Source organism: Rhinatrema bivittatum, chromosome 5 (genome assembly GCF_901001135.1).
Source record: "Rhinatrema bivittatum chromosome 5, aRhiBiv1.1, whole genome shotgun sequence".
Lineage (NCBI taxonomy): Eukaryota > Metazoa > Chordata > Amphibia > Gymnophiona > Rhinatrematidae > Rhinatrema > Rhinatrema bivittatum.
In genome coordinates, this window is record NC_042619.1 from 87,090,753 (window position 1) to 87,335,494 (window position 244,742).

At 43.0% G+C, this 244,742-nt stretch overlaps 1 protein-coding gene across 2 annotated transcripts; it reads left to right on the forward strand.

Moving 5' to 3' along the window:
- Nucleotides 1-80,871: 80,871 nt before the first annotated feature.
- Nucleotides 80,872-241,079, forward strand: TNFRSF19 (TNF receptor superfamily member 19). 2 transcript variants are annotated; one of them, XM_029602544.1, is made up of 10 exons: nucleotides 80,872-80,974; nucleotides 100,312-100,413; nucleotides 104,316-104,426; nucleotides 149,129-149,307; nucleotides 155,153-155,238; nucleotides 203,865-204,029; nucleotides 208,415-208,540; nucleotides 221,554-221,656; nucleotides 234,287-234,686; nucleotides 238,735-241,079. In XM_029602544.1, the coding sequence occupies exons 2-10, from the start codon at nucleotides 100,345-100,347 to the stop codon at nucleotides 238,741-238,743; spliced, it is 1,248 nt and encodes a 415-aa protein (XP_029458404.1). In that variant the 5' UTR covers nucleotides 80,872-80,974; nucleotides 100,312-100,344; the 3' UTR covers nucleotides 238,744-241,079. The 2 variants fall into 2 exon arrangements, with proteins under 2 accessions (XP_029458404.1, XP_029458405.1); XM_029602545.1 differs by lacking the exon at nucleotides 80,872-80,974 and adding an exon at nucleotides 83,388-83,556.
- The last annotated feature ends 3,663 nt before the right edge of the window (nucleotides 241,080-244,742 follow it).

Consider the following 244,742-nt stretch of genomic DNA (forward strand, 5'->3'; position numbering starts at 1 on the left):
GGCCCAGTCAGAGGGAACAGGCTAATTCAGCCTGGAAATTCTGACCAAAGTTGGGCGTGTGGTCCTGCCAGTCTACTCCCTAGCTGGTTTGGATACCCCTGCAGGTTGTTTTTGGTATTTTGACCTTTTACTTGGTAGGAGCCTTGCTGAATACCTGGGCCTTTCCTAGATTCAGAGAACAGGGAACCTTGTGTTCGGGACACCCAGGGATAGGGAAGACCTACCCATCCAAGGTGGTGCCCTCTACAAGGGATAACTCTGGAGTTATATTCGGGTAAGGGAAAGAGTATTAAGTTAGATATCCAGGAGGAAGTTTGTTGGCTGTCCCTTCCTACCTGCAGTGGAGCAGGATAAGAGAACCTGCATCCAGGGATCCTGAGGAGAGTAAGAGACTGAGATAAATCTAAAAGAAGTGGAAGAATTTGCTAACTGAGAGTAACAGAACTGTAAAGATTCTAGAGGATGCCCATCAGGAGTCTTCAGCACCAGGGAGAAACAAGTTTACTCTGTGTGAGGACAGGATTTTTAGCCATTCATGGAAGAGGTTTTCCTAACCAGCTCAAAGGTTAACCTGCTGAATGGGACCTCCCTCTCACCTAATCCAAGAGGGTGGTAAAATCCCTTGCCCTGTGAAAGATTCCTGCACAAATAGAGGTATATACTGTAATCAAGGAGAAGAGAAACTGTGGTGCCAGAAACATTTAGGGGTAGATTTTAAAAAGTGTGTGTGCTTCCTGGCACGCACACATGGACACGTCGATTTTATAACTTGCGCGTGCATATTATAAAATCCCATGGCCATGCACACGTGCACCAGATTTTATAATCCACGTGCACAAGGGGGGGGGGGGGGGGGGACTTAAGAACATAAGAACATAAGAAAATGCCATACTGGGTCAGACCAAGGGTCCATCAAGCCCAGCATCCTGTTTCCAACAGTGGCCAATCCAGGCCATAAGAACCTGGCAAGTACCCAAAAACTAAGTCTATTCCATGTAACCATTGCTAATGGCAGTGGCTATTCTCTAAGTGAACTTAATAGCAGGTAATGGACTTCTCCTCCAAGAACTTATCCAATCCTTTTTTAAACACAGCTATACTAACTGCACGAACCACATTCTCTGGCAACAAATTCCAGAGTTTAATTGTGCGTTGAGTAAAAAAGAACTTTCTCCGATTAGTTTTAAATGTGCCCCATGCTAACTTCATGGAGTGTCCCCTAGTCCTTCTACTATCCGAAAGAGTAAATAACCGATTCACATCTACCCGTTCTAGACCTCTCATGATTTTAAACACCTCTATCATATCCCCCCTCAGTCGTCTCTTCTCCAAGCTGAAAAGTCCTAACCTCTTTAGTCTTTATTTAATTTCCGCGCGGTTATGCATCCCGGCCTTTCCCAATTAAGGAGTGGACTGGGAGGGAACTTCCCTACCCCCCTACCTAACCTCCCTTCCCCCTCTCCTCCCTCCCCCCCAACCCTTGAGCCTACCTTTTCTTTATTTTATTGCTTACTGCTCTGTGGAGCAGAAGCAACTTGCGCGCGCTGGCAGGGGGATGCGCACTTCCCTGGCACAGCGGCAAATGGCCGCTGTCCCGGCTGCCTCCAGCCATGCCCCTCCCCACACCTTTTTCTCTGGGCCCCTTTAAAAATGCACACAACATGTGTAACTCCCGTTTTTTACGCCCGTGGCTGATTTAAAATTCAATCATACATCATAATGGGAATCATGAAAAACCATAACCTTATATATCAACCCCACAAGTTTCAACCCACAGTGTACAATTATTACCAAAACATATTTTTCAAAAAATCTTTTTAACCACATACATCATATATTTTGCAAAATGTAGTATTTAGTTTTATCCAAAAAACACAAAGGAAGGCGATCTATAAAAGCCGTCAGGATGAACAAAGGGATAGATGCCAATAGTCTTATAAATTCCTTTATTGAAGTGGAGACACAAGGTTAGCCCGACTCTGGCCGAGTTTCGCCGTATCAAAACGGCTGCCTCAGGGGCTAAAACACAAATAAATAATTATATAAATACATCATTCTAAGAAATAACTAAAAATAATAATTAAAAACAAATATTGAATATGATATCTATATTTAGACGTATTAAAATGATAGTGACACATAGATAATTCATTCGTATAGAGGCTATGAAAAGTTATAAAAACGAGACTAGTAGACATTGAGCAAACTCACGGTTAACTAAAAATTATTGTGTAAAAGATGGTTTTACCTTACATATATTCTCTTCAGTTCTCAAACTGAACAATTTGTATATGAAGGATCATATAAACCGTTATATGACCAACAAAAGTGATAAATCTGTAATGATGCAAAAAAGGATGGCAATATTATATGAGAAGTTATATTCATAAAAAGAATGTTTGACCAACAATTATTCTTTGTATATATTCAAATATCTTGGACATTATATATATTTTTTGTATGTGCATAATAAATCAATTAGTAACTCTAGTATCTATTGGTAAATGTGCATCTATTGAAAAAAAAATTTTATTTTGTAAAATGAATTAATTTATTGAGTTATTAATGAGAGATTAAATAAATTAAAAACAAAAAGAAAGTGTACGTGAATTATTTGATAAAAAAAACTCGTGTCAAGTGTAAAACAAAATGTGCTTATGAATTTGATAACAGCTAATTGATTGACAGTTTGTGAAATAAACTCTTATCTAGTACGGTGTCAAAATGCATGCTCTTATTGAAATAAATTTGTACATGTGATAAAGTACACGAGATGAAACTCCTGTATTAGATGTATAATGATAGCTAATTATATTGTGTGAGAAGGTGTTTATAAATAACAAATCATAATATATATGATATTATAAAAGTACATATGAAATATGAATTGGATAAAAATTGATTGTACAACTGAACAAACCTAAAAGTACTTGATAAACGGGAGGTAATCAAGAAAATTTTAGAATCTAATGACAAATTATTACGTATATGTAATTGATGATATTATGATTGCTATAGTTAGGCTCAGACAGTGGACAATTAGTGATGGACAGTATCGTGTCAATTTATTATAATCTATAAATATGTATGCGCACCAAAATATTTTTGAAAAACTCAATTAACTCATATTGTAATTAAGTCATTAAATAACCAAAAGTAAAACTGGAGTTGAAAATTAGCGTTTTATTTAACCGTGAGTTTGCTCAATGTCTACTAGTCTCGTTTTTATAACTTTTCATAGCCTCTATACGAATGAATTATCTATGTGTCACTATCATTTTAATACATGTCTAAATATAGATATCATATTCAATATTTGTTTTTAATTATTATTTTTAGTTATTTCTTAGAATGATGTATTTATATAATTATTTATTTGTGTTTTAGCCCCTGAGGCAGCCGTTTTGATACGGCGAAACTCGGCCAGAGTCGGGCTAACCTTGTGTCTCCACTTCAATAAAGGAATTTATAAGACTATTGGCATCTATCCCTTTGTTCATCCTGTATTTAGTTTTATTGCACTTCTACCACTGTAAATATCATATATACTTGTTACAAAAATATCATTAGATACATTTCATACCCAAATAATCATCACAGAATTTGTTGCAAACATATTAACTTAATAATGCATACCAATCAAATCTAGAGTGGATATGTCAATGTAATCATTACATAATGATTAAACACATTTTAAACACGTTTTTTTTTTAAAGAAACTACTGGATATGTCCTAACCCATTACCCCATACATACTACCCACATTCATACCTCATACACATTCATAAAAACCTAATCCTATAACTTCTAAAAGATACCCATATATCTACTTCAAATACAAAAGGGTTCTGCCTCTTTCCTCAATAATATTCACCCCTTTCTTTAATAATATTCACCCCTTCTTTAACGATGTACGTCCCTTCTTTATCAATGTGCACCTCTTCTTTAACGATGTTCAACCCTTCTTTAATGATGTTCACCCCTTCTTTGGCTCTTTGACAATTATTAAGCTAATGTGTTTGCAATAAATTCTGTGATGATTATTTGGGTATGAAATGTATCTAATGATATTTTTGTAACAAGTATATATGATGTTTACAATGGTAGAAGTGCAATAAAACTAAATACTACATTTTGCAAAATATATGATGTATGTGGTTAAAAAGATTTTTTGAAAAATATGTTTTGGTAATAATTGTACACTGTGGGTTGAAACTTGTGGGGTTGATATATAAGGTTATGGTTTTTCATGATTCCCATTATAAGAACATAAGATATGCCATACTGGGTCAGACCAAGGGTCCATCAGCCCAGAATCCTGTTTCCAACAGTGGCAAATCCAAGTCACAAGTACCTGGCAAGTACCTAAACATTATATAAATCACAAGCTACTATTGCTTATTAATTACTGTAATAGCAGTTTCTGGATTTTCCTCTAGGAACTTATCCAAACATTTTTTAAACCTAATTACACTAATTGCTGAAACCACATCCTCTGGCAATGAATTCCAGACCTTAACTATTCACTGATGTATGATTGGTAGTATAATTAAGGGATCTAATATTTTCTCTCTTGGTTTGGTACCATAGATGATTTAAAATTCAGCCATTATTGTGCCATCTGCAGCTATTTTATTCAGAAAACTTAAGTTTTGACAACCCCCAAGATAATATTCAAAAAGCCCATTTCTTTTTTTTTTTATTTATATTTTATTACATTAACAAATTACATTGATAATATCATAGGAAAACAAAGGAATATCAAGAAAATATGACATATAATATCCAATATTCGGCATTATATTCCTATAAACAAGTCCCCATATGGGATAGGAGAGCGTGCTTAAAGAACAAATATAACAAGAAAAATAGAAAATACAAGAGATACTAGATATAATATCATCTATACCTCAAATTAGACAGTCATAATCAGGACCCATTATTTGCAAGAAATGTCTCAAGATGAACAGGATCATAAAAAATAAATGTATTCTTATGATACGTAATAAGGCACTTGCATGGGAATTTAAGAAAAAATGATGCCCCTAAAGATAGTTGCGATGGAGAAGATACAGAGAAGGGCAACCAAAATGATAAAGGGGATGGAAGAGCTCCCCTATGAGGAAAGGCTGAAGAGTTTAGGGCTGTTCAGCTTGGAGAAGAGACGGCTGAGGGGGGATATGATAGAGGTCTTTAAGATCATGAGAGGTCTTGAACGAGTAGATGTGACTCGGTTATTTACACTTTCAAATAATAGAAGGACTAGGGGGCATTCCATGAAGTTAGCAAGTAACACATTTAAGACTAATCGGAGAAAATTCTTTTTCACTCAACGCACAATAAAGCTCTGGAATTTGTGGCCAGAGAAGGTAGTTAGTGCAGTTAGGGCCTCATTTTCAAAGGGAGTTACCGCGCGCGATAACAGCCGTTAACGCAATTTGCAGTTATCATGTGCGGCGAAACAGCTGCAGTGTTAGCGCGGCCCATAGCTACAACCCTTTCATTTGTGTTACATACTGCGCTAGAGGGCAGTAAAGGTGTATCACAGTGCACGATATTTCTGGACAGCCTATTTCAGGCTAGCATTGGGAGGGAGAGAGAGAGAGAGAGAGAGAGAGAGAGAGAGAGAGAGAGAGAGAGAGAGAGAGAGAGAGAGAGAGAGAGAGAGAGAGAGAGAGAGACTTCCTATAATGTCTATGCCCTAGACAGGTATTTGTATCCCTATGAGAGGCCCACCTAGTAACTCAAGGTGGGGATTAGGTAAGAATGTTGGGGGTTGGGGCCACTTTCACATTCCACGTGAGACGTACAAACAGAACAGTGGTCTCTTGTGAAGATTTGAAGGCCTTCGGAGTGAGGAAGCTCACTCCAAGATGAGATTTGGACAACGTTCTCTCCACCTAGCTTGATGGACACTCTACCTGGGCAACAACAAGCTAGGTGGAGAGAACATTGCCCAAATCTCTTCTTGGAGTGAGTTTCCTCACTCCGACGGCCAGCAAATCTTCACTAGAGACCGCTGTTCTTTCCGTAGGTCTCATGTTGAATGTGAAAGTGGCCCACAACCCCCTACGCTCATACCTAATCCCCACCTCGAGTTACTAGGTGGCCCTCCCATAGGGATACAAATACCTGTCTAGGGCATAGGCATTATAGGAAGTCTCTCTCTCTCTCTCTCTCTCTCTCTCTCTCTCTCTCTCTCTCTCTCTCTCTCTCTCTCTCTCTCTCTCTCTCTCTCTCTCTCTCTCTCTCTCTCTCCCCTCACACGCCTGCAGGATACTGAAACGGGCTGTCTGGGAATATCATGGACCGTGATACTCCTGGCTGGACACTTTCGTGAAAACATCGTGCACCGCGATAAAACAACCAATGAATCATTGTGGTGCACAATGTTTTTGCGACTCCTGTTCCGTGAATGGCGAAAACATCGCGTGCGGCGAAAAATGCCTTATTTGCATAGGACACGCCCCCTCATGCGTTACCACTGCGATATTGGAAAATGAGGCCCTTAGTGTAGCTGGGTTCAAAAAAGGTTTGGATAAGTTCTTGGAGGAGAAGTCCATTAATGGCTATTAATCAATTATACTTAAGGAATAGCCACTGCTATTAATTGCATCAGTAGCATGGGTTCTTCTTAGTGTTTGGGTAATTGCCAGGTTCTTGTGGCCTGGTTTTTGGCCTCTGTTGGAAACAGGATGCTGGGCTTGATGGACCCTTGGTCTGTCCCAGCATGGCAATTTCTTATGTTCTTATGTTTTTATAGGACTCTTGATTTTAACATAAAAAATGTTCTCCTTAATTGTGTACTTCTAGCAACTGCTGGAGATATCTGAATTTTTTTACCACAAAAAAAAAAAGAATATCCTTGTTCTTAAAATATTCCTGTAGCACCAAGTTTTTATCTTGTTCACTACAAAATGATACCAAAAGAGTAGCCCTTGTGGGAATATCATCAATAGATGTCTCCAAAAAGGAAGTCAAATTAGGACTATCTCTCTGTAATACATCCAACTCATCCTCCTCTCCCTCAGATCTGATTCTGGCCAAAGGAATATATTTTAGAAATCATCATTTCTTTACTCCAGGGAATTAATAACATTTCTCCAATATTTTTTAAACAATTCCATAGGGGATAACAACCTAGTAATAGGAAATTTAAGAGATGGAGATTCTTAGATATTATCTCCTTTTCGAAATTTTCAAAATTGTTTTTGCATTACAAGGCTGTCTTTTATAAAAGAAATATTAGATAACTATAATAAAGCTATTTGAGAGGATACAGAGGTAGAAGTGGCTTCTAAATTAACAAAACGATTTCTATAATCTCAAGAGCATTCCTAGTTTCAGTGGTAAAACTCCCAAATTGAGACATAGATTGAGTTAACAATTTTTCCATATTTGTGACTGCCCTCCAAACATCTACAAGAGTAACATTCTTAAGATCAAGAAGCTCCATATTAGAACTTCTTGGCGGGGATATGCCTGTCAACGGGAAATTCTAGGCTCTGTTTGAGCTGCTATTAAGTCACCCGATTGCAACTTGTCGCATTGGAGGATGTTAACTGCGGGATCTGAGATTTTGTAACAGTCAGAGAATTAGCTTCCAGAAACCCCTGAGTAATATGAGGTGATGGGTGTTGGCCAGGTCTCTGTGTAGACCCCGATGAAAAAGAGACATCAAGAACAGGATTCCGAGTAGATTGACTCACCCTTCACATTAGGTTTGTGTACATAGGTCCTGTTGACACAGACGAAGTTGGGATTGATGTTGAGACCTTAATCTTCCTTTTCCTGCCCATAGGGTTTCCCGAGTGGAACTGGCCCAAAAATGTGATAAGGGTCACGTCCCTTCGGCAGTGCACCGGTGGCTGTGCTCCGCAGCCTCCTGGTTTTTAATGGTTCCTCAGTTGCAGGCAGATCACCAAGGGCAGAGCTCAGGAAGCTCCGCAACACACCTGTCTCAGCTGAAGGGGGCTTCATCACAGTCCTCGAGCCAATTCCTCATACAAGAGGATGATCCCTTCAATGTGACCCCAAGAAGCCCATTTCTATGTGTAAAACCTTTTGAAAATTCCCCCCATAAAAAAATTATTGAAAATTCTTCACATTGCTTTTTCAGTCCATTGATTATGGGGTAAATTTTAGAAAAGTACGCCCGCATAAGGGTTACGCGCATAACTTATGCGCGTAACCCTTATGCGCGTAACCCTTTTAAAATCTATCCCTATGTTTTTACCAGAAGTAATGCTCAGAAATCTATTTTTTATGTTTCTGTCACTTTCAATACAAGCTAATCTGAATCCAATGGCTGTACCTAAGGAAAGTAATTTTCAAAGGCATTTTTGCAGGTAAAACTACTTGTCCTATATATGGTGTGAAGGCTCATCGCCCGTGCTGCCCTGGGTGCCGCTCTTCTGCTTCGGGTTCAGGCCCCTCGCAAGTCCTGGATATCCCTGGAGTCCGTCAGTCGCTTAGGACTCCCTGGGTTCATGTCTCCGCAGGCCCTGGTTTTGCTGGGCTTCTGGGTTCTCTTTGTATGGAGTGGGGTTGAAGCAGTCCCCCAACCCCCAAAGATAACACAGAGAGAGAGAGGTTCCTCAAAGCATTTTTATAAAGCAGAGTAGCTGAATCTATTACATTGGCTCCGTCCCCTCAGGAGCTGAACAAATGACCCTGCCCCCGCTCTCCAGCATTCTAATCCCTTAACACATGTGCTGGAGCAAAGGTACTGTTTGAGCCCCCCTGGCTCTCCAGTTCACCAGCAATCACCCCTGCCCTAACTTCCCTTAGGGTACAGGTTAAACATTTCCCTTTTCTGGCTAGGCTGTATCCATGAGACAGCTGGAGGATTCCTCTCCCCTGGAACCTACCTCCATTTCCTCCCTTCCTGCTTTCTGGCACTGGCTTTTTCTGGCCATTGCCACCACCTAGGCACGCCCCTTTCCTCTAGCTCCCTAGGTTCACCTGTGTCTGACTCATTAGTGTCAGAGTCTGCCACCTGTTCTCCTCCAGGCTCTCCCCACAGCTCAGGTGGTGGTTCTAGGAACCTGGGACTTGTAGTTTCTCGCCCTCACCTGCGCCCCCTGCTGGCTGGAGGGTGCATTCCCGAGCTCTCTCCGAGGAGAGAGCAGCTACCTTTTTTGCTCTCCTTCAGGGGAACCTTTTTTCTCTCTTTCAGGGGCCTTTTCCCCTGGTTCTTCTCCCCTAAGCAGGGGAGAATCTTTCCCTTTCCCCCGAGGAGGTTGAGCTCACTGCGGCTGCTTCTGCCTCACCCCAGGTAAGCCACTTTTTTCACCCTTTTTGCTGAGGTTTTTCCAAGGCAAGGCGCCTGGGTGGGGCAGAGTAGCTGCAGTTTGCTTCTTCTCCCTCCCCCATTTTTTCTTTTTCTTTGTTCCTCTTTCTTTAGGGTTTACTAGTTTGTTCTGTTTTGTTCCTTTGTTTGTTGTTGGCTGTTTGTTTGTAGGCTCGTGTGGTTTTTGTTTGTCAGTTTGTTTGCTATTTGTTCTTTGAAAGTTTGTTCTGTTTTGTTCGTTTGCTTGTTGCTGGCTGTTTGCTTGTAGGCTCGTGTGTTTTTTGTTTGTCAGTTTGTTTGTTCCTTGGTTCCTTTGCTGTGTTGCTTGTGGTTTCTTTGGTTTTTTGGTTGTGCTGGTTTCTTTTGTGTTTGCTCCTTAGTTCGTAGTCCCCCTTCCCCCTCCCTTATTTTTTTCTTGGTTTCCCTTCCCCATATTGCTTTCACTGCAGTGCACAGTACCACTTTAGGCCTGTGCACCACTTTTTCCAGCTGAGCCTTACTAGGCCTCTTGAGTCTCCTGAGCTTTTTCCCTTCCTTGCCCAACCCTCCCTTCCCTCCCCCCCCCCCCCCCCCCCCCACTGCCAGGGCCTGCCCCCCCCCACCCTGGTTTTCCCCTTTCCCCCTCCCTATCCTTTTGTTTTTTTAGTTCTACTTTACTCACCTCACGCCAACTCGGAAGGCTGCGGGTCCCAGCAGAGGCACATCCTTACCGGCAACATTAGGGCTGTTCCAGTGGGTAGAGGCCCCCCCTTCTGTCATCACCGGCGGCACCATCAGCGCCTCGGACACCTTCTGAAAGCTGTCATGCCTCGTAAGGGCCCAGCGAGATGGCAAAACAAGGCCTCTACAAAGCCTAAGCTCCACCGAGTCGTGGAGCCCGCGCAGCCAGTGGAAGACCCGGATGTTGCGCCGGAACTTGAAAGTCCGGGTGAAGGATCCTCCGCAACGTTCAACAGACCACCTGAGGTTCGAACCTCACACCTCCTCAAAAAGGTGCAGTGGGCCCATCGTCTGGGTCAGGCGGCAGCAGAGACGGCTTCCACTGCGCCATATACGAGCGCGGCACCGGCCGCAGAGGTGCTCCCTCCTGAGAAGGAGGTCTCCATGGGGGTCCAGCGTCTGGGTCCGACGGAAAAAGACAGCGCTCCCTCTGCACCATGCCCGAGTGAGGCGCCAGCCGTAGAGGGCGCTCCCTCCTGAGAAGGAGGGCTCCGTGGGGGTTCAACGTCTGAGCCAGTCTGCGACGGAAAAGCCTCCCTCTACACCGTGTACAAGTGAGGCACCGGGCGTAGAGGCACACCCCCCTGCGACGGAGGGCTCCATGGGCCACGTCATCTCCCAACAGCCATCTCGGGCTCAGGTGGCGCCATCTGCATGCGATGCCAAGACTGTTACTATTACTCTAGGCCCTATTAGCGAGGGTGGGTCGGCCACCGGCCCTCCCTCAGCCACAGACTTACCTGCCCACGAGGGGCCTCCACTCCAGCTGACCCCTAGGGCCCGTGTCCCGGCGCCCTCCTCCCCGTTGGCCGCTGGACTCCTGTTGGGGGATGCGAGGGCTGGAGGTGGCCCCGCCCCTCCCGCCGCCGCATCTCGTGGCGCTGGTAGTGGAGGCGCCGAGGGTATTCATGCATGACTGCTCAGAGAGGGGGGAAGAGGAAGGGGAAAACCAAGTGGGCGGAGCCAGGTCCCAGGGTACGCCTCCTGCGGTCACTAGGTCGTACGCGGCCGTCGCGGCCAGTTCCCCCCCCGCCCACCCTGTTGGCGATGGTTCGAGCAGGCCACGCCCCCCGATCCTGCGCGTCATCACTGGGGGACGATGCGGCCTCAGTCGACAACACGCCGTCCGGTGCGAGATACTGGCCGTGGCCGGCGTACAGGAATACGCACTGGCGGCGGCACAAGTGGTCGGGGCGGAGAACGTCCACTCGGCCAGTAAAGAGAGCGGCAGAGCGGTAATTTACTTTCGCTCCCTGGCTGCCACTCGTAAAGCCCTGGTCACCGGGCTCATAGTCGATGGATTATACCACTCCCTGGAACCACTGGACGCACTGGGGGTACGTGTGGTCTTATCAAACGTCCCGCCGTTCCTGACCGAGGCCGCGCTGAGGCAGCAGCTCAGCGTCCTGGGGGACCTGCGCTCCTCGATCACGGTCCTGCCCCTGGGGTTCAAGTCCGCAGCGATGAGGCACGTGGAGTCCCATAGACGGCAGGCGTGGCTCGTCCTTCCCAGAGGGACAGACAGTATAGAGGGTTGGTTCCCTGTGTGGGATGGGGACCGCTCCTATAAAATATTCTACACTACTATGGAGGACCGGTGCTTCCTCTGTAAAGAGGCCGGGCACCTTCGGAGGGACTGTCCTCGGAAGCGGGGTCGCGTCCCTCCGGAGAGTGTGAGTGCCACCCCTGCGGCCGGTCCTCCCGGAGCCGCAGCGCTCCCGAGCGGTACCCCGGACGCCAGGGCCCCCTCATCTCCGGAGCAGCCTTCTGTCGCCCCGGCTCCACGTGTTGAGCCTCCGCTGCCGCGAGCTGCGCCGCCTCGGCAGGGCTTTGCGGGACTCTCCTCCGTCGCCGGTGACGGCGGCCCCCCACGTGCGTCCTCGGGTACCGGAGAGTCGACGGGCGACGCTGGCCCTGGAAGTGGCGGCCGGGAGAAGCGCGCAAAGCCGCCCCGTGCTGGCCGAGTGGATGGTGCTCCGCCCTCCTCGGACGGCGGGTCTGAGGCTGCGGGGCCTCCGCCGAAGAAGGGGAGTGGTGCTCGCGCTTGCCAGAAGGGTACCACAGCCGGAGAGGCTGCTCCACGAGACCCTCCCTGTTCTAAGGATGGTACACCTCTGCCTTAGAACGGGAGAGGGACGGGGAGGCAACGTCGAAGGGGGTAGTGGGTGAGGGAAGTGTAGCATCTAGTGTCCTGCCTCCAGCGGATTGTGTGGGGCAGAGTGATTCCTTGCCTGCTCCCCTTCCATCCGCTGGCTCGCCCAGAGCGAGGGGACTTTCCGAGGATGGGTCGGAGGCTGCACCGCTGGACCCTCCCTGCTCCAAGATGGACACCTCGGCCTTAGACCGGGAGGAGGACGGGGCGGCAACGTCGAAGGGGGAGGTGGGTGGGGGAAGTGTAACATCTAGTGTCCTGCCTCCGGCGGATTGTGTGGGGCAGGGTGCTTCCTTGCCTGCTCCCCTTCCATCCGCTGGCTCGCCCAGGAAGAGGAGATTTCCCGAGGATGGGGCGGGCTCCGGGGTCGCCGCAGGGGGGCCGACTTGGTCCTTCCATTCTGAGGCCGGCACCTCCAGCCCGAAGAGGAGGGCTCCGCCGCGCATCTCAGGCCTGCCTGCCTTCGACGAGTCGGGGGCTCCTCGGCAGGACTGGGATGCGGATAGCTTCTTAGAACTCGTCTGCGGCGGACCCCTGGAGTCCCCCTTCCCCTTCACCCCCCTTCTGGACCTCCCCCTCTATAGTCCGCTTCCCGCTGACGGCTCCGATGAGGCACCTGTTGTTCCATCGCCCTCTCCTCACCCGACGCCTGAAGTGGTCACGCCCTCCGGGGCTGTGTTGGAGGGGAGAGGAAGGCCTCCGGAGCCACCGGTGGGTGGATCTGAAAGCGGCTCGGAACCCTTAGCGGGGTCTCAGAGTGGACATGTGCAAGCGGGAGAGGATGCAGGTGGAGAGGCGATCCCCCACTCCGCTCCAGAGTGTTCGGCGGTTCCTGCCGCTGCAGTGGTTTCCATCCAGATGGAGTTGGACACGGTGAACCTTTCCCACTGCTCCTCTCTGCCTACTGGCTTGTTGGATGCTGCCCCAGGCCCCAGGGGGAGGTCCAGTTCCCAATCCAGGGAGGTTGGGAATGAGGGTCGTTCCCAGATGGGAGGGCCGGCGGATTCCGCTGTGTCCCGCGGCCTCCCGGGATCCCTCATTCCCTTGGCTGAGCCGACCCTCCTCCTGTCACCCGAGGAGGTTCTCGGCCAGCCTGACGGGCTGGAGAAACAGGACCGGCATGGGGCGGGCGACCCCTTGTAAGTTGCCGCCCCGTGCGACCGTTTCCATTGCCGATAGAGAATGGCTCTGACATTCGGCACGCTGAACGTCTGCGGCTGCAGGGGGGGTCTCCGGAGGCACTGGGTGCTCTCCTTCCTTGAGGTGGGAGGGTACTCGGTGTCCTTCCTTCAGGAGACCCTATCCACCCCGGAGACCGAGGCGGCTTGGCTCCTGGGGTGGCGCGGCAGGGTGGAGCTCAACCACTCCGTCGGGCAATCCGGCGGGGTGGCCATCCTGCTGGCGGAATCCCTGCAGGCCGAAGTGGTGGATGTCCGACCTGTCGTGGCCGGTCGTATGCTTCACCTCCGGGCCCGGATCGAGGGCTGCACGATTAACCTGGTTAACGTGTATGCCCCGACCGCCGGACCCGAACGTGAAGCGTTCTTTCGCCGGATGTCGGCCTACGTGGACGCCCTGGATGCCGACGAGGAGGTCGTGCTCGGGGGTGACTTTAATTGCACCCTCGAGCGCGGCGACCGTACGGGGAGCGATCGGCACCCCGCCTCGTCGGCCGTCCTCAGGGAGGTGGTCCACCGCCTGTCCCTGGCTGACGTCTGGCGAACGCACCACCCCGGGGCATCCGACGGCCACACCTTTATCAGGGTGCGGCTCGGACGGGTGTCTCGCTCTCGGATCGACCGTTTTTATTTCTCCTTCGGGTTGATGTCACGAGCCCTTTCTAGTGCCAATGAGGTGGCGGCCTTCACGGACCACCACGCGGTGACCGTGACGGTGAGGTTCGACCTAGTCGGGCCTCGTGCTGCCTATTGGCACTTTAACAACTCGCTTTTAGAGGAGAAACGGCTCGTGACGGCGGTCCGGGAGTTTTGGGGAGACTGGCGCGAGCTCGAGGCGGACTTCCCCTCGCTCGCCGACTGGTGGGACGTGGGGAAGATCCGTCTCGGGCTTCTCTGTAGGCGATATGCTAGAGACGTTAACGGGGAGCGGCGTCGCGAGACGGAGCGGCTCAAGGGGGAGCTGCTCGCTCTCGAGGCGGAGCTCCCTGACGCCGAGCACCGGCTGCAGGCGGAGTATGAGGAGAAGAAGCGCACCCTTCGGGCCCTCGAGGAGCGGCGAGGCCGAGGGGCTTTTGTGCGCTCGCGAGTCCAGTTCCTCCGTGAAATGGACTGCAGCTCGCGCTTCTTCTACGCACTTGAGAAGAGGAGGGGGAAGAAGGGGCGGATGACGTGTTTACTCTCCGCCGACGGAACCCCCTTCACGGAGCCGGAAAAGATCAGGGCGAGGGCACGGGACTTTTACTCTGCCCTCTTCTCTCCGGACCCTGTCGATCCGAATGCCTGTAGGGACTTGTGGGATGGGCTTCCCGCGCTCAGTCAGCGCGACCGGGAGAGGCTGGAGAAGCCCTTCACTCTGGCCGACCTCTCTGCCGCGCTGGGTCAGATGCCCCACAATAAAACACCGGGCATCGACGGACTGAGCGTTGAGTTCTTTGCCCATTTTTTTGACCTCCTAGGACCTGACCTCCTGCGGGTCCTAGAGGAAGCCTGGGAGAAAGGCGCCCTTCCCCTCTCCAGCCGTCGCGCGGTGCTGACCCTCTTGCCCAAGAGTGGGGACCCGCGCGACATTCGGAATTGGCGTCCGCTCTCCCTGCTCTGCACGGACTACAAGATCTTGGCCAAAGCGATGTCGCAGCGGCTGGGGTCTGTGCTGGCGAGTGTGATCCACCCCAATCAGTCCTACACCGTCCCGGGCCGGACCATCTTTGACAACATCTTTTTGGTCCGGGACCACCTTCATTTTTGCCGTAGGGCCGGTCTGTCGGTAGGTTTTTTGTCCCTTGATCAGGAGAAGGCCTTCGACAGGGTGGATCACACGTACCTCATGGGAACCCTCCAGGCATTCGGATTCGGCCCCCGTTTCGTGGGTCTTCTCCGTGTCCTGTACTCTTCTGCGGAGTGCCTTGTTAAGGTCAACTGGTCCTTGACGGCGCCTCTGGCATTCGGTCGAGGAGTACGTCAGGGGTGCCCGCTCTCCGGTCAGCTCTACGCCCTGGCCATCGAGCCGTTTCTGTGTCTTCTGCGCAGGCGGCTCGTTGGCTTGGTGCTGCGGGCGCCGGAGATGCGGATCACCCTGTCGGCGTACGCTGACGACGTGCTCCTCGTGGTCCGAGACCCACTTGATTTGGAGAGGGTGCGAGCCTGCCAGCGGGTTTATTCATCCGCATCCTCGGCCCGAATCAACTGGGTCAAGAGCTCCGGACTTTGGGTAGGGCCGCAACGGGTGGACCCTCCCCCTAGCCAGATTGCTAATTTTTCCTGGGGCAGGGGGACCCTGAAATATCTGGGTGTCCACCTCTCCGCTGCGAAGTCCGCGGCCCCAGCGAACTGGAAGGAGTTGGAGGAGAAGATCGCAGTTCGTCTGGGGGCGTGGAAGGGTCTCGTAAAGCTCATGTCCTTCCGAGGGAGGGCCTTGGTGGTGAACCAGCTGGTGTCCGGCATGCTGTGGCACCGGCTGGCCGCCCTCGGAGTTCATCTCCCGGACCCAGAGGAAGTTGCTGGACTTCTTCTGGGCTGGGGGGAAGCACTGGGTCTCCGCAGGTGTCCTGGGGCTCCCCCTCGGGGAGGGAGGGCAGGGGGTGGTGGACATAAAATGCAAGGTCCACACCCTGCGGCTCCAGGCCTTGCGGAGGTTCCTGTACGCAGACCCGCCTCCGCAGTGGCGCCCGCTGGGGGCCTTTTTCCTCCAGCACGTGGGCGGGTTGCGGTACGACTGGCAGCTCTTAATAATCAACAGGGAAGTGTACGCACGCGACTTCCCTGCGCTGCCATTCTTCTACCAGGACGTTTTCAAAGCCTGGAGTGTGGTCTCCGGAACACGAGACCCCTCGGCGCCCCTGAGTTTGGATACTCCAGCAGAGCCCCTTATTCACAACCCCGCTCTGGTTGTGAGTGCCCTGGAGTCCCCTCAGGTGCGCCGATGGCTCATAGCGTCCGGAACCACACGGGTCGGAGATCTCCTGAGCACCGACCGGCGATGTTGGGTGTCCCCAGAAGCGCTGGCCCGGCGTATGGGCATGGGGCACCCGTATGTAGCCGGTCACCTGCTCAGGGAGATACGGGGCCTTTTTACCCCCCGGCCCCTCCAGCCCGTCCGAGGGGGTCCTTCAGGCCGGGAGACTCCCCCCCTGCCCGTCCCTCCCCCTATTCTCCCGGACCTGCTAATTGGCCCGCCGCAACACCTTCAAGGACCCCCTCGCCCTCCCTGTCCTCCGCCCCCCAGCCTCAGTCGGCTGGATACGCTCCAGCAGCTATCGTTCCAGGATGCCCCGAAGGTAGCTGTGAACTCACTGGTGCACCACCGAGTGCACCAGAGTACCCTCCTTAGCCGCCCTGATACACCGTGGCGGAGGGTTCTGGGCGGTGCGCAGAAGCCCCGGTGGGAACAATTCTACTCCGAATTGATTCCCAAACCCACCGGGGATATCAGTTGGCGCATCGCCCATGGGGCTATCGCTACTGGGGGCCTGCTGGAGCGTATCCGGGGCTCGGGAGGAGGGTGTGAGTTCTGCGGGGAAGAGGATACACTGGAGCACATTTTTCTCCGGTGTCCACGGCTGACTCCCTTCCTCGCAGACCTCAAAGCCCTCCTCCTCAGGTTCTGGGTTCACTTTAGTCCGCACCTGTTGGTCTTTGGTCACATCACCGCCAAGAACCCCAGGCTGAGAGCGAGAGGCCGCCTCATCAATTTCCTACTAGCCACCGCCAAACAGGTCATTCACCGTTCCAGAGTAGCGGCGATGGATGGCGGTGCGCAGGAAGCCTGCTGGCCCATCTTCTGCGGTGTTGTGCGGACCAGGCTAACGGTGGAATTTCAGCATGCTGTGGCAGCGGACAGAGTCCAGGAGTTCGCCTGGCGTTGGGCGTGCGATGATGGACTGTGTACGGTTCTCCCTGGGCCTCAGCCTTCCTTAGAGCTCCACCTGTAGGCCAATAGGGGTTTTTTCTTTTGGGGCAGTGGCGCACGCCCTCCTTCGGGAGCGCGTGCACGGGAAGTGTGAGGCGTTCCCGCCCTAGTTATTGTCATGAGCCTTGGGGTCCCATGTGGGCAACTGGGAGCAACCCCGCAGCCCCCCCGCCTGGGTTACGGCATCCCCTCCCACTCTTCCCTTCCGTTCCTCCCTCCCGGGCTTTGCAGCTGACTGGCCCATTACGCAGGCGACGCAGTGGTGCCTCTCCCTCCTATCCTCCTCCTGCTCAAGGCTCATGGGCCTGCACCCTTGCAGCTGGACATGGTTCAGCCTGGGTTATGGTACTCCCATCCCACCCCTCCCCTTCCGTCCTTCCTCTCGAGAGCTTATGAGCTCTGACCCCTTCGCAGCTGGTCACAATAACACCTTTGTGACGTTATTTTCAGTCCTCTTTCGCGTACCCTGCGGGATGCAGGGGCGCACTTGTTGGTCTTTCTTTGTTTTGACGGGGGGACGGCCACCTTGCCTTCCCCCCAGGTCTATTTCGCTTTTGGACTGAAATAGGCCCCCTGCTGGCTGTCTTTCTTTGTTTTGACGGGGGGACGGCCACCTTGCCTTCCCCCCAGGTCTATTTCGCTTTTGGACTGAAATAGGCCCCCTGCTGGCTGTCTTTCTTTGTTTTGATGGGGGGGGTGGCCACCTCGCCTTCCCCCCAGGTCTATTTCGCTTTTGGACTGAAATAGACCCCCTGCTGGCTGTCTTTCTTTGTTTTGACGGGGGGGGGGGGGGGACGGGGGGGGACGGCCACCTCGCCTTCCCCCCAGGTCTATTTCGCTTTTGGACTGAAATAGACCCCCTGCTGGCTGTCTTTCTTTGTTTTGACGGGGGGGGGGGGGGGGGGGGGAGGGGGGGGGACGGCCACCTCGCCTTCCCCCCAGGTCTATTTCGCTTTTGGACTGAAATAGGCCCCCTGCTGGCTGTCTTTCTTTGTTTTGACGGGGGGGGGGGGACGGCCACCTCGCCTTCCCCCCAGGTCTATTTCGCTTTTGGACTGAAATAGGCCCCCTGCTGGCTGTCTTTCTTTGTTTTGACGGGGGGGGGGGACGGCCACCTCGCCTTCCCCCCAGGTCTATTTCGCTTTTGGACTGAAATAGGCCCCCTGCTGGCTGGCCTTTTCTTCTGTGTCCCCTGCGGGATGCAGGGCACAGTTATTTGTCTCATATTTCGGTGGGAGAGTGGGCTGGTGCCCCTCTCCCGGGCATTTTTCTGTACGGTCTGAAATAGGCCCCCTGCTGGCTGGAACCCCGAAGCCCCCCCCCCCGCCAGGGTTACGGTTTCCCTTCCCTCTTTCCCATCCGTGTCATTCTGAGCCTAACAGGTGCATGCCTGGCAGTGGCCCCCCCCCCTTCCCCTCACCTTTCTCCCAAGCCTCTGCGCATGGAGTGTCCATCTTTAGCCAGCTGTGTCACATTTTTGTGATTTTGTTCAGACCTTTTCTTCTGTGTCCCCTGCGGGATGTCACATGTATGATTTTTTACCCACCGGTGAGAAGTTGTACATGTGCACGCGATGCAAAGAGCTCCTGGCTCTCAGAGAACGAGTCCGATCTCTGGAGGCTAGAGTGGCAGACCTGGAGGAGCTGAGGGAGACAGAGAGGTATATAGATGAGACCTTCAGGGACATAGTAGTCCAGTCCCAACTTCAGACTGGCAGCCCTGGTGCTGCCTTGGAGGAAGAAGGTCTCATAATGGGAGAGCACCAACCAGATGTAGCAGGAAAGGATCCTGTAGCAAGGACCTGCTCTCTAGGTGATGCATTGTCCTTTCGCACTGAGGATATCTCCCCAAGGCCTACTGCCCAGGAGGGAAGGGTTAGGTCGGCCGTCATAGTTGGTGATTCGATTATTAGGAATGTAGATAGCTGGGTGGCTGGTGGGCGTGAGGATCGCCTGGTAACATGCCTACCTGGTGCGAAGGTGGCGGACCTCACGCGTCACCTAGATAGGATTTTAGACAGTGCTGGGGAGGAGCCGGCTGTCGTGGTACACGTGGGCACCAACGACATAGGAAAATGTGGGAGGGAGGTTCTGGAAGCCAAATTTAGGCTCTTAGGTAGAAAGATTAAATCCAGAACCTCCAGGGTAGCATTCTCTGAAATGCTCCCTGTTCCACGCGCAGGTCACCAGAGGCAGGCAGAGCTCCGGAGTCTCAATGCGTGGATGAGACGATGGTGCAAGGAAGAGGGATTCAGTTTTGTTAGGAACTGGGGAACCTTTTGGGGAAGGGGGAGTCTCTTCCGAAGGGATGGGCTCCACCTTAACCAGGATGGAACCAGACTGCTGGCGCTAACCCTTAAAAAGGAGATAGAGCAGCTTTTAAACTAGAACAAAGGGGAAAGCCGACAGTCGCTCAGCAGCGCATGGTTCGGAGAGATGTATCTTTAAAGGATACTAATGATGCACTAGAATTAGGGCATCCCGACAGTGAGGTTCCAATAATTAGAAAAGTAGTCCAAATGCCTGTAACTAAAAACTCACCTGAGCTAAAAAATTCTAACTTATCCCTATCAATTAAAAAGCAGAATAAAAATACAATCAAAAAACAAACTTTGAAATGTTTGTATGCTAATGCCAGAAGTCTAAGAAGTAAGATGGGAGAATTAGAATGTATAGCAGTAAATGATGACATAGACTTAATTGGCATCTCAGAGACATGGTGGAAAGAGGATAACCAATGGGACAGTGCTATACCGGGGTACAAATTATATCGCAATGACAGAGAGGAGCAGTCGGGAGGAGGTGTGGCGCTTTATGTCCGGGATGGCATAGAGTCCAACAGGATAAACATCCTGCATGAGACTAAATACAAAATTGAATCTTTATGGGTAGAAATCCCTTGTGTATCAGGGAAGACTACAGTGATAGGGGTATACTACCGTCCACCTGGTCAAGATGGTGAGATGGACAGTGAAATGCTAAGAGAAATTAGGGAAGCCAACCAAATTGGTAGTGCAGTAATAATGGGAGACTTCAATTACCCCAATATAGACTGGGTAAATGTATCATCGGGTCACGCTAGAGAGATAACGTTCCTGGATGGAATAAATGATAGCTTTATGGAGCAAATGGTTCAGGAACCGACGAGAGAGGGAGCAATTTTAGATCTAATTCTCAGTGGAGCACAGGACTTGGTGAGAGAGGTAACGGTGGTGGGGCCGCTTGGCAATAGTGATCATAATATGATCAGATTTGATTTAATGACTGGAAAAGGAACAGTGTGCAAATCCAAAGCTCTCGTGCTAAACTTTCAAAAGGGAAACTTTGATAAAATGAGAAAAATTGTTAGAAAAAAACTGAAAGGAGCAGCTACAAAAGTAAAAAATGTCCAAGAGGCGTGGTCATTGTTAAAAAATACCATTCTAGAAGCACAGTCCAGATGTATTCCACACATTAAGAAAGGTGGAAAGAAGGCAAAACGATTACCGGCATGGTTAAAAGGGGAGGTGAAAGAAGCTATTTTAGCCAAAAGATCTTCATTCAAAAATTGGAAGAAGGATCCAACAGAAGAAAATAGGATAAAGCATAAACATTGGCAAGTTAAATGTAAGACATTGATAAGACAGGCTAAGAGAGAATTTGAAAAGAAGTTGGCTGTAGAGGCAAAAACTCACAGTAAAAACTTTTTTAAATATATCCGAAGCAGAAAGCCTGTGAGGGAGTCAGTTGGACCTTTAGATGATCGAGGGGTTAAAGGGGCACTTAGAGAAGATAAGGCCATCGCGGAAAGATTAAATGATTTCTTTGCTTCGGTGTTTACTGAAGAGGATGTTGGGGAGGTACCCGTAATGGAGAAGGTTTTCATGGGTAATGATTCAGATGGACTGAATCAAATCACGGTGAACCTAGAAGATGTGGTAGGCCTGATTGACAAACTGAAGAGTAGTAAATCACCTGGACCGGATGGTATACACCCCAGAGTTCTGAAGGAACTAAAAAATGAAATTTCAGACCTATTAGTAAAAATTTGTAACTTATCATTAAAATCATCCATTGTACCTGAAGACTGGAGGATAGCAAATGTAACCCCAATATTTAAAAAGGGCTCCAGGGGCGATCCGGGAAACTACAGACCGGTTAGCCTGACTTCAGTGCCAGGAAAAATAGTGGAAAGTGTTCTAAACATCAAAATCACAGAACATATAGAAAGACATGGTTTAATGGAACAAAGTCAGCATGGCTTTACCCAGGGCAAGTCTTGCCTCACAAATCTGCTTCACTTTTTTGAAGGAGTTAATAAACATGTGGATAAAGGTGAACCGGTAGATATAGTATACTTGGATTTTCAGAAGGCGTTTGACAAAGTTCCTCATGAGAGGCTTCTAGGAAAAGTAAAAAGTCATGGGATAGGTGGCGATGTCCTTTCGTGGATTGCAAACTGGCTAAAAGACAGGAAACAGAGAGTAGGATTAAATGGGCAATTTTCTCAGTGGAAGGGAGTGGACAGTGGAGTGCCTCAGGGATCTGTATTGGGACCCTTACTGTTCAATATATTTATAAATGATCTGGAAAGAAATACGACGAGTGAGATAATCAAATTTGCAGATGACACAAAATTGTGCAGAGTAGTTAAATCACAAGCAGATTGTGATAAATTGCAGGAAGACCTTGTGAGACTGGAAAATTGGGCATCCAAATGGCAGATGAAATTTAATGTGGAAAAGTGCAAGGTGATGCATATAGGGAAAAATAACCCATGCTATAATTACACGATGTTGGGTTCCATATTAGGTGCTACAACCCAAGAAAGAGATCTAGGTGTCATAGTGGATAACACATTGAAATCGTCGGTTCAGTGTGCTGCGGCAGTCAAAAAAGCAAACAGAATGTTGGGAATTATTAGAAAAGGAATGATGAATAAAACGGAAAATGTCATAATGCCTCTGTATCGCTCCATGGTGAGACCGCACCTTGAATACTGTGTACAATTCTGGTCGCCGCATCTCAAAAAAGATATAATTGCGATGGAGAAGGTACAGAGAAGGGCTACCAAAATGATAAGGGGAATGGAACAACTCCCCTATGAGGAAAGACTAAAGAGATTAGGACTTTTCAGCTTGGAGAAGAGACGACTGAGGGGGGATATGATAGAGGTGTTTAAAATCATGAGAGGTCTAGAACGGGTAGATGTGAATCGGTTATTTACTCTTTCAGATAGTAGAAGGACTAGGGGACACTCCATGAAGTTAGCATGGGGCACATTTAAAACTAATCGGAGAAAGTTCTTTTTTACTCAACGCACAATTAAACTCTGGAATTTGTTGCCAGAGAATGTGGTTCGTGCAGGTAGTATAGCTGTGTTTAAAAAAGGATTGGATAAGTTCTTGGAGGAGAAGTCCATTACCTGCTATTAGGTTCACTTAGAGAATAGCCACTGCCATTAGCAATGGTTACATGGAATAGACTTAGTTTTTGGGTACTTGCCAGGTTCTTATGGCCTGGATTGGCCACTGTTGGAAACAGGATGCTGGGCTTGATGGACCCTTGGTCTGACCCAGTATGGCATTTTCTTATGTTCTTATGTTCTTATTTGTCTCATATTTCGGTGGGAGAGTGGGCTGGTGCCCCTCTCCCGTGCATTTTTCTGTACGGTCTGAAATAGGCCCCCTGCTGGCTGGCTCTAGCATTGCCAGCTGCCTTATGGTATCTTATCCTTTCCTGCCCCCGGCAACGCTGCACTACATCACAATGGGTAAACTTACTATGACATATTCACATATAGGTTTACCCCCACTGAGCGGATGCATTCTTGAGCACAGAGTTCAAGAATGATTTGGACTTATGCACATACTGTTATGTTCGTGGACCCTTGGACCGGTTTGAATACTGGATGGAGTGCTGTAGAAGTCCACAGCAGGTGTCCCAACCGGGAGGCAGTTCAGAAGCTAGGATCAAGCGGAAACTGGACCATGGTGGAGTCCTATGCGACCAAGGACTCGGTACCCAGAGGAAGGACGGACGACGTTGAGCCCTGGTGATTGAAGAGTCTTCACCCTGGAGACCGGCACTCCCCCGGGAGGAGCCCTTAGGAGTCCAGTCGCTGGGACTTTTGGAGATTCACCCTGGAAGCCGGAGTCCCCCCCAGGAGGAGCCCGTAGGGACCCGGCCGCTGGGACTTAGGCGACTCCTGAAGACTGGGGATGGTCAGGATGCAGGCGCCTCCTGCAGGTCGTTGGTTCCAGACGGCTGGCGCCTCCAGCAGGTCGTAGGTAGAAGTTGAAGAAAATCCACAAGTCGGTCCAGGAGTCTGAGTCCAAAAGAGTGGTCTGCAGCCAATCCAGGGGTCGATGTCCAGAGAGCGGTCCGCAGCCAGTCCAGAGGTCGGAGTCCAAAGAATCAATCCAGCAGGGAGGACAGAGCAGAGGCGGGACGAAGAACCAGAACCAAGGACGAAGCGGAGGAGAGTCAGGAGACAAGCCGGGTCGAATTGAAGAGCAATCCAGGAACGCAGCAACAGCAGACCGGAGGCCAGGAACCTTGTTGCAAGGCAAGGATCACTCTGAGCTGCAGGGTGATATACCCTGCAGCGTCTGACGTCATCAGCCGGCACTTCTCTGTTTTTCCCGCGCTGGCCCCTTTAAGAAGGGAGTCCCCGCGTGTGTGCGCGCCTGGGGGGTGGGGCCAGCGACGGGAATCGGTCGCGTCTCCCTCGCGGTGGAGACGCCACGGCAGGCAGCAGGGAAGGCCCAGGGGGCTGCGGATATCGTCGCACCGACCGGGCCGGCCCACAGGTGAGTGGAGGGACTGGGGCACAGCCCGGTCCCGTAACAGTACCCCCCTCCTGCGCCCCCTCCCTGGAGGCCTGGGTTTACTTGGGTGGTCGAGATGGAACTGGCGGAGGAGGTTCTTGTCCAGGATATTGGATGACGGTTCCCAGGAATTCTCCTCAGGGCCATACCCCTCCCACGAGAGGAGGTATTCCCACTGGCGGTGGTGGAATCGAACATCCAGGACATTTCTTACAGTGTATATGACATCAGGATCCGCCGTGGCGGCAACCGGCTCGGGCGGTTTCGTATGAAACCTGGAGAGGATCACAGGCTTGAGGAGGGATACGTGGAACACATTGTGAATCCACAAAGTGGAAGGCAGACGCAATTGATAGGAGACGGCCCCAACCCGCTTGAGTACTGCGAATGGACCAATGTACTTAGGAGCCAGACGCATAGAGGGAGTCCGTAAGTGAATGTTCCTGGTACTTAACCATACCTTCTGCCCCGGAAGGAAGACTGGAGCAGGCTGCCGGGACTTATCCACATATTTCTTAGCTTTGGCCGCTGCCAGACGAAGCTTCTCCTGAGTGTCTTGCCATAAGTGGTGCAACTGCCGTGCCGTAAATTGGACCGCTGGAGACGGCACCACCAAAGGCAGAGGAGGTCTCGGAACCTTCCCATAAACCAACTGAAATGGGGATTGGTCCGTCGCAGAGTGCCTGTGCCGATTATAGGAGAACTCTGCCCAAGGTAGCAAGGACACCCAATCGTCCTGGAGATCTCCCACGAAGGAGCGAAGGCAACGTCTTCAATGTCCTGTTGGTGCGCTCGCTTTGCCCGTTGGCTTGGGGATGGAAGGCCGTGGTCAGATCAAGCTGCACGCCAAACTTCCTGCAGAGAGCCTTCCAATACCTTGCAGTAAACTGCGGACCGCGGTCAGAAGTTATATGCGCCGGGAGACCATGGAGTCGAAAGATATGTTGAGGAAAGAGGGTGGCCAATTCTGGAGCTGATGGTAGTTTAGCGAGGGGCACGAAATGGGCCATTTTCGAAAAACGGTCGACCGTGACCCAGATCACGGTCTTGCCGTCAGAAGCCGGTAAGTCGATGATGAAATCAGTGGACAAGTGAGTCCAAGGCTCGGTAGGAACTGGTAATGGCTGAAGAAGACCCCAAGGGCGTCCATGCAAAGGTTTTTGCCGTGCGCAGACGGGACATGACTGGACATAGAGACGCACATCCTTCTTCAGTTGTGGCCACCTGTAGAATTCTGATAGGAGGTTCAGGGTTCTTGCTACTCCTGGGTGCCCAGCGGTCAGAGAATCGTGGGCCAAGGCTAATACTCTCCTCCGAGAGCGAACCAGAACTACTGTCCTGCCCGCGGGAGCCACCTCTGTGGCCGCTAAGAGGACCTTGGCCGGATCTAGGATGTACTGTGGCGGTGGGGAATCCTCTTCAGTTTCAGTGGTGCGTGAGAGGGCATCTGCCTGGATGTTCTTGGAGACAGGTCGATAACGCAGAATAAAATCGAACCGGCTGAAGAAGAGGGACCAGCGTGCCTGCCGTGGATTAAGGCGCTGGGCATGACAGATATTCCAGGTTCTTGTGATCGGTATAGACGGTTATTGGGTGTTGGGCCCCTTCCAGCCATTGTCGCCATTCCTCAAAGGCGAGTTTGATGGCCAGCAGCTCCTTGTCCCCAATGCCGTAGTTCCTCTCCGCTGGGGAGAATTTGCGGGAGTAATAGGAGCATGGCAAGAGTTTCCCCTTCTCGGATAACTGACTCAAAACCGCCCTAACCGCTACGTCGGAAGCATCGACCTCCACGATGAATGGCCTTTGGGGATCTGGATGGCGAAGGCAGGTATCTTGGAGGAAGGCCTCCTTTAAGTCCTGGAAGGCTTGTATAGCTGTCTGTGGCCAGTGTTTAGTGTCGGCGCCCCTCTTGGTAAGAGCCGTCAGCGGCGCCACCTTTTGGGAATAGTGGGGAATGAATTGCCGGTAGAAATTGGCAAACCCCAGGAAGCGTTGGAGTGCCTTTACTCCCAGTGGTTGTGGCCAGTCCTTGATCGCGGAGACCTTCTCAGGATCCATAAGAAACCCAGTGGAGGACACAATATACCCTAGGAAGGGTAAAGAATCTTGCTCGAAAGTGCACTTTTCAAGCTTGGCAAATAGTCGATTATCTCGCAGCTTCTGTAGTACTCAGACATCCTGGCGGTGTGTCTCCAGATCCTTGGAGTAGATAAGGACATCGTCTAGGTAAACTATAACCGAAGAGTGAAGCATGTCTCTGAGGACCTCATTCATGAGGTTTTGAAAAACCGCCGGGGCGTTACAGAGGCTGAAGGGCATAACCAAGTATTCATAATGACCGTCCCGTGTGTTGAATGCGGTCTTCCATTCGTCTCCGGGACGGATCCGCACCAGGTTATAGGCTCCTCGGAGATCCAGTTTAGTAAATATCTTGGCCCCTTGTAACCTGTCCAGGAGCTCCGGAATCAGAGGCAGAGGGTACCGATCACGACGGGTAATGCCGTTCAAGCCACTGTAGTCTAGGCAGGGGCGGAGTGACCCATCTTTCTTGGCCACTAAGAAAAACCCTGCTCCCGCCGGAGACTTGGATGGCTGAATGAACCCTCGTTCCAGGTTCTCCCGGATATATGCAGACATGGCTTGGGTCTCAGGAAGAGACAAGGGATATACCTGACCCCGTGGTGGTGTGGTACCGAGCAGGAGGTTTATCGCACAGTCGAATGGGCGACGTTCGGGAAGAATCTCAGCTTTTTCCTTGGAGAAGACATCATGGAACTCCTGATAAGGCGGAGGCAGTGCCAAAGAAGTCGTCAGAAGCGGCAGCGGAACCCGAAGTACCTTGGACAGGCAGGAGCGAAAGCAGGTTGGCCCCCAGGAAGTTACCTGGAGGGAGTCCCAAGAAATGACAGGCGAGTGTCTCCGAAGCCAGGGCATTCCTAGAATGATTGGGTGCATAGATCTCTCTAAAATGAGAAAGGAGATCTCCTCCTGATGTAGAACGCCAGTACGTAGGGTGAGCGGTTGGGTGCGAGTAGAGATGATACCTGGAAGAAGTCCTCCCTGGATGGAGGAGATGCGAAGCAGAGGATCCTGGGGTCGCACCCCAATCTGGAGTTGCCTGGCCAGTTCCTGGAGGATGAAGTTCTCTCCCGCGCCGGAATCAATTAGGGCCCGAGTCTCAAATTCTCCCTCCGGAAGGAGCAAGGTCACTGGAACGAAGCATGGGGAGTCAATAGTGGTATGACCTAGGGGAAGCTCCAAGTTATTTCCTAGGTCCGAGCATTTCCCGGGCGCTCGCTACACTGGGCAAGGAAGTGGCCCCTTCCACCGCAGTACAGGCAAAGACCCAGCGAGCAACGTCTCCTTCTTTCTTGTTGGGAGAGAGGTCCTCGACCCACCTGCATGGGTTCAACATCTTGAGCCCCAGAAAGGGCTGGCGGGGACCTTCCCTGGTGTGACGGAGCAGGTCCAGGAGTGGCAGGTCTATGAACCGCCCTTCTCTCTCGGAAGCGACGCTGGATATGGCGGTCCACCCTGCCAGCTAAATCAATAAGTTCGTTCAGATCATCAGGAAGATCGCGGACTGCTAGTTCGTCCTGTAGTCTCGGGGAAAGACTCTCCAAGAAGATACCATGTAAACTGTCGCTTCCCCAATTTAGCTCCGTGGCGAGAGTCTGAAACTCCATGGCATGTTCTGCTAAGGGCCGATTGCCCTGTCGCAGCTGAAGTAATTCGGAGGCAGCAGTGGGATTGTGAGCGGCCTCATTGAAGACCTGTCTGAAGGCAGAAACAAACTGGACCAGATTGTTCAGGTGGGAATCCTGGTGTTCCAGGAGATTGGAAGCCCAGGTCAAAGGTTTCCCATCTAGTAGTGAAATAATATAGCTGGTCTTGACTCGGTAGGAAACTGAAGTGGGAGAAGATCGAACCGAATATAGCACTGGTTAAGGAATCCTCGGCAGCGCCCTGCGTCTCCTGAGAACCGTAAAGGTGCCGGCATCTGGACAGGGACTGTAGCTGCAGGAGAGGCCCCAGCTCCGGACGACGTAGAACTGGCAGCCGTGGCTCCACCAACGCGTTCGGCTAAGGCTTGTACCGTTGCCATTAGAGTGTCAAGATATGCCTGTTGTTGCTGTAGCCTCTGGGCTATACCAGGAATGGCCTTCAAGCCTGCAAGGTCCGCCGGGTCCAAGGCCTTGCAAACTGTTATGTTCGTGGACCCTTGGACCGGTTGGAATACTGGATGGAGTGCTGTAGAAGTCCACAGCAGGTGTCCCAACCAGGAGGCGGTTCAGGAAGCTAGGATCAAGCGGAAACTGGACCACGGTGGAGTTCTATGCGACCAAGGACTCGGTACCCAGAGGAAGGACGGACGACGTTGAGCCCTGGTGATTGAAGAGTCTTCACCCTGGAGACCGGCACTCCCCCGGGAGGAGCCCTTAGGAGTCCAGTCACTGGGACTTTTGGAGATTCACCCTGGAAGCCGGAGTCCCCCCAGGAGGAGCCCGTAGGGACCCGGCCGCTGGGACTTAGGCGACTCCTGAAGACTGGGGATGGTCTGGATGCAGGCGCCTCCTGCAGGTCGTTAGTTCCAGACGGCTGGCGCCTCCAGCAGGTCGTAGGTAGAAGTTGAAGAAAATCCACAAGTCGGTCCAGGAGTCTGAGTCCAAAAGAGCGGTCCGCAGCCAATCCAAGGTCGATGTCCAGAGAGCGGTCCGCAGACAATCAAGGGGTCGATGTCCAGAGAGCGGTCCGCAGCAGATTCTTTGGACTCAGACCAGCAGAGGTCGGAGTCCAAAGAATCAATCCAGCAGGGAGGACAGAGCAGAGGCAGGACGAAGAACCAGAACCAAGGATGAAGCGGAGGAGAGTCAGGAGACAAGCCGGGTCGAATCGAAGAGCAATCCAGGAACGCAGCAACAGCAGACCGGAGGCCAGGAACCTTGTTGCAAGGCAAGGATCACTCTGAGCTGCAGGGTGATATACCCTGCAGCGTCTGACGTCATCAGCTGGCACTTCTCTGTTTTTCTTGCGCTGGCCCCTTTAAGATGGGAGTCCCCGCGCGTGCCTGGGGGGTGGGGCCAACGAAGGGAGTCGGCGGCGTCTTCCTCGCAGTGGAGACGCCGCGGCAGGCAGCATGGAAGGCCCAGGGGGCTGCGGATATCGTCGCACCAACCGGGCCGGTCCAGAGGTGAGGGAAGGGACCGGGGCCCAGCCCGGTCCCGTAACACATACTTTTGGATTTTTAAAGGTATGTATGGAAATTTTCATGGAAAATTTGTGAGGATATTTTAGTAGGTGTAACTTGTGTTGATTAAAAATGAGGGTTACGCGCGCTGCGCACATTTTTAAAGGGGCCCAGCCACGCACATAACCCCCGTTACATGCAAAACTGCCAGGACTATTTGAAGGGGCGGGCCAGGACAGCGCCATTCATCGCTGTCCTGATATATGCAACTTACTTCATGTCAGGCCCGTGCGTAGTTATTAAAATCCAGCCATTTATGAGAGAGGTTATTTATCTCAAAAAGACTAATGTTATAACACAGACAGCATAAGATAAGGGAAGAATCTGGAGTACTGAAATGCAAATCGTTAGCTGCAATTTTATAGCTGTTACCTCTTGTCATAGTTAAATTTAGTTCTTTGGACAATATTTTTTAAAATATCCCATAAACAATAAAGAGATGGAGTACGCACAGGTCCTGAGTATCAGATTTTAAGGCGCTGGTGATGATACACAAATCTATGGTTGAATCAAGTTCAACCTGTCTCACAGTTTTGTTCTCAGACACAGTCCATGGCTATAGTCCGCAAGGGAATTGAGAAGGGTGTCTGGAAGGAGGATTTGACCAATAGTCTAATAACTGCTGTATATTGAGCTTTGTCAGTGAGTGTGCACCGGGCACTTGTGAAGTGAAGTGGTCTACATGCATATATAGGGGCAGATTTTCAAAGCTGGATTTACGTGCTTAGGGCGCGCATAAAGCCCCGGGACATGTGTAAGTCCCAGGGCTTTTCTGAATGGGCGGGCAGGGGACAGGACGGGGGCGGAGCGAACGGTGCAGGGGCATGGCGGGAGGCGTGGCTGAGGACTCAGGCACAGCAGTTGTGCCGGGGGATCTCGCGCTGGCAGTTGGCTGGTGCGCACAAGTTACGCACTTGTGAGATAAAAGTAAGGTTTGGGGTTTTTTTCGGGCTGGGGGGTGGGACAGGGAGGGGAAGGGAGGGGAAGGTGGGGGGGAAAGGAAAATTCCCTCCGAGGCTGCTCCAATTTCGGAGGGAACGGGGAAAACCAGCTGGTCTCCCCGAGGGCTCGGCGCACGCAAGGCAGACTAGTGTGTACCCCCTCACGCGTGCCAACCCTGGATTTTATAACGTGCACTGCTGCACGCACATGTTATAAAATTGGGCGTGCGTTTGTGCGCGCCAGGTAGCGAGCACAAATGTACGCCGCGCGTGCATGTTATAAAATCTGCCCCGCAACGTCTAAAGAGTGTCTCGAACCAAGTTCTATTCATTTACATAGAAATAATTGTAATTTGTAATAATTTTAGAACTTGTGAACTATAGAATCTAAAACTGATTTTCTAAATCATATTAATACTTGTTATTGGTAAACAAAAATGATTACCAAAGAGAACATTCTATTAGCCTGGAACAATAGCTATTATTTTAACAGATCCATTCATCTAACAGAGTTTTTTGACTGGGCTTCATAGAGCCTGGAAAATAACAATTGCTTAAAAGCCAATCAGAGACTGAGAGCACTTTAGAGGCAGAAATATGTCTCAGGGATGGATGGAAACCCCACCCATTGCACAAATCAACATCTAGTGCAGTGGTCCCCAAACCTGTCCTGGAGGGCCACCAGCCAGTCGGGTTTTTGGGATATCCTCAATGAATATGCATGAGAGAAAATTTGCATGCACTGCCTCCATAACATGTGGATATAACATTGTGGATATCCCAAAAACCCGATGTCTGGTGGCCCTCCAGGACAGGTTTGGGGACCACTGATCTATTGGGAGGGAAAGAACTGCAGTCTGTGGTCCTTGACTGAGGAATGTTACTGCAATGGCTGAGTTACAAAAGAAAAAAATCTATTTATGAAAAATATCTGGATGCAAGTACATGAATGTCTATAGTAGCTCATTTTTAGACCTATCACAAATAGCAGAAATTAGGATTCAGATAGGTTACAGCTAGGCTGTATGGCAGTTAGGGGGTAGGCATAAAAAAAAAATTATTTCATTTCCTTTTTTGTGTTATTTTTTGTGTGCTTTAAATTAGAATGTACTAAATGATTTTAGTCTCTGCTACTGACAAATAGCACAGGTAAAACAGAAATAGTAAAAAAGAAGTTAGTTTTATTTCTGCCATTTAATTTCAAAGTGACGAAGTAATATAGGAAATGATTGCACATCCATAGACATGGAGGAAGATGAGTGAGACAAATAAATAGATAATTTTTCCACAAACAGAATCATTTTGTGTTGGATTTCATCTTTTAGTGCAATCAGATATATGTGATCAACAGGTTTATTCTTTTTCTTAGATATTCATTTGTGTTATATTTGTGGTCTGTCAACAGAAAAAATAACAAAATCAAATGTTGAAGGTTTTAAGATTCTGCTGAGATACCTCAAATACAATAGATAACCTTACTTATTTGTTATTAAAGTTTAAATGAAAATTCTCATGAAAACAATTTTGGGAATGCTGGTAATAGTGATATTCAGTCCTTAGACAACTTGCTTGGAGCATAAAATCAGGAAGGTTTATGAATTTGGAGCAATTATCTTACAGGGTCATTTAAAAAATAGCATTAGGGCCCTAACATGATTTAAATGGGTTCCAACGTGCAATAAATTTGTGATATTTATCACTTCATGCGATTGTATGCAAATTGTATAATGAGTATGCAAATGCTAGATTTTTATGCAAATGAGGTACTCCCATCACCTATGGCAAAAAATTATTGCATACTAACACGGGTTTTAATGTTGGAAATAACACATTTTTTGGTGCAGTAGATGGAAAAAAATATTTTGCTGGATAGCTGCTGTTATCACGAGTCATGGGTATTATGATGGCTATTATTGCAACTGATAAAATGGGGACTTCTCACACAGCCCCTTCGGGACCAAAATAAATATCTATTTTTCCTTGACCTGTCTTTCTAAAACATATGTTAGTAGGAAGTGAACTAATACTGGGTTACTGGCTGATTTATTGGCCTACTTACAGGATGGAAGCAGGTTTTATGCACATATGTGCATGCACATTACAAATATGGCGCACATGTATGCGCTTTCAGCCTGCTGTACCATGAGCGCATACATGTGCGCCGTATTTATAATGTGCATGCATATATATGCACATATCTGTGCACACGATTGACAATTTACAAAGTTTGCGCACATATTGCAAAATGCCCTGCTGTGCACATCTGCGCTCATTACTGGCTATTTCTAATGGACACACACATGTACACGCTAATTCCGCTTTTACCACATAAGTGGGGGGGATTTTAAAGAGAGGGGCACTGCCAAATAGTTTAATCAGTTTGTTCCCAGTTCGCACAGGCAAGGGATAGGACTTCCTAATCACCCTGGTTTATGTGTGTTCCTTTCCCCCTTTTGGCCCTAACCCGTTATAGCCCACTGAGTAGTCTATTTCTTTCACTTTTAGGAATTACATGCCATCCATAGCATTAGTAAACTAACAAGATAGGGGGCCCTGGCATGTGCTTAAGTACATACGTACACATCTATTGGTCTCCCCCCATGCCAACATCCTACCCATTTTCCGCTTGTTTTCACATTTGCACACAATTGGAGATATACGCATATCTGGGTGGCATTAAAATAAAATGTGCATATCGGCCTAACTTGTGCACATATCTCCTGCTTTGGGCATTGTCGTGCCAATACGATGCACACCGCGATATTGTGTCTCGCAATGCAACATATCGTGGGTTACAAATTTTTCCTCCATGATGTCAAACATTTTCATAAATATGTCCCTTTTTCAACATGGGCACTATTTCTGCTATATTTATAGTGTTTTGATGATTCTAGGCCTTAATTTGCAGTTTATGATATTTATGAGATTATTTATTAAAGGCCCAATGAACTAAGAATTATCTCCACACAGACACAAAATGAGGAACTTTTATTTATATATGTAGCCCTTAATCTGATTACCTGAATGACGAAAGGCGCCAGTCAATTGTTTAACAGATAGTGAAGACTCCTCAATTTAACAAATAGCAAATACATTTGTCTATAGTGCTACACTTAAGGGTAGATTTTTAAAAAGTGCGCGCGCATGTTATAAAATCTGAGCTAGTGAAAGTTACACGTGCCGGCAGGCTGCTGGTGCATAATCCCCCGGCACAGCGGTAAATGGCCGCTGTACCGGCTGCCTCCAGCCCCACTCCTCTCCCCCCAAACCACCCTTTTTCTTGGGCCCGGCCCTTCTGCACGTAACGGGAGTTACGCGCGTGGCACGTGCAAGGCCGGACCGCGCATGTAACCCCCGTTTTCCCCACGCACAGGGGATTTAAAATTTAGCCATTAACTCTTACTGAAATAGGTTTGCAGTGCACATATGTTACACAGAGTAATGTATATGAGTATGACTGGAACAGATGAGTGTCTTCCTTTAAGGGAACTGCTGAACTTGCTTTTTGGGAGACTTGTCAGGATATTCTTTTACAAAATTAATTCTACCCACGAATAAAATCTAACATTTTTCCTCTTCTGCACGGATTCTTTCATGCACTCCATCCAATCTAGCTGTCATAAAAAAACCCATCATCTAGTATTTTCCAGTCTCTGTCTTTTCTCTTATATGTGCAGTATGACCTTCTGTGGCTGAGTGAGCGAGATGCATCTCTCTCAAAGCAAGAGCCTGAGCCAGGAGTCAAACTCTGGTTTCTTAGCTGGCAGCATAGAGCACTAACCATTAAGCCAGCCAGCTGGCAAAATTTCTCCTTTTATTTTTGCTGTAAGTCATGTTTATAATAGTAACCAGGAAATAAAACATACACATTAAAATTGTTACTATATCATGTCTGAGTGCTGGTTACTGGGTTCTGACAAGATTAGAAGCCATGCAAAGTCTTGTTGATCTTCAGCTGAAATTTCCCCACAGGCTGTATCATAGCTCTCTAACCAGTCCCACAGCTCTGAATGATGTCATGGGATCTGATGTTCAGAGAGATGAAAGGGCTAGAGTGGAACCCGCTGGCGCTACAGAAGCCTTCCAACATACAATTCACAGCACAGTTTGGGAACTTAAAAACCTACCTCTTAACTCCACAGCTTGGAGGGGTCATTGAAAACAAAAGTAAAAAGGAACTATTTATAACAACACAACAACAATAGATATTAAAAGTATACCCATGCTACTTTGTAGGTAAAAGTACCTGCTGAAAATGAATCTTTAGCATTTATATCACCGCCTTTGATGTTTGGCAACTGATCACTGATTAAATTACAGGCATTTGGTCTCAATGCGCCACTGCCTTTGATCTGTGTGGTACATTTTATTTTCCTGGATACAGAATTTTGTCTAGACTTGTGCTGACGGAGATTTTTTTTTTTTTTTTAAGGCAGAGGTAAAAGTATTGGATACAGAAGCTCTGGATATGTGAAACAAAATTACAGAGATGAGGGAAAATGAAATTACTTCAGCACATAGTGGGTAGTAGGCATGGAAAGTATTTTGTTACATTGTTCATTAAAATGTTATCACATACAACATGCTTTAGACAATTCAGAATGTAATGCAGATGACAATATAAATAAGTGACTTTACAATTTAAAAATGTAAACCAAGCTATAACATTTTAAAGTCTATAATGTATGTGCAATAGATATTTTTTATGTTTTTCTCTATTTCTTTTTCTCTGGGACAACTATCCAGGTAACAAAGGCTGGAAAAAGCTGTTTCCTCTGAGGCAGAACTCCTTAACACTTTTCAGGACATCACTGCAGCAGTACCTGACCTAATTCCCTGATTCTAGCCACCCAACTAACCACACCCACACTCCAGTCAAAAACACAAGCAGGGGTCTCTCCTGCACCACAGTAGACAGCTCTTCAGGCAAGCCACACAGTAGGCATATGCATTACATTGTAAGCAGAAAATGTTTCCTGTGTTAAAGTGTTTCTTCTCTTCGACTACACTTTTAGTGTTTTATTTGCCAGCTTCTAGTCTTGGACATAAATTTCTATCCTTTACTATCTCATAAAAATATAAGATGTGCCATGTTGGTCAGACGAATGGTCTGTTGAACCCAGTATCCTGTCTCTGACAGTAGCCAATCTGGGTCACCAAGTAATACCTGGCAGATCTTAATGGAAGATCCTTCCCTGTTGCACATTCCCAGAAAGAAGAGAGAGCAATCCCCATATCTGCCTGACTAATAATTGTTAATGGGCTTGTCCTCCAGAAACTTGTCCACTATATATATATATATATATATATATATATATATATATATATAAAATTTTTTTTTTTTTTTTTTTAAGCACGGCTATACTATTAACTTTGACCACATCCTCTGGCAACAAACTATACAGCTTAATTGTACATTAACTGAAAAAAAAATACTTTCTTAAATTTATTTTAAATCTGCTACCAATTAGTTTCAGAGTTTCTCCTAGTCCTATTTGAAGGATAAATGACTGTTCCCTAGAAACCTTTTCCCGCCACTTATGATTTTATAAACTTCTATCATATTTCCTCTCTGTCACCTTCTTCAAACTGAAGAGCCCAAACCACTATTGCCTTTTTTCATAAGAAAGCTATTCCATTCTCTTTATCATTTTGTTGTCCTTTTCTAGTTCTGCTATATCTTTTTTGAGGTGGAGCAACCTTTTTTGAGGTGGAGCAACTCAAGGTGTGGTCATATTATAGATCAATATAGACATCATCATAATGTTCTCAGTTGTATTCTCTATTTCTTCCTGAATAATTCCTAACATTCTAATTCCATTTTTGACAGCTGCTGCACAGTGAACTGAGGATTTCAACAAGCTAAGGGAATCATGTAGCCTCAGGTACCCTGTAAGGGAGGTCCCTGCAGTACTTAGCAGTAGTTAGAAAACTTTAGGTTTAATCAGTTATATTCAAAAAGAGTATAGCCAGTTAAGCAGTGACATCTTAAACATAAAAATAAGTCTGGTCCCACAGCCATGGCCCCCATTCCCCCCACCCCTAGGGGATACCAAAATCAGGCTAGCAGGAATGTTTCCTCCAACCCCCCACCCCCCAAGATCCTCATAACTATACAAAACAGTATTGGGCTGAAAGGCCCAAGGAGGCAGCCAGGTCCCACTCCCAAAACCCACAGACCCCAGTAGAACTTCCTTGTTTGGCATTCTAAAACTGCACATGCTATTGAGACTGTGGTACAAGAATACTGCTCCCAGCAGCATCAAGCAGAGTTGCTTACCTGTAACAGGTACATGTACAACACCATCATTGTACATGGACAACATCATCATTGTATAGAAATATGCTTTCAGATGACACTCTTGAGATCCCGAAGTGTAAAGACTGGCAGAAGTGGCCTTTGCCCTTTTAATGGTCAGGTGATGCACCAGCTGAGTGGATTTCAGATCAGCCTGGCAAAAAGCTCCAAGACAAGCAAGTGAAGGAGTAGCCTAGTGATTAGAGCAGGGAAACAAGGGTTCAAATCCTGCTCTTGCTACATGTAACCTTGGGCAAGTCAATTTATCCTCCATTACCTCAGCTACAAAACAGATTGTAAGACCTCTGGGAATAGGGAAATACCAACAGTACCTGAATGTAATCCATGATGAAGTACAAAAAAACAATATAAATATTGGTAACAATGACTCCAAGGCCCTTTTTCAGGGTGGCAACTCCCAATATGGAACCCAGCACTGTGTACATAGGGATGGTAACTCTGAAAAAGTCGCACAGGTGTACATGTCCATGTGTATGCTGGCTTGTGCCAAAGGATGCGGCCATATGATAACATATGCACATATATGTGCGTATGTACACGTGCACACAGTTTTATATAGACGCACGCATGTGTATGCATATTCTGACTCTACCTCCTAAGGGTGGGGGAGATTTTAGTAGACACGCATGCCGATGCAATTACCAGTTTCCCCCAGTTTGTTCCCAGTTAGCCCAGGTAAAGGAAAGGATTTCCTACCCCCCCCCCCTCCTAGTTAATTAGCCTCCCTTTTACCCTGTTAGCCCCTATTTTTAAAACCCCACTGACTAGCCTATTGTTTTTTGTTCCTGGACTTACATGCAGAAGTTACGTGGTCGTGGATCCCAGGATACTCTTGTGCGCGCAAATACTTATACACGGATTTCATTGAAATATCTAGGAATGCCCATGCCCCACCCCTTTTTTGCAAAAAACGTTTTGTGCGCATACCAACAGATGCGTGTGTACTTGCACACTTTTTAAAATCCGCGTGGTGCGTACCGGTCCGACTTCTGCACATATCTCCTGGCTTTGGCCCACGAGGAACTTTTAAAATTTATCCCATAATTAGATTATTTTTCCCTATGTGCATCACTTTGCACTTGTCTTGCTACTCATTCTACACACATCTTCTGTCACACCTTATTCATTTATTTAGCTTTTACCATCACAATTTTGCCTTCAACTTTCCTTTCTTTAACTCACCACCTGTCATGAGAAGAATAGCATTACTAATGTTTGGGGACATTTGGACCCCATAAATTGACATTGGTGCAATTCTGGGTCCTTTTGGACCCTGATCCAAATACCTGATAACAGTAAAAAGTAGCTGTGGAAAAACTTGATTTATTTTGTTAACAAATATACTTTATTTAGTAAAAACAAAAAAATCTAAACCTTATTTTTCTCAGGAATGAACATTTTTTTTCAATGATTCAGACAAAGTATTAAGACACACATCAACATTAATTTTTTCACAGAAAACAATCAGAACACGACTTTAGGGTATTTATGTGCTCTCCACATACAAATTATTTGCAATCCTCACACTGTCTTCATGATTTGTGGTCTGCTGCTCTAATACAGACAGCACCGCATGCCCTTTTTCCCCTCAACAAGTACTGGTGGATTCTGGGATTTTTATGGTGTAGTTCTATCAGTGTAGCTCCAATTATATGGTCAGGGCTACTTTTACCTATGGCCAAGAGGGAAAACTGCTCCATACCCTGCATAGCAAGGGAGCCATAGCCACTCTCCTCCCTAATCCAGCCCCTCCTCTCCTCTTTCCCCCCCCCCCCCCCCCACTTCCCTTCTGTCTTCAGAGAAACGAAAAGAAGGGGTGAAGTTAGCGTGGATGGCAGTGCAAAAATTTGTTCTTTGTTTACACATTTCTATTTCTAATTTATGTTATGGTCACTTATTCTGCATTCTGTAATGATGTTCTGCATGTGTGACAGAGGTGAGATATTCTGCCAGTAAGTAGAGATCTGTAGCAGGCCTACTTGTTCTATTTTACCATTGGAAGTGTATTGTGTTTTAGGGCCAAATAGAATATTTGCAGTATTGCCTTCTTACACAGGGGTATTGCTGGTTGAGTTCTCAGAAAGGTATGCTATATAGGTTTGACAGGTATCCTATACGGGCTCTGAATGATATTATTGTAAAATCTTGTATTACGCCACAAAGTGTCTCATAATGGAGGGAGTTTGTGTCAGTGTTACTGAGGTGACAGCAGAATTACCTAATCAGATATCTTTTGAATATCACTAGTTAAGAGTTAAAATTATCCGGCTAAAGGTAGTCAGAAAACTTTAGGTTTAATCAGTTATATTCAAAAGAATATAGCCAGTTAAGCGGCGGCATCTTAAAAATAAAAATAAGTCTGGCCCCATAGCCATGGCCGCCATTCCCCCCTCCCCAGGGGGATATTTATCATGTACGTTATGGCTTTATCGGGTGTGTTAAAGACCCTAACACACGCGATAATGCTGTAACTCGATTTGATGAATGACCCTGTTAGAGAGTTATTTACCAAGCTGTGTTAGGCATTTATCATGTGAGGAAACTCTTTACAGCAGTGACAATGTGGAATTTCCAATCCCATGCATTATCTCCTCCCCCCCCCCCCCCCCCAGCAAAGTGAGTATGGTAATGAGTCAATGTGCATGCAAATCAATTCATTAGTAGCTAATCTAATGCAAATAAAGTAACATGATTTGCCTGAAAATGCGTAAGCCATGTTGTTGTCGGGAAAATTAGTTATGACTCTGAAATAGTATCTAACTTGGATGCTAATATGTTTCCTGGCTCCATCACTTAAACCACCTCCCCAAGTATTACTCAAACCCCAGGAGTCTTGAGAGCTGTATCTCAAACATGCTGACCCATGAGGTGGCAGAAGTAACAAAAAAAACCAGTTATGATTTTGAGCCCCAGGCACAGGCTCTCTCCTCCCCACACCCTCACCCCTTTTGTCAAATCCCCCCTCTTCAAAGATTACCCTAGCCCACTTCCAACCCCTCCCTCCCGGTCTTTACAAATTAAGCCCTGGTGGTTCAATGAGGCCCACACTGGCCCCTGGGTTCGGCACTGCCATTTTTTCAAAATGATGCCAGCTGGCCAAGTCACTTTTGCTTCTATCATGAGATGGGCAAAAGTATAAAATCAGCCAATCGGTGCCATTTTGAAAAATGACAGTGCCAGACCTGGAACCATAAGGAGAGCTCTGGGCCCTACTGGACCACCAGGGCTTGATTGATAAAGATGGGAAGTTGAGGAGGTGGGTGAGTTCCAAGGCCAATCCAGGCCAGGTTCTTATGGCCTGGATTGGCCACTGTTGGAAACAGGATGCTGGGCTTGATGGACCCTTGGTCTGACCCAGTATGGCATGTTCTTATGAAGATCTGACAAAAAAGGGGGAGTTTTGGGGAAGGGGCATAGCCTGCACTTGGGGCCTCAAAAGTAAAAACAAAAAAAAAAAAGTTTTATTACATTGGTTGGCTCATGTGGGGGGTGAAGATGTTGGTGGGAAGGAGAGGGACACCCAGCACCAACGTGGCAAATCTCTTTGGTCTCAGGCATATGTTGGCTGGTCCTCCCAACAGTCCGATGCACTGGACCTTTGGTCCCCCTCCTCCTTGCACCCCCTCCCTCAGTTAACTACTGAGCAAAAGTGATTGACTGGTTCCATGTGTGTGTATCCATACTATAATGTGCAAACATTGTAACATTAAAAGCCACTACCCACTAGTGATCTGTTTTAATAAATTCTATCATATCATTGGCAAAACATAGTACATTACGGCAAATAAAGATCAAAATGGTCCATCTAGACTGCCCAGCAAGGTTTTTTTAGGATAGTAACTGCAACTGGATGCAGGTTACCCCCATCCCTTCTGTTAAGGGTACCACAGCTTAGTAAATCTCACAATAATTTTCTGGTGGTAAAATAGCATGGTAACATGGCATTTTACCAGTTTAGTAAAGAGGGGCTTCAGTCATTAAACTACGGGATATTTAGCAACCACATGTTAATGCAAAAAAATGTTTGGCCACTCTGAAACAGATGTTAACCACTGTAGGGATAATTTTCTAATTGGCTGCATCCATTTAAAGTCAATTATCCACAAACTTTATACTAGTTTTCATAGGGAAAATATGCATGACCTTTACATTTGAAAATTATCCCATCGAAACTACTTGAACATGTTTACACCTGCTAATTTGTGCAGGTATTTTTTTCAGGGAGAAATAACTGCTTTCCTTTGAAAATGTACAAGTATATGTGTAACTTCAAACTCCTCCACCCCCCCCCCCCCCAATTCCTAGTGGGGATAAACTTAAATGCAAACAGGCCCTATGTGCATAGGTTTACCTGCACATATTTATTATTATTTTTAGATTTAGTTCATGCATTTTCATTGGTAACTTAAGGTGAGATACAGTAAGTATTTCCCTGTCCAAAGAGGGCTTACACTCTTAGGGCTGGATTTTTAAAAAGTTACATGCACCGGGCCCTATTTTAAAAAGGCCTGGAGGTCCGGGGGCAGTCAGGGGGCGGGGCGGGGCCAGAGGCCTCTGACACAATGGCCATTGCTGCTGTGTTGAAGGATTGTGTGATGGCAGCCTGCTGGCAGGCGCAAAAAATTAAATAAAAATTTTGGGGGGGTTAGAATAGGGCTAGGGGGAGGAAAGGTTAGGGGGGAGGAAACGGGGGAAGGCAGCACAGCTCGGCGTGGCAAGGTGCACAACTGTGCACCCCCTTGTGCGCGCAGACCCCTGATTTTAAAACTTGCATGCGCCTGCGCAAGTTATAAAATTGGGTGTACATGTGTGCCCGCGCGCACCTTTTTAAAATCTACCCCTTAGTGCCCAATGTTATAAGACATGAGTAAAACAAAAAACAAAAAAACTGCACTGAATTTCTGCACATATTAAAATAAAAGATTGTTCCCAAGCATCAGAAATTTTAAAAATTGTACAAAGCCAAAAGTATGGACAAAAAAAAAAAGTATAGCATGCAGGGCTGAATTTAAGATTATGGAATTCATCGGCAAATGACTGGGAGTGGGAGTTTTTGCCCCTGGAAATCAGAAAGCAGCAACGGAGTCCAGTTTTTGAGTGTCTTAAAAATTCACTACCTAGGCATGTGCTTATGTTTTGTATAACTGAAGCCTGCTTTGATAGCATGTATAAATCATGTTTAATGTGCACAAACCATGATTTTTTTTTAAACCTTTTGGAGTTATAAAAGGTTTATGTGTGGTGGAGGTTCGTACGAAGCCTATAGTCCTTATGTCTGTACGTTATGCAGATGAGATTCCTTTTCTTTGGGAAATGCAACTGTGGGGATTAGCATCCGATGTCGACAGGTTAGGAGAGGCGAGTCAGTCAATATTGACAATGGGAATAGCCATGATCGTAGAACCTGCTTCATGCTGCTGGACAAGGAATGGGTATAGACAATGGATGGAGAAAATGGAGCCTATCGGTGTTTGAAACTCCCTTACCGGAGGGGCATATGTAGGCACGTATGTGGAACTACGGAGATGGCGGCCACCATATGCCCTAGAAAAATTAGGAATTGGCGAGCTGGTACTGTGGGAATGTGCAGCTGAGTTGTACACTGTATTGAGAGAGCGAATGCTCTCGGTGAGGCGGTAAAGCTGTGCTTCGATCGTAATGATGTAGGCTGCAGGTTCAAATTTTTGAAGCTGACCAGTCGTGCCAGATTGCCTATGGCAAGAAAACCTGCATAGATTTTCACGTAGTACGGTTGAATCGGATGGTACTAAGAGAAAATCGTCTAGATGGGAAAAATACATATATATATATATATATATATATATATATATATTGTCACCCATTGTCGACGAAGGTGCGCCACCTCCATTGTCCCGCATTTGATGGAATCCTGGGCAGAAGCCAGGTTGAATGGCAGAACCCTGTATGGGAGTGTTGGTTGTTTGCCCAGAAAAAGAGGGAACATCAAGAACTGGGGTGCATGGATATGCGAGCATGATTTTATTTTGGGTTTTTTTGTTTTTTATTTTAGTATTTGGAACTGTTGCAGGATATGTTTGATAAGACTCATTGAATTCGAGGTAATGAAACTTTCATCTGGAATATAAGTGGGCAACCTGCATCACGAAGGTGATGATGTTGGCTGTATGAGTTGAAAACAAAAAAAAAAGAAATCCCAGTGGGTTGTTGGTTTGTTTTTTTTAAATTGAACCACGGTAGGGGCCGAGGCTGAATATCGACGTCAAGATAGAGAAGGACATTGAAGAGATGTTCTTAACCTTATAAACCTATGTATACAAGATGGTAGATTTGTCTCTGTGTCGGGAATATTGTCTCGTATGGCGGTAGTATTTAACCATGGGAGATGTTTGGTCTTGAAGGCATTTGCTGAAGTGTTAGAAAGACTTAAAAGCCTTTCGGAAATGGATTTCAGGAAGTGCCTCCATTCTTGTTTGAGGGAAAGGTATGAAGGAGGAACATGGCGCTTGCTATTGCTTGTTGGAGAGGTGATTATAGAGTCCGTAGATGACCGAAAGAAATGGTTTGAATGGGGGAGTTGAGCTTTCCAGATGAAAAGGCTTTATTCCCTTCTTTTTTTTTTTTTGCAAGTCATCCAGTGACTTAGGAGTCTCAGCCTGTGATGGATTACGCTTCGTTTACCTTGCCGACTCAACCACCACAGACCCGATGCAGAAGATCAACTTTAGTTTTCTGCATTGTATGTGAAGCCCAAGAAAGAAATGTTGGAGGAACCAACAAGGGAGAATGTTAAGGCCGTTAACTGGGTGCTAAGGTAAGGCTACTAGTTTAGTAGGCACATCAAATCATTTGCATACCCAGGATTTCTCAATGGGAACCAGAATCGTTCTGGTGTGTCATAAGTAATTGACGACCTTCAGGGATCACGTCTGTGGTAGCCTGTGCTCGAACAAGCGACAGGTTCGAGCATGCCCGATGCTTTCCATGTTATTGGTGAAGGTGCAGCATTCTGTGAGCATCCATTCCCCGCTCAGTAGTTTGTAGTTTGGCAATGACGACTTGTGGATTGTAGCGTGGTTAGACATGTGACTGTTGTATGAGGTTTTCTGTTGTAGCTGCGATGTTTTTCTGTCACAGTGGCGATTGTCACGATTTTATGCACCTGGCGCCCGTGCGTATGGAGCCGCACATTCAGCGTCTGTGCCGATGTTAAGTGACCTCAGCGACTGCAATGATGATCGACATCAGCTTTGCCCGCAGCAGTGTTCAGTGCCCCTGGCATCTGCGCCTATGGAGCGGCATGTCCCGGCATGGTCGGCACCGTGCTGATGTGCCCCCTGTCGATGCTGTGAAGGGCTGGGGGCATCTGAAGTTCGCATCCAGGGTATTTCAGGTTGGCAATGCCCGGGTACAGTTGCGGTCGCATCCATGCTTCTGTGCACTTCTGGATGCACCGGCTCGCGTGGTGACGCCAGTTAGTGTGAGGATGCATCAGCTGAGTCTAGCGGCGTGCGCACGGCGACATTCAGCACCCTCTCGTGCACGTCGATGTGCCCGACCTGCTGGTGCAGGCCTTGATGCGCTGGGCCCACCGGGGCAGGCCGAGATGCGCCGGGTCCTCCGGTGCACAAGCCCATGTTTTCTATTGTAAACAGCTTTGATCAATTTTTGCATTGGTAAAACGGTATATAAATATTTTAAATAAATAATGTATTTTCAACCGAGCGAATGATCCAAAAGATTGTATTGCCTGAATTACTACAGATGGTGATTCTTTGGGATCATCAAGAAACAGGCGCATATTGTCAGCAACTAAACTTAGTTTAATTTTCATAACACCTCCATGAATTCCTTTAAAAGCAGGTAAGTTGCTTAAGTTTATCGTCAGTGGTTCCAAAGATAGCATATAAAGTAATGGGGATAAAGGGCAACCTTGCGGATCCCATGCAATCTATGAGACTTTTCCTATAGTATTACATTGACTTGTATTTGTGCCAGAGATTGGTATAAAATAAACACACTCATTGAAAAAAAAAAATTCCCAAACACTTTTTTGTAGAATCCACCACAAATACAATCACTCTACCCTATCGAAAACTTTTATCGGAATCCAGACTTATTATTACTTAATTTTTATATACTGAAGTTTCATGAGAACATATCACATCGGTTTACAGTAGTTAAATATTTGTTTAAAAATATTTGCATTTCCAAAATTAAAAGGAGAAGGAAATACATAGTTTCATAATAAACGACTAAAACAAATAATATAGTAAAATAAAGACAAAATTTAAACAGTAAAGAGGCAGAACAGTAAGAACAGAGATAAAATAATTAACTAAGTGCTTATATTAATGGTGAGTATAATCCTTAGGTTAAAGTTCTTGGAAGGCTTGAATAGCCATGTTTTAATACCCTTTTTAAATATTTTAATGTCAGATTCCAACCTTAGTTCCTGGGGTAGAGAATTCCACAGCTGGGGCCCTGCAATGGACATGCATGCTCTCTGAGTTCTGCTTCTTGTTAGAATATAAGGTCAAGATGAGAGTCTCCCCTTAATAAACCCACTTTGATCTATATGTACCAAAGACTGTATCACCTTATTCAATCTACTGGCTAATATTGCTCCCAATTTGATATCCTGATTGAGGAGTGATATCAGTCTATAAGCTTCTGGTAGCAGTGGATCTTTACCAGGTTTTGGTAGCAAGATGATTGATGCCAAATTATACCCTAACTCAAAAGAACTCTTCTCTCTAGATTTATCAAACATTGCTACCAATAGGGCCACTACCTGATATCCCAGCAATTTATAAAATTCAGAATTAAAAGCATCAGGGCCCAGCGCCTTGCCTAATTTCAAGCGCCTAATAATCATGCCCAATTCACTACGCTTTATGGGCTCTTCTAAAAAATTATTTTGGTCTTCTGTGAGCTGGGGTGAAGTCAATTTTTGAAAAGACCATCTTGAAAAGGATTACCATTTGCTTCACTAGAGTAAAGTTGCTCAAAAAAAGAAACAAATTCCTGTAATATTTCCCCAGTAACCAAAACAACTGAATGATAGGCCTTACATTTAAGTTTGGTAATCAGGGTTTGTGGGTGAGATTTCCTTAAAAGATTTGCTAACAATTTCCCTGATTTATTTCCCCACTGAAACAGTCTGAATTTGTAATAACAGCAACCCAATCTTGGCTTTATTCCCCAATAAATCATTCAGTTCTTTACGCGCATTTACTAATACTAGTCTGCTAGCTGGAGTAAAATCATGAATATGCGTTCGTTTAAAATCTGCAGATCGTTTATTTAATTCTATAATTTTCTTTTTTCCTGCTTGATAAACAATTATATGGCCCCCGAAGAACCGTCTTAGCAGCATTCCAAAAAGTTAAGGTATCAATCCCGTGCATCATGTTATCAGCACAATATTCTTTCCACTTAACAGAAATGCCTTGAATTCTTTGTCATAACACAGTATTGGTGGCATTTTCCAGGGCAATTTACCTGTCTTTAAATCTGAAAATTGTAATGTAAGAGATAAAAGGGAATGATCTGAGAAAGGTACATCTTGCATTTCACAAGAGCTCAGTTTGTTAATCATATTTCTTCTATTAAAAAGTAATTATCCTGGAATACGAATGATGGACATTAGAGTAAAAGGACAAATCAGAGTCATCAACAACTAATGCACCGGCAACTATCAACCCTAATTCCTGGGATAATTCCCAAATCTTTCTGGTTCTTCCTGGGATGCCTAGGTGATTTACATTCTACCAAAGGGTTGTCTATGATGTTAAAATCTCCACCCACTATTAGCTATACTCAGACCAACAAATTATAGTAGTAATGATTTTTGAAAAAATTCATGGGTATACCTGTTTGGACCATAGACATTGACAAGTATTAATTTAACCCTATATAAAAAGCCCAGAAAATAGTCTCCCATCCTCATCAGTTATTTGTTTCTCAAATTTAAAAGGCAAATTCTTAGGTTGCCATTCCTCTTTGCCTAGATGAGTAAGAAGAATAATTCTGGCCTACTCAATCTCTTCTGAGTTTAGCATGTTCACTATCAGATGAGTGTGTTTCTTCAGGAATACTATGTCAGATTTTTGTTTTTTTTTAATGTCGTCGTCAGAACCTTTTTCCTCTTTATTGGCGAGTGTAAGCCATCAACATTTAAGGAACTTATATGCAATATGACAGTTTTCACAACCTTTTGTATAAAACTATATATAACATGATCCCTTAAGTCCCTCTGGCAGGCTAGAGGATTTCCCCCCCCCCGCAGCCTAGGTCCCCCGCCCTCACAATTATGGCATATGAAGGCACTCTAATTATAGCTGATTGTACAGTTCAATCAATGTTTACCTCTGTGTTTCACTTCTTCACTTGAACAAGCATCAACTCTCTCACACAATCATCCACACATGCAAACATACAAAATAATAAATAGATAAATAGACACACTGAATGCAAAAAACTGTAACTATGTTGTCCATTGCGATTATTCCACTGCCTGGTTAGACAAGATCAACAAACATGTCTGGTACCTGAGATGTTTTCCCACATGGAGTCTGTCCTTCCATATGAAAACTAGGCATCTCCCGAATCAGATGAAGAATGTACAAAATTGAGAATGGAAAAACTGGAACTAAAATACAATCTTGAACTGTGGTAAATACTTAAATGGTGGCAAACATGATGACAATTTTCATCCTAGGGGCAAACATATGGTATTGAGCAAATACCTGTTCAATGCACAATTGTTAGCAACTTAGTCCTGAGCTGATTGCGCCTGCAGACTGTGCGATTATTGTGTCCATCAACCAGCAAGTTGACCCAAAAATTGCTTGGCTTCTTTTCCAGACATAAGAACTTTCATATCCTCATCATGAAAAACTCTCAATTTCGCAGGAAACCGAAGAGAGAATTTCACTCCCTTTTGATAAAGATGGGAGATATATTGTGTCAGTTCCTTTCATGCTGCCATTACTTTGGCTGAAAAAACTGGAAATATTAAAATTTTCGCATTATCATATATATATATATATTTATTTATTTATTTATTTATTTATTGTTTTTGTTATACCGAGTTTCATGATAGGCATCACATCAACCCGGTTTACAAATAACAAGGAGTGTAAAGCATAACGTAACGTAAAAAACAATATTTTCAATAAGAACCTTGAACTTTAAATACAGTGAATCAGAAAAAGGGAGAGGGAAAGTTACAAAAAAAACAAGGAAAATAAACTTGGGATACAGCTAAGATCTTTTCCTTGTCCACATAATTTAAAGTATCAGACAATAATCTGATGAAGTCTGTCTGACGGTTGGCCCATAGTGCCTACTCTATGGGCATGTTCAATTAGTATCTTTCTGTCCAGTACACTTACCCCTAGCGCACTTGGGAGCCATATTTCACAAATATTTTGAAGAATATCCTGCTGTAGTTTCTCGGATACACCAACTATTTGGAGATTATTTCTCCTACTTTGGTTTTCTAGGTCATCGACCTTTTCTAACAGTGTTTTATTTGGACTTTTAATGACTCCATTGCTGTGTCAGTCTCACCCATCTGAATTTCATGCGCCATAAGTTTTTCGTTTACTTCTGTAATGGAAGTCCCAAAGGTTTCTATGACTGAAGTTTTTTCAATTGCTCTGTTATCACAGCAGTAACTACTTGGTGAGGTCTTTTATTAATGTGTCAGTCAGGCTTTCAGTACTGGCAGAAGGCTCTGGCACCATTTTGTCATCACTCACTGGGCCAAAATTATTTTTATAGCACTTGTCCTCTTCAGTTTTGTTGCCATGTCTTCTACAATCTGGAAAACAAAACTGTCCATGTTTCCACAAGCAATTCCTATTGAGCAACCTCATTTTTGAATAAAAGTTCCTTGCTGAAAACTATGTTTCTTCACTGGTTCCTAGGAAGCGAGCAGGCAGGGTTTTTAGCAGATGTCATCATCCCTGGAACTTCCGAGCCCAGCATCCTGTCTCCAACAATAGCCAATCCAGATCGCAAATATATGGCAGATCCCATAAAGTAGAAACAATTCCTGTTACTCATTCCCAGGGATAGCAGTAGCTTTCTTTAGTCTGCCTGGCTAATAATGTGTTATGGACTTTTCCAAATTTCTATCAAACCCCACTATGTTATGTTCTCTGGCAACAGATTCCACTGCTTGATTGTGCATGAGTGACAAAGTACTTTCTATGATTTGTTTTGAATCTGCTGGTTGTTAGTTTCATGGAGTATTCCCTTTTAGTAGTAGTATTTGAAAAGATAAATAACCATCCTTTATTTACCTGTTCCAGTCCACTCGTGATTTTATAAACTTCTACCACGTCCCCTCTCACCGTTTCTTTTCCAAGCTGAAGTGCTCTAGCTTGCATAGCCTCTCATCATAGGAGAAATGTTCCATTCCCTTTATCATTTTTGTCAAAATGATAAACAAAGAAAACTACATCCAATAGTCCAGAAATTTGTCCTCAATTAGAGGGAAGAAAGAGGGAGAGGAATATACAAGTAAAAAGGAAAGCAAAATATAATCAATAAGCAAACAGGTCAGTGTTGATTCTTACTACATCATAGCAAGAGTTTATAACGGACATTAACAATAACCCCAGTGCTGTAAGCTAAATGAAAGCCTTAAACTGCAAGATGAAGAAAGGAAGTTATAGGCTATGGGCTAATTCTAGCCTTAACAACTGATTCCAGTTGTTGGAGCTCTGTAAAGACATAATAAAATCCTTAAACTCCATGGAGTTTAACAGCACAATTACATTGGAATTTAAAGAAAAATACTCCTTCAAATATGGTAACTTGAGAACATATCCTAAAAATGTTTTCCTCCTGATCTGCGTATCCCAGCATACATCTGGGAATAACAATGTCTTACAGTCCAGAAAATCTAGCTCTTTAAAGAGAAGTATCAGCATTTAGTCCTTGGTGGTTACAAAAGCACATGTAACCATAACAGTTGCTGGCAATACTTCTTCCTGTGATGTTTCTAACATCTGAGCAAGATTAAGCATATCAAACAACAAGTAGTAACATAGTAAATGACAGCAGATAAAGACCAAAATGGCTCATCTGGGGGCCTGATGTATTAAAGGGCTTTTCCCATTTTGTGTCTATGGAAACAGTGCTTTATACATAGGCCAGGCTGCCTAGCAAGGTGATTACCCCATGATTTCTATGTTGGTTTTTTTTTGGGGTTTTTTTTATAACTCTTTATAGACATTTGCAAGGCATATATCAAGAAACACTAAAGAGAAACTTCTCTTCATCCTAGTAGAAAGCATTTTCAGTAGAGATACAGAATTAGAAAATCAATATAAACCAAGCAGCAGGAATTACCTTACCAAATAATACAAGGAAATGCAAAGAATATAGTTACATGCAGAAGCAGGCAAGCGAGCTTAAGTAGCTTGCAAATATTCATGATATGGACCCTAGATTTTCATGTATTTTGCATGTTCATTTTTAAGGTCAAAGCGAAACAGTTCAATATCTACAATATCCCTGACTTCTGTCTTCCAATATACAATATTAGGACAGGTCTTCCAAAAAGTGGCCACAATAATTCTTGCTGCTAAGAGTTACTGTCCCACTAATGTTCTGTATCTAACTGGGATTAATGATATGATCCAATGACCCAATAACCCTAACTCAGGAGTCACCTACATAGGGAAACCCAGAATATCCACAATCTCCTGAGTGACTTGTTTCCAAAAAGAACTAACCATTGAGCAAAACCACATGTGGATATACAAATTCATCTGGCCACATCTTCTCCAGAACTGAACCCTAGCATCCTGAAAATATTTAGAATATAAAATAGGGGTGCAACAGGGCCTATTCAATAGCTTAATCATTAATTCCTTTCTCTTAGCACATATGGATATATGATGTACAGAATTCCAAATGTGCTTCCAGAGATCCAGTGACAAATTCAAATCAGTGTTCCAAACATCAGTTATAGATTGTAGTGTTTGCATACCATATTCACTATGAAGAAGTCCTAAATATATAAAGGAGATACCCTTTCTATATGCTTCAGGGTCATTCAAAGTCTCCAACCCATCCAGTTGAAGCAGTGGCTTAGCCAAATCAAATTTGTCCCATAATACCTCCCGTAGCTGGAGATAGGAAGTATACAAGTACGGAGGAAAGTCATAATCCTCACAGAGAGATTGAAAATTAAGAAACCCCTCCTCATCCCATAACTGAGCAACATAAACAAGGCCATTGTCCCTCCACTCTTTAAATATTGCTGAGAAGGTTTAACCTGAAAGATTTGGGTTTTCATATATAGGAGCAATAATAGAAGCATCATCCTCCGGCCACCCCAAAAACTTAAGTACCTGCACGAGGCAGTGTCTTCTTGGCTTAAAAGCGCACTGCTGTACCAATATAGGTGAGTCCGGAAAACTGCCCACAGACTTGGAATAATTGTGTCATCTCCAAATATGATCACTTCACTTGTTCCCTTTTCATTTATAAATGTTTAAAAGTACCACTCCCAGTACAGAGCCACTATGTACCTTTAACCATTGAGAAAACTATTTAGTCCTACTTTGTTTTCTATCTTTTAACCAGTGTGAAAACTCCAATAGAAAATTGCCTACTATCTCATTCTTTAATTTTTTTCTGCAGTCTCTCATGAGACTTTGTCAAATGCTTTCTGAAAAACCAGATACACTGTATCTACTGGTTCACCATTATCCACATTTTTATTAACCCCATCAAAAAAATAGCAGATTGAGGTAAGACTGGATGACTGACTCATCACCCTATAGTATCCAAATTTATTATTGGATTATTTCATTTGAAGCTTCCCTTCAGATTCATCCAACTCAGTGGTACCTTAATGTAGTTCACTCTCAAGCTTCTCATTTTATTCACAAGCCTCTTATTTATTTATTTAAAAATATTTGTATACCACCAATACAATGGGTATTAGGTCTAAGTGGTTCACACAATAAAAACATACATAATTAATTATAAAATAAAAGGAGTAAAAAGTCATATTTAGGGAAAATATAAACAGTTAAAAATTAAAAAAATAAAAACATAAGAGACATGAAAAAGTAAAACTGATAAAAGATCATAGATTTATCTTACTAAATGCTAAGGTACATAAGTGGGTTTTCAGCACTTTTTAAAATGTATTAATGGAGGGCATAAGGTGAATGCTTTGTGGAAGTGAATTCCATAATGTGTGGCCTGAGACTGAAAAAGCTTGATTACAAGTGATGTCTAGTCTTGCTGCTTTAACTGTAGGGATTTCAAGAAGACATCTGTTGGCTGAACGAAGCTGACGTGGTGGTTGATAGATTCTAAGAAATGAACATAGCCAGATCGATGAAGGGTTGTAAATAAGATTGTGTATTATGGTCAGAACCTTATATTGAATACGGTATTGAATGGGTAACCAATGGAGAGACTGCAAAACTGGGGTAATGTGAACTTTGTGTGAGGTTTTGGTGAGTAAACGTGCTGCTGAGTTTTGAACTAATTGAAGAGGTCGAATGGAGGAGTTAGGAGATATAAAGAGTTGCAGCAATCCAGAGATGTCAAGATGAGAGATTGCAAGACTAGTTGAAAGTCAGAGAAGTATAGTAGAGGTTTCAACATTTTTTTAGTAGTTGTATTTTATAGAATGATTTCTTTACAATATTGGAAATATTTAAGTTCAGGGATAATTTGGAATCCATCATTATTCCAAGGTTACATGCACAATTGGTTATCAGTATAATGTGGTTTCCGAAAGTAAAGTGGAGAGGTAAGTTATGGGAGGTTTGAGAAATTATAGATAACAATACAAGCTCCTATGTGGGGCTGTATCAAAAGCTTTGCTGAAATCAAGGGCTCTCTCTCGATCCAATTCTTTAGTCACCCAATCAAAAAAATTAATCAGATTTTTCTGACAGGACCTTCCCCTGGGGAATCCATGCTGTCTTGGATCCAGCAATCCTCCCCGCTGTAGATAGTTCACTATCCTTTCCTTCAACAGAGTCTCCATTAATTTTCCCACCACCAAAGTGAGGCTAACCAGCCTGTAGTTTCCAGCCTCCTCTCTGCTCCCACTCTTGTGAAGCAAGACCACTACCACTCTTCTCCAATCACTTAGCCCCACTCCCATTTCCAGGGATCTATTGACCAGGTCATGCAGCAGACCCGCCAACACATCTCCAAGCTCCCTCAATATCCTGGTTTGAACCTCACCAGGCCCCATGGCTTTATCCACATTTAGTTTTCCTATCTCTTCCCATACATTGTCTTCTGTAAACGGAAATTTGTCTACTCTACCCCATCCACAGTCTTGCTAACTAATGACTGTCCTTCAACAGGGTCTTCTTTACTGAACACTGAAGTATTTGATTGATATTTCCACCATTTCTTTGTCTCTCACTTCTAGAACCTGCAAATCTTGAGAACATAAAAGCATGTTGCCTCTGGCTCTTACATAAGGTGTGCTAAGTACCAGCCAATCATCTAAATACGGAAAAACTAGGACATAGTTTTTTTCTGACATGAGCAACAATAATTGCTAGGTATTTTTTTTTTTTTTTTTTAAATCTCTGGGAGCTGCTAGACCAAATGGAAGAACTCAGTATTAGAAGTACTGATTTTCCAGAGCAAACCAGAGGTACTTCTTGTTTAAATTGTGAATTGGTATATAAGCATCCTTGAGGTCCAACATGATTAGACAATAGTCCACCTCTAGATAAGGAAGGGGGACAGTAAGCAAATCCATGGCTCTCGTGCTAAACTTTCAAAAGGGAAACTGATAAAATGAGAAAAATAGTTAGAAAAAAACTGAAAGAAACAGCTACAAAGGTAAAAAGTGTGAATGAGGCGTGGTCATTGTTAAAAAATACCATCCTAGAAGCACAGTGCAGATGTATCCACACATTAAGAAAGGAGGAAGGAAGGCAAAACGATTACCGGCATAGTTAAAAGGTGAGGGGAAAGAAGCTATTTTAGCCAAAAGATCTTCATTCAAAAATTGGAAGAAAGATCCAAAAGAAGAAAATAGGATAATGCATAAGCATTGGCAAGTTAAATGTAAGACATTGATAAGGCAGGCTAAGAGAGAATTTGAAAAGAAGTTGGCCATATAGGCAAAAACTCACAGTAAAAACTTTTTAAAATATATCCGAGGCAGAAAGCCTGTGAGGGAGTCAGTTGGACTGTTAGATGATCAAAGGGTTAAAGAAGCACTTAGAGAAGAAAAGGCCATTGTGGAAAGATTAAACAATTTCTTTGCTTTGGTGTTTACTGAAGAGGATGTTGGGATGATACCCGTATCGGAGAAGGTTTTTAATGGGTAATGATTCAAATGGACTGAACCAAATCATTTATTTATTTATAACTTTTTATATACAGAGGTTCAATTAACAGGATTAATTATCACTTCGGTTTACATTATAACTTGCAAAACAACAATGACAAAGTCTTGTCTTACATTTAAACAAGGTAGAAAAGAACCTGGATAACAAAACTCGGGTGAATAGAAAACATGGTAATTTGGGTGAAAGCAGGTGAAGGATCAATGGGTAAACATGGCTTGGGCGAAAGTCGGGAACTTAATTGAGGAGGACTCTGAGAACCTCATAAGGGAGAGGTAACCAAACAGTGCGGACTAAGACCATGGCGGAAAGACCATGCTGAACCTAGAAGATGTGGTAGGCCTGACTGACAAACTGGACGGGATGGTATACACCCCAGGGCTCTGAAGGAACTAAAAAAATGAAATTTCAGACCTATCATTAAAATCATGCATTGTACCTGAAGACTGGAGGGTGGTTAATATAACCCCAATATTTAAAAAGGGCTCTAGGGTCAATCCGGGAAACTACAGACCAGTTAGCCTGACTTCAGTGCCAGGAAAAATAGTGGAAAGTGTTCTAAATATCAAAATCACAGAACATATAGAAAGACATGGTTTAATGGAACAAAGTCAACAAGGATTTACCCAAGGCAAGTCTTGCCTCACAAATCTGCTTCACTTTTTTGAAGGAGTTAATAAACATCTAGATAAAGGTGAACCGGTAGATGTAGTGTAGTTGGATTTTCAGAAGGTGTTTGACAAAAGTTCCTCATGAGAGGCTTCTAGGAAAAATAAAGAGTCATGGGATAGGTGGCGATGTCCTTTCGTGGATTACAAACTGGCTAAAAGACAGGAAACAGAGAGTAGGATTAAATGGACAATTTTCTCAGTGGTAGGGAGTGGGCAGTGGAGTGCCTCAGGGATCTGTATTGGGACCCGTACTTTTCATTATATTTATAAATGATCTGGAAAGAAATACGAGTGAGGTAATAAATTTTCAGATGATACAAAATTATTCAGAGTAGTTAAATCACAAGCAGATTGTGATTTATTTATTTTATTTATTTATTTATAGGTTCTTCTATACCGCGGTACGTATAGTAATACATCACCTCGGTTTACAGTGAAACATTAATTTAGCAACAGGCTTTACATGTAACAGTATAAAATAAACAGTAAAACAATTAATAGCAACAGGCTTTACAGAAAAACATGGGTTTCAAATAATATGCATAAATATCGAACAATAGAATATTAATAACCATGTATTTGCAGGAGCAAATAATCAATCTGAGGCAAACCAACGTCTCATTATATATAATAGCCTGAATTGATAAACCATGTGGGGGTATGGAGTTGCAGATAGTAAATATTGTCGAGTATAAGAACTTGGAGAAGGTAAGGAATCATATGGTATTGCTGAAGGTTAGACGAGATTCATAGTGTGAATGCTTGTTCAAACAACCATGTTTTAAGGTTTTGTTTGAAAGTTTTGTGACAGGATTCAAGCCGCAGGTCCAACGGCATGTTATTCCAGATTTTTATTCCAGCTATGGAGAATGATCGGTCTCTGGTGGACACATGTTTGATGTGTTTTAGTGGATGGACAGTTAATTTTGCTTGGTGAATGTTTCTAATTGGTCTGTTGGAGGTGTGAACTGATCAGAGAACCATTGCATCTCTTGGTTGTGAATTGATTTGTGGATGAGTGAGAGAACTTTAAAAGTAATTCTAAATGATACGGGTAGCCAATGTAGGAACATGAGTGCTGGAGTAATATGTTCATGCCGTCGAGTATTAGTAATTAAACGAGCAGCGGCATTCTGCAACATTTGAAGGGGTTGAATTGTGCTTTTAGGGAGACCCAGTAGTAGTGCGTTACAATAGTCAATCCTTTGTAGAATTGTGGCTTGTAACACAGTCCGGAAATCCTGAGGATGTAATAACGGTTTAATTCTTTTCAATGTGTGTAATTTGAAGAAGCCATTCTTGATTGTGGTTGAGATGAAATTATTTAAAGTAAGGTGATTATCAATCATGACCCCAAGGCTGCGGACTTGCTTCAGCTTGGTGTGGTCTGTTGTTGAGGAAGGATCAGGTTGCAAGTTTGTTGAGGTATTCTTGTGTGGCGTTATGATGAGTAGTTCGGTCTTGTTGGTGTTGATTGCAAGAAAGTTTTCCATAAGTAGATTTTTTTATTTCAGTGAGTGCTGATTCCCAGGTTTTCATGGCCTTAGCAAGTGAATCCTTGATTGGTATAATGATCTGTACGTCATCAGCGTATATGAAATGACGGAGATCCAATTTCTTCAGTAATTTACAGAGTGGAGATAGATAAACATTGAAAAGCGTTGAGGAAAGGGCGGATCCTTGAGGGACACCTTGTGACAGATTTCTCGGGTTTTGACGAATGGTGTCCCACTTTGACGCTGTAAGTTCTATCTTTCAGGAATGATTGTATCCAGGATAGGGCAGTGCATGTGATTCCAATTTGTGAAAGAAGAGAGAGAGGAGTGTGTTGTGGTTCACCATGTCAAATGCTGCGGAGATATCAAGTAGGGCCAGTATATAAGAGTTACCGGTATCCAGGGATTTTAGAATGGAGTCAGAAAGGGACACTAGTAGTGTTTCAGTGCTATGGTTCTTCCTAAATCCATATTGCGAAGGGAAGAGTAAATGATTTTCCTCTAGATAGTCCGTTAGTTGTTTGTTTATGACCTTTTCAAGTATTTTTGATAATAGTGGGAGGTTCGATACTGGTCGATAATTCGCGGGTTCAGAAGGATCCAGGTCTGCTTTTTTAAGGGTAGGTGATAAATTGCAGGAAGGCCTCGTGAGACTGGAAAATTGGGCATCCAAATGGCAGATGAAATTCAATGTGGATAAGTGCAAGGTGATGCATATAGAGAAAAATAACCCATGCTATAGTTACACCCAAGAAAGATCTAGGCGTTACAGTGGATAACACATTGAAATCGGTTCAGTGTGCTGCAGCAGTCAAAAAAACAAACAGAATGTTGGGAATTATTAGAAAGGGAATGGTGAATAAAACGGAACATATCATAATGCCTCTGTATTGCTCCATTGTGAGACCGCACCTTGAATACTGTGTACAATTCTGGTCACCACGTCTCAAAAAAGATATAGTTGCGATGGAGAAGGTACAGAGAAGGGTGACCAAAATGATAAAGGGAATGGAACAGCTCCCTATGAGGAAAGACTAAAGAGATTAGGACTTTTCAGCTTGGAGAAGAGATGGCTGAGGGGGGATATGATAGAGGTGTTTAAAATCATGAGAGGTTGTTGCGACCATCGCTGCCCGATGTCTTCACTCCACCCTCGTTACCTCTGTGGCGACTCCCTCTGGGGTTGAAGGATGGTTGGCTGCCGCGGCATCTCCCTGCCGAGTTCCTCCGGCATGCCCGGACCGGCTCGACGCTGCATATCCGCCATGTTGCCTGATTGAAGTACCAGCAAGGGCGCGAACCTCAGGGGTGTCCCCCTGAGATGACATCATCTGCTTCCGATATTTAAATGTCTTTGATATCGCTAACAAACTGAGTTAGCAAGGAATGGATAAGGACTCGTTCTAGCTACTCTGCCTCCTCGGACTTACCAGAGGTACCTGCTCCTCGGGGGCCTCGTTCTCTCTTTGCCTTTCAGGTTTACAGACAGGAACCGGTACTCGCTCCTCGAGAGCCCTCGTTCCTGACTCTATGCTGATACTCTTCTGCCTGGAAGCTATCGCTGCCTACATCATTGTGAGTTGCCATTGCTCTCTTAGAGCTTTCCCTGGAACCAGGTACTCGCTCGAGGGCCTACCCTTTCTAGCTGCTGAGCTTCTCCGAGACCATTATTGTGAGTGTTGTCATCTAGTTCTGTTGAACGCTGCATTCTCTGCCTACTCACGTCTACAGTTTCTTAACAGCTCAGCCATCCTGGAATTGCTGTTCCAGTATCTGAGGGACTTCAGCCCTGCTGGGCACTTCAGCTCACTACTGCCACCTCTGGTGGTTTCAAAAACCTGTTTAATAAAAGAACTAGTGTGTGTCTGTCTCCATACTCTAAGCCTAGCCGGTGGTCCCTCTTGGGATCTTCCTCTGGGGGCGAGGTCATCTGCCACCGGCCCAAGGATCCACCCACAACTAACACCAGAATTATTACAGAAATAACTCCCCTATGTAATTGCTCCTCCCATCAGCATAGCGGATTATTACAGAGGTCTAGAACGGGTAAATGTGAATCGGTTATTTACTCTTTCGGATAATAGAAGGACTAGGGGGCATTCAATGAAGTTAGCATGTGGCACTGTGATACCCTTGGAGCGGTCTAGGACTGTGGTAGGCCGGGGAACAAACCAGGCTGGAATCTGGTCTGCTTTTCAACAGTTTATTTACAGAATTGTATAATAGAACAGAAGAAAATGGCTGCTTACCTCAGCAGACTGACAAGCAAAAGAAAACATATAAAACAAACACAGCATTTGATTACAGCTTCCTTCATCTTCCTGGGGCCTCTGTCTCTCTCTCAGGGCAACACTCCCACCTAAGGATCCCCTTTCTGTCTGTCTTAAGGTGAACCAGGTCAGATAGCTGGATCCGGTCCTTTAAGGTAGTCTGAGGCTTTCTGTCATGTACTCTATCACATTCTCTCCCCATCAGCTCAATCTTCCTTAGTTGAGCACCTGCCTGTACAAGGGAGACTTCCCTAGAAAGGAAGTCGGCATTTACATTCGCTTTCCCTGCTCTGTGTCGGACTTTAAAGTCAAATGGTTGGAGTGCCAAAAACCACTTCATTACTCATCCATTGGACTCCTTATTCCGAGAGACCCAGACAAGGGGTTGGTGATCCGTTACCAGCGTGAACTGGCAGCCCAGTAGGTAATAATGAAAAGCCTCCAAGGCCCATTTGACAGCTAAGGCTTCTTTCTCTATCATTGAATAGCGTCTCTGTAGGGGTAGTAGCTTCCTGCTAATGAAGGCTACTGGGTGTTCGTCTTCTTTCTCTTGTGTGAGGATGGCTCCTAGCCCTACCTCTTATACGTCTGTCTCTGCTATAAGTGCTTAGTAAAGTCCGGACTTAGCAGAACAGGTTCCAAGCATATGTCTTTCTTTAAACCCTGGAAGGCTTCCTCCGCCTCTGCAGACCATCTAACCTTCTCTGGGGTTCTCTTTTGTAATAGGCATGTAAGAGGTTCCGCTTTTTCTGAAACGTTTGGTATGAACCGTCGATAGTAACCGATGAGACCTAAAAAGGCTCTCACCTTACTCTTTTGTCTGTGGGACCGGGACTCGGGTAGTTGCTTCTATTTTCTGCGCCTGCGGGTGGACTTTTCCTCTCCCCAGGGAGTATCCCAAATATTGTACTTCTTGACCCCCTAATTTACATTTCTTGGGGTCAGTCCAGCCCTTCGTAGACTTGTAAGTACTGCCTGTAATTGTCTTAGGTGTGTCTCCCAGTCTCCACTGTAAAGGACAATGTCAAGATAGGCCGCTGCATAACCTAATGTGGGTGTAGCAAGCGGTCCACGAACGGCAGGACCAAAAACTGGAAGTGTCCTTCCGGTGTTGAGAAAGCTGTCTACTCCTTTGCAGCTGGCACCAGGGGAACTTGCCATTATCCCTTTGTCAAATCAAGCATGGAGATGAACTGGGCAGTTCCCAAGCGTTCAATGAGTTCATCCACGCGGGGCATCGGGTATGCGTACAGCTTCGAAGCCTCATTGACCTTCCGGAAGTCAATACAGAACTGGATATTACCATCCAGTTTAGGTACCATTACAATAGGCGAGGACCAATCGCTATTGGATTCCTCTATTACCCCAAGTCGAAGCATTTTTCACCTCAGCTTCTACAACCTGCCTCCTAGCTTTGGGAATCTGGTAGGGACATTGTTTAACTATTACTCCTGGGGTTGTAATAATGTCGTGACAAGCTAAGTGAGTTCTCCCGGGCATACTCGAGTCACCAGTTTATCTAGGTCCACTTTCTGCGTTGGGGAAAGTTGGTCCCATATGGGATCATCTGGGGCCCGGAAGTTTGTGAAACGTCTGGACCAAAGTCGTCTTCTTGGACCAGACTGCAAGTCGGAGCAACCCACTTCTTTGGTAGATTCAATTGGAAGATCTGGGCCTTCTTCCGTTTGTCGGGTTGGGCCACTTTATAAGCCACTGGGCCCATCTTCTCCAGTACCTCATACGGACCTTGCCAACGGGACAGCAATTTACTTTCTTAAGTCGGTTGTAACACTAGTATGCGGTCTCCCGGCTGGAAGACCCAATGAACAGCGGACTGGTTATATTGCTGGGCTTGGGTAGCCTGGGCCTTTTCCAGGCATGGTCAGGCAGCCTCTCCTGCCCTCTACAGTCGGTCCTGCATCTGTATCACATAATCGGCCAAATTCCATCCCGAGTTCGGTTCCTCCTCCCAGGTCTCTCATACTACATCCAGGATTCCCCATGGTCTTCTACCATACAATAATTAAAACGGGGAAAACCCGGTCGAACTTTGAGGGACTTCCCGAATGGCGAACAATATATACGGCAAGAGTAAGTCCCAATTCTTGCCATCTTCCGCTATGAACTTCCTTAATATTTGCTTGAGAGTTTTGTTAAAACGCTCCACGAGTCCAGTTTGTGGATGGTAAACTGATGTTTGCAGGATGTTTACCTGCAATAATGCGCAAACTTGCTTCATCACTTGGTCAGTTAATCTCTCTTTGAGTAACCCCACCCGGGAAATCACCTCTACCAAGGCCATAGCTATTGTTTGTGTCTTCATATCTCATAGGGGAATAGCTTCTGAATACCTAGTCACATAGTAGAGAATGACCAGGATATATTTGTTTCTGCAGCTAGACCTTTCTAAGGGGCTTACCAAGTCCATAGCAACCCTCTCAAAAGGTGCCTCTATAATTGGCATGGGCACTAGGGGAGCTACGTGCTTTGCTGCCGGTCTGGTCAGACCAATAGAACTGGGCTAGATTCTTTTTCTCTTGTTTTCTCTTCCCCTAGGTGGCCCCCCAAAAGATGACTATGGGCGAGCCATAACACTTGCTGACGATACTGCTGGGGAACCAAAAGCTGCTCAACCATTTCACCCTCCAGGAGTCCCTTCTACTCTGTATACTAGATTTTTCTGGAGTACAAAAAAAAGGGGGGCTGGCTTTTGACCCTCCACCCCAGAGACTAATTCCCCATCTATCATCGGTATATTCTCCCAGGCCCCTTTAGTGTCCCTTTTGGGCCCACCTAAAATTCCTGGGGTTTCCCTTGCCTGTCCAGTCTGAGGGAACCTCTAGGGGGTGGGGAGCCCCCTCTAACTCCACAACTGCCTCTAAACCTTGGGAATAATTATACTTTTCTATCCTATGGTGTCTACGAGGCTTGGGTGTTTTAGGATTTTTTTTTTATTTAATTTTTATTACTTTTTATACAATTTACAAAGAGAACTTTGCTCAGAAATTCTGAAACATATTTTCTTTCAACATTTATACATGCAAGAAATCATCATCTATAATTTAGACCACAATCTTATTTTAGGAAAAAGGGGGGAGGAGAAACAGAAAATATTTGGGAGTTAATTAAGAAAGCATTTCAGTTGAAATAAACTTAACATGCTAGTACATATTTATCCTTTTAAACATAAACCTGATTCTTAACCCGATTCCTCATTTGGAGAGGAGGTTACAAAAGCCCTCTTTCTAGAGTCTATAAATACCCTAAGCTGTTCCGGGGTATAAAATATATAGACATCTCGATTTAAGGTAACAACCCTTTTACAGGGGTATCTTGGAAGAAACTTGTCTTAGGATTATTAATATACAAGTCCAGGTCTTCTAACGGAAAGACCCCCAGAAATGAGGTCTCTTCCTCGCTGAATATACATACACTCCAGAGGGACTCAGCAAATTATAATGCTGCAAAATGATTTTTATTATATATGTACAATTACACCCTTTTTATGTGATTTATAGAACCCAGTACTATGTGTGGTGACGTTTCAAGTATCAAAGCGCTGTAAAGCAGATTTATTCTGATTATGAAGACATATAATATTTCACTTGAAGAAAGTCATATACAAAGGATACCGACATGATAGTATAGTTGCGCTATTGTGAATTGATAGTCACTGAAGAAGCCCGCATGGACGGGTGAAACGAGATCTTCGTTGGAGTTACCAAATGCACATGTTGAAGCAATTGATTTGTTAATTGGTTGTTACCCATTGAAAAATGTATAGATGTAGGGTGACTACACATAAGATGTCAATTTATGTATAATTGTGTTAAGTATACGATCATGTTGGCAATTTTTAGGTGTTGTGAGTGATAAGGGGTGGGTAGTATGGATGAGTAGAGAATGAATGGAGGGTAATGCATGGATATTATAGTTTTAATGTAAAGGAGATCATCATACACATAGTGGGTCTCTTGTATTAGATTAGTTGAGTTTAATTAAAGGGTGTAATTGTACATATATAATAAAAATCATTTTGCAGCATTATAATTTGCTGAGTCCCTCTGGAGTGTATGTATATTGAGTATTACCAACAGAGGTAGTGCACAGATATTATTCACCTGGTGAGGTCTTCCTCGCTGAAGTCATCTGAGCCCCTCATGAGCCGGGCCCAAAGAGTCCCAAAGTCTGGATAATCTCGTCCCAGTATCACAGGATATGGTATCCAGGGGAGCACTCCCACTTCTACTGCAGCTTGTCCCACTGGAGTCTTCAACAGGACCTGACTGGTCGGGTATTGTCTCTGGTCTCCCATGTATGCAAGCGAAGGTCACTTTCTGTTCATAATAAATCTGTGTTCTTTTGACCAGTTCCCTCCAAATGAGAGTTTTTACACTTCCAAAGTCTACTAGGGCTTGGGTTGGGTTACCATCTAGCTCCACTGGAATCACGAAGGTTGTAAACCCCAAGCAGGGAATGTTCATAAACGAGGAGTGAGGGGCCACCAAATTGACGTCCATGAATTCATCCTCCACTCGATAGCACTCACAAGCAAAGTGCCCCCTCTTTCCACAGTTGAAGCAGGTGCCTTTGGGCATCACTGCTTCTGGATGTTCACTCCTTCCGTCCTCAGGCCCCTCTAATGCATTATTGGGGTCTCATGAGGTAGGGAGACTCTCCACTTCTTGGCTGATATAGCGGCTTAGGGTTCTGCCCGAATCTCTCCTTCCATTCTCCAAGCCCTTTACTCAGGAATTCTTCTCTGCTGGAGTAAGCCCACGGCCTGTGTCTGCAGCATCCAAATAATGCTCTACTAGGGAAACCACATCCTTCATGGTCACAGATGTCTGCCTCCGCACCAATTCACGCACTCGAGATTATTGGCAAGCCTTGGGGGGGTCATTTGACCTGACCCCCCCAAGGCTTGCCAATAATCCCTGGGGGTCCAGCGGGGGTCCGGGAGCGATTTCGTTGTTGGCTGCCAGTAATCAAAATGGCGCCGATAGCCTTTGCCCATACTATGTCACAGGGGCTACCGGCGCAATTGGTCAGCTCCTGTCACATGGTAGGAGCACAAGATGGCGCCGAAGGCCATGTGACAGGGGCTGACCAATGGCGCTGGTAGCCCCTGTGACATGGTAGTTCAGAGGCTATTCGGCACCATTTTGAGCAAGGTTGGCAAAGGCGCACATGGGCACAGAGGAACAAATGGCACCCGGGACCCCGCTGGACCACCAGGGATGTTCGTAAGTCTTGGGGAGGGATCGGGATGGTGGGGGGAGTTTGTATGTATGTACGAAAATGATTTTAAATGCTTGGGGTGGGTTTTTGTTTAGCTTCGTTTCCCGCTTCGTTTTTTGGCCCGGTTTCGGGTTTCCTCGTTTCGTTTTTCAAAAACACTAAACGAGAAAACCCGAATTTTACCACAAAGTATCCGAGTCAAAAAACGACCCGGTAGAAAAAAACGAAGCACATCTCTATTATATTCCACCTATAATGAACATATCATGCTAGGCAGATTACAACAGATTCATATAACAAAATAAAAAAATAGCTTTAAAATACATTTTAAAAGCTACATAAAAGCCTCTCTAAATAGAACAGAAATCTTTGTCACTTTGTGTTTATGAGAAATGTTCTATTGAATGAGCTAGTAAAACTATTTTTATTTCTTGTTGTGGGATCAAAAGTGGAGTGGTGATGAGGGGGAGAAATGACTACAAGTGGAAGTGACTGAAGAGATGATAATTTTCCTTGATGAGTTTTAAAATCCATCAGCCTGATTTAATGAGGGATCATTCATGAAAGAAAAACTGAAGCCTTCTCCCTGATGGAAGGTGCCAAAGGAAAAAAAAAAAAGCACTGGCAGTCAAAACCCCTGCCTAGGTTTCTGAGGTAATTGGTGAGTCTCTCTTTGCTCATGCCTATTTCGAGGCTGGTTTTACTGACCTTGTTGAAGATGATGTTGCTGCTGAATATAAGGATGTGGTTTGTAATGGAAGTATGGATATTTTCTTCTACAATAAAATTTTCTAAAAGACTATTTTTGGTATGTTCTTTGAGATGGCCGATTTGTCATAGGGTTTGCAAAACTGTACAAAGCTCTTTAATAACATTCACTGCATCCTTTACTTTTTCTGCAACTGTCTCCCGAGCATCTACTATTTTGTCATGCATGACTTTCCGAAGACCAGATGCTTTCAGCTGCAAATGTTTTAGTCACTATAGCTATCTCTGAAGACCTAGAGGATGCATCATATGAGATATCAACAGATCTAGCCATATGATTTCTTTCCATGGTATCCAACAACTATGAGTCTTTTCCTAGATGAGCCGAGAAAAAAGCTGATGGTTTCTTCATCAGGCTGAACGGTGCAGAGACTTTCAGTGCTGACTCCACTGTGCAATGTTTCTTTATAGATGGTGCCAAATTTTTGTGCTATGTGTGTCAGAAACCGCAGAGTTCTGTGCGGCATAGTCTTCTAGAACAGCAGTTCTCACCCGGTGTGTCGCAACACACAGGCTCTCAATCACATACTCACATGCTCTCACCTAAAGCAGTTCTCAATCACACACACAGACACACATGCTGTCTCTTTCTCTCACTTTCACACATGCTCTCAATCACATACTCATGTAATTATGTTAAGACATTACCACTTAACGATATAACCATGTAACAATATAATCATGTTATTTAATGCAACCTGTTCCTCTCTTTTCAGCCTTTACTTATCTATATATTTATCTTCTCTTAGCCCTGATACCCCGCTCTTGTTTTATGTAATTTCTACCTACAGTTTGATGTAAACTGATATGATGTTTCACACTAATAGCGGTATAGAAAAGCGACTAAATAAAATAAATACTCACATGCTCCCTCACCTAAACCAGCTCTCAATCACACACAGACACACATGCTCTCTCTCTTATTTATACACACAGGCTCTTAATCATACATACACATTATCTCTCACACACACAAAGGATCTCAATCACACACATACTCTCTTTCACATATACAGGCCTCAATCATTCACATACATGCTATCTCACTCACAGACAGGTTCTCAATCACACATGCTTGCTCATTCACTTACTCCACCCCCCCTCCCCTGAACTAGCGGCAGCAGCAGCCTCCTCCCAACCTAAAGGCAGCAGCAACCTCCTTCGTTTTTAGCCCTCGCAGAGAAAAGAGTCCCATAGGCCGCGGGGATTGACGTTCTTCCTCATTTTACTCTGAGCCGCGCTGCACATTCTTCAGGCCGCGCCTCTCTCCTTTGGGCAGATGCAGAGCGCATCAGCAAGGTCTCTTCTTCCCGCACACGCACCTGCTGCTCACCGCTTGTTATTGTTTGTAAGTTTTTGGGTGGACCCTTGGACACTGTGGCTGCTGACCATGCCCACAGAGGGAGGTCCTGTGAGGGCCACAGGTCAGGCTCAGCTTTAGGACACATAACACAGAATTATCTTTTATTAAACAGAGTTGTGTTGCGTTCGTGCCTGCTCTTGCCCTCGCTCCACCCTCTCTACCTCTGAGGTGACTCCCTTCGGGTCTGATGGACAGTTGCTGCTGCGGCTTCTCCTCGCCGTTCTTCCCGGAGTCCCCGGGCTGGCCTGACGCTGCAGATCCGCCATGTTCATGATGACGTAGGGCACGCGCGCTCCAAAGTTTATACCAGCAAGGGCGCGAACCTCGGGGGCATCCCCCATAGTGACGTCATCCGCTTCAAACATAAAAGGCCTGTGCTTACGCTTACGAATCGAGTTAGCATGGGATCGATTGCGGGGATCATCTCGACCCGCTTCATTCTCCGCTGTTCTGCCTCTTCGAACTTACCAGGGGTACTCGCTCCTCGAGGGCCTATGTCCCCGAACACTCAGAAGACTCCCTATTGCCTGGAAGCGAGCGCAGACGTGAACATTGTGAGTTTCTATTCCAGTTGCAGATAGGAACCAGTACTCGCTCCTCGAGGGCCCATGTTCCTAAAATTCTTAAGATTCTCTTCTAAGACACTATCGCAGGTACGGAGATCGTGAGTTATTATTGCAGATAGGAGCGGTACTCGCTCCTCGAGGGCCCATATTCCTAAAACCCTCCGAAGGCTCTCTTCTATTTCAGAAGCTATTTTACATACAGATATTGTGAGTTCTTATTTCAGTTTGCATATAGGAACTAGTACTCGCCTAAAGGCTCCTGTTCCTGAATATACTAACTATTCTCTATTGCCTAAGAAACCATTACAGAGATAGATAACTGAGTTACCATCGCTCTCTCAGAGCTGTCCCTGGAACTAGGTACTCGCTCCTCGAAGGCCTCTCTCCAGCTACTGAGCCTTCTTATTAATCTATGTGAGTGCATCATCTACTTCTGGTTATGTATCCAGCATACCCTGTATACTCACTATCTATGAGTGTCTCTCTACAGCTCAGCAAACCCGGAGATAGCAGTTCCAGGATCTGAGGGACTTCAGCCCTGCCGGGCACATCAGCTCACTACTGCCACCTCTGGTGGTTCTACTACCTCTAATAAAGAACTATCTGTGTCTGTCTCCATACACCAGCCTAGTCGGTGGTCCCTCTCATGATATCTTCCTGGGGGCGCTGTCATCTGCCATCGGCCCAAGGATTCACCATTCTACATTATAGTGCTCATCTCTCACACTTCAAGAGCTGAGTACAACAAACTGCTACCTTGCAGTCTAACCCGCAACTGCCGCTAACATCTCCTTCCTCAGGAACTGTATCATAACCAACTGCTATTTCTTAGCAGGAACCTTACAGATGGCCAACACCTCCCTTCAGGGGGCTCTCGTATATCAGGTTGCCACTCTGTGCGGAGCTCCATAACAGATACTAACTCCTCCCCTCTGGAAGAACAGATCTTATATAGTTGCTAACCTCTCCCCTCTGGGGATCAACTCTATAACAGTTTGCCAATAGACTGCTAACCCTAGCAGAGTCGCTAACAGATTGCTAGTTCCTCCCCTCTGGTGGGGCAAAGCTCAACAGGACTACTAACTCCTCACGGAGATTCCTAACAGATTGCTAACTCCTCCCCTAGGGAGGACCAACCCTAACAATTTGCTAACTCCGCAGTCTAACTCATAACAGATTGCTAACACCAAGCAGCAAACTTAACAGTTGAGGAGCCACCCGAGGTGGCAGTAGTGAGTAGAGATGAAGCCCGGCTGGGCTTGTAGTCCCTCAGGACATTGGAACAGCGATCCCTCAATAGCTGTAGTGGAGAGAAACTGAGATAGTGAGTACAGTGGAGCATACACAGGGTTCTGGAATAGAGCCTCATTGATTACTCACACAGCCGTTTCTCCCGGAAGGTAACCCAGAAACTGGAATAGAGGAGCGAGTACCTGGTTCCAGGGAACAGCTGAAAGAAATAGATGGTAACTCACTAGTGGTGTAGGCAGCGGTCTCTTCCAAGCAGACGTGAAGCTCAGGCAGCGAGTCCGGAACATGGGCCCTCAAGGAGCGAGTACCGGTTCCTGACAGCAACCTGAAAGAAAAGAGAAGAGGCCCCCAAGGAGTGAGTACCCCGATAGAGTAAATCCAATTAAGGAGAGGCAGAGTAGCTAGGTACGGAGAGCGAATCCCATCCGTAAGGAATCCCGACCCATGCTAACTCGATTAGCTAGCAAACAGAGTAGGCTTTGTATCAGGGATGCGTGATGTCATCACAGGGGGACACCCCTGAGGTTCACGCCAAAGAAAGCATAAGAAGCAGGGCCGCATGGCGCGCGCGCCCTATGGTAGCTGAACAACATGGCGGGGTGCAGCGCCCAAGCCGGACCGAGGACGCCGGAGAGGATGGCAGGCAGACGCCGTGGCAGCCAGATGTCCATCAACGGCGGGAGGAGTCGCAAAAGAGGTAAGGAGAGCGGAGTGGAGACGTCGGGCAGCAACAGTCGTAACACCACTTCCTCTTCCAGGCCACGGGGGGGGGGGGGGGGGCAGGAAGAAGAGATAATGCCGGTGCCGCTGACTCCAGCTGTCCTGTCGCATTCCGCCCGGGCTATCAGCATTTTAAGCCCGGGCAGAGGACCGATTTCACTTGGATAGGGGGAGCAGCTGGGTCAGTGGAGGACCGGAAAGTGTGGCAACACACCTGCGTGTTCTTGGCGACACATTGGTGTGTTGCGATACATCGTTGAGAACCACTGTTCTAGAATATAAGTTCAAGGTTTAAGAAGACTTAAAGAACTGGTTTTATGTGTAATTTTGAAAAATGTACTAAAAAATTGTTTTCAGAGGAGTCATGATTATAATGCAGCTCATCTCTATATGATATAACAGTGATTCAAGCCTTTTTATGAGCATTCCTTTTCAGTCAATTTTTTTGGGATATTCGCATCCTATTTTCTAAGTTTGTTACCCTATGAATCATTGGGTTTATTCACTAATGTTAAGAACTGCAATAAACACATTTCATTATATATATTTTTAATGTATTGTTTTGCTACAGCTGGGAAGAAATAATGTGTGTGTGTTCTTTGTAGGGATCAGACTATCAAGAATGTTGTGTGACAGAAAAAATGCTTTCCCTGAGGCAGCCTATAGAAAAAAAAAAAAGTGTGTCAGAAACTAAGCATTTCTAACAAGATGTGTATATTTTTTCTGTGAACTATAAGTCATTCTACTTTTTGAAAATTGAACAGTTCCAAAAAATATATATATATTGACACTTTGCCTTTGAAAACTTTTTCCATGAGGTGATGGTATAAAAGGATTCGAGAAAATATACAATTTCAACATCATGTACATAAACTCTACTTTGGTTGAATATAGAATAAAATTGTATCAATAGGAAGTTGGTTAAATAGAAGAAATTGATGTACAGATGTGTTAGTGATTCATACACAGCACTATTCAGTGCCAAACATGAGAATTTATCCAGAATTGATGAACTCCAAAGTTTATATAAACCAAATTAATTAAAAATAAAAAATGAATAAAAAGTTTACAATTTATTTTGATTTCAGGCAAGTACCAGCTGCGATATGAAGAATGAGTATGTAATTATTAAAAACAAATGTTCAATTTTGTGCTCTGTTCATTGTTCTCTGTAAAGCTCGTTAGCTGAATTTTGTGTTCACTGTGAACCGATGAGATGTTCCCAACGTGCATCGGTATAAAAAAGCCTTTAAATAAATAAATAAATAAAATTAAATTAAAATTATAAAGTTGTAGCAGTGGTAGCATACAAATGCACCGTTGGAGTCTCATTATTTTTGGCCCTTTTAAAAATGTAGTTAAACAAAACACAGGCAATACAATATGTACTATATTTGAAGTAGCTACAAAAGCATATACTATGCTATATGCTAAGGGCCTGATTTTAAAAAGCGTTTACATGCGTAAAACTGGGTTTTACTCGAGTAAATGGCTTTTGAAAATTGCTATAATAGTATGTTACATATATGTGCATAACTCCTTTGAAAATTCACCTATAAGTTATCGCTTAAAAATCTTAAAAGTTGTTCAGACCTTTGTTCTATTCAGGCTCATTTATTTCCCTTACCCTGTAGCAGCTCTCCTATGTTCTTTTTTTCTAGTTCTATGTCACCATATTTCTGTTTTCATAAATGCCTTATTTTTCTAACTTATCACTGTGTCTTATCTTTCCATTTGGTTAGTTGACTGACAGACAGTGCTAGTAGTACATGAGAAAGGAGAGATTACCAATGCAATGCTTCAAAGATCACTCCTTAGTCAGGTTCTATGCAATTTTTTTGTAAGTGATATCGCAGAGTTGCTAGTAGGAAGGTTTGCCTTTGGTAGGAACTAAAAGTGAAGTAGGAAAATATTAGGCATGATATAAAAAAACAGTTGGGAAGTGATTAAGTTTGGCAACTAATATTTAATGTAAAAAAGAGTGCAGGCATACATTTGTATGTAAAATCCAAAAGAGTAGCAAGTGATAGGGTGTGATGTACTGATATTTATGCACCAAACATAAAGGAGTCTGGGCATGATTATACCTGATGATCTCAAAGGCATTTCAGGGGGTGAGGTTCGGGCAGAGATGATTTATGTGTATATTTTTGATGTTTTGAAAATATGGGATACATAAGAACATAAGAACATAAGAAAATGCCATACTGGGTCAGACCAAGGGTCCATCAAGCCCAGCATCCTGTTTCCAACAGTGGCCAATCCAGGCCATAAGAACCTGGCAAGTACCCAAAAACTAAGTCTATTCCATGTAACCATTGCTAATGGCAGTGGCTATTCTCTAAGTGAACTTAATAGCAGGTAATGGACTTCTCCTCCAAGAACTTATCCAATCCTTTTTTAAACACAGCTATACTAACTGCACGAACCACATTCTCTGGCAACAAATTCCAGAGTTTAATTGTGCGTTGAGTAAAAAAGAACTTTCTCCGATTAGTTTTAAATGTGCCCCATGCTAACTTCATGGAGTATCCCCTAGTCCTTCTACTATCCGAAAGAGTAAATAACCGATTCACATCTACCCGTTCTAGACCTCTCATGATTTTAAACACCTCTATCATATCCCCCCCTCAGTCGTCTAAAAAGTACCTATGAAATTTATCCTTTGTGGGCTGTTTGAAATTGTTTTCTTAGAGGACAACTTTCTAATTGCACAGAAGTGTAAAGTCTGTAGGTACTTTTTACTCACATACCTGTCAGTTTTCAAAGGGAAAAAGCTCCCTTTAAAAAATAGAGTTGCTAAAAGTTCAAGCACAGACCTGCATCTATTTGTGTGGCTACTTTCCCACCAAAATTATGCAGACATACATTTGGATATACACAGAAGTATTAGCCCCCATCCATATTCCAATCTCAGGAATACCTCCTTTCTCTGCACATAAAAGTACGGAAGTACTGGCATTATGGGCATACTTTTACATGCAGATAGGGCAAGCATCTTTCAAAGGCCACCTTTCAGCATGTAAAACCGCTTCTGCACTTTCATGACTTCAGAACTGTCCTCCAGGCCATTATATTCTCCAAATTAGACTATTGCAACTCTATTCTACTAGGTCTCCCCGCCTCTTCCACCAAACTTCTTCAGATGCTTCAAACTGCGGCCGCTAGAATCTTAACAAATTCCAATAGAAGAGACCACATCACGCCCATCCTAAAAAATCTGCACTGGCTACCTGTAAGCTTTAGAATCTTACACAAGTCTCTCATCATCATTCACAAAACCATTCACAACCAGATCTCTATCGATCTTAAATACACTCCACACCTCTTCAAGACCTATCAGAGAAGCTTACAGGGGATCTCTACACGCCCCCCCAGCCAAATCCACCCTTCATTCAACCACCAGAGAATGGGCCCTCTTGACAGTGGGGCCAACCATCTGGAATGCTATGCCCCCTGATCTCAGACAAGAACCTTGTCTATTGACGTTAAGAAAAAAACTCAAGACTTGGCTGTTTCAACAAGCCTTCCCTTAATTCAGGCCCATCTCAGCTATAGTCATATACCAATGCCCTCTATTCAATGCTCTCCATTATAGATATTGTAAATGATTTGTTATTGTTATAGTTACCGAGTTACCTTCTGCTACTGGCTCCTCTTCTCCCCAATTCCAGTACCCCTGTTTTATTGTAACTTTTGCCTTCCTCTATGTTTATGTTAACGTTATAACCCTTTGTTCCTTGTAAACCGGTATGATATGATCTGTATCATGAATGTTGGTATAAAAAAAACACTAAATAAAGGGCTTGGAAAATTGCCCTCACATTTCTGAGATCTTTAAATGTCACTCTTCTTTCTTATAAGGTGTACATCTTTAGGTCTTAAGTCCCACCTCTGCACCATTTCCATCACCTTCCACTATCCTGCCTGTACTTTCTGTTTTTAGATATATTGCCTGCAGCACTGAGTACTACCCCAAAACAACCAAGGCCTTACTTAGAAAACCAATCCTCCCCTTCCGTGACTTCACCCCCACAAGCATACACAGACAAGTTCCTGGCTGTCTCACACACATACAAACATGGCTATTCAAAAATGCCCTACAGCTTTGACATAAACCTCCAGTTCACCATGACCCAGTTAACCAAAACATGACCTGAGCAAGACCATTCCCTCTAAACCCCATATACCCCAGTTCTGTTTCATTCTGTATGTCTGCTAATGTAATACAGTCTATAGCTATTAATGTTGTCCGGTTTTCATTCTGGTATGACTACCTTTGTAACATATAATATAAATATGAATGTTTAACCTGTAAACCATTGTGATCTAGTGATTCTCACATGGAACGACGATATATAAAACATCTAAATAAATAAATACAAACAGTTCCAGAGGCAACTGCTGGCTAACCTTCCCTCACCCGGCCAATCAAATCCCTTCACACACACAAATTTCAAATCTTCCACTTTCACACTTCCACCCCCCAACAAGCTTGTCACACACAAACCCCTCCAGAAATGCTCCACGCACTCGTGGGAGGTAAGCCAGTAACGACGCTGCGTCTCTGCAGCACTCGTGAAGCAGGTAAGCAATGGTTGGACTAAACTTGGAGTAGCTCGTCATCTATTACCGGTCATGCCAGAGCCAAGTGTTGCGCTTTTCACCTAATAACTCAGACACAGTGCACAGGGACTATCCCAAATATCACGACCACTAAACACCGCCCCATAGCCATCTCATAGTCTCAGCTAAAGACCTCTTTGCTTTTACCACCGACTTTATCTCCACCACGCCAGACATGGTAGAGGCTGCTGAGTGGCTCCTTTTATCCACGTGTCTCGAACCTCCGATCCCGCTTGGCTGGAGCTGGCAGTGGAGGAGGCATGCTGTGCTGTTGCCTTTGTTATGAGTGAGGGGGTGAAGGTGAATGAGCTCCAGTCTCAAGGAAAGCCGACGGTGGCTACCGAGCTGGGTCCGAGACGGCGGAAGAGGACCTGGGGCGAGCGGCAACATCAGCAGCAGCCGTAAGTATCCCGTGGGTGCCGGCCGGGCTGGCTTCACTCTAAGCTGGCTGGGCGCAGGGAGGAGCCCTGGAAAGCTCCCGTCCGGTGTCGGTGTGGCCGCTGGGACTCCCGATGGTAAGGGGGAAGGGGAGTGGGTTGCACGCTGTGACAAGATTCAAGTGCAGCTGGAAAGTGGAGGCTCATGTCCCCCCTTCCTCTCTTGGCAGGCGCAGTTGCCCTTTCTTTATAATGGGAGATTTTTCTCTTTTTTTTAAATTACGCTTTCCCTAGTTCACGTTTACCCGTGATTCCTACAGAGCAACCGAAGCTTCCTCATTTCTTTAATTTGGGCAGCTAGCTGGGTCTGCAGATGATGGAGTTGTGGTGGTCGGGATCCGGTCCAGCTATCCAAAGGCGTAGTAGCGAATTTCGTTTCGTGCATGGGAAGCTGCGGTTATTTTGTTTTAAAGCGACCTGGCATGTGTGTGGAATTATCAGGAGGTGGCAGGGTGCAGAGAAGGTAGCTGGCTGATGCATTTCTTCGTCTGCATGTAAGAAACCTGTTGAACATCCAGGAGAGCTGGTGGCAGATGTGATCAAATTCAACCGCCTGTCCAGATAAATTGCCACTGGACATATTTAAAATATTAATGGGCAACTCTTGAGATCCTAGGCTGAGAACAGAATTCAGTTGGTGTATGCGCTCTACTGTAAACTGGTTTTTGTAGTCTTCAACTTCCCAAACTGATACGGCAGGTTGTGCAGTTGCCCTACCAATAATTTAATTCAAACCTCTGGGTATTTAAGTGCTCCACAAACCTTAGTTTTATTTCACACAGAGACCAATTGTATAATATTTTGTCTAAACGGTAACTTTTAAACAACTCCGTGGGGATATATATATATATATATATATATATATATAGATATATATAGATATATACACACACACATATATACGCACACAGTATTTTATAACCCATGCAAATTAAAAATACACGTATGTCTACCCCGCAACATACATGCATATTAATGTGAGGAGTCAAGATCTGCGCTTGGCTCTTGCCATATCTCTCCACAATAAAACCATACACGTTCATTGGTGTTATAAAAGACCGCAGTTTATTGAACATACCCAAGCCCTCATAACAAACATCATGTTGACAACATGTCAGCTGGAACAATTCCCCCCCCAGGCCCTCACTCACCACCACATCCCAGCGGTAAGCGAGATATCGGCCCCCCTCCCCCCGTACTGGCTTGCCCCCGCCTCGTCCCAGCAAGGGCCAGCCATGGCCTTTGAGCTTTAGCCCCCTAACTCATTCCGGCCTTCTCGTGCAGCAGCCCCCCCCAACTGCACGAGACTCGCTCCCCCCCCCCTTATCCTTTAAACATCAAACTTTTTACAACACTGAACTCGGGCTCCCGCCACAAAACAAGGAAGTTACTACTTCCTTGTTCCCCGTGATCACCTCCTCAAATCCTTCTTGCAAGGCATTATTAAATAAGTCTAACCCGATGTCCGAAAGATGCACCCCGTCGTTTCTAAAAAAATCCCTCTAACATGTCACCTGACCAGCCATGGTGCACCCAAACCCTCCTTGCGCGACTACCCACCTTCCCATCTGCCTGTTAACTTTTTTGACACCCTGCTTCCAAATTGGCTCCTCCTTAAACTTACAAACGATAATATCCGAACACCCCACCTGGACTCCTGGCCATTTCATCATTACCATCGCCAGGTCCTTTCTCATGGCTGCAATCAATTCCCTAAATGATCTTTTGCCAATATCGTTCCCCCCCCCCCCCCAAATGGATCAATAACATTTTTGGGACACTGTCCAATAAAACCTGCTCCTGCAAGAAGGGTAAGAGATCGTTTCAGACCATACCCCGCTTTCCCAACCATCGCATCCTCCAATGAAGTCTCTCCAGTTGCAAATTCACTCCATATGTCTGCTTTTTGGCTTGCTGCTCTGCCCAATGAATGAAAGTGTGGCCCACGACCCAAGCACACGTCTGCATTTTATGAACTGCTACTGACTCTGCAAAAGAAGAAACCCCTGTTAATACCAGTATATATATATATATATATATATATATATATATATATATATATATATATATATATATATTTTATTATTATTTAATTCCTAATGTAATGCCTGAAAGTCTCAGACTTTCATCGCCCAATTGCTTTAATCTCTCCTTCCTCCAAACCGATTTCCACCGCTGTCGTAGCCGCTCCTATTCGAAAGGAATGCGAACTGTACAAGCTCGCGTCTCCCCCTTAAAGAATGTTTTTTCAAATTACATACACTCAAAAAATTGAAACCCTTGCTTCACGCATCTGATTTCCGGACAGTTTTACAAGCCATGTTGTTTTCCAAAACAGATTATTGCAATTCACTCCTCCTAGGCCTACCTAAAAATGCCATCCGCCCCTTACAAATTCTGCAAAACACTGCAGCCCGTATCCTTACCAACACAAATTCAAAGGAACATATTACGCCAGTTTTGAAGGACCTACACTGGCTCCCCATTCAATCTCGCATACAGTACAAGACATTAACACTGATCCATAAAGCCCTCCACAATCCTGAAATGAAATGGTTTAATAATTCACTGCAATTTCAAACTTCTATTAAACCAACTAGAAATCAATACCTCGCCACATTACAGACCCCCTCACCCAAACTATATAACCATGCCTCCACCAAAGCACGAGCGCTTTCCTTTTCTGGCCCATTGTTATGGAATACCTTGCCCACCGAACTGCGCCTTGAGCCATCTCCCAAAACCTTCAAGCAAAAACTCAAGACATGGTTATGTACACATGCCTATACCTGAAATATATATGTTGTTCTTCCCTTTATATGCCCTGCCTTATTTACCCAACACCCCCTTTCTCTACACTATATCTAAGTTCCCCTTTTTATGCCCTTACTGTAAATACCATTCCATACATTTGCTCTTAAATGCACCTGAAGCGCTTTCTTCCCTCTCTTATCACCCCTAATTTATAATTCCAACCCCTCCTAACCTGTCCCTACTCTCATACCTAATTTCCTAATATCCCTTTACTTTCCAGTCCTGTTTAACTCAGCTCAGTTAAACCTAAATGATAGTTCGGTTTTAAAAGATTCTACTTGTTTTATGTTTAAATATATATATTCTTACTTTTGTTATATGTATAATGTTTATTTAACCCTGTTAAATGTATAACGCTCCGGCGTAAGTTCCTGTTCATTGTACACAGACGTGATATCTTTGATGAGCGGCGGTATATAAAAAACCTTAAATAAATAAATAAATAAATAGTGCCTCCACTACCAGTTTTAACACACTAGAAAATTGGAAACTCATGAGTGGCGAACCACTCTCATGTACTAAATAAGAACCTCCCACCTTAGGCCTCGCCCTCTCATATTCCTGAAAGTTTCGTTCTGGACATACTAATTCATGCACCGCTCTACCCATTCTAATCCAACACCCTTTACCTAATTGATCCATTTTAGACTTTTTCAAGTATACCCCTTTGAACCCACACATGGTTCAACATCAACCATGCCCCAGCTGCATTTACTTGCGAGCTAGCCACTAACTCGCTAAGTCGCATGGCTCCAAAAAAGGCCAATGAGAAGGCCACCCTGAACAACGATACCTCATACGCGGACCAACACACATCTTCCAAACACCTTGCCATGCTTACCAAATCGTGGTACCATATGGGACACCTTATCTCCCCACCAAGCCCTCTCCCGTTGCCACCTTTGTAATACTCACTTGACCTGAAAGCTTAACGCAGGGTTCCGCCATCCTTTAATCTTCCAAAATAAGGCAAACCATGCTAAATGTGACTTTAACGTCGACAATGAATGGTCCCTGGACTTAGCCCATAAAATATATTGCACCACAGACTCGTCTTTCACCGTGCCTCCATTCTATCCCCTTTCCCACAGAAATCTTGTTATTGCCCGATTGCCTGCAATATAAGCCGCCCAGGTATTTGCTGCGACAGACTTTTTTTTTTAATCAATTCCCATTCCTCTTCTTCCCTATAGTCCACAGGTACTCTGGACACTTCTCCACGTTTTCCTGGGCTCCTGGTGCCAGCAATCTGAAGACTTTTCACTTAAGACGAAAAAGGGCATCGGCTATAACATTCTCCACTCCCGGAACATGCTTAGCTGTAATCTGCACGTTTAACTTTAAACACATACCTACCAATTGACGTAGCAAGACTGAAACCATTAAAAATTTTGCTGACAACCTATTTATCACCTGTAACACTCTCAGGTTATCGCACCAAAACATGACTTTCTTATTGCTGAGCTCTGCACCCCAAATCGCCAGTGCCACAACTATTGGGAATAACTCTAGGAATGTGATATTCTTTGTCATGCCTGCTACCACCCAATCCTCCGCGCACCATTTTCCTTGAAAGTACACCCCAAAACCTGACGATCCTGCTGCATCCGAGAACAATTCCAATTCTCTATTGCTCACTGCTTTATCCGGCATAATTCGTACACCATTAAAGTCCTCCAAGAATACTTCCCACACCTTCAACTCCTCCTCGATTGCCCGTGTTACTCTGCTAAAATGATATGCCACTTTGACTCCTGCGGTAGCTGTGGACAGCCTCCTAATGAACGCCCTACCCATTGGAATAACTCTACACGCAAAGTTTAAAGCACCTATCAAAGACTGCATTTTCGTCAGCGTAATCTTCTTTGACAGCCCCACTTCCCGCACTAGTGTCCTTAAGTTACTAACCTTATCCTGAGGCAGCTTGGACACTAACTCCTCTGTGTCCAATTCAACTCCCAGAAAAGTTAACTTCTGTTTTATCCTGGGCTATGGGCACTCCCAGATTGCGTGCTACAGCCAAAAACCCTTCCAACAGTAACTTACACTTCTCCGACTGTCCCTTCCCAATAAACAAGAAATCATCTAAATAGTGTAACATACTACTCTCTCCTTTCCTATTCTCTACTTTCCATTGTAAGTAGGTACTGAAAGCTTCAAAAAATGCACAACATATAGTGCACCCCATTAGCAAACGCCGATCCACAAAAAATTCCCTTCGAAGGAAAACCCCAACAATGGCAAGCTTTCTGGGTGGATTGGAAGTAGTCTAAACACGGACTCAATGTCCGCTTTGGCTAGGAGCACCCCTTTTCCCGCCGTTTGAACTAACTCCAACGCATAATCAAAGGACGTATAGCGTACTGTACACTCGCTCCTGGGAATAAAATCATTAACGGATTCACCTTTAGGGTAAGACAAGTTCAGGATCAACCTAAATTTTCCCGGAACCTTTTTAGGTATAACCGCTAAAGGGGATAAATGCATTTTTTTTAAACGGAGGTTCACTGAAGGGTTCCCACTACGCGCCCAAGCTCTATCTCCTCCTGTAATTTCCTAACTGCCACCTCCTTCAACTTCGCTACTGACCTAGTATTCCTAGCTTTACCCCCTTCCCCCAGTCCCATATAAGGTATTGTAAATCCTTCTGAAAAACCCCTACCTAATAAAGCTGCTGCCTTCCTGTTAGGATATGTTCTTAACCCCTTAAGCACCTCCCCTACCACTATAGGTGAAAATGCCTTTTCAAACCTCACGTCATTGCTTTCCACCTCTCCTAGGGGCAACCCCCTGACTAATGGGGCATTTACTAGCTGGGTGGGCGCCATTGCAGGCTGCGCAAGCATGCCTGAACTTGCAATCTGGGAACATACAGGTAGTTTTATTATAATGCCAGCACACGTCTGTGCCACCTCCTCTGGATTTAATTGTCATCCCTCCCTTTTGTGTATTTCCGAAACTCCGAAAGGAATTAGACCCCGTACCCATGCTGCCCACCCCTCCTCCACTACCTATGCTTTTTGGGGCACCAATACTTTTATTCATCATCTGAGTTAGCCACAAGTTAATATCTTGTGTGCCCCAGGACATGTACCTGTTACCCTCCATCTTGTCCCAGAACCGCTCATCGTAGTTGAGCCAAGCCCAACCTTCATGGTCCCTGAATGCCCCCAAAATACTGTCGGCGTACGCCAACACAAGCCCATATTGATGAGGCTCGTAACGACCTACTATGCTGGCCAAGCGGAGAAACCCCCTCACCCAATTCAAAATATTCTTGGCGAACTTAGGTCCTTTTTGTCTCTCCTTATCCTTCTTTTTACTTTTCTTCCTGTCCTTTCTCCCTCCATGTCTCCCTTCTAACAGCTTAAAAACATTTACATATTTGCGCTTTTTAATCCTCCTATGCATTCTCTTTGGCACTTCCTCCCACAATTCCATCAAGGAGGCTAGCGCTGGATGACCCATATCCTGCCTAGGCCCCACATTGACTCCCGGCCTCCCTTCCGTATCTGACACTCGCTAGAAGACGAAGTCGATGACTGTGAGGAACTGCTGTCCGTGTCTGAGCTGGATGTTTTGACCCTCTTCCTGTGCTTTTCTTTTTTCCTTCCTCAACTTTGTTCCTACTAATTTTAACTCACCCGATTCCCCACCACGACACCTCATTTCCAGCCCTGCTGCTTCCTGGGCTCTTGACGTCCAATTTCCTCTCTCTTGTCCCACCTCTGGGCACGCAAAGGCTCTGTTCCTCAAAGCTTCACTCTGCGAAGTGCCCGGAAACTCTCCTGAATCTTCAACTGCAGAAACACCAGAGAAACCAGCAAAACCCATGCACCGAAACTCTGAATTCCCTGACCATTCTTCTGCCCCAGGGTTGGACCTAGCGCTCCTCCCTGTGCTGAGGAGCTCTGACCCCCAATGTCCCTCCCAAAATGCCACTTGTCCCCCAGCTGGGCCTCTGAATCATCTTTCGCTCTGACCACCCCTTCCTTGCACCCGCTCCCCCCTCATCCCCTCACACTACTCCTGACCTCCTGCTGACCCCTAGGAGCAAATTTTTGCAGCTCTTGTCTGATCTCTCCTTTGGCGTAAAGACGCGCAGCGCCTCCTCTCCCCTTCCCCCCTAAAGGTGCCTTGCGCACTGCTCCTCTAACACTTCTAGAACTTAAACCTCCCCTAGTTGGTGCCCCCCACCCAATCTGGCACCAACCTATTTTTACCCATGGGGGGGGGGTTTGCGGACACTTTTCTTTACCGGTGCCCCATGTCCAGTAACCTGTAGCTCTTCTTGTACCTGGAAGCTCACTCGCCTTTCTCTATCAGCCAAACCAGACCCCTGCACTCCCCGACGTACAGCAGGTACTTTTTTAGAACTCCTACCCCGGGCAGGGGTAGCCCTAAGGTTGCTGCCCGACCCAAACCCAGGCAATTCTAGCCTCCCCCCCCCCCGCGTACTACAGGCGCAGCTTGAGCAGGCACAGCCGGGGGGAGGTTGTACATGTCCCCAGATACATTCAAGGAAATCTCTGCGGGATCCAAATCCTCACTGCTGACAGACTGAGAGAGGGGGGAGGCTCCGGCCCGCTCTCACCAGACGCTGAAAAAGGGGAAAGGGGGGTGGGGGGAAACAGCAGGAGGGGAAGGAACAAACGAAACTTGCCTGCTGGATGTCCCTCACGTAATCCGAGCTCCTCCCCGGCACCGCCTTCCTCTCCCCCTGCTCTCTGCTGGCCGGCTCCCGCAGAACATTCTCTCTTTGCTCTTCTTATACATTGCAGCAGCACGACTCGGGGGAGGGCTGGACTAACCGCTCCCTGGACGCCCTGCAAGAGACTCAGGTAACTGGAACGCCGATTAAAATAGCTCAGAAACTCCGGATTAGGGTTTGTATATCACTTCTTATTTTCAAACAACTGCCTCACGAAAACGGTGCGAGCGTACTGCCAGAATCACCGCGCAGCTCTCTCCTCTCGCTCCTGCTATAGTCTGGCAGGGAAGTACGGCCAGCTAGCCGGTCCCTGCCAGCCCTAACCAATAGCGCCGCCGCGATTCAAATCGCTGGCGTCGCGCTAATAGCCGAGACTTCAACCCCAGGCCCTCCTCCTCCTCCCTCCTATCCCCCCCCTGCGACTTTCGCCGCTGCGCGTCTTTCCCTCTGTTACGTTTCGCAGCACGGGACAAGCTCGCGCCGCTCCGATTATATGCTTACACATGAACAAATACAATGCATTGAACGTGCAATTTATTTATTTTCAAAATAAGCAGGTATATATTTTGCACATGAAAATACAGTAGGACTTGCTCTCGCATAGCCTGATTTATGTTTGTAAGTCGTTATATTTTTAAAAATTGCACGCATAATTGAAATGACCAGTTTTCCATTTCTTTTATCAGATCGCCCAGTCCTACTCCAGGCCATTGAGACCTTCCTGGTTCTTCATCCTAAACTCCTCTCAGTTCACCCAAAATTCCCACCCAGCCATAAGTCTCTTTTAAAAGGGCAACTTACACATGTATCTGCTGGCCATCTGGGATGCCCCCTATACTGCCCCTTTTTACATGCATTATATGTGCACATGAAACCTAAAGTATGCGCGTACTTTCCATGCTTATAAAATTGCAATTATGGTAGTTCAGGCTACTTATGCATGCATATGCTAATTTTTATGAGCACCCCTAATTTAATGATAATGAGGTAACATGGCAGGAGGCAGAACTAAAATTACAGGAAGTAATTTTAGAAGTTATGTGCATAAAAATTAGCATATGCATGCATAAGTAGCCTGTACTACCATAATTGCAATTTTATAAGCATGGAAAGTACGCACATACTTTAGGTTTCATGTGTATATATACACGTATAAAAATTTAGTTCTGTCTCTTGCCATGCCACCTCATTATCAGTAGTTTAAGGGTATGTATAACAGAAGGACTTTCATATTGTAGAATTAATTTTATAGTTATATATTTGTTAGATCAGGTCATACTTAAGTTTATTCTGTAAGCACAATTTGTGTAAACTGAGGTATATTAAATGCTTGTTACTAGGATTATATTATTGCTTTGTCTTTGTAAGTAGTACCGTGTTGATTAATGATATACTTACTATTGCTCAGGACCATAGAATAGGTGGAGTTGGATTGTGTCAGTGATATATTAAGATATTCTTGTTCATAAATCCATGCTATCTTTTGAGGCTGATTGTCTTTAGTAGCCCTGATTTTATTTTTTTTATTCAAACCCCAATAGAAAGACCTCCCCCCAGAATGTACAATAATTAAAATTATTCTTGAGGTGTAATCTTACTGAAAGGAAAAATGATGGGAAATATTAAAAATCAAATGAAATTGTGGACTTTTTCATATGGTTTGTCAGTTTTGGATGAATAGTGAAAGGATCATAGCAAAAATTGATGTTTATTGCATAATTTATTATACATGCCCTTGTGAAGAAAAGTCTGTATAATATCTAAGTAAGCATGTGTAATACTTAAGAACATTCAGACTATGTAGTTAAACTTGTGTATGGTTCTTCTGATACGGTACTCAAATGCTTTCATTTTAAAATATATATGATGGTCATTGGCTGTGTGCTGTTCAATATACAGCAATTTATGCTAACTCTCCCAGAATTTGAAGGGAAGACAGGTGTAGTAAACTGTAGATCCTTGATTTCTCTTTTCTTTAATATAGTCCTTAAGATACATTTGGATTTCTACACTTGAGGATAGATTCAATAAGATATATTACCAGTTACATCATAGTCTTGCAGCCTGAGGGAATTTAATCCTATTCTATTTCTAGGATGTTGAGGTTTACTTTCGACAGCCCTTCTAAATGGGTGTTTATCAGAGCCTTGGATATCTAAGCTGATTCAGAAACAGAGACCAAAATGTAAAGTTAGCATAAAGTCCAATAGTGTGTCTTTAATATTTAATATTCAAAATGTGAAAAGATTCATGCATAGATATGTTTGTAGCTGTGTGCTGCTTTTGAAAACTTGTATCATGAGGTTTTCTTTTTTTTTTCAGTATTCAACTGGCAGTGCTTAACTCTTGTTTGGATGTTTTACAAGTGAGCCCATTTCCTAAAAGATTTAGGTCCTTTTTCAAAAAAAGGATGTTTTTTTTCATAAAGACAAAATGAAAATAGCCCTTTAGATCTGGCCCTTAATGTTCAAAACAGGTTACTGTTAATAAAATAGCTTAATGTTCCACATACTCATGTCTGTGAAGAAAAACTCTGAATCCAATGAACAAATATTTGAGAAAGAGCTTTTGTATAGTGACTGAAAAACAATATCCTTTATTTGCTACAGATACACACAAAGTGCGTAATAACCAGAGAATTAATGGATTGACTCCAGTTGGCAGAATTAGAAATGCAGCTGGCATCTGTGTTATGCCAGTCTGTACCAAAAGGTAACAAATTTGCCCGGTGGCAACTCATTGTTAAGTGCTGCAGTGTCTGCATTTTAACCATAGTTTTTAAGTTAGTGACAAAAATAGGAAAGTTGCTGTTGATGTGTTTGAACAGTGCCATAATGTGCTATTTCCTTAAACTGAAGGATTTTTACCCCTTTTTCTATATAACCGAATGACTTATAGCTTGTTATACCTTTTTATGGGACCAATATAAGGTAAATTTGAAAAGGAATGCGTGCGCGTCCATGTGCACGCGGTTCCCGATAGGTGGACGTGATCATTTTCATAACGTGGGCGGTGGTGCGCGCACAAATGCAGTAGGCCTGCGACTCGCGCGTACTGGGGGAAATATTCTAAAGAATGCGTGGGGATGCGATTGAGCCTTTGCCCAGTTCCCTCCCAATTCACTCCAATTAAGGAGTGAACTGGGAGGGAACTTTCCTACCCCTGACTCTATCCTTCCTCTCTCTTTCCCTCTCCTCCCCGCCCCTAAATCTACCATAACTATCCCCAGATTTTTAATTTTGCTACTTACTGCTCTTCTGAAGCAGACGTAATCTCTGTGCACCGGCCGGCTGCCGGCACACGGCTCCCCGGGACAGCATCGAATGGCGCTGTCCCAGCCCGTCGTCCCCCACCCCCCCCTTTCTTTGGGCCTGGCACGTCAGCGCGTAACACGCGTGGCCGTGCCCTTTGTAAAATGTGTGCGGCACGCGCAAGGCCCAAACACACGTGTAACCCCCAAACCCCCTTTTAAAATCCGGGTTTATGTGAATAATCCAAAGCTATTCTGGCACGTGAATCTTTGACACCACATAAATCTCTTTTTCCAATTTGATTCTTTCTAAGGAACAATCCTTTTTAAAGATTAAATACTCTAAACTAGAGATGTGTGAACGTCTTCATTCAATATAAAATAAGCAACATGTATTTAGAGAGGCAATCTTATTGCAAGGGAATTGTAGTTTTAGGGAGGGTAATTTTCAAAGGGACTTCTGCACATAAAACCGTGCTTTTCCCCAGAAATGGCATCATTTTATGCATACTGGGGTAGATTTTAAAAGGTTGCGTGCGGGTGTACATTTGGCGCGCGCACATGTACACCCGATTTTATAACTTGCAGGCGCGCGCAAGTTATAAAATCAGGGATCAGCGCGCACAAGGGGGTGCACAGTTGTGCACCCCCTTGTGCGCGCTGCCTTCCCCCATTCCCTCCCAGGCCGCTCTGAAATTGGAGCGGCCTGGGAGGGAATTTTCCTTCCCCTCTAACCTTCCCCCCCCCCCCAGCCCTACTCTAACCCCCATCAAAAATTTTGTTTTACCTTTTGTGCCTGCCGGCCAACTGCCGGCGCGTGATCACTAGCACAGCGGCAAATATGGCAGCTGTGCCGGGAGCCTGACCCCGCCCCGGGACTTACACGTGTCCCGGGGCTTTACGCGCATCGCCGGGCCTTTTGAAAATAGGCCCGACGCGTGTAAATCCACTTGGATTTACATGCGTAGGGCTTTTAAAATCTGCCCCACTATGCGTAAAGTGGAGAGGTGTTCTGGGGGGAAAGGGGCTAAGTATGAGCAGGGTTTGGATTTGCCTGCATACTTTTCGATTTTGAAAAGTATGTGCATAAATTTTCTCGGAAAACCTCTGAGCACAAATTAGCAGGTGTGACTTGTGCGTGGGATTTTTCTGGGATAATTTTCAAAGTAAACTTGCATGAGTAAGTTCACTTTGAAAATTGCTATAATTTGTGCATCTAACAGCCTGCAGATTTATGTTGGCTGTTACAAAATTACCCCCTTATGGCTCAGGTACAGTGTCTCATTATTTCCTTGTATGATGGTTAGGTGATGGGAATTGTTACCTTGTTGGTTTAATGGTACTGAACTGAATTAAATAGTTTGAAATAAAAGGATTACCTAGGTATGTGCTGCTCTTATCTCTTATAATTCAATTATGGAACAATCAAATTTTAAATTTAAAAAAAAAAAAATTATCTTCACTTTGAAACATTTTTATTCTAATTTCTTTACAAACATTTTTGTGCTGTATTACATTTTTACTTACAATGGACATGCATGTAATAGATGTACAGCTGTAGCAGAATAGATTTTTCCAGCTCAAATTGAGACTTCTAAATCCCTGCAGAACTTGCCAGTAGTGTACTTTTGAACCAGTTGGTAAGTGTGTAGTCCTAGTTGGGACTTCCTCTCTGCTAGCTGCTATGAATGTTTCCTCTACAGTGTTCCCAGCCCTTACTAAGGGGTAGGAGTCAGATCTCAGAATCAGACTTGGCTCTTGTGCACAGTACTGCTGCTGGCCAATCAGTCCAATTACTGTACATTAATTAGGAAAGAATTGAATTCAAAGGACCTCTTTATCAACTGTGATACTATTTTGTTGTCAGATATACAGGTTGGTTTTTCTTGCTAGTTTTTTCACCATACGCCACACTGTTGATTAGTATGTGCCAACCCTTTATCTTCTGATTAGATTTTATATAACTAGTAGGATTAGCAGTGATAACTTTAAAAATAACCCTTAGTTATTAAAAATTTCTTCAGCAGGGAGGAGAGATGGTTTATAGTGCTTTTTAAAGTAGAATCATTGATATCACAGTCTATGAGGCACATGATTACTTCTGTGATGTATTGTAAGGATTATTTCAAGCAGAAAACTATTGAGACTGTAAGATCAATGCTTGTATGATGCAAAGCCACAGGCAGCCCTATGCAAGCCTGATGAAAAGATCTGAATGCATTTTTCAGTCATTAATCTTGCCTGAATGCTGTGAAGTTAACGATCCAGATGTTCACAGATTTTCAATGGAAGCTGTGATAGCTTTGAATAATTTCAAATGAGATATAATCTTCAGGGTTCAAACCATTTCTTAGCAATTCAATAGAAAGTGAAATTTCCATCAGTATGGCATCAGATGTAATGCAAAAATTGTGTAAAAGACAACATGTAAATGCTTTGAGAAAGTTTAGTTTTGTTTTATTTCAGGTTACAAATACTCTGTTTTCTTTTGTTGCTTGACATTGGGTCATGCCAATTTGGAACTCCTAGTTATTGGAATTTTGAGATTTCTTATCAGCATCAGGTTCTAACACTAATAGATTCTGGGTTTAGTAACGGTTACAGTGTTTAGATTTTATGTGGGGAAACACAAATACATTAGCTAAATCCTCTTGAATCTTGGTTCAAATATGTACTTCTAGTGAGGTGCACATTACAGCAAGAGCACGATATCCATATAGTAACAATGTCCTTTTTTATAATGAATGTTTGATGTTTTAGCCAACTAGGGCTGTGGTTTAGGTGGCATATACATTTTTAAAATAAATACAATAAAATACTGTGAAAATCAGTCAGGGTACAATTATTATTGTTTAGTGTCTCTGAAGTAGACAGGAAAAGAGTAAACTTTACACTAATGGTTCCTTTGTCTTACAGAATTCTCTGTTCATTTACATTTGGGGGTTGCCATTTGTTTTTAATCCACTTATGATTTCATTCTAGTATTGAACTCTGGGTGGTGCTTAAATTATTTTTAACAGGGCTTGATTTCAGCACTGGTTATAGGAGATATATTTATGCCAACCCACTTTAGTACTTTTGTACTATTGCATGCTAGAAAAATAGGACCTCATTACACAAAGTATGTTAGTTATTCTCGTTTTGTTGCAAATGTAGCTTACAGAATGTGCAACATTTGATGACTAATAAATCAAAATGATGTCAAGATACATAAAAAGAAGGAAGAAAAACTGTGGCCCTATTTGAAAAAGTATCAAGAGCATTTGAATAACAATCTTAGGGCCTCATTTTCTAAAGTATCGCAGGGACGGGGGGCGGGCCTGCGCTAGCCGGCAGTGATCGCACCGTTGCCGTTTTGCACCCAATAGCGCCACCATAGGAGGTGTAGCTATTGGGAGCGAAATAGGCAGCGAAAAGGCACTTACCTTTTCGCTGTCCGCGGTGTCGGCGCAGTGTCGGCCCTGGTGACGCCCCGACTCCTCCTCTTCCGGGGCCGACTCCGCCCCAATCCTGGTATCGCACGCGATAAGGGACTTTTCGCGTGCGAGCGGCTTAGAAAATGAGGCCCTTAGAAAGCTTAAGACATGATCAAGTGTTTGGCAGCTAAGATTCAATGCAAAAAAGTGTAGTGCCATGCATTAGGGGTGCAGGAATCAAAGAGAGCTGCCAGAAGCTGGTGGAGCAGGTTAGAGAAGCATAATCCTGGCAGACTCTGCTTCTCCTGTGATGGGGGAGAGGCCAAAGTATGGGGAAAGAGGGCTTTGGAATTTGTGGGGGCAGAGGGTAGGTACTAGAGAATTGGGTGGAGGGGAGAATGGTATCTCAATAATGGGAAAGAGGAGGAGATGAGGATTGTGTGGGTGAGGGATTGTATAGTGAGGGAGAGTAGTGATTCAGAGATTGGGTAGATGGGGGAAAGTGTTTATTGGGGTGAGAGATTGGGGCTGGGGTAGTGTGAACATCAGGGTGTGGGATTGGAGGGAAGGAGGGATAATCTGATGGGTATTAGACAGGGGGCTGCAGAGTATGAGGAGAGATGTGTTGGACAGGGAGATGATAGTATGAGCAGGAGAAGTGATAGGTTGAGGGATGTTAGTGGAGATATTTAAAATGGGCTGGGAGTTATTAGCAGGTTGTGGGAGAGTAGAAAGAGGCTGGGGATATGAGATGGTGGTAAGAGTTGTGCTGAAGGGTGATGGGAAGAGGAAGGGATTATAAAGATTAGCAGGAGATATGGATGGACAGGCTGAATGGACAGTATGGTTTTTAACTGCCATCATGTCCTATATTTCTGTGAAGGACCTGGAGAAGTGTGAGAGGCAGTGAAAAGGGATGGGGTTAGGGAGGGGAATAAAAGAAGTTAGAAATGGGGGTGGAGGAAGAAGGGAGTGAAAAAGTAGGGGAGTAAAAGGCTGAGTAGGGAATAAGAGCCAGAAGAAAGAGAATGGAACTAACAGAGAGGGTGAGCAACAGGAAAGGAACTGGGGCTGATGAGAGAATGAGAGGCAGAGAAAGGTAGATGAAGGCTTGAAAGAAGATGATTGGAAGGGCAAAGAGAATCAGATAGCTGGAGATTGGCGAGCGGAGCAGCCCAGTGAAGAGGGGACAGAGGACTGAGAGCAATGGAGGTGAGAATTAGGAAGATAAAGAGTTGGGAGAGGGAGAACTAGTTTTCAGGGGGGACAAAGGAGGGTTGAAACATAGCTATGAATGGATAAAGAGACAGAGAAACAAATGGAGAAAAATTAGATGAAAAGGAAAGATCAGTATATTAGAGGTAGATTTAGGGGAGGAGGAGAGAGAGAAGGAGCGAAATTGAAATCCTGAAACAAGAGATAGGAGAATACCGATGAGAGGAAAGCAGAAAAAAGAAACTTTAATGCAATTATTAAAAAAAAAAAAAAATCCAAAAAACAAGCATAAGGAAAAGCATTTTATTTTTAGTTTAGTGACCGGAATATACCCGTTCTGGGAATGTGTATTGCTGATATCTTTGCATTTTTCTCAGTATAGGAGGAAATGCATTTCTGTTTCTGTTTCTCCAGTGTTGCACTGCATGCAGAATTGGGCTTCTTGGGGTTTCCCTTTCAGTTTTTGTCTGCTCGTTTCTATTTCTAATTTGCGGTCCTTTAATCTGTATTTGTGAGGGCCTATCTGTGTTCATAAGAACATAAGAAATTGCCATGCTGGGTCAGACCAAGGGTCCATCAAGCCCAGCATCCTGTTTCCAACAGAGGCCAAAACCAGGCCACAAGAACCTGGCAATTACCCAAACACTAAGAAGATCCCATGCTACTGATGCAATTAATAGCAGTGGCTATTCCTAAGTAAACTTGATTAATAGCTGTTAATGGACTTCTCCTCCAAGAACTTATCCAAACCTTTTTTGAACCCAGCTATACTAACTGCACTAACCATATCCTCTGGCAACAAATTCCAGAGCTTTATTGTGCGTTGAGTGAAAAAGAATTTTCTCCGATTAGTCTTAAATGTGCTACTTGCTAACTTCATGGAATGCCCCCTAGTCCTTCTATTATTCGAAATTGTAAATAACCAAGTCACATCTACTTGTTCAAGACCTCTTATGATCTTAAAGACCTCTATCATATCCCCCCTCAGCCGTCTCTTCTCCAAGCTGAACAGCCCTAACCTCTTCAGCCTTTCTTCATAGGGGAGCTGTTCCATCCCCTTTATCATTTTGGTTGCCCTTCTTTATTTATAAAACTTGATTACATTCCTTACATCCAAAACCATTATGGCATGGTATGAATAAAACAAAAAATCCCCACCCTCCCAAACACCCAATAATAAATTAGACACATAATTTCCAATAATTACAATAAATAAACAGGTTTTATTTTTTTAAGTCAGACTAACTTGAGCAAGAAAAAAACAGGTCTTTACCTGTTTCCTAAATTTAAAATACTTGATCTCAGACCTTAAATCTATTGGCAAAGAGTTCCATAACTTAGGATCATAGGCACTAAATGCAGTCAGCCTTGTAACTGACCTGTGAACTCTAACAGCAATTGCTGTGATGAGCTCAAAGCTGTGGAAGGCTCGTAAAGCTTTACAGGCCTTGCTAAATACTTGATGCTACTTAGCCAGATAAGTCGAACTTATTCAGCTAAGTGGGTACCGCAGAATATCCAGCTATACCACTTAGCTGGGTAAGTCACTTATCCAGCTAAATAGTTGGCCGAAAGTCAGTGGGTGAGCAGTGGGTGTAATTGGTCGGTGGTACCTATCCACTTAACTTAGCCAGATAAGTAACAATATTCAGCCTTATCCAGTTAAGTTAATCAGATAAGTTAGTTGTGCCCATAGGAGGTCTAAAGTTAGCCAGATAAGTATATCCGACTAACTTTTATATTTATCTTGGTATATTCAGCAGCACTACATTCCTGTGTAAGTTGGCTGGATAAGTCTTATCCTATTAGCTAGCTTTAAATATTGGCCTCCAGAGACCAGATTTTAAATTGAATATGATCAGTAAATTGTCAACCAATGAAGATCATACAAAATAGGTGAAATATGATCAAATGTCTTGGCACACACCACTATACAAGCTGCAATGTTCTGTTTTCAATTGCAGCCATCGCAAACTCAGTTTTGGCAACCCCTTGTAGATTCGATTTCAGTAGTCTAGCTTGCTAGTTATCAACTGATGCACTATTGTTTTTAAGTCAGAAAATGAGAGATATGAACATAACTGCCTAATTTGCCTATGAGAGAAGAAGGCTGAGTACACGACTGTAGAAACTTGCAGTTTCATTGTTAAATTCCTATCCAACCAAATTCCTAGGCTCTTAAGGGTGAATTTTAAAAGTCCTACGCATGCCAAAGCCAGGAAATACACGTGCCTTGGGCTGACGTACACCACACGCAATTTAAGAAGCGCCTGAGTTCACGTGTATCTCCTGGTACGCACACAAATCAAAAAGTTAAAAATGGGGCAGGTAGTAAGTGTGGTCTGGGCGGAGCATGGGTGGGACATGGATGGTCTGGGAAGGTGTTTCTTCAGCTATTCAGAGCAATTCCATTTTTCCTGGATTTAATTTAAATTTATTATCATTAAATTCGCCCTCCAGAGCTGCCAGACATCCATTAATATTCCCAACAACAGAAGTCTTATCATTCTCCTCAAGAACCACCAATTGAATGTCATCTGCATACAAAAAAAAAATTTCAAAAACATTTTTGAATGAGAACTGTGGTTTATATGAAACGACTACAGTTCTCACTCAAAACGTTTTTTGAAATTTTTTTTGTTTGACATAATTTTTGAAAATACATTAAAAAAAATTTTTTTTCTTTATTAATTGAACAATGTGGGTTCTTTAGGAATTATTTGGTTACTACTTACATTTGTGGTATTTTTGGTTCTTTTTGTTCTGAGTGCAATAAGGCAAAACCGTCCCATCCAGCATGGGATGGCTTTAGCCTATTGCATATGTTCTTTATGTATGACTGCAATGACGTATTCTGCTAGTGTGTAATTTCTGGTAGTGATATGTAGCAGTCCAGCTTGTTCTGTTTTCTAGTAGTAGGTGTATTGGTGTTTTAGGGCATACAGGTTTGCTATATAGATACAGAGTGACATTTTTGCAGGGTTTTTTCATTACTTCACAATGAGGCTGATGCAATATAAAGCGCAGAAAGTGGGTGCTGAAAAGTCAGCGCCCGCTTTCCTAATGTGTGCATGGCTGCCATTTTCATTACTGGCTGACGACCAGTTATGAAAACCAACGCCGAGTTTACCAGCGTCGGTCTTCATAACCTGGCGGTCTGCCGAATTATTATTATTTTTTTTTTAACTTAAAAAAAGAAGTACAGAAAAGCTGTTTTTTTTTCTGCTTTTCTGTACTTCTTTTACCTGTACTCAGCTATTAACGCCTGCTCCAGGCAGGCGTTAATAACTGAGCAATAAAAGTGCATCTGAGATGTCTGTCTGAACAGAAATTGCATAAATAGTAAACAGCCCACACCAAAACAGCACCAATTTCCAGCACTTAAACAGTAACCATCTTACCTAAGAAAAGGCAACACTGAAAATATTACACCAGGCCTTAAGACAACAATACATCTCCTATTAGGAAAACAGACCAAGTCAGGCTGTTAAAGAGCCCTACTCAGAAACTACACGCCAGCAGAAAACCTAACCTGAATCACATGTGCTGACCCTCACCTAACAAAGAATAAAGAGACCAAAACGCATAACTAGAAGCATGCAGACAAAAACTGAATTGGAAACCGCAACAAGCCAGAGTATCTGTATGCAGTGTAACAAAGGAAGAAAAGAAACATCACCAATCATTATAAAACAAATCAAGAAATATAAAAGCAATAGCAGTAAAAACCATACTAACAAAAAGAACAGATTATTTTAAAATAGCCGATGAATGGAATATCCAATAATTAAAAACTCATATCAAACATTTCTAGATACCAATAAAATATTTCAAAATAGACACAAAGACCCAGTAATGAAAAATAATAAGGATACAAAAATTTTTTTGCTCTGCATTCCTGGGAACGTTTGATATCCAGGTGCCCTGAGATTGTTTTGAATTAGCAGGAGAAGGGATGGTTTGCTTGCAACTTTCTCCTCTATCTCTCACACTGGCTCTCAATCACTCACATATACACATGCCTTTTCTCTCTCTCTTATATAGGCTCTTAATTACCCATTTACACACATGCTGTCTATCTTTTCACGCTTACACAGGCTTTCAATCACACACATACATGCTGTCTTTTTCTCTCACACACAGACTCTCATTCACATGCTTACAAACATGCTCTCTCTCTTTCTCTCATATACACAAGCTCTCAATCACATACTCACATGCTCCCTCACCTAAATCAGCTCTCAATCACACACAGACACACATGCTCTCTCTCTTATTTATACACACAAGCTCTTAATCATACATACACATGATCTCAATCACACACATACTCTCTTTCACATATACAGGCCTCAATCATTCACATACATGCTGTCTCACTCACACACACACACAGGTTCTCAAACACTCATGCTTGCTCATTCACTCACTGCCCCCCCCCCCCCAGACTAGCGGCAGCAGCAGCAGCAACCTCCTTCGTTTTCAGCCCTTGCAGAGAAAGGAGTCCCATCGGCAGCTGGGGTTGACATTCTTCCTCATTTTACTCTGAGCCGTGCTGCACATTCTTCAGGCTGCGTCTCTCTTCTTTCCTTCGGGCCGAGCGCACTAGCAAGGTCTCTTCTTCCTGCGCACGCACCTGCTGCTCACCACTTCCTCTTCCGAGCCACGGGGGGGGGGGGGGCGGGAAGAAGAGAAAATGCCGGTGCCGCTGACTCCAGCTGTCCTGCTGTGTTCCACTGGGGCTACCAGCATTTAAAGCCCGGGCGGAAGACCTATTTCGCTTGGGTAGGGGGAGCAGCTGGGTCAGCGGAGGACTAGGAAGTGTGGCGACACACCTGTGTATTCTTGATGACACACTGTTGTGTCACGACACACCAGTTGAGAATCGCTGAGCTAGAGCATTTTTGCAATCCAAAGTATGCAGCGCTTTCTCACCATCATGAGCATGAGGTAGTGGAAAGAAAATGAGGAGCACAATGGACTGGTTTAAATGGAATGCCAAGACTACCTTCAGTAAGAACTTGGCATGTATTCTGAGTCCTTCTCATGGAAGAACTGTAGATACAGAGAGTGGTGCACTAGAGCTTGAAGTAACTGCTACTAGAAAAGCCACCTTCCAAGTTAGATATTTGAGAGATGTTGATCGAAAAGAGACTGCATTAGACAAGCGAGGACCAAGTTGAGATCCCAGGCTAATCGTGGTTTGCTAACCGGTGAGCATAAGTGCTAAAGGTCCCTCATAAACTTGGAAACAAGTGAATATGTGGAGATAGGTGCCCCATTGTTGGGGAAATGATAGGCAGTAATGGTGCACACACACTGATGCTGTTGCAAGGCCAGTCTGTGACAAAAATTGAAGGCAGGACAATAGGTGTTTTTTGGTTCTCAAATGAATGGGTCTAGGTTATGAGGAGTACACCAGTTCAAATATCTTTTCCACTTGAAGGAATAACTGCATATATCTTCAATCTTTTCAAATTTTTCAATTGCTACATTGTCTCGCAGCCTCCCAAACAGTACTTTTAAGTGCTATATAAAAAAAACAACCCAAAATGTTTTCTTCACAGGATGTCTGACACCATAAAGCCCATCATTAGCTGTTTCAAAAACTGTGTATATGGTAGGAAAATGCCTATTGTAGATGAACATGACATCTGTTCCTGGTACAATGACCAGGTAAATTGCTACCACTGTGGCAGGATGTCTCCGTGCTCCCAAAACTCTAGGGCCTGGAAAAAGGAGAAACTGCGTAAGTCTCTGAAGAGCTGCAGCCAGTCCTATTCACAGAGTGAGGCCTCCCCTTGATCCTCGAGAAAATTTCTCCCTCCATTGGAGCAAGCCAGGGTCCCCTTCATATTCTCGGGTTTGAGCAAACAAAAGAATCACCATTCTCAAGCATTGGTAAGTCATTTGCCAGCATCATTAAGCTCAAGGCTTAGTAAAATGAAGAAGCATCACTCTTTGGAGCTGGCGGTGCAGTGCAGCAAAAAGGTTTTGAGTTTCTGCGCTGTTGATTCAGCTAATGCATCATTTATCAGCACACTGAGCCCCAGCACTATCGACACAAATAGCTCTGACACTGTCGATACATTGAGTCCCAGAGCTATTGATACATAAGACCTCAGTGTCATCGATGCATAAGGCCCTTGTACCAGTGACACATCAGGCCTCAGAGCCAACAGCACATAAGACCTTGATGCCATCGACACAAGGCCCCTGCCCCATCAACATTTCGCACACCAGTGCCATAGATGCATCCAGCTAAGGAGCACTCGACATACTGAGCCTCAGTGCCATTGATGCTCCCTCCATTAATGCCTCATTCATTGGAGCAAGCTTCTGTATCATGGACACTGTGTTGCATCCGTCGGTCTCAGACAGCTTCGACCCTTGTGCCTCACCTTTTTCTCTGCTCTCCCCGCTAGCCTTGGGAAGATAGCCTCTGCTGCGTCTGCAAGCCGCTCTCTCAGGCATCCCCGGAACGACTATGCCATTGCCTCCTGCCATGTTCCTCCCAAGGGTCTCCTAGGGTGTGCGCGCGCACTACCCACATCTTTATTCTAGCAATGGCGTGAACCTCGGGGGAGTCCCCCTCAAGTGACGTCACGCCATCACGCTATATAGCCTGTACTTGTTTGCTAGCTCATTGAGTTAGCAAGGATTGGATTCGTCCGGTCTATGCTATTCTGTCACTTCCTGCTGCCACTGGAAGCTCTACCTTGCCCTTCGGGGTATTCTATAACCTGGGTACCCGCTCCTCGGGGGCCCTCTGCTTTCCTTTCAGGTGCCTTACTGGGATCAGGTACTCGCTCCTCGCGGGCCTGCTCTCCCTGCCTCGGTACCTGTTACCATCTACTTCAACCTGGTGGAATCGCCAACCTTACAGCTACTTTCTAGTGAGTAATCTAATTCTCAGTCTATCTCACCTACAGCTTTGCCGTGCTGGGAATCCTACACCAGAATCTCCCTATACCAACTTGGTGAGATGGGTTCCCTCTGTCGAGGGTCCCTGGATTGTTACCTCTGGATCACCTCACTACTGCCACTTCTGGTGGTATCTACAAGCTGTCTAATAAAAGATCTAACTCTGTGTTTGTGCATCCCGAGTCTAGCCCAGTACTGTGGCTCCCCATGGGGCTGTTCCCCGTGGGCATTGTCATCTGCCACAGTACCCACGAATCCACCCAAACACCGCTAAACCATAACACTCTGGGCAGCCGTACTCCCGAAGCAACTCTTCACTAAGTCACCAGTTCCGTCCATACATTTAGGAAGATTTTCAGGTGTGGAAGGAGAGATGCTTCTCTTTTTCTGCCAATTTCTAGGGCAATAATCCCATTGAGATTACTGAAAAAGGCTTACACTTGAACACGCTAGATCCCATTTGCTCCGTAGTACACTTAATTTCTAACTGGCCCCAAGGACACATTTTACAAAGTCCAGCTGAAGTACAAGATGATTCCATTCTAGTTTCTGAAGAGGATATTCCACCTCCAACGCCCAGCCAGAGGGTATTTCAGCCCTTAGACCAAGTGGCAGAATTGATGAAGACTTTCTTTACCTCTCTGGTGGCTATGAACAACCTTCAACCTCTCCTTTCCAGGATATGAGATTTACTCCCAAAATGGCGATCGCAATTGCCCACGCCATCCCGGGGACACCAGGGAGGTCGGCGTTCAGAGGCAGAGGCAGCCATGTTACCAAGAGTCATTGGAACTGGGAAAAAAGAGGTGAGCAACAGAGGGCACAGCCGTCTGCGACCGGGCACAACAATAGCCTGTCACCCAATAGTCTATTCTCCATGGTGGTGTCCGGGTTGCTTAGTCAGTAAATGTTCCACTGCAACCCTCAGCTTAGGACTCCCCATGTGTCATGCTTAATTCAGCCCTGCTCATGGAAGGAGAAAGAAAGTTTGCTTAACGTAAACAGTGTTTTCCGTAAACAAGATGAATTAGCCATGTTAAATACCTGCCCACCTCCCTGGAGAACTGACTTAGCTCTAAAATTGACTGAGGGGCTCACAAGACAATGCCTGTACAGGAACTTCCGTACATGCTCAGTAGAGCAAAAGCTGTATGAGCTAAGAGAGAAGGGTCCGTTTGGCACTATCGGATGATGTCATTGCTAATTCATTCTGCTGTCTATGGAGTACACCATTTATAGTAAGTAAATTTGCTCTATTATTAATTTGATTTGATTTACTGCCATTCCATTTGCAAAATAATGCACCTACAGGCGTCATCCTATTGCGGAGAAGTTATTTTCTCTGGCAAAATCATTAGTAAATGGAGTTAGAAAGTTAAGTCTATTTCCTTACATACATATTATTCTATAGTAGTTTTTACAAATTATTCCACAATTACTTATATGGATCTGAAATATTGAATTTGACAAAATTACCAGTATGGTTCTAGATCATTGAAAGTGTTTTTTTGGGTATGTAATGCTTATGCTAAAAAGATCTGCCCGTCCTGCAAACCTATGATTGTGTCAGGTTCATATGAGGATAACTTTTTTCACTTTTTTCATTTTTTAAAAAGTTTATTGAACATTTTTAGATAACTTTTGTGTTGGTATAGAAGGAATATTTTCCTGATATTTGAACCAGAAGACTTTTTTTTTTTTTGTTAAACTGCTGTGAATTGGATATTTTTGTGTTATGCATTCTAAAATAACTTAATGTTGCACATTATATGGTGTGCACTGAATTAATGGTGACTGCATTATTGAGCTCTTTGTAGTAGTACACTGTGACTGTTGTGATTGTTGGCATCAGTAATCAGCTGACATCTTTTGGCAGCTTGCTTCTGTATTTGATAAAATGTAGGTATTTAATTCATAATTGTATATTTCACTGAAGTTACGCAGAAGTTATTAGCATCATATGAAAATGTTGAGAAGCAATTTATGTAATGATGATCGAGTAGCTAATATTTTAGACCATACTAGTTTATTGGATTTCATGCACCAGTGATAAAGCACAAAATGTGTTTTGCTCATTAGTGCATATCTGTTTTAATTATTTAATGTAAACGGTCTTTCACTGAGCCATCATCAAAGATGATAAAATGATATTAAAGTGAAAATAAACAATTTTACGGTAGTTGAAGATTCTTCAGTGCTTAAAGTCACTGGCAAAAAAAGAGCGCGAGTAGTATGTGTGCATGCAGGGATTGAAAAATAGGTTCACATACTCAAGTCAGCTGATTTTCAGTGTGGATGAGAAAGTCCAAGGCAGGAACAGAAGCTAGGCTGTGAAATGCAAACCCCCAACTGCTGCTGACAAGAAGCTGTAGTGTAATTTGGTGGCATACAACCATGGGGAGCACCGCTTGTCGACAGGAAATAGCAGTGAGAAGAAGCTGTGACAGGAGCCTCATACATAGCACGGGCTGGGAGGGGGGCCAACATTTAAGCACATAAACCCCAATTTTATAACCTGTAAACGCAGTGTGCATAAGGCTGTTACCTGCACATATTTACTTCTGCTCTTTATCAGGTATAAATCATAATAAAACTCTTTACAGACAAAAACTGACCGGGTGAGGGTCTGGGTAAACCAGGGGGAATGCAGGTGGTAGAACCAGAGGAGTCTGGATGACCTAGAAATAGACTGGATAAACTGATGGACTAATTGGTAAAACTGGGAATTTCCTTCATGCACACATGTTATAAAATGTGCTTGTTTGCGCATGTAAAAGCAGATAAGTCCTTAAGGAAATACGCAAATAACATTTTCTCATGAAATTGCTTAAAATTAGGAGCACACATACACGTGCTAGGTGTATTTTATATAATGTGTATGAACTTGTGCGGCCGATATAAAATTCTAGCACATATGTACATATGCACATATATGGGTGTGCACGTGCTCGTTTTAAAGTTTCTGCCCTTGTAACTTATTGATTACTATCTCTTATGATCATTGAATTTTGGTGACGTGATTTTTTTTTATATTATTAATGGCAAATGTGATAATATGAACTAAATTTAAATGTGAGAACAATTTAGTAATTTGATTTAGAAATATGTCCAGGAGGTGTAAACATTTTTGCAATATATTTTGATTGAAAAAAAAAGTTATAGCCTCTGGGTTGGAGGGAGTCCTAGTCATCTTGCAACATTGACACCTGTGCCAGCTAAGCTCAGGCCATATGTGTGTTGAATTCTACAGGGGGGGTCACAGTGTGCAGCCCCCTGGGGGGAGGAAGTTAAAAATAGGGGATAACCCTTGGCTAATTCTGAATGATGGTTTATAGTGCCGTATCCCCAGTAGAGGCCGAATCTGATAGATCTGGAAGTCTATAGGAGTAGGAGGAAATTACTGGATCAGAAATTAAACTAAAATAGAGTTGGAATATTGGAACTAGAGTTGGAATATTATGCTAACCTGCCAAAAACAAAATTAGTTAAAATGAAGCCACAAAGTAGTCATGCAGCGATGATACCTTTCTAAGGCTAACAAATGTTTTAACAATGCAAGCATTTAAAAAAAACTATACTAAGGAAACTTCCTTGATCATTTCCTGCTGTTATTCTTTTCTGATTCCATGTGTCTGGACATAGAAGTAGTGTTTATCTTTCCTGTTTTTATCTGGTTTTTCTGAATTTCTGCTGATAAAGAAAGAGAGATTGTGAGAGAGATTTTCAAAGGGTTATGCGCGTAACTTACATGCATAACTCTGAAAACCTGCTCCTGCATGCACCGAGCCTATTTTGCATAGGCTCGGCGGCATGCGCAAGCCCCGGGACACACGTATGTCCCAGGTCTTTGAAAAGGGGGCGGGGTCAGGGCATGGCGCCGGTCTGGGGGTGGTCCGGGAGCGGGACCGAGGTCTCCGGCACAGTGGCTGTGCCGGGGGTTGGCACGCCGGCAGCTGGCCGGCGCGCGCAAGTTAGGCCTGCCAGAAGCAGGCGTAACTATGGAAAACAAGATAGGGGGAGGATTTAGGTAGGGCTGGGGGGTGGGTTAGATAGGGGAAGGTGTGGGGCAGCGGAAGGAAAGTTCCCTCCGAGGCCGCTCCAATTTCAGAGCGGCCTCGCAGGGAACATCTACTCCTACTCCTACAATTTCCTCCTACTCCTAACATCCACCAAAGATCGTGCATTCTCCACAGCGGGCCCTCTCATCTGGAACAATTTGCCGACTGACCTAAGACTGGAACCCTGCCTTCTAACCTTCCGAAAAAAACTTAAGACCTGGCTTTTCCTCCAAGCCTTCCCCTAATCTCTAAAATGTCAACAAACCTCCCAACCAGGATCCACCCTACTAACTAGTCTCTCAGACCAATCTCAGTATATACATATATATTTACCCTCAAGTTTTTGCTGTCCTTCTACTTCCCGGCTACTCTAGCCCCCAAGTTCGATACCCTTGTTATATGTAACTTGTTACTGCCTTCTTGTTATATGGTTATTTATTTAGTTAGTCCCTACGTTCCATGTAAACCGATCTGATATGAATCTTTTCATGAAGGTCGGTATATAAAAATGTTAAATAAAATAAATAAATGAATACTAATCTCAAGTTTATGTTGTGCATTTTTCTAATATTTAAATTTATTTCCATGTTTATTCTTTATTCAGTTCTTCATGAAAAATAATATTTAATCTGAAGAAATGGTCTGTGAAAGATTCCAAAAGAAAGTTCATCTTGCGAAGATGTTATTGCTTATATTACCATGTTTAGTAAGTATAGTAAGGATATTTCTGTTTTCAATGATGCAATTATAATGAAAATAATTTAAAGATGGAATGACATGTATTTCTCTGAAGCCAAGGTGAACAAGTAAATTACACTGATAAGTGACATCAACTGATGGTGCCAAATATGGAATACATTTCCTGAGATTTCCAGGGAAAACTCCCAAGCTTTCTCTGAGCATGTGTGGCAGATCAGGCAGCTGCGCAGCATGGCTCCTTTGTTGTTTTCTGCCAAGAGCAATGAATGCATTTTTTTTCTCTCAGATGATGGCTACTAATTTTACTGCATTGCTTTAGACTAGTTCTTTTCTTTTTCGGGCAAAAGTGTGCCTTAGTTTTATTTTCGCTTCCTTCTTACAAGGCAATTTCCAAAGCTTTGCAGGTAAATTGGTTGCCTTCCCTCCGACTCCCTAAAAATACAGGTAAATTGGTTGTCTGAAAAATGCATTCCCTCTTTCTTCCTAAAAATGCACGCAGGGTTTTACAGTGCGCCAACTTTTAGCTGCATTTGGGAGAGGCATTCTGAGTTTTGCAAGGAGGGATAAAACAATAGGGGCAGATTTTAAAAGCCCTACGCACATAAATCCAGCTGGATTTACACGTGTAGGGAGGTTATGCGCTCCAGGCCTATTTTCAAAAGGCCCGGCGGCACGCGTAAAGCCTCGGGACGTGTGTTAAGTCCCAGGGCTTTTCTGAATGGGTGGGCAGGGGGCGGGGCGGATGGTCCAGGGGCGTGGCCGAGGACTCTGGCACGCGCAAGTTACACCTGCCTCTGGCAGGCGTAACTTCCGAAACAAAGGTGCGGGGGAGGAGGGATTTTTTCGGGCGGGACAGGTAGGGGAAGGTGGGGGGGGGAAGGAAAGTTCCCTCCGAGGCTGCTCCGATTTTGGATCTGCCCCATAATGGGCCAGATTTTAAAAACTACGTATGAGCGTAGATTTGTGCGTGCAACCCAGCGCGCACAAATCTATGCCCGATTTTATAACATGCGCGCGCAGCCACGTGCACGTTATAAAATCCAGGGTCGGCGCACGCAAGGGGGTGCACAATTGTGCAACTTGGCGTGCGCCGAGCAGCCTTCCTTCGTTCCCTTCGAGGCCGCTCCGAAATCGGAGCGGCCTCGAAGGGAACTTTCCTTCAGCCCCCCTCCACCTCCCCCCCTTACCTTTAATTTTTAAGTTGCGCCCCCTTGCCCCCGGCCCGCCCACTCCCCACCCATTTTTTCAAGCCCCGGGACATACGCGCATCCCGGGGCTTGTGTGCGTCGCCGAGCCTATGCAAACTAGGCTCGGCGCGTGCAGGAGGCTTTTAAAAGGGTTACGTGCGTATATTATGCGCGTAACCTTTTTAAAATCTGCCCCAATGTGCTTATGGTACATTTTGAAATCCCGGTGCGCGCATTACTTGGGGGATGCACGCATAAGTCGGGCTTGCGCACACTGGCCAAATTTTAAAAGCCGGCCAGATGCATGCGTATCTCCTGCTGTGCGCACATCTCACTTGATTTCAAAAAGGGGCATGATCTACGCAGGGTGTAGCGGTTTGGGGGCATTTCCAAGGTATGTGCACATAAATACTTATTGCACGCCGATCCTCTGCTGTGTAACTACTTCTGCTATGGAGAAGGTGTAACTGTAAAAAACAAAAAAAACCAGCCATTTCAGAGGAGTTTAAAGGCTCTGGGATAACTGGGGAGAATGCAAACTATTAAAGCAGGAGGTTTGGAGGACCTAGCTCAACACTGGGCAAACTGGTGAACAAACTGGGGAAACTGTTCATGGCGTGATTTAAACCGATTTCCATGCCTGAGCGCGCATAAATTTAAAATTCTGTGTACATGTGTGAGCAACCAGTCTATTTTATAATGTGCACACAAGTTATAAAATGACTGCATACCTAGGCGCGCGCCGGCATACACACGCCATACTGTGCCTGCACACCAGTTTGAAAGTTACCATCTTACTGGTCAATTTTAGTGCTATCATTAGCAGGACCCATACTTTGGAACACCATGCCTTTAGAAATCAGATTACAAAGAGACATCAAAATCTTTAGAAAAAGTTTAAAAACATGGCTCTTTAGACAGGCTTATCACAAAGAGAATGGAGAAAAGAAACCAGGTCAGTAAGGGAGCGGACACTAAATCACCCACACACATCTCCTTAATCCATATGTGTGGTACTAATTTTTTTTTCTCTCTCCACTAAAGGATAAGATTTAAGTATTAAGCTATTACTGTATTCAAAATGAATACAGATAGAATTGGACTCGTTTCATCACATTTACAAAATTATAATTCTTTATAAAACTGTGTTACCGAACCTTTTTGGCACCTGTTTAATGGATATAATTCAATATATTTAGTAACATTAACTTATGTGCCGCCTTGTTAACCGTTGTGACGGTACCTATCTTAGCGACGGTATAGAAAAGATTTTAAATAAAATTTAAAAGCCCTACATTCGCCAAAGCTAGGAGATACACCTGTGACTCGGTCCAGCGTGCACTGCGCAGATTTTAAAAACCGCGTGAGAACGTGCATAGCTCCTGGTATGCACATAAAAAGATTTTCACAAAAAGGGGTATGACATGGACAGGTCTGGGCAGGGCATAGGCAGGCGTGGATTGCACCATGAAGTTTTCAAGTAAGTTTTTACATGCAAAAGCGTGTATCGGGTTCCTCTACCGTGTAACTTTACTTCTACTATGGACAGCGTGTAAGTCATGTAACAAATAAAACTAGGCTAGTCAGCGAGGTTTTAAGGGTTAGTGCAAGTAGGGTAAAAGGGAGTCAAGTTAGCTAAGGGGTTTAGGATGTCCTCTTTTTTACTGGGGTGAACTAGGAACAAACTGGGGAAACAGATAATTGTGTCGGCGCAGAAATCCACTAAAATCCCCCCCATTTACATGCTTGAGTCGCCATTTGCACACAGATATGCACTTGAATATAAAATCATGCGCACATCTATGCACATATAGCTGATTTTATAACACATGCGCATATACACACACACATACGCATGTGTTATAAAATTGCCGCGTCCATGTGTGCGTGCTGGCAAACGTGTGCCCATGTGCGTCTGCAAGTGGGTCTTAAAGTTTACTTCTCAGATTGCATTTTTAAATCTCTGTGTATTTTTTCTTTAAAAATATCACCTGCAAAAAAAAAAACCAAAACTGGTGCAAAACCATGGCAGTTTTTAAAATGGAAAGTATATGCCTATTTTCCCATTAAATTTGGTGCAAATTCCATGACTAAACCCTTAACACAAATGGACAGTTTGAAAATTACCTCCTTTGTGTTTTAGACAAGATTTCCCATGCCTTTACATTTTCTTTCTTTTTTGCTGTTCTTTTCTGTAGAGCCAGTTTTTGAGGCCTTCTCTGACAAGCCTTCCTAGTTGAAAACATCTTTTTTCTACTTGGACTGTCTCTCTTTCAAAATGTCTTCTATTTCTGATTTTGTATTTTATGTGCATAAGTTTACCCAAACTGAGTGGGGGCATTCCCAGGACAGGGTTGAAGTGAAGTTTACATTTACGTACCTAATTTTGTATTTGCTGGTGTAAGTATATGTGGGTAAATCTGATGGGATCATTTTCAAAGTCAACTTGAATGTGTAAGTTCACTTTGAAAACTGGTGTAACTTATGAGGGGGGGTGGGTGTGTATATTGTACTGCTGCTGTTTAGGGTTGTGACTCAGTGCTCTTAGGGTTATAACGTTACTGATAGCCATATATATCCATGCTCTTTGCAGGACCCAGTAACAGCCATATTAACAAAATATCACAAGGATTTTTTTCATATGATCAAAAGTGAATATGAATGCTGAGTACTGAAACTATTTCTTCCTTTAAAAACTTTTTCTGTTTCTTAATTTTTTTAGTTAGGTAGAGTTACCTCAGAGACTGGAGACTGCAGAGAACATGAGTTTATGGACCATACTGGAAACTGTATCCCTTGCAAACAGTGTGGACCAGGAAAGGAGCTGTCAAAGGTATGGGCAAAAGCACTAGAACAGAGTATGTTTTAAATTATAAACATTAATGTAGAGTATGATTATCAGCATTTGTGAAACTTATTTCTTTATCACATGACCCTCTTCTTTCTTGTAGCGGGATATAAATATTATACATTTCCCTTGTGTGTTCAAGATAAATTTCCTTGTGAGATGGAAGCTTTAACAGTTCTAACTGGAAGGAGCACAATGCTCTACAAGGATACAGCCCGATACAGTAAAAATGCGGGAGAGTGGGCAAATGCCTGCTCTCCTGTGCACGCGATACAGTATCTTAATTTATTTAAATTAGGCCCGGCGGTAAAAAGGCGCTAGGGACACTAGCGCGTCCTTAGCGCCTCTTTTTGGACAGGAGCGGCAGCTGTCAGCAGGTTTGACAGCCGACGCTCAATTTTGCTGGTGTCTGTTCTCGAGCCCGCTGACAGCCACGGGCTCGGAAACCGGATGCCGGCAAAATTGAGCGTTCGGTTTTCGACCTGACAGCCGCGGGACCATTTAAAATTTTTTTTTTTTTAATTTTTTACTTTTTTAAACTTTCGGGACCTCCGACTTAATATCGCCATGATATTAAGTCGGAGGGTGCACTTTCCCGGTGCCCGGAGAAATTAGCGCCTACCTTTGGGTAGGCGCTAATTTATGAAAGTAAAATGTGTGGCTTGGCTGCACACTTTACTTTCTGAATCGCGCGGGAATACCTAATAGGGCCATCAACATGCATTTGCATGTTGCGGGCGCCATTAGGTTAGGGGGGTTGGACGCGCTATTACCCCTTACTGAATAAGGGTTAAAGCTAGCGTCCAAAACGCGCGTCCATCGGAGCGCACTGTACTGTATCGGCCTGATAGTGAGGAACCAAGTGGTTTGCCAGATACGATGGGATCCCCCACTAGAATGCTTTAAAAGTTAAACAGCCAATCTTAAACTGTAGTCAATAAGAAATAAGCAACTAATGAAGTTCCCACAGTATTTACCCCTCCCAAAAATAAGCTTGGCTGGTGTGTTTTGAGCTATTTATAATCCATGGATTGACTGGTTTGGAAGGCTATGAAACAACGAATTGCAATAATCTAAGCAACTCAGAATCAATTAAGATGTTACTGATGTAAGATTCTAGGCATCTAAAAATGGCTTAAGTTGCCTAAGTCACAAATAGTAGTAAGATGTCTTGACGAGTAGAAATATGGCCCTTGAAGCTTAATTTTGAATCCATCTTAACTCCCAGAATAGAAATATTATCTTACGTCTGTATCTTTGAACCATCCATTTCTAGGGAAGGTAGAGTAGGAACAACCTGGCGATACCACAGTAGCCCTTTTGTGTCTACTGCTTGAGTTCCATGCTCGAGCAGCACCCAGGGTGGCGTGCGCAACTTTTTGTGCCGCAATAGTAACATTAGCTGGTCCCACTGTTTTTCTGATCTTCCTATTCATTACAAGGGCTAAAAGATGAAGGCATGTCCGCAGATCCAAATGGTCCAGGCTCCCCCGTAGCAACGTTGGTAAATAAAGAATCATCTTTTCATCCGCTCATAGTGAACCTTGTGTGAACAAGAGTTTCAGAAAAGGGGATCTTCAGGGGCAAAGTGGAAGCCTCAGGTCAGCCAGCATCATTTTGAATTTCAACATAGGTGAGGCAGATGCGATTAGGCATTACTTCAGCTCAGGGGGATCTGAAGCTGCCCTCATAAAAAAAAAGGTGGGGTCTGGGGAGGATTTACATAGCGGGTCTCTTTGGAAGTCATGGGGGGCAGATTATATGGACAGGCGATGGGCTTGCTAACCAAGGTGGGGAATGGATTCTGCAAGTGGGGGAGGGGAGGGATCAATGTGGAAGATAGCTTGTGTAACCCAGGGGGAGGGGAGAGGGTGAACACTATGGGCTGGCTGCCCCTTTCTTCATTGTGGGTCGATTGCCTGATTATGTGTGCATGATAGCACTGCAGTAGTATATTTGGATTCCCAGCCACACATAACTTCTGAGTTATCCGGCTAAATGCTTTTGAATATGGATCTCTCTGTGTCCAGAAGGCTCCAAGATTTGAAAAGCAGCAGCTGCTTTACCAATCTGTGGTGATCAGATCTGCTCTCAAGAAAACCAAGAGATCTAGGACCCATTCCTCAGTGCCCCCAGGGAAGAATTCTTGTACCCTAGACTTGCTTGGGAGAAAGTTCCTTGAAAATTCCATGCTCTGTGCCTGCATAGCATCCTATCAGCTTTTCATGAGGCAGTATCTGCAGGACATTCTGAAGAGTGTGAAAGAGAAGCCAGAACATCTTTTTATTTCATTTTACACCATCAAATCTGGAATTGCTGTTGCCAAGCGTACTCTTTCTAATTGCCTAACAGATTGCATTTCCTTCTGTTAGGTGGAGGCGGACTTGGACATTGTTGCTGTTATGGAGACATGGTTCACGGATTCTCATGATTGGGATACAGGGCTATAATTTTGTTCAGGAAGGACAGAGAGGACAGAAAAGGGGGAGGAATAGCTCTTTATGTCAAAGACAATATCCAAGCAACTGAACTGCAAGGAATGTGGGGTAGAGAAGAAGCATTATGGGCCATCCTAAAAAAAAGCTGATAGTTCTTCATTTTTACTGGAGTGGCTTACAGGCCTCTGACTCAAACAGAAGAACTAGACAGAGATCTGATTGAAGACATCCAAAAGGTGGGAAAGAAGGGAGAAGTGATGATTGTTAGAGACTTAAATCTGCCGGATATAGACTGGAGAATCCCTTCTGCAGAATCTAACAGAAGTAGAGAGATAGTGGATGCCCTGCAAGGGGCTCTGTTGAAACAAATGGTAATGGAACCCATGAGGGAGGGAGCTATACATGACTTAGCGCTCACTAACTGGGATAATGTCTCTAATGTCCAGGTGGGTGCCCACCTCAGCACTAGTGATCATCAAACGGTATGGTTTGATATTGCAAATAGGATACAGAGAAGTCACACAAAGACCTGAGTTTTGAATTTCAAAAATACAGACTTTGTTGAAATGGGGAAGTACCTGGAGGTAGAGCTAGAAGTCTGAGAGAAAATGAGGGAGGTGGAACAACAGTGGACCAAACTAAAAGGAGCAATTTCAAAGGCAACTAATCTGTATATTAAACAAGTAAACAAGAGCAAGAGAAATAAGAAGAAATCTTTCTGGTTCTCAAAGGAGGAGGCTGATTAAATAAAAGCAAAAAGAGCAGCATTCAAGAAATATAAGGGATCCCAAAAAGAGGATCACAAGGAAGAATATCTAGTGAAACTGAGGGAGACAAAGAAAGTAATAAAGAAAGCAAAAAGTCAGGAAGAAAGGATTGCCAAAGAGATAAAGTGAGGTGAGAAAACATTTTTCACATCAGAGAAAAAGACAGGTCCGAAGGGATATAGTAAAATTGAAAGATGAAAAGGATCAATGTGTGGAGAGAGATGAAGAAATGACGGAAATAATAAACAAATACTTCAGTTTGGTGTTCATTAAAGAAGACCCTGGAGAAGGAAAATCACTAGTTAACAAGACAGTGGATGGGGGTGGAGTAGACAAAACTCTGTTTACAGAAGAGAATGTATTGGAAGAGCTAGGAAAACTGAAAGGGGACAAAGCCATGGGGCCTGATGAGGTTCATACTAGGATACTAAGGGAGCTCAGAGATGTGTTGGCAGGTCCGTTGCACGACCTGTTCAATAGATCCTTGAAAACAGGAGTGGTGCCGAGTGACTGTAAAAGACCGGTGGTGGCCCCGCTTCACAAAAGTGGGAGCAGAGAGGAGGCTGGAAACTGCAGACCAGTTAGTCTCACCTTGGTGGTGGGAAAGGTAATGGAGACTCTGCTGAAGGAAAGAATAGTGAACTATTTACAGTCAGGAAGATTGCTGGACCTGAGGCAACATAGATTCACCAGGAGAAGGTCCTGTCAAACAAACCTGATTGATTTTTTTGATTGGATGACTAAAGAATTGGATCGAGGAAGAGTGCTCAATGTCATCTACTTGGATTTCAGCAAAACTTTTGATATGGTCCTGCAGTGGAGGTTTGTGAATAAAATGAGAAGCTTGGGAGTGAGCACCAAGGTGGTGGCGTGGATTACAAACTGGTTAACAGATAGAAGACAGCGTGTGATGGTAAATGGAACCTATTCTGAAGAGAGAACAATGTTCTGTGAAGTACCACAGGGATCAGTGTTGGGACCAGTCCTGTTCAGTATCTTTGTGAGCAACATTGTGAAAGGGATAGAAAGTAAAATTTGTCTTTTTGTGTAAGGTATTAAGATCTGCAACAGAGTGGACATGCTGGAAGGAGTAGAGAGAAAGAGATGTGATTTAAGGAAACTTGAACAGTGGTTGAAGATATGGCAACTGGGATTCAATGCCAAGAAATATGGTAATCCAAAAGAGCTGTATGTGATGGGAGGTGAAGGGCTGTTGTGCACGGAGCAAGAGATGGACCTTGGGGTGATAGGGTCTTACTATCTAAAGACGGCAAAGCAATGTGACAAGGTGATAGCTAAAGCCAGAAGAATCCTGGGCTGCATAGACAGAGAAATAATCAGTAAGAAAAAGGAGGTGATAATCTCCTTGTAGAGGTCCTTGGTGAGGCCTCACCTGGAGTATTGTGTTCAGTTCTGGAGACTGTATCTCAAAAGGGACAGACACAGGATGGAGGCGACAAAATGGTGGGAGGTCTCCATCAAATGACTTATGAGGAGAGGTTGAAGGACCTAAATATGTATACCCTGGAGGAGAGGAGGTGCAGGGGAGATATGATACAAAACTTCAGATACCTGAAAGGTTTAATGATGCACAATTGACAAACCTTCTCCATTGGAAAGAAATCAGTAGAACTAAGGGTCACAAAATGAAACTTCAGGGAGGACAACTCAGAACCAAGGTCAGGAATTATTTCTTCACAGAAAGGGTAGTGGATGCCTGCAATGCCTTTCCAGAGGAGGTGATGAAGACAAAAACGGTGAAAGATTTCCAAGGGGAATGGGATAAGCACTGTAGATCCTTAAAGGCTTAGAGAATGGAAATGAGGAAAAGAGCACATGGGGGGTAACTTGCTGGAGTGGCGGTTACTACCCTTAACCAATAAGCCTTATACTTGTGATGCAACTCTAACATTGCTCTTTGCTTCAACAGCAAGAGGTAATGGGGAATTGGACTCAGACAGCAGCCAACAAGGGCCCTGACTTTGACGGTTTAGGAAGCTAAGTATGGGGGTGACCTGTATGGCGTGGCAAATGCTACCATAAGCCGCTGGGCAGACTGGATGGACCATTTGGTCCTTTTCTGCCGTCATTTCTATGTTTCTATATGCCCAGGCAGGCTTGAATCTGGTGGGTCATATCAAGCCTTATGGTGTCAGAGCCATGGCAGCATAGTCTACCTAAGATCAGCCTTCATAAAGGAGATATGCAAAGATATGAAGTGGAGTTCTCTCCACACATTCACCTCACACTGTTATTGGGAGAGGGACCCAATGCGATAGTATTTTTGGCCAGTCTATCCTGAGATGTAGAGCCTAATTTCATCCCTCACAGGGCCTGTTATTTTGGTTCCAGGCTGGCCCTATAAAATACACGGAAAAATGCAAAAATGGCTTGTTGCCACAGAAAACAGTTTTTGCCCTTTGGTGGTGTTTGAGGATTTTTCTTTTTTTGTTCAGGGAGTCCGTAGTATGGATTTCCCATGTTATAAGGACGGTCATTCTGCTTGTCCTTGGAGAAAACAGAGTTGCTTATCTATAACAGGTGTTGTCTGAGAACTGCAGGTTGTCAGACAACACAAAACCTGTCCAGCTCCTCTTGGAGTTGGTTTCTCCAAGTCTAAGTTAAATTATAGACTAAAAAGACTCTTACGCGGATGGATAGCAATATTGCATGCTCAAAGTTTCTATAAACTTTGGAATCAAATTTCTATACCAAGCATCTTCTGATAATTTTATTTATTTATTTAAGCATTTTTCTATACCAAGGTATAGCTATCAGCCTTCACCCCGGTTTACAGGTACAACAAAATATTACATTTGACATTGAACTGCGAGAACTGAGGAACATCAAAACTAAAAATCTTACAAGTAAATTTTTCAAAACATTAATTTATTTATTTTTAATTTTTTTTTATATACCGATGTTCCTGTAAAGAATACATATCGCACCGGTTTACATTTAACAGAGTATAAATATAATCAAATCATGTAATTTCTGGCTTAACAAAACGTTCTGTGACCTAGTCTAATTTTAGCTGTTGCATGTTGTAATGTTACTCAAGTTTGAGGACGGACATCCTGCTGTTCTTGGAGAACACCAATTACAGGTAAGCATCTTTAATTTATTGCAAATGTTGGATTCACTAAGGGGATCATTTTCAAAAGGATTTACTCACACGTGTAAGTGGGCTTTTGAAAATTGCTACGATATATGCAATTGAATTGCCATAGGTTTTACATGTACAAGTACACTTTAAGGGGTAGGTTTTAAAAAATTGTGCACGCGCGTCCATGTACATGCGCTACCCGGCACACGCACATGGACGCGTGATTTTATAACATACGTGCGCTGGCTCATGCATGTTATAAAATGCCGGGTCAGCGCACACAAGGGGGGGAATAATTTTCCAAATTCGCACGGCGACACATCGGGGCCTTCCCCAGTTCCCTCCCAGTCCACTCAAATTAAGGAGCGGACTGGGAGGGAACTTCCCAACCCCCTAGCCTAACCTCCCTTCCCCTTCTCTTATCCTGCCCTCCCCCTATCCCTAACCTAAATCCCCCCCCAAATTCTTTATCCAACCTTTTGCTCCTGCCACTTTGCCGGTTGCCTCTAGCCCCGGGACTTACACGCGTCCCGGGGGTTTACGCGCGCGGCTGGGCCCTTTGAAAATTGGCCCGGCATGCGTAAGGCCTGGCCACGTGTGTAAACCTCCGGGTTTTACATGCGTAAGTGATTTTTTTTTTTTTTACAATTTTTAAATACCGTTGCACAATAATATTCCATTGCTACAGTTCACACGAGATAAAACATAAATTAGTACAAACATATATTAAAATTAACTCACATACAGCTCGATCCAGTAAAGTCCGTGGGAGAGCGGACTAACGCCCGCTCTCCCGGCGCGCGCACCGGCCCCTCGCCGGTGCGTGCGATCCAGTATTTAAATTAGGCGACGCGGTGCAAACGAGGAAAAAGAGGCACTAGGGACACTAGCGCGTCCCTAGCGCCTCCTTTTGGCCTGGAGCGGCGGCTGTCAGCGGGTTTGACAGCCGACGCTCAATTTTGCCGGCGTCTGTTCTCGAGCCCGCTGACAGCCACGGGCTCGGAAACCGGACGCCGGCAAAATTGAGCGTCCGGTTTTCGGCCCGACAGCCGCGGGCTGAATTCAAAATTTTTTTATTTTTTTTTTTACTTTTTTTTTACTTTTGGGGACCTCCAACTTAATATCGCTATGATATTAAGTCGGAGGGTGCACAGAAAAGCAGTTTTTACTGCTTTTCTGTGCACTTCCCTGGCGCCGGAAGAAATTAGCGCCGACCTTTGGGCGGCGCTAATTTCTTAGAGTAAAATGTGCGGCTTGGCTGCACATTTTACTTACTGGATCGCTCAGGAATACCTAATAGGGCCATCAACATGCATTTGCATGTTGAGGGCGCTATTAGGTGCCGCGGGTGGGCCGCGTGTTTTCCTCCCCTTACTGAATAAGGGGTAAGGGAAAACACGCGTCCAGAGCAGGGTGACAGTGCGCTCCGACGGAGCACACTTTACTGGATCGACCTGATTGTTAACTAACTTAATACAACAGTAATAAAATATTAAAATTAATCCTTAAAATATAACTAAAACTAATACCTCAATCTATAATAAAAAGGTTCAACATTTCCTTATTTGATATCACTCTCATATGCCCTAAGGGGTAGATTTTAAAAAGCATTTACTCGAGCAAAACTGGTTTTTGCTCGAGTAAATACACTTTACTCAAGTAAGTGGGCTTTTCAAAATTGCTACAATATATGCCATTGAATTGTCCATAGGATTTACTCAAGTAAGTGCACTTTACTCGAGTAAATAGCTTTTGAAAATTGCTACGATAGTATGTCACATTTACATGCGTAACTCCTTTGAAAATGACCCCCTAAGTGCATAAATGGACTTTTGAAAATTGCTATGATATATATTACTTTTACATGTGTAAATCCTTTTGAAAATTGCCCCCAATGTGGTTAACGTCCTTTAGTAAATACCACATTTATGGAGGGAACTAAAGCAGATTTTAAAAACGTTTATGTAAATAGGTCCTTTAATTTGTAGTCACTGCTGTGATCTAGAAATGTATTTATTTAATTATTTATATACCAAAACATCAAATGCTTTTCATTCAATGCGGTTTACAGCTTTAATCATCAATACAATCACATTTAAAACAAGACAGTATAGAATTGACCAAATAAATGAAACTGGATGTCAAAATTAAAACAAAGTCATCAAGTGACATCTTCAAACACCATAGATTGCCCAAAAAAAGTAATGGATGGAAAAATGGTTAAAACAATGTCAATGATAACTTTAAAAAGAGTATAAAAGCATTTTATTTTACAACTTAGGTGTCTGAAGAAGAATGTAATTGAGTCATTATCTAGATCTATTATACCGTTCTTTCATTATTTTTAGGTTTGTCTTTGGGAGAAGTCATTTTATAAAGTAATGAAAGGTTCACCACCAAGACCCTATATTTATTTCTGTATTAATCAGCAACATGTGATGGCACTATAAAAAAAAATGCATGTCACTTTGGGGGTCATTTACCAAGCGGATCGCATGAGCGATACCAAGATGGGGGCGGAGTCGGGGAGGCGTCAGCCCGGGAAGAGGAGTCGTCGGGGCGGCACCGGGGCTGACGCCGTGAAGACTGCGCCAACAGCGAAAGATAAGCACCTTTATCGCTGTCAGTTCATGCCGAATAGCTACACCTTTTTATGGTGTAGTTGTTTGGCGTGACGCCGGCAGCGATCGGAGGACCGTCCCCCGTTACCGCGGGATTCACTATGCCTTGCGGCATTAGTAAATCCAGCCCTGTGTCACTGGATTTTGCCTACTCTGCAGAAATAAGTTTAATAAAAAGATGTGGTTTGTGATAGTTTGAAGTAGTTTGTCATTAAAGAAATCTTTTAGCTTAAAAATAACGACCAGGTTCAGTCTTATAGAATTATGTTTCCCTTTATTTTTTTATAATAAAATTCATGAGCATAGTCTTTTTAAAGGGTAAGTTCCATTGCAGTGCACTTTATTGTTGACAGGTCAAGAGTACTGGTGTAGGATTCAGTGGCAGAGCACCGTGTCTGATAGGCAGAATAGAAATCAAACTGAAGTAAATAAAATAAATAAGAAGTATATATTTAGCCAGGCAAGCTTTGGAAACATCCATTCAGTGCTGGGAACAGGGGTGGCTATCTTGGGCATCATCAGCAGGGCTGCTTTTTCCTATGGGCATAGCACGGGGCTGACTGAATGAGCACACATGACTGCTACAGATCCTACACAGAACCTACATGCTAGCAGAATACCTCACTTGGTCACACACGCATAGCATAGAACCTCATCAAATACAGAATAAGAGACTGCAAATTAGAAATAAAATATACAGACAAAAACTGAATTCTTCTTTGTTCTGCTGTCTACTCCTGCTTTACAACCCCCTCCCCCACTTTCCTGTTCTTTGCAGATGGGGGGAAGAACAAGAGGAAAGAAGGGACTGGATTAGGGAACAGAGGGCTCTCTTTTGCTTTAGACTGTGCTCTGTCCACTCCAGGTTCAAACATCCATCCCCCATTCCTTGTATGCTCCCTGGGAAGGGAGGGGCTGCCTGAGATTTGGGGTACTGGCCAATAGAGCCATGATGCCCGAGGTAGCCACCCCCATTCCCTGCCAATCCTGGCACTGCACTCTGACATCCATGTTAATGCTAAAGACAAACAGTGCCTGTCTCATATTCTCACAGGCAGTTGCAGGTGCAATTTTAATTATTTTTGTTGCCCTGAGGTAGTTTCTGGATAACGTCAGACATTTCTTTGCTGTGATGTGACTGTACAGAGCCTAGTGTCCTTTGATTGCCACTTCGTCTCTGTTTGACTAGTCACCTCTCTTCAGATGTCTGGAGGTGCTTTTCCAGCAAGGAAACAGTTGAGATTGGTTGATTTAAGGCAACCTGTGATAATTCGGTAGCTGTCATTCAGCATGGGTCAATTTTTGTTGCATGAGCACAGCGCTCCCATATAAGCAGAGGTATTCAGCACTGAAATAGCATATGGCAAGCACAACAGTTTGGATCATATCTGGATGGGTTCTCCATTTTTACTTTGAATGTTTATGGATGATGTTTGGGGCACTGAACTTCTTGCTTTTTTTTTTATGCAGCTCTTGAAGGAAACTGTGTGGTCCAGGGTCACTTGGAGATATACTAGATTTTCACAGTGAATCAAATAAAAGTCATTACAGCTGATGTTTTGTTCTTTATTTGTGTAGTGATTGTACAGGTAGAAGATGCTGACCTGTGTTTTATTTGAATTTGGTTAAAGTTGATTAATGATATAGTAGTCAGTCAACCTGTCTAGTTCAATTGTTACAATGTGTTCATTCTAGTCAAAATCTCCTGTTTGTGCCACTATTACTAAATAATTGGTGGAAATAAAGCTGTACATATTTGGACAAATTGGATGATCTTTCCTTTAAAGATTTGATAAAGGAGTGGTGCCAATACGTTTCCTTGTGGTAGGCTTTTCTTTTGTAGGCACCAGTGGCTGCATTCCTCTTCAAGTTCAACATAGAAGTGTTGGTTTTCAATAAGCGTTTGGATTATATGAGCTAACTGGTATCTTCATCTTTCAAGGCAGCATTGAATGGTTGGTTGACCTTGTCATTTGCTGCTGAGAGGTTGACAAAAGCAACAGCAGTGATTTTGGCGTTTCTGAAAGCCATCTTTGATTTACTGGTTGAGATTCAGCATCTGGCCTGTTCATGAATTGCTTAAGGATGAAGCACTTATGTTTGTAGAGGTGGAAAAGGAAGGAAATTGGCTGAAATACTCTTTGGCTCTATGGTGTCTTTAATCAGTTTCCAAAGCGCAACAGTGTACATTTGTCTCCAAATTTTGGTTATCCAATGTATTCTTGCACAGGAATTGAATGATTTCAGAAGCCAATCCCTTGTTACTGGTTTGAATTTTGTAATCTGTTTAGTGCAGATGTTGCCAAGGACTACAATCTAGTCAGTGTTAACGTTCAGAATGGATTTTTCCGTTTCTGTTATTGTGAATTTGTCATTGAAATTATTCTTTTCTTGTGGTGTTTTTCTGCCAATCTAGAGGCAAGTTCTTCTCCTGGTGTGATAGTATCATCTGCAAAAGGATTGATTTCATACATTTGGATGTGGTTGGCATATATGATTGCCTGGTTAGGTGTGACTCTTCATGTATAGTTTGTTTTGCAGCCTCATCAGATGTATTTTCTGGCAGTGTATTGTACCAGTTTGACCAATTGTTTATAGTTTTCCAGGTTAGGTATTATGCCTACCTCTGCTTTATCAACAAATACTGCAACATTATGCCTGATATCTTTCTGAAGTTGAAATAATGGCAAAGTCTTTGGTGTAACAAGTGGATGGACTTCAATGGCAATGGAGTGGTGTGGAGAGTATATTATTGGACCTATAACAACTTGCAGCTTACTGCTGCAGAGTTATTGCTGATAAAAATGAAGCTGCAATTATAATCTTGTTTTCAGTATCCACTATTAAAGGAGCTTGGGATCGTGATCAGATTCAGTTGAATTGCCTTTGTCCAGGCTTCTACAGGTTCTCCATCTTCCTTGACAATATTAAATTCCCATTTGTTGATGTGGCTGTGCCAATTTGTATATTTTCTAGATGTGTTGTTGTTTTTGAAAACTCAAATTTCTTATTGAGTGGTTTGTAGATTGAGGTGATTGAGATTTCTCCAGTTTTTACATTTAGAATCTCAATGTCATTGTTATCAGTCATAGATGAAATCTCAACAGACAGGTCAGATTTTACAAAGATTGCACTGCCATGTTGTTTATGTATGGCCTTTTGAATCACCAGCACTAGCATTCATGATTAATTGCTAATTGGTCCTTTGTATACCTCTTGTAGACACAATACCTGACACTTGTTTTTGGTGCACATTTTGTTGAATAAATATTGTTTGACAGAAGAGAGGCCTTCGGTGTTGACAGATATTAACAGTACTGTTCTGGAAAAGGGCCCATTTTTGTGATGACCCTGATGTCTGTATTAGTCTTTAGGCATCTTTAGTTGTTACTCATTTGTTTGGAATATGATGTTAGCAGGATTATCAGTCAAAAGAGACTCTCAGGAGGTGGCCCATAACTCATGTGTGTGACTGATGTTACAGGTAAGATTCTTTGCTTTCTAGAACAAAAGCTTCAAAGTAGTTAGACTCAAGAGTATCTTAAGGGAATACTTTATCACAACCAAACTGGTAGATGCATGGTCTCTTAGTGGCCATGATGGTGTTTGTGAAAGAAAAAACAGTAACAGAATTTAAGAAAACTTGCTGTAAACACAGAGGATCCTTACTTGAGAGGAAATTAAGTGATCAAGTAGGCTCTGCAGTATTGCAGTAGGAGTGAAAAATAGGCATACTAGGTTTGTCTGTTCATCTGACATTATTTTCTCTGTTTCTGTGTTTCTGTATTGTTATCTTTACAGCAATGAAAGTAGCAAATATATCTCACCAACTACAGACAGAGAATTTGGCATGTGATATTCCTCAAATTACTCCTGATCATGACAATTATCTCTTGAGAGAGACAGCAATTTTACTTGCAGGATTTACTGATTGTTCCTCAAAGAGCAAATCTCTAACATATCTATTTGGCAGCAAACTATCTAATGCTGCCTGAAAGTATTAAAACAATAGAATATTTTATTTTCTCTGTCATTCAGTTTATCAGATTGTGTTTCTTTCCTTTCTGATCAAACCCACATTATGGGGGTAATTTTTGTAATATTGTGCATAGGTTAGCCACCAAAACCCTAAGAGGTCCATATTCAGTGCCACTTAAGAGGTCCATATTCAGTGCCACTTAACCAGATAAGTGGCACATTTAAATATTTGGCTGTAGTCAGCAGCTGCAACTTACCCAGGTAAATACTTATCTGGCTAAGTGGTGGGAGGGGAATGGGTGTAATGGGGAGGAGTTGAGTTAATTTGATAACTCCAATATTCACAGTTAGCCAGATAACTTATCCAGCTAACTTTGGTCACACCATAGCCCTGTCCTAAAGTTAGCCAGATAAATTTATTAGATAAGTTTCAAAGTGGATTTATGTACATAAATCTGCTTAAAAAATTGGAGGTTCATATTCAGCCACTGTGTGACACAGCAAGTTAGACAGATAAACTTATCAGGCTAACTTTAAGATAGGTGGATATATTCAGCGGGACAGCATAGACTAATTTAGCCATATAAGTTTATTAGGATAATTTGCCAGGCCATACTGTGGCTGAAATTGACCCTCCAATTTTCTAAGCAGATTTATGCACATAAATCCACTTTGAAAATTATGTCATCAAAACTATCCAAAACCATTGACTTGCTAAAACATCTGCATGAATTTCTTGGGAAATGTTACATGCATACTTTTTTAAAATGGAAAAGTGTTCACATAATTGAAAACTCAGCCCAAAACCCACTCTCAGGAACACCTCTGCATCATTCAGGTAAAGTTGTGCATGAATAGGACACATGCATATAAATTTACCCATGTATCAAGTGGGCAATTTTATAAAAGGCTGTTCCTGCACATAAAGCACTGTTAACCTGTTTGAAAATTATCTTCCCTAAGTATTTCTTAAAATGTAAATACATAACATTTTGCAAGCAATGTGTGTCTGTATTTAGCATATTAACTAACATTGTACTAATAATAGTAAGACTAGTAAATATTTCATTGATTTGAGTAACTGTCATTCTTGATTGCAGGAATCTTTTTAAATTTATGGTGAAAGTAGAATCTTTTTAAATTTATGGTGAAAGTAGAATCTGTCTGCTATGGGACAAAGACTGCAAGTACTTTTTTACCAGTGAGCTCTGCACCAGTTCTGAAAGAAAAAGTACATGTGCACTTTCACCTTAAAACTTGCACGGTCGCTTGCACCTGCTTTTTCTGTGGGTAGATTTGTGCTACAAAAGTATACACAAAGAGTTGAAAATGCAACCTCTGTACATGTAAGTTAACTTTGAAAACTGGTGTAGCTCTTGCATGAATTTGCTGACTTTCTTTTGTGGGCTGTTACAAAATTAACTCCAAAATGTTTTGAACAAAGATGTTCTAGTATATCAGCCTTGGCAGGTATAGAAAGAGAGCGAGAATGAAATTTGGCTTTCATGAAAATCAAGAACGTACTAAGCCATAAGAACATAAGAAATTGTCATACTGAGTCAGGGTCCATCAAGCCCAACATCCTGTTTCCAACAGTGTCCAATTCAGGATACAAGTACCTGGCAAGTACCCAAACATTAAATAGACCCTATGCTACTAATGTTGGTAATAAGCAGTGGCCAATCCCTAAAGCCCAAATTTTCAAATGCTGGTGCAAGCAAAAAAAAGGGGCATATACGTATGGCTGGGCCGTGCGCACGCTGAACACATTTTAAAAATGGGCCAGCCACTCGCGTATCTCTCAATACGCGCAGAAGTGCTAGGCTTGGTGAAAGGGGTGGGCTGTGGATAGGGTCTGGGCAGGGCAGGGGCCGACTGGGACAGTGGCCATTAGGCCCTGTCCCAGGAAAGCACGCGCCAGCAGCCGGACGATGCGCGGAACTTGCCGCTGCTCGAAGGAGCACGAAAGTTCTAAAATAAAATAATTTAGAGAAGTTAGGGTGGGTTTAGGGGTTGGGGAGAAAGGCTAGGTAGGGGAATAGGAAAGTTCCCTCCCAGTCCACTCCTTTTTAAAATCTGCCCTTTCGCACGTGAGACGCCATCCACTCACACATGTGCACGCTGATATTAAAATTAGGCGTGCATCTGCATGCACATTTTATAAAATCGGTTCGGCCATGTGTGTGCACCGGGAACCGTGCATGTCTCTTAAAATCTATCCCTAAGTCATCTTAACTAATAGCAGTTTATGGATTTCTCCTCCAGGAAATTCTCCAAAACGTTTTTAAACCCAGCTAAGCTAACTTCCTTAACCATGTCCTCTGGCAACAAATTCCAGAGCTTAATTGTGCATTGAGTAAAAAAGGATTTTCTCCAATTTGTTTTAAATGTACTACTTGCTAACTTCATAGAGTGCCCCCCTAGTCCTTCTATTATCTGAAAGAGTAAACAACTGATTCACATTTACCCATTCTAGTCCTTGCACAATTTTATAGACCTCCATCATATCCCTCTTAGCTCTCTCTTCTCCAAGCTGAACAGCCCTAACCTCTTTAGCCTTTCCTCATAGGGTAGCTGTTCCATCCACTTTAACATTTTAGTCGCCTTTCTCTGTACCTTCACTAGTGCATCTATATCTTTTTGGAGATGCGGCCACCAGAATTGATCACAGTACTCAAGATGCGGTCTCATCATGGACCTATACAGAGGCATTATGACATTTTCTCACAGGACAAGCAGGATGGTAGTCCTCACATATGGGTGACATCACTGGATGGAGCCCTATCACGGAAAACCTTTCTGTGAAAGTTTCTAGAAAGCTTTGACTGACACTGGCACTGAATCACTGAGCATGCCCAGCATGCCATGATCCCTGTGTCCATAGGGGTCTCCCTTCAATCTTCTTTTTTCTGCGCTGCAGTTTGCCTCGCGTTCAGGAGCTCTGTGAGAGATTTCTCATGATTTTTCCTCACAGAAACACTTGAGGTTTTACTTCACAAATAATTTTTCCCTACATGGGTCTCCCTTCGCGTACATTTCATCGACACTCTGTGAGTACTGTGCCTTGTTTTTCAGTCGGTTTCTGTCACCTCACTAACGGTTTCCCAGGCTTTCCAAATGAACTGCAGCCTTCTTTCTCCCTATATCTATCACCCTCATCAGCCCCTTGCTGCCCGCAAGTGTCCTGCCTGTGACCCCACCGTGTTTTCCGGGTTTGAGCGATAGGGACGTCCATGATTCTCATTGCCGCCAGAGCTGCCATCGATGCTCTCATTGACTCCATCGGTACCTCCATCGATTCCCTCGGTACCCTCATCCATGCCGTCAATGCTTCTTTCGATGCCTTCGACGCCCCCATCGATGCTGTCGATGCCTCTGTCGATGCCGTCGATGCTTCCATCGATGCCCCCTTCAGTTCCATCGATGCTCGCATCGATTTTATTGATGCCATCGATCCCTCCATGGTTTTCATCAGTGCCCACGTCGGTGCCATCGATGCCCACATTGGTGCCATCGATATCCATGATGATTCCATCAATGCCCATATCGATTCCATCGATGCCCAAATCAAGTCCATTGAAACCTTCATCCATTCCATCGATGTCACCATCAATTCCATCGCTGCCATCGATGCCCTGGGCAATGCCATTGATGCCCTTGGCAATGCCATCGACGTCACCATCGATTCCGTCGATGCCGCCCTCAATCCCATCAATATCACCATCGATTTCACCGATGCCACTGTTGGCACATCGATTCCATCGATACCTTCATCGATGCCATCAGAGCTCCGCCCATGCCATCAATGCTTCCATCAATAGCTTCGATGATACCTTCGATGCCGCCCTCAATGTTGCCATCGAAAACGTCGATACTACCGAAGCACCTAAACCCAATGCTCTCGACTACACAAAATGCTCCATAATTCAGGTTCTTAACCAAAGCCCTGTATAATCATTGGGCGCTAAACAGTGCCAGGAGCAGGGAAGGCACAGTGACAGTCCATCACCAATCGCCATCCAAGACAGCAAGGGCATCTACCTCGGTGCTAGGGAATGACCGGGCCAAGCACCATGGGAATCATCGTCACCGAATGGTGACCGTCCGCCACCGTCACCATCCAGGACATCAGTGGCATCTTACTCAGTGCTGGAGAATGACTGGGCCGACGGCCAAGTGAGACATTGCTACTGCCACAGATGCTATTCCTAATCCCGGAGACAGTTCCTTGGTGCTGGAGAATGACCGGGCTGAGCACCGAGGGATACAGCCAACACCGATGTGTTCCACGTTTGGTGCCGGCACTTATTCCACACCAGCATCAATGTCCATTGACCCGATTGCGAAGCGGGTTTGGCTACATGAGTCCTGTGCTCCTCTCTATCCAAGGCAATGAGGCGTTCCTCACCGACAATGGTGCCGGGTACTCAGCCACCACAAATTAATGTGGAAGCGCCAGTAACGCCTGGCCGGTCTCCTCTGTAGCTGCGCTATCATACTGGCTTGCAGAGTTGAGATAGACGTTTAAATCCTTCAGGCTGTCCTCAATGCCTCCTGAAATCTACCAACAGCGGAGCCATCAATATTTATTTATTTATTTATAAGCTTTTATATACCAGCATTCGCACCATGGTGGCACCTCCTCATTGCGATACCTGCCAACGACAGCCTAAGTCATCGCCACCGACTCGTCCTTCTGCGCTTTCATCTCAAAGGACAGTAAGTACTCTAATCCCGCTTCAACAACAATCCCATCGAGACCTGGTCACTAAAGGACCAGAAGGTTTCGGAAGATTCTCGGTCATGCTATCTTCCAAGAACCATATTTGTGTCACATATTGCTATATCAGCTATGTTCGACACAACGCCAAGAAAACCTCTCTGCCAACAACTTGGGATTGCTTCAAAACGTCCTCCCATTGCCAGGAACAGGACTCTGTACTCAATAATACTCTGGCTTCTGGAGCCTAATTACGGCCCGACGTCCCAGATACACTAGCTCATCTGCTAGACAAAAGATTCAGCAGACACGACCTCAATTGCAATCCTACCTCAAGACCCGACGACAGCTCTCTACATTTTTTCTTGCACAGCAGAGAGAGAGATGCGGAAACTATTTTTATCACTCACGCCACAAATGATATCCAGACAATACCAGCTCCGCCAGTCTGGCAGGCTCCTGTTCTTTCAGCCTTGCCAGGCATCAGAGCGGCCATCCCACTGAAAACCAGGGCCCGGGGTACCGTTCCCCGGACGCAACAAAACAGGGATTTTAATCCCGCTAGACCTTTTTTCAACAATTTTCTTTGGGAAGGACAGTTCAGAATCGTGTCTTTCGGAACCATTCTTCCCTTACCACAGTAAGTGAGTGGCCTCTATCCTCTGGTCTTCTATATGCTTCATAATAAGTCAACCACATTTTCAATATCAAGTTCCACCGTTCGAACTAAAGTCGACAACTTGTGTATTTCACCAAATGCCTAGCAGTGACTGCTGTTTCTCTCCAGAGCAAAACATCATTCACGATTTTCCTTGCATGGACGACTGCCTAACAGGAGTCAATCCAAGCAAGGAACTCTAACTTTTCCAAGACTCACTATAAACTTTCTCAATTTGGCTGGGATTTCTGATCAACTTCCTTAAATCCCATATCGAGTGGTTCTGGGCTCTACGGTCGCAACAGACTTCCTGCCCAATAACCGCACAGACATCCTGTTAAATTCTTCACATCTCTGCACGCATGTCACATAGCCTCAGCCCATCAATTCTTTCACTACTGGGCCATGGGGTTTTAATTATCCATGTCACTCATATGGCCAGATTAGCCATGAGTACCATTCAGTGGATTTTCAATTTTCAGGGGCTCTAAGCCGCTCAACCGCTTTCTTCCGTGATCCTTATTACCGATCCAGTACCAAATCCTTAGATGATCTTGGCCACAATCACGTTCAACTAAGGTTGGAGAGCTCGAATCCATATCCTGCAACCCAAGATGCGTCTATTCAAGCTCCATGAAGAGTCTCAGATCACCTTCCTGGAGTTTCGTGCTATGCGTTATGCCCTTTATGCCTTCAAACACTACCTCTCTTACAAAACTTTGTGCATACAGACAGACTACATAGTGGCAATGTGGTATTCCAACACACAAATACGCACAGGCTCTTATCTGCTCTGCCAGGAGGACGTGCAGCTCTACCTCTACGCCCTTGCACACTCCATGCATCTATGAGCCACTTATCTAATAAACATACCGAACGCACTAGCAGACCTTCTCCATAGATGTCCCCATCCCAGGGCCGGTGGAAGCACTAGGCCTGGGCCTAGAGCACCGAGTATTAGGAGGCACTGTGAGCAGTGGTATCCCGAGGGGAGCCAATGCCCCCGGGCGCAGGGAGGCTCATGCGGCCACCGGTGGACCTCATCCCACTGGTAACTGAGCAGCGACACATAGCACGCAGGCAGATCGGCAGGGCCGTGGTGGAGCTCACATCACCACAGCACGAAGAAAAGGTTGCGTTCAAGCCTGCAGGTGCTCCTCCTCCTTCCTGCCTGCACGATCCCAGAAGAAAACGTTGCCGGAGCCGCACGGCCAGGAAGGAGGAGGAGCATCAGCATGTGCAGAAGAGAAGCAGCATCAGCGCGTGCAGAAGAAGAGCAGCCGCTGTGGGCCGCCGTGAATCCCAAGTCGCAGTGGCCCGAGAAGAGGAAGAGGCCCGGTAGCAACCCATGAAGAGGAGGCCCAGAGGTGAGAGAGAGGCTTAGGGCCTGTGGATTGTGTATGTGTGCGTGTGTGAGAGTGAGTTGAGAGCTGTGTGTGGGAGTAAGGACCTGAATGTTTGCAGAGACAGCCTGTGAGAGCCTCTGTGTGTGTGAAAGAGACAGCATGTGAGAGTGAGAGCCTGTGCTTGAGCAAGACAGTATGTGGGAGTGAGAGAGAGCCTGTGTGTGTGAGTCAGACAGCATGTGCCAGTGAGAGAGAGAGTATGTGTGTGTGTGTGTGTGTGTGTGTGTGAGAGAGAGAAAGCATGTGAGAATGAGAACCTGTGTGTTTGAGGGAAGAAGATGGAGAGAAAAGAAATAGAAAAAGGACAACATAAAAGGAATTGGCAAAAAAATAAGAAAGGGAAGGTGGAAAAAAAAGCCTGTGACCAACCAATTAGAAAACTAAGATCAGACAGCAAAGGTTAAAAAAAAATTACTTTTTAATTATTGGCACATGTAATCTTTGGGAATGTGCAAGAGTAGCACTTTCTCTATGCGGATCTCACAATGTACAAGATCAGTATGGAGGAAGTGGAAGCCCATGGGGCCTGCACAGAGGAGGCAGCAGAATGGGCTTCAGTGCCAGTAGCAGCAATCGGCAGCAGTACCAGTGACAGCAGAGGAATGAGAGAGGTTCCGAGGTTGCTGGCAAAAGAAAGAGAGGGGGGTCTGCCTTAGTTTGTGCAAGTGTATGAATGGGACTCTGCCTGGGGGTGTATGATGTGAATGCATGGGTGCCTGCCTGGGGGTCTGTGTGTGTGAGAATGAATGTGTGCATGCCTGGGGGATGGGGAGGGAGTGATGTGAAAATGAATGGGAGCTTGCCTGGGTGTGTGTGTTTGTGTGTATGTGAGGGAGCCAGTGAGTGTGAGAGCATGAGTGTGTATGAGAAAATCCAGGGGAGTAAGAGTTTGTGTGTGGGGGGTGTGTGTGTGGAGGGGGAGAGAGTGTCTTAGAGCCTGAGAGTGTGTCAGTGTCTGTGAGAGCGAGAGGTTATGGTGGATATAAGAGCATGAATGTGTATGTATGTGACAGTGTATGTGTGAGAGAGAATGGACATGTGAGTATGTGAGAGAGAGAGAGAATAACCTCCTAATCCTCAACAATATTAGGGTGACTGGAAATCAAGAGCTCCTACAGAAGGGGACAGCAGGTGCTTTTTAAAATCCTTATTAGTTTTAATTATTGGATGTTGTTTGATATATGTGCTGTTTTGAAATATTTTATTGGTGTTTGGGAAATTGTAAAAAATGTATATGATTTTAATTAATAAAAATTCTATTTATCAGTAGTTTTAAAATATTCCTTTATTATGGTTTTACTATTATAACTGATGCTTTATGTTTCTTGATTTTTTTGTTTTATGAGGAATGGTGGTTCTGTTTTTCCATTGTTAATACACAGTGTCTGGCTTCTTGGAGTTTCCATTTCAGTTTTTGTCTAATTTGTGCTCCTTTATTTTGTATTCTGTATTTGGTGGGAGTCTGTCTCTGCTCTATGTGTGTGACCGTGATGAGAGATTCTGCTAGCATGTAGTCTCTGTATAGGGGTCTATAGCAATCGGGTTTGTTTTGTTTCCTCAGTAGGTGGTGTATTGTATTCTAGGACCCAGTGTAATATTTACCCTTGCTTTTTCACAGGTAGGGTTATTGTTGTTTGAGTCCTTGGTGTTATTACTGTTATGTTATGATGGGATTGCAGTATAGATTTTGAGTGTCTTTTTTTTGCGGGGTTTTGTGTTAGTTCACAATGTGCCTGGCAGAGGAAGGTGTTTGTGCTGCTGTTACTGTGAGCTGACACCAGAATTTGAAAATATCTTTTACTATGATGAGCTGTAAGGGAAACATCCAAGCTCCATTGTTTGGGGGAATTTCAGTGGTTGCACAGAGTTAGAGAACTGGAGGTGCAGGATTTATATTGACATTCTATCCCTTCTTATATATTCCAGACTTCACTCTCATAGCCATATAGAATTAGTTGAATGAGGCTATCAAATAATTTTATAGTAGTTTTACTAGACGTGTGAAATGGCCAGCTTTTTAAAATTACGCAGAAGACCCTTTGGACTTTTTAATTAACACTTTTTTTTTGTAACCAATTTTAAAGCAGGATCCATGCTATAGAGGTGGATGTGACGAAGAAATGTCATTTTGGCTCCCCCTCCCCCTCCCAATAAAAAATTCTTCTGTCTAGAGATGCCACTGATTTTCTGTGACCTTAAGCATTAGTACAAGAAGGATTAAGGCGGGGATGCTGGAGAGGCACACAAATGCATTAGCCCTGTATGAGAGTTGTTATTGGCCATGGGGAAGATTTGTTTTGTATTACTTTTTTGATTCTGTTTTTGAATTTGCCTTCTTAGTTCGCCGTGGATGTATAGGTTTGATAAAGTTTATGTGCTCCATTGTTAGAATGGTTTTAGTTAATAGGAAAGGTTATTATGGTAGAGGTACAGCAGGCTAGCACTTCAGGTGCACATGAAGGGGGTGCACAAAGAGGCAAGCTCCTCTGTTGCACTCCTTTGTGCACTTCAAGGACGCGCACCCACCGGAGACCCTTGGTGCGCCACTGGGTGCGAACCATATGGGGCTGCAAGCGGCGGCAAAGAGGAGTGGAGATTTGGCTGGCCGCGAGCAGTGCCCAACCTGCTCGCGACTCAGAAAACCACACAGTCGGTAACACACCATGATTGCAGAATTCTGGAAGGTGCCCTGATGCATGGTCCCTGGCCAGGACTGTTGCTGCAATGACCAGACTGGGTATATCGAAGTGGAAAGGGGATTATAAAATAGGGAAAAAAATCCCCAAGTAGTTGCAAATGAAAGCTCATGGTGCCAGGATTCCAGCAGTGGTACCAACTAGCTGGAGGTATATGCAGCCAAGGAAACTGCTGGGTAAAATAAAATAATACATTACGATCTGAAGTATTAGGATTTGTCCATCAAACATTGAGAATCACAAAAATCTCAGTTTTTAGCCAGTCTGGTGGTTGCTGAAAGCTCATGACATATTTTTAAATAGACATTACTAATAAGCAAACGGAGTATAGGAAAACCACAAGGCTCAACAAGTAGTAATCAAAACGGATGAAGTTTACAGAGTGAACTAATAGAATGGGCATCCGGGATGCTACACATATCCCACCCCTAAACCAGACATGGAAAATAACCAGACAACTTTCTAGTGTGGATATAAAAGGCCACAGCTTTAGTAATCTAAGCAAATACTTCCTGAGGTACCTGAGCCCAATATGCTTGAGTTTACTGGATAGTCCTTGTCGCCATCCACCATTCTTCTTAGCAGGTCCGTACGTGCTCTCAATCCCCTGCCTGTGCACAACTGTCCTGACCCACTATTTTCTACAGGCTCATTCTGAGTAGTATCACTGGTGCTATCTCATCCTTGATCCGTGTGCTTCACCTGGGATTTTCAATTTTCCCTGCTGCACTCCAATCTGACCGCCAAGCCTCCCCCCGTTTTCTTCTCATGAGCCGCTGTAGTGGATAGAAAAATTGGTGATTATTTTGTCATTGTTTACACACACATTTATAAGTATAGAAGATTTGCTTATAAGTCTGAGAATAAGCAATAAAAGCATACAAGATTAGAGTTTGCATTGAAGAAAATTCATAAAAATACTTCCTTCAAGGTTCCCCAATGTGAGTCTTATTTATCTTTGTAGATCTGGGAACACAGCATACTAGGAAATCAGCAACAGCTCATCAGGCACTGTTAATGTCCAAAGCTATTCCCTTGAGGTTTTCTTTCTCCAATTTCAAACAGCTTGTCTCATGTTGCTCTTTTTAAGTTAATTCTTCTGACCTTTGCTCTAGTTTCTTCTCTGGGCTACTTCCATGTGTTTTGGGATCCCAACTGTTTGTTATCACATCGGCAGGCAGTTAGGTGCGGCCAAGTGGCTACTGTCCTGTTTTCCTATGATATCTGCAGTTAGCCACCTAAATAGCTGCTCTATAATATACCTGATCATGACTTGTTTTTTTGTTACAAGCAGGCTAAGAAAAATAGCATATTTATTCTCAGAACTTATAGGCCTTATATAAAATAATTTACACTAATATCAGTTATTTTCTGCTTCAATACTTTCTAATGCGGTACAATATTCTTCCGTAAGCTAACTCCTTAAAATAATTTCTCACAGCCATACACCGAGCACTGGAACGCAGATACCTTGCCTTACCCCCGTTCTGCCATCGTACTGCAGTATCAGGTGCCTTTGTCCCCCTTTCTGTTTAACTCTCAACCTTTTTTATGTATTTATGTATTTATTTATTTTTAGCTTTATTCAATGTCCCCAAATCAGTCACCTTTTATTTCTCTGCCCGCTCATTTTCTGTCTGTTGGATGGGTCTGACGGAATGGTGCCAATCTAGAGCAAGGTCAGGTCAGAGCCATTTTGAAAAATGGCATTGACCAGGCTTGGTGTAAGGTGCCCTGGCCCCAACAAAGGACCCTCATCTATTTTCAAAGGTTCAGGGGGTGGCAGGACAGAAGTCGGGGGATGGGGTGCCTGGGGGTGTGGGGGGCTCTGAACCACCAATGATTTTATGTTGCCCCTTTGGGGAGGGATGGGAACATGAGAGAAAAGGGGATGCTAGGGGAACACTATACACCAATGAATTTACGTGTCTGTTGGGGTCGGGGAGGGTACCCCTGTATCCCCAATGACTTTAATGTTAAACTTTGGAGTGGTGTAGGGGGACCATTGCTGCACATGAATTTTACACATTTTCTTTTACATGGAAGAGTCTGGGTCGCCTCAAATGGTTGAGCCTGGGGTCAACCCTGACCCCCGTTCAACTTTTTTTTTTCAGCGGCCAAGTTATTAGGCAGCCAGCCGTTTAAAGCGATGGCGGTCACTTGAGGTTGGAGCTGCCATCACCTCTAAAGGGCTGCTCGCCACATTCTTTTGTCCCATGGTGTTTGACCGCAAGACAAAAGAATGTGATATATAGCCGCAATCTTTGTTCTGGAGTGGGGCCTCACTATTGTGGCTACACACTCTCCCCCATGACAGTGGGAGTGTTCCCACGAAAAAATATCATGGCTTAATGGCTCTAGGCCTTAGTTGGACAAACTGTTTTGAATGCTGACTTTATAGGACTTTTAGTGCATTGTTTCTCAACCATGTCTAGGAAGCATATCTAAAATTCTGGTTATCAAACTAGCCGCAGTGAATATGAATGAGATACATTGGCAACCCTGTATATGCAAATCTATCTCTTGTATATTCATTATGGATATTCCAAGAACCAGTCTAAGTATGCCTCTAGAACATGTTTGGGAAGCACCGTATAGTGGAATTCAGAGAAATTCCCTTAGATGAGAGTCTTCTGCTGACAGCTGTTAATCCAGATTTGACACCACATATGCAATCATATCATGATTCAGAAGTGATGTTATTGTGATGTTAAAAATTATTTTCATTTTATATTTCAATCACTTCAAAACTTTTCTTTAACATGGCCTAAGTTTATATGTAATGTGTATAATCGTTATTGAGTTTTACTTTGAAATCACAAAGAGGATGTGACTATCTGGTTCAGAATTTGAATACTCACCAACTTTTTCTCCTTCTGAACCACGAGGCCAGTTTTCAAAGTATTTTGCGCAGGTAAAATGTCTTTTATAATGTTTATTGGTTGTTTGAAAATTGCCCACTCTCAATGTGACTAAATGTCCATGCATTATTTCACAACATGCAGATCTTTTGTTATGCTGAGAAGTGTTCTCAAGGGCATGTTTAGCTCAGAGGGGGGAAGTAACCCACGTAGATCACATTATCAACACTATGGGGTAGATTTTAAAAGGTTGCACGCACGCGTCCATGTGTGCGCGCTACCTGGCGTGCGCAAAGGGGTGCACAATTGTGCAACTTGCGCCTGCCGACGCCCATGGCCTTCCCCCGTTCCCTCCCAGGCCGCCTCTTCACTAACCTCCCTTCCCCTTATCTACCCACCCCCTAGCCCTAACCTAAACCCTGCCAAAATTGTTCTACCTGTTGCGCCTGCCTCCAGCCAGGTGCAGGTTGTGCGCGCCAGCAGCAAATGGCCAGTGTGCCGGGAGCTTCTGTATATAAAATTGGTTTAAATTAATTTAGATAATAGTCTGTACAAAAATATTATCATAATCCAGCTGTTTCTTTTCTGTTTGCTGCTTCCAGCCACTACCAGAGAAATTAATGTTGGCTTTGAAATGTTAATACATTATGTTGTATTGTTTCCTTTCCTGCTTCACCCACACCCACCCATCCCACTGCCTAACTTTCTATCTAGACCTTTAGAAGGCAGAGACCTTTTGCCGAGTTAAATTGGTGTATTCAAAACCCAGATAATACCCAACCGTTTTGAGGCACATTTAACTCCTAAAACTGGTTCTCTATGATCCTGGCCTTGTTGTTTTTAACTAGTTTCTATAATATTGAAGTTCCTAAAAATGTTTGGTTGTCTTGTGTGTGTGCCTTGATCAGATTGTAAGCTCCACTAAGCAGAGCAGGGACTGTTTCTTCTATGTGTCTTTACAGCACTGAGCACATCTAGTAGCTCTATATAAATTTTTAATAGCTGCAATAGTAGTAGATAGCTAGTCTTTAATTCCCAACCAGTTCCCTGTTGCTTATTCTGGTTTGGTTTGTCAGGCATCCTTCTTAGAATAACAACTGCCTCAGGGATGGTGTTGGTGAGGGTTCAAACCAAAGAAAGAATTGACTCCCCCACCTCCTAGCATAAGGTTAATATCCATGTGTGAGCTAATGGATAAATTGAAAGAAATAAGTTGGGAAAAGTAGATGAGCTGCACATGAAGATCAAATGTCAGAGAGCCTGAGGCCGTTGTGAATTTGTGGCTGGGATTTGATAACAATTGGTGCCATTCTCTTCTGTTCAGTTGATGAATCATGTCCTCATTACTTCATATGTATAAAGATAGTCTATTTCCTAACATCATTTTGAAATGATTGATCAAAAATGGTAAATTGTGTTTGTAATTCAAAAATTTGCTTAATCCAGTTATCAGTTGGTGCTGGAGACACTGCATACATTTTATATGATGGTTCTCTTAAAGCAATGCTACTTTTCAATAAATATGGAGTTATTGCTATTTAGAATAAGTACTCTGTGAAAAATGACTTCACTGATTTTTCATTTTCTCACTGATGGTTTATATTATATATAACATTGAAATTCCCATAAAAAATAGAATAAAAACTGAAAACGAAAGTCCCTATGTATGTGCCTTTCAGATCTGACCAAATTGGGATAGTATATGTCACAGCTGTTTTAAAAGCATACATAATTCTAATAATGCCAATTGTTACCGGTTTTCTCCTATTCACATACCATTCATGCCAACTAAAAGTAAAGCTGTTTTAATGCTCTCACTAATCAATAAGAATAATACTCAAGGTAAGAGTGTCTTCCATTTTTTAAGTGGGAAAATCCTTGCCATTCCAGTCTGTTTACTAGCACAGACTCCAGCACAGAAAGAGGGAACATGCAGACTTTACTGCTAATTTTCAAAGTGATTTTTTGCACATAAAATAATTTTGTAATTGTTTATGTAAAGTAAGCATACAATTATATACAAGGTTACATCTGTTTCTAGCAGTGTAAACTTATATGTAGAATTTTGAAAATCTAAAAAAACCCATATTCCTGTCCCAAAACCACACACATTCAAATCTAGGGATGGGACTTAATGATTATAAACCATTCATTAAAAATAATGTCTTAATTATACAATAATAGACTGAACTAAATGGCTCTATTCTTATTCATTATAGCAAAGCAACCTATAAGAAACATATATTGCACCACATAGTTTCTGGAACTTCCTTTTTTGTAGGGGATTATACTATTGCTAACAACAGCACTACTTGTTAGTGCCCACGATATCAGTAAGCATCTGCCACCTAATGCTTTATTAAACATAACTGGAAACAGTTCAAAACTGTGTGTGGTAACTTTTTTTTAAATAAACAAACAAAAAAAACTCTAGAGTTATAATTATAGATCTATTACTAACTTTCCTCAACATCTAATGTCTTTTGCTGAAGAATCAGGAGAATTGGATTCTATTCAAGCAGGGTTTCGGAGTAGTCATAATACAGATCCTGTTTTGACATAATATCTTGCAGTGGTTGGACAAAGGCCAATAGGTTATTTTGATTTTGCTAGAACTTGCTTCCGCTGACCATCAAATCCTTTTGGAGGTAATTTTCAAAGAGATTTACATGATTTTTGAAAATTGCTATGATATATGCTATTTTTATGTGCACAACTCCTTTTAAACTTCACTCCTTAGAGTGGGCATGTCGAATTAGGAGTGTCTGATTCTGCCTTACAATGGATGCATTCTTTTTGTCAGGTAGGAGTGTGAAGATTCTTGTTAAGGGTAGTTTTTCATCCCCCTATAGAACTGATTGCAGGGTCCCCACTATCACCATTGTTGTTCAATATTTTTCTGCAACTATTAAGGAAATTGTTTCGTACCCTGGGTTTAAGGGGATATTTTTGCGCAGATGATGACCATATTGTGGTGCCAATTGATGAAGATCAGTTAAGAGCTATTGCTGACCTGAATTTGGATCTGGCAAAAATTAAAAAACTAAATTAGTGTTGAATGCTAAGGAAGACAGAAGTATTAAAGACTGGGTCACCAAGGTTTGGTAACTTCCCTGTGGCAATAAGGGTAGGATCTGAGGTAGTACAACTAGTAGATTGTGTGAAGGACCTGGGTACCCATTTGGATGCTGCGTTTTCTTTCGATTCTCATGCCTCCCAGGTTACTTGTTTGATATTTTGGAAATTTAAATTGATTAAAAAGCTTCATCCTTTTCTAGATACGCAGAAACTGTCATTCAATCTGTAGTCATTTTGCACTTGGACCACTGCAATAGCCTGTGTGTGGCCTCCCTGAGAGGCTCACAAACAAGAGGTCCAGAATGTAGCTGCAAGGGTGGTGTCAGGATGTTCTCATAGGGAATCTCTCTCTCCAAAAATTACACTGGCTACCTATCAAGGCGTTGTTCCAATTTAAAATATTGATTTTGACTTTTCGTGCTTTATGGGAATTGAGACCTAAGTACCTGAAAGATAAGTTGCAGTGGGACTTCCCCGCAAGTCAATTGAGATCTAGCCAGAGGCATCTCTTAGTGATCCCATCATTTAAAGATATGGGCTGAGTTCAGTTATGATCAAGAGCTTTTTCAATTGTAGCCCTTACATTGTGAAATCTACTACCAATGAATATTAGATCAAAAGAAATTATCTTAAGCATTCAAAAAAAAGTTAAGACTTGGCTTTTTTCTAGAAATAACTGACTTGAACGTAGGTTTAAATATATTTGCTAATGTATTTTATTTTATGGAGAGCTTCATAATTTTAATGTTTTCTGATGTGGTGTTAGAGCACTGGCTGTCCTTTAAGTTGCTTTAAGATACTGTGGAAAGCTTAGCTCCTAAATTATGGAGCTGGGAAAGCAGGCTGTGGTATCTGATGCTTTGTGGAATGTATAATCTGCATATGTGTTTTTGTGCTTTCTTTTTTTTCTGTTTGATGTTCTTTAATGTTATTATGCAGGTTTATTGCTATAAACCACTTCAAATAACTCTTTCAAGCTGGGGAACAAATAAATAAGTCAATAAGTAAATAGTTAAATAGGCTTTTCTCCTATTCTGTGTCTATGGGGGAAAAGCTTATTGAATCAGGCCCTAGGCTCCTGAAAAAGCTGGAGAAAATTTTATACATAGGAACAAATTCACTAAGGGTCACTAACAGTTATCATGCATGATGAATACAGTCCTATTTATAGGGAGGGTAACTTTAAAAAATGAATGTACATGTCAATGAACGCACGTAGATGGGCACGCACGTGCAATCGGACATATTTTATATCATGAGTGCAAATGTGCACACACTATATGAAATACACTTAAATCTACTCAACAACATGTTTGTGTATCTAAAAGACATGCAGCATGTATTTCAAATATAGCTGGATAAGTAGCGTTTTTAACACTTATCCAGCTAAGTGGCAGTAAAACTACCACTTATCAAGAGAAGTCAAGATTTAACTGAGCAAGTGGCACAAATTTCCTATATATAAGTATTTATGCTCCCTATTTTAATCATTTACAAATGAAGATTTAACTCATAGATTTTCCTTAGAACTTGTCGGCTTTTATCTGCGTAAATCATTCATTTTGGACCATGCGCATGAAGGAAATTACAATTTTTAACAATTAGTCTACCAGTTTTCCCAGTTTTTCTCTAGGTTATCAAGACCCTCCTGGTTCTTCAGCCTGAACTCCCTCCAGTTTACCCTAATTACTCAACCATTCAGTTTTTGGCTATAAAGAATTTTATTCTCACTATAAATTGTTTATTCATGGATTTCTGAAACCCAGCTCACACAGAGGATTCAGAAACCCAAGAATAAATAGTTTACAGAGAGCTTGGGTAGAACAAGCATGTGACTATATGACACCCAATTTCCCCAATTGTGCATCATTCTGAATATCCACCCCAACAGAGAATTCAGACATCCAGGATTCAGAATAAGGCCTGTTATGAAGAGACATTCACTCTGTCCGCTGTTACCCTTACATAATACCTTTTGTGCACTGGATAATGAAGAAACTCCAGCCCTCATCTCTTACCATCCTACCTACCACCTTATACCCAAGAACAATTTAATTTAATTTTATATTCATCATGTATTTACAATTTCAGTTCAAGAACATTTGGAATCATAAAACTAGGTAGACATTGAACACCAGAAATATAGAAAAAAAAACAAAAAAATCAATAAAAATCTAACAGAATGTGCACTTCAAGAAAAGCATTTAAAGTAAAATAGGGACATGAGCTGAAGACTGCCCCTGAGAGAACATATCCTTTTCTAATCTGGTTTTTCAAAGATACAGTCAATTACAAGGAAGCAATGTTCATGGTATATTTTTACACAGAGCCAGTCTTAAATCTTGCAGGAGGCAGCTGTTTTTGTAAAACTGCTGCCAGGGTTCAACATCATAACAAATGTAGTTCAGAACTTTACATTTCCTTTGATGTAGATGACCTTCTGAACTATGTTTCCCATTATGCTTAGAGCACTTTATATATTTTATTTTTACAGCAGTAATATCACTTTGATACAGGTTATATAAAGGGAGCAATTTTCAAACAGCTTGTCTAGGTACAATGTCTGTGAGTCCCTTCTAACCATGAACCTTGTATCTAATTTTCAAAGGGAAGCTATGCATTGATTTCCCTTTGAAAATTGCCCATGGGTGTTTTTTATGCAGGCAGAATTTTGCTGGAAAATAATGCATACAGATTGGAATCCAAGTTCTGCGCATTGTTTTTTAACCCCACCCTAATCACACCCCTGGAAACTCCCTTTAATCTGGCTAGAAGTTTGCAAACTATGGAACTCTGAGTCTATTTTTAGCTGGATTAAGTAAAAGCAATTTTTAAATAGCCAATTTAGGGAGTCATTTTCTAACAGGATTGCGTGCAATACTTAGATCAGGATGGAGTCGGGGCGGCATCAGCCCCAGAAGAGGAGGAGTTGGGGCGGTGTCAGGGCGGACACCGCTAAAACTTCACTGACGGTGAAAAGATAATGCCCCTTATCGCCGCCAGTATCGCGCCCAATAGCACCACCTTTTACGATGGCGCTATTGGGTGCGAAAGCCGGCAGCAATAACACCGCGGTGGTGCGATCGCTGCCGGATTTCGCAGGCCTGCCCCCCATTACCACCAGATTCTCTAAGGTCTGCGATCTTAGAAAATCCAACCCTTATTTAAGTAAATGACTGAAAACTGTTCTTCAAAAGCCTGAGAGGTTGATCTTCAGTGAGCCAATGAGCAGGAAAGTTTCCCAGGTAAATTTATCCAGATCAGGTTACCCTGATATTCAGCGGAACATAGCTGGATAAGTGTTTTGCTGAATATACCCGATTAAAGCTAGCAGGGTAACTTGAGGACAGGTATCTTTCCAAACATATTTACCTAAGGAACTTTATCAGGTAGCACTGAATATCATCACTTATCAGCTAAAATGTACCCACACCCCCAGAACCATTCCATCACCACCTCTTTTTATATAGCAAAATTTCATGCAGGAAAAATGTAGTTGAACAATGGGGTGAAATTCTGAAATTTGTCTGAGTAACCCAAAAAGTTATCTGGACAAACGCTTTGAATATGAACCTCTTAGGGATAAATTTTCAAAATGGCCAACAGCACCTAACTAAGGCAATCAGATTTTGGCCCACTAAGTTAAGCATATTTTCAGCTGAACCTGGGTACCTAGATTTGTATTTAGAAATGAGGTTAAATCTGGCTGGCTAGATTTAAGCCTATAATTGTTTCTCCTAAATCTGGGCACCTAAATTAGGAGGCTAATGCAGAAAATCAGAAGTTACAGTATAGGTGGTAGAAATCAGTTGCTTGACACGTCCTTATTCTGAAAATAACAGAAAATAGTATATAGCTCTACAACAAAATTTATTTATTTATTTATTTTAACATTTTTATATACCGGTAGCCATTTACACATCGTACCGGTTTACATGTAACAACAATGACAAGCCCAAAAGAGGCATATCTTTTACATGGAACAGTTGATAAAATAAGATATAAACAATAACGGAAAAACTTTGGTTAGGAGGTCATAGATAAAGGATGAACAGTTAACATAAGTTCTTAGAACAAGGGCAGTTAATCGAGGAGGATGGTAATAAATATTTAACAGTTCAAATAGGTTAGAAGAGGGTATTTACAAAGCGAGGGTTTGTTAGCAAACCGGTGCATAAGGAGAGGGGTGTACAGGCACGGGAGATGACTTGACAGGCCTTCAAAAGCTGGGGAAGAGAATACTGTGGTGGGATAGAATAGTGATGAGAGCATCACTGAGAACGGAACATGGGGGAGCACTTCATTGGGAGCAGTTAAAAGACTACAGAGAGCTTTGTGGCATTGAGGTCTTTAGTTGAAGGCCTGTAGAAATAACCATGTGTTTAATTTTTTTTTAAACTTTTGTGTGAAGGTTTCAGTGCGTAAATCGTGTGGCATAGAGTTCCAGAGGGAAGGGCCAGCTAGGGAAAGGGCTCTTTTAGAAGTAGAGGAAAGTCTGATGAGTTTCAGGGAGGGTGTGTGTAACTTTCCTTGGAGGATAGTTCGAAATGGTCTAGCTGAGACATGAGGTCGGAGAGGGGGATTGAGCCAGTGTGTATTGTCATGTATAATAGCTTTGTGGATGATGGAGAGAACTTTGTAATGTATTTTTGAGGATTGGAGTAGACTGGGTGGGAACTGGGGGAGCCCCGATCTTGTCGCCACATGAAGTTTGCAAAGTTTTAACCCCCCCCTTGCGTGCGCCACCCGCACATACGCGCGCATAATATAAAATCCAGCACGTATATGCGTGCGGCCCATATATTTTATAACTTGCACGCGCTGGTGCATGCATGTTATAAAATTGGCGCATCCATATTTTAAAATCTACCCTTAAGTCAACTTGATTAATAGCAAGAACTTATCCAAACCTTTTATAAACCCAGCTACACTAACAGCACTAAACACATCCTCTGGCAACAAATTCCAGAGCTTAATTAGCTCCAATTAGTTTTAAATGTGCTACTTGCTAACTTCATGGAGTGCCCCCTAGTCCTTCTATTATCCAAAAGAGTAAATAACAGATTCACATTTACCCATTCTAGACCCCTCATGATTTTAAAGACCTCTATCAGATCCCCCTTCAGCTGTCTCTTCTACAAGCTGAACAGCCGTAACTTCTTTAGACTTTCCTCATAGGGAGCTGTTCCATCTCCTTTATCATTTTGACCGCACTGCTCTGTACCTTCTCTAGTGTAACTATATTTTTTTTGAGATGTGGCGACCAGAATTGTGCCCAGTACTCAAGGTATGGTCTAACCATACAGTGATACAGAAGCATTATGACATTTTCTGGTTTATTCACCATTCCCTTCCTAATAATACCTAACATTCTGTCCACATTAAAATTCATCTGCTATTTGGATGCCCAGTCTTCCAATCTCGCAAGATCCTCCTACAATTTATCACAATCCGCTTGTGATTTAACTACTCTGAATAATTTTGTATATCATCTGCAAATTTGATTACCTCACTCATCGTATTCCTTTCCAGATCATTTATAAATATATTGAAAAGCACCGGTCTAAGTACAGAATCCTGAGGCACTCCACTGTTTACCCTTTTCTACTGAGAAAATTGACCATTTAATCCTACTCTCTGTTTTCTGTATTTTAACCAGTTTATAATCCACAAAAGGTCATCGCCTCCTATCTCATAACTTTTTAGTTTTCTTAGAAGCCTCTCATGAGGGATTTTGTCAAACACCTTCTGAACATACAAATACACTACATCTACCAGTTCACCTTTATCCACCTGTTTATTAACCCCTTCAAAAAAATGAAGCAGATTTATGAGGCAAGACTTCCTTTGCATAAATCCATGCTGACTATGTTTCATTAAACCATGTCTTTCTATATGCGCTATACTTTTGATCTTTAGAATAGTTTCCACTATTTTTCAGTTCATCTGACTCATAACTCTTGAAAACCTTCTCCGGAACCAGACTCTCCTGAACATCCTCATTAGTAAACACAGAAGCAAAGAATTAATTTAGTCTTCCTGTAATGGTTTTATCTTCCCTAAGAGCCCTTTTAACTACTCAGTCATCTAATGGTCCAACTGACTCCCTCACAGGTTTCTTGCTTCGGATATATTTTCAAAAGTTTTTATTATGAGTTTTTGCCTCTATGGACAGCTTCATTTCAAATTTTCTCTTAGCCTGCCTTATCAATGTTTTACACTTAACTTGATAATGCTTATAATTTTTCCTATTTTGTTCAGATGGATCCTTCTTCCAATTTTTGAAGGATGTTTTTTTGGCTAAAATAGCCTATTTTATCTCACCTTTTAACAGTGCCAGTAATTGTTTTGCCTTCCTTCCACCTTTTTTAATGCGTGGAATACATCTGTATTGCACTTCAAAGATTTGTATTTTTAAACAATGTCCATGCTTGTTGTACATTTTTAACCTTTGAAGCTGCACCTTTCAGTTTTTTTCTATTTTCCTCATTTTATCAAAGTTTGCCTTTGGAAAATTTAGTGTTAAAGATGTAGATTTACATATTGTCCCCCTTCCAGTTATTAGTTCAAATTTGATTATGTTATGATCACTATTGCCAAGTGGTCCCACCATCGTTACCTCTCTCACCAAATCCTCCTTTCCACTAAGAATTAAATCTAAAATAGCTTCCTCTCTGTTCCTCAACCAATTGCTCCATGAAGCAGTCATTTATTACATCCAGGAACTTTATGTCTCTAGCATGTCCTGATATTACATTTATCCAGTCAATATTAAGGAAATTGAAATCTCCCATTATTACTGCATTGCCAAATTGGTTAGCTTCCTTGATTTCTCTTAGCATTTCATCATCTGTCTGATCATTTTGGCCAGGTTGATGGTAGTATACTCCTATCACTATATCCTTATCCAAGACACATGGGGTTTCTACCCATATAGATTCTACTGAGCATTTAGTCTCTTGTATGATCTTTATCCTGTTGGACTCTATATCCTCCTGGACATAAAGTGCCACACCCCCGCCAAGTTGATCCTCCCTATCATTGCGATATAATTTGTACCCTGATATAGCACTGTCCCATTGATTATCCTCCTTCCACTAGGTCTCTGAGATGCCAATTATGTCTATCTCATCATTCACTGCTATACACGCTAACTCTCCCATCTTACTTCTTAGACTTCTGGCAATGGCATACAGACATTTCAATGTGCGGTTTTTTTGTTTGTATTACCAACCCGCTTTTCAGTTTTTAAGGATAATTTGGAATTCTTTAGCTCAGGTGATTCTTTACTTATAGGTACATGGGACTACTTTTGCTTTTATTGGAACCTCTGTGTTGGGATGCCCTAACTCTCCTGTTTCATTAGTATCCTTCAAAGATACATTCCTCTGAACCATGCACTGCTAAGTGACTGTTGGCTTTACACATTGTTCTAGTTTAAAAGCTGCTCTATCTCCTTTTTAAAAGTTAATGCCAGCAGCCTGGTTCCACTCTGGTTAAGTTGGAGTCGTCCTCCCGGAAAAGTCTCCCCCTTCCCCAAATGTGCACGTGTATGTTGCATGCATGTTATAAAATGACCACGACCCTGCGCACAGGCCAGTATATGTGTGCAAATGTGCGCCTGTGCGCGCTTTGAAAGTTACTGTCCTTGTGCATTGTTTTGGCTGGAAAAATTATCCACAAAAATAGGAGGTGCAAATATCCTTGGGCTGTTTTCAAAGCGAAATTACATGCATCCTCTTTGAAAATTGGTACTTGTAGACTTTTTACTTGCCCACAAAGTTTTGAAAATTGCTCCCCTTTATGTCCTATATACTAACGGCCATTAAATGTGTTTTTCAGCAGATACTGCCAATGTATTATTCTGTGGGTAACACAAGACCCAATGTGCAATGCATTGCCCCTCTCCAGTGTCTAGAAGCAATTGTTTCTAGGTCGGTCAACAACCGCCCTATTCCTGCTTACTCCAAGACTAAACTAACCCCCCCCCCCCCTCCAACCCATCGGGTAGAAGTTGAAGGGGGCAGAAGAACACTCCTGCTCTACTGTCTCCACCATACAAAATGGCTCTTGCCAACATCACGAGGCTTGGTTGGCAAGAGTGGTTCAGTTTTGCATGACAGAGCCAGCAGGGTAAAAGGTAAAATGCCTTCCTGCACTCTTCAACTTCTAAAGCACCCAGGGGCAGATTTTAAAAAAGTATGCGCACCCGGCGCAAACAAGAGTACACCGTATTTTAATAGGTATGCGCGTAGTCGCGCGTATCTTTTAAAATCCGGGGTCGGCGCGTGCAAGAGGGTGAACATTTGTGCACCTTGCGTGCGCTGAGCCCTGCGCACGCTGCCCGTTCCCTCCACCTCCCCCACCCCCAGCCCTATCTAAACCCTCCCTACCTTTATTATAAAAGTTACGCCTGCCGGCGCGCGAGTTTCGGAGGCCTCGGCCACGGCTCCAAAATGCCCCCGGGCCAGAAGCACGCCTGCAGCCCTGCCCCTGGATGACGTGCCGCTGCGACACGCCCCCGACATGCCCCCCAGGAAAGCCCCGGGACTTGCGTGCCGCCGAGCCTATGCAACATAGGCTCGGCGCGCGCAGGGGGTGGAAGGGGCAGCTTTTCGGGGGTTACGCGCGTACCCTTTGAAAATCTGCCCCCCCCCCCCCCAGTGTTTTAGGTGAGGGTAGATGCCAACCTGGGGAGAGGGTGAGGAATAGGGATGTGCCTCGGGGACCTACTTCTTGCTGCCTTAGGGAGGGGTGCAGGGGACAGCATAGTCCACATCAGGCCTTGCATTAGTCCCAGAAAGCTAATGGAAAACTTTATTTACCAATATTTAGCATGGGCTGTATTACCAGAGGCATTCAGGACATAAAAGTTTAAATAAACCAAACTATATAGAATTTCAGTGCTTCTAACAAAGTCTAAGCCATAGCAATGTGTCATTGTACAAACCTTACACAATTATGAACATAAAATAGCACAACTAGTAACGGGGAGGGGAGGGGGGGGGGAGGGGGATAGTTAAGTTTTTGCATTGTAGGTAGTTTTAATGCAAATCACGCTGCTTAATGCAATTTGCCTTACCAGTAAGCACTTCATTAATATTTCACATTAAAACCAATTTTAACACATGTTAATGTGTCTTACCTAGAAAGGTTAACTTTAAAACATGCGAGAACACACCCATATAAACAGGTATATGGACATGCGTGCACATGCACACATTTTATATCATGTGTGTAATGCATACAAACTATATAAAATACTAGTTATGACAGTAAATGTACACATCCGCATGGGCGTACATGTACACCCATGTGCTGGCTCACATGAATGGACACAGCCATTTTATAACTTGTGTGTGCATGGTATAAAATCGGCTGTACGCATATATATGTGCGTGCAAATTTTGAGGACGCGCGCATGTGTGTACAAATGCTGCTTCTACTGCATAAGTGGGGGATTTTGCTAGGCACGTGCGCCAGTGCAAATACCCATTTTCCCAGTTCGCTCTTAGTTCGCCTCAGTAAAGGATAGGACTTCCAAACCCCCTAGCTAGATAGCCTTCCTTTTACCCTATTACGCCCAGAACCTTCAAAGCCCGTTGAATAATCTGATTTTTTTTATTTTAAAACTTACATGCCATTCATGGCAGAATTTAAGTTACGCTGTAGGGACCTCAGTACGCACTTGTGCACGTAAATACACACAGACTTCATATTACAGATCCAGACCGCCCAAGCCCGTCCAAGCCCTGACCTTTTTTTTTTGCCTTTTCAATTTGTGATGTACCGGGAAATACACATGTTTTTGGGCACTTCTTAAAATCCGCGTGGCATGTGCTGACCCAAGATATACGTGCGTATCTTCCGACTTCGACGCGCATGTGACTTTTAAAATTGACCATTAAGTCTAACTAATAACTAATTCACATATCAAAAATACATGGCATGTAGTTTCAAAATAGCCACATAAATGTTGACTTATCTGGCTAAGCGGTGATAAATCTGGCTAAGTAGAGCTGTTAAAACTTATCCGGCTATGTAAGATTGCTGGATAAGTAAGAGAAAAGAGCTATGTAAGAAAGATAGACAGATAACTAGTGATGGAAGATTTATCTGGCTATTTTACTTATCCAGCTATGTAGCACTTTTTACAAATAACAGATGCATAAAACATAAGAAAATATGAAATATAATAGACTCATAAACATATGAATAAAACATGGAAATAATAAAAGAAAAATAATAACATAAAAAGTGGTGAATTAACAACTGGAAATCATGTGTATATCTGTATTGCTAAAAGAAGAGCAGCCATAAATAATAAAGTACAATAACCCAATGGTACCTGTTTAAAAAAAAATCATTAAAAAATAAATAATCAAAGAATAATAAACCAAAAAAGGATATAATAGCAAAAATGCGTTTTCCATGACACTCAAAATGATCCAAAACAAACCCTAAAATTACAATTTTTATTTCCATGTCTTTGTGTTTCATATTCCATAATGTACCATACATTGCTTTATGGTAATAGTAACAAGGTTTGTGGAAATTGTTAAAATTAACTGCATCTGTTCATACAAACAGATGGTGATTATTACTTCTGTGGAAAGGCCAAAAATATTCTTTTTTGCTTCCTAATGTAAAACAGAATTAGGATTTTTTCATAGGTTGCTTTTATGTAAAAGATATTTTTGAAAAAAATGTAATTTTAATAAGAATGTCATTGCATGAGTTTCGGAAGTCAGGCTTCATGCTTATGAAAAGGAATTTTAAACAAAAGCATGTTACAACAAGAAGTTATTTTAAAATGTACATTAGATATATTTTGAGTTTAATATTCAGTGTCTGTGGGTCGTTGTTTTATAATGGTTGCTATTCCATGATAAACATCGTATTTTAGGTCAAAGTGCCAGGTTAACATGATCATCCCCCCAGTATATTGGAAAATTGACTTTTTTCATAAGCAACTTTAAACAGGCTTTGACTCTTTGGTACGGCTTTCAGAGCAAGCTCTTGGAAGCAATTACAGATGTTTTAAAATTCTTCAGAATTATCTCCCAAAAACAACAGCATCCTTTTCCAGCCTAAATACATGTGTCCAGTTATCTACATTTCTGACCTAACGTGATTTTAGGAAAATCACTGCAATTCCTTTCTCCCAGAAAGAAGATTCCAGAAAATTGATAGTAAAATGTTTTGTTTTCAAAATTGTTTTTATTGTGATATTGCTACCCAGGCCATAAAAGCAGTTATGCAGCTTTTATCTGCTTTTAAAATGTTTGTTTTTTAAGGTTCAAATGTATTTACTCTCACCCTCATATTGTATAGTTACTTATTTTATTTAAGTTTAATTACCGGTACATTTGACAGAGTGGTATAATTTCGATTTTTTGGCCCGCTAACTAAAACTTTCAGAGAGGATCCCTGGAGCAAGAGAGGGGGACATCTTGGAAGATTGGAGTGAAGGGCCCCTCTGAAGATCAAGGAGTGAAGAGGGTCCCCTCTGTAGATGCAGCTGAAAAAGCACCAGAGGCCCATGGCCCCTTTCTGAGTCCTCCACCCCATGGCTTCTTCTCAGGTCCTCTCCCCCACCAAAGTGCCTTCCTGGGTCCTGTTCACTTTATCCCCACCCCATGGCCTCTTCCTAGGTCCTCTGTCTCCTATCCTCTTCCCCATAGCCCCTTCCTGGATCCATTCACTCCTAAATCCCCATGGCACCTTCTTAAGTCCTCTCCCCTCCTACCGCCCTCCCCCATTGCTCCTTCTCAGGTACTCTCACTGCTCCTCTTCTGGTATCCTCTTACTCCTACTCATCTCTCCAATGCCCCCTTTCTAGCGCTTCTCCCTCCTACTCTCTCTCCCCATCCATGATCCCTTCCCAGGTTCAATCCTCCTGTCCCCTCCTCAAGGCCTCTTTCTGGATTCTTCCCTCCCATCTTCAGATATTTGCCCATCTTTGCTCACCTCATTTGGCTGCTCCTAGACTGGCAGTGGTTGACATCTTGAGGCAACAGAAATAGAAGGGAAAATCAGTGTAGGATCTCTGAGCATAGATTGGCTTTTAGACCCAATGCTAAATTTTCTTTCAACTGCTGTCACTGCTGCCCGAAGATCATCACTGACCCTGATTGACTGTTTCAAAGTGGCAGGTCTCCAGGCACCTTGGCCCACTTCCTTCTTGCCCCCCAACCCCACCACCACTGTGTGAGCTGCTTGGATGGAATTTCTGCCCTTGATCTGAAATAACATGATGCCAACAAGATTGGGAGGTTAAAATATTTTGAAGATTTTTAAACAGTCATACAAACTCAATAAATATATTTTAGCATTTTCTTTTGAGGATAGGGATGAGGGCTGTGTTGAAAAGATAGAAAAAGTGAAGCTGGAAATCCCATTTGAAAATTGTACTGTAAATGTAGGCTTTAAGGATGGAAACTCAGTAGATTTTCAAATGTATGCTTGCTATTTTACAACCCTGCCACTCACACATATAGCAAGGTATACAGATACTTTGGGAGCCCACCTTTCTGATCCCTGCTGGTACCAGCTTTGAGCTCTGCTTCACTGCTTACAAAGATTACTACAGTTTACCACACGGTATCTTGTCCTGTCTAACTTATGATACACTGTATGATTCATTGCACTGTGCCTATATGTGCTATAACTTATATACTGCCTGTATGTACATTGCCAATAAGTACTATAACTGATGCATTACCCTTCTATCTCTCCATCCTATAAATCCCGTCCCTCTATCTGCTACTGTTCTTTGATGCTGTCTCTGTAATATTACATACTCTAATCTACCCACCCCCTTGCTCTGTTCCCCTTTCCAACTTATCCCATGTACTCCATCACCCTTTATCTTTAAGTCCTTCCCCTGCCCACTCCCTTGATCCATGACTCTATTTTCTCATCTATCATACAGATGTAAGCTGCTGAGCAACCTTTTATCTCGCTCTGAGTTTTTTACTGTAGGAGAATGAGAAATAAATTCTTGCAAAAAGAAGCCTAAACTACGTGACTAAGATATATACCGCATTAAGAGTGGTGTTTGTTTTTCAAAACATCAATCACACTCTGATTTGCAAAGTTGCTGTTTCTATGTTGACGTCAACCTACCACAATTCCAACTGACATGGTGCAAAGCGCTCATATTACACATATGAGATAATACAAGCAACCATTGGTACAGTAGCCCCTGAGGCAGCTCCTGCGAGAGCGAAACTCGGCCAGCGTCGGGCTAACACCAATAAAAGAATCCCTGATTATACCGATCACTACAGTTTGTCCTGCTACCCAAAATGCAAGTAAACTTAGGTACATGCTGCTGTTTGCACATAAGTTTTTACCCAGACTGAGCGAAGGCATTCCCGGTTGTGTGGATTGAACTCGCCTGCATACTTTTTGAATTTTCAAAAGTACGTGCGTACGTTTTCTCTGAAATTTTCCATGCACACAATAACAGGTGTAATTTTTTGCGGGTAAATTTGGTGGGATAATTTTCAAAGCATGCTTATGTGTGCAAGTCCACTTTAAAAACTGATGCATCTTCTATGCCTTTTTACCACCTAATACAGGTGAGCTGTTATAAAATTACTCCCCAAATAGAACATCGCGCCTCAGGTGTCTAGACACTTGGAGGATAACTTTTAAACAATTGCGCATGGCAGCATATATGTGTGTATATAGCTGCACGTAGATTTACTATAGTGTTTTATAACGTGCATCTCTACCCTGCAACTTACGCGCATATTTTGGCTTACGTGCAAATACATGCAATGCATTGAAACCATGTATATCAATGAATTGAACACGCGTATTTTACCCACGTATTTAAATAAATGAACATACATATGTTTTACGCATGAAAGTAAAACAGGACTTACCTGCATAAGTCGGTGTATTTTATAATGTGCATATCAATGAAATTACCAGTTTTACCAATTAGTCCATCAGTTTGCCCATCCCTTCTTCAGGTCATCGAGCCTCTTCTGTTTCTTCAGCCTGAACTCCCCCAAGTTCACCCAGACCTCCCACCCAGTCAGTAGTACACAGTAAGAGGTGAATTTTAAAAGCCCGACATGCACATTAATTAGGGGATGCGAGAAGAAGATGGGCTCACATGCACCGAGCGGATTTGAAAAGCCACCAAGATATGCACATATCTCCCGCAGTGCACACATCGCAAACGTTTTCAAAAAGGCTGGAGCCTGGGCATTTCGGGGCATGAATCTAAAACGTGTGCGTAAATACTGACGTGACTCAACATGTGCCAAGGCCCCCTGCCGTGTACCTGTACTTCGGTTATGGATGCCGTGTAAGTTAAAATTTCAAGAAAACTAGGCAGATCTGCGGGGTATTAAAGGTTGGGGCTAACCGGGGAAAGTGAAGGCTATCAAACCAGAGGGGTTTGGAGGACCTATCTCTTAAGTGGGTGAACTGGGCATGAAGTGGTAAAACTGGGAATAGCGTCGACATGCACCCCTTTTAAAATCCCTTGATTTACACAGTAGAAGTGGCATTTGTGCGCACGTATGCGAACCCACTTAAAATTTCATGCACATGGTATGTGGGCTGCGCGCAAGCCACGTGGATTTTAAGAAACCATAAAGAGTGCACATACATACCCATGCACGCATCAAGAATAAGTGGGTGGAAAAGGGGCAGGGAATGGGTGAGGCATGGGCAGTCCAGGCTGGGGCCAGGATTTACACACATAAGTTCGTATTTTAAAAAGGGCTGATCATGGCCCGCGTCAGCTTGTTATCCATGTTACTTTACTGCTGGTCCTGATGAGGCGCAAGCCTGGAGATATCAAGTTTTAGGGTTTTAGCTCATCGTGAGGGTTTGGGTTCAACAGGAAGGCTTGCGGGATGAAGAACAAGGGGGGGGGGTCTTTAAGATCTCGATATGAACTGGGCAAACTGGTGGACTACTTGGAAAAACTGTTTTTTCCCTCGTGCAAGCTTGTTTTAAAATTTGCCTGCATACACGTGGGATATTTACTCGAGCAACCTCAAAAGATCACAAACACACACATACAATGATAGAAGCCTACTTGCACGCACAGTTTAAAATTGCTGCATATCACCGCTCGCGTTTATGGGCGCACACATGTTCCTTTTAAAATTACCCTGATGACCTTTCAGCGTGTAGGCCGAGGACGGGGGGGGGGGGATCCCTTTGAAAATGCACTCCTCTGTGACCATGATTCATACAGTGCTGGCTGGGAAGTTGGATCCTAAATTCCTAGTCATAATGACAGGTCTTGAGTAGACCTTGTCATGCTCTTCTTTACAGGTGAGCCTAATGATGTATACTAGTATGATCTGATTTTTTTATGCTTTTTTATCTTATGTTCGTTTGACATTATTTCCCCCTTTGTTCAATCAAATATGATTTGTCCATATTACATAGTAATTGCTAGATTAGACCTTTATATGGTCCTTTAATTTTGCATCCATTAGGTACAAGTGTTAATCATTTATTTCTGTTAGCACAGGGAAATTTAAAGACTTATTTAACAACAATGGAGACTAAGAGGTAAAATAGTTTTAAGACACATCGTTTTCCTCTTTGTAGCTCCTATTAATGTTATGGGATGACTTACGGTAATTTCTCTCTAATTGTACCAAAGCTGAGGCTGGGAGCCATCTGCTATCTTATCAGTACTGGCAGATCAAATGACTAGCATGCTTACAGCTTTTAGCTACAGCAAAATTTATTCCTGATTGGTTTAAAACCAGGCAGATGGCAATCTGAGCCCTTCTCAAATTCTATGGGAAACCTTTAGGTTCAGTTAGATTTAATTAAGTTTGTTAAAATTAATGTATAGCGGACAAGCCTCCTTCATGTAATACCTTGTTAGTCATTACCCAGCTCTGTATTGTGTTTGATAGATGGGCTTGGAAGCTCTTAAAGACTGGTGCACTCTCCTTAGCAATTAACTTTGTTCATTTTAGCCCTGAACCTTAATATCAAAGTGTACCTATTCTTTCTTTGTAGGAGGAATAGTTTTCCCAGCTCCTGAGCATTCACACGTCTGGTTTAATTAGAAAGCGGGCAGCTCATAAGCTAGTAATAATGTATCAGTGGGAGTTCTTGAAACCTTTTATCATTCAAATGCTCAGCAGTTTCTTGCATAAAGTGGATGAGTAAGTGTTGCTTACAGAAGTAAGGGAGATTATTAGCAGCAGAGGACACATTTGATGCTGCCGAAAGGACTGCTTTTGTCTTCAGAAAGAACCACTCACAGTAGTGATTTTGCTGTGTCTTTGATTTCTCTCAGCAGATTCTTTAGATCTGTGCTTCCAGTTTCTGAATAGGTTGTTGCCTATTAATCCCTGCAGGAATGTGGCTTTGGTTATGGTGAGGATGCGCAATGCATGACGTGCAGGCTGAATAGATTCAAGGAGGACTGGGGCTTTCAGAAGTGCAGAGCTTGCCTGGACTGCGCCCTGGTTAATCGGTTTCAGAAGGCCAACTGTTCCGCCACCAGCAATGCAGCATGTGGGGACTGCTTGCCGGGGTAAGCCACATTTATTTTCTCTTCAAAGAGTCTGGAAAGTTCACTTCAAATTTCCATGTCATCGGGATGACCTAATTTATAATTTTTTTTTATTTATCAGATTTTATAATTATGCACACAAGTATACACCTGTTTGAAATATACAGTACAAATATTGTAAATGTAACAGTTATAACCAATGGTATAATGAAAATATCAGAATTGCCAAATGTCTACTCAGGAAAAAAGAAAGAGAATGGGGAAAAACAAAAACACAACCACACTAAACAATTATCGGAACAACTTAGCTGAATACAAAAATATCATCAACAAAGCGAAAAAAGAATTATTCTCCAGCAAAATCTCCAAATTTCGTCATAACCCCAGAATGTTATTTACAATAGTTCAGAAACTTACCAAAACTACCCAAGAATCCAAATGTACCAAACATGGAAGCGATGACTTTGCAGATTTCTTCAACAATAAAATATCTCATCTAATCCAATCAAACATAACCGACAACAACCAGAACACCAAACTTAACACCAAATTAACGTCATCATGGTCAAACTTTGATACCACATCCACACTTGAAATTCAATCTATTATAAATAAAATGAACCCTGCCAGCCATCCAATAGACAACATCCCAATAACAACCCTCAAAACAATCGAACCCACCATATCAAAAACCATCACCAAAATTGTTAACTTATCCCTAACCGAAGGTAATTACCCCAAATGCCTCAAGTCTGCTATCATCAAACCAATCCTAAAAAAGAACAACCTAGATCCTGAACTCCTCACCAACTACCGCCCCATATCAAACCTCTCATTCATAGCCAAAACCATTGAAAAAGTCATACACACTCAACTTGACGACTATCTTGAATCAAACAAAATCCTTCCCCCATCCCAATATGGATTTAGAAAAACCTAAACACAGAATCTCTCCTTATCTCCCTAAATGACATTGTTTTAAGAGGCTTTGACAGAGGTGAAAAATACCTCCTCATACTCCTTGATCTCTCAGCCGCCTTCGACACAGTAAACCACAAGATACTGTTGGAGTGACTAACACAAATTGGCTTAACTGGCACCACCTTACAGTGGTTCACCTCCTATCTCTCTGATCGAACATACCAAGTATTAATCAACAACAACCCATCAAAAATGATCGACCTAAACACTGGAGTCCCTCAAGGATCAGCGTTATCCGCCACACTCTTCAACATATACCTTCTTCCCATCTGCCAACTACTAAAAGAACACAGTATCACACACTTCCTATACGCTGATGACATTCAACTTCTAATTCCCATACAAAATTCAATTGAAGACACCTACAGAAAACCTCAGATCTACTGATTTCAATCAAACATCTCCTAAATTCTCTGAAACTCATAATCAATTTTGACAAAACTGAAATAATTCTCATGGACAAAAAACATAATCCAGCTCCACCACCCCTGACCACCCAAAGCAGGAACCTACACCACCCCTACCACCCACACCAGGAACCTCGGAATTATCATCAATAAAGATCTTTCTTTTAAGAAACACATATCAAATAAAACCAAAGAAGGAAATCACAGACTCTTAACCCTAATGCATCTGAAACCATTTCTCAACCCTGAAGACTTCAGAACTGTCCTACAATTACTTATCTTCTCCACCTTCGACTATTGCAACTCCTTACTAATGGGAATACCCTTTTCAACACTCAAACCACTTCAAATACTGCAGAACTCAGCTGCCAGAGTCCTAACAGGAACAAAAAGAAGTGACCATATAACGCCCATATTGACTTCACTTCACTGGCTCCCTATTACTGCACGCATTGCCTACAAATCAATGACCATCATTCACAAAATTCTAAACAACGATCATCAAGGTCTAAACACCCTTAACATAACTCCTCAAAACCCCTCAAGAAACTTACGCTCCAATAACTCAAATTACTTAAACATCCCCACCATCAAAGATGCGCATCTGGCAACAACAAGAGAGAGAGCCTTCTCCATCGCCTCCCCCAAACTTTGGAACACACTACCTGAAGACCTGAGAACTCAGCTCAACATAAAAACATTTTAAAAAGCCCTAAAAACACTATTGTTTCGCAAATTCTACACTGACCCTCATTCATCTGACCATACCAACTCTCAAATGAACGCTCAGCTATAATCTCCAACTAAGCATGCTTACCCGCATCATCCAACCTAATAATGCTTACTGGACTTGATATGTTTATCTCTGTAAATGCTCACATTGTTATAATGTTTCAAAACTGCAAAAAATGTTCACTTTGTAAACCGTTATGATGGCTCTACCGAATAACGGTATATAAAACTCATTAAATAAATAAATAAATATCTTCATCTTATATAATTACATACAGACTGTACTGAAAAAAATAAAGGAAAATAATGGGGAGCCCATGAAATGGAGCATTTCTTAATTATCAAGAAATAAACAAATAAACATATTGAAAATAAGGTAGCCTGAGAGATTTAACCCATTATCCTTAATTAGTTACCAAACAAACAACGAGATCCCTTAGGTGTGGGAGTCTAGAAATGCTCTCAATTGAGATGGTTCAAAATATACATAATTTTGATCCTGATATTTCATATAGCATTTACATGGGAAACGCAGTTGGAACTACGCTCCCTTCTGTAAAACTTCTATTCTCATTGCAAAAAATAGCTCTCTCCTAAGTTGAGTAGCTTTAATTAAGTCCGGGTAGCACCAAACTTTGTAACCATAAAACAGCGCTTGACTATTTCTGAAGAAATGTCTAAAGACATTTGTTTTTGTCCATCAGAAAAGCAAAAGATACAAGCAGCGGTCTCCTTCTTGACATAATTAATTCTTGTGACGACTCTAGTAATGCTGTAATATCTAATGGCTCAGCTGGTTCCTCCATGTTTTCAAGATTAACTTCACCATATGGAAGATAATATGCTTTGGTTACTACCGGTTTTAGTGCTTCAGGAAGCTTCAATATCTATGAAATATATAGTTTGAAAAGTTCCAACGGGGAAATATTATTTATAACTGGAAAATTCATAAATCTCAAATTATGAGCTCTCATACTATTTTCCATATTTTCAAGACTCTTGTTAGTGATTATTTCACCTTGCAATAACGTAGTTTGCACTTTTTCAACCTCTTTTAGCCGTAACTCCATTGCATCTATTTTTTGACTTTGTTGCACTAAATCATTTGCATTTAAAAGCACTTGGTTCTTCATTTTAAGTACAACTTTGGTAAGACCGGATATTGACTTTTCTAATGATTGTAAAGCAATCCAAATTGTGGACAAAGTTATTTCTGATGGAGTTTGTAATGTAATTTCAAATTTTGGCATTTCAAGTCTCTCACCTTCTCTCGGTGTTGCGCCGGCTCCATTCTCCAGGCCTGAGGTTCCAACGACGCTGCGAGATTCTGGCTCTCTGCACCTCAGAGGCTGTCTATCAGCATTTGGCTCCGTGTTAGCAACTTCCAGCGTTGTTAATACTTGTTGAGCCACTAATTCCCCTCCTCGGGTTACCCCCGATCGGGCTGTGGTCTTGTCCCTCTCCTATGCAGCCTGGTGGAGCCGGCCTGTTCGGAAAGCCAGGGCTTAGTTTGTGTAGGTATTGAGATTATTCCTTAAAATTACAGTATAAAAGGAACAATTTATTAGAAAGTATTTTTAAAAAGTAGTAAACAATACATTGATAGAACAGCAGCGGCTGCTCTTTTGATTAACATAAGTCTGAGCTTAGCCAAACTAATGGAGCTAAATATTGTACTCCAACTTGTAGGGTCCCAAATTTAGGGATCTCCTGAAACTTGGAGCCTAAATTTAGGTGCTCAGCCCTGCCTCCTCCTACCATCCATCATAAATTCATGGTTTAAATTGCACGGGGTTCTATGGATAAAAATGGTGTTACACAATTCAAACTGCAGATCTAGACTGGGTGCCTGGAGGAGGCAGATACATCTTGAAGAGCCACCACTCTCCTTCTTTCAATAAGAGGGAGGGAGTAAAAGATCATGCTTGTGGGGGGACAATAACTTCTATGCATAGCGAAGGAGAAAGAGAGACTCATCATGCACATGTGTACACATCCCCAGCTTTACGCCCTTCTTCCTCCTCCTGCATTTACCCTAGTTAGAACATAAGATATGCCATACTGGGTCAGACCAAGGGTCCATCAAGGCCAGTATCCTCTAGCCAACAGTGGCCAATCAAGTCACAAGTACCTGGCAAGTACCCAAACATTAAATGAATAGATCCCAAGCTACTAATTCTTATTGATTAATAGTAGTTTATGGACTTCTGCTCTAGAAATGTATCTAAACTTTTTTTAAACCAGTTACACTAACTGCCATAACCACAACCTCTGGCAAAGAATTCCAGAGCTTAATTATGCGTTGGGCGAAAAATAATTTTCTCCAATTTGTTTTAAATGAGCTACTTGTTAACTTCATGGTGTGCCCCCCTAGCCCTTGTATTATCCAAAAGAGTCAATAACCATTTCACATTTACCCATTCAAGTCCTTTCATGATTTTGTAGACATCTGTCATAACCCCCCTCAGCTGTCTCTTCTCAAAGCTGAACAACCCTAACCTCTTTAGTCTTTCCTCATAGGGGAACTGTTACATCCCCTTTATCATTTTGGTCGCCCTTCTCTGTAGTTTCTCCAGTATAACTATATCTTTTTTGAGATGCAGCGACCAGAACTGCACACAGTATTCAAGGTGCGGTCTCACCATGGAGCAATACAGAGGCATTATGAAATCCACCATTTTTTTTCGCTGTTCCCTTCCCAATAATTCCTAACATTCTGTTTGCTTTTTTGACTGCCACAGCAAACTGAGCCAACGATTTCAATATATTATCCACTATGAGGCCTAGATCTCTTTCCTGGGTGGTAACTCCTAAAGTGGAACCTAGCATTGTGTAACCACAGCAAGGGTTATTTTTCCCTATATGCATCACCCTGCACTTGTCCACATTAAATTTCATCTGCCATTTGGACACCCAATCTTCCAGTCTCACAAGGTCTTCCTGCAATTTATCACAATCTGCAAATTTAAGCACCTCACTCGTCGTGTCTTTCCAGTTCATTTTTAAATATATTAAAAAGCTTCAGTCCTAGTATTGTGATTCCCCGAGAAATGGCAAATCCTGCATCTTGGGCCAGGTTTTTTAGCTGTTGCTGCAATTGAAGAATCGCAGGAGATCAGAGGCTATGGTTATTACCTTTTTTGTACTGTTGAAGCCTCTCCCTTTGCACCCTAGCATTCTTCTGGCTATCACCACTGCTTTGTTTCACTATTTTGCTATCTGGAAATCATTAGATTTGATCACCCCAAGATATCTCTCTTGATCACTAGGTATCAATACTTCATCCTCCCTCATAAACTGCTGTTTGGATTTTTATGCCGCAAATGCATGACTCTACTTTTTCTTCATTAAATCGTAGTTGCCAAACTCTTGACTGCTCTTGAAATGTTTAACCTTTGTGTTGTTTCTGCTTATTTTTAATGGAATAGCACACAGAAAAATGCATTTTTTTATTTGGAACTCACATTGGAAAATTTGGAAATAAAAGGTACTTACTACAATTTAAATGTCAGGAGATTTGATTTGTAATATCCTGTTTGTGCATGTTAAATATGAAAGTAAATTAGTCATAGTCATTTGGTTATACTTTTTCAATTAAATGTGCCTATATCAATTACAGTCTACATAAAATAATTTATTAGGGAAGAATGAGTTCAGTAGGAAAATTTCTATTAAATATTATAATAATCAGTTTACTGAAGCTGTTCTTTTGGTGCCATAACAATAGTATGGATTCTCTTATTTAGATTTTACCGAAAGACAAAGTTGGGTGGCTTTCAAGATATGGAGTGTGTTCCTTGTGGAGATCCTCCTCCTTCCTATGAACCTCACTGTGAGTACACTTTGTGTTGGTACAAATTATGGGCGAATGTTATTTTATACAGTATTTGTTTCCATTGTTGGCATTTATTTCTATTTGTGACACAACAGTGTGCTTTTTTAATGTCAGATTCCAAGGTGTGGGGTTAATAAGCTTCTTTTTCATGTCCTGTTAAAGGAAAAATCCTTCAGATGAAGTAAGTTCCAAAACAAAAAATAATTAGCTGAGTTAAGGTGGGTTTAAAGGTCAGGGAGGAGAAGGGGGAAAGGGAGGAAGGGTAGGTAGGGGGTTAGGAAAGTTCCCTCCCAGTCGACTCCTTTATTGGGACTGGGAGGGAACTGGGCAAAGGATCGATTGTGTTGCCAGTACGAATCCATATAAAGAGTTTTATGAACCATAGTACACCATTTAAATTGTATTCTTTCTGTAATGGACAACTGATAAAGTTAAAATAGCAGCAGAGCTCTAGGTAAACCAATCGGTAAACCTAAATAAATAGAATTACTGTAGTCTAAATGACTAAATGCAAGAGCTTGAAATACAATTCTGAAATTGTCTGGCGCTAGCACTTGTTTAAGCTTATAAAACGCTTACCAAGCAACTCTTAACTTGTGCTTTTAAAGTTAATGAAGAGTCTAGCATCACACCTAGGTTTTGGGTCTCAGCATTTAACTGAAATACATGATCATTTAAACTGATGGTAGGTAAAGGCGCACTAGATGTCTTACCAACCCAAAAGACAATAGTTTGGGCATAGTTTAATATCAAGGCATTTGAAGTCATCCAGTATTGAATAATACTCATACAGTGTTTTAAACAATTAAGAGGAACTTCTCGGGGGGGGGGGGGCCCCACACGGGGAATAAAAAATGCACATCAGGTACATAATACGTTTAGATTAACCTCTGTGATGACAAAACTTTATAAATAAGTGCAGCAGATAATATCAAGCCTTGTGAACCAATCTCCAGTTTGACAAACCTGCTGAGTCCTACCCTGTAAAAAAAAAAAGAGCAGAACCACTTCAATACCACACCTCTTATTCTGAAGCTGTACAATATATTGAGTAATTTTACATGACAAACAGTATCGGAAGCTGAAGTAATATCTAACTGTACCAGAACTCCAAATGTATGCTCCTCAACAGAACAATATGTATCATCCAATAATAATGATAAAGCTTCTGTGCCATAAATCTTCTGAAATCCAAATTGCTCCTTATCCAGAATGGAATTCTGTGTCATAATCTCCTTCAATTGCTTCGGCGCCCATTTTTCAAGGATTTTTCTCAAGGCTCACAAATTCGAAATTCGACAGTAATTTGAGGCTATCTCAGAGGATATACCCATATACTTCTGGATCGGCTTAACAATTGCTTGCTTTAAGGCACAGTACCACTTAAGAGTGATACATTTAAAACACAAACTATAGAAGTCTTTTAATAAGTAAAAAAAGGGCAAGGGTCCAGAGGGCTTGAAAAAGTTCTTAATTGTGCAATAATCTCTTTTAAACCAATTGCTGTTAATGGAACAAATGTATTCCAATAAACCTCGACAACAGACTGTATCAAGTTTTCACTAGCACCATGGGAATGAAGACCTATTGAAGTTTGGTTCTTAAAATTAGTAACCTTATCTTGTAGATATTTAGCCAAAACATGAGGTGTAGCTTTAATTGCATTATTTACTGATGCAAATAATTCTAGAGGTTTATTAATAGAATATTTTAGGATGGTAGCATAATACTCCTTTTTGCAATTATCAAAGCACCTCTATAGTTTGTTAAAATCATTTTATCTTGTTCAGCTTTAGTTCTACACCATTACCTCTCCAGCTTTTGTAGATTCGTTCTCTGCAATAGTAATTCCTGAGAGTACCAAAAGGCAAAATGAGTATATATCTTTCTTCTAACTATTTTTTCAAGTGCCATCTCATACAGCTTCTTAAACGTGGCATTCCATCAATTAGCTGCTTTTTCTGGTAAACTTAATTCAACTTCATCTTTAACTTTATCCCAAGAATTTAATAATAAATCAGCATCTGGTTGTGCTCTTATCTTTTTATAAATAAAATCTGTCTTAATATGTATTTAGTCAGTAGTTATCTTAAATTTTAATAAATAAATGTCCAACCAAAGTATTTGAAAATTATCAGTTAGAGCAATCTACCCTTGCAGTATAATATGATCTACTACTATTAACAAATCTAAAATATGACTCTGACTGTGAGTAGGCAAATGCACTAACTGCTGTAATCCAGAAACTGAAAGAAAATTTTTAAAGTTTTTAACCATAGTGCCATCCATATTGTTACGATGCATGTAGTCGGTGGACCCTTGGGCCGAGACGAGGTCGGTAGTTTCTGTAGGAGGACCCTTGTCGTCGGGAGGTGGACCCTGGAGATGGAGACCCAACAGGATCTTCACCTGTATCAGCCCTTGATCCCCGCAGGTTGAGCCCTTGGGTGTCGGGGCTGGCAGGACTTAGGAGTGGGTCTCCAGACGAAGGTGGTTCTGAAGACGGGAGGCAAAAGCAGAGTTGAGCATACCAGAGATCGAGGCCGGCGGCGGGCAGGAGAATCCAAAGACGGGCCAGAGGTCAGGGCAGGCAGCAGGCAAGGCAAAATCCAGGAACAAGCCGAGTCAAAACCAGAGAAGCAAGCCGAGGGTACGAGGAAGCAGGAACACATGAAGATGGAGCAGGAAGACTCAGAAGCAGAAGCTGGAACACACAGAGGCAGGAATGCAGAGCAACTAGTACTCAGAAGAATGGGACCTGTTGCTAAGGCAAAGGTTGGGCAGCTGGAGCTGCCTTAAGTAGTGCTGGTGGTTGAGAATTCCATCTGGGTCCGCTGGAGGCCTTTCCTGCCGCGGCCCCTTTAAATTGGGGGTGGAGCCCCCCACGCGCGCCTAGCAGGAGCTGGAGCCGGCGGCGGCATTGTCGACTCCCCGCCGCGTTTGGAGAGGGCAGCGGCAGCCTGGGGAGCCTTGACGAAGGCCTGGACTGTTTCGAGGGGTAAGTGTAGTCGGCCGCGAGGTTCCGCGGTTGGCTGCCATAACACGTATCATCATAACATATGTTAAAATTATCTACCACTATAAGGCCTTTATATCTCAAATGTAATATTGACATCAGATCTATGATTAAATCATCCATCTTCATAGATACATTTAGAGAAATGTATAATAAATAAAAGGTCCATGAGCACAATCTTATTAAAATCCTGTCAAAGCCCATGGGACAATTAAATTGTAGTTGTTAAACTACCAAATTCTCTTTATACAATATTAAAACTCTTTCTCCTCATTGAAAACCTCTCACCACTCCAACAAATGTATACCTAAGAAGACACACATTTTTTAATAGAATAGTTTCTAAATTCCAAGAATTTTTTATATGATTTTAGGAAATGCAATTCATCAAGCAATGAATTGGAATTGGAATAATGCATGCTGCAATTTTGTATCTGTTATTTCAACATATTTTTTCCTTGCAGATTGTGCATTTATATAAGCCACAGAAAGACAAAATTGCTGAGTTTTAATATGAGTGTAACCAGCCCTAGGTGGATAAACCAACCATCTCCCCCTTCATAAAGTCATGAGATGGAACACTTAAGTCACCATATTCATCTTGTGCCATTACCACTTCTATCGATGAGCCCAACATAGCTTATCCTACTATAACCAAATGCTGTAAATCTGTTGTGAATCTGCTAGGGAGTTAGCAATCTGTTATATCTGTTAAGAAAGCTGGGCGTTAGATGGGAGGAGCAATCTGAATGAATGGCTCCTAAGAAGGAGGAGCCTCTTATCTTGTATCTCAGATTCTGTTATATTCCGCTATGCTGGGAGTTAGCAATCTGTTAAGGTTCTCCGTGAGAGTTAGCCATCTGTTATGAATCTGAGATAGTAGTGGTGAATCCCGGGCTGGTGGCAGATGACTACGCCCCCGGGAGGATATCCTGAGAGGGACCACCGGCTAGGCTTGAGTATGGAGACAGACACACATTAGTTCTTTTATTAAACAGGTTTTGGAAACCACCAGAGGTGGCAGTAGTGAGCTGATATGCCCAGCAGGGCTGTAGTCCCTCAGGCACTGGAACCGTGATCCAGGATGACTGAGCTGTTGAGAAACTGTAGAAAGTGAGTAGGTAGAGTAGACAAGGTTCATGAACAGAACTAGATGATAAAACTCACATAAGGTCTCAAGGAAGCTCAGGGACTGGAAAGGTTTAGGCCCTCGAGGAGTGAGTACCTGGTTCCAGGGAAAGTTCTGAGAGAGCAATGGTAACTCACAATTGTTTGTAGCAGTGATACCTTCCAGGCAGTAGAGAATCTTCAGAGTGTCCAGGAATATGGGCCCTCGAGGAGCGAGTACCGGTTCCTATCTGTAATCTGAAAGTAAAGAAGAGAGCGAGGCCCCCGAGGAGCGGGTACCTCTGGTAAGTCCGAGGAGGCAGAGTAGCTTGGAGGAACGTAGTCTAATCCGTATCCGAATCCTCTCCTTGCTAACTCAGTTAGATAGTGCAAATAGAGACCTTTAAATATTGGAAGCGGATGATGTCATCTCAGGGGGACGCCCCTGAGGTTCGCGCCCTTGCTCGTACTTCAGTCAGAGCGCACGTGCGCGCCCTAGGTCATCAGGCAACATGGCAGATCTGCAACATCGAGCCAGTCCGGGGATGCTGGAGGGAGACGGCATGGAGACGCCGCGGCAGCCAGCCGTCCGTCAGACCCGGAGGGAGTCACCACAGAGGTAAAGAGGGCTGAGTGAGGGCGTCGAGCAGTGACGGACGCAACACCAAATAAAACACACACCACATAAAATTTAGCAATCTCTCTATTCCCTATAATAAATTAAAATTCAATAGTGTAAAGCAAAATAGTAGCAAATGCACCATGTATTAATGTTGAAACCTAGCATAAAAATGTGGGTAAACATTTAAACAAGGATTCAAATAACAATAATAAATACTTATGTGAATTTTTTGAGGCATCAAATGGGAAGCTTCACCACTATAGTTTTTCTGGTAAAGCACTCAACCCCTTGTCAAAATATGCCAGTCTTTTAAATTTTTTTTGTTAATCAGTGATCCAAAACATCTCAAATGTGAATTCCAAAACTGAGATTTAAACCAAGATGCCCCAAATGTCAGACTGATAAAGTCAGTTACTTAGCTTTTTCTCAAGGTCAGCATTTCTGAGGTTTCCTTCTTCCAAACTAGCATCTTTCCATAAGAAACAATTTTACTGCACTGCAAGTCCCAGTATCGATGGTTCGACTGTTCTTCATCAGGAGACCTGCACCAGAAACTGACAAATACCAATTGAGGACACAGCATATTTAAAGAAGAATTTCAAAAGATGACTGTTGTGCTCCGGGTGTGGATCCTTGGGCCGACCGGCAATATGGGACGGTCGGAAGGCAGACACACACAGTGCGGGATGGATCTTCACCTGGAAACCCGTGACCCCACCAGAGGAGCTGTTAGGGCCCGGGTCGCTAGGACTTAGGTGGCTTCGCCCTGGAAGTCCGAGGTCCCCCCAGGAGGAGCCCGTAGGGACCCGGACCGCTGGGACTTAGGAGAGTCACTGGCGTGAGGGAAAACCGAGGACGGACAGAAGTCTGGACTGGTAGCTGAAGACAGGAATGAGGAGGTGTGCCGGAGTCTGGGTATGCAGCAAGTAGTGGCTCCAAGAAGCGAGCCGGAGTCGAGGCAGGCAGTGAACCAGGCAGAGACGTGAAACAAACCAGGATCAAGGCAGGCAGCAGGCAGGCAGAATCGTGAGACAAACCAGGATCAAGGCAGGCAGCAGGCAGGCAGAATCGTGAGACAAACCAGGATCAAGGCAGGCAGCAGGCAGGCAGAATCGTGAGACAAACCAGGATCAAGACACGCAGGATAGCAGCAACTAACTCTCTCCAAGGAGTGACCATGTTGCAAGGCAAAGCAAAGAAGAAAGCTGCGGGTTTAAATCCCCCTCCGGGGCTGACGTCAGAAGGAGGGCGGATCGGCACATCCGGGTGCTGGGAGCTCAAAAGGACAGCCCTCGCGCGCGCGCATTCCCCCGCAGGGGGCGGAGCTATCCTCGGGCTTGCCGGCGTCCCCACGAGGAGGACGCCGCTGCCATGCGGCCAGGCCGGCCCGGAATTGCGCGGCTCGCGGCGCAGGGAGGAGACCCGCGGGGAAGGTAAGAGCCCTGGTCGCTGCGTAAGCGACTGGGGTCGCAACAATGACAACAAAAAACATGTGACAAAACAGACCCATCCTGTGAAAGCACACCAATGATGTAAACATGGTTATGTGACATACCCAAAACATCAAGTCTCACAGAAATCTGTATTAATGCATTAACTTGTTGAAGACCGACCAGTCAATGTGCAGACTTAATCTGTATGGATGAACAGACCTGAGGGTATGAATCCATTCTTGTTCCAAATGTAAAAGTTGTAAATCCAAGGTGCCTCTGTGCATAGATGATAAAATGATGACCAGGATACTCCATAATAATGACTCACAAGAATGTTGTAACTCTATACAATGTTCAACAATCAGAGCTGTGAGCCAATGATTTTTCACTGCGATTTTCGGCAATTCTTAATCGAAACAGGCAGGAAGTCTTTCCAATATATATAAAAGTGCACAAGGACACAAAATAAAATAGATACTTCAAAGTAAACATCAACAACCACTACTCAGAAGCCCTACCTCTTGAAATCGGAGTACCCCAAGGATCCACACTATCAGCCACCCTGTTCAATATATACCTACTGCCCCTCTGCCAGCTCCTCACGAGTCTCGGCATCACATACTACATGTAAGCCGACGATATCCAATTAATCATACCCGTAACTAACACCATCGAAAATGCAATGAAAATTTCGGCTACCTACCTCGACACCATAACATTCTACTATAAGAAACAGAGCCATCTCCATAGCAGGCCCTCACCTCTGGAACTCACTACCAGAACACCTAAGATTACAAAATAACACTAAATCATTTAAAAAAGAACACAAGACCTGGCTCTTCAGGCAAGCCTTCAAAGACGGGATCGGATAATCTCCCACACCACAATTAACACCATATACCGTTACAGATAGTTAAATCATATTACGGACTGTTAAACACTTTTCCACTAACGATAAACCCAATTTGCCGCCAGATAAACTACTGACTAGAACCCATTTGCATCCATTGTCATAACCGTCGTTATAACCTGTTCTCATCTGTTGTTTGACCTGTTATGTTGTTATTCCAGTTATTTTGTTATATGTAACTCATGGTTACACCAGTTTACTGTTCTGTTATACTAATGGTCGCTTACATGTAATTCGTTGTTTTAAATGTAAACCGGAGTGAAAGCCTCTAGCTAAACTTCGGTATATAAAAACGTACAAATAAATAAAATAAAATATATTATTCCCATAGAAGTATAACTGAAGGAATGCCGTAATTGGACTGTAGATCTATTAGGGAACATCAAAGTGGTGCCTGTGTCTGCTTGTTGACAGGCTCCGAAGATTATGTTCCACAGTTAATGAATATAAACATCAAGCTCAAAGAATGGTCTCTAATTTTTTGGAAAGGGATTATCCCATTTCTTGTTTAAAAAAAGCTTATAAACATGGTAGCTTTGAAAATAGCGATTTATTATTGCTTCCTAAGAAAAAGAAACTGCTAGACAAATTATGTGTTATTCCCTTTTCTACTCAAGCTAATGCTATTCGTCGTGTCATTTTACAATGCTGGCTGCTTCTTTCTGTGCATCCGGTGTTTCACAGTCCTCCTATGTTTTCTTTTAAGCAAGCATGCAATTTGAAGGATTTATTAATTCGATCATATGTCACGAAGGCATATGTGACAAGTACAAATTTTGGTTATGCGAAGTGCATCCACAATAGTATGACATGTCAACAATGTTATCTCCAATATTGTACCTCTCCCTTGGGTTTTGCAGCCTAAGTCAGTATCTAAAACGAATGCGTAGGTTCCCATACTCGTGCATATGTGTGTGTGACCGTACTTACGCTGGAATTTTGCACACATACTTTTTAAAATAAGCGCATTTTTGTGTGCTCCTAATTTTAAGTGGCCGCACGAGCAAACATAAATCACGTATCATCCTTAACAATTTGTCGGCTTTAACATGCACAGGTAAGCAGATTTAAAAATATGTACAAGTGAAGAAAATAGCCTGTTTGACCAATGAGTCCACCAGTTTGCCCAACCTACCTCTATGTCAAACAGACCCCTCTGATTCTTTAGCCTGCACTCCCCCCTGTTTACCTAGACCCCTCACCCAGTAGTTTTTGGCCTAAAATGAGTTTCTTCACACTTACACCTCATTAAGAGCATAAGAAAATTTGCGCAGCTAACAGATTAAAAATAGGTATATAAGCGCGTAAATATTGGCCTGGCCCTGGAATGCCTTGACATGCCCTGATTCCGCCTCTTTTTCATCACATTTGGAGCAGATCTTTTAAAATTCACATCTTAAATATAGTACTCTGCTTTTTTAATATTTAAATTTAGCTGTTAGACTCTAGATCATTCCTTGAGCTTGTCTAGATCCCTCCTCATGTTTTCTATACCAGTGGTTCTCAACCTTTTTTCTGATGGGACACATCTGACAGATGGTTCTCACATGCATGACACACGGGGCTAGATGTAAAAGTACAGTTTGCATCCACGGGAACCCTCCTGACCCACAATAATGGATGTAAAGCAGAATTACAACATTCCCTATACAACTCACCCTACAAAAAAGATATTTTGGTTCTGGTGTCATCTCAGTAACAGCAACTCAAACTCCTCTCCTACCAGGCTTAATAGCCCTACTTATGAAAAGACAGCAGTTTACCACCAATGCATGTCCTCTTGAGAAAACACAACAAATAAGACTGATACAAACGCTTAAGTGCTAGTAAAATATCTCACCTCAGTAACACACACAGAACCAACCTAACATACTCCCAGGATCTGCAGTTATGCACATAAACTAATCCGCACACAGTTACACCTATATTATGGAATACACTCAAACAGGAGCAAACCTATCTATGAAAAGGCAACACTACAAATATTAAATCAGGCCCTAAACACCAATACACCTCCAATTAGGAAAACAGAACTAGCAAGCAGTTATAGATCCCCACACAGAAATAATTGTAAAACTATACTAATAAGCAGAATAAATGTTTCAAAACAGCTATGAACAGAATAATATCCAACAATTAAAAACTCATAAAAACTATTAAAAATTCTTCAAACACCAATAAAATATTTTTAAAAAGCAGACACATCACATAATATTAAATAATTAAAATGGCAGTCAATCAAGAAAAATAAACTTAAAAAGTCACCTTTACTTACCCCCCTCCAGCAAATACTCCTACTCCTCTTCCGTGCAGGTCGAAGCACACACCAGAAGTAGCAGTAGTGGCTAAGCTCTATACTCATGGTCCTCTTCCTTAGGGCCCATGACCAGTCTGTCTCTCACACACACACCATACCAGTCACACCCCCATGACCAGTTTCTGTCTCTCACACACCAATCATCTCCCAACCAGTCTTTGACACACACACACACCAGTCACCTTCCTGAACAGTTTCTCTCATGCCATACGCACACACAGGCTTCCCACTCCCGTGTTCTATCTTACATATATGGGCTTCTCACTCCCATTCTGTCTCACACACACCCAGGTTTCTCACTCCCATGCTCACTCTCTCCACATGCACAGGCTTCTCATTCCCATTATCACTTTCTTTCACATACACACAAACCAGTCTCTCTCTCATTTCCATGCTCGCTCTCTCCACATGCACAGGCTTCTCATTCCCTTAATCACTTTCTTTCTCTCACATACACACACATCAGTCTCTCTCTCACACACACCATCACCTTACCAACCACTCTCTCTCATGCATGCACACACACAGGTTTCCCACTCCCATGCTCTCTTTCACATATACAGGCTTCTCACTCCCAAGCTTTCTTTCACACACACCCCCACGCAACCAGGCTCTTACTCCCATGCTTTCTCACATACCCAGATTTCTCACTTCCATGCTTTTTCTCTCTCTCACACACACACACACACCAGTCACCTCCCTGACCAATCTCTCACTCTCTCACACACACTCCAGTCATCTCCCTGACCAGTCACTTTTATTCTCTCACATATACACACATCACTTCTCTGACCAGTTCCTCTCAATCACACACATGCTCTCTCTCACACACTTACACACATGCTCTCAATCAAATACATGCTCTCAATTACATGCATGCTCTCAATCACACATAGGCTGGCTGTCTTCTCTCTCTTACTCACTTCCTCCCCCCCACTCCACCCCCACCCCACCCGAGGCACAAATGGTAGCTGCAGTAGCCTCCTCCAGCCCCTGCAGGCCAAGAAAGAAGAATCCCATTGTCTGCGGGATACTGCTGTCTCCTGTGCCGATTTCCGGCTGCTTCGATTGCTCCGGGCCACGTTACTGCTCGGGGGCCGATGCTGCTGCCGCCGATACTTTTCCACATGGCACGGCTCTTTCTCCTTCCTGCACATTGCACTGCGTATCACTTCCTGTTCCGGGGCAGGTGCGGGAAGAAGAAAAGGCCAGCCGCGGGTGCCACAGCTTCCTCTAACACCGCTGCCGTTCCCATTGGGCTTGAACGTGCTGTTAGCCTGGCGGCAACGGCAGCAGGGAAGGGAGAGACTGGGAGCTCGCGACATACACCAATGTGTCGCCAAGCACTGGCAGGTATCGCGACACACTGGCTGAGAAGCCCTGTTCTACACCATCCTAGCTTTCTGTTCTGTTGCAGATTTTGTTGTCATCCGCCAAAAGACAAACCTTTCCCGACAATCCTTCCGCTATGTTGCTCACAAAAATGATGAAAACAACCAGCCCAAGGACTGATCTCTGAGGCACACTGCTAGTATTGCCCCCTTCCTCAGAAGAATAACGACCATTTACCACTACCCTTGTCGAATCCCATTCAGCCAGTTTCTAACCTAGTCAGTCACTCTAGGTTCTATACCAAGGGCGCTCAATTTATTTATAAGTTGCTCCTTACTGAATTCCAAGTACATCTACATCTTGGGCTCTGTTCTGTTGGTTTTTAAAGTCATCTTCTGTTCCCTGTTAACATTTTTCAATTTCATTTAAAAAATATGGAAAAATGACAAAACAGGAAGTTTTGCTAACTAAAATATTTGGTTTTGTGTCGCCCACTGACATTGTTAATGTTGCATGCCACTTTTTATTTAATGTCTATTAAATAGCCTCATACATGACCCTTCATTAAGGCTATTTGCAATTGGAGAAAGTGAAATCAAGCACCTTTAATATTCATTCCCTTATAATAGCTGCTCAGTAAAGTCATATAACTTATCCTTCTCCCATTTTGGGAGTTCTGAATCATTTTTTATCTTTTCTCATTGTAAATCTGAGTGGCAATTGCTCCAGTGTTGCCCAGGTTCTTTCCTCTGCATGCTCAGAACATTTTCCTGGACCACTGAAGACCATCTGATAGCAAAGAAGCATGCAGTGAAAATCCTGTTACCCGTATGTGTAACTCAGTTGAGCTGCTGTTATCAAAAAACAACATTACAGATATTTAACTTTACTTAGGACCAAAGACTATTACTTTTATGAAAAATCATGTCTGAAATTACTTTTAGAATATACCATATTATACTCAATTGTATATTTTAAAGGTATAGTCTGATTGAGATATTTAAGTAAAATTCATAAACTAGAAGTTTGTGGTTTGCATATCCTGAGTTATTTTAGGTATTTCTTTGTCTATCTTTTTTTTCACTTGCTGTCCTGTTACAAACAACCTCCTACCTCTCCCCTGATTTCTCTTTTTCTTTGCCCACTATTTCTGCCATTGTTTGACAAAAATGTATTCTTTCAAATTAAGATGCTGTAGTTCAGTCTGGCCAGTTCTAGATGATTACACTACTAGGAAAGAAGTAAGCAAGTGAAAGCTGATCACTTATGAAGTCAGCCTGGGCCACCCATTATCCTAATCACTTCTGTATCCAGCACTGTATGAAAGGTTTGCAGGTTTTATTCCCTCAGTCATCGGTATACTGTAGAGCATGTTTAATGCTTGTTTCCTGCTCATGGCATATCTTATGATAGGATAATATCCAGAAAGCATGATTTTCTGTCTCTGAAGATCTTAAGGAGTATTGAATTATTAGCTGAGAGCACCAGAAAACATCTTGTCCTATTTGGGCTTCTGTTGATGATCCCTTTCTCATGGCCACAGAAGTAAGACTATCTGTTCAGGTTAATATTAAGTGGCAGAGTTATTAAGTTTGGGCAGTTTGTAATATAGACACCTGTACCCTATTTTCATAAAAGCTACACAACTAAGTTGCTTTTTTTTTTTTTTTTTACAATTACACAATTTTAGTGCAAAGTTATGTTTTTTCAAACAGGGGCAAAAGGTGTGCTATTAAGATTAAACATGATTGAAAAAAAAGATATGGGGAGATGTTTCTGCACAGTTATTGCACTGTTCCACACATATTTTCAACATTCACAAAGTTTTTAGCTATGTAGGTGACAGTTTTCAAATAGCCACATAGTTAGAAACTTTGTGGGTGCTTTCAAAGCCTGTACTTATGCCAAACTTGAAACTACCCAAGTTGTTCCTCTTTGAGAATCATTGCATGCAACGTAAATGCGTAAAAGCGTCAGCAAACTTTGCATCTCCTATTTGCATAGGTGGTGGCGGAGGGGGCAAAATAGCACACATACATTTGAAAACTGAAGATATATGCGCTCTTCTCCCTCTTTGACTTAAAGACTCCCAGAGGAATGCTTCTTTTTTCCACAACTACAAGCATGAATGCTGTGGAAGCTTTGCACACTTATAGCCACATTTCAGGAGAGCAATTTTCAGACAGGCTTGAAAATTGTCTTCACTCTATGTGTATATTCAAATATAGGTATCTGTGTATATCTATATAGAGATTTATTCATTCGCTTCAGTTAATGAATCACATGTCATCACAGGGACCCATTGCAATTTACAAACAGCTATATTAAATCAAAATATACAATAAAATAATGCAGTTTATCCATACACAGTAAACAATAAAGTAAAGTACATTCTTAACCAAGTATCAATCCATAAATATATCATCATCCACAAGCCCCTAGTAATCTCAATAATCTTCTAACCCCCAGGTCCCAAAGGAAATGGATGTGTCTATATACAATGTAGCATTTGCACCACATTTAAATATATTCCAAATAACTTTCAGCATGTACAGTTTTTCATGTTTTAATGGCCAGTGATGGAACTCAGAAACAAGAATGATCAAATTCCACATAGTTTCTTCCATTTGCTGATCAGAGTTAAAATGAAATTAAAAGACCAATATTGATCTGTTATGAATGAAAAGGAAAAGCGTAAATGCCTTTGGTCATCTATAAATTAAGCATGCCTTTTGTGCCAGTGTGAAATGCTCTGGCAGGTTTTTTTGTTTGCCTATGAACACTAGCAAGAGGGCATGAACTTCCCATGCTGAAATTGTTTAGTAAGCAGCAAATATATTAAGACCTTGATCAGGAGTTCTAAGAACTAGTAAGTAGCTGTTGATTATTATCTTGGATTGATTAAATCTTCCCCTTTGCTATTATCTTCTTCCTTTCTCAATATTTTAAATAACATTCAGGTTTAAATATTTACTCAGGTGAAAACAGGCAATCTATTGCTCAAGATTTAATCACAGAGTAAAAAAAAAAAAATGTAATATCCATGATTCTTCCTGCCTTTAAATTCATTAAATGTTGAAAAGTGCAATAAGGATTGTATCAGAGTATTAGACTACAAAAAAGAGTAAATGTAGACATACATGCAGGAATGCACATTATATTCATTGCAGATCAAAATAAATATAAATAAATATGACAATTCCCTGATTAAGCAGGGTGTGTACTAACAGGCTTTAGGCTTAACATACGTAATTAGGAGGTAATTTTAAAAGGAGTTATAGATGTAAATGTAACATACTATAAAGCAATTTTAAAAAGCCATTTATGCACATAAAGGGTAGATTTTAGAAAAGTACACCCGCGAGCACTTTTGTTCACGCACCAGGCGCAAACAAAAGTACGCCGGATTTTATAAAATCCGGGGTCGGCACACACAAGGTGCACATTTGTGCACCTTGTGTGCGCCGAGCCCTGCGTGTGCTGCCCGGCCTCCCCCCACCTTCCCCTCCCTAACCCACCCCCCCTCCCCAGTCCTATCTACACCCCCCCCTACCTTTATCGCGAAAGTTACGCCTGCCCGTCGGCCACCGCCGCGCGATTCCCTGGCCCGGGAGTGATTTTGGAGGCCTCGACCATGCCCCGAAACGCTCCCGGGCCGGAACCACGCCCCCCGGAACGCCGCGCCGCCCCCTGACACGCCCCCCCCCCAGCAAAGCCCCGGGACTTACGCCCGTCCCGGGGCTTGCGCGCGCCACCGAGCATATATTATAGCAAATTTTAAAAGCCCACTTACATGGGTAAAATGCATTTATACATGTAAAACCCAATGTTAAGCATGTGAATGCTTTTTAAAATTAGACCCTTAACGTGCATTCACCCACACGTTATGTAATGCCTGATTTACTGAATGGGTTAACGTAAAATTTACATGAGTATTATCATGAGGTAACACTAATGCACGTGAAAATGATGTCGAGAGGGTTCACTTATGCCAATAGGTTCATTTGGTGTTACTGTTGGATTTACTCTCCAGTGGTAAATACTTAACAGGCTTAACGTAGGTCATGTAAAGCTAAAAGGTTAACTATACTCCAGATGGTGTAGTTAACTGTCTAATCATCAGCGCTGTGGAAATTTTTATTATAAAATTGGAAAGCAATTAACAAATGTTATAAATAAATAAATAAACCATACATGGTTCACATTAGCACAAGCCACCTAATGTCAGGCATCCCTCCTCCTTAGGCAGCCAAATCACCCACCACCATCATAATGGCAGAAAATCCAAGCCTTCTGGCAGACAACAACCATCCTCTCAGCAGCCAAAACCTGCCCCCACCGCTACTTTCATCTACCCCCAGCAGAGCAATAAGTGCATTCCTCCCCAGCAGGCATACAACCCCCCCCCCCCCCCAGATAGAGATTGCCCCATACCAAAATCTCCCAGTAAACTGCTTGGCACCACAGTCCTCCTAAAACCCAGGTATCGGAATAGGGTGTCCTCAAAATCTTTGTCAGCAGGAGGGGGTCTGGTTTCTCTCCTGTGGGTCCAGGTGCCGATTTGAAAATGGCACCTATGACACTTTGACCTGAATGCCAAAGCAAAGGGCTTCAACTACCTGCGGGGTTGTGTACTGGGGAAAGAAGAAGAGAACTCTGCCAGGGAAGGGTATTATGGTCTGCTGGCAGTGAGATGTTATTCACATTTGCCAGAGGGGTGTTTTCTACCTCATGGTTCACTTAATGTCAGGCATCCCCTCCTCCTTATGCATCCAAATCACCCCCCCACCACCACCACCACCACCACCATAATGGCAGAAAACACAAACCCTCTGGCATACAAAATCTGCCCCCACCTCCTCTTTCACCTGCCCCCAGCAGAGCAATAATTGCATCCCTCCCCAACAGGCATACAACCCCCCCTCCCCCCCACCCCGATGTATAGATTTCCCCATACCAAAATCTTCCAATAAACATCTTGGCCCAATAGTGAAGGTTGAAGAAGCATGTGGATAAAGGTGAACTGGTAGATATTGTGTATTTGGATTTTCAGAAGGCATTGGACAAAGACTCTTCAGAGAGGCTTCTAAAAAACTAAAAAGCAAACTGGTTAAAAGACAGGAAACAGAGAGTAGGATTAAAAGGTCCGTTTTCACAGTGGAAAAAGGTAAACAGTGGAGTGCCTCAGGGATCTGTACTTGAGCCGGTGCTTTTTAATATATTTATAAACAATCTGGAAAGAGGTATGACGAGTGAGGTGATTAAATTTGCAGATGACACAAAATTATTCAGAGTAGTTAAATCACAGGTGGATTGTGATAAATTGCAGGAGGCCCTTGCGAGACTGGAAGATTGGGCATCCAAATGGCAGATGAAATTTAATGTGGATAAGTGCAAGGTGATGCATATAGGGAAAAATAACCCATGCTATAGTTACACGATGTTAGGTTCCATATTAGAAACTACCACCCAGGAAAGAGATCTAGGCATCATGGTGGATAATACATTGAAATCATCAGTTCAGTGTGCTGCGGCAGTCAAGAAAGCAAACAGAATGATGAGAATTATTAGGAAGAGAATGGCAAATAAAACAGGATCTATACCAAAGAATAGGGGTAAATAAAATTACATCACCATTTTTACCAATAATTTTTATTACATAAAAATTTGTTACTAAAAATTAACATATGTATACAAATTTTAAGACCATGAACCAGTCAAAATATATATAGGGGCGGATTTTCAAAGGGTTACCCGCTGGGCATTTTGAAAAGGCCCGGCGGCACGCAAAAAGCCCCGGGACGCGTGTAAGTCCCGGGGATTGAAAAAAATGGGCGGGGCGGGGGCTGGGCGGGGGCGTGGTCAGAGGCCTCAGCAAGGCCGGTGGGCCAGGGGGGGGATCGTGCGCTGGTAGTTGGCCAGCAGGTGTAACTTATGAGATAAAGGTACAGAGGGGTTTCGGGCTGGGAAAGGGAGGGGAAGGTGGGGGGGGGACGGAAAGTTCCCTCCGAGGCCATTCTGATTTCAGAGCGGCCTCGGAGGGAAGAGGGAAAGCCAGCTGCTCTCCCCAAAGGCTCGGCACACGCAAGGTACACTAGTGTGCACCCCGTTGTGCTCGCCGACCCCTGATTTTATAACATGCGTGTGGCTGCGCACGAATGTTATAAAATCAGGTGTGCATTTTAAAATCAGCCCCATAATGGGGTAGATTTTAAAAGGTGAGTGCGCGCATCTGCCCCACCCCACCCCGTCCAGAACACGCCCCCGGCCCACCCCTTCAAAGAGGCCCAACACTTATTCATGTGCCAGCATTTACATGCATGCCCGGGCCTCTCTGAAAATTCGCCTGGTGCGCGCAAGGCCTGTCCACATGCATAAACGCCAGGAGTTATGTGCGCGGGCCATTTAAAATCTACCCTATGTGTATTTCTAAAGTGTAGAATATCAACTGTTACTTATTCCAAATACTTCTAAATTAATCACACAAAATGACATACAACCATCACTTGTACCCAATCACTCACATATATCATAAAATACTTCCCTTAAAATCCCTCAAAATCTCACCCTTAATTGAAGCAGACTAGGAGGAAACAGGTGTTCGACTGATCTCGTTGCTGCGTATAGGTTATAAAATTCCCCTCTCCTGTGCGCGAGTCGTGGGCCGCCTGTACATGCCCGTGCGGATTTTAAAATTCGGCACATATAACTGTGCGGCCATTGGATTTTATAACATGCGTGCACCAGCATACGCACGTTATAAAATCGTGGCATCCACGTGCGTGCGCACGGGTCTTAAAATCAACGCTAATGTATCTAGCTAGGCTTCCTCAAGAGGGACGATAACTTTCAAAGGGGCGTGTGGGCGCACATTGATGTGTGTGCATTGGTGCGTGCCAATATATGTGCGCATGTTATAAAATACACTGGGTGCATGCACCTTCATTACTGCCCGTTTCTATGGTATAAGTTAGGTAATTTTATAATAGGCGCGCGTCCGCGCCATTGGCAGTTTCACCAGTTCATCCACCAGTTCACCCAGTAAAGAGTTGGGTCCTTCAGACCCCCTGGTTTTCCACCCAGTTACCCCAGACCCTTTAAACCCATCAGAAATGGCTAGGCTTTTTATGTTTTAAGTTACACCTCCTCCATAGCAAAAGTAAACTTGTGCAGCACTGGACCTGGGCATGCGCACAGGCACTTACGTATTTATGCGCACATCTCTTGGCCCTGCCCCAGAATGTCCAGTTCCCTTCCAGACCACACCCACATCCCACCCCTTTCTGAATCTCATTGAAATTGCATGCAGCTCAAGATGAAAACGCATCTTGGATCTTTGAAAATATGGTGGGTGTGTATAAGCCCGACTTATGCACGCATCGCCTAATTTCAGTGCACACCAGGCTTTTAAAATTCACTTCTTATTGTATATTGTGTATTTAGCTACCTCCTGAGTTATTCAATATCCTTGAATAAACAGTGATTTAAACAATGTGATGCCTTAGTATTATCTTAGAAAGTGATTTTTAAAATGAGTTTGTATATTTGATTTTAAATGGCATGGGGATGCAAATGGTATGTGATGATTAAATGTTTTGATAATAATAATAATTTATTTATTTTATTTATTTAATTTTATATACCGACAGCCGTTTGCACATCGTGCCGGTTTACAAGTAACTTACAACCATAAGATATATAGGCAGAAGCCTTTACAAATAACAGTATGTAACATAAATGCAGTAACAGAGCAAGAAACTAATGCAGAAACAGAGCAAGAAACTAAATAACTTAGGGAGGGAGGGGTAGGGGTAGTCATGACAAAGGGGGGGGGGAGGGTGAGGACAGACACATGGGGATAAGATATGTACAAGGGATTCAAGCAATAAATTGATATGTATAATGGTTTTATACAAAGTTGTATAGACGTGAAAACAAAAGTCATTGGGGTGAGGTGATAAGTGTGACTTGTACTAAGTAACATGTTTTAAAAGCAGGAAGTTAAGTGAGAGGTTTGTAATTCCTTAATTAGTTTGAGGGGTAGGTGTGGGGTGTAGGTCATGATGGGGGGTGTTAGTGAGAGAAGATGAACGGGTAAGGTTATTGGAAGGTGAGGAAGCTGATTGGGGGTAAGCTTGGCGGAAGAGCCAGGTTTTGAGTTTCTTTTTGAAAGTGGATGTGGAGGTTTCGGTACGAAGATCAAGAGGCATAGAGTTCCAAAGGGAGGGGCCTGCGAGGGAAAGGGCTCTATTGGTGGTGGAGATGAGTCTTGTGGATTTTATGGAAGGAGGAATAAGAGTTCCACGGAGGGAGGAACGGGTGGGTCTTGTGGAGGTACGAGGGAGGAAAGGTGGGTTTATCCAATTGTAATGTTCGTTAGTAATACTTTTGTGGATGAGGGTGAGGGTCTTGTAAATGATTCGTGAGTGTATGGGGAGCCAGTGAAGATCAATGAGGGTGGGAGTGATGTGGTCTTTCTTGTTGGCATTAGTGAGGATGCGTGCAGTGGCGTTTTGAAGGAGTTGTAGGGGTTTGATGTGGGTAGCAGGGAGTCCAAGTAGAAGAGCGTTACAGTAATCAATTTTTGAAAAAATTATAGATTGGAGTATAGTACGAAAATCGGAGAAGTAGAGAAGGGGTTTGAGTTTTTTGAGAGTTTGGAGTTTGAAATAGCAGCTGCTGAGGATAGATTTGATATATGGTTTGAAGGTTAGTTGATTATCAAGGATAACACCGAGGTTTCTTGTGTCAGAGAGGAAGTTGGGGGGGTGGGCAGTGGAGGGAATGGGTATGGATGCATGTCTAGAAGAGATGAGGAGGAGTTCAGTTTTTTGCGGATTGAGGGCTAGGTGCATGTCAGTGAGGAGCTGGTTTATGGAGGTGAGAATGGTGCTCCAGTTTTGGAGTGCGGTGAGTACAGAGTTAGTGAAGGGGATGAGGATTTGCACATCATCCGCATAGATGAAGTGTGTAATCCCAAGGTTGGAGAGGAGGTTTGTAAGAGGGAGCATATAGATATTAAATAGGGTGGAAGAGAGGGAGGATCCTTGGGGAACGCCACAGTCGAGATTAACAGGGGGGGATGTAAAGTTGTCGGTGAGGACTGTGTAAGTACGGTTTTGGAGGAAGGACTTTATCCATGAAAGAGCAGTACCTGAGATTCCTATGTTAATGAGGGTGTTAATGAGGATATTATGATTTACGGTATCAAAAGCGGCGGAAATATCTAGCATGGCAATGAGATAGGAGTTACCAGCATCCATTCCTTTGATGATGGTGTCTGTAAGGGAGAGGAGTAGGGATTCTGTACTGAGGTGTTTTCGGAAACCATATTGTGTTGGACGGAGTATGTTGGATTGTTCTAGGTGTTCAGAGAGGCGGGAGTTTACTAGTTTCTCAATTACTTTGGAGAGGAAAGGGAGATTGGAGATGGGACGGAGGTTAGATAGATTGGAGGGATCAAGGGAGGGTTTTTTTAGGATGGGTTTGACCACAGCTTGTTTCAGGGAGTTAGGGACTAGGCCGTGTTCCAGGGAGCAGTTAACGATTTTGGAGAGAGGAGAGGCTATTGCTTTAGGGATAGCGAGTAGAAGTTTGGTAGGGATGGTTTCCGAGGGGTGGGAGGAAGGTCTCATCTTTTTTAGAATGTTCTCTATTTCTAGAGTTGAGGAGGGTTCAAAAGAAGAGAGAATGGTGGGTGTGTGAGGGGTGGGGGGGATTATGCTGTTGGTGTTGGAGGGGGTTTTGGTGTTAGGGGTAAACTTGGCAGTGATGTTGGATATTTTGTTCTTAAAGAAATGGGCAATTTCATTGCATCGTGTCTGTGTGGAGGGGATTTGGGGTGTGGACATGTTGGATTTGGTGAGATTAGAGACAAGGGTAAATAGTGCCTTTGGGTTGAATTGGAGGTGGTGAATTTTCTTGGCATTGTATTCTTTTTTTGTTGTTTGAATGGCGTTTCTATATGCATGCATGAGTTGGTAATAGATGGTTTTTGAGGCAGGGGTGGGGTGTTTGCGCCAGTGTCTTTCAGCTGCTCTAAGCTGGATTTTTTGGGTTTTGAGTGTATGGGTGTACCAGGGTTTTTTGGGTGATTTGGTTTGTGTAATTGTTTTTTGAATGATTGGACATAAGTTGTTAGCAATCTTTTGGGTAGTTTCTGCCCAGGAGGATATAGCACTATCTGCTGTCTCTAGGTCAATGTGAGTAGGGATGTTGGAGCAAGCCGTTGCAAGGGTGTCTAGGGGGCAGGTTTTACGAAATTGGAAGGATTTAGGCTGAGAAGGAGAGGGGGTGGAAGGGGTTTGTGGAGAAAGGGTTGTATTGATAATGGAGTGGTCAGACCAGGGGACAGGGAGGCATGTGGGGGAGTGGATGACGTTGATGAGTGAGTTAGTGAAAATGAGGTCAAGGGTGTGACCGGCTTTGTGCGTTGGGGAGTGAATGAGTTGGGTGAAACCCATTGCGTCTAAGGATGAGATGAAGGCTTCGCATGAAGGGGATTGTGGAGTGGAATCGACATGGAGGTTAAAATCGCCAAGGAGAATCGTGGGGATGTCGGGAGAGAGGGCGCTGGTGAGGAATTCAATGAGAGGGGAGGGGTCTTTTTCTAGTAGCCCGGGAGGGGTATAGATAAGGCAGATTTGTAGAGATTGTGATTTGAAGAAACCTACTTCGTATTGGTTGGGAATATTGCAGGTTTGTGAGGTGAGCTTGAGTTCCCTTTTTGCTATGAGGAGTAGGCCCCCTCCTCTTTTCTTTTTGCGGGGGATAGAGAAAATGTCATAGGTTTCAGAGGGCAGTTGGTTAATGAGGGGGGTGTCACAAGGTTTAAACCAGGTTTCAGTTACTGCAAAGATTTCTGGTTTGGAGTCAGTTAAAATATCATGGAGAAGGTGTGTTTTTTGTTTCAGGGATTGGGCGTTGATGAGTATTAGAGAGATGATGGAGAGGGTGAGGGCTTGCGAGGGGGGAGAAATGGGGATGGGGGTCAGACGCCTTTTTTGAGGGTTGTGGGGGCTGTAGGGGGGGAGGGATAGTTTTGAGGGGTGTCTGGGTAGATAGTTGGGGGAACAAAGGTAAGCGTGTGGAGGCATTGTTAGGTGGAGGGCTAGTAGAGGTGTATTGGGAAGAAAGATAAATTGTGAGATGCATACAGGTCAATGTGAGTAGGGATGTTGGGATTCGTAGTGCGATTGAAGCAGAGAAGTGCAATTGAACAGGGAAATGCAATTGAACAGAGCAATGCAATTAAACAGAGCAATGCAATTGCTCTGTTTAATTGCAACTACAGGTGCCAGCCTGGGGCATTCCGGGGGCATGGCCGAGGCCTCCGAATCAGCTCCCGGGCTGGGGGATGGTGCGCCAACAGCCCGCCGGCGCGCACAAGTTCTTAACAAAGGTAGGGGGTGGGTTAGGTAGGGGAAGGGAAGAGAAGGTGGGTGGGGGCCAGAAAAAACGTTCCCTCCGAGGCCGCTCCAATTTTGGAGCGGCCTCGGAGGGAACGGAGGCAGGCTGCTGGGCTCGGTGCGCACAGGTTGCACAATTGTGCATCCCCCTGCGCGCACTGACTCTGGATTTTATAACTTGCGTGCGGCAGCGCGCGCATGTTATAAAATCGGGCATAGATTTGTTCGTGCTGGGTTACGCGATCAAATCTATGCCCGCGCACAACTTTAAAAATCTACCCCAAAATGCGCAACGGTAAAATAGCTTAAACAGTTTATTAGAAAGGATCTAAATGAAAAAAAAACCTGCCTCTGAATCATTTTACATTATTTTTACTACAATAGTATCTTTTGAAAGGAGTGATGAAAGAAAAAATAATGGAATACAAAATAAAACAAGTAAGATTGTATCAGAAAAAACGTCAGCTCAGACTAAGATACTGATATTGAGTTTTGCTGTTTTCCTTTGACAGTAACTTTTAAACCGGCGCACAAGCTCATATGTGCGTGCGTTTGTCATTCCGCGCCCAGAGATGTGGCCATTTTATAACATACGCATGTATATGCCTGACATATTCGCACATCTCCTAATTTTGGCGTGCAGAATTCACCTTTTTGTTTTTAAGGGCACTGGTGAGGGGGGCAATACTAAAAACATAACTGCTTAGTCAATTTCATTTCTTTTCTCTTCTAGCATGCTCTGATATTTCCCCTGAGGCTGACTGGTTCTGACAGTACCGTAGCCCTATATCACAAACTACTGACCTGGTCTCCAGGGCAAACCAGCCCTATTATTTCCTTCACAGCCTTTAGCTATTTTGCACTTCTTTTGTAATCAGACAGCAGGTGAACAACATCAGTGTCAGTCGGTTTGCCATCTGTCATGGCATATGCTTGTTGCTGCTCGTCTCCGTTTAGTGTAGAGATTGCAGGATTTGCATCCAAAATACACACACAGAAACAGGCTTTTCTCATCCATGATTTTACTACTGAACGACTTAAAGGCTTTACTCTCCAGTTCAAATATATTTCATTTACATTTTAAAACCATAACTCTAACAATTAAAGTGTATGGTACTTAAACACTTATCAGTATATTATTAAGAACAGGACAACTACAGAGTATACATTACTCTGTATTGCAACTACAGAGTATACATTACATTACCCGGATATCTTTTAGAGATATCCGGATAAGTAGCAAGTTATCCAGCTATACAAGACCAGATAACTTTTAGACATGGTTTAGAGCAGGTCTAAAATTATCTGGCTCACCTAGCTGGATATACCCAAGGCCAGATATCTCAGCCCTTCCCCGGAATGCCCCTGAAATGCCTCTTTTTTTAATCCAGCTAAATTATAGCCAGATAAGAGGCTGAATATCCCGCATTGGCCATTTACATGGAGATAAATTGTGAGGTATCCTTCTAAACGGCTTTTGAAAATCTACCCTGATATGATTCAGGTTATATATTTTCAATAAAATTTAACTCAGCTTTTTTTTGTCCATAATATCCTGCTTATTTTTCAATACTGAAAAGGATAAAGAAAAGGGGACCGCTTTTGCCTTGGGAAAAAAATTACCTTGCTTTGATCTGGATATGAGTATTTGACTTTCTTTATAGTCACTGTGGAGAACGTGACACATGACCCCATAGCTTTTACACTTGCATTGAAGTGTTCATTTACATTCTGAAAAGTCACTTAATCTCCTTTGTTGGTAGTAGGTTCTGCTGCTATCCCTTTGCATGTGTTTGATCATATTTCTCTGACTGGTTAAACTAGTTAATGGATATTTAAACACAACAGTGCTCCAGAAATCTAGGTAATTATTTGCATGTATTTCTGTGTGACTAATGGATAAAATGTCAGACTTTTTGGACTCCATTACTTTTTGGAAAATGTACACACATTTCCCGAAACAATTTATAACCACAATAGAAAGTAAAATGTTAGACCGTGGGTTGAATTGGAAAATAAATACAATTTCTGTTATGCTGTAAAATTGCCACATAATGCCAAGGTCTGGAAGCAGTTGTTTCAGCAGTGTTTTTAGTTACACTCAACCTACATTAAGGGCTTTCTCTAATTCCCTGCACATGGGAAAGCTGCTATATTGTTTTCTTTATTTCTGGCATATTATCAGACTTTATGGGTAATTTTGTAACATCATACTTAACTGACAAATATGCGCATAAGTTAGATCAGTTTTCAAAGTGAACTCATGCATATAAGACCACTTTGAAAATTAGCCCATTTAAACTTACCTGCACAAGTTACACCCTGCTAAATTGCCCTCTCAAAATTTCCATGAAAACTTTCATGCATAAAGATGAATTTTAAAAGCCCAGCACGTGCTCAGACCGGGGGATACGTGCACAAGTCGAGCCAGCTCACGCTAAGCAGATTTTAAAAGCCACCCTTGATTGCGTGTTTCTCCCGTTACGCACTCAAATGGTAAAAAAGGCTTGGGGAGTGGGCATGGTCTGGGCAGGGCATGGGTGCTCCTGGATTTCACATTGAAATCTGCACATAAATATTTCTTTACTTCTGCTATGGATGACTTGTAAGTAATAAAATAAAGATAGATAGGCAGATCGGTTTTAAGGGTTGGGGGAAAAGGGAGGCTATTAAACCAGAGGGTTTGGAAGTCCTGTTCCTTACCTGGGCGAACTGGGAATGAACTGGGAAAACTGGTAAACGTGTCTTTTAAAATACCCCCACTTATGTGGTAAAAGTGGCATTTGCGTGCAAAGGCATGCATCCATTTAAAATTGCACACACGTGCGCACGGTCAGGCTATTTTATAGCCATGTCCCTGGGTGCGGGCCGATGAATGCGTGCATATATATATTCCTGCGCGCCGGTTTGAAAGTTACTGTTATACAATTTAAAATCAAAAAGTATTTGTGAAAGTCCAAACACAGCCCAAACTCCACCCCCGAGTCTCTTTTCCCCATGTACATAAAAGTACATGTCTATAGTGTATATGTGCGTATCAGTCACACAATTTTCTAAAGGTTCATTTCTATGGGTAAAATACTACTTTATGCGAGGAAGAAAATTACCCTCCCTATGTACAGTAGTATGTATTTTGAAATATAATTATACTCTAAGGGGTGAATTTTCAAAGAGTTATGTGTGCAAAAATGTGTATATATGCATGAAAGAAGCATGTACTAGCATAATCGCTATTTATAAAAGTTGAAAATATGTGTGTACTTTACGTTTTGCACCCACATATCTGCACTTTAAAAAGGGGCAATCTAGGAGTATTCTGGGCATACATTTCTGTTTTAAATGACATGCATGAACATTTGACAACTCACTTGTGTAATCTTATATCTTCTAATTATCTGGCATAATTGATATTAGACTTGTTTATTGTGTATTATCGGCTGAGTGGGCGGTCTGGGTAATCTAGGAGGAGTTCAGGCTGAAGAAGCAAGAGAGTCTCCATGATCTGGAGAAGGACTGAGTAAAGTAGTGGAGTAATTGGTAAAGTAGTTAATTTAAATTACACAAACATTTTCAAATATTTATGCTTGTAAATTGAGTTATACATGAGTAAGTCCTACCTTATCTTTGTATGTGTATTTTCGAAAATGGGTAGGAAAAGTATGTGCATTCATTGTATTTGCGTATAAACATACACATGCACATATATTCTGGGGTAAATTTAAGTGTATTTAATAATCTGGTGCGTGCTGAAGCCGCCTGCCACAAAACTTTACTTCTGCTATGGATGGTGTGTAATTCCAAAAAAGAAAAATAACTAGCCATGTTGGAGGGGTTTAAAAGGGTCTGGGGTAACTAAGGGATGTACAGGCTATCAAACCAGGGGGAGAGGGGAGGGGGAATTGGAGGACCTATCAGTTAACTGAGCGAACTGGTAAAACTAGCAAATGCCACTTACCATTTGCATACAGAGATGCGCCTGCTTAAAGTTCAGCACAAGTGCGCGAATCCAAGCTATTTTATAACTTGCACGCACATAAACACACAAGTTATAAAATAGCCGCATCCCTGGGTGCGTCGGTTTAAAAGTTACCATCTAAGGGCCTCATTTTTTAAAGTATTGCAGGCCTGCGATGCTTTAGGGAATGAAGTGCGGGGGGCCGACACGGGGGGCTGGCCTGCGCAAGCCGGCAGCGATCACACCGTCACGGTGCGATCGCTGCTGGTTTCGCACCCAATAGCGCCACCATAGAAGGTGTAGCTATTGAGCGCAAACTCGGACGCGAAAAGGGCCTTACCTTTTCGTCGTCCGCAGCATCTTCGCGGAGTCGGCCCCAGTGATGCCCCGACTCCTCCTCATCCGGGGCCGACTCCGCCCCCATTTTGGTATCGCGTGCGATCCGGATGGAAAATGAGGCCCTAAATCTTTTACTTAATATATTTAGGTCCAAGTCCTATCGTGTGGACAGTAGACATCAATAAGTAAAGACCTACATGATGCCAAAACACTGGGATTAACGTTTAGCATCTAACTACCATTTGTGATCTGCTGAGCTGAAGAAATCTTTCAGATAGGTGAAAACTATTGCCGTGATTACATGGAGCACTGCTAAAAAAATAATCTAAAAAGCTAGAAGAAGACAGAAAAAGTGGACTAAATTTATTTAGTAAGGACAAAACACATTTTTAAAGAAGTTTTGTACCATGTTTTCATTATGCCTAATTTGCATCCATGCATAATTTGCTTTGTGCTCACAAAAAAATAAATAAATAGTAAGAGTGCCTTAAAAAGAACTTATTAAATATGTATTTAATTCAGATATGGTAAATTGTTATAGCCTTTTCTTGAAACTGCTGTAAAAATGTGTTAAACCATAAATAAGCATTTATCAGTACAGAATGAACAAACTTCAAGATTTATTTTCTTCTGAGGAATGCCATCCTGTTTTGCTTTGAATTTCTCTCTCTTTCACTTAGCTTCTTGTTCAGTTTCTTCTTTTCCACAGTAGGGTTCTTCTAGTTATTTATGTAACACATACTCAATTGTCCACTTAGTTCTAGTAAAGTTTTACTTGTGTGAGTAAATGTTCAAAGGGGTTGCACGCAGAAAATTAGCAGATACGCACAGAAGTAGCCTGTATTTGCGTACATGCTATTTTATACATATCAGCAGTCCGCACATATTTTCGGTTTCACGAGCACGTTTATCGGTGCAAAAAGGGGATGATCTAGGAGCACTCCAGGGCAGGGTCAAGAGGTACACCCAGAAGTTCATATTTTATAACAGATTTTCATGATTAAATGATTGAACTTATTTGCACAATTTTACACCTAATTATTGACTAGCACAATTGAAATCGAACTTGTCTGTTGTCTGCAATTTTGGGGGGAGGTCTGAGTGAACTGGTGGGGGCTCAGGATGACGTGCTAGAAGGTCTAGGTGAACTGGAAACAGGTTGGGCGAACTGGCGGAGGTATTGACAAATTGATGATTTCAAGTACGCACGCAAGAAAGGGTTTGCAAATGGTGTATGCATACGCATTATAAAATACTTGGTTTTTACATGTACACGTTATAGCTTATTACGCACCGAAAATCTGTGCACAAGTGTTTATAAAGAAGGTAATAAAAGTAAGCGCTTTCATTGCATTGTAAATATACACTTGTTCTGAAACATACATTCATACTTTTGGAGCATATTTGGTTCTCACTATGCAGTTTATAAAATACTAGGATAAATCTCCATGCATCTTCTTTCATAGGCAATAACGCAAATAGGTTTGAAAATTCAGACATATCCGTGTGGCCCAATATATGCAAGTATAGGGGTTCGTGGAGATTTGCTCTAATATTTAGAATCTATGCAGACCTATCTGTGAAGGTTTTAAAATACGCATATCTCTTTCCCCTAAATTATACACAACTTCAGTATGCTGGGGGGGGGGGGGGGTGCTCACTCTAAAATAACCCTCCTGACAAGAAAGCCCAGCTTTTCCTCCCAGGATATGGCCTCTCTCATCCAGAGTGAAAGGACCATGGGACAAGCCTGGTAGGGCTTCCACTGAGAGTTCAATCACGGAGTCTCCTACGCCCAGGGGGTAAGTGCCTCAGGGAAACTAATGGATGTGCAAAATTCAATGACCTTGGTGCAGGCTCCTGAATTCTACATGCAAGTTTGCATAGAAGCTGGCGAAAAAAGTTGCACATGTTAATGTGCATCCTCCTGCATGCTCACACTTTGGCTGTGTGCAGCCCCATCGACCCACAGCTCTGGAAGCAGCTTAGCCTTGTAAGGAGCTTCAGAGGACAATCCCAATGCCCTTCTGGCACTGGGAAAACGCTAGGCGTGGAGGCAAAGGGCAGCGAAGGTCACACCTCTTAACATTAAAGTGTCATTAGCTGTGACAAGATTTGGGGGAGGGCCCAAAAGCTGAAATACAAATATTGATGTCAGACGGGACGGAGAAGAACCACTATAACAATGGATCAAGGGTTAGCTGGCATGAATGAAAGCATTGTAACACAGAAGGAATGCAGTTTCCTAACACAACTTAAGATCCTTACACATAAAGGAAACTATTATTCATTTCAATCCTTTATTCATACTTATCTTATGCAAAGTTTTCCACATATGTATCAAACAATACACCACCAAATTCACTAAAATCACCCTAAATACCCCACACGTCACCAGACGTACCTTCTAAAATTCCCCCTATTTTCGCACTTGAGACGGTATTCCCATGTACGTGTGTGCATCAATATAAAATCATGCACACATGAACGCATGGATAGCTGATTTTATAACACACGCGCAGATGTGTGTCATTTTATAACACACGCGCAGATGTGTGTCATAATTTGTGGATAGGTAAGAAGGAGGATTTGATTTTTGCAGCCTCTTTGACTGTTTCCATGGTATTTTAGGGAACAAAAGAGCATTGCAATTGTGAAGTACTAGGTCTACTCCTCTATGCTTGATTTTAACTACTGTGGAGGTCATAATTGTCTGTGTAAAGAAACAGTAGAGTACCACTGGTTTGGGGCTCTTTAATAGTGAATAGTAACAGTAATGCAAACATTTTGCCATTTTGGTTGAAACTGTGCTCAAATTATTCCATATCAGAAATGAGGGCACAATCAGAAAGGAGACGGAAGGTGATCAGATTAGTTCGCTGAATGCACCTCTGCAGAATCAAGCTCTGCCTCTTTCCAAGTGGGAAAGAAACTGTATAAGGAGGTCTATTTATTAATCTGCTTTGGGGATAATGCATGATTTAATGTGCGTTAAATGCCTGCTAATGTGCAAACCTGTAAAATTCCACATTAGTCCACATTACTGGAAGACAGTGATACAACTTCCTCCCCCGCACCAAAGACCCCTTTGATGCACCCCCAACCAATGCAACCCCACTCATCTTGATGTAACCTCCCACCCACATACACTGCTTCTAGCCTGCTTTATATAATTGGAATGTCTTGTTCTAGTTCTTATATATACTGTAAGCTTCTTAACCTTATTGTTGATGGGGCTGGTGGTGCTACAGAGGTAGCATTTGCAGCCTCACCCCCACCCCTCAACTCCTATAGACTTGATTGCGTCAGACCTTTACACCAGCCCCGGTTTGATTTAAAATTTGCTGCGTTGCAATGGGCGCATTGTACATGCGGGAAATTTTTTGTATCGCAGGTATTAGCTAATAGCCTCATCTACATGGAGTTTACATGTGATGAGTGCTATAGCCTCATGATGGTTTAGATGCACTAATCCTCATATTGTATTGGGAGTTTTGGACCGCAGCGCACGGTTTGCGTTGGCCTGCTAGTGGAGGAGAAAGAGTCATGGTCATTGCATAAAGATGGCACCTGGTGGCTGGATTCAGGATTCTGGAAGGAGTGCTTGTGTATGATGCCTGGCCCCAGACTAGGAGGCCGAGATACTAAGGGGAGTTAAACTTTACTAAAATGTTTTTTTTTGTGCTAAAACAGGAAATAGAGCATGTTATTTGGTATTGCATGCACTTTTTCGCATTTTAGTAAATGAAGTTGTTTTTACAAAGTTTCTTTCTTTAACAAATAGTAAAATGTTGCACATAGTTTTCTGGGCACAAGATTTTATTTAGATCATTAGTTAATGAACTGCTGTGATGCTAAACAATTCATTAACTATTAGCATGTAAATTTTATACGAAATTCGCTTTGTGGATGAAATATCAAAACCCCCACCTCCACCACCATCACAATGAAATATAGTTTAGGGATTTTTTGCAAACTTTTCCATAGCAAATTATCATGCTTATCTTTCTATCTAGCTACTTTGTATGTGTTGAAAGTAGTGCACAAAATAATGCAATACTGGCATAGTTTTGTATTTCATGCTTTAGATGCGTTGAGTCAGGGGAGTGGATACAAAATATGCGAAACAATTCCCCCATTTGCTGCAATTGAAGGCTCATGATGCCAGCCCCTATCTCTGGTTCCGATTGAGCTGGAAGTTACAGAAGAGCAGGAGGAAAGTGCCAGGACAGAAAAGAAAGTTGTTGTCAATACCTTAGTGGTCAGTCTTCTGCATTTGACTTAGTGAAGATCTGACTTCAGTTCCTAGTTTACAGTTTAGTGACTGTCTGGCAGAATTAATATAGCATAAAGTGATACTGACAAGCCTTATAATAGGTCCTTTTTATGTTAAAATTACCCATAAGAAGGAAAAAAACAGATAAAAGTGTAGCCATTTTCCCAAATTCTTCTCTGTTGGTGGCCTAGTGGGAAATAACTTGGACAGTGGTCAGCTGGCACCATTTTGATTTGGATGGTGCAGAGCCTAGGGGACCCTATGCTCCGAACCCCACTAGACCACCAGGTTTTTAAAGCTATGCCCGGGGGTTGTGCTGATTTTTTTTCTACAACTGGTTTATTAATCTTCATTTCTGTATTTAAAAGGTCTGAGATGGTAACCACACTACTTTATTCATTTCATGACAGATATAAGTTGAAAACTCATGTTTCTTAATTGCATTTAATGTTTCTGCTCACTATTCCAGCAAACTTTTATTACTATGATCCAAAGTTCAGCATTTGGTATTCTTGTCCCAGATTACAATTTCACTGGGAGTCCAACTTTCAAACCTATCTGCATTTACGTGCTTAAGTGGATGCACAGAGATTAATACTAGTATTTTATAAATTGTTCAGTGGATGCTGCAGAGTTTATAAAATACCTCATAGTTCTGCTCCAAAAGTATGCATGAATATTTCCAATGCAAGAAAACACATACTTTCTCTACCTATTTTATAAACATATATAAATATATATGTTTTAGGTGCGTAAAAAATGATAACATGTGCATGGGGGAGTGGGCTTGGGTGGGTCCTGGGGATCTTAAGGCTGGGGAGGATTGGAGGCCAAAGGGGATCTTTTATTGCTAAGAGCTCTTTGGCTCTAGGCAATTAATAAATCTGAAATAAAGATGATAGAGTACAAAACAGCAGCTTGTTTTTTGATAATGACAGAACAGCAAATCGTTCTAGAAAGTCACTGTTATGACAGATTTGCTAAATAAACAACTCATCTGAGTAAGATACAGGAAATACAAATGAGAATCTGGAAGAACCCCCTCGTTTTGCCTCCTGTGAATAAGAAGGCAGACCTAATATATCATGTCCAGAAGGCTCCCAAATTTAAGAAGCAGCAACTGCCTCATTAGTGGGTTGTTGTCAGATCCACTTTCAAAAAGGCCAAAGTCTAGAACCCACTCCTCAGTGCCCCCAGGAAAAGACTCCTGTACCATTGACCTTATTGGGAGAATGATTTACTAGGGAGCTGTGCTTAATACCCACATAGCGTCTTTATTTGCCAATGTATGTGTAGCATTCTGAAAGTTATAAAGGGCTTATCAGAGCATCTCTCTCAGAAGCAGCATGACATCCTGGGGTCACTAGTAGTAAACCGGAGTGAAGACTAGTAAACCGGAGTGAAGGCATTTTTTTTTTGCTATACCTCGGTATATAAAAAACTCCCAAATAAATAAGGGGATGGAGTATGGAAAACACACAATCTGGTCAACTTTTGATGGTATTGTGAGCCTCTGCAGTGGGTATTGGCACCCACAGGCCTGCATGACTGCAAGCCTGAGACCCAAGACATGCCTGAGACTTAGGATAGGCTTCTCAACATGCCTTGCAGTGAGGAGAATCTCTTTGGAGATAAGGTCAAGGAAGCAGTGCTCAAATAAAGGACCACTGTACTTGCTCCAGACCCTTTCCGCTGCCGCTCCAGACCCCACTCCCCTATCCAAGAGGATTCTGAGTGGGAGGACAAAAATTAGGGTGGAAAAAAATACATGCACAGACTTGCACCTGCTGTTTGTTTGGATACTTCCTCAAGGTTAATGTATGCACCTAACTGTGTGTGTACAGTTGTACATATGTGCTAACCCCTCCCTGGCTCCACTTTTAGGAATGCCTCCTCTCTCTGCATGTAAAAGTACACATGTACCAGAACAAACAGCGAGGAAAGGACATATTCAAAGAGCCCATTTCCACCATTAAACACGGTTTTACTCAAAGAAATGCTTTTGAAAATTGCTTTCCTTAAACTTTTCTCCATTATGGGTTAACCCTAACTAGAAGTATTGTTTTCTTGAATGTAGCTAACAAGCTGAAACTAGAAAATAGGAAAGGCTTCCCAAACACAAAGCAAAATGAAAAGGTAGAGCTGAATGAAAAGAGAAATGGAGTGAAAAATTTGCTTTATTTACTTGCTCTCACTTGGAACATATCCTAGGACAGGGTTTCCCAACCTTTTCATGCCCAAGGTACACCTACCGCACCTTGAATACTGTGTACAATTCTGGTCGCCGCATCTCAAAAAAGATATAATTGCGATGGAGAAGGTACAGAGAAGGGCAACCAAAATGATAAGGGGAATGGAACAGCTCCCCTATGAGGAAAGACTAAAGAGGTTAGGACTTTTCAGCTTGGAGAAGAGACGGCTGAGGGGGGATATGATAGAGATGTTTAAATCATGAGAGATCTAGAACAGGTAAATGTGAATCAGTTATTTACTCTTTCGGATAATAGACTAGAGGGCACTCCATGAAGTTAGCATGGGGCACATTTAAAACTAATCTGAGAAAGTTCTTTTTCACTCAACGCACAATTAAACTCTGGAATTTGTTGCCAGAGGATGTGGTTAGTGCAGTTGGTGTAGCTGTGTTTAAAAAAGGATTGGATAAGTTCTTGGAGGAGAAGTCCATTACCTGCTATTAATTAAGTTGACTTAGAAAATATCCACTGCTATTACTAGCAATGGTAACATGGAATAGACTTAGTTTTTGGGTACTTGCCAGGTTCTTATGGCCTGGATTGGCCACTGTTGGAAACAGGATGCTGGGCTTGATGGGCCCTTGGTCTGACCCAGTATGGCATGTTCTTATGTTCTTAAGAAAAATCATGTGTGGCACACCAGCCTCCACAGGGTGGGCAGTGCAGAAATTAAGAGGGCTCAAATGGCCAAAAGAGGAGCTAGAAAAACACTGAAAACCTCACTAATCTCTCTTCCAAATTTTAGAGCAAAGGGAAAGGGGGAATCTGTTACGATGGATCAGCTCCCTCTATGTACAAGTGCAGGAGAAGGGAGAAGTTGATTTAAAGTGGGCAGCCGGATGTAGCTGCCAGAGCTCCTTTACTGAGGCTGCTCTCAATACTGAGAGTCAGTCACATCTAGTGCTCGGTGCATGCTCTCCCCATCTCACTAAGATCGCAAAATAAAGGACTACTGAGTGTCCCCACAACACGGAGCACACACCTGGCACCTGGAAGAGATTGTGTGTTCTCTCCATAGCGAGTCCCTACCTGAGACGTTACGTTTGATACCAGATAGAAAGAGATTTAAATGTGAGCTAGAAACATGGCTTTTCAAGAATGCATACATCAGAATGCAGAGATCCACAGTAACAAGAAGGACAAGAGACACTAACTGACGCATGAGGAGAAAATGTAATGAGAGATTGTAAAAAGCTCCACGTGCTGACCAATATGTGAAATTTTATTTTAATTTATTTCTATACTTCACATATTTTGTTCCGGATCTTTAGTTTATATGTAGTGGAACATTCATGTGATAGATGTTAATGCCTCTTTATGAATACTATCTCTGTAACCCATCATTATCTGCTGATTATAGCTGTGAATGTTTCTTTGTAAACCGTTGTGCTATTTATGTTGGAAACAGGATGCTGGGCTTGATGGACCCTTGGTCTGACCCAGCATGGCAATTTCTTATGTTCTTCTGCTGTAGCTAGGAAGAAGAGGCATGCAGGATTACACATGCTTTCAGAAAGAAGCCCCTCCATGTTTAAGAGCCACCATTGGTGTTTCTTGTTGCTGTGAGGTTCTAAGAGCAGAGCCCTGGTGCTGGTCTGGACCTGCTTATCAGGCAGTGGTGATTCTTCTGTGGCACACGTGACCAGGTCTGAAGGTACAGTAGTGAGCCATGACACACTGGTTGGAAAACACTGTCCTAGGAAGACAATTCAGAAAAGCGGCAAGCAGAAAAGTAACCTGGCTAAAGTTAGCCAGAAAAATTGTGATGGATATTTAGTAGGACAAGTCTTCTGCTGAATATACTTGCCTAAAGTTTTCTGGGTAATGTTTCCCGGATAGTTTTAAAAATAACCAGATATATCCTGAATGTAACAGAGTAAATTTAAAGGTATCTTGGTAAGTTTACCCGAATACATTTTTTACTCTACTCAGCTTATATTATAGTCAGCTAACTGAAAAAAAAAAAAAAAGGAACATTCCGGGTCTTCAGACCAAATCCTCCCTCCACCAACCACCACCTTCCCCAAAATGCTAAAAGGTATGTGCGGTCCAAAGTACCTGAAACTTTAGCCCTAACGAGCTGTTATAATATTACTCTCCCAAAAGTAACTATACTAACAGGTAGATTTTAAAAGCATTGTGCATGCAAAAACAGCCCCATACACGTGTATGTGGGCCGTGCGAGAATTTTAAAAAGCCGCAAAGTACAAATGTACATACCCATGCGCACGTCAAGAACAAGGGGGCGGAAAAGGGGCGTAACTCCGAATTTTAGAAAAGCTGACCATGGTGCGCATTGGTGTGTTGTCCATGTATCTTTCCTGCTAGTCCTGATGAGGAGCAAGTCTGAAGATCTCAAGATTGCTGAACTACTATACAAATATATATATATACACATATATATATATATACATACATACATATATATATATATATATACACATATATATATATATATACATACACATATATATATATATATATATATATATATATATATATATGAGTGAGAGAGAAAGAGAGAGAATATAACACTATGGGGTAGATTTTAAAAGCTTGCGCGCGTCCATGGTGCGCGCACTGGGAACAGCGCACACATGGATGCACACGTGCTCCTTTTAAAATCTACCCCTTAACTAGTCGCTCAGCAGCTGAATATAGACCCCAGCATTTTCCCACAATCCTTTCATTTATGATAATAAATCTGTCTGTGTACTTTTCCAATATGCAAATACAAAATCACAAAACAAACAAGATATATAATGGTTTGACAGCATTAGTAATCTTAGTTCTAGTTTTACTATTAGAATCTTCATTTAGATTGAATAACAAGTGTAAAAGAAACAGAGTTGTTACGCTTAGAGAATTATAGATTTTATTTGCAAGAAAAGGGGTTTTTCCCTAACTGAAAGTGTATTGTGTTCTTTTGTTGTACTATCCAAAATCAATATTTGTTAATGCTGAAATGTTATTATTCATTTATAGCTTTGCCATAAATTTGATTCAGGTGAGACCTTATTATTAATCACTAATCTAAGTTTAATACTTTTTTATCTGCCTCGTTTTGTGCAGTTTATTGATTAAACTGATAATTCCATAGAGACTGTTAAATGTATTGACTTTAGTTGAGACTTTTAAGAACACAGATAACATATCACATGAAAGGTTGAATTCATTTTTCTATTGTGCCATTAAAAAAATTAAAGATAGTTTAAGAGTAGTACCTTTCCTCCTACATGTCCAAGTTTATATATTCAGTTATTTGTACTAAGTGAAGTATAATGAGGCTTTGATTAAAATTGTGGGACCATGCCTGCATGTAATATGGTGTCTGTGCACCCGGGCATCCTGCAGCACTCACCCTCTTGTCTAAGTGGAGAAAGGATGCAAGCAATTTAAATAGAGTATCGAGCGGTATGTTGCGCAGATGATGTAGCACTGCCCGTTGGTTTCTGGGGCTCCTTAGCTGGCCTCACGTCCAGGTTTCTCCCCCACCATGCCCTGGAGCTCCCAGCAGCCCAGTGCCTTTACCTCTTGCCCACTGGCTTGGGCCATCTGGCCTTCAGTTGCATTCAGCAAGCCTGCTCTCTTTAAAAAAAAAAGAAAAAAGAAAGCAGCGTATCTTATCAGTCTGTAACAGCAGTCCTGGTCTACCATGTGCCAGCAAAGGGTGCAGCCAGTTCTTCTCTGTATGCAGCTCTAGTGGTGCTTAAGGAGCCGGCACAGGATTACAATGACTTTACAGACCACAAGACAGCAAAAATAAAGGGCATGGCGAAATAAGCTATGGAAATCACAAACAAAAACGGAGTCAACAATATGAATGCACTCTGGGGTAGATTTTAAAAAAGAGCGCGATCGCGTACTTTTGTTCGCGCAGCAGGCACAAACAAAAGTACGCTGGATTTTATAAGATATATGCATAGCCGCGCGTATCTTATAAAATCCTGGATCGGCACGTGCAAGGCTGCCGATTTTGGGCAGCCTGCGCTCGCCGAGCCGCACAGCCTGCCTCCATTCCCTCCGAGGCCGCTCCGAAATCGGAGCGGCCTCAGAGGGAACTTTCTTTCGCCCTCCCCTCCCTTCCCCTACCTAACCCACCCCCCCCGGCCCTATCTAAACCCCCCCCTTACCTTTGTCCTTCGATTTACGCCTGCTAGAAGCAAACGTAAATCTACTCGCGCCAGCGGACTGCTGGCGCGCCGTCATCCGACCCGGGGGCTGGTCCGGAGGCCTGGACCATGCCCCCGGGCCGACACCACGCCCCCTGTCCCGCCCCCGAAATGCCGCGACCCGCCCCCGAAACACCGCGTCATTCGGCCACCCCCCGGCCACGCCCCCTTCAAAAAACCCCGGGACTTACGCGCATCCTGGGGCTCTGCGCACGCCGGCGGCCTATGCAAAATAGGTGCGCCGGCGCACGAGGGCCCTGCTGGCATAAATCCAGGCGGATTTACGCGAGCAGGGCTTTTAAAATCCGCCCCTATATGAAAATTGCACAGTTTGAGCATTCAGAAAAGATATATGCATTTCTTGTTAAAGTGACATCTCAAGGCATAGTGAAGAAGTAAAGAAGACATTCATAACACCTGGAATGTTGGAACAAATTAATACGCTTCCATACATGAATCAGGTCATATATAATCATCGGTCTGCAAGCCAATTATAGCCCAAACATTTTTTTAGATTTTATATTATGCAAATAAAAGCAATCACTTCCCATATAGATGAATGCTTGAATTACGCCAGCTTCAATGAAAAACCCAACCTGACATAATGTTATGTTTCAAGACAAGATAGGCTCTTGTTTTTTTTTACCTCTAAATGGTGGACATCATGGCTGTTTTGAACCCCTGACGCAGAGCCTGTCTTGTCTTGAAATATAACATTATATCAGGTTGGGTTTTCCATTGAAGCTGGCATAATTCAAGCATGCATTTATAAGGGATGTGATTGCTTTTATTTGCATAATATAAAATCTAAAAAAGGATTGGACTATAATTGGCTTGCAGACCGATGATTATACATGACCCGATTCATGTGTGGAAGCTTAATAATTTGCTTCAACATTCTGGGTGTTATGAATGTCATCTTTACTATGCCTTGAGATATCTTTACTATGCCTTGAAATGTCACTTTAACAAGACATACATATATCTTTTCTGAATGCTCAAACTGTGCAATTGAAATAAGTTATGGGACACCACTGAGAAGGTAGGGACTTAACATTGTCAGGACCTCTGATCAAGAATTTCTTAGGCACAGCTAGAGTTTAGCAATCATCAGGGCAAATTAGTCCAGTGAGGCAGTAGTTCAACCCCAGTATGGCCATTGCCTGTGGTTGTGGGTTGGCAGCCTTGGTTTTAGAATAGCATCATGTCTATTGATGCCCAGACATGAACTAACTCTGAGAGAGCTGCAACCTGCTAATTTATGAAGGGCCATTGGTTCTGGAGGTACACATTCCTGTGATTTCCCTGTGTTGCCTTTTTCCCCTCCAAAAAGTGGGAAAGGGAATATTTAAAGGGTATTTAGGATGGCTTGGGTACCTAGGCTAGATTCCCTTGTCAGGATATCAATAACACTGCAGCGATATATATCATTCCAGTCGTCTAAAATGTGTTGATTGTGTGTCAAGTTATTCTTTTTAAGGGTAAGGGCAAGCCTAGGTCATGGCTACCCATGTTATGGCATATATTAATCAATACTCTAGTATCATTCTGGAAAGGTTATGATATGCTTTGAGATGCTTCAGATTAACCCATAGAATGACGTTGTTAAAGTGATATAAATAGTCACAGAAATAATTGTTTATGGAATTAGCTATTATCTACATCAAGACAATTTTCATTAATAAAACTAATTAGCTCTGCAAGCCTTTAAAGATATTAAAAAGTTTGCATATTGAATAAATATTGAATGATAAATCTGTAATGCTGAAGAGTTAGTAATAGACACTGTGCTATTTAGAAAAATTATGTTGACTTACTCAACATATCCTAATTTGTGACTCATTCAATTCTAAATAAAAGCAATCAGGACATAGGAGATTTTTTTTAATTACTAAGGATCAAAATAGATTTATACATTTCCAATATATGAAACTGTATTGATGTTCTCTTCATTTTGTTGGAATTTTGAGACTGATTTATCAATGTGCAGTTACTAACCCACATAGTCCAGTTAGTGACATTGAAAACGTTTGGTACAGGGTCACCAGTATGAACTAGGTGTAAATCTTGACCCAGGTCCAGCCAGATTTGTTAGGTAGCCAAAAGGTACATAACTACTAGACATTTCTGCCACTGTTGATCACCTTCTCATGATATAACGCTTAGGAAACATTGGTATTGAAGACATTTCCCTCAAATGGTTCAAATCTTTCTTGTCCAACAGAACACAATCTGTCTCATGGAGCAACAAACCATCCTCAACCAGAGATCTCACCTGTGGAGTACCTCAGGGATCAGTGCTTTTCCCAATCCTTTTCAGCATCTACATTTGTCTTGTCTGCAACCTCATCCAGTAATCAAATGCCATGTGTTTACTGATGATATACAGCTTTGCATCAAAATGGGATTGGTCCATTCTTCATCCATCTCTAATCTCAACTGTTGTTTTATAGCCGTTGCCCAATGGCTCAACAACGGAAACTCAGACTTTCTAAGCTAGCAAGTGCATCCCCTTCTATTTCTTCCCTCCCTGTGAGGAACTTCTTTACAACCTAAGGACTTTGCACAGGCGGAGGGTTCAACTTGACTACAACCTCTCAATGTAAACACGTATTTTAAAGATGATAAAGATCTCCTTTCTACATCTGCGTCAGATTTGCCAACTGTGCAACTACCTGGAAAAGCACAACCTTGCTACTGAGCTAAACACATTAGTCACCAACAGCATAGACTATTGAATTCTCTATTATATTGGCTTCTCCCAACACAGCCTTAAATACCTCCAACCTTTACAGAATATGGCTGCCAGACGTTTGGTAGGGGCCAAAGCAATTACTCATATTAAGCCAATCTTGCATTAGTTACTCTGGCTCCCAATCAGAAGCAGGATAAAATTCAAAACTCTTTGCTTTGTCTTCAAATGCGTAAACCAGTAGGCTTCAGAGAATCTCGCCCAGCTTCTGTTCTTCTACACTCCCACAAGGGAACTTTGATCCTACCAAATGGCCCTCCTTTCCTCCCCTCCTCTGTTCTGCCAGATTAAATTACATAAAACGTCAATCATTCAGCTATTATGCACCAAACATATGGAAGAAGATACTGCTACACTTACACCTTGAGACTTGTTACCTTACCTTCCAGAAGAAAATCAAGGTTTGAATGTTAAGCCACACCTTCCTCTAGATTCCATGACCGAAACTTTCCCTTCGCTATCAGACTGCCAGAACATTCGATTCATGAGCATATATATATATATATATATATATATCTCGGTATAGAAAAATGTGAAATAAATAAATAAATAAATATAATTTCTGCCACCACTATGCTAATCCAAATCATAGTCCCTCTACACTAGGTGCTTGAGCATGAGCCCCCAATCTCCTACTGGACCAGTCTTATTTGATGGATTCTTACTACCTCTGCTCTAGGTGCTGTCTTATATACGTATGAGCATTCTTATACTCATCTCTATATTCAGACCCTTTATTATCTACTGCTATATTTATGTATGCTCCACCTTCATGGTTAATGTTTTGATTATACATTGTGACAACTAAATGTAATTTTTTATTATAACTGATTTTAATCCTCCTTGAGACTAATATAGGAAAAGGCAGAATATCAAATAGTTGTTAGTGAATAAAAAACAAATTACTACTATAATTATCATAATTAATTAACTGGCATGGAAATCAGGAATGAAAATTGGTTTTCCACACTTTTTATTCTAGCCCTCAGATATCAACAGTTACAAACAGGTATGGTTTTCAGGGTATTCAAGAATGCAAATTAGCCTTTTTCTTAAACCATATGTATACAAATCCATGTGATTAATACTTATCAATATCCTAAAAACCAGACCTTTTTTTTACTGCCCTCACAGAGTCCCCCTGCTCTAGAGTTAATTTTAAGTACTCTAATTACATTTGGATCCAATTTGGATATAAAAGATTATTATATGAATAACAGAACATATAGTATGGATCTGAATCTGTCAGTAAATTTTGTTCATGTTTATATCATAAGACTTGCACGAGTGCAGTACCAGAGAATACAGAGGCTCACATCCAGAAAATTCAATTTGGAAAATATGAACCACTTTTTAACATTGTGTTTCTAAACAAGTTATAAAATTTCTAAACAAAGAACAAATGATTGTACTTTTTCTTGCCTAATGTCTTAGAAGCATTTCATTTTCATGTTAGTACACCACATAGTTTTCAAGCCAGTACTTGAAGCACTGGAGTTGTGGTCTTACATGAACTTTTGGATACAATCCATGCATGTAAATGGCTACCCCATTGTAAACGGTGGAGACAGTTTCTCAACTTCTCAGACAAAGCAAAATAATAATTGGGTACAGACTGTGAAAAGTGGTCCAGATAGAAATAAAGGTCAGCAAACAAGGTACAGCTATTATCTTTTTACTGAACTAACTTAATAAACTGTGACTGCCTTTTGACAGAGTCCTTTTATCAGGATCTATTAAAAATAAAAATCTATTGATCTGATCAAGGAAGTAGAACTCTTGAAAATTAGTCATAAACATATTTGATTAGGCCAATGAAAAAAGCATTACTTGCAGCTTGTTTGCTGATCTTCTATTGATTGTGAACGAAGATGACATGATCTAACATGCTGACTATATTACTTTGGTCCACAGGGATATATACATTTCTCTCTCTAAGGTCCACGGGCTGACGTGTAACTTTTTACAGCTGTGGTTGTTGTATAGTTTAATGTTTCAAATAACGAACAGCTTTGTGAGGGTGACTTAAACCGTAATTTATTTTCAGTGAAAAAAACTAAATTGTCTCAGATTTTAAAGCAGAAGTTAAGATATGCATTATAAAATAGCGTCCTATGAATGTATAAGCAGGATGAGTAATATTTTCAGAAAGTTTATTATATGTAAATTATATGTAAATTATATATATATTATATATAAAGTAAATTTTACAGATAGGGTATTTTCTATTTATTGAGGTTTGTGAGTGATAAATATCATCCCATATATTAATCTCATTTCTTAACCCCTTTGACCTATTGAGCACTAGTATAACGACGAGGAAACCGGCACGTGTGTACACATTTGCACATATACATCGGCCCACACTCAGGTACACGGTCATTTTATAAACATATGTGCGCATATGCGTGCCTGTTATAAAATAGCCTGGCTGCATGCACACGCACGCCAAATATTAAGTGGGCACGAGCATCTGTTTGCATGTCTCGCTTCTAGCACATAAATCAGGTGATTCTAAAGGTGTCACATGCCAATGCCAATCCCAGTTTTACCAGTTTGTCCCCAGTTTGTCCAGTTAATAGGTCCTTCAACCCCCCCTGGTTTGATTACCATCATTCCCCGCTATTAGCCCCAACCCTTAAAACCCCACAGACCTGCCTAGTTGTCTTTAAATTTAAACTTAAACGGCATCCATAGCAGAAGTAAGGTTATGCGGTAGGGGGCCTCAATGCATGCCAGGCCACGTCAGTATTTACAGGCACACCTTAGCCCCAAAACACCCAGGGCTGGTGCTAGTTTTTTTTGCTGCCCTGTGAGAACAATTACTGTGCTGCCCTCCCACACCCCCACCCCCACCCCTTATTCATTCAGTCTCTGTCCCTGGCTCATCAAATAAAGCACAGCTCCCTCCTGTAATCTATATTTTTAAAAACGGACACACCTGCACCCACCCCAGAAACCCATGAATAGGGAAGGGTATTAGGTATCCTAGGCAAACCTTACAGCCTTGTACCCACACCCACACCCCACACATATATACTCCCGTACCCTTTATAGACACACACAATTAAATTATGCATTTATAACGGATTTTACATGACAAAGAACATTCAGAAGTACAGTCTTCTGAGGCAAAAATATCACTTACAATATGCATATTATATTTACATGCACTCCTGTGCTGCGAACCAGAAAACTTTGCAAAAATAAAGACACTTGGAACACCTATGGGATTAGGATTGTGAGCTTGGCCCTCAGAAAGCTATGAATAAACAGATTTACAATCAAATAAACCTCCCATACCAAAACAACCCTAACAGTCTTATATATCAAAAGGCAACACTGCACATATTTCACAAGGCCCTAGAATACCAATAAATCTCTTAGTAGGAAACCAGGCTGCTATAGATCCCTACACAGAAATTAAGAAATTACATGCCAAAAAAATACCTCACCTTGGTCACATATGCAGAACACAGAAAAACCATCACCAAATACAGAAAAAAGAGATCTGAAAGTATAAATAGAAACGTGCTGAGAAGAACTGAACTGGAACCCACAACAAGCCAGCCTCTATATGCAGAACAACAATGGAAAAATAGAAACATTGCCATTATTCATAAAAACATTAAATAAAATCAAGAAATATAAAACAATCATAATTTAAAATCATATTCATAAAAAGACTATTTCAAACCAGTTAATGAATAAAATATCAGAAATTTTCCAAACACTAATACAATATTTCAAAACATCTGATGAATAAAAACTCCAATAATTTAAAAATGTTCTATTCCCCTAAAAAAAATGAAATATTTCAAAAGAGTAGAAACATCAAATTACACCCAATAATTAAAACTAATAAGGATTAAAAAATCTCCTGCTCTCCATACCTGGGATCTGATTTCCAGTTACCCTGAGATTGTCATGGATTGGGGGAGGTAGGCCGTAATAATTTTATCATCTCTCTCTCATACACACACAATAACACATTCATTCTCTCACACATTTCCTCTCTCTCACATACACAGGCTCCCTCTCCCTCACAAATACATTATGTCTGTGTTTGTGCATGCCTGTGAGAGCCTATATTGACACACAGGCTCTCACAGGCACACAGACTTTCACACAGGCACATAGACTCTCACACAGACAAACACATACACACAGGCTCTCACACAGTCATACATCTGCTCACACAGACACACATACAGAGGCTCTCACAGATACATACAGGCTATCACTCACTCACACACATGGCCTCCTATTGTCATCGGGCCATGATGGGATGAGCTCTGCCATGACCCCACCAGCCTTCCTGCTTGTGGGGGGTGGGAGGGAGTGGAAGCTATGTGCGCCCGCTGGTAAAGTTGTGCACGGGGCGCATGCACCAACAAGAACACCGGCTTCTCATTTTAAACCGCGTGCCGCCGGTGGGTTGGCTTCCATTCCGCCAGCAGCCTCTCTCCTTCTTCACCCACTGGTGGGTTAGGCTTCACCAGCTGCCCAGTGGCGTACTGAGGGTCTCTGGCGCCCGGGGGCCAATGCATTTGTGTTCCTCTACAGCACCCCCCCATCCTTCTTGTACTAATGCTTAAGGTCATAGAAAATTAATGGCATCTCTAGACAGAAGAATTGGGGGAGGGGAGGGAAGCCAAAATGGCATTTCCTTATATCACACGCACCTCCATAGCATGGCCCCCTGCTTTAAAATTGGCTATAAAAAAAAGTCTCAATAAGAAAGTCCTAAGGGTCTTCTGAGTAATTTTATAAAGCTGGCTAGTTTCATCCTTCTTGTAAAACTACCATTTAAAATTATTTGATAGCTTCATTCAACTAATTCTATATGGCTATGAGAGTGAAGTCTGGAATGTATACAGGAAAGGACAGAATGTCAATATAAATTCGCACCTCCAGTTCTGTAACCCACTGTGCATCCACAGAAATTCCCTCATCAATGAAGCTTGAATGTTTCCCTTATAGCTCATCATACAAAAAGATTTTTCAAATTCTGGTGTCACCTCACAGTAATAGCAGCATAAACATCTTCCACTGCCAGACACATTGTGAACTAACACAAAACCTGCAAAACCACACTCAAAATCTATACAGCAAGCCTATCGTAATGTAACAGTAGTAACACCAAGGACATAAACAACTTTTGAAAAATAGAAGGACTAGGGGGCATTCCATGAAGTTAGCAAGTAGCACATTTAAGACTAATCGGAGAAAATTCTTTTTCACTCAACGCACAATAAAGCTCTGGAATTTGTTGCCAGAGGATGTGGTTAGTGCAGTTAGTGTAGCTGGGTTCAAAAAAGGTTTGGATAAGTTCTTGGAGGAGAAGTCCATTAATGGCTATTAATCAATTTTACTTAGGGAATAGCCACTGCTATTAATTGCATCAGTAGCATGGGATCTTCTTAGTGTTTGGGTAATTACCAGGTTCTTGTGGCCTGGTTTTGGCCTCTGTTGGAAACAGAATGCTGGGCTTGATGGACCCTTGGTCTGACCCAGCATGGCAATTTCTTATGTTCTTATGTTCTTAAGAACCCTGCCTGTGAAAAGGTACAGATAAATATTACACTGGGTCCCAGAATACCAATACACCATCTACCAGGGAAACAAAACTAACCCGATTGCTATAGATCACTACACAGACACTACACACTAGCAGAATCCTTCATCATGGTAACACGCACAGAGCAGAGACAGATCCTCCCCAAATACAGAATAAAGAATCATAAATTAGAACCAGCAATATGCAGACAAAAACTGAAATGGAAACCCTATGAAGCCAGACTCTGTGTAACAATGGAAAACCAGAGCCACCATTCCTCATAAAACAAACAAAATCAAGAAACATAAAGTATCGATTATAATAGTAAAATCATACTGATAAAAGAATAAATATTTCAAAACTGACAGATAGAATAACATCTATTAAAGTCATATATATTTTTTAAAAATTTCCCAAGCACTAGTAAAATATTTCAAAACAGTAGACACATTAAATAACACCCAATAATTAAAACTAATAAGGATTTTAAAAAGCTCCTGCTGTCCATATCTGGGAACTCTTGATTCCAGTAACCCTGAGATTGTCGAGGATTAGGAGGTTAGGAGGGCAGACAAACTTTATTCTCTTTCTCTCTCACACACATACTCGAATATTCATTCTCTCTCCCACATAAGCTGACACATAAACACACATACGTGCTCTTATGAACACACACAATCTCTCTCTCTCCCCCCACACACAAGTTCTTACTCTTCCGGATTCTCTCACACACACACTCTCATTCTCATTGGCTCCCTCACATACACATGCACACACCCAGGCAGGCTCCCATTCATTCCCACACCACCCCCACCCACACAGGCATGCAAACATTCATTCACACACACACAAACTCAGATAGGCACCCATTCTCAGACAGACAGATCCCAGGAAGGCACCTATTCATTGTCATACAGAGACGGACTCCCAGGCAGACTCCCATTCATACACATGCACACATTGAAGGCAGACCCCCCTCTCTTTCTTTTGCCAGCAGCCTCAGAGCCTCTCTCATTCCTCTGCTGCCATTGTCACTGCTGCCGTGTGGCCATTGGGGAGGCACTGATCACTATTACTGGCAATGAAGTCCGTTCTGCTGCCTCCTCTGTGCAGGCCCTTGGTATTAAAAATTTGCAGGCTTCCAGTTCCTCCATGCTGATCTCGTGAATCATAAGATCAGCATACTCTTGCACATTCCCAGAAATAACATATGCCAATCCTTAAAAATTCAAATTTTTTTACCTTTGCTGTTTGATCTTAGTTTTCTAATTGGTTGGTCACAGGCTTTTGTTTCCATGCTCCCTTTCTTGGTCTTTTGTCAATTCCTCTTACAGGGTCTCTTTTTTTTTCTGTTTCTCTCTCTCTACCTGTCTTCTTCCCTGCGTCCCTCAAACACACACTCAGGCTCTCATTCTCACACGCTGTCTCTCTCTGTCATACAAACACACACAGGCTCTCATCTCACTGTCTCACACACACACAGGGCTCTCACATGCTGTCTGTCTCTCACTCTCACATGCTGTCTGTCTCTCATACATACATACAGGCTCTCACTCACACATGCTGTCTCTCTCTCACTCTCTCTCTCTCTCACACACACACACACACACACACACACACACACACACACACACACAGGCTCTCACATGCTGTTTCTCTGAACATACAGGCTCTCACTTCCACACACAGTCTCTCAACTCATTCTCTCACACACATGCACATAATCTCTCAACTCACTCTCAAAACACACACACTCTACAGGGCTCTGCGGATTACAGCGGGTTGGGCTTCACAGTGGGCCTCCTCTTATCGGGTTGCCACAGTGAGATCCACAGCAGCCCTGCCACAGACGCTGCTCCTTTTCTACACACAGGCCAATGCTCCTCCTTCTTCCTGCCCGAGGAGCTCTGGCAACATTTTTCGTTCCAGGACCGCGCAGGCAGGAAGGAGAAGGAGCACCTGGAGATTTGGATGTTTCTTCAGGCTTTGCTGGGTGCCCTGACGATCTTCCTGCTGTGCACTGCCACGGACGTGCGCAGCTTAGCAGGAACTGCGTTCGGCACACAGGATAGGAAGGAAACACTTCTTTGCTCTGCTGCCGGTGGGATGAGGTCCACTAGCTTGTCTTCCTGTTGATGGGATCCACCGGTGCCCCCTATGGCCCTGTGCCCAACGGCATTGGCCCCCCCTACCCCCCCCCCTTGCTAAGCCACTGCAGCAGCACCATGGTCTCGCCTGTTGCCGCCGGCGCACCGCCTCCCCCCCCAGGTATGCCGCCCCAAACGAATGCTGGCCGGTTGCGCCAGGCCTGGAAACACCCCTGCCCTGCCCAGACCACACCCACGCCCCACCCCTTCATGAAAACATTTGAGATGTGCGTGCTGTGGGAGATAAGCGCGTATCTCAGTGGCTTTTAAAATTCGCTCAGCGCGTACTAAAGGCCCAACTTTTTCATGCATCCCATAATTAATGCGCGCGGCAGGCTTTTAAAATTCACCTCCAAGAGTGTAATTTTCTCACAACATGCATAGGCTAAGGCCAAAAGTTACTCTTTACCCCCAGACGTTAGCACAGATTTTCACAGCGGATTTATATGCATAAATCTGCTTTGAAAATTTGTGGGTGTGCATGGAACCAGTGCTGACATACACACATAAAGCTACACCTGCTCAGGTGTAGTTACATGAGTAATATCAAAAATCAAAAGTGTGATCATAAATCATGTCCCCACTCCAACTCCACTCCCGGATTATCTCCTTATAGTGAGCATAAAAGTATGCACAAAATCACTTTTGCACTTTCTTTTATGAATACAACACCTGGATGGTTTTTAAAAGGCCATTGCTATGTATGTGTTTTAAATATGGTAAGTAATAGTAGAAGTAGTATAAAACCAGGGTTTATTTGCATAAATCCTTTTGAAAATTACTGCCCAAAGCTCCAGATAAGAAAGTTAAATCTCACTATCAAGATATGTCCATGAAGTAATTAGAGGCAATAGATTTGTGAAATGCAAAATTAAGAGATGATATAAAAGTATAAAATTTAGATATGCTTCTTCCAGCAGTAACTGAAATAAACTATGGGGCAGATATTCAAAAGCCATTTAGACAGATAACTGCAATATGCCTAAATCATTAATTCTAGAATTCTAATTGTGTCTTTACTTATAGGTACTACCAAAGTGAATCTTGTGAAGATCCCATCTACTGCCTCTAGCCCTCGGGACACTGCTCTGGCTGCTGTTATATGCAGTGCATTAGCCACTGTGCTCTTAGCCCTTCTTATCCTTTGTGTTATCTACTGCAAGAGACAATTCATGGAGAAAAAGCCCAGCTGTAAGTATCCAGCTCCAATGTAATTAATACCTGCACCGACATTTCTTAAATGGAGCACTTGTGCTGAATCTTTTGATTGCATGGACTTTAGGGAAGGAACATTATACTAATGTTAATTATCTTGTGCAGCACTGGGAACCTGGATGGCAGGATACAGAAATATTATTTAAGCAATTCCATGTACAGGACTGTTGGTGGTTTAATATTCTGTGAATTTTACTAAACAATTTTACTGTAGCTCATGTATAACGATATAGGTGTGAAGGTTCAGCAATCAAACCTTTACATAGAGCTGGGCCTTCCCCTGTCCCAAGGGCCTCTGCTTCCTCAGGATCTGTTATTTTCTCCCAACCCTTTCTCCTTAGGAGTTTAATAATAAATCTTACTTTGATACTACTTGTTTGGGCCCTCCATCTAAGGTACTCTTCCCCCTCTACATCTCCTTTGTCTACTAAAGCTTGTCACTAAGCATCAGCTGGTTCCGTTCCTCTGTCTCTCTGTTCCTCCCTCCCAGCCACTTCCTACGTGTAGTCTATCCTAGCCCTACTACGGGAAGTGCTGCTATACTGGGCTGGAGTTCTGGCCCTCCTATCCCACAGGAATCTGCTCCAGGGCCTTCCTTATCTTCTCTGTATAATAAAACCTTTTTTTCTCCTGCTTAATTTTATCTGTCACTAGAGCTGAAAGGTAGTATTGCTTGCTTGTCCTGTGTTCCCATCTCTGCTACATGTGTACATCATCACAGTAGGCTTGCTCATACTTGTGGAAATTAACACTTTTGAGTCCTACTTTCAAGAGTTTGCCATAAGCACTGAGTTGAAAGCGAGATCCTTTGGAAAGCGCGGTTTGAATGATTCAAGATGAAGAATATAAACATTACAGAATACCTTTTCCTGTAGGGTATATTCTCTCTGCAAATATTTTCACCATTACTGATAAATTAAAAAATATATATCCATTTCAGATTTATTAAAAAATAGCCAAAACACTAGTGATATGAAGAGGTTAATTTTCAAAAGGTTTCCGGCATAAAATTAGCATGCGAATGTGTAGGTCGAACATACAAGTCAATATCTTATTTTTTAAGCATCTTAAGAACATGTTTACTTTTGGTGTCACACAAACATTGACATGGGAAAAAAGGGATGGTTTAGCAACAATCTGGAAGAGGGTTCAGAAGTGCGCACACAAGTTGCTATTTTGTAAGCAGTATTTGCCTTATGTTGCCAAACTTTGTCCATATAACTATTACACATGCCGATTGAGTGGTGGAAATTAAATCACATTTCTCTTTTGTCTGCATTTTTTGGGTGGGGGATCTGGGTTAGGTGGTGGGGGGGGGGGCAGCGAGAAGTGCTGGAAGTCTGGATAAACTGGTCAAGGTGTCAGCAAGCTGGTAATTAAAAATATGTACATGAGTTATTTTCATAAGCAGAATGCACGCAATCTTTATAAAATACCGGGTAATTCTGGGTTATTATGTGCACATGCAAAAGATATTACATGTGTAAAATATGTGCATGTACTTTTATAAAATGGGTAGAGAGAGTGTACGTTTTCCTGCATTGTGAATATATGTGCATACATTTGGGACAGAGAAAAGGTGTTTTTTTTTAACTGGAAAACTCCTGCCACATAGTTTATAAAATACTTGCATAAATCTCCACAGGCCTACTTACACACGCATGTGGTGATTTATGCAGACTATTAAAAATTGGGTTCAAAATTTTTAAATTAGACACTTTGGGGTAGATATTTAAAAGCCATTTAGATGGATAACTCACAAGTTATCCATCTAAATGGTTTAAACAGCATATTGAGTCTCTTTTCCGGCTAAATCATAGGGCCTTCCGGGGAGGGCTATATCTGGCAAAGTTAGCCGCATAACATTAGACCTGCTGGAGGCGTATGCTTCCATCGTAGTTGCCTAGCAATGGCAGAAGGTTCCCAGAAGCCCCGGCCAGGATCACAGAAGGAGGCTACCGCGATCCTGGCCATCAACTTTAAATAAAGGTACTGGGAAGGGGAAGAAGGTAAAGAATTGGGGTGGTCGTTTAGGGTTGATTCAGAGGGCCACGAAATGTAAAATTTGCACATTTAAGGGGGAGGGGGTTCTCCCAGCACTATGAAATTATTATTTTAATTGAACGAGCCATTTTTGGGGGGTGGAAAAGTCAGCCCCAGAGGACCTTTGCAACTCAGGTGGGAGGAAAGTGGGGAGACAGGCCGCATTGGGATTTTTTTTTTCTTGACTGTAACTTAATCGGATATATTCTTTTTTGAATATATCCAGTTAAGTCTCAATTTATGCGGCTAACCATAGCCGATTAACTTTATACATAACTGGCGATATTCAAAAAGAATATACAGTTATGTGTAATGTTATCTGGCTATGGCTGACTTTAAGCAAGTATATTCAGCAGGACAAGATATCTGGCTACCTATAGTATAAACTTATTTTAAAATAAATAATGTATTTTTACAAAAAACAAGATTTAATTTCATGTATCACAAGTTCAGTTTTAATGAGTTATGAAAATGCATTAAAGTGCAAGCAGGCTTATGGAGTTCCACTGCCAGTTTAAATTAATTTGCTATGAATGGCCATGCACACTACTTTCACAGACCTAAGGGAAAGTTGCAAAGTTAATGTTTTGTTGGTAGGCCTCAAATTTATGCATTACACAAATAACAAGTGTTATCAGGAGAATGCCCATTTTCTTTACGGTCCACAAGACTTCCAATTAATTTCTTTATAAAGAGAAGCACACATGACACGGTAGTTGGAATAATTATAAGCTGTAGCTTTATTAGCAATAAATAAATAACTGTACATACCCAAACCAAAGTTAAACCCAACAAATAATTCTCATCCCTTAGCCACTTACCATGTTACTAACTATAAAAGCCAGTCAGCCAATTAACACTCGTCCATACCACACAAGGACCATTCCCACCATACCACCAGCTAGGAATCTGGGCTCAGATAATTCCCATCAGCTCCCCACAGTACCTAGCCCCTCTTGCTATCATTCCACCAGCCAGGCAGATCACATGAGGGCGAGCAATAAATAACTAGCTTAAGAAAAGCCTTGGCTTGTGCGCCCATACACTTATCAATGAACAACTGTGAAAATTCATCATATAAGAAAGATTACATATTTTCCATAAACCAACCAGGGTGGGTGCGCCAAAGCAGCCAAACGAGAAGATGGCAAATAACAGACCGCACTGCCTTTTCTTTTCCTGTCGTCACCCCACTCCCAACCCCCAACATTCCAAATTAACTTTTAACCAATCAGCTTAAACTGTTACTCAAGCATCCAATCCCTATCCTATCCTATCCCCATTACCCGACATCTTGTCTTAAATCAAATTTGACCTACAAAAACAGGTCTTCCCTGGTACACTGTTATTTTTGTCAAACAGTGGGTACTGCCTGGCTTTCCCTTATTAGTAAAGGAAAGGAGAATAAAATATAGAATATCATAATTCCTCTGTATCACTCCATTAAATGATTGCGTCTAGAGTACAGAGAAGGATATCAAAATGATAAAGGAGATGAAACAGCTCCTCAATGAGGAAAGGTTAAAGAGCTCAGGACTCTTCAGCTTTGAGAAGAGATGGCTGAGTGAAGATATGATAGAAGTATATAAAATTAGTTGTTTATTCTTTCAGAAAATAAAACAATTAGAGGACATTTCATGAAGTTACTAAGTAGCACATTTAAAATAAACCAGAGAAATTCTTTTTTTCACTCAATGCACTATTAAGCTCTGGAATCATTGCTGGAAGATGTGATAAAGGTTGAATTTAAAAAAGGTTTGGACAAGTTCCTGGAGGGAAAGTCTATAAATTATTAGCCAGGTACACCTGGGGATAGCCACTGGGTGTAAAATCCATGAAATTTTTCTACTGTTTGGGATCCTACCAGGTACTTGTGACATGGATTGGTCACTGTTGGAAACAGAATACAGGGCTTGATGGATCCAGTATGGCAGTTCTTGTGTTCTTATATTAATCTTTAAAAAGTATGGATACTAGCCATCATTACCCTTTGTATCTTATTCCTTCCAGGTATGGTAGAAACTAGATCAAGCTTCTGACCAATTGGTCGGTATGCCTCTGCAAATTCTTCTTTTAAGTTTCAGTTTACAGTTTCACATGCATTTCTGTGCAATAGAGTCCCAGTTTTCTAAACTGGGTCCCTAAAATGTGCAAAATCCACCCCATAAAAAGTATCTAAAAATTGTTTTACATTTCCACTTTCTAACACTTCTAAAATTCTTGGGTGTGGAATGTTAATTTGGTGGGTGCATGTTAAAATATGAAAAATATGAAGTCTTAACTAATTTAATTTTTGAAACCTTGAATTTTACCTAAAGGGTCGACGAGATCACAGGATGTTCAGTTCAATGGATCTGAATTGTCATGTTTTGACAGACCGTGGATTAATGAATGTGCTCCCAGAACATGCTGTCAATGCCAGCAAAACCCAACACAGACTTGTGGTAAGTTAGGCCTCCTCAAGGGCACATCATGGGAACAAGGGTAGTTTGGACAGCTAGAACACAAAGAATGCTGAGCATTTATCCAGCAGCTGAGTTGCTCTGTTTAATTAAAGACGATAAGTTCAAATTATCCCTTTCCTTTTTGATGGCTGGAGCTGATTCTAAGTGTTAGAAAATAGCCAACTCATTACGGGCTGAATTTACCTGAATCATTTTTAGTCTTTAGAGGGTGAATAATAGCAAGGCATTGCTGATTATCACCTGTTATAAAAGCAGATATTGAGGTAAAAAAATATATATTTACTACAGCTTGAAAAAAAAGATAGAAATATGATGGCAGAAAAAGACCATATGGCCTATGCAGTCTACCTAGCCATACCAACTTTTCAATCCCTACCAGACCCTCAGAGATCCTCTGTGTTTATCCTATTCTTTCTTGAATTTAGATACGGTCCTTGTCTCTACCACCTCCTTGTGGAGAATGTTCCATGCATCCACCACCCTCTCTGTGAATAAATATTTCCCTAGATTACTCTTCAGTCTCTACCCCCTTTCAACCTCTTCCCATGACTCCTCGTTCAAGAATTGAATGAGGGCCACTTCCTACGTACGTAAACCTTGGAGGTATTGAAGTGTCTCTATCATAGCTCCCCTATCCCGCCTTTCCTCAAGGGTATACCTGTTTAAATCTTTAAGTCTGTCCCTATGTGCTTGAAAATGAAGACCACTGAGTAGGAGAAGAGGGCTATAAAATATATTCCACTAATGCTCTCAGCTCCAGCTAAGAATCTGGTCCCTAGGAGAAATTCACCATACACATGTTGTACCATATAGGGTTGCCAACTGACTCCAGATTTTCAGGACAACCCAGTCCAGTCCTGCTTTTACCCCCACTATATGCAGGGTCTTGTAGTCTTGCTTTTCTTAGGGACTGCAATAGGGAAATCAGAAGTACAAGTCAAACAGGACTGGATCAATCTGTCCTGAATATCTGTAGCCAGTTGGCAACCCTAGTACCATATGCGCTGATCCGGCAGCCTTTCAAGCTGAATGTATTTATCAGTGTTGCCAATCAGCCCCTTAGTTGCAGTGAGACCTTTTTTTTAACACATATATTATTTTTTCCTGTTTTTTATAATTACATGCCCTTCGTCTACCAAGGTCTCATTTCTTACTGTGTCTAAAACGTCATCTTCCAAAACTTCATGTCTCTTCTATTTTTAAATACTTCCTTAACATTGGATGAAATAGTATCTTACCCCTTCCATGCTTTCTTGTTTTTATCTGATAACCTTTTGATTACCCTTCAAACCCCCTCACCCTTTCCCTTCCACTCCTTCCCATTCATCCTATCACTGGAATGCCTTTTATGATTCACTTATGACAGCCACAATAATCTATATTTCCTGGTAAATGTCATCTTTTGCTCATTTGAATTCGGACCTGAAGAAAAGAGTATTAGCTCTCAAAAGCTAATCAAGAAATGTCTTAAGTTAGTCCAATAAAAAGATATCACCTCACATATATATTTTTTATTCATTAACCTTTTATTCCTTAGCACTGGCATGCTCAAATAACCTTTAAAGGGTCAGAGCAAGTTTACATGCCATTTTAGTAATGCTTGTCTATTACATGTGCTAGTTCTTTACCTCAATGAATCTAGTATGTGTCATAACCTTCAAATCATCCCTCTTTTCCATTTCTAAGGCTCTGCTGCCTGACAGTTATAATAGAAGTCCCTTTCTGTGGATAAATTATGGTGTATCACTGCCACCCTAAATCATCACACGTTCACTAACTATACTTTCTGCATGGATATAATGACATATCTCCTTTGATGCATACTGCACAAGATCACGGAAAGGGTAGCTAAAAATCTTTGCCCATCAACCTCGAAATTAATCAACCCAGCAAAAAAAGGTAACCAACCTTGGTTCACCAGCGAACTCAAATGGATAAAACAAGATCTACGCCACAAAGAAAACAGATGGCGCAAAGCCCCTTCACCGTCTACTCTATCATCATACAAAGGAACTTTACATTTTTACAGATCATCCATCCTAAAATCAAAAAAACAATACTACGCTAATAAAATCCATGACCTACAATATGATGCAAAGGCATTATTTTCATATGTATCACAAATCACAAAGCCAGTTCCTCCATCAATACCAGATGATCATGCTCAATCCAAGGCAAATGAGCTAGCCTTGTTCTTTCAGCAGAAGATTTCAAATACGATAGCACTTCTTCCAACTAAGACCAACCCTCCTGATTCAAGCTCTTCCAACCACATACTCAAGGATACTAAATTCGACAACTTCGAATTAACTTCCACTAAAGAAATCGAAACCATTTTAAAGAGGCAGAAACCATCCAGCCACCCAACAGATAACATACCCTCCAAATTATTGCTACTCATCCCAGACACAATCTCAAGACCTCTGACTAACATCATAAATTGCTGCCTAACTCAAGGTCTGTACCCAGATAGCCTAAAAAATGCTTCCCTTAAACCCCTCTTGAAAAAACACAATTTAGACCCTAGCATTCTTGCTAATTTCCGTCCTATCTCTAATCTTCCATTCCTAGCCAAAATTACAGAAAAAGTAGTCAATACCCAGCTATCAGATTACTTAGAAGAACACAATATTCTTTCCCCTTCCCAATATGGTTTCCGCAAATCACGCAATACAGAAACCCTGCTCATCTCACTAACAGACCATATCATTATGGGAATGGACAAAGGACACTCATTTCTTCTAATCCTTCTAGACATTTCAGCAGCCTTCGACACGGTCAACCACACCATCCTCCTGGACCGTTTATCTCACATTGGCATAACAGGCTCAGTCTACAGCTGGTTCAAGTCCTTCCTTGATAACAGAAGCTTCAGGGTCAGGATCAACAACAAAGAATCGCCATCGACAAATTCTTCTCTTGGCGTACCTCAAGGATCCTCCCTTTCTCCCACCCTTTTCAATATTTACCTCCTCCCCCTTTGTCATCTGTTAACAAGTCTTAATCTCATCCATTACATCTATGCTGACGATGTTCAGATTCTGCTTCCCATTACAGAATCCATCACTAAAGCTCTCTCACTTTGGAAAACTTACCTTCAATCTATAAACAATCTCCTCAATAATCTAAATTTGGTTCTCAACTCCGCTAAGACTGAATTACTATTTATCTCTTCCAACCCAGACATCCATCCTCCACAAACCCATCACAGTCTCCAACTCACCCACACTCAAGTAAGAGATCTGGGAGTAATTCTAGACAACCGCCTTAATCTAAAGACTATGATCAATTCGACTACCAAAGATTGTTTTCACAGACTACAGGTGTTGAGAAGACTCAAACCTCTCCTATATCTCCACGACTTTAGAACTGTTCTGCAATCCCTAATTTTTTCAAAAATAGATTATTGCAGCGCTATCATACATGCACAAACAGTACTCACAGTGTTTGCTAGACCTACAACATATATTACTTTGTAATTTTTTTGACTTTATTAAATTTCCAAAAATTTTGCAAAACAAATAATTTTACTGTGAGAATTCAATAAGGAAGAAATTATTAAGAAAAACATATTATTAGTAAAATCTCACAACTGCAGCCCACAATGTCAGAGGGAGAGAAATAACAGAGGAGTTTCATTAGGAAATATAAAATTAAAGAAACAACTTTAGCATGAGCATATAAGAAACAAATAGGATCATTTTTCACTCAGCACATAGTTAAACTCTAGAATTCATTGCCAGAGGATGTGGTTATGGCAGTTAGTGTAACTGGGTTTAAAAAAGGTTTGGATAAGTTCCTAGAGGAAAAATCATAAACTGCTATTAATTAATAAGCAATAGTAGCTTGAGATCTAGTTAATGTTTGGCTACATGCCAGGTACTTGTGACTTGGATTGGCCGCTGTTGGAAACAGGATGCTGGGCTTGATGGACCCTTGGTCTGACCCAGTATGGCATATTTTATGTTCTTATGACCATCAGGGACTGAGATGACTATGATGACCTTCTAGAATCAACAAAAACTCCCCTTAATGGGGCGGATTTTCAGAGCCCTGCTCGCGTAAATCCGCCCAAAACCGGGCGGATTTACGCGAGCAGGGCCCTGCGCGCCAGGAAGCCTATTTTACATAGGCCTCCCGGCGCGCGCAGAGCCCCGGGACTCGCGTAAGTCCCCGGGTTCTCCGAGGGGGGCGTGTCGGGGGCGTGTCGGGGGGGCGGGCCCGGTCGTCGCGGCGTTTCGGGGGCGTGTCGGCAGCGTTTTGGGGGCGGGTACGGGGGCGTGGCTACGGCCCGGGGCGGTCCGGGGGCGTGGCCGCGCCCTCCATACCCGCCCCCAGGTCGCGGCCCGGCATGCAGGAGGCCCGCTGGCGCGCGGGGATTTACGCCTCCCTCCGGGAGGCGTAAATCCCCCGACAAAGGTAAGGGGGGGGTTTAGACAGGGGCCGGGCGGGTGGGTTAGGTAGGGGAAGGGAGGGGAAGGAGAGGGGAGGGCAAAGGAAAGTTCCCTCCGAGGCCGCTCCGATTTCGGAGCGGCTTTGGAGGGAACGGGGGTAGGCTGCGCGGCTCCGCGCGCACCGGCTATACAAAATCCATAGCCTTGCGCGCGCCGATCCAGGTTTTTAGCAGATACGCGCGGCTCCACGCGTATCTACTAAAATCCAGCGTACTTTTGTTTGCGCCTGGAGCGCAAACAAAAGTAGGCTATTCGCGCGCCTTTTAAAATCCGCCCCAATATATTTAACTATACATTTACAAGAGTATCTCAAAAGAAGAGGCCCCCAAATCACGGACCTTCTGCCATAAAGCAAGAAAACCCTTCATGCTCTCCTGAGTGGCTCTAGCAAGATCAGGGAAGATTTGATCACTTATTCTATAAAACTAACATTCATATTATGAAAGTAAGATTTCATGATAAGACCTATATCTAGCTCAGAGACACAGGAAAGCAGTAAGGTAGCTCTTTCAGTTATCTAGAGTGGATTGTTCCAGAAAAGCAGATAAATTTGAGATATCTCTAGGGGACTGTGCCACTCTACCCTGTACCCTCCTCATAGAAGAACCTGATGGCAAAAATAAACCTTGTTACAGGGGGGAATATCCTCAAAAGAAATATGCAACACTTCCATTAAATACTTTCTCAAAGTTATACATGGCATTTCCCCAACCATTCTTGGAAAATTTTTAAAAATATAAGTTCAAAGGTGTACAGCAATTTTCAGTAAATTCCACTCTTCTCGTGTTAGCCTCACACTCCTGAATTATCCCAGCATTCACAGATTGAACTGCCTTGAACTTCTGAATCCTCCCGACTGCTCTGGCAGCTGCCTCTCATGAGCCTTTGTAAGGTTCCCCAAATTATTGGAAATCGCACTAACTCTCCTAGAACAGTCTGAAAGGGCTAGATCAAAGTTAGCCATTAAGTCTCACAATGAGCTGAGCGTCACAACTTCCAGTTTAGCTTGTGAGGAATAAATCTCAAGCTAGATTGAGAGAACATTGTACAAATCTCATCTTTGTGTGAGTTTCCTCACTCCGAAGGTCATCAATTCTTCACAAGAATGTACTGTTCTGTTAGTACATCTCAATCTGAATGTCAAAGTGGCCCCTAACCCCTACACTACTACCTAAACCTCACCTCGAGTTACTAGGTGGGCCTCATATAGAGGTATAAATTTAAAAATATGCCATAAAACTAGACAAAACATAACCAAGGAGCAGCTCTCAGCCTGCCTACATACAGCATGGTGAAGAGTCACTCACTGTTTTCCAGTGCATAAATGGAAGCAGTAGTCATCCCATCACAAGAGCTTGCACGCTTCAATAAGCAAAGTAAGTGAGGTTGTACTTACAAGCATGCGTGCACATGCACAATCATGAAAATCAGATTACTAACGGGGCTGTAAAAGATGAGTCACTATATATGATCCAGTTCAATGGTTTCCCTCCAAACCCTCCTCCTGTGTTGCCGTTTGCACCATGCAAACAGCAGGATTGTTGCTTTGTCCTGGTTGGTTTGTAAAATATAAAAGAAGACATTACACTTTAAACATCATAACAATGGAATACACTATTAAAATAGCTAACCCGTCAAACCCTAAATATCCACAGACTTTAGCCTGAATTTTCAAAGCAGACTTATACAGAGAAGTCCACTTTGAAGATTTGCAAATGTCCCCAGTACATGCATACATGTATGGCGGCCCAGATTTAGGCATAGACTGGCCCCAAATTCTTGTAGGCACTGCCGCATCTCCAATTCTTTCATCCAGCGGCTCTGGCTCGAGATCACAGTAGCAACTGAAGATTAAGAAAACTCAGCACGGGGGTCTTTAGAAGCCCTCGTGTGCTGACTGACCCTGTGACACCCCACCTCTCACTCAGGTTTCCATGGTAACGTGAAGCCCATGCAGGAGGAAGGGGCAGAATGCCAAAGGGTCCATTACCACACGAGGACTGCTGGAGGCCCAGTACTGACGTTACTGCTGCAGTCTGGAATCAGTGCAGTGACCTGTAGGTGAGGAGAAAAGGGGGATGCCCTGAAAGGAAGGTTTGGGCAAGTTAGAATTATCCCCAGCCCCACAACCCTTCTAAGCAAGGAGGAAGGGGAGGATAACTGCACCTCTCCCTATGGGTGCATGCCACGTTAATCCAGCCCTGCACATAGGCCAGGAAGTTACACCTGCTCCTGAGTAGGTGTAACTTTCTGCTTGTTTATTGACATACATACTTTCAAAAGCTGAACATATGTGCATAAATGCTTTCCCAGCTTCAGCTGCACCTTCGGGAATGCCTACCACAACTCCAGGGAATGTATGCTTGCAGTTGAGTTATACGTGTCGTTTTCCCCTCCCAACCCTCTGGATAATTTTCAAAATTAGATTTATACACACAAAACTCTCTGCTTCAATGGCAGGGGAGAAAGTCTGATACTTCACGCATATCCAGCATAGCTCTCTGCTTCAATGGCAGGGGAGAAAGTCTGATACTTCACTTTCAATGCATATCCAGCATAACTCTCTGCTTAAACGGCAGGGGGAATGAAGAAAAGTAGATCTATATACAGACAACAACCAACAGGGACTGAATTACGTAGTATGGGTAAACAAATAAGCATGGCAGTAGCTTGCTTATTGTGGCGGTTACTACCCCTAACTAATTAAGCTAGATATTTCACTTAGATGCAGTTCCAACACTGTTCTCTACATTAATGGTGGGGTGGAAGGGAAATAGAACCAAAAGGTTACTAAGAGCCAAGAGTAACAGATAAGTATGAGAAAAAAAAAAGTGCAAAACTTGCTGGGCAGACTGGATGGGCTGTTTGGTCTTCTTCTGCCGTCATTTCTATGTTTCTATAAAATAGGGTTTAGGGACATAAAATCATTTTGAAAATGACCTTATATTTAGAACCAATGCTAATAATACACAAGAATGTAATATATCTACTTGGATGAGACCAGCAATCCACCATAGGATATCTTGAGAGTCCCAATACTTCCCCCGAAGCATGGTTTGCAAAGAAGGGCAGTGCTCCCTTCTGGTGTAACTATCTGACTTTCTATTGGCAGTCAGGCAATGAGAGAATAAAGATGATGTTTGCAGTTGACAAGTTCAGTGCATTACCACAAGGACAGTGCAAGTGTTATATTTTAAGGGAACTTGTCCATTTCATACTTTTTAATATCACTGTTAGAGAATAATGGATTGCTGCTTCCAGTTATGGACAGTGCTCTCTCACCCTAGCTTGATAGTGCCCTGATATAGAGTCCATCAAGCTAGGATGAGAGAATATTACAGAAATATCATCTTTGTGAGACTTTCCTCACTCCAAATGATGTCAATTCTTCACTGAGGTGTACTGTGCTGTTTGTACGTCTCCCTCTGCATGTCAAACTGGCCCCAAAACCCTAAACTATCACCAACACCTCACCTCGAGTTATTAGTTGGCCTTCTTACAGTGATATAAATTATTGACTACTATGAAGACCTTATAAAGAGTATTCTCTCTCTCTCTCTCACACACACTCACATTTCTATTCAACTACCCAAAATCCATTCTCTGTCCATTGTCATGCTATGAAGGTCTTTTGGGTGCACCCACTGCTAATCCTGGCAGAGGAGGTCTAATACCATTGGCTGTCTCTGCACGGCGTATGCTGCAGCTTCTGGGACACATGGCTTCGACAGTCCATGTCACCCCATTTTCCCACCTGCATATGCGTCAAGCCCAGTGGGCCTTATGCTCCTAATGGATCTTCAGGTCTGCATCCAGGTTTCCCCCTCTCTCAGGGCTTCCCTGACTTGCTGGAATTCCCCATCCAATCTGGAACAGGGGATGCCTTTTCAGGCTCCCACACACAAGGTTGTGCTTACCACAGATATGTCCTATCTGGGCTGGGGTGCCCATATAGATGGCCTCCACACGCAAGGTCTTTGGACTGCTCAAGAAGCTTAGTGTCAGATAAACTTCTTGGAGATGAGTGAATTAAGAATGTGCTCTGGGCCTTCCGGGATCGGCTGTCCAACATGGTGATCCTCATTCGGACAGACAACCAGGTGGCCATGTGGTACATAAACAAGCAGGGGGGCACCAGGTCCTTCCTCTTTTGTCAGGAGGCAGTACAGATCTGGAGCTGAGTCCAATCTCAGGTGATGTTACTCCGGGCCGTGTACTTGGCCAGTACCAAGAACACCCTAGCAGACAGGCTAAATTGCACCTTCCAGCCCAATAAGTGGTCCCTGAAGAAGGAAGACAGGATCTCCCATCTCTGGGGAACCCCGGATGTGGATCTATTTACCTCCCCCTGCACCAGAAAAGTTCATCGGTACTGCTCCCTGTCCAGGGTGGACAGCCAGCCAGCCACAGATGCCTTTGATCTCCATTGGGAGCGGGCCTACTATATGCATACCTTCCATTTCTGTTGGTGAAGACTCTCTTAAAGCTTTGCCAGGATCGGGGGACCATGATCGTGGTAGCCCCGCATTGGCCAAGGCAAGTCTGGTTCCCGCTTCTGTGGGATCTCTCCTGGCGGGACCTAATCCGTTTGGGGACTGCCCCAGAACTCCTCACACAGGATCAGGGCAGATTGCGCCACCCTAACCTCCGAGCCCTGTCCCTCATGGCCTGGATGTTGAAAGGTTGATCCTGCAGCCTCCTGACCTCTCAGAGGACGTGTCTCATGTCCTGGTAGCCTCAAGAAAGCCTTCCACCAGGAAGTCTTATGCTTTGAAGTGGAAAAGGTTTACAATCTGGTGTGAGCAGAAGGGCCTCGACCCCTTCAGTTAGACCTGGGAACTCCTGGATTACCTGCTGCACCTTTCGGAGACCAGGCTTAAAACCAGCTCCATTCGGGTGCACCTGAGGGCCATAGGCATGTACCACCAGGTGGTGGATGGGTAGCCCATCTTGGTGCAGCCCCTTGTAGAGAGTTTCATGCATGGATTGCTTCAACTGCAGCCTTCCCTAAAGGTCCCCGCAGTGTTCTGGGACCTAAATGTGGTGTTGGTCCAGTTGATGAAGCCGCCATTTGAGTCACTGCACTCCTCTGCTCTCAAGTATTTGACCTGGAAGGTCATATTCCTGCTAGCGATCACGTCGATAAACAGGTTCAGTGAACTGCATGCAGTGTGACTTATCCCCCGTACACAAGATTTATCCATAACCGAGTGGTCCTACCTACGCACCTTAAATTTCTGCCAAAGGTGGTCACTGAATTCCACCTTAACCAGTCTCCTGTCCTGCCCACTTTTTTCCCAAGGCCTCATTCCAACCCAGGGGAAAGGGCGCTGCACACAGTGGATTGTAAAAGGGCTTTGGCCTTCTACCTGGACCAGACAGCAGGTCATAGGCAATCCGCTCAGTTGTTTGTCTCTTATGAGTCCAATAGGTTACTAGGCAGATTCTTTCCACCTGGCTACCCAAATGCATCACCTTCTGCTATGACCAGGTGGGACAACTTGTGGGCCACGTCACAGCTCATTCTGTTAGAGCCATGGCCAATACTGTGGCCCACCTGCATGCAGTTCCCATGGGGGAGATCTGCAAGGTTGCGACATGGAGTTCTCTCCAAACCTTCTCTGCTCATTATTGTCCAGACAGGGAGGGCCATCGTGATAGCAGATTAAGCCAGTCTGTCCTCAGAAATCTATTTCAGCTGTGACCCCAACTCTTCCTACCTATAGCCCTACTTTGGGGTAGATTTTCAAACTATGCGAATAGGCCTACTTTTGCTGGCGCATCAGGCGCAAGCAAAAGTACGCTGGATTTTAGTAGATACGCGTGGAGCCGCGCGTATCCACTAAAATCCTGGATCGGCGCGCACAAGGCTATCAATTATGTATAGTCGGCGCGCGCCGAGCCGCGCAGCCTACCCCCGTTCCCTCCGAGGCCGCTCCGAAATCGGAGTGGCCTCGGAGGGAACTTCCTTTTGCCCTCCCCTCACCTTCCCCTCCCTTCCCCTACCTAACCCACCCACCCAGCCCTGTCTAAGCCCCCCCCCCTTACCTTTGTCGGGAGATTTACGCCTCCCTCTGGGAGGTGTAAATCCCCGCGCATCAGCGGGCCTCCTGCGCGCCGGGACGCGACCTGGGGGCGGGTCCGGAGGGCGCGGCCACGCCCCCGGGCCGCCCCGGGCCGTAACCACGCCTCCGGGTCCGCTCCCGGCACGCCCCCTAAACGCCGCGCGGTTCGGGCCCGCCCCCCCGACACGCCCCCCTCGGAGAACCCCGGGACTTACGCGAGTCCCGGGGTCTGCGCGCGCCGGTGAGCCTATGTAAAATAGGCTCACCGGCGCGCAGGGCCCTGCTCGCCTAAATCCGCCCGGATTTGGGCGGATTTAGGCGAGCAGGGCTCTTCAAATCCGCCCCTTTGTGTTTAGGCTGTTCCCGATGTTACCAACAGCACCTCTGTTGATGTGCCCATTTGCACCTAGTTTGATGTCTGTTGGTCCCATTAGTCTTGGGTCCAGCCTGTACCTAGGGATTCACCCACATGTGAGGACTACCATTCTGCTTGTCCTAGGAGAAAGCGAAGTTGCTTACCTATTTCCAGTGTTCTCCTAGGACAGCAGGATGCTAGTCCTCAGGAAACCTGTCTGCCACCCCGCAGAGTTGGGTTCTCCTGGATTGTTGTTTTATTTTTTCGTGATCTACTTAAGAGACTGAAGAGAAGTCCTGCATGGACATGTGGATAGTGGCATGCTGGGCATGCTCAGTGTGCCAGTCAAAGTTTCTAGAAACGTTGACATAAGTTTCCATGCTGGGCTCTATCGGATGATGTCTCCCACATGTGAGGACTAAAATCTTGCTGTCCTAGGAGAACTCCTGTTACAGGTAAACAACTTCACTTTTTCTTATGAAGAAAAGTAGTATTCCTAATGTTTAGTTTTATGCCAAGATATATAGACCTGGATCTTTTCTGCATTTCCTTTAGAATAATTCACTGATGAAAAGGATTGATTGATAAAGTGCATTCTTTGTATTATTGTTGAAAGCAAAATAACAAGTACAGTTCAATCAAAAGTCACTTTCAGAACACTTTTTATGTATAACCTTTTTTGAAATTTTGCTTCCACTCAGCTAACAGGCTTGCAATACAGGAAAAGGTTATCCTGATACTGCTGTGTTCTCAAAAGAATGCTGTTCTGTAGTGTAATGAGAATTGAAGGAGGCAGAATTTTGGCCCAAAATTCATCTGCAGCTCTTTGTGCTAGAAACTCGAGTTTGTAACTCTGCTTTGCTTTTGTTTCATTTAAAACCTACTGGCTATATCTCTGTTCAGATAAGACAAAACCAGTCTTCTGGTCTGTGTTAAGAAAATAGTGCACAGTACAAAATTAAACCAACTTATATGGCCTGTTGAGAGCTTTATTCCTGGAGAAGCCAACAGTGAGCAACAGGATATTACCAGGGATCACTATAATATACTATATACTATGTGACAAGGCGATAGCTAAAGCCAGAAGAATGCTGGCCTGCATAGAGAGAGGAATAACCAGTAAGAAAAAGAAGGTGATAATCCCCTTGTACAGGTCCTTGGTGAGGCCTCACCTGGAGTATTATGTTCAGTTCTGGAATCCATATCTCAAAAGGGAAAGAGACAGGATAGAGGCAGTCCAGAGAAGGGCAACAAAAATGTTGGGAGGGGTCGCCATCAAATTACTTATGAGGAGAGGGGGAAGGTCCTAAATACGTATACCCTAGAGGAGAGGAGGTGCAGGGGAGAAATGATACAGACCTTCAGATACCTGAAAGGTTTTAATGATGCACAATCGACAAACTTCTCCGTTGGAAAGAAATCAGTAGAACTAGGGGGTCATGAAATGAAACTCCAGGGAGAACGACTCAGAACCAACATCAGGAAATATTTATTCACGGAGAAGGTGGTGGATGCCTGGAATGCCCTTCCGGAGGAGGTGGAGAAGACAAAAACTGTGAAAGATTTCAATGGGGCATGGGATAAATACCTTTAAACAACAAGCCTTCATACTGTTGATGCAACTCATTACTGCTCTCTGTTTTAACGGCAGGGGGAAAAGAGGAAAATGGGAATTAGTTCAGACAGCAACCAACAAGGACATTGAATTTTACGGCCTGGGAAAACAAGCTTTGAAAAAGGCCGCGGCATGCACACAGCCCAGCCACATGCATGTCTCCTTTTAAAATTAGGCCATAAGTATGGGGTGACTTGTATGGCGCCTTAGATGCTACCATTATGGGGGAGACCTGAATGGCGCGACTGATGCTACCATAAACTTGCTGGACAGACTGGATGGACCGTTTGGTCCTTTTCTGCCATCATTTCTATGTTTCTATAGCCACCTTGCTGATAACGAAAGAGCCTTAGTTCTAATTCTAGCTCTTTACCTCTCTTAATATAAACATGCGTTAAATTAAGAAAACCATAATTTTAGACTTTTAAATAACATACTGTTTGTAATTGAGTAAAAAGGGGTTTCATCCTTCCTACAACACTGTTTTTTTTTTTCTTTTTTAGGCCCAGTTCCCTTGATCCCATCATTGTGTTGTGATGACACTTCTAGTATGGAGAACAGCAGGGCTAGCTGCAGTTTTCCCTCTCAGAGCACACTTCATGAGAGGTAACTCAATCTCATTTACATGTGTATTAAATATTATTATTCACATTTAAAATGTTAAAATGTACATCTTTTCAAATAAAGCAGTTCTTTGGTTTGCATTGGGAAGACAAGCAGAAGCAGGTTTCATGCTTATATCAAACAGAATACAAGTAGGGCTGTATGGCTTTGCATGAATAAACCAGAGCTGAGTTCCCTCATTAAACAATTTGTACTATAAAAGCTTTGGAAAAAAGATTCTTCTATTAGTATTAATATTGCTGCTCTATAGCCTTATTTTAAAATGAAATGATGGTATTAGATTTATTAGGAATAGATTATAAAGCCCTTGTGTGGAATCTGACACATTTAAGGCCTTAGTATGTGGTAAAATGGGTGCTTGGCTGTGTGAGTGAGAGATTATGTGTGTGATTGAGAGCTTGTATGTAAGTGAGAGAGCATATGTCAGAGAGAGAGACAGGTCAGAGGTGATGTGTTTCTGTGACAGAGAAAGAGAGACTGCTCAGGGAGGTGATGTGTTTCTGTGAGAGAAAATTACTAGTGTGTGTGAGAGACAGAGACTGGTCAGAGAGGTGATTGGTGTGTATGAGAGACAGAGACTGGTTTTCATATGTGTGTGCAGCAGCAGCAAGCACATGTGTATCTAGGCAACTTTCAAAATCCGCTCAGCACGCACCAGACCAACATATTGGTGCATCCCCTAATTTTGACGTGCATCAGGCTTTTAAAATTCACCTTTAAGTTTGTATCCGAGGCAGTAGAGGGTAAAGTGACTTGCTTAAAGTCAAAAGGTGCAGCAACTGGATTCTCAGTGCTCTCAATTTAAGGTGTGCTCTATAACGTTGTGATCATACTACCCCTTAAAAAACCTTTACTGAACGCTACCTACTCTGCTATTGCCTCATCTCCCTCCTCCCTTTTGCATCCAAACTTCTTGAATGTTTTGTTCATCTCTACTGTCTTCCTTTCTTCAATTTTTGAAAGAAGTTCTTTTGGCTAAAATAGCCTCTTTTATTTCACCTTTTAACCCTGCCGGCAATCGTTTGGCCTTCCTTCCGCCTTTTGTAATGCTTGGAATGCATCTGGTCTGGGCTTTTAAGATGGTATTTTGAAACAATACCCACGCCTGATGTAAATTCTTTACCTTTGTAGATGCATCTTTTTGGTTTTCCTAACAGTTTTCCGTATTTTATCAAAGCCTCCATCTTGAAAATTAAATACTAGATCAGTAGATTTACTTAAAGGTGAATTTTAAAAGCCCTACATGCACCAAAACCAGGAAATACGCGAATATGTCAGGCTGGTGCACTTCGAGCAGGTTTTAAAAAGCTGCCCAAGTACACGCAATATCTCCCGCTATGCACACAAATGTAAAGTTCCAAAAAAGCGGGGCATGGTCTAAGTGGGGCATGGGCATTCCTGGATTTCAACTTCAAATTAGAGCATATAGACTTACACACACAGGCATGCGCCAAGGTCCCCTACCACATAACTTTACTTCTTTTTTTTCCCATTTAAAGTTTTATTGGTAAATTTTCCATACATATCCATACATTAATAAAATACAAGAATAATCAACAAACAGCAGAATGTAAAACATGGTTACAATAAAACAAGTTTCAATAACTAACAATCCATATTCTGCCCTTCAGTCATCCCAAAAGTCTCCTTCCACTTACACATATCATCATCCTACAACACCCCTCCCACCCTCTTAAAAGTCAACACCTACTATCAATGGGCTAATAATGCGCATGTCAGTGGGGGACCGGTAAGTGTGGCGACACACTGGTTGAGAACCGCTGTCCTAGTAGAAACTGAGCACTTCTTCGTACTTAAGAAGCATTGTTCCCAGACCTCATCCTCCAATTCCTCCCCTTTATCTCTCTCCCAAGCACATATGTGTATAGGCTTATTAAAAACATAAGAAATTGCTATGCTAGGTCAGACCAAGGGTCCATCAAGCCCAGCATCCTGTTTCCAACAGTGGCCAAACCAGGCCACAAGAACCTGGCAAGTATCCAAACACTAAGAAGATCCCATTCCAGTCCTTATTCCATATCACATTTCTGAAATAGGTCTTTGTATTCTGTCAGCTTGCTCACAGATATTTTCAAACAATTTTCAACTCAGGCTGAGCGCACCGTTAGCCGCCACCTGGACACGCGTTTTCAACGCACTATTATTACCCCTTAAACAGTAAGAGGTAATAGCGCGAGGAAAACGCGTGTCCAACCCCCCCAAAACTAATAGCGCCCGCAACATGCAAATGCATGTTGATGAGCCTATTAGTTATTCCCACGCCATACAGAAAGTAAAATGTGCAGCCAAGCCGGACATTTTACTCTCAGAAATTAACACCTGCCCAAAGGTAGGAGTTAATTTCGGCTGGCACCGGGAAAGAGTACAGAAAAGCAGAAAAAACTGATTTTCTGTACACCCTCCAACTTAATATCATAGCAAAATTAAGTTGGAGGCTCCAAAAATTAAAAAAAAAAAAAAATCGTAAAAAAGAGAAAAAAAAATCAACTTGCGGCTCGCAGGTTGGAAGACGGATGCTCAATTTTGCCGGTGTCCGTTTTCTGAACCCGTGGCTGTCAGCGGGTTCGACAACCGACGCCGGTAAAATTAAGCGTCGGCTGTCAAACCCGCTGACAGCCACCACTTCTGCCAATAAGGAGGTGCTAGGGGAGAGAAAACAAGATGGCGCCCTGAGCGGGATTATCTCCGTTTGCTCCGGATCTTAGATTTCTAAAATTAAGCTTCACAGCGATATTTTTAAAAAATATGCCTCACAAGAGAAAAGGCAAAGTCCGGGTCTTCCCACCCAACCAGGACAATGCTGCTGGACAGCGATTAATATCTGAGTTCACCGTTAATGCACTGGAATCGAGGGTGTTCAGCCCCATTGGAGAGGAGGCGAGAGGAGAACCTTACTCTCCTAGGGAACTTTCACTGAGCCCCCCAGACCCTAGGATGCCGGTAAGAGCTTTGCCCCCAATGGCCGACGGAGGAGCTGAGACACATACCGATGAGGTTGTTAGGTGGACTCAGCGTCCCTAGCGCCTCCTTATTACCGCGGGCCCTCATTTGAATACAAAATTGCACGTCCAGGAGAGTGGCCTGGGCGTGTGTCGGGAGAGCGGGCGCTTGCCTCGGAGCGCCAGCTCTCCCACGCATTTTATTGAATCAGCCCGATTGTCTTTCCCTGTTTTAGATCCATTATGACATTCTTCTGATTAACAGAGTGAAACAGCTGAATAAATGTAAACCTATCCCTATCCCCCAGCGAGTACCTTTCCTTAAGATTTTTGAAGGATATCAAACCCTGACCTCACCCCACCTGTTCCAGTCTAGTCACTCCCAGGGCCTTCCATTGTGAACTAGCTACAACAAAGTGGCCAGGAAGAAATGCCTTATTAAATAAAAAAAAGTAGGACGGTAATAATAATTCTCTTCCACCACTATCTTCGATTTCCACTTTCTCCATATCTGTAAAGTCACCCTCGAACAAGATGATACATTCAGTATACCTAATTCTCCACCCCTCCAACTTTCATTTCTAGAAGGATATATCCCGCCCAACTCTGTTCTAAACATTTCCAAGGTTTAATAAACTTAAGTTTCTGTCAGTCAACTATGACTCTAAGTTGGGATGCCACATAGTACCACACCAAAATGGGAACTCCCAGGCCCCCTAACAATTTAGCTAGGTAAAAAACCCCTTTAGCCACTCTGTGTGGTCTTCTTTTCCAAATGAAACTAAAGATCTTTTTCTGCCATAATTTTAAAACTGAATCAAGTATCATGATGGTAAGAGTCTGAAATAAGTAGCAAAATCTAGGAAGAATATTCATTTTCGTTATAATTATCTGGCCCATTGAGGTCAACTCTAGCCTAACACATTTATCCAAGTCCTTTAGTGAGAGAGCCATAATTCAAACTGAACAGCCAGTCCTCCTCTAGGCCTATGCATACCTCAAGATACTTAGCCCAATCTTTTGCCAAATGAAATGGCAGTTGTGACTTCAATTTAGCCATACAGTCTACTAAAGCTGAAATGTTCAAAATCTCTGACTTATCTTCATTTACCTTAAATCCTGAGACTCTCCCATAACTACACATCACTTCTAATAACACTTTCAGGAAGACTTCCGGATCTGTTACTGCAAACAAGAGATTATCCACGAAGAGAGACATCTTATAACTAAGCTTCCCCCCGCCCCCCCCCCCCCCCCCCCACCTGAATTCCCTTAATGTGCTACTCCCTCCATACCTATTCAGCAAAAGACTCTAAAGACAAGACAAAGAGCAAAGAGGACAACAGGCAACCCTGATGCGTTCCCCTCTTCACCTTAAAAGGCTCCATGTACCCCCCATTTATCTTAAGGCATGCCTTAGGACTAGTATACAGCTTCTTTATCCATGAAAGGAAGTCTAGTTCCAACCCCATTTTTTCCATCACTCAAAATAAGAATAACCAATTCACCTTATCAAAGACCTTTTCAGTGTCAACTGCCAAAAGGACAGCCAGCAACTATTACCTCCTAACCCACCACATTAAATGTAAGACTCTCTGGTCATTTTCTGAAGCCAGTCTCCTTGGCACAAACCCTGATTGATCCCCATGAATCAGCAAAGGAGCTACTAGTCCGAACCTATTCGCCAAAACCTTGACCAGTATCTTCAGATCTGTATTTATGAGGGAACTAGGACAGTAAGATCTGCATAATGTGGCATCTCACCCTTGGCCAAAACTGTAATATCCACGATGTTTGCATTTGGGGTTTCTATCCCATTTGAGCGAAGATAGTTAAGCATAGCCACCAAGGGGCCCACCAGAACTGATTGAAAGTTCTTATAAAATTTGGCCGTAAAGCCATCAAACCCAGGGGTGTTTCCCAATTTCAAAACTTTAATCACCTGCACCACCTCCTTACCCTTAATTTCACTATTAACAACCCTTCTACTCTATTCCAGCAGGCTAGGCAATGGAATCCCCTCAAGGCAAGTTTCTATTTCAGACTCCCCAACCACCACTTCATCTGAATATAATCTATATAAATAAAAATGTTAAATAGTTTGTACAAAATCGCTAATCTCAGAAACCACTGCACCGATTGCTTTCAAATTTGGACACAACCTTCCTTTCACACATGGGAAGGTTCTTCTGTACTTACATTACATATATGTCACACCTGTGACAGGTAAAAAAGGTTTAAAAATTGGTTCCACAAAACAGCGACATCTGGTGGACATCGGACGTCAGCGCAACCTCTTACACCTTTCACAAACACTCACACACCCCACACACATGACAAATGTATTTAATTCACACACCCTCCGAACACACAGAAATCCACACTCCTCACCCCCTCCACACACACACACACACATGCCAATTGTACTTACTTCACACACCCTCCCAAAACGCACCAAATTCCAGGCTGCTACACCGGGGGGCCACGCACTTGTCACATGTTGGCAATTCCCACACCCTCCGAACTCACACAAAAACACCCTCCTCACACCCCTCACGCACATGCCTGTTCTGCTTACTGTCCACACCTTCTGAACACACACAAAAGCGGAAACAGGTCCGTGCTGCTCCAGCGGGGGGGGGGGCCAAGAACGGGCCGGGATCACATCGCATACACTACGGCCGTCGGCTGCCAGCAATCAAAATGGCGCTGACGGCCCTTTCCCTTACTATGCCACTCGGAGACAACAATGGCGGCAGTAGCCCATGTGACATAGTAAGGGCGAGGTCCCATCGACGCCATTTTCAGAACTGGCAGCCAGCGGACCTTTGCCCTTACTATGTCAGGGAACCTAGCGCTCCCATTACTCCTCCACAGTGACATAGTCAGGTGAAAGGGCCGTCGGAGCCATTTTCATTGCTAGCAGCCGACGGCCCGAACCCAAGACTTCAATCCCAAACTGAACACCCGCTCCACCGACTGACTGTTTGCACAGGTATCCGGGGGGCTGCACGGTGGGGGGCCGTAGTTATTTTCTTGCGCGTGTTCAGGGGGGGGAGGGGGTGTTTCGGTCATTCTGCAACTCTCGTGGGGGGCGGGAGGGTTGGTTACTGTATTTCGCCGGGGTGGGGTGTGTATTTAAACACTGCGTTTATGGTAGGGTTCTTTTGGGGTGGAAAGACGGAGGGCACACACAATCACAAACACAAAACGTCCCTGATCTCGGAAAGACACCTAATTAGCCCTCTACAAAACAATTAACTAAATAGAGAGTGCTAACTTGGTTAGCCACTCCCCTATTTTGATACAGAACACGCACAACCTCCCACTGACGGACCATGTTTACCACCACCAATTTCTATTTCAGTGTTTTTTTCTCAATCGGCATCCTAGCTGCTTCTTACAGTCTGGGTCCTCATACCTAAGAAAGCATACATTTCAGGGGAGGGAGAATGAGGGGAGGTGAGTGTGAGGGGAGAGAGCTGGAGTGGGGACAGGGGAGGGAAGGGGGGGGTGAGTGACCAAGGGGGAGGAGGATGAGTGACTGAGGTAAATGAGCAAGGGGGAGGGAGGGAGGGTAAGAACCTGACTCTGCCACTGCAACGCGTGGCCGGGTACCGCTAATTCCTCATAACATTGAATTAATCTCTTACAACTTTCCATCTCAATCTTTGATTTTCATGATATGGTTCTGGGAAGCGCTCTAGGCGCACCAGGCGCAAACAAAAGTACGCTGGATTTTATAAGATACGTGCGTAGCCGCGCGTATCTTATAAAATCCGGGGTCGGCGCGCGCAAGGGGGTGCACATTTGTGCAACCTGTGCGCGCCGAGCCCAGCGCGTGCTGCCTGTTCCCTCCACCCCCCACCCCCCCGGCCCTATCTAAACCCCCCTTACCTTTGTTTCATGATTTACGCCTGCTAAAAGCAGACGTAAATCTGCGCCGGCCGGCTGCCCCGTTCGTGTTCCGGTCCCGAGGGCTGGTCCGAAGGCCGCGGCCACGCCCCCGACACGCCCCCTCCTGCCCCTTTTAAAAAACCCCGGGTCTTACGCGCGTCCTGGGGCTCTGCGTGTGCCGGCGGCCTATGCAAAATAGGCGCGCCGGCGCGCGAGGGCCCTGCGCACATAAATCCGGCCGGATTTACGCGCGCAGGGCATTTAAAATCCGCCCCTTAGTTTTTGGGTACTTGCCAGGTTCTTATGGCCTGGATTGGCCACTGTTGGAAACAGGATGCTGGGCTTGATGGACCCTTGGTCTGACCCAGTATGGCATGTTCTTATACCGACCTTCAGTATCCCTCATATTAGTTTTCACATCTACCACAAGATGTCTGGAAAACAGAATTCCAAACCCCCCCCATACTTATGTTGAACTGACGCTGAAGCCAAGTATTATTAAGGGAATGATGGTGACCTCAGTAGACCTTCATTGCATTTCCTAAGATATGTTTTCTAACAAAATATGACAGAAGCTTTTAAACTTTCAGCCTCATAAAATAGCAAACGCCTTTTACATGGGGAATTCAGCTCTTTGACATTCAAAGAAATAATTTTCAATATACCCATGTATACTCTGATCCCCCCCATACCTATCATATCAACCATACACACTGTATCAACCCATTTTGCCCTTGCAGACCAAACATTCACCCATTTTCCCCTTGACACAATATCATTACATAAGGAAAGCCCATACCCATATATTTCTCCAGCAACCTTACCCCTTCACCCCTCCCCTCTTCCCTCTCTCCTGCCCAATCCCCAAGTCATTCATCACCCCACACTGTGGATGATCTCCTTCATAAGGAATGATGTCCTCTTATCAGACAGTCCACACCATAGAATTCCCTGACCAAGCCCCTATAACAATTGAACTAAGTTTAACACAACATACAGGCAACATCCTCACTCAAGAAATTCTAATTATTGCAGTGCCCCTGAAAGCATCAAAACCAACACGGAGATCTTAAATGCCTCCTGGAATATGACCCAAAAGAAAACGTATTGTCTCTCAGGTGAGGACTCATTTAGCAGAAGAAGAGCTCACCAAATGACACCTTAGCATCCTTCCCCCATTGGACACCTGTTGCCATCTGGAAGGTGTCATCCCAGCCTGAAGAAGTGGTGCCTCACCAGCTCTAGCTGAGGATTTAGGTACTTCCATCTCAGCCACTCTCTTAATCTCAATCGCTTCAAGGACAGTTCTCACACATGAAGTGACTCCATCGATGGTGAAACTGAGACCAAACAGGAGCAGCCATCTATGTTTCACATTCCATTTCCGTAGCACTGAGATAACCTCCCTGAACTCTCTCAGTTTGTGGATGGTAATAAGGGACAGGTTCTGGAAGATTTCAACTTTGTGACCTCTCCACATTATAGAACCCTGTATTCACACAGTCACCATTATTTTTTCCTTCACAGGAAAACTATACTAGGAAACCACAATGTTTCTTGGTAAATTTCCTTGAGGGGTGCCAAGGGAGCGATGCACTCGCTCTGACTTAACTGGCGGTAGCTCTGTGTCCTGGATATTGTAGCGTAGTGCCAGCAGGTAACAGTCCTCTATTGCCGCTCCTTGGAGATTGTGACTTCCTCAGGTGGCAAGACTCAGCAGCCGATTACAATCCTCCAATGCGGTGGGCCTCCGAAGCACCCTCAAGGCTCAACCCCGAGCTTAAAAGTCCCCTGCAGCAGATCCAAACAAGCTCCCAGCTGAGTAAGCACAAAGGAAATTTGTAACTCAATGCCTTATTTTCACAGTAGATAAAGCCCCCCGACACTGTCCCAGAGCTCTCAGTTCATTGAAAAACACCCTTGCTTAGCTTTCTAACCAGCAAAAACCGCCCTGCTCAGCGGTAGCACAACACTCCCCAACTCCCCTCTGTTGTGCTGCAGGTCACGGTCTTCCCAGTCCTTCACAACAAAACACAAACCCAGCCTGACAATAGGACCCACCAAAACTTAAGAGTAATCAGCCACTTACTCCATGTCCATGTCAGAGTTAGTAGTTTCCCCTGCAGAGAACTCTACTTCCATGGCGTCCTTCCTCCTCCGAGAAGCCCAGCTTTTCTTCTAACTCTGCCGTATCTCCAGTGCCTTCCCCTTCAATAATCATGGGAACAGGTGTGTGCCTCTCCCGAGTGCCCTGCTCAGCTGTATAATCAAACCCCTCTCTTTCCCATTGGTTCAGCTCAGGCTCTAAAAACCTGGGAAATGTAGTCTTTCCCTGACGCCCCGGCAACTTCTGTTGTCTAGGTCTGTTCCGGGCTCTCCCTGAGGTGATCCGGTTCAGGTTTTTCTCCCCTGAGACAGCCTGCACCTCATCACAATATCCAGCCTAATACCGCAATCAAAATACTGGCAACAATATGGAAACAGTCTCTGAATTCCACTCCTTCCGGGACCCCTCAAAACCTCAAATTTGCTCTTCTTGATTGGTTTTTGAGATCTTCCAACCAGTCGCTAAGTACAGAGTATGAGATAGAAAGTTTGTCACATTTTGTATTGCATTGCGTCATCTCCGTAGCCTGGCCATCGAGTTGAGTCACGGCCTCCTCCAGCCTAGCTCGAGCAAGTGATGTTTCATTTCCGACATATTATCAATAATTTCCTGTTTAATAGCAGGCATGTCACTTCTGAGTGCTATATACTCTAATTCTCCCATCTTACTTCTTAGACTTCTGCCATTAGCATTTGACATTTCAAAGTATGTTTATATTTGCATTTACAACTTTCTTAGCATTTGATGGAAATAATTTTGAAACTTTTAAATCAATTTATTCTTTACTTATGGGCAAATGGGCTACGTATGCTTTTATTGGACACTATCGGGACGCCCTAACTTCCCTGTTGTTTTAGTATCCTTTGAAGATACCTCCCTCTGAACCATATTCTGCTGAATGAATGTCAGCTTTCCCCCAAGTTCTAGTTTAAAAGCTGCTCTATCTCTTTTAAAGATTAGCACCAGCAGCCTGGTTCTGCTCCGGTTAAGGTGGAGCCTATCCTTTTGGAATAGGCTCTCTCATCCCCAAAATGTTACCTAGATCTTAACAAAACTAAAGCCCTCTTCCCTGCACCATTGTCTCATCCAAGTATTTAGAATGGAGCTCCTCCTGCCTCTGGGGTCCTGCGTGAGGAACAGGGAGTATTTCAGAGAATGCTGCTCTAGAGGTTCTGGATTTCAATTTTCTACCTAAAAGGCTAGATTTGGCTTCCAGAACCTCCCTTCCACACCTTCCTGTATCGTTGATGCCCTCATGTAGCAGGACATCCGGCTTCTCCCCCAGCACTGTCTAAAAAGAATTATAAATGAATAGAATTATTTGATTCATATTTTTGGAATGATATACCATGATTAGAATCTTATGATATTTAGGTAATTCATGGACTATAATCCAGTTATCAAATTTGGATGTGCCCATATTTAAATATTGCATCTTTGTACTGCACTAGAGTGTAGTTATTTTTGAAGCTAACTGATTAAGCTATTCATTTCTGTTTTGTTCTTTTGGCAGAATCCTTCAAGAATAGATATTCAAGTAATTACTCCTGACCAGCTGATGAGATGATAGAATTGTTTTAGAGGTAGGGAGCTGTAGGTAGACCAGGTAACCATATTGGTTACAGCCTTAGGCATTTACTAAGAATTGCTATGCTTATGGACCAAGGTCCAACAAGCCTAGCATCCTGTCCCCAACAGTGGCCAATCCAGGGATAGCAACAGCTTTTTTTTCAGTCTACCTGACTAATAATGTGTTATAGACTTTTCCTCCAGAAGCTTATCCAAACCTCTTATAAACCCCGCTATGCTAGTCGACTTGATCACGTCCTCTGGCAACAGATTCCACAGCTTGATAGTATGTTAAGTGAAAAGGTACTTTCTGCCATTTGTTTTAAATCTGCTGGTAGTTAGTTTCGTGGAGGGTCCCCTTGTTCTAGTATTTTATGATAAGGTAAATAACTGTCTTTCTTTTTTTTTTTTTACCTGTTCCACCCCACTCATGATTTTATAAAATTCTATCTTGTCCCATCTCAACTATTTTCCAACTCAATAGCCATTGCCTACGTAGACTGTAATCATAGGAGAGATGTTTCATCCCCTTTATCATTTTTGTTGCCCTCCTCTCCACATTTTCTAGTTCCGCTATGAGATGGGACGATCAGAACTGCACACAGTAATCAAGATGCAGTTGCATCGTTGCTCGAAAAAGAAGCAATATGATATTTTCTGTTTTATTCTCCATTCCTTTTTGGATCAATTCTAACATTCTATTTGCATTTTTGTGCACCACCACGCACTGAGCCAATCATTTCAACATATTGTTCATAAGCTCCCAGTACAGAACTCAGTATCATGTACCTATTTTATTTTTCCCTGCCCCCCCCCCCCCCCCCCAATCATCATGTAGAGCTCCTTTGGATTTCTGCACCCCAGATGCATGACTCTATACTTCTTGGCATTGAATCCCAGCTGCCAAAACTTTGACCACTCCTCAAGCTTTCTTAGATCACTTTTCATTCTCCTTCAGGCATATCCACTCTGTTGCAGATCTTAGTGTCATTTGCAAAAAGACAAAGTTTTCCTTCTAACCTTTCCGCTATTTCACTCACAAAGAATTTGAACAGAAGCAGCCTCGGAACTGATCCTTGAACTGATCCTTGAAGCATTCTACTTATCACTCTTCTCTCCTCAGAATAGGTTTCATTTCTCACTACTTGCTGTCATCTATCAATCAACCAGTTACCTTTCTTTTCTACCACCTTGGGACCCACTTCTCATTTTGTTCATGAGTCTTCTATGTGGACAGTATTGAAAGCTTTGCTCAAATTCAGATAAATCACATCAAGTGCTCTTCCTTGATCTAATTCTCTATTTGCCCAATCAAATAAATTGTTTGATATGATCTTTTTTGGTAAAACAATCATGACTGTTTTAAGTGATATAGTACTGATTACTGTAATAGCTTAGCAATTTCATGTTTTAGTTATTTAGGACTCTGGGGTGGATGCCATCTGGCCCCGATGATTTGTTACTCTTTAGTTTATCAAACTGATCTATTACATCCTCCATTATCACAGGTATTTGTTTTAGTTGCTCAAAATCTCCACCATTAAAGAATGGTTCAGGTGTGGGTATATTCCCAACATCCTCCTTTGTAAAGACTGAGGCAAAGAATTCATTCATTTTTTTCTGCTATTTCCTTGACATCTAGAGACCCAACTGACTCCCTCATCGACTTTCTGCTTCAAATGTATTTGAAAAAGTTTTTATTATTAGTTTTTGCCTCAGTGGCAAGCTTTTTCTCAATGTCTGTCTTGGTCTGTCAAACTACTGTTTTACTTCTGACTTGCCAGTACATGTGCTCTTGCCTATTTCATTATTTGGGTTGCTTTCAATTTTTTTGAATGTTGCCTTTTTAGTTTAACTGCCTTCTTTATGTCACCTTTAAACCACTCTGGCAATTGTTTGGTCTTCTGTCAAATTAGTTTAGTTGTATCTTCTATTATTTTTTTAAATATTAACTATGTTTTTACCTCCATTCTACTACAAATCACTATGATCATTTGCATACCCAACTACAGATGTTTAGAGTAAGGTCCTATAATGGCATTTGACAGTGTTCATTTGAATTTGTTCCTTATTATACAGAAATGCAGATTCTTTGGGAGAAATGATTCCAGCATTCATGGGTTCTGTTTCAAACACAGCAAGTGAAGAGCTTGCAGAAGCCTGGCCTCTCATGCAAACCTTGTCTGGCAAGGATACAGTCTCCTGTGAATCTTATCCAGAACCTACAGGAAGAGATAGCATTTCTTTCCACCCAGAGACTATGGACAAAGCTGCTTTGGAATCAGACTGTGACAAAAATCTAGGTGGATTATTTGTATCAGGGCACTCTCACTCCATAAATTCTGTGGAATCCATTAAAATTCCTGATGAAAACAGAAGTCCAGATGTTTCATTAGCTCTGAACCCAGCAGCTGTTGAAAATCAGTCAAACCAAGAGTGCGAGGACACAGTTACAGTCATCATAAATAGTGGTATCAAGGTAAGGTGGCTAGCTGTAAATAGCAAATATGTAGAATCTCTTTCCAGTGACTAATTCTGTTCATGCTGCAGCAGTACTACCAAAGGGCCTGATTTTCAAAAGCATTTATATGTGTAAAACTAGGTTTTACACATGTAAATTCATTTTACTCGTGTAAGTGGGCTTTTGAAAATTGCTACAATATATGCCAGTGAATTGTCCATAGGATTTACCTGTGTAAGTGCACTTTATGCACATAAATTGCTTTTGAAAATGTATACGATAGTATGTTATATTTATATGCGGAACTCCTTTGAAAGTTCACCTGAAAATGTTTTAAATAATTCAGTTTGTCACTACCAGAAGCATTTGGGGTTTTTTTAAATCTTAACTCAATGAACAGTGCAAAGTGCTTGAAACTCTACTTAGTTATTTCCACTGTTGAGAATCTAAGCCAGGGGTGCCCAACTCCAATTCTCAAAGGTGACAATCAGGTCTGGTTTTTAAGATATCCAGACCTTGGGCAGCCAATTTCATTGTTGAGGTCATTACTTTGTTTCTTGCTTCACATCTGTGTAAAGCCTCCCTCGTTCATTCTCTTAGCTCATTCAGTATATTAACATGATTATCCTGTACCAAAGCAGGCTAATCCGCATCTCCCACACCCCAAACCCCGCTACTCCCGGTTCCATGTCTTCAGCTTTCAAGATTCTTCAGAGCATTGGAATTTTTCTCTAATTAGGAAATGACTTTAATTGTGCCATTTTGTACTGGTTCTATACTGAGAGAGAGGTGCAGAGCTGGATAATGAAGTCACGTACTCCAGCTATTGTTTTACAGTAAGACAGACCCCTGTTTCTGCATTCCCTCTCCGTAATATTTAGGGCTATCTTAGCCTGAATTTTTTTTTACAGGAAGTCTCTGAGCTCCCCCATGATACAGATGTTCTACTGGAGCCCCTGAGTAGCCTGGTTCCATTGGGACTTTAGGGTTCATCGGGCTTCTTTCATATGGAGACATTCCATGGGAGTTACATTTATTTATTTATTTATCAACTGTGGAAGCCGTAGGACCCAATATTCTCAATATGGATCAAGCTGATGGCTTCAGCAATCTTTAGCAGAATCCTTACAAAATACAATTCAGATGTCAGGTTAAGATTGGCTTTAGGGTAATTGATGACAAACCCTAGTGACTGCAGCACCAAGATTGTGTTTTCCGGGGATTCTCTACTCCCACCCAAGATCATTTGATCAACCAATCATCAGAATAGAGAAATGCATGAACCCCGAGACTGTGTAGAAATTGTGTGACAACTGAAAGACCTTTATGACTACCTATAGCGATAAGGCTAAGTCAAAAGGCAGAATACCGTACTGGAATTGTTGTTTCTCTACTGTAAATTAGAAATACTTCCTATGAGTAGGATGTATCTCTATGTGAGTAAATGGCTTCTTCAGATCTAGAAAACATAGCCAGACTCCTTTGTTTAGAGGAAGAATTACAGAGCCCAGTGTATCTATCTGAGATGAAACTAACTAACCTGTAATTTCCAATGTCCTCATTTTTTTATGAAGAGGAACAGCATTCACACCTCTCCAGTCTCATGAAACCACTCCTGTCTCCAAAGATTGATTGAACAGCTCTATCAGTGGACCCCACCAGAATGTCTGAACATCCTTAACCTTTTAGATCCTGCTCATTGAAGGAATTATTTCCTGATGCCCCTTTTTACATATGTTAGTTAACTAGACCCAAATATGGTATAAAAAAATTTGCAAGTAATTAAAAGTATGAAAAAATGTTCCACTTGTGGAACGTTGGTACCTAAAAGTTACTTAATATCTTTGGAAGTATCCCATCTAGCTCCATTGCTTTGTCCACTTTTAGCTTTGCAAATTCCATGCAAACATTCTGCTCTGTAAATGGTGTGCCCCTTCCAACTATCTGTGGTCCTTCTCCAAACCCTTCTTAAGTGAACACTGAACAAAAGCATTGGTTTACTGTTTCTGCTTTCTCCTATCATGCTTCACACAAAGCTCAAATCTTAGGAGTACATTTTCAAGGGAATTACTCACGTAAAAATAATATATATTGTAGCAATTTTCAAAAGCCCATTTATGTGCATAAAAAAATGGGGAACCCCAGTGGAATTCCCGGAGCGGAGGAGGGGGCAGATTTATCCCCAAAGTACTGTTTTTCTGCTGAATTTAGCTTCCTAATTCCGGCCAGCCAAATGGCAGGCATAAATGTTGGTGGCTACGTTTTAGCCACCGAGGTTTTTGGGTCATTTTCATCTGCAAACTGTTGCATTGAAAATGTGTCTAAACTGCAAATTAAATTTTAGCCAGTTATCTTAGGCACTCAGGGATCTTATGAAAATCAGCCTCATGTTTTTTGGGTTGGTATGAGCTGGAAAGTATAGCCACAGAGGCATTAAAGTGAAGGTTTCACCTATACTCATTAGAGGTAATTCTCAAAGGAGTTACACACTAACTTTAGCATATAGAAACATGGGAACAGAAATGATGGCAGAAAAGGACCAAATGGTCCATCCAGTCTGCCCAGCAAGATTATGAAAGCATCTGCTGGGCCATACAGGTCACCCCCATACTTAGCTTCCCAGACCGTCAAAGTCAGGGCCCCTGTCTGAGTCCAATTCCCTGTTACCTCTTGCCGTAAGTGGTTTGTACTTACATGCCTGTTTATTCTATAAACATCAAAAGTGTGCATGTATTTTCAGTTTTGTACACACATTTATTTGTGCAAAAAAAGGTCAGTCTCAAGTTGTTCCTGGGCGGGGCCAAGAGGTACATGCATAAATTGATATTTTATAAGAGATTTATGCAAATACATTAGAGAATTGATTTGTGCAATTTTACACTTTCTAATTACATAGCACAATTAATATCAGACTAGTCTGCTGTGTGCTATTGTTGGGTGGGATGTCTGGGTGAACTGGGGGGAGTTCTGGGTAGACTGGTGGTACTTCAAGTTAAAATACTAGGAGGGTCTTAATGAACTGAAGATAGACTGGGCGAACTGGTGGAGGTATTGGCAAACTGATTATTTCAGGTATGTACATATATTCTAAAATATGCCTATTTCCTCATATAAATCAGGGTTATACCTGAACAAGTTATATTTTTTTCCTGTGTAAAATATACCCTCGTATGTTTATAAAATAGGTAGAAAATGTATGCACTTTCAATGCATTGCTGATATTTGCACGTACTGAAACATATGGGGTGGATTTTCTAAAAGTGCGCCCGCGCGTACTTTTGTTCGCGCACCAGACGCAAACAAAAGTTCGCCGGATTTTATAAGATATCGAAAACGGAGCAGCCTCGGAGGGAACTGTCCTTCCACACCTTCCCCTCCCTTCCCCTACCTAACCCACCCCATCTAACCCCCCCCCCCCCCCCACCTGTGTTTGAAAAGTTACTCCTGCCAGAAGCAGGCTGCTGGCGCGCGATTCCCCGGCCCAGGACCTGTTTCGGAGGCCTCGGCCACGCCCCCGAAACGCCCCCGGGCCAGCACCATGCCCCCTGACACGACCCCCGGAACGCCCCGAATGTCGCATCGGCCCCGACACACGCATCCCGGGGCTTGCGCGCGCCGCCGAGCCTATGCAAAATAGGCTCGGCGCGCGCAGGGGAGGGGGTTTAAAGGGTTACGCGCATAACTTATGTGCGTAACCCTTTTAAAATCTACCCCTATGTGCGTTTATTGGGGAGTGCACATAACAAATATTTTATAATCTGCATGGACCAGGCACACGCAGGTTATAAAATACTATAGTAGATCTCCGCTTGCCCATACATAAGTGTATATGGAGCCACGCAGAGTTCTTTGAAAGTTATCCTCATTGGGTATTCCCCAGCTGTTCTTGGAGTGGTGTTGGTGAGTTCATCCTTGTGAGAAGCTTCTCATCTAGCTCTCTCTAGGTGGGAGCCTTTTGGTACTTACAGTACTTTTCTTTTATTAGACTGAGTTCATTCCTGCCTTAGGAGAACAATTTAACTGACCAGGACATATATGTAACTATTACTACACTCATTTCTTTCAGGATGCTTAGAAGACTTTTTTTGTACCAGAAAGCCTCCTACTGCCATAAATCATCTCTGCTATTGCCTATGGGACAAACATGGCTGACCTTCACTGCATTATGATGCAAAGCAACAGCTGAAAGAACCTGGCAGCCCTTTTAAGCAGTTGCATCTGAGCCATAACAGCTGTACGCTAAAGCCCGAAGGAGCAGCTTTAGAGAAGATAAAAGGCCTGCTCTCTGTACTTGGATCTTTTCAATCAGCAAGATTCTGTTCTCCATGGATGGATGAAAAGCTTCATGAATTAAACTTACGGCTAAGATTATTATGTAAATATACATAAAAAAGAATTATGTCTGTGCATTTGGACTGGTCAGTGGAATACAGAAACACAAAACAGAAGCTCTAGTCTGAGATTTGCCAACTACATCATTAGCTTGAGTAATCATGGGATGTGTTTTATTGGACTTGTAACCACGTATAAAGTTTTTGTTTAGAACAAGCTAAATAATAAGAACATTTCTATTTATGTGAAGGTCATCATCTATTAATAAGATGAGACTTTCTTGTACAGTAAATTTCCTTAAGACTGAACTTGGAAACCAAGAACTTTTCCTGCCGTAAACTGTATGTTTTACAAAAGTGGTTTTTATGGCCAGTTCTATAGCTCAGGCCACGGAGCTGCACCCTGCCACACTGGGGATCTGACTTTGGATTCCCCATCTGAGGCTCAGTTGGTCAGGGGTAAAGGAGGGGCATTCAGGCCTGGCTGGAGGAAGCCCCCGCTGTCCAGTGAGCAGTGCTGAGAAGCCACCTCAGGGGGACTTGTTTCTCCAGTCCTCAGATTGCAAGGTTCTCTAGAGCGACTTGGGCATTCCACCTGGGAAGAGGGATCTAAGATGGAGGGTACAGAAAGTGGTAAAAGGCAAACAAAATGAAAGTGATGTCTATAATCTACAAATTTTAGAGCCACGTTTTCCTCATTTCAGAAATATCCTTAAAGTTGAGGTTCATTATATTTTTGTAATGTAAAAGTATGGAAGATGGAAACAAAACTTAAAAGTTAATTGTATTACGAAGCACTTTTTAAATATTGAAGTAATTGACTATATAAGACTCAAAAAGTTGCCTGGTTACATTAAAAATCCAACATGGTTAGTAACTGTGACAAAAGTATTAACTAAGATTTTAAAATAATGAACTAAAGAAATATATTATTTGTATAATGCAAACCTAATCTTGTATTTTATCATTTTAATTGTGTGGAATAGGGATTTTTTTTTGTTTGTTTTGTTTTTCTAATTACTTTGCCTTCAGATTAAAAAGGAAGAAAAGTTAATTTCAGAAGCAGTTTGAAATGGTTATGCTCAGATGTTCTTGAAGTAAAAATTACATTTGCAAACGTGCATTACACACTTTTTACTGCACAGTGATGAAATCATTTGTAAGAAGGCTTGTAAGAGTTATTTGGATTTTAAATTTATTCACCTTTCTAAATTATTTGCCTACACTAGAAGGCTTACAATCTAACAGGGTAATTTTCAAAAGAAAATGTAAATGTGGCACCATGAGCACTCTGTAACTGGCCAGAAAATAGACAGAGGCTAGACTCTGCTTGTCTTTCATCAAACTTATATTAGAAACCAACAGAAAACAGTTCTGCTCTCCATAGCAGTTCTTTAAACAAGAAAACCAGTAGCTAGGCAAACTGAGCCTGCTCTAGGTTTCTTCTCTTTCCTCCTGGTCCTGGCTGGTTATATCCCTTTCCTAGGGACCTCCGTCTAGAACCAGGATGCCCTGTTGTATATGGTTTAAAGTAGACTGGGCTAGATCTCTGGAGCCGGTGTTTTAAAGTGTTCTGGTGATTTCTCCTGTATTCCCCCTGCACAGTAACAGACTACTGTAGCAATTTTCAAAAGCCTGTTTTCCTGTGTTAAGTATACTTAATATGGGTAAAACCTATTGACATTTCAATAGCATATATTGTAGCACTTTTCAAAATCCTTTCAAAATCATTATAATATATGCTATTAAATTGCCAATAGGTTTTATCCGCATTAAGGGGTACACGCGTAAGATACGCGCGTACCCCCCGAAAACCTGCCCCAACCTCCCCCTGCGTACGCCAAGCCTATGTTGAATAGGCTCGGCGGCACGCACAAGCTCCGGGACGTGCGTAAGTCCCGGGGCTTTCCTGGGGGGGTGTGTCAAGGGGCATGCCGCTGCCGGCGCGCCGGCGGGGGTGTGTCGCGGCCGGTGCGACATCGGGGGTGGGGTCACGGGCGTGGTTCCGGCCCGGAGGCGGGGCCACGGCCTCCGGACCAGCCCTTGGACTGGAACATGGCACGCCAGCAGCCGGCCTTGTGCGCGCAAGTTACGCCTGCCTCGGGCAGGCGTAACTTTTGGATTAAAGGTAGGGGGGGTTTAGATAGGGCCGGGGGGGGGGGTGGATTAGGTAGGGGGGAAGGGAGGGGAAGGTGCCGGGGGGTTGAAGGAAAGTTCCCTCCGAGGCTGCTCCGATTTTGCGAAGCCTTGCGCGCACCGACCCCGGATTTTAAAAGATACGCACGGCTACACGTGTATCTATTAAAATCCGGCGTACTTTTGTTTGTGCCTGGTGCGCGAACAAAAGTACACGCGGGCGTACTTTTATAAAATCTACCCCTAAGTGTAGTGAATACAGTTAAATGGGCTTTTGAAAATTGCTATAATAGTGTTACATTTACATTTTCCTTTGAAAATTACCCTGTATGTGTATGTTTGCTTGAATTGGGCCAAATAATTTATATCTGGGTCTCCATGCATTTTAAATCATCAGCATGGGAACCTCATACTGACCAGCCAATTTAGCAATAAATTATATGTCAAGGAAATAATACAATACCTATGACAGACAGGGCAGCCGACCCGATTACATAATTAAGATGATGGAAACAAATCTTGTTTGTCCTAGACTTTTCATATGGTCTAGGAGAAGGTGTACACATCTGGAGAAATAATCCTACTAAAAGCTAGCTTTAAAAGCCATCAGATGTTTTTCGCTAAATGCACATTTGAAAATTCATATTGTTTAAAATAATAGTATGAAAACCACACCACTAAATCTCAATCCCAAAAAAGGAAAAAAAAAAACTGTTGCACAGAAGTAGATAAGGTCTTCATATTTTATAAATTCTAAAACGTGAACTAATATTATGAACTTTGTATATTCAGTGTTTGGTTCCTTTTCCTGAAATTGGGACATGGTGGTGCACTTTATTAATATAATTTTTGACAGAAGTATGGTTCCATAACCTTCAGGAGAAAAAGAAATAATAGTATTTACAGCGAAAAGTGCAGTGTGACAGTTCAGCTGTCACTGTCCAGATCTGCAGATTAAACAGTGATATGTGGTACATTAGCTTTTCCCTTCCTTATTTGGCTTCCTCTTCTCGATCATGGTATTTTTCATTCCTGATCATGGCTTATCTCCAAAATTAAATAACAGAAGCATGCCCTGAGTTGCCCTGTCATTCAAACAGCAATGGTAACAGGGGGCTCAGCAATATATATTCCTTATACCATTCTCAGGTGTCGCAAAAGAGACAGCTATTTTAATTGTCACTTTGACAACAAAGTAGCTGTATTGGTCCTGGAGAAAACTGGAATATTACATTGTGAGACCTTTTAAAGGAGCAACAAAAAAAGATGTCATAGTACTTGAGCTTTTGAGGCCACACAAATCATCTGACATCTGAAGAAAAGACCTGTGAGGTGTTTGTAGCTCATGTATTACATCCTTTAAAAGCTATCACAATCTACTAAAACTCTCACAATAAAAAAAAATGTCAATAATATGTTTGAAGGGGATTGAAAATTTTAAGTATTTTTATTTAGATATGAAAGACTATATTTTGGATTGTTGTATTTAAACATCTGATAAAAGAGTGACAATGATAGCAAGGTAGGTATTAAGTTCAGCTCATGCTGTGGCTGAATAGATGAATGCTACAGAATTAACAAGAAGAGAAAATATCAAATCCAGAAGTCATTATTAGAAATGTAGTCTTTCTGACTATAAAAAAAAAAAAAAGTGAAAAGCAGCATGGTTCTACAATAATTACATAAACAATGATGCTGCTGGGGTACTGACCATCTTCTGACTAATAATAACATCTTCAGCCAGTTAGAATATGTGATCTGAAACTAATAATGTAATTTAAATGCGGCTTATGCACCTCTACAACATACTATGTCAACTCTAGTAGTATATTTTCTGTTAGGATTTACATTATTTGTTATTCAGCCACTGGCTATGACTTAATTGAAAGAACTCATTTTATCATCAGAAGAAACAAAAGAAAACTTACAGTGTGGGGCTATTTTGTGTATTAAAATCACAGAGAGATCCATATTCAAAAGCTATTTAGACAGGTAATGTCTAAATTCTAGTCAGCTAATAAGTTAACCGGCTAGAATTTAGCCAGATAAGTTGAGGGCGGTCCAGGGGCGTAACCGGGAGGAGTAGAGTTAGCTGGCTAAGTTAACCAGCTAACTCCGATGTGCAGAGTTAGCCGGATGACTTAGCTGGCTAAGGGCCGGATTTTAAAAGGGTTACACGTGCCGGGCCTATTTTAAAAAGGCCCGGCGATGCACATAAAGCCCTGGGACGCATGTAAGTCCCAGGGCTTTACAAAAGGGGTGGGGGCCAGAGGCCTCCGACATAGCTGCCATTGCCGCTGTGTTGGAGAATTGTGTGCCGGCAGGCGCAAAAGGTAAGCCAAGAGTCTGGTGGGGGGTTAGAGTAGGGCTAGGGGGGGAAAGGTTAGGGGAAGGGATGGGGAAGGTTAGGTTAGGGGGAAGGGAAGTTCCCTTCCAGGCCGCTCCAAATTTGGGAGGGAACGGAGGAAGGCAGCGTGGCTTGGCACGCGCAAGATGCACAATTGTGCACCCCCTTGCACGCGCCGACCCCGGATTTCTTAACATGCATGCGCCTGTTTTTTAAAACCTACCCCTAAGTCTGGTCAAGTCAAAGAGCGGCTACAATTAGCTGGCTAACTAATTAAGGGGGTCATTCATCAAAATATGTTAGGGCATTATCGCAGGCATTAGGGCCCTAACACCCACAATAACACCATAACACATGCTATAAATAACGCATCACAAAATGCATATGCAAATTTGAGAAATGTATTCAAGTGGGAGGAGTAAATGGAAATGAGGGCTGTTTAGCATTGCAAGCAATAATGTAACACACGCTATCGAGGGATTTAACACTGGAAATAATTACACCTTTTTTCTTGGCATTATGCTTGTGATAGCTTTGCATTACAGCCGAAATGGGATTTATTGCAAATCCCGTTTCAAGAGTTGGAGGGGGAGAGAGAAAGAGAGAGCCTCTGTGGAGGCCCACTGATTTTTTAACTATTTACAGCACTGTAAGAGGGGGCACTAGTAACTTGGGGTGAGGTTGATGGGAACTGTGCTGTTTGTACGTATGACTGTGCATGTAAAAGTGCCCCTCAGAACCCACCCCCACAAACCTCACCCCAAGTTACTAGTGCCCCCTCTTTCAGTGGTATAAATAGTAAACTTTTTATGAGCTTCTCTCTCTCTCTTTCTTTCTCAGCTTGCGATGTGAAAAATATCACGGGTGCGATAAATGTAACATGCATTGCGTTAAAATAGCTATGCGAAGCGGAGTAGGAAAATTGCCCTAACCATGCCCCCTCTTTTTTTTTTTTAATCGCAGGCACTATTCTTGCTATGTTTATCGCAAAATGATGAATCTAGGCCTAAGATAGCCAGCTATATTCAATAGTGTAGCTGCACTGTTGGATATGCCTCCAAAGTTAGCCAGATATGTTTATCCAGACTGTGTCTGAATATAGACTTCAGAGTTACTTTTAACTTTTCAAATTGGTTCCATTTACATTTCATATGGCAAGTAATATTGTATATTATTGTAGAAAAAATACACTCGTAACCAATTTACCTTAGCAGTATGGTTGTATTGTAAACTTCAATAGTGTGATTTTGTGTTTCTTTT

Bases quoted from the DNA above. Each gene is read 5' to 3' on its own strand.
- TNFRSF19 (XM_029602544.1), top strand. From the start codon at position 100,345: ATGGTCTGTGAAAGATTCCAAAAGAAAGTTCATCTTGCGAAGATGTTA. The intron at 149,308-155,152 runs GTAAGCCACATT...TCTCTTATTTAG, and splicing joins TGTGGGGACTGCTTGCCGGG to ATTTTACCGAAAGACAAAGT. The intron at 155,239-203,864 runs GTGAGTACACTT...CTTTACTTATAG, and splicing joins TCCTTCCTATGAACCTCACT to GTACTACCAAAGTGAATCTT.